Source organism: Cynocephalus volans, chromosome 15 (assembly GCF_027409185.1).
Source record: "Cynocephalus volans isolate mCynVol1 chromosome 15, mCynVol1.pri, whole genome shotgun sequence".
In the NCBI taxonomy this organism is placed as follows: Eukaryota; Metazoa; Chordata; class Mammalia; order Dermoptera; family Cynocephalidae; genus Cynocephalus; species Cynocephalus volans.
Window position 1 is genome coordinate 63,170,486 of NC_084474.1, and position 229,185 is coordinate 63,399,670.

Consider the following 229,185-nt stretch of genomic DNA (forward strand, 5'->3'; position numbering starts at 1 on the left):
CAAGAGAGACTGCTACTTTATTTAGCCTCTTGACAACAGTGATAACAAATGACCACTCCCCTCTCTCAGACACATTCTTCTGATTTCTATACAACACTGTCCTAATTTTCCCTGTCTCTCAGTCTTGTGTGATAACTTCTCTTTCTGCTAGACCTCGAACCATTGGAGTTTCCCAAATCCTAATCATGTCACCTATTTTCTTTCCTATCTTCACCCTCCCTAAATCAAGGGTTCTTAATCTTTTCTGTGTTCCTTTGGCAGTCAGTGGAGACTATAAACTCTTTCTCAGAATAATATATTTTAGTGCACAAAATAAAATTTATAGAATTACACAGGAAACAAATTATATTAAAATATAGTTAAAATATTTCAAAATAAGTATATGTTATTCGTCTTTATTAACTCAAAAATAAGGCAGTACATTAAAAATATACATAAGTTTAAAATTGTATCTTATAATTTTAAAATATTAGTAAAGTCTTATTTCAATTATTTTTTAACTTGAATAAGAACATTAAACTGTGGGGTAGTAGTTGACATGACAATATGCATGTTAGATTGGACATTCCATCAGTTTCAAAGTTTTGTTATAGTGTTTATAAGTATTAAAACTCTTGATTAGTTAAGATATAAATATGTGTGTATGTGTGTGTGTGTGTGTATACACATATATATATATATAGCTAATGGAATGTCTTTGTCTGTTTGGGATGTTATAAAAAAATGCCATTAGACTGAGTAGCTTATAAACAATAGAAATTTATTTCTCACAGTTCTAGACTGTGGGAAGTTCAAGATCAAGGAACTGGCAGATTTGTTGTCTGGTGAGGGCCGTCTTCTGGCTCCCAGAAAACATCTTGCTTTATTCTCACACAGTAGAAAGGATAAATGAGCTTCCTTGAGCCTATTTTACGAGGGCACTAATCCCAATCATGAAGGTTCTGTACTCATGACCCAATCACTTCCTGATAGAGTTTGGATGTGTTGTCACTGCCAAAAGTCATGTGGAAATCTGATCCCCCATGTGGCAGTGCTGGAAGCTGTTTGAGTCAGGGGGGCGAATCCCTCATGAATGGATGATGCTCTCCCTGGGGGAGGAAGGGTAGTGAGTGAGTTCTTGCCCTATTAGTTCCCACGAGAGCGGGTTGTTTAAAAGACCTTGGCTCCTCCTCTCTCTCTTGCTTCCTCTCGACATGTGATCTGCTTGTACCTGTTGGCTGCCTGCTGCTTTCCACCATAAGTAGAAGCAACCTGAGGCCAGCACCCAATGCAGCTGTCCAAGAATCATAAGCCAAATAAACCTTTGTTCTTTATAAATTACCCAATCTCAGGTATTTCTGTTATAGCAACACAAATGGACTAATACAGAAAACTGGTACCAAGGAGTGGGGTGTTGCTTATAGCAGATACTTGAAAATATGGAAAAGGCTTTGGAACTGGGTGTTGAGCAGAGGCTGGAGGAGTTTGGAGAACTCAGAAGAGGACAAAAAGACAAGGGAAAGTTTGGAATGTCTTAGAGACTGGTTACATGGTGGCAAGCTGAATGCCGATAGAAATATGGACAGTAAAGACTATTCTAAAGACGTCTCGGATAGAAATAAGAGGGAGTTTATTAGAAACTGAGGCAAAGATCACCCTTGCTGTGAACTGGAAAGGAATTTGGCTGCGTTGTGTCCATGACCTCGGACTTTGTGGAAGTTGGAACTTAGGAGTTGTAAACCACAATATTTGGCAGGAGAAATTTCTAAGCAGTAAAGCATTAAGGAAGCTCCATGGCTACTTGCAAGAGCCTATGCTGAGTTATGGGGCAAAGGCTCTTCATAAATTTATAAAGCCAGAATTTAAAAGCGAAGCAAAGCATAAAGATTTGGAAATTTTGCATCCTAGCCATGTGGTAGAGGAGAGAGCATTTTCAGAAGAAAAATTCAATGGTACTAAGAAGATTAACTCAAAAGAAAGGGATTATCAAGTGAAGGAGAAAAAGTCCCTGAAGGCATTGCAGAAGCCTCTGGGGTCAATGCTTCCATTTCAGGCCCAAAGGCCCAGGGAGACAAAATGGTCTTGGGGAATAGGCCCGAGGCACTCTGCATGGGCTTGCTGCCCAGGGTCACCTTGAGAAGCTGCCTCCAGCACCATCCCCCCACTCCTGTGGCTGCTCTGGCTATGTGACTAAATTGGCCCCAGGTGTGGCTAGCCTGCAGCTTTGGAAAATACAAGCAGGAAGTCTTGGCGGCATCCACATGGTGTTAGGTCTGCAGGCTCACAGAATGCCAGAGCTGTAGAGGCTTGGGGGCCTCCACCCTGATTTCAGAGGATGTATGGAAGAGTCTGGGGACACAGGAAGAGACCTGTCACATTGGCGGAGTCAATGCACACAGCCTTCACTAGAGCAACGCCGAGTGGAAAGGTGGGGTCAGAGTTGCAGCAGAGAAACCCCATTAGTGCCATGTCTAGTGGAGCCATGAGAGCAGGACCGCCATGGAGACCCCAGACCTGTGGAGCTAGCAGTGTGCAATGCAAGCCTGCGAGAGCTAAAGCATCACCTGAAACCAGGAAAGCCACAGGAGCAGAGCTGCCTGAGGACTTGAGGACCCAACCACTGCACCAGCATGCAGAGGAGGTCAGACATGGAGTCAAAGTACCCGATTTGCCAGCTTTGAGATTGAATGCCTGTCCTGCTGGGTTTCAGACTTGTTTGGGACCTGATACCCCTTTCTTTTGGCCTATTTCTCCCTTCTTGAATGGTAATATGTACCCTGTGCTTGTCCCACCATTGTATCTTGGAAGTAGATAACTTGTTTTTGATTTCACAGATGGGACTTTGAACTTTGGACTTTTGAGTTGAAACAAGTTAAGACTTTGGGGATGAAATGAATGTATTTACAGGTGAAAAGGGCATGAGTTTTGGGGGGTCCAGGAGCAGAATGTAGTAGATTGAATTATTTCCCCCCAAACTCACTGAAATTTGAATTGTGTCCCCCAAGCTTTAGGTATCAGAAACTTGGCCCCCTCTGTGACTATTAAGAGCATGGGAAATCCTATTATGGTAGTTGAAAGGTGGAGCCTTGAAGAAGTGATTGGATTATAGGACCATCCTGTAGTGAATGGATTAAAAATGGTGGTCAGGGGCATGGTTCTGAGGGTTTTAAAAGAAGAAGAGAGTATGTCTCTCTCTCTCTGCTCTCTCTGCTTCCACCATCTTGCAATATGAGACCTCTGGGTCACTGCTACCACCACCAAGACCTTCACCAGATGTGCTCCCTGGACTTCGGATTTCCTAGCCTCAGAAACTGTAAGCAATAAATTTTCTTTTCCTTTATAAATCACCCAGTTTCAATATTTTGTTATAAGCAGAGAAAACAGACTAATACACTTCCCAAAAGGTCCCACCGCCTAATACCATCACCTTGGGAATTAGGATTTCAACATATGACTTTGGAGGGCGGGGGCAGGATGGGGACTCAAACATTCAGACCATAGCACGGAATTAAAATTTCTTTAGCTCCCTTTACAAGGCCAGGATAAGCTTGTCTAAAAGATACCAAAATTTTCAAAGGTTGGATTAGACTCAGTATAATGTTTTTGGTCCTAAGATCAAAGATCATTAGCTAAGACAATATCTTCAATACAATTTATACAAGAAAGAAAATTATTCTGGATCTATTGTTCAAATTTAATACCATCATGATAGCAATAACTTCTGAGAGGGTCCTAAATAGTTTCCAGGTGTTTCACATTGCTCTTTTCAAAGAAATTAATAGTCATCTAAGGATGAAGCATTTCAAAGTTTGACAAGGATGTCAGTCTCTATTTTGGTCTTCCAAATCAGCTGCCTATCCTAGAAAGTTTTTTTTTTTTTTTTTCATTTAAGTAAAAGCCATAAAGGACTTGAAAGTTTTAGCTCATCCAAATGGCTAAAAATAATTGTGGGCAAGCCAGCCCATGCATAAATCATTTTTTTCAAAATATTCTAAATGTGGAATTTATTTTCTTTCAGAAAAATTAAAGCAATTGTCCTTAATTTAATCCCACACCCCCACTGAAATAAATCTGCATGTTTATGGTCCATGGATTTTTGACAATATGCCAAGAACACACAATGAGAAAGGACAGTCTCTTCAACAAATGGTGCTGGAAAAACTGTATATCTACATACAGAAAAATGTAACTAGGCCCTCATTTTTCACCATATAAAAAAATCAACTCAAAATGGGTTAAAGACTTAAAAGTAAGACCTGAAATTAAAATTACCAGAAGAAAACAAAAGGGAAAAACTCCATGACATCGGTCTGGGCAATGATTTTTTGTATATAACTCCAAAAGCACAGGCAACAAAAGCAAAAATTCACAAATGGGATTATAGCAAACCAAAAAGCTTCTGCACATCAAAGGAAATAATGAACAGAGCAAAAAGACAACCTACAGAATGGGAGAAAATATTAACAAAATATATAACCAATTGAAACAGAGCTCCCTACACCCTCATAACGTACATTATCTGCTTCTGTAGAATTGCTTGCTTAACCTAAGTAACTCCATTTTGCCCCCTGTCTGACCTGCAGACTACCTCCTCTTCTGCATGAGAAACTGTTGACCTTTTCATAAAAACAAAAAACAATTGCATAGAAACAGGAGCCATACACGGTGAAATATTACATGGGAACAGGAACCATACACAATGAAAACTGGTATGCTTGATTGCTCAAACGGCTCATTCTCAGCCTTTGTGACCTAGCTCCCTAGCTTGCTTTGTACACCTGGACAAACCCATGTGCCAATGGGATGTAGTTTTTGTCTTTAAAAACCCCACAAGACCAAAGCCCGAGGCCATTCTCCCTTGGTTGCACTCTGGGAGACAGACGCTGGCCAGCTGGAGTGAATAAACTGCCCTTTTCTGCATGAGTGGCATGTAAGTGCATTTCTTGTGGGAGGGTGCCTCACAACACAATAATAGGTAAATGTTCAAAATATGTAAGGAGCTCCTATAACTCAATAGTAGAAAAACAAATAACCAAATTAAAAAATGCGCAAAAGAACTAAATAAACATTTTTCCCAAAAAGATATACAAATGGCCAATAGGTATATGACAAAGTGCTCAACAAATAAAGCCACAATGAAATATCACCTCACACCTGTTAGAATGGCTATAATAAAAAAGACTAAACATAATGAGCCTTAGAGAGAATGTAAAGAAAAGGGAATCCTGGTACACTGATTGTGGGAGTGTAAATTGGTACAACCATTATGGAAAATGATATGAAGTTTCCTCAAAAAATAAAAAATAAAACTACCATGTTACCCTAATTCTGGGTTATTTCATATCTAAGAATTTAAAATCAACATATGGAAAATATATCTGTATGCCCATGTTTATTGTAGCATTATTCACAATAGCCAAGATATGAAGTTAACCTAAGTGTACATCAATGAATGAATGGATAAAGAAAATGTGATATGTATACACAATGGAATACTATTCAGCCATAAAACAATGAAATCCTATCATTTGTGACAACATAGATAAACTTGGAGGACTTTATGCTAAGTGAAATAAGCCAGACACAGAAGGACAAATGCTGTGTGATCTCACTCATATGTGGAATCTAAAAAAGTTGAATTCGGGAGTTTCAAGATGGCGGCGGCTGCGGCGGCTGGCGCGGAGTAGCTGAGGTGGAAAAGGTGGCCACTGGGCCTCAGGCAGCCGGGAAACTTGTGGACCTTCCTCTGGCCATCTCTTAAGGGAGGACTGCTGCTGCTGGCCGGTCATGGGGGCTCAACGCCACTTTGCCCCCGGCAGGAGAGGCTGCCTCATTTACAGGCAACAGCTTTGAAGTGTGGAGCAGGAAAAGAACTGTTTCTTAGCTGCAAAAGCGAGTCTTGAAACAGGGAACACGGCGCCAGGGCTGCTGTGGATGCAGCCAGGATCCCGGAGGCTGGGGCCGCACTGAAGGCGGCCAGCTGCCCTATTCAGGATTCAAGGTTTCAGGCCGGCATTAAAGAAGACTCCTGGGAGCGCCCGAGCCGCGCCGCGACTGAACAGCCCGAGGCGGCAGCGCCGAGAACACGGAAGGCAACAAACCAGAGACAGAGCGAGCGCCCGACCTGGCACAGCACTGTGAGTGATCCCTGGCACAGCTCTGTTCGGGGGGTGGATGCCCACGCGGCTCCCGCCTGCACCACCAGGCCACTCACTGCGCCGGTGCTGCCTCCATTTTCCCAGGTGCGGGCAGCTCCGCCCTGCTCGGCCATCACTGAGCCCATTTGCTTGGCCTGGCGCAGGGCTTTCCGGACCCTGCGGGCTGGCCTCCTCTCCCACTCCCTCCGCGGTTCTCTGGCCGGGCTGGGGGTGTGGGGCATCCCCGACCAGTGTTGGGAGGGCTAGGAAGTACGGGCGGGCCGACTGTCACTCCACCACACCCTGGACTCTGGCCCCGGTAAACTTCCTGTTACTGGGAGGCAGATACCATCTCTGCGACCACCAGTTTGGAAAAAAGCCTAACGAATTTCTGGTTGGGAATAGTGTGGTAGCAGAGTTCCCAGGTCCGCTTGAACCTGCCGGAGACCAGGCTGCAGGTGGGCACTAGACTCGGTTTATACCGGGGGGATACAAAGGTGAACAAGACCCGAGAAAGATCTACACAGTGCTACAAAGGCACCCAGAGAGACCGGTCGTCTGTGCCTAGCAGAAACCTGGTAGACTTCCTGGGCGAGGCGGTGCTGAGCAGGGTCTTGAAGGCCCAGCTGATAGACGAGGGGTGCAGAAGACACACCCCAGCCCAGCACAGTGTGCACAGAGGGGGGAGACGTGCGGCCAGGGAGGCGGAGACTCGACAGAAACCACACACCCGGTGGGGTCGCCACTGCACGATCTAACAGCCTGGGCCAGAGCACACGGAACGGGGAGAAGTCCTGTACAGAAAGTGAAAGCTCAACAGAGATCACACACCCTGTGGTATGTGATCCACCAGCCCAGCAGAGTACAAACTGACCAGAAAGGTGGATCCCCGGAGAAGCCCAAGACCCGAGGCAACCACACACACAAGACACTAGAGGCCAACTGAGCAGTCATGGCGGGAGCCATACCAAATTGGCAACCACAGCAACATCCTAGTTAGTCATTAGTCTCGAACCGGTGGACTGTGAAACCCCCTGCCACAATGAATAAACACCAAAAAAAAGACACCAGAAATACAAAAAATCAAGAAAGTACACCACCAAAAGTTAATAAATCTCATACTCTAGATCCTATAGAACAAGAAGCCCTTGAAATAACTGACAAGGAATTTCGAGTGATAATTCTAAGGAAACTGAATGAGATACAAGAAAACTCAGCTAGACATCATGATGAAATGAGGAAAAGTATACAGGATCTGAAAGAGGAAATATACAAGGAAATCAATGTCCTGAAAAAAAATGTAGCAGAACTTGCTGAACTGAAGAAGTTATTCAGCGAAATAAAAAACACAACGGAGAGTTTAACCAGCAGGCTTGTCGAAGTTGAAGAGAGAACCTCTGAACTTGAAGATGGGCTGTTTGAAATAACACAAGCAGACAAAAAGAAAGAAAAAAGAATCAAGGACATGGAAGAAAATCTGAGAGAGATATCAGACAACCTCAAGCGCTCAAATATCCGAGTCATGGGTATTCCAGAAGGGGAGGAAAATGGAGATTCCATTGAAAACATATTCAACAAAATAGTGGCAGAAAACTTCCCAGGTATAGGAAAAATCACAGATCTTCAGATCCAGGAAGCTCAACGATCTCCAAACGTATTCAACCCAAAAAGGCCTTCTCCAAGACATGTCATAGTCAAATTGGCAAAACTCAGAGACAAAGAGAGAATCTTAAAAGCTGCAAGAGAGAAGCGTCAAATCACCTATAAGGGAGCCCCAATCAGGTTAACATCAGACTTTTCATCACAAACCCTAAAAGCTAGAAAGGAATGGGATGATATTTTCAAAATACTAAAAGATAAAGACTTCCAGCCAAGAATACTCTACCCTGCAAGGCTATCCTTCCGAAATGAGGGGCAAATAGTATATTTCTCAGACAAACAAAAACTGCGGGAGTTCACTACCACAAGACCACCCTTACAAGAAATCCTCAAGGGAGTACTGGGTTTGGTTCCTGAAAAATAACTACCACTGCCATAAAAACCTAAGAAAAATCTAAACCCGCTAGTACAATAAAAATGGCATTCATGAAGAGAAAACAAGCTAACAAAAACACTATCTACAACCTAAGGAACCAACAAACAAAGAAACCAAACAGTAAATCAGAAAGCAAGGAACAAAAGACACCTAAGACAACCAAACAACCAATAAAATGCTAGGAATAAATCAACACCTTTCAATAACAACTCTTAATGTTAAAGGCTTAAATTCCCCAATTAAAAGACACAGACTGGCTGACTGGATCAAAAAGCAGGACCCAACTATATGCTGCCTACAAGAGACCCACCTCACCCATAAAGATTCACACAGACTAAGAGTGAAAGGATGGAAAAAGATTTACCATGCAAACAGAAAAGAAAAACGAGCTGGAGTGGCTATTCTTATATCTGACAAAATAGACTTTAAACTAAAAACCATAAAAAGAGACAATGAGGGACACTACTTAATGATAAAAGGACTGATCCATCAAGAAGACATAACAATCATAAATATGTACGTACCCAATGTTGGAGCAGCCAGATTTATAAAACAAACTCTATTAGACCTAAAGAAGGAAATACACACTAATACCATAATAGCAGGGGACCTGAACACTCCACTGTCAATATTAGACAGATCATCTAGGCAAAGAATCAGTAGAGAAACACAAGATCTAAACAAGACTCTAGACCAATTGGAATTGGCAGATATCTACAGAACATTCCACCCAACAACCTCAGAATATTCATTCTTCTCATCAGCACATGGATCATTCTCCAGGATAGATCACATATTAGGTCACAAATCAAGTCTCAATAAATTCAAAAAAATTGGAATTATCCCATGTATCTTCTCAGACCACAATGGATTAAAACTAGAAATTAATAACAAACAAAACTCTGGAAACTATACAAACACATGGAAATTAAACAGCATTCTACTTAATGACATATGGGTCCAAGAAGAAATCAAGCAGGAAATCAAAAAGTTTATTGAAACTAATGAAAACAATGATACATCATACCAAAACCTGTGGGATACTGCAAAAGCAGTATTGAGGGGAAAATTTATTGCATTAAATGCTCACTTCAGAAGAATAGAAAGATGGCAAGTGAACAACCTAACACTTCACCTTAAAGAACTAGAAAAACAAGAACAATCCAATCCTAAAGTTAGCAGACGGAAAGAAATCATTAAGATCAGAGCAGAACTGAATGAAATTGAAAACCAAAAAACAATTCAAAAGATCAACGAATCAAAAAGTTGGTTTTTTGAAAAGATAAATAAAATTGACAAACCATTAGCATGGCTAACAAAAAAAAGAAGAGAGAAGACTCAAATAACAAAAATTAGAAATGAAAAAGGCGATATTACAACTGATTCATCTGAAATACAAGGAATGATTCGAGACTACTATAAACAACTATACGCCAACAAATTTGAAAATCTGGAGGAAATGGATAAATTTCTGGACACACACAAGCTCCCAAAACTGAACCGTGAAGACGTAGAAAATTTGAACAGACCAATAACAATAAAGGAGATTGAAGCTGTTATCAGAAGGCTCCCAACAAAGAAAAGCCCAGGACCAGATGGATTCACAGCAGAATTTTACCAAACATTCAAAGAGGAATTGACACCGATTCTTTACAAACTATTCCAAAAGATTGAAACGGACGCAAATCTCCCAAACTCATTCTATGAAGCAAACATCATCCTGATACCAAAACCAGGTAAAGATATAACCAAAAAAGAAAACTACAGGCCAATATCCTTGATGAATATAGATGCAAAAATCCTCACTAAAATACTAGCAAACAGAATACAGCAACACATACGAAAAATTATTCATCACGATCAAGTGGGATTCATCCCAGGGATGCAAGGTTGGTTCAACATACGCAAATCAATAAATGTGATACACCATATTAATAAACTCAAACACAAGGACCATATGATCATCTCTATAGATGCTGAAAAAGCATTTGATAAAGTTCAGCACTCATTCATGACAAAGACCCTCTATAAGTTAGGTATAGAGGGAAAGTATCTCAACATAATTAAAGCCATATATGACAAACCCACTGCCAATATCATCCTGAATGGGGAAAAGCTGAAAGCTTTTCCTTTAAGAACAGGCACTAGACAAGGATGCCCACTCTCACCACTCCTATTCAACATAGTGTTGGAAGTACTAGCCAGAGCAATCAGAGAAGAGAAGGAAATAAAGGGCATCCAGATTGGAAAAGATGAAGTCAAACTGTCCCTGTTTGCAGATGACATGATCCTATATATCGAACAGCCTAAAACCTCTACAAAAAAACTCTTGGAATTGATAAATGATTTCAGCACAGTAGCAGGATACAAAATCAACACACAAAAATCAGTAGCATTTCTTTTCTCCAACAGTGAACATGCAGAACGAGAAATCAAGAAAGCCTGCCCATTTACAATAGCCACCAAAAAAATAAAATACTTAGGAATTGAGTTAACCAAGGAGGTGAAAAATCTCTATAATGAGAACTACAAACCACTGCTGAGAGAAATTAGAGAGGATACAAGAAGATGGAAAGATATTCCATGCTCTTGGATTGGAAGAATCAACATAGTGAAAATGTCCATACTACCCAAAGTGATATACAAATTCAATGCAATCCCCATCAAAATTCCAAAGACATTTTTCTCAGAAATGGAAAAAACTATTCAGACATTTATATGGAACAATAAAAGACCACGAATAGCCAAAGCAATGCTGAGCAAAAAAAATAAAGCTGGAGGCATAACACTACCTGACTTTAAGCTATACTACAAAGCTATAATAACCAAAACAGTATGGTACTGGCATAAAAACAGACACACTGACCAATGGAATAGAATAGAGAATCCAGAAATCAACCCACACACTTACTGCCATCTGATCTTTGACAAAGGCACCAAGCCTATTCACTGGGGAAGGGACTGACTCTTCAGCAAGTGGTGCTGGGATAACTGGATATCGATATGCAGGAGAATGAAACTAGATCCATACCTCTCACCGTATACTAAAATCAACTCAAAATGGATTAAGGATTTAAATATACACCCTGAGACAATAAAACTTCTTAAAGAAAACATAGGAGAAACACTTCAGGAAATAGGACTGGGCACAGACTTCATGAATACGACCCCAAAAGCATGGGCAACCAAAGGAAAAATAAACAAATGGGATTATATGAAACTAAAAAGCTTCTGCACAGCAAAAGAAACAATTAAAAGAGTTAAAAGACAACCAACAGAGTGGGAGAAAATATTTGCAAAATATACATCTGACAAAGGATTAATATCCAGAATATATAAGGAACTCAAACAACTTTACAAGAAGAAAACAAGCAACCCAATTAAAAAATGGGCAAAAGAGCTAAGTAGGCATTTCTCTAAGGAAGATATCCAAATGGCCAACAGACATATGAAAAAATGCTCAACATCACTCAGCATCCGGGAAATGCAAATCAAAACCACATTGAGATACCATCTAACCCCAGTTAGGATGGCTAAAATCCAAAAGACTCTGAACGATAAATGCTGGCGAGGCTGCGGAGAAAAAGGAACTCTCATACATTGTTGGTGGGACTGCAAAATGGTGCAGCCTCTATGGAAAATGGTATGGAGGTTCCTTAAACAATTGCAAATAGATCTACCATACGACCCAGCTATCCCACTGTTGGGAATATACCCAGAGGAATGGAAATCATCAAGTCGAAGGTATACCTGTTCCCCAATGTTCATCGCAGCACTCTTTACAATAGCCAAGAGTTGGAACCAGCCCAAATGCCCATCATCAGATGAGTGGATACGGAAAATGTGGTACATGTACACAATGGAATACTACTCAGCTATAAAAACGAATGAAATACTGCCATTTGCAACAACATGGATGGACCTTGAGAGAATTATATTAAGTGAAACAAGTCAGGCACAGAAAGAGAAATACCACATGTTCTCACTTATTGGAGGGAGCTAAAAATTAATATATAAATTCACACACACACATACACACACACACACAAACCGGGGGGGGGGGGGAGAAGGTATAGCAACCACAATTATTTGAAGTTGATACAACAAGCAAACAGAAAGGACATTGTTGGGGGGGAGGGGGGAGGGAGAAGGGAGGGAGGTTTTGGTGATGGGGAGCAATAATCAGCTACAATGTATATCGACAGAAATAAAATTTTTTAAAAAATGAAATAAATAAATAAATAAATAAATAAATATAAATAAAAAAATAAAAAATAAAAAAATAAAAAAGTTGAATTCATGGAAACAGAGAGCAGAATGATTACCAGAGAATGGAGGGTGCTGGCATTGGGAAGATGTTGATGAAAAGCCACAGTTAGACAGGAAAAATAAGTTCAAGAGATATATTGTACATAATGATGACTATAGTTAATAACAATATATTGTATGCTTGAAAATTAAGAGAGTAGATTTTAAGTGTTCTCACCACCAAAAAAAAAAAAAAAGTAATAAATCTTATCCCCATGGAAAGCCAGTGAACTTCTATTTGGTTAAATGTACTTTATTTTCTAATCTTATTTCTTGATAATTTTTAAAACATGCTTATTCAGAGAGGCTACTTTCGACAATGTTGATGACTTTTACGGTTGTTGACAAAGCATCGCTCAGGTTGAGGTTATAAGGACAGTCTTTATTCCCGGTGCATGTCTGTGTAAAACATAAGTGATGACAATGCGAGGTGCTTCCCTTTTTACTAAGGTAACATACCAGCTATATTACCAAACATTGTTAGGACCAATTATGTAAGAAGCATAGTGCTTTCACTTTTCCAATCAAAGTTTCATTTGGAAAAAATAATTTTAAAAAAAACAAAGCAGAACAATAAAACAACTTCTTTCCATTTCTAAAATGTCAACAGCCTTGGTAGTTTCCAAAAGACACCCACAAAATAATAATTATTCCAGGTACAATACCAAAGGAGAATGGTGAGTCTGTCAATTCCTCAATGCCTTGTTTCAAAATGTTAAGGTATTTTAATAATTCTAGAACATACCAAAACATTGGAAAGAACACCACTTCTAGATTTCTCCTCTATTCCAGTCCAAAAACTGGCTTGAACATTTCCAGTACACATAATATATCAAAATAACTTTTTGTTGTTGTTAAATCACGAATCCAAGCTTTGGAAGTATCCTAGCTTCTTCACGTTGGGATTTTCTTGCATAAAACCCCCACTATTTGCATGACTTTTTAGTAAATAAAACACTGTAGTGTCCCATCACATTATTGCAAGTGAAGCTATAATCCAGTTTTCATTATCATCCTTTTCTTCAACATTTCAACTTAAATTGGGTCTGTAAAAAATATAAGATAAATAATGATAACATAAAATATTTGGTTCAAGTGACACTTTGAAACTCTCTAAGGCTTTTAAGCAATTTAATAAATCTCATGGAAACAAGTAATTTGCCTGTCAATTAAGTAAAATATAGGATATTCAAGCAATTCATAAGACAAGTAAAATGTACTTAAGACAGATTTTTAAAATTTATCACATTTTTTTACAGTTTTTATTGCATTAACCCTCAGAAAAACACGAGATTTCTGTAGGAGCTCAGGAGTCATGCTCTTCTAGCAATGTGAGTATTTTTGAGCATAGAATTTTATGGCTTTCTGTGTCTGTGACTTCTTACAAATAACAGTTCTCATTTTTAACATCATTCACAATTTTCTCATAGTTATTTTTTAAATGTACAGATCCATTCCACATATTCATGGAAAAATAATTACAAATACCTCCTTTACAACATTTCAAGTACAAAAAATATTTTAAAAAACAAAAACTGAAATGAAAGAAACTTTAACCACTCACAGAAGCTACCAAACTTTGTAAGACCTTTATTACTGCACAATTTGTTAGTAATAATGAATGACTTTCACACACTTTAACAATTGTCTCAACAGTCAAATGTGTTTGACATTGTCTGAGCTGTATAGCTCCATGCAGAGTTGCCTATGGAGAGGTAAAAATTCTTATATCAACTGTCCAGTTTTATAACACTTTAACAAACAGTGAAAACCTTTCACCTCCTTCCAGGCATTGAACAACACAATTTTACATAGAGAATGCTAAAAAGTGACACAGAGGTCTGGATCACTAGTGTACAGGTGTGTAACTTCATATTTTGGTAGACAAACTCCTCTGAGGCATGTGTTGTCGGAGAGCTGGCCAGGCACATCGCACCAGCATTTGAGACAGAAAGAGGGCAATCGTGCATGGTCTTGTGAGTCTAATAACTCCTGTAAGTAGTGATAACCATAAATGATGTTTCAAGATATCTCCAACAACTGTAATAATCAGAAAATATCTGTTATTTCTACTGGTGACAGATCATAAGTACTGATAATACCACCAGGATTTGTTGCTTACATTAGTAATTAAAGGGTATGCAAAATTCCAGTTAGGGGAAAGTGAAAAGAAAGCTGTAATTTTTTTTCCCCATCCAAGTTCAGGAACATCTGCCCTTAGAGGTTTCAACCATTCCTATAGCTTTACCTTCCATCTATATGTTGATAAATGGCTCCCCCATTTTATTTACACTTGGTTTGTAAGATAGTTAGCATTCTTTGAGCTTACCATATGCTAGGCACTGTTCAAAGCACTACAGTTACTAATTCAATTAATTCTCAAACAGCCCTGTCAGGTAAGTTCTGTTATTTTCATTTTACATAAAAAGAAACCTGAGGCGCAAAGATGTTAAGTTGCTTGTTTAACTTTGCCAGAGTGAAGAATGGAGCCCGGGCAGTCTGGCTCCAAAGCCTGTGCTCTCAGCTTCAATGCAACCCTTCTCCTACTCAGCACGTCAAACTCAAGGTGGATAAATCAAAACTCTGGATCCCTTACCCCAAAACTGCACCTCCTCCAGTCTTTCCCATCATAGTAAATGCTGCCACCATCCACCTAGGTTTTAACACACAAAGCTTAAGACATCCTAGATATACCTTACCCCACAAGTCCATTCCAAAATATAATTTCAAAACTTAGTTGCAGTGATGTCTCCAACCAAAATCTAGGAATCTGCTCATTTCTCAACAACTCTAATACTGCCATTCTATTTTCACCTTCCTCATCTCTACTGTAGACCACCACAACAGCATCCTAATTGGTCTTGTTTCTATTCTTGTCCCCAATTTAATCCACCAAACTTTTGAACAGCCATTTAAGGCTAATTTCTATTATCAGTCTGTGTAGGTAGGTACCAATAAGGCTTATTCACTGTTAGTGTTGCTAAGAAAAAGTTACTTTTGCTATAGAAGACAATGATGACACAGCTTGCTACAAACACCTAGAGCTTTTACACAGTTGAATATGCCTTTTTTATCAAATATACAGAAGTGGATATAATGTCATAATACCAGACCTTTCCATTCTGCCTGTAGTAATCTGTTTTCTGGCACTTATAACAGAATACCTGAAACTGGGTAATGTATAAAGAAACAAAATTTGTTTCTCACAATTTTGGAGGCTGGAAAGTGGGTCCAAGGAACATACCTGGTGAGGGTAAGGGCCTTTTTCTTGGTGGGGAGTAATACAGGGTGTCACCTGACAGGAGGGGGAAGAGCATTTTTATGTGCTCACTTGCTCTCCTTATAAAGCCACCAGTCCACACCTGTGGTGACCCATTAAACCATTAACCCATTACTCCACGAATGGGTTAACCTATTCCTGAGAGCATAATTCTCAGGATCCAATCACCTCTTAAAGGACCCATCTTTCGGATACCATCTTGGAGATTAAGTTCCACATGAGCTTTGGAAAGGACAAACATTCAGACCACAGCACTGCCAAATAACCAAAGGTGAAAATAAGAGAAATAGAGAAAGAAAATAAAACTGCTCACTACCATTACCCCCAAAATATTTTCTACTGATAAAAAGGTTTCCTTGTTATAGAACAGACTCAACAAAGAAGCGGTCAGCACTCAGAGGGTTGGATCAGCACTCAGAGGGTTGAAGAGTCTGGTATTTTATTACACTGACGGGCCCAGACAAGCTAGCGCTCCAAGCTCTGAGCCCTGAATTTAGGTCTTACAGAGTTTATATAGGAAAGCTCTTCTGGGTTTTAGGTTTCATTTTCTCAGCATTCATATAGCTAGTACAGTAATATGTTTTGTTTCTCAGCGTTCATGTAGCTATTGTGATAAGCAAGCACAGTTTACAGAAGCGGGAGTGCAGAGCAGTTGATTATCAGTAAAGCTGATACAATAGGCAGGTTCTGTTTTAAAGGCAAAACAAGCTACTGAAAGAATTAATTTTGAATTTTTCCAACATCCTAATTAGGATTTTTTTTGGCTGCAAATGACAGAAACTGACTCTGGCAAACTTAAGCAAAAGGAAATTTGTAGAAAGAATATTGGACACTCACATTATCTTCAGGAAACCTGGCAAATAAAAGTGTGAAAACAGGTGAGAACCAAGCCACTTTCTAAGACTTGGAGATAGAAACCTCAGGAATAGCAATCTGGTCAGCGCACTTCCAAATCAATGAATGTAATCCAGCATTCACTCTCTCTCTCTTTGTTCCTCTGCACAAGATTCATGCCTACACCTAAGCACCTCAAAGTAGCTGGAGAAAAAAATACTACCATGCTCATTGGTTTCACTTGAACTTGAGACCAATAGCCTTAATGCCTCCCTGTGGTTACTTTATTTTTCCCTGGTCTATTGACTCTTCAATTCTTTCTTATTGTGGCAGTCAGGGCTTTTATCCCCACCTACTCTTTAAGGAATTCAATCCAATCAGGATTTCACTGCCTCCACTCTACTGAATTGCTCTTATCAGGATTTCTATAATCATCATTAAATCCAAAGGTAATTCTCTGTACTAATCTTACTAGACATAGCAGCAGCAGTTGATAGAATTATCACTCCTTCCTCCTTAAAACATGTTTTCTACTTACCTTCCAAGACAACACTCTCACCTGATTTTTCTGCTGCCTTTTTGACCTTTTTGGCTTTACTTGTTTTTCCTCATCTTTCCTATTACTAAATATTGGAGTTTCCCAAAGCTCAATTCTTAGAATTTTTCATGTTTCTATCTATATTATACTCCCTAGAGGATCAAATTTAGTCTCATTGTTTTTAAAAAAATATGCTCATGATTCCCAGATTGATATCTCCAACCTAGATTTGTCTCTGAACTTTAGATTCAAAAATCAAACTGCCTATTTTACATCTCCACTAGGATGTCTAAAAGGTCACAAATTCGACATATACAAAAGTGAACTCTTGATACGCTCTCCCAAATCTACTCCTTATACATTTTTCTCCAGAACAGTTAATGGCCTCCATCCTTCTAGGTGTTGACACTCAAACTCTTCCAGTCATGTTTGACCTCCTTTTTTTCTCTTACTGCACATCCTCCTTGTCAACAAATCCTGTCAATTCACCTCTTAAATGTATCCAGAATTGGACCACTTTGTACTACCAATACTGTTACTACCCTTGGCCAAGCTACCATTATTCTTGCCTGGATTATATGCATGAGATTTCTAGTTGATCTCCCTGCATCCACTCTTGCCCCAGTGTGACAAAACAGCAGCTGGTGTTTCTTTAAAGACATAATTTGGATCATGTCACATTTCAGTTCAATATTCAGCAGTGGATTCGCATCTCATTCAGAGTCAAATTCATGATCTACATGATCTGCCCCTCCTCCTGCTATTTCTCTGACCTCATATCTTCTTCTGTCCTGCTGTTCTCTCCACTCTGGCTACTCTGGTCACTCTGACTTCCCTGCTTCTTACACATCGGGCATACTCCCTCCTCTGGGCATGGGAATTTGTTCTTCCAGGTGCCTGGAATGGCATTATCCCAGATGTTCACATGGCTGAGTTGCTCACTTCAGACCTTCACATATTATTCAAAATTCACCTTCTTTGTAAGGACTTCCCACTCATCCTAACATGTCATCACATCCAACACACATACAAACACACAGCACATACACATGTATACACATTACATTCTTCCCAGCCTTATTTTTTTACTTTCAAACATATGATGTATTTTACTCATTTTTGTTGTTTATAGTCTATATCCATCAACAATATAAGCTCCGTGAGGATATCACTGCCATATTCTTAATGCTTAGGATACTGAATATTCGTTGAAGGCTAACTATTTAAGTACTCATTTTTTTTCATCATCTCTCACAATCAGGTCTAGTTTTGAAATCTGGCCCCAACACACAGCTCATTTTCCAAGTGAAACAGACACAATTGAATTCTTTATTTCCTGTAGTTCTGCAAGAGTTCTTACCAACTCCTTCTCACTTCTTCATTGCTTTTAAGTCAAGGGATCAACACTTTTAAAATCTGTCACTTTTTTCACCATACAGGCAAGAAGGACAGGCTACATAATTTGTGAGGTCTCATGCAAAATAAGAATGGAGGTGGGGAAACTTGTTCAAAAGTATTAAGGATATCAAGATTGTGATAGCAAAGCCTTAGATCGAGAATGGAGCCCTATGAGACTGCACAGATCACATGCCCATGATGCCAGCCCTATAGGCAGTTTTGTTAGAGCTGGATTTTTGAAAACCTCCAAAAGAAACCCAGGATTTAATGATCAGAATTCTCCTTTCACCGTTTCCTTGTGTCCATTTCCTATAATGAGTCTGTATTGTAAAGGTTTGACGATTCTAAACATGAATACAATTTAAATCATAAATTACATAAATTACATAACCACTTTTTCTGATTCCAAGATGACCTTTTGGTTATTTAAATTTCTATCTAGTTATAATTATTTATTATGATATTATCCCATCAATTATTTTAATAATTTAAGATTAAAAATCTCAGTGGTATGATCTCTCTCAGGACATTTATTTATCACATAAATAGGCACCATTTAAAGGGACAAATCTGTTGAAGATGCTCATTCTTTCAACAAGAATTTATCAAAAATTTATCTATGCAAATTATGGTACTTGGCTTCTTAAGAAATTTAGTATTGTGAGACAGGAAAGAAAGCAAATTTGCTGGAGATTAACTTTCCTGAAGTCAATTAGGCAAATGATCAGTTTGCTAAATGCCCAATTTACTAGATTTGCCAAATTAAATGACTATAGTTTAACAGAAATATTTACCAGCTTTAACAGGATTGTTTGATTTTGGTTACTGATTGTGATACATAAAGAGCAATTATACATGTATAATATTGATTATTACATGCAATATGTGTATTATGTATGTTTATAATATATATACACATGTACATATTTGTATATATGTTTAACTTGTTATAGAAAGGCTAGGTATGAAAGAAGGTAAGGCTATCTGGAAGGGACTGCTATACTGAACCATGTGATTAGTATGGGATAAGTAGAAAAATGAAAAAAACACAATAGAAGTAACCACACTATATATCAAATATTGTATGTTGTTTGCCTGTTAATATCCTACATGAAACTTTGGTGAAAGAATCTTAAAAATGTCAAAAGTGTGGCAAAACAGAAATCCACGTAAAAGCGTTCTTAATCACTTTATTGGTATATCAAAAATGTAGAAGCATTTTTCTTTTTATTATAAACTATACGGGTTCTTTCTACAGAAAGCCTGCCTATTTCAAAGGCTCCTCCTTAGAAATCACAATTTCAGTGTATACCATGAGACAAGATTTTTCAACTACTTCTGATTTCTTTCATAATGCTTTCAAATGATATTTCATACTTTTTAATAATAAAAGCATTTTAACATTCTTTTACTATTATTTAGCCTATTCTTCATATTTATTTTAATTTATAAATTCAAAAGCATCTGAAGGAAATCAGAATTTTGACTTAAAATGTATTTCAATTACATTTTAGGGAAATTATCCCTAAATTTAATTTAGGTTAACTTAATTTAACTTTAATTCAAAAGTATTTTTTAAGAAAATCATAATTAGCCAAAACAGTTCCATACAAAAATTCCCACATTAAATTTTATTTTGGTTATTGATACTGAAATACGCACACATTTCACAAATAATAGCTTTAATTGAATATTTTCGTTAATGCCACTGAATTTTTCTTGGTAAAGCTGCTAAGTATTACTACTTAACATTACAATCTCTAAATCTGGTAAATGTGGCAAATAATTAATTGGCAAATTGGTATTCAATTGCTTGATTTTCCTGCTTCCAGATAGAAGGAAGAGAAAGGTGAACAGAACCTAGACGAATACCAATTTTTAGGAAGAAGATAGAAGAGAAAAACATGAGATTGAAATGATTAGAGAGATAGGAAAAAGCCTAAGACTGTTCAAGGAATGAAATTTCAAGAAAGATGTCAACAGTGTCACATGCTACAGAGACATCCAAGATAAGGTCATTGGTATCAGTGTAGGCATTTTCAGTATAGTGGTGACATGGGGAGCCAGTTCACAAAAAATTATGCAATGGATATAATTAACCAGATTCTAACAAAATTATTTTCTTAATCCCAACCAGATAGACATAAATTCTTCAAGAACAAGGTCTAATTATATTTATTTTACTTATTTTAGAGTTATTTCTCCTATTTTTCTCTCGCCCCTCCAAACTAAAGTCAGATTTAGTAAATAAAAACACAGAAAGCTGTTATATTTTAATTTAAGATAAACTATGAATAATTTTTACTGTAAATATGTTCTAAACATTGCACAGGACGTACTTATAAAAAAATGTTACCTTAAATTCAAATTTAACTAGTTGGCCTATATTTTATCTTTCTTTTTTATTTTTGTTTCTATATTTTATTTTTCAATCTTACCCCCCAATCTCTACTCTTCCCCCATCCCGCAGCAAGTATTTAGGACAGAGCTTGGAGAACAGATGGCCCCACTGAGTGGATAATTGAGTGGATGGATAGTGACCTTGGACAAGGACTTTGCTAAATAGGCAGCTCTTTCAAGAAGTTTAATAACAAATTTGAGACACCTTCTTAATTAAAAAAAGGATGAAGATTTTGGAGTTGTTTTTAGTTTTCAAATAATGGATTCTCTATAACTTTCTAATGAAATAGGGAAAAAGGATAGAGGGGATTAATTAGAAGTGAGATGGGAGGAAATTGTTAAGAGTAATACCTGGAAGATGGGAGGTAAAGAGTTTTGACAAAGAGCACAAGTGAGGGCTTAACCATGTCATGGAAGAAACAACTTCTTCCTAGAAGAGATGAAGCAAAGAAAAATGGAGAGTGAGTAAAGAGAATTGAAAACTTTCTAGTCATGAAAAATTTCAAACATACAGAAAAGTAATAAGGATCATGCCTATACTAAAATTCATAAACTGTTCAAAATTTGCCAGAATTTGCTTTATCAACAAGATATCTTCTCTTTGTCAAACAATTTTAAAGTAAACTCCACACATCATGACTTTCCAACCCCACATACCTCAGTATGCAAATCCAAAACGTATGAACGAACATTCTCCTACTTAAGTATGATGCCAGTGTTATACCAACACCAAAATGGGTCCTTCTGTAATGTCCTTTAATACTTGGTCTATACTCAGTTCCCCTCAATGTTCCCCAGATGTCTTTTATAGCTTTTTTTCCCCCTCCCCAAACTAGGATCCAGTCAAAGCTTATGCATTGTATTCAACTGTTATATTTCTAAGTATCTTGTAAAAACACAGAGCATTTTAAAATGAAGAAACCAAAAGCTGAGGTGGGTGAGTTTCTCACCTTTTAGTAAAACAGAAGGAGTTGGGCAGCCAGGGGACCATGCGGTCAAGATATTAAGAACAGTGAAGAGGATTTGGAATAGCCCTTGGAGCATTCAAGGGAGCATTCATTCTCAAGGGAATGATAAACTGCAGGGCCACTCAGGTCTCATTTTTCTGCTACCTGGCGTGTCCAGAAACAGGCCCACAGTGCCAGGCCTCCCTCCATGCCAACGGTAAGTGGTCACCAGAAGTCAACTAAATTGGGGGCTGTGGAGGGGATAAGAGCACTGGCTCTGGAGTCACTCTGCTTGAGTCATCACTGTACACTTAGGTATGGCCCTGGCAAGTTACTTAACATTTCTGTGCCTAAGTCTACTGTTGGGAACAATTAGGGTATAATAGTAATAGTAACAGTCCTATTGGGACTATTGTGAGTTCCTGTCTATAGAGCACTAGACACAGAGTTTAGGACATACAAAGAGATCAATAAATAATATTGTGATTGTCATTCAAGGGGATAGCATGATCTTTTGTGAATGTGAAGGGGAGTTTGTGTATTAGGTGGGCTTACAGGCTCAACTGGGGAGGATCAATGACCAAACAGACAGGCAAACGCAAGTATGCAGGATCAGAATTTAAAACAAACAAACAAACAAACAAACAAACAAACAAACAAACAAACAAACAAACAAAAAACAGCGGGATATACGAAGAAGTTGACCATTAATCCCTTTCGCCAAAGGAAGTAGGGCTATTTCGCCTATTGGGACTACCTTGGGTCGTCAGCACCTGGGTATGAGCGTTTGAAGGTTTGAGTGTGGAGGTTTGATCACAGGTTGGCCCAGGGCCGGCTCGGTTCACCCGCGAAGGTTGCGGGGGGGCGGGGCGGGCCTCTGGTGGCCAAGTTCGCCGGCGCTCGGGGGAGGGGGTTGGGGGGTGGCGAATCGGGTGCGCGAGCCAGTCGCTGTCCCGAGCCGAGCTCCAGCGCTGGCGGTGGCTGCGAGCGGCGAGCACGGACTCGGTGGAACTGGCTTTGCAATGGGACACCTGCGGCTCTTGGGGACCTGGGGCCTCTGGGGGCTGTTCCTCTGTGCCGCGCATTCCCGCACAGGTAACCGGGTCGGGGAGCCAGGGGGACAAGCAGGAGAGGTCTGCGTAGACGCCTCTCCTGCGCCTGGAGTCGCGGGAAAGGTGGGACCACCTGGCACCTACCCTGGGCCAAGGCTGTGGGTGCGGTTGCCTGGCGATCCTGGGGACATGGAAGGCAGGGGTGACAGACTGAGACGGAGACAGAGAGACAGACAGAGACAGGGACTCAGAGCGCGAGAGATTGCTTTTAATTTATCAGTGTTGCTGCTTGAATTATGAAAATCCCACCCCCACCCCACCTCCCCACCCCCGCCACAAATGACACAATTTAAGAGACTGAAATTTGGCTGGGGGGTGGGGTGGTGGATGGGGGGAAGACAAAACCTGAGTCCTCCCTCCTCTCACTGTTCTTAGGTCCCTTTCCCCGCTGACGGGGAGGGCAGTGTCCTCCCGTAGGACAAGAATGGGTCTTTGTGGCAGGTGTCAGTCACTCCCAGGGTGTCTGGCAGCTGTCCTGTGTCTTCAAAGTAATACCCAGGAGAGGGCTGGGAAGAGACTTGATAAGATAAGAAATTGGAGTTGTCTGGGGAGATAAGGAGAGGCTGAACCTGAGATAGGTGAGGAGCGGTACCGTCTGGAGATAGGATCCGGCTCCCTCCCTGGAGTTTCCTACTCTTCTTGGCTGTCTGGGGCCCGAAGTTATGAGCGCGCTGGAAGCAGGAACACCTTGGATCTGTTGGCAAAGACAGACCCGAAGTACAGAAACAGTGGGTCTGGGGGCTGGGAGCTGGTCTTTATGCGGGAGAGTTTTGCTGTAATAGCCGAAGTCCACACTAAATATTTTCCAGGCAGGAATGAACTATACAATCATAATTCCCTTAACCTTTTTTTACTATATCCATTTCAAACAATTAAAAATTTCTGTGGCTTTTCTTTGTGTCCTCACTTAAATTTTTCTACCCACTCTGCGAATTTGTTAGGACTCTAATAATGACCCGATCTGTGTGGTTTAAGCAGAAAATAAACACTTCTAGCTATTGTGTATCTCTGAGTTGTTTTAAAGAATGACTTGCAGTTCTCCAAAGCAGCAGCTCACCCCTGCGTTTGCATAGGCAGTTCCCACTGTCAAGAACTCGCTTCATTTTTCTGATGGTAGCTCCAGGCTAGTTAATTCATTTTTGCCCTCCAAGATGTGGCAAGGCATTTTTTTCTTTCTGGAAGCCAATGTGGCCCAAGCCGTGTGGGTTAAATGTCTTTTCTGAGTCACCCATAGCCCTTGTGTTTTCTTTTGTCACTCCCTACTGTCTAAGCTAAGCTTTTGAAAAGTTAACACTGTTACATATGTCTGTATCCCTAGGAAGCTAACACTGTTTGTTGAGTGAATTAAGAATTCACTATCGTCAGGAGGCTAGAAAGATCCCAGAAATTAACTCTCGTGAACTCTCCCTCTGTCACAGAAAACAATTTCTTCTTAAAACAAAACATTCCTCTTTGTACCTGGACTATTCTTTCAACCTACCTAGTGTTGCACGTCTTATGTGCTTTTAGAATGACCTATTTCTCCACCTGAGTTGTCTGTTGCTATGTGGGTTGCTAAACATAGCTATGAATCTGCAGTCAGCAGAGCATTACATGAAATTAAGGATTAATAAATGTTTTGTTATATACATATATAATATGGTAGGTAAGAATGATGAAAATATTTGTGGATTATTCCTGCTCTTTGTAGCACCTGAGATAGTGCTTTGTGTAAGGCCAGTATTAACTAAGTTAATGGCTTAACTCCCTGTCAAGTCACTGGTTAATAGTAGAGCCAAAAATAAAACCTGAGTGTGTTTTACTTTCAGTCATATAACCTTCACAATGTTTTTCTTACAACATTGAGAAATGTGAAACAAAATTTGTTGTTCAAAATGAGGAACCTGACAATTTTACCTCTACTACACTTTAATAATCTTCCAGATGGCCCTAAAATAATCCCCAGAGTGACAGAAATAATCCCTAAATATGGCAGTATAAATGGAGCAACGAGGCTGACTATCACAGGAGAAGGTATGTTTGCCATTTTCTTGTTTTGCCAAGGCTGAAGTATTTTAAAGACTATTTCACATTTAGAGCTTTATGGTTTTAAAAAAGAAAACAAAACAAAACATTGGAGTTGTTTCTCCACTTGGCCATAGTAGTAAAACTCCATCCCCTTTGGTAGTTAATGAAATCCCCAAGAGTCTCTACCAACCTGATCATATGAATTCTTATTATAATTACTTGCTTAACACCAAGATCTGCATTTAATGTCTGAACTGAAAGAAACATCTTTAACCCAACTCTGCAATTATTTGCTTTATTCTTCATGGGTCTAATAGCACTTATTTTTATATAAATAAAACATTTTAGGGGTGTCAGGGTACAATGTTAATAAGAGGGTATGATAGAGAAATGGAATGATAATGAAAGAAGAAAGGCAAGAGAAAGCAAAACTTTGGATCTCTTTTCCTGACACCCAATTCCTATCATATGCTTCATCAAGGCATGGGTTATGTATGATTGCCTCTCTCACTGCCTGATCTTGAGATGAAAACATAGAAGGCAATCACTAAATATATTTAATGAATAGCTATCCCTAGGTTTAAATAGAAATATGTGGTTCTTTCAGCCATAAAGCCTTCGCAATATAAATGATAGTAGTATTCAGATACTTATGAATTTTTGAAGAGTAGGAAAGAAACATTAAAAAGAATATTAACAAAATGTATTATTTGGTCTTTAAAAATAAGAAATGAGAAGCTTTTGGAGTCAGAGAGTTGACAAAGCATGTAATTTTAGAATTGCATGAAGCAGTAATATGTCAATTGCGCATGAACACTCCCTAAATGGAATTGCAAATTCTAGATGATTACCTAAATGTTGCTCCTATAGGACTTTTAACAATGTTTTACTTTTGTAAAAGTCATTATAAAAAATAAAATATAGAAATGTTTGACTTAGAGAGTGAGTTCTCTGAAATTGCACCCACTAAAAAGATGTACTGTTAATATTTTGCTATATCCAAATTACTTTTGGCTCTCTCCAAACATGATATTGATGTTTAAAGGCAAGTTTTAACGTTTAAAGATTCGCTACTGCATTACTTCATTTAAAAGTCTGTGCTTCAGGAACCAAAGATATATAATTCTACAATTTTGATGGCCAAGCAAAAGTATTTCAAGCAATGGCATGATCACAGAAATAATTGTCTCCTAAGGTGACTGACTTGATCTTGATGAGGAGCATTATCTTTCTGATAAGTTCTAAAGTGTGTGTAACTATATTGATTTTGTTACTTTATGGTCATACCTTGTATTTCTCAATTGTCTTCCTTGGTAACTATCAGTTTGTCTTTGTCTAAAAAAAATTAGTGACATGGGAGAAGCCACATTTTTCTTCCAACTCTTTTTTCTAGTTATTTCACTATTACAATGTCTGGCACACAATATTTGATGAAACGGAATGTTGAATTACGTAATTTCTATAGTATTATGGAAAGCACATGGACTTTAGTTGAGTCTGACTAGCTTTCAATTCCATATTTTCCACTTCACATTATGTGACTGGAACAAGTTACTTCTCTGAGCATCAGCTTCCTCATCTGTAAAATGGGGTATTAATTCCTACTGCTTGGGGCTACTGTGAATATTGAAGAGGTTGATGTATCTAAGGTACCCATTATATAGTACATGTGCTATAAATTAGAGCTATTTCATTTTTATTATTCTTTTGCATTTATGTTGTAGGGTTGTTTTCACTTTTTAGGAATTATCATCCATCTATCACACTGTATCTCTCCTTCCCATCGTTTTGAATGTTACAACTTTTAAGTTGGTTAAAACATTCTCAGCTCTGCTTTTTTGTTTTTATTTTAAACCAGAAAAACCAAAACAGCTTGCATTGTACAAGACAAAGGCTGACTTTAACAACAATGACATTTTGCATGAGAGCAGCACGGGCGTTACTTTTGGATTGCTGCTATCAGGAGATACAGGTTTGCGTGCCTGGCAAAACCTGTCTCCGGTTTTTCTGCAAAAGAAAAAAATACATCAATATGTCAGGAATTTCCATCTGAAGCCTCAACCTTTTCTGTTTCCAGAGTACACCCATCCTTTCCTGTAATGTTTGTGCTTTGGAGTACTTCCAGAGGTGACTTCTTTATCCCAATTATTTGTTTAGAGTTATACTTTTAAGTTAAAATTCTTTTTAAAAAGTGATTCCCTTGTATTTCTTTTTAACTCATTGGAATTAACCAAAAATTCAGACATGTTTCTATACTTGTGTTTTATTAAGCAGAATTTATGATGAAAATATTTACAAATATTGTTGACGTGGCTCATATTTTCCCCTAGATTTTATTCCTAAGACATTTTCATATATATGTATTTGACATTATAGCAACTCCTAAGCTAAAAACAATATCATCTTTTGTTGGCATTATTTTCAGAATTGTAGTTGTCTAAGGAATGCTGAAGAACAGATCTGTGTTACCATATCATTGATATAACATGTACCTGGTAGGAAAATAAATATATATATCACATCCTGCACCACACCACAAGTAAAACTTTCCATTCTTTAATTAGTTGCTGGCAGCCCTTCTGTGTGTTGCAAACTCAATGTGATCTCCAAAGATAAGCAGAAATTGGCCAAAGGAAAGAGTGGGTTTACAAATAGCCTGCCTTTCTGTGTTTTCATCTCTTTTCACAATTTTATTTTAGCAGTAATTGCCTCTCTAGATTCAAAACTGCACACTCAATATAGAAATATTTCACATGTAAAATTGATATTTGTATTTGTACTTTTTAGTCTATGCTGGATGAATCTTTTGGTTAGGGTTTGAACTTAGGAAAATAAAGTGGTGTTTATTAAAATTCCTACCCTTTGTTGAGTTTCTACTTACTTTTCCTTTATATAAAGGAAAGGATAAGATAGGAGCTAAGAACATAAGGGCTGGAGGAAACTACATTGGGTAAAAGCTCATAGCAGTGGCGTCTACAACCTGGGTTCGAATCCTGACCTTCCACTTACTAATGCTGTGTTATTTTTAAAAAGGAATGTTAGTGCTGAACCTAAATCTTAGGATTCTTGTGACTAATAAATAAGAGCAGATATCTATTGAGCTCTTAACAGATATCTTATTGAGCCAGGTAGCATATTAAGAACTATACATAAATTATCATTTAGTATTCTTAGTAATCCAGTAAAATAGATTATGGTCACTTTTTTCTGATGAGAAGACTAGGCTGAGAAAGGAGTTTATATCTCACCCATGGTCACTTTGGCAAGGAAGGGCTGGAGCTGGGATTCCAACCCAGGATGTCAGGGTCCAAAGCCTGGATCCTTTCCATTAAATAGGACTGTCACCTAACATGCAGCTTCACCAGAGCTGGAGTTTAGGGGCTTTGGTATTTGATGAACATCTGGCACAATGAAGTCCTACTTAAACTATGCTAAACTAGGCAATAGTTATGTTTTCTAATGTACCTTTGTAGAATGCCGAAAATGTTCAATGATTTAAAAAGCAGTCACCCCATAGATATCTAGCAACTCTAATTCTTCCACTTCAACTATTAGATGTTATTTAATGACAGTAAATATTGTAGCAATGATTGTTTTGTTTAAACATCCCTGAAGACTACTAACATTTTAAGGTAAATACCAAAAATTTATCTTTTTATAGCATCACTATTAAAAATAGAATATTCATATTATAGTATTATTTATAGTATTACAAATCGTATTATACACAAGATTTAAAGAGTTAAATCTACCTCTCTGGGTTTACCATTTCTTTCTTGATTACTGATGTTAAGTTCATTACTGTACTGTGGAATGATATGGTTTGTAGGTAATTAGGTTCTGAAATTTAAATAGCTTGTAAAATTACATTAATAACATGGATGCAAATCTTTTACTACAAAAGGAAAATTGTCATAATTTCAAAGATAGTATTAGTCATCAATTTGACTATAGTGGTGTATAATGTTAAGCACCAGTGATATTCAGAGAAAAATAATATTTAAAAATGCATTTATTTTTAGAACTCAAAATTTAGGAATTTTAGATTTTGAAGTAATCTGGGCAAAACCTGTTTATTTACTAATTTAACTTTGTTCCAAAAAATATTATAATATAGACAGCTTCACAGATGTGTGCAATTCACTCGGCATATTAGAAAAATCTTAAGTATCTTTTTAACATTTTTATTAGGGGAATATTTAATTGAAGGATTTAATTAATAGAACGTTATCCAGTTAATCTCAACAATATAAAATATTGTTATGTGGCACAAAATAATCCATGTTTAATTACTTCCAAGTGTAGTTTTGGATTTTCATATGTTTATAGTAAGACTAAAATAATTTTCTATTCCATGTAACATCACTCATTTGTCTCTCTGTTAGATCATACCCATCAGCGTGCAAACAGGCTGCTATTTCTCCCATTTGAAAGTGAAAAGGAAAATCATCAGACTTCCCCTTGCTCCACTCCCTTCTCCAGCTACCACCCCATTTCTTTGTTTTCTTTTATAGTAAAACTGAAAAAAAATGTTATCAACATTCGCTCTCTTCACTAACTGTCCTCCAGTCTTCTCTTGAGCCCAGGCCAAGCATCTGTCCCATCGCTCACTGAGAAGCATCTTCACTCCTGCCCCCAGTCTGTTCTCGGAACAGCAGCTGGTAAATCTCAGGGAATGTAAGTCAGATGATGTCATTCCTCTGCTTCAAAGTCTCTAGTAGTTCTCCACTCATAAAAATCACCTAAAATCTCCAACTTCTGGTCTCCTCTCCTACCACTTCTCCTCATTCATACTTCTCCAATCACACGTGCTATTACTCAAATCCACAAACATGCTCTCACCACAGGGCCTTGGCACATTCTCTTCCCTCTCTCTAAGAAATTCACTTCCCAAAGATATTTTCATAGCTTGCTAGCTTGCCCTCTCTGAAAGTCTCCCATGGCCATCTATATCACATCTCCTGTGTCCCATTTCACATCGTTATAGCATCTCCTTTGATTTCAGCCATAAATATATGCCGAGAAGTGGATCCTAGGCTCTTAACTCACTTTCCATGGTCAACCTCCCTGGTAGGCAGAGCTGTGGGCGGTTATGTGCTCAGTAACTCTATATGAAGGGAAAGGCGGGCCGTGGTAAGAATATACATGGGATGTGGGCAGTGGCAGGTGATTTGACTAATTGGTCAGAGGCTGGCAGAAACAAGATCGGAAGATCAGAAATAAAAATACCTTGGAAAGAGGTATGTGAATGGACTCATGGTAGAACAAAGTCTGCAGATCTAAGTGTCACAAATGAACCCACAAGAGAGCATCCCCTGCAGAGGAGATGGAACAAATTGATTGGATTTCTCATCCAGGAACTTGGGAAATGTGCTCATGAAGACTGGCCATGGGTCGGAGGCTGTGTGTGGGTCAATACCATGGACTCCCTTTCACTAAGGCTAGCCTCTCTATGGATATTGGTGAATACCTGGCCTTCCAGTAGTAGAGACCAACACTGAGGGTACCAGCCCTCTAGAAGTCCACCCAGTTACTTAGTGACAAGGTGGTTTCTCAGCGCCCCTTCTCTCACAGAAAGAGTGAAGTTCATTGTTACTAGAATGACACATACTCCAGATATGTGTTTTGCCTTCTTTTCCCACAGTGCCTCTGCCAGCACCATCTTCTGAGAGCTTACATATCCTGATTTACTATCATAAGATTCCATGAAATATTGTCTCAGAACAAGAAATAAATTTTATACTGAAAAAGTTGTGATAATGAACACATAACCATGAAACCTGTGTCATTCTTAAACATCTGGCCTAACAGAATGATAGAACAGCCTAGTAAAGCCATGGCCAAGATGCCAACTTGGGAACAACATCCTGTGGGATGGGATGCTGTCCTCCATCATGTGGTATAGGTATTGGATCACGGCAGACATATGCTAGTGTTTCTCAGTGGATAGAATGCATGGAGCTGGAAATAAAGGGTTGCTTCCCCTTACCACCACTCCCAGTGATCCAGAAATTGAATTGATGATTTCTGTCCTCACAATCTTAGGTTCTGCTGGATTTGGGGTCTGAATTTCCAAGTACAGAATGCTTCTGTCAAGGGTCACAATATGGGTTCCACTGAACTGAAACTACCATTACTACCTTATCGGTTTGAATTCATCGAGCATATTTAGTATACTATCAGAGATGATCAATTCTGATGATCATAAAGAAGCACGGTTGCTTTTACTTAACACACATAGGGTGGAGTATGTCTGGAGTATTCATGGGGGTATCTCTTAGCTTCCATGTCCAGTGATAATTGTGAATGGGCAATTGCAGCAACCATGGCTCAACAAGGGCAAGGCACTTACGGACTCAGACTTCTGAGGATGAAAGTTAGTGTCACCCCATTAGCTGAAGTGCTGGCTAAGGGTAAGGGAAATTTACAATGGGTGAAACAGAAGAGGACTGGTAAATATTGATTATAGCCTCAGAACCAGTTATAGTGGTGTGGCTTGTAGCTTGTCCCACTAACTCTCTCATATTAAACCTTTAGAAGTGCTCTCAGCTGGCCACCACCTTGAAGACTTGGTGATAGATTGTGCTTAAAACGTAGGGCATGTGGGGCCAGCCCGTGGCTCACTCGGGAGAGTGCGGTGCTGATAACACCAAGGCCCCGGGTTCGGATCCCATATACGGATGGCCGGTTCGCTCACTGGGTGAGCGTGGTGCTGACCACACCAAGTCAAGGGTTAAGATCCCCTTACCGGTCATCTTTAAAAAAAAAAAAAAAGTGAGACTGTATCAGATGCCCTTTAGATTCAGCCTCATGTCCTCTTGTTCTTACTTCTAATTCTAGCCACAGCTGTGGCAAATAGTTCCCTGTGTATTTTGACTCAGTCTATGCTTCCAGCTTCTTGCCTGAAGTTCCCACAACATATCTTTGTTGATGTCCAAGGGCTTCTCTGATGCAGTGACTTAAGACATTGGAACCTGTATAGCATATACCAGTGTGCAGCCTGAAAGTGCAGGAAAAGCTATTTCTACCGGGAGGAACCTTCAATCAGTGGGGACCAGATTTGATGAATAAATACTTCTTGCCATTGATTCTTTCATTTGAAGAGGCATTCTACACTTCCTTTAAAATTTCCCAGCAAGATTTAGCTCATTGTCCTCAGTGGTGCCCAGATTTTCTTTCTTCACGTCTTATTCTTCCTCATCCCTAAAGGATCACTGCCCAAACAAACTAGCTGCTTGCGAGTCCTCCTCTCAAACAGCTTTATTGGAATTCAAGATAAAGACCCCCTCCCTTATAAAAAAGTGTTCTCCTCCTCGACTCTTTCTAGCCCCGTTAGCCTGCTTTTCTCATAGCAGTTATCCCCACCAGATATAGCAGATGGTGCTACACACACACATACACACAAACACACAGGCACTTCAAAAAGTATGTGGAAAAATGGAATTAAAAGATAATATGAATCTCTATAAACTTTCTGAAGACCCCTCGTGTGTGTGTATGTATATATGCATATACATATTCTCAAGCAATACTTTTATGAATAAATTCATTAAAGACCAATTTTTATGCTTCCAAAGATTGTGGTCCTAGGAATAAATATGAAATAGGTTAACTGCTTACTTCAGCACTATTCGTTATTATTTATTAAGTAATTTGAAACTGAGTGACAGTTGTTAGATCTCTGAAAGTAGAATTCCATTAATAACAATTGAATTTTCTTACCTTTCCAGGTTTTTCTCAAGCAAACCAGTTTAACTATGGAGTTGATAACGCTGAGTGGGGAAACAGTGTGCAGTTAGTTTCTTCCTTCCGGTCAATTATTTGTGATGTAGAAAAAGATGCAAGTCATTCAACTCAGATTACATGCTATACTAGGTTTGTTTTAAAGTATCTCTAAAAATGTCATTTTCACTATATCAGAAATCACAGTTATTCATATTAGTATTGTAATAATTTTATAACCCTGGCTATTTAAGTAATGTTTTTCTAAATATCAGTTACTTTTTTCTTTTTCACATACACCTGCAGATCTCCATGTCATTATTTTTTATTTTATTATGTTTGTACTATTTTATCCCTTTATTATATTCAATTATAATACTCTTTTCACATATGGGCATAATAAAAATGTATTTTGTATCCTTTTCCATGTTATTAGAGCTATTATCTTATCATTATTGAGCTCTTTAGAAGATAGATGGCTACTATTAAATTGTAATGATGTGCCTCAAAATACCAAAATTATGCTTTCCTGTCCACTTTGATTAATTTTGTTCAAAATCTTCACATAGTTATTAAGATTAATGATAATCATTTTGTATAGTGACATTTCAAGTTCTTTACTCTTAGCCCAAATTGATGTATGTTATTAGCGACTTAGGAAAAAAAATATTTAAATAATTTTAAATTGCAATTTTCAATATTGACCTTAGAAACAGGTAGCACATATTTCAGAAGATTTCATCTACATTCGACTGTTGGCTATTGTTCAGCAGTAAAAGCTTACTTAGGGGGAAATTTGATTAACTAATACTTTTTAAAAAATAAAGCATGAAATAATGGAATGTACCAACGTGGTATGTTACTATTTTAAATGATTATTATATGTTTGTTGTTATTCCATTTGTTGTCCTTTTCAATAAGCACCAGTGTGCATAGTTAGAATAGGTATTTGTCTGAGGTATATAATGTTAGAATTTATAATACAGAGTTCAGGATAAATATCATCTTTCTGTAATATAGAAAACAATTTAACTAGACATCACTTAGAATTTTAGACACTCTTTATCAGAAATGACATGCAGTCTGGGGCAGCATTTTTCCTTTTACTATACATGAAATAAAAGAGTTATTGCATTCCTCTCATGTTCTTCATTTACCTTCTAGAGCAATGCCAGAAGATTCGTACACTGTTAGAGTCAGCGTGGATGGGGTTCCTATTGCAGAAAATAACACCTGCAAAGGGCATATCAACAGCTGGGCATGCAGCTTCAATGTATGTGGGGATCTCCTCTTTACGTATAATTGATCTTGTTTTCTTTCAGAACTGGGTTTTTATTTTTTAATTTTGCAGATTGTTACCTATTTCCACACTTAAAACTTAGCATGTAGCTAAGGGTAATTTCCTCCAGTTTTAGTTAACTTTGGTAGTAATTGAATCTGGTTTGTCATTTCCGACTGTTTTCCCCTCCTTTAAATTAATTTTATCTTATAGCATCATTGTGAGAATTGAATGATATAACATTAATAAGTGATCAGAAAGAGCCTGGCACATAGTAAGTACTATATTTTAGTGTTTTAATCTATTTTTAACTATATTTTGCATGTATTACTATCTTAGCACTAGCTCATTGTACAATGATTGTTTTTTAATATGTTGTTCTGGGCCAGGAAGTTTTATGAATGATGTACTGTGTTCCTTCTCTAATGAAGAAAAAACTGAGGAAAAAAAAACTTAATTCCATGCAATTAAATCTGCTTAAATTATTTCTCTTTTAATAATTTCTAATTTTATTGGGTTATGGTCTGAAATTGTAATACAGAAAATTAAAAATTTTATTTAACAAAGTTATACTTGTACATAATTTAAAACTGAGCTAGTTCTACAAGATTAAACTGGAAACAAACGGTGATTCCTTGACCATTCACCCCATCTCATTCTCATTCTCCATAGCCAAGCTCTTTCAGCGATTTCAGCTATGTATTTTCTTGTTTCTATATAATATGTTTATTATTTAGAAATTTACTTACTGCTCTTTCAGAATCCTTAAAGTTCAGTTACTACCTATTTAGTTCTTACTAAGGAAGATGAGAATTTAGTGCCTATACTCCTACATCAGGACATCAGTAGTGCTGCATAACACTACTCCAAAACTTAGTGACCCAAACAGCAATGACATATTGCGTATGCAACCATGGGTCAGCTGTGTGATTCTGGACAGGGTTACACTGATCTCTACTGGCCTTCTCATTTGTCTATGGTCAGCTGTGGGTTGGGTAGGAGGCTTTGCTAATCTTGGCTGGGCTGTTTCACATTCTGGGGGACTCAACTGGAACAACTAAGCGGTTCTCCATGGTCTCTTTATCCTCCAGCAGGTAATCAACACCTGTTCACATGTTACTGGCAGGGATCCCTAAAGAGAGCAGAATTATGCTGGGAGTCTTGAGGCCTAGGCTCAGAAGTGTCATTACTTCTACCACATTCTAATAGCTAAAACAAGTTACCAGGCCAGTCCAGATTCAAGGAGCAGGAAAGTAGGCTCCATTTCCTGATTAGAGGAGCTGCAAAGACACATCACAGAGTGAGAACACAGGAAGAGGAAAAATTACAGCCGTGTTTGGAAGGAAACTACTACCCTTCTCCCACCTCCAACACACACAAATATCCCCTCACCCCTTCTCTCAATTAGATATGCCCTAATTTTTAGTGAGATCATATTCATAACATTATTATGTCTATGTAAGTATATTCACAGGTGAGCCAAGTAATATACTATAAGTATAATTTCTCTCTCATACAGTATTTTGTTTTCCCTGGAGTTAATAATTGGCTCTTTTATGTGTATTTGGCTAGTTTTGTATGTATTAAACTCTCCACTGGAAGTATGACACTTATTTTATTATATTCAAACCATTAGGTAATTCATCAAATCATCTTTGCCTAGAAGACATCACTAAAGAATCCCTCTATCCTCTTGCTCCAATCTGGGCAGTCTGTTTTCTAGATATGCTGCCTGGCAGTCAGTCAGTACAGGGGTCACCTTCACCAGCTTTCTGGGGACCTCCTACCTGTCTCTCCAAAGTCACTATATGCTTCCTGAATCCTGGGTCTTCTGCTTTCTTAATTTACTCGCTCACATTGGTGGGGTAAAGTGCTCTTAGAAAAAAAATCTTTTCATTACTAAATTAAATTACAACACTTCCAATATTAAAATTTCACATTTGGTTGAGAGTTTAGTTAGGTATAGAATGTTATCTTGGAAATAAATTTCTCTTAAAATTTTGAAATTATATCTCTATTGTCTCTTGGCTGACTGTGCCTTAAAGTATCTATGGTGAAGGATCCGCTTTCAAAAAATTTCTAATCTGTTGAGAATCAATATCTTGTTAAATACAATAAACATGTGACAGCAATGTCAAATTGGTTATAAAAATTCATAAATGCCTAGTCTCTCTTTTTGTTCTTATCAGGAACTAATAACACACATTTTGCACGTTTATTTTATCTGGGTTATTTAAAACGCTACACAAAATTACATATTTATAACTTTCAGTTCTCACAGTGTTTTTAATTTTTTGTTTAATACCTTCCATTATTATCTTTGACTGCTGTTATTCTGAATCTTTAATTATTCTTAATTTTCAGAACCTGTCCCCTCTTTTATCTAAAGTAATTGGCTTAGTCTTCATTTATTCTTGTGATCTTTGCAAATGATATATTAAATTGAAAATCTGTTTCTGATCTAGCCCCTCAAATTATAATAGAAACAAATATAGTGTTTAATGTGCACTTTTCAATTTTTTTACAGATATTATTTAAGTGAGGATACATTTAGGTGAGACTCAGAGAGATTCATTTGCACACATACTGGTGTTTTGTACCCTTCCTGTTATTTTGGCCTCTAAACATTATATTTTGCCCAAAGTACTCTTGACTAGATATTTAACTTTCTATGACTTTACACAGATTCCCCATGAAGCATTTATCTTCTCCATTTACCATGCGAAAGTGTGAAAGAAGAAGTCTGAAGTCATTCTTAGCCCCACATTTCAAAATTTGTCTCTTTTCCTTAGCAGCTGAAAAGATCTGTCCTTTTACTTTTGAGAAGAAATCTAAGCATCTTTCTCTTGGTCCCTTAATGAGAATGGAGGTACAACTGACATTTATTGAGAATCTACATTGTGCTAGGTTATTTTGCTTGTATTATTTTCATATTCATGCAGAGGTCATTCTTTTCTCCCCCACCCCCACCCTCTCTTCCCCCACAGAACAAAAAGAAAACCCGTTCCATTACTCCTTAACAATGCTGCCTATGTTTCTGGCCTTGTCTGTTTCCTGTGGCACCCTAGTGTTTCCGCAGATAAACTCTTCTTGATCTGTTTCTAGCCCATCCACTTTCTTTTGCATTATTGTATTTAAGTGTAAATTGTCTTCTGGATGCATCTCGGTTACTGAGGATTCTTTTTATTGCCCATCAGCTCTGCTCTTTACCTATTCAATATTAATTTTTTTTCACATTGTAGCATATTTCCCTTTTGCAGTAATTATTTCTTTTTGCCTTTTAAAAGGAAGCTGGCATATGTTTATTTGAATAACAATAACTAATAATACTCCTATAGTATTTACTATGTGTCAGGTGGTATTTAAGTACTTTATGATTCTTAATTTTCATAACACTCCTATAACTGAATACTAATGTTATTATCTCTTTATTATGGATAGTAAAATGTGTTACTGAGAAATTCCATTAGTTACCCCAAGTCACACAGCTAGGGGATGGTAGAGCTCAAATTTGAATCTGAACAGCCTGACTTTAGAATCTAGGCTCTTCACCATGATTCCCTCCTGCTGCATATATGTACATGAGTATTTGTAACTGGTAGGTATTAATTAGTTTCTTATTTGCTGCCAGACAAATCACCACAAACTTAGAGGCTTACAACAACACAAATTTGTAATCTTATAGTTAGAAATCTGACATGCATCTCACTTGGCTAAAATCAAGGTGTCTGGGAGGGGTTACATTCCTTCTGGAGGCTTTAGGGAGAATCTGCTCCCTTGCCTTTTCCAGCTTCTAGAGGCTGCCCACATTCCTTGGCTCATGGTCTCCTTCCACTGTCTTCAAAGCCAAAAATGGTGGTCAAGACCTTATCACACTGTATCACTTTGACTTGGCTTTCTTTGTCATATCTCCTTCTCTGACTCCTGTCTGTCTCATTTCTACTTATAATGACCATTGTGATTACACATGGCACACCAGTATAATCTCCCTATTTTACAATCAGATCATTAGCAACCTTAATTCCATCTGCAACCACCTGTCATGTAACATAACATAGTCACAGAAATTAGGGCATGGATATCTTTGGGAGGTCATTATTTTGTCTACCACAAGGTATTAAAGTTTCCATCATACTGGTGGTCTGTCTGGGATTCTGCTCTCTTCCAGTCCCCATTCAGTGTCACAGTTCTTAAGAAGTATACCTCTGTTGTGCTAGAAGGTTATCAGTTCTGGCTACTACAGCTCACTTTGCTGGGATTTTTCTATATTTTGCTTCTATATTTTTGAAACATGCTTTGTCATTTTTTTCTTCATGGGCTTAACCAAAAGTAGGCTTTCTTTAATTTCATTCCACCAAATTCCTAAAAGTCTTTATAAGAGAGCCTTATTACTATGGCTTGGTTTACACTGTTAATAAAAAGATAATTGAATTTTAAAATTTCAGGCCAAAAACATTTTAAAATGAAAGAAGATTTTTAGGAAATAAGGAAAAAATCTTGAATAATCAGAAAATGTTTTAAACTTTATTTTTTTCTATGTAAAAGGCAGTTATTTTCACAGTCATATTATGGATATTGTTGAAATATAAAATGTAAGAAATAGACCTATTCCGTAAAACTAGAAACAAAATAGAGATAAGACTGCTTATTCACATTATTATTTTACAGGCAAAAAGTTTCAGAACTCCATTAATAAGGAATATCACACCTTTATCTGGAACTCCAGGTTTGTTACATGACGTCTAAAATATCTTTTGGTTTTGTGGTAATTAATTTTTAGTATGTAAAATTATTATAGTACTTGAAAAGTTTTAAAATAGAATTTTTCTGGTTATTAAAATAACAACCAATACTTTTAAAAAAATGATTTTCAATGGTTTCACCTTAATCTACTGTAATATTTCTTACTTTCTCCCTGTTGGACCTTAGTTGGCTTCTAGTGTTCACTATTATAACTATAATTATATCAGTTTATAATTCCAACAGCAATATGTGAGAATGCCCTTTTCTGTAACCTTGACAATTCTGGTACAATTTTTTTCCAAGTATTTATGTAAAAAATATAGTAGGCCTTAAATTTTTTTTTTTTTTTTTTTTAAAGATGACCAGTAAGGGGATCTTAACCCTTGACTTGGTGTTGTCAGCACCACGCTCACCCAGTGAGCAAATTGGCCATCCCTATAAGGGATCCGAACCCATGGCCTTGGTGTTATCAGCACCACACTCTCCCGAGTGAGCCACAGGCCGGCCCTAAATTTTTTTTTTTTTGATGTGTGTAATTATATTTATGTTTACTGACCATTTGTAATTCTCCTTTTATGTATTACCTTTCATCTCCTTGGCTTAATTTAAAGTTAATCATCTTTTTCATATTGTTATAAGAATCCTTTATATTTTAAGTATATTAACCATTTATATGCCATATTTGTAGGAAATATTTTTTGAATTTATTGTTTTTAAAATTTATTTTTTCTGTCAAATGACAGGTTTATGTCATTTTAAAGTCAGGTTTAATTTTTCTTGTCACATCTATAGGTCTTTTTTTTTAATGTTTTATTGAAATGTATTGATTATACTTATTTGTGGGGTACAGAATTGAATATCAAAATGTGTATACAGTGTGTGATGATCAAATCAGGGTAAATAGCATATTCATCATTACAAAACTTAAACTTTTTTATTTCTTTCTTCATTTTAATTCTGAAAAGACACCACCATCTGATTATATAAATTTTCACATGTTTCTTTTATAAAAAATTTTATTCAAAATATTTTAACGTTTACTTGTACATATTTGTGGGGTGCAGTGTGTTGTTTCAATACATGCATATACTGCACAATGATTCCCTTAGGGTAGATAGCATAATTTTGTATCCATTAGTCTACCACTTTTTCTTTCCCCCTCTCCTGTCTCTAGTAACCATTATTCTACTCTTTACTTCTATGAGAACCACTTATTTATTTATTTTTTTTAAGATTCCACATATGAGTGGTATCATGTGGTATTTGTCTTTCTATGCTGGACTTACTTCACTTAACTTGATGGTCTCCAGTTTCATCCATGTTTCTGCAAATGCCAGGATATCACTTTTTTCCCCAAGAGTTTTTATGGCTTTATTTTTTATATTTAATTTTATTTTACCTAGAATTGATTTTATTTTTTGGGATAAAATAGGGGTCTTTTTTTCCCAGATAAATCACCCATTGCTCCAAGCAATAAATTTTGAATAATTCATCCTGTCTTCCATGATACATCTCTTTAATAAATACAAAAGCTCATTTGTGTTCTATTATATTTAATAGAATTCTCAGAGCTAAGCACTAGTGGTGAACATGAGATGTAAGTATCTGGATTATCATTTTATTAGGAAAACCTCTAGTGTTTCGATATTAAGTGTATGGATAGATATTCTTACACAGACCTTTTAGGTTTTTTTGTTTTTGTTTTTAGGTACACTAATAACAATCCAAGGCAGAATCTTCACTGATGTCTATGGAAGTAATACTGCACTAAGCTCAAATGGGAAAAATGTTAGGATTTTGAGGTAATTTTTTTATGTGGAAATACATTCTTATCAATAGTATAATATATTCTAAAAATAATGGATGCAGTGATATCAGAACCCACTACTATGTGATGGGACTAACCAGTATTTTTTCAGCCATATTGTAGGAGGAAAAAATAGTCTATCAGATACTATCAGACAATTCATTGACATGGAAGCAATGGTCAATATGCCTTTCTTTTTTGGTCTGACAATTCCTTCTTCTTCTGTGATGGATTTTATTAATTAAAGATGCATGGAAGCAAGTCCAATAGTAATTGAGTTATAGTCATAGAGCTTTATTAGTGGGAGATTTCATTACTTAATCTAACTGTCTTGTTTTGCATACAAAAAATTTGTAAGGCCTGGAGGTCACATAGCTTAGTCAAGGTCAGGAGTAGAACCCAAATCTCCTAACACACAACTTGGCACTTTTTTTCTACTGCATCACGGTGTACGGGAGATTGTGAAACTAAAAATGGTCAATAACCCATGAACTGGCCAAAGTTTGAAACCCGGCTCCTCCATGTATCAGCTGGAGAGCAGATGGTAACATTAGCTAGTTATCTGACATCAAAAAGTAATTGTTCACACTGGACTGGAAGCTAACATTGTTGCTGGAGTTATCTTCCTGTAGATGGGGTTATCTCAGTCCTGCCTTAAAAGACTGAAAGACCTGTTTGTTCATTTCTTGCAGGAGAAAGTATAGACACAGCATCATGGCTTTCCAGATGCTCCATACTTATTGAATATATGTATAAAACAAATGGATAAAATAAACAATTCAGACAGCAGTTAGGGAATTTTTCAAAACACTAAAAAGGTGATATATATATATATATATATATATATATATATATATATATATATATATATATCTCCAAATGCATTATAATTTTGTAAAACAAGCAATTTGAGAAGTTTTAATAAATGAAGTAAAGGTGATTTATCTAGCATTCTATGAAGTAAAACCCTCAGTTAAATCATATTTGCATGCACCTATAATATTCTGGAAATATTCATAATGATTCCTTATATTGTAACAAAAGAACTACCAAATAGAGAAATAAATAATTAACATTATACACACACACACACACACACACATAATTTAGGGTAAGTAAAGAATTGTCTGCTTCAACATAGTTGAGTATTATGAATCGTTTATTTTTGATTCTTAGATGGGGTTATCTAAGTCATCCTTTCCCATAATGATGCCGGGAAATAGAAAATTTAGCTTTTGAAAAGAGATCTCCCCCTAGTTGAAGCTGGAATTTATTTCTGTTTAATACAAGGGAATGGATGCAAATGTTTTCATGAAATCACAGAATTTCAATCAGAAGAGAGCTCAGAGGTCAGGCTACCCAGCCCTTGTACTCTGGAAATCCTGAAATATTATATATAAATATAGAAAAGATTTTTACACACCTATCAGTGTGATAAGGAGAAGCTTCTAGAACTGCATTTATCTCATTTCCATCATGTTAATTCTGATACTAGGTATTATAATTTCATTGAGCCTGAATTCCATGAGCAGGGAGGGAGCGGAGAGCAATGGGCTGTGTTCTGGGCAGGAAGCCAGGAGACCTTGTGCTTTTCAAAAATATCATCCATTTGGCCAAATCTCCAAATTCGGACCAAGTGCAAATTATACTGGACAATGCAACTGAATAGAGGACCCAGTGCCTACTAACGAGCTTTGGTCTAAAAGATCAGGGGGAAAGAAATTTTAATGTTTTAATGCCAAATAGGGTAGTACTACCATAGATATGTATACCCAGACCACTGTGGAGATTACTGAGTGTGGTTAAGAGGATAGACTGGAACCTAACGGTCTGGGTTTGAATTCCTGCTTTACACTTTACTGGCTGTAGGCTTGGGCAAGTTACTTAACCTCTCTGACTCAATTGCTTCATCTGTAGAATGGGAGGATAATAGTTACCAACTCATAAAATAGTTGCAAAGATTAAATGTAATAAGACCCTAGAAGTGTTAGCTGCTAAATTTATCATTTAGTTGGAATAAGGCAGGAGGGGAGAAGAAGAATTTGAATCTATGAATCTCCATAATAGGTACAGTAATTGTTTACTTACTTTAAAACCTAATGCCCTGATCAAATGAAAGGATTTGTGTATAAAAGTCTTTTTAAAAGTTTAAAGGTCTTTGCAAACCGAAGTCCTATTTTTTTGTACTACAGGTGTGTATCTGGCCTTGTTTTGAGTTTGGGATTCGCTGTCACAGAAGTTGGCTGGTTTATTCTGGTGTTGCAGAGAATACAATACCAGTTCGGTTTTGTCAGCCCTAGAGTGATAGGTCAGACCTGAGCAGCTGGGGAAATGTGAAGGCAGATGTTTTCCCTGCAACTTAATCCTGCCTCTTCTCAGCTCTTTTTCCTGCTTTTATATGTCACTGATGTCATTAGATGGTCTCTTCATCCTGATAACTTCGTCATGTATCTGGTGTTTACCTTAATACCTGCAGTATAAAACTTATTACAAAATTATGTTTTTATTCAAATTAATTCGACTTCAGGTGAATGAATCCCCATTATGTGTTTCTATTTTCCTGTAGTACTTAATACCTTCTAACACACCAAATATGTTATGATTATCAAATTAATATCTCTCCCAGTTAAAATGTCAGTCCCACAAGGCAGGGATCTATGCTTCATTCATTGATGCATCCCAGTGCCTAGAGCAGGGACTGCCACGTAATAGATATTCAATAGAAGTTTGTTGAATGAATGAGTGATGGATAATAAGTGATTGAGAGAAAAAAATATTAGGTGGCCAGTGATCTTAGTAGAAGAGCATTTTGAAATAATTTATTAAACTTAACTTGATCTTTTCTAATAAAAATATTTACACAGAGTTTATGTTGGAGGAATGCCCTGTGAGCTTCTCATACCACAATCTGATAATTTGTAAGTAATTCAAATAATTTTCCTTATAAAATAAATAGTAGATATAAATGTGCTAAGTTTAAATAGTAATTGCTAGCACTGCAAAAGTAAATATTTAAAATACAATAAAAATTATAATCTTTTATGTAGCAAATTAACAATCATCTTGTACATTTAGGTACTGCCTTACATTCTCTTCTATCTCCAATATAGTATGATATGAACTACTGTTTAGATTACTATAAGAGAAGATGTTTTGAGAAATATCTTTATCAAATAATTGTCTCATTTGGTAGTATTTTAAACTCTTTAAAAGGAATATTAATGGGGATGGTAAAATAGATTACAAGCTATTTCATTGTTAAATTAAATTTCATTCAAATACCTTCAATGAAGCCTGGAAAATATTCTCATTTTACAGAAAGTTTGGCTGTAGTGAGAGTTTCTGTCCTGAAACATTAATGAGGTGTTTTTAAGGGAAACATAATACTTAAAAAATTTAGTGTCAGTATAAACTTTGATATTAACATACACATTTTATTAGGTATGGTCTAAGACTAGATCATCCGAATGGAGACATGGGTTCTATGATTTGTAAGATGACTGGAACTTATGTTGGTAAGTGTCATTTTTCTTCATAATTGTCATCAATGCCTGACTCTATTTCCTTGTTTTGTATTCTTCTACACCTCCCTTACCCTTTCTTTGTATCATTTTTTTACTAGTATTTCCTCTTTTCCTTGACTTCTTTTCACGTTCATGCAATCATGCGTGAATTAGTTTTTTCTTAAGATTTACGTAGAAGGTAAACTTCAAGTTTCTTCTTTTATTTTTTTATTTTTTCTTCATCCAGAGGATTCCATGACTAATTTAGCTGTTTCACCTGTTACCTTAATTTTACTCTGTTTTATTTCTTCTTACACTCCAACCACATGGACCTTTTAATTCTTGAATGAGCAGTTTCCCTCTGTCTCAGGCCCTTTGCAAACTTCCTATGGTGAAAATTTCAGATAAGATGTCGCATCCTCAAAAAAGCCTCTTTGGCCTCCTGTCTTACATTCTCAAAGCTTTTTCCTTAATAGCCTTATCACAATTTTTCATTCTCTGTGTCATTGCTTTTGATCGGTTGTGCCCTCCACTAGACATTACATTCTTTTTTTTTCTTTCAGTGTGCATGCCGAAGGGGGTACAGTTTGTTGTTTCAATACATGCATATATTGTGTAATGATTTAATCAGAATAGTTAGCATTTCTAGCACTTAAACATTTATCATTTCTTCATGGTTATAACATTCAAGAACCTCTTTTCTGACTATCTTGAAATGCACGATGCGGTATTATTAGCTATTATTACCCTAAATCACCAGAACCTATTCTTCCTATCTAACGGTAACTTTGTAACTTTAGACATTACATTTTGTTAGAAGGCAAGCTGTGTGTTCACCCTGCATTTCTCAATCCCTAGCAGAGTGTCTGAACAATTAAACAGATGTTGTATGAACAAAAAATGTCAGGGCAATATGGTTACATATATGTTCTTTTATTATTCTTCATTCATGATGATATTTTTTCAGGTTTTTCTAGTTATAACCTCGAAACACCTTATTATGTATATTTTTAAACTGTGTGCTTCTTTAAGATAGTTCAGTTTTCATTTCTTTGACACGTAACAGGTGATTGCATAAGTACAGTTTTGATTTTATATTTTTCTCTACTTTTAAATCAGCTTTATAATATAGAGTTATTATTATCCTGTGATTGGTAACTTAATTTATTGTGTATTTTAATTAATTCCAGGTCATCACAACGTCAGCTTCATCTTAGACAGTGATTATGGAAGGTAGGTCATTTTGTAAACAATAATTTTCTTAATTTATTCAACTGGGTAAATAAAATTGTGTATATTTACTTTGTGCTGTTGATGCAGAGATTAAAAAATTAATCACTCTTTTTCCCAAAATTAACATTTAAAGGATTTGTAACTCCCTTTCACTCATAATTTGCGCCTTGCACATGACCTTTTAATTGTTGGGAAATCTAGCATTAATTAGACAACAACAAATTTTAAAATATTTAATTGTAATATGGAAAAATGTTATTTTATGTCTTGCAGCTCTTCTGATTTAATGGTAATTCTTTTGATAACTAAAATAAAGTTTGATTTGAACTGATATAAGAATAAATAAAACCTCACAGTTAATATTACCTGATAAAGGTTTTCTTTTAAGATATCTAGACAAAAAGAGTAGTGAAAGATGGTAGTTATATCTTTAAATTGTGCACCTTAAAACCAATGTAATAACCTATACTTACAATTTTCCATAAAACTAGGACTCATTTACGGATGTCCTACATCCTAAGTTCAGTGAGAAAGACCATCAATACATTTATGGAAGTATCAGAATATGCAAATCTCAATACATGTTGCAAACCTCATATTATAGATGATAATAGTGAACATTTAGTGGTAGGCATGGGGTTAAGCACCTTACCTATATTATCTAGTTTAATCCTCCCAAGAACCTATAAATTGAATGCTATCATCCACCCCATGTTACCCACTGGGGAAATGAGACTTAGGAATGTTAAATAATTTGCCCAAGGATATTCAGCTAGTAGGAAACAGCATTAGTATGATAACCCATGCAGTCAAACTCCAGGCCCCAAGCATTTTACTGCAGTGCTCTGCTGTAACTGATGGAGGGTTTCAGCCACCAGTACCACGTCTCATTACTTAACATCCTGATCCAGGATTCTCTACCATGGCAGGATTATTCCACTCTTGAGAGCATTTGCAAATAGTGGGGGAATTTCTTGGGTGTCACAGCAACTGGGTATGTTAATGGCCTTTAGTGGACCGGACTGTAATATGTGCAGCATGTCATAATGCTTCCCACTGAGAAAATGAGCCAGTTGACAGAGATACAAATAAATCACATTATTTAGCATCCAATATTAATATAGCTGTCGTAGATCAACAAAGGGATAAGTTTGTTGATTTCTTTTTTGTTTTCTGAAGAGAGACTCAATGATCGGAAGTTTGAGAAGAATGACAATACTACAATCAAAATAGATGTTATGCTTGCTCAGTGTTCACAAACTGCAAGGATGAGATTTGGTCTCTCCATGCCCGGAACTGCAATTGAGTTAGTGAGACCAAATCCACTATCATTGTGTTTAGAGAACACTTAGATCTAGATACCTAGAGGCAATAGGTTTGTAAGAAAGTGATGTCTGGAATCAACACTTCATCATAGACCAACATAGAATAGACCAAAACCATATAGAGTGGCATAATTCAAAAGCAAATTAAAGTGGAAGATATGCAAATCATAGTAGGACACACCTTTGTGATTTACATGGGGCAAATGACTTAGAGTCCCATGAATTAACAGTTCTTGTCTACAAGGACACAACATATTTACATATAAATTGATAAGATAAGGCAATAGGATTTTATTGAAAATATTAGAAAACCATATTAGAAGCAACAATTATTGTTTTATTTATTACTTTTTTATTTTTATTTTTTAGGCAGGTGGTCAGTACTTATTAAGCTTTAGGCGATTTCCTGAACTATATATGGTCCTTTTATGTTCTCAGTATCACTCTTTTTAAGGTAGAAAAAAACAAATTTTTAATTGAATCTGTATGAAAGGTATTAATTACCAAGTCCATCATATGTCTCTCAGAGAAATAATTATCCAAAAATAGAAGATTTGAGTGTTCAAGGTTGAATGTGAATGATAAGTATACATAAATCAATATGCTGCATTAACATGCCCAGAAACTTTCAATTTAAAAATGCTAGAAAATTCACACAATATAGGCAAAGACGCTACATTAAATTGTTGATTCTGTCATCTTGATTTATAATTCCTTTTTTTTCTTTTTTAAGCCAATGACTATCCTTTTGATGAAAGTCTTAAAATTGAGGAAACTGTGTTTCTACGTAAAATATTGTTAGGCATTTAAGATAACTATTAATGGCATTTTCAAAATATTCAATCATTTTATAAATTATAAAACTCATATTTTACAAGTTTCAGGAGCATTGCTGAATATCTAATGAACCAATTAAAGACCATTGTGGCACCCATTCTGCATCTTTTTTAATAGCCAACCTTCTCTCCTCTATTACCCCAAGTTCAAACAACAGCTGCTCCAAACTGATAAGGTTCGGAGGAGGCTGCTTTGAGAAATACCTAGTTATTATCAATGAATTAGTGAAAATCACCTCAGTGTCATCCAAAACAAATTATATTCAAGTTTTATTTCAGGAGGCAATTCCCCACTAATTCAAGAAGCTGAGTTAATGAAATGCAGAATCTGAGCAGGCACAATATTGTTGGAGCTAACATGATGTAAACCTTTGGGAAATCAACTGAAAGGCTAATAACATAGAAATATAAAATCCACTATGAACTTCTTAAATAACTAATTTAGCATAAAATATTTCCAGAGACTCCTTAGTTTTGCAAATGCACGTTGTAATGCCTGGGTTGAACTTACAGGAGAGTTCATTTTTGTCTTAACCACAAGATTTGCATTGTCCTTTTAGAGTCTAGTTCACTGAATTATAATTATGATGAATGGGTGTTGAGTCTTAATATTTGAATTTCTTACCTCATCTAATTGTGAATTTCTTTGAGGTAATTAAGGGAAAATCATTTAATTTCTAGGATTCTTTCCCTTTGTAACGCTCCAGGCTGTGGAAATGCAAGTGTGTATCTGTCAAAAAATATAAGCAGTCTCTGTGTTTATTAAGTATGATTTAAACCTGGTAGATTGATGTTAATTTGCATTTATCCACCTGTACTTTCACACAATTTAGTGAGCAGGGGAGGAACTTTGTGCAGTCACAGGTTAGGAGCCAGGGATCTGGACTCAAATTGACTGTACTCCTATTCTGTTTCTGCCACTTGCTTTGTGATCTTGAGTAGGTTAAGTCCATTCTCTGAATTTTATCTACCACATGTGGTTGATGTAAAGATCAAATTTCATAATAGACTGAAAGCTCTCAGCATGATACCTTCTCTTAGAACCTAAATGAGTTCTAAGAGAAGAGGGCATGGGGTGTTCAGTAGAAGAGCCAGCCTTTACGAAGAGTAGTCCTCCTGACTGTTTTTCTTCAATGTCAACATAATTTCTTAAAATCAACTTTAGGGAGGTATAATTTGCACATAATAAAATGTACATATTTTAAGTGTGAGTTCAGTAAGTTCTGACAAATGTATATACATGTGCAACCAACAATGAAATTAAGATATAGAACATTTTGATCTCCCTCCAAAAGTACTATTCTGCTCCTTGGCAAATTATGACATAATTCCCATCACTAAAATTAAAAAAAAAAAAAAAAAAAGAATTCCTAAAATAAAGAGCATTTTTAATGCAGAAAATTTTACTTTTTTTAAAAAACAGGAGTTTCCCACAGAAAATGGCATATTTTGTTTCTTCTCTCAATAAAATTTCAATGTTTCAAACATATGCAGGTATGTGACATTTCTCTTATTCTGTATGTGGGGGGCAAGGTGATGTGTACTTCTTTTCATCAAATCAAATACAATAATGATTGTAAAGTGTACTACATTATTTTATGTACTGCTAGGAAAGGAAAAATGCCTAAGCTAGGGAGTCTAATAGAAAGCCCTGGCATTGTTAGGACCCCAAAAACTACATTCTTAGTGTGAGATTGATTGAAAAATAAACTCATCGCACCAACAGAGACAGAATGTCTCAATTCTCCCCTGTCAATTTAATTTAAAGAGGTCTCATGTTGATAGTTCTCCTATAAGCATCAGAAGCAACCACAAATCTTCCTGGAAGAATTGTACTTCATCGCAGGTCAGTGATGGAAAGACACATTCTGATTTCAAAGATGTTAAAATGTGAAAAAATGTGTTTCTTGGAATCTATCAAATGTGATATATCTTGGCTTTTTCTAGAAACTTACATAATGTGAAACTCATATGCAATAATACTTAGAACTTTGTAGAATTAATGAGAATAAATTTTAGAAAGAGTCTGCCATATGTTCAGTAATGGGCTATTTTACCAATATATCTAAAACTTTTATATGCAAAGCTACAAGAAGTCCAATCATAGTTAAATGTATTACTACATGAGAAAAATAAAAATAGAAGATGTTGGCCCATAAATATAAGAAAGATTCATTCTTCAAGAGCATATGGGAGAAGAGGAGGTTCTACCTGCCATCCTGTGTTTTCTTATGTAGCTTAGGTTTTCCTTACTCTCTCCATTCTCCCATCACCAGTGTTGCTTTAGTACCAGTTCCCACTAAAGCCTGTTCCACATGGAATGCAGGTCTCTGAGAAAGCCATGTTTATTGTCCTCGTTGCAGGATTGCATCAGAGAGAAAATAATGAAACACCTAATTCATTCATTCATTCATTCAGTACCTACACTGTGTTAGGTTCTATGGCTAGATAATTTGGAAATTTTGAAAAAAATCAAGCATTTGTGTAGTATTCATGACATTTTATTTAATGTGCTTTCCCTTCCAGAGGTCACTACAATTTCACCTTCAAAAGGAAGCATTCAAGGTGGCACCACACTGACAATAAGTGGGAAATACTTTGATCAGACAGATTTCCCAGTCAGAGTTGCAGTTGGAGGTATTTTTCATGATTTTTAACATGCTTCATAAGAACAAATCCTGTCTGTTCTTGTAAAAAAAATATGTATGATTATGTTGCTTTGTGTTGCTTTGCCCCGCCATGGATTTGTCACCCCACTTCCCCTGGGTGATGGAGATGCAAAGGATTACTCAAAGCGCATCTCTTCTGAGCAGTGAGAAGCCCCGAAGTGGTTAACTTCCCCAGAACCCTCAAGCAAGAGGCATCCCTTCCTTGGGAAATTAACCCCAAATTGGAGTTCTCTTCCTGTATTTATTCTCCAGACCAGGAAGTTACAAGAAGAGAACATAGGTGGGATTATAGTTTAACAATATAGGCTGGTAACTTTCAGTGAAACAAGCCAGATGACATTCCAGTAAGGCAATTAAGTTGTCCTGTCAACAAAAGCTTGATCTTAGCAAACATTACTTCTCCCTTGAGCAATTTTCCAGTATCTTTACATTTCAATCAGTAACTAGTCTGTCCTTGAGCCAGCAACCTTGCTGTGCCACAAATCTTTATCTTATACCAGAGACTTATAGCCTGAGGAAAATTTCCAGTCCTCCTCGAGGTCAATATTTGAAACTGCAAGAATTTGGAAAACCAGGCCCTATGAAGTACATTTGCTTTATAGTATATTCCACATGTGTGTGTGTGTGTGTGTGTGTGTGTATAAAATAGGCTTTTCTCAGTTAATGTCTTAAATTTAAAGCTGGGTATTTTCACACAGACATTTGTTCTGGGGCTTGATGCTCTTCCCACTGCAATTTTCCAAAGTGTGCCACTCCTTGCAGCTTTATGGGACTAAGACTTGAGCTCTGAGGTTGGCACCAAAGGGCATTGTGTAGCAGCCTCACAACTGCCATCTACAAATTTCTCACTACAGCTTAAGGACACACCTACCCTCTATTTCATAAGCTCTTAAATGCCTTTTTTGAACAGTTGGTATTCTCAACGATTTAGCTAATTATGGGGAAATGAAATGTAAAGTACTATTTTGGGATACTCTTCTTATATTCCTCTCATATACTGTGCCTCTTCCACATATCAGTAATTACTGATGACATTGGCCTTGGAAAGAGCATTAATTAGTGGGTTATCTGTTTGCAAATGCACATAGGGCTTGGTTCTCTGGTTACAGATCACTTTTATGTGTCTTGTCTAGATCTGTTCAGAGGCAGGGAGCTATGCAGCTCAAAATAGAGGTTGGGGTGAATGTAATGGTGAGAATCTCTTTCCTCAGTTATAATGACATCACTTCCCTTGATAGGCAGTAGACAAGATGGCTGCCCATGCAACTGGACACACATATTTTCTGCTACAGACCTCTTACTCAGATACTATCTATTTTTTTATGGAATCTACCTATGAGCCAGCAAAAATATGATTTCAGAAGAGAAGAGAAATGGATATAAAGGAACCTCATTTAGCATTTATACAATAACTTTCCTGTCCCCATGAATCCCTTGCTGATCACCTGCATAAATATTAAAACCTGGGTTTTAATTTTATTTTTTAAGTTTATACCATGTATTATTTTGATCAGATTTGATATTTTAAATAATAAAACCAGGGACATAAAGCACTTTTAATTTATGGTACTGTGCTTATTTTGACTACAATACAGTTGATATGCATAGAGACCATTTTAGTTTTCTAAGATATTTCATTGCCATTACTGTGGCAACCAGATTCAAGATTATGAATCCTCAATAATTTCTTGAAAATAATTACTTTATGTATCTTTCCTTTGCAGTAAAATGGGCTATTGGTTTAATATACTATTCAAATTTACTATTTTCTAGTTCAATTTTCTTGCATCCACAAGCATTCAAAGGGAGTGTCAAAATTTAAATGTTGCAGGCTACCAAGCAAAGCTTGGTAAAGTTATTTCCCATCATTTCCCTTGTCCTCACTTTTTGTGGGCTGTGATTGCCATTTCAGTAAATACTTATCGAGGACTGACCTTACATGAGGAACACATAGAGTTCTAAGACATAGACTCTTCCCTCAAGCCTAATCGTGCTTATATAGAGGTTACAATCATTCTCTTTTAGACCCTTGTCTGTTTTGGTGAAAATACTCATTTAAAAATTATCATCCTTTTTGTTTCTATTTGAAGAATTTGGACTAAATCACCATTTTCCCACCTATGAGGTCTGGGGTCATCTATCTTTGCAAAGTCTGAACATGCTGGGTTTATTTAGCAACTTTTCCGCAAGGAACAAAATATAAGGCTTCACTTTCGACTCAGAAGTGAAAACTTTTACAAAGACATAGTTTTATTACCTTTTTTTAAAATCAGAAATTGTGACATTTTCTATCTCAGACTTGTGATATTTTCCCAGGAAAATGTTGCCTTATGGAAATATGACAATTGATGAGTGATAAGCTTTAATGGAGAATATGTAAAGGAAATGAAAAGCCCCAGCTTTTCCTCTTGCTTACATAACTTTGTTTTAATAGAAAAAGTACTTCAAGGTAGGTGGATGTGATTTGCATTCTGAAGCTTCAGTAGTAATGGTTCTGCACCTTGCTTCTCTGTAGGTCAAGCCTGTGATATTTTGAATGTCACAGAAAATAGCATATGTTGCAAGACACCCTCTAAACCTCATACTCTCAAAACTGTATATTCAGGTAAGTTATCATAAGAGAGAATGGCCATGTCTACATTTGCAGAAATAGAATATTATTGACACACATAATTAGTAAAAACAAATATTATTGAACTTTTTAGAATTTGTAGTGGGAATTATAATAAATTTCCTCCAAGTTTTTAATTTACATTTTCTGGATCAGGAAATATTTGTATTATAACAGCTGCATTTAAATTATATCCTTGGAGATAAACCCAGCCTAAATTCTTCAGACACCCTACTGAAAATAGCACATCTCTATTGATTGAGTACAGTGATGCCTTTATTAAATTAATTTATGATTACTAAATCTTGGCTACATGAACAGATTTTAAATGCCTTTTCCTGGTTAAAAAATAAATAAATGGGGGAGAAAACAAATTCTTTTCCTGGGGAAAAAAATAAATTTTTACTTGTCAAGGATGGTTTGGGAGTGAAAATAGGAGGTGAGATAAATTCTTTTCAGACATTCACCTGTGGGCCAGTGAAATTGCAGCTGATGGCCATTGGATCTGCACTCATATCACTGAAATGCTGTACATGATATGTGTATCTCATATCTTGTGCACGTAGTGAGATCTGTTTATAATTGTGTCATTGGTTGGCATATGAAGCCTAATGAATCTGTTTACCAACCATTTATATTTCTTCGTTTTGAATTATATTAGAGAAAATATGACCAGTTTAAGAAAATAAATTACATTTATAATTAAAGACATTGAAGAAAGTTGTATTTGTCAGAGAGTACTGCTGCTGTAAAAGGCTGAAATATTCAAGCTTTTCTTCAACCAAATTCAACTGAAGTGGTGTAGTGTAGCTATTGTTATCCAGATCCAGACAAGCTTTAAAGCTGCTGTAGGAAGGCATGAACCTAATTGTTCTTGTATTTAAAGGGAAAAAGATAAAGAAAAAAGAAAAGGAAAGAGTGAAGCAGTTTCTTTCTGATTAGGAAAAAACTTAATCACAGGGTTTACACTGGCAAGAGTCAATACACTTTATTTGGAGCATTCTGTGTTAGTCTCCTTCTGTTGCTTGTAACAAAATACCTGGAACTGGGTGATTTGTAAGAAAACAATATATTTATTGCTTACAGTTTTGGAAGCTAGGCACTTCAAAATCCAGGGAACTCATCTGGTGAGGGTCTTCCTTGGCAGTGGCTTTACAGCAATGCAGGGGTCGCACATGGCAGAAAATGGCGGAGCAGAGACAGAAAGAGAGTTCGTCACGCACTCTCCTTTTAATGCCCTCAGAGCCATGTCCACTATTCCAAGAATGGATCAATCTGTTCATGAGGGTGCAGTCCTCACAATCCAATTACCTCTCCAAGACCCCATCTTTCAACTATCACAATAGGATTTCCCACCCTCTTAACACTGTCACAGTGGGGACGAAGTCTCCACTACAATAAACTTTTGGGGGGACACAATTCAAGCCTCAGTGAGTTTGAGGGGGACATTCAATCCACAGTAATTCTCTTTTTGATTCTCTTCAAGCAGAAGATGAAATCCTAGAGCAGAAGCAATGCTTAAAGAAAGAGAGAAAAACAAATATTGAGCAAATATTGAGAGAAATCATAAAGACAACAGTGTCCGCTCCCCAATTAATGGCTTTGTAAGCCCACCATTGAGTAACTTTTATTATTAGAGAGAAAAATCAAGGCAAAGACTTTGTAACCAAATGGTCTTAATTTTGAAGTGTTGAGAGTTAAGTATGTAAAGCAACATCAGTCATGTGATAGGTAATAATTATTATCTATTGTTATCTGAAGTGCTTATTAAATGCCAAGTATTTTACACATATATTATACATAATTCCTATAGCAACCATGCAAATAGTATTATTACACTAATTTTGCATATGTGAACTGAGGCTCACAGAAGTGAATGAATAATAAATACGTTGCAGATTGTCCTAATAGCACTCTGTCTTCTGGATACAGGTACATGTAGGGGTATGTGTAATTGTTTTCTTTGCATGCATGGTCTCTAAGTCTGAATTGAAATAGAACATCTATAACAACTACCCAAATAGGCCATTGTGACATGGTATCGTGATTCTGATGAAAGGCTTCTTTAATCTTATTATGTTTAGGTGGGAGAGGCCTAAAACTTGAGGTATGGAATAATAGCCGGCCAGTCCATCTTGAAGAAATACTTGAATACAATGAAAAGACTCCAGGGTATTTGGGTGCCAGTTGGGTAGATTCAGCTTCTTACAGTTGGCCCTTGGAACACGATACATTTGTTGCACGCTTCACCGGATTTTTGGTGGCTCCAGATTCTGACGTTTACAGATTCTACATCAAAGGTGATGACCGTTATGCTATTTATTTCAGCCATACTGGACTTCCAGAAGATAAGGTAGGGAAACCCCAGAATAGTACTTGATATTATAAAAAGAATATGATGGTCTTTATATGTATCTCAATTATTCTAAATCAAAATCAATGAATACATTAAAGAATCTATGAGAAATGATTTTATGCAGTTGGGTTTTTGGATATTTTAACACACATATAATATAAGCTATAGTGTCGTCATGGAAAACCTATAGCCTAAAAGAAAGTCATTTCCCACATCTAAATTTTCTCAGTCAAGGGAAAAACACATATATTTTCTTTAAAAATGAAAGTTTAAAAATTATTATGAAAAAATTATAACCACACATAGAAAATTTGGAAAAGAATGAAAATATTTCACTGTTTTGCATTTACTTGGTCATGAGATGAAAGTCTTTTCCTTTTATCACTATTTTGGTTTTTACATAGATAGGATCATGCATCCAATTTCATAGTCATTTTTTTTGCCACATATTAGTATTAAGTACTAATGTTATTACCTTGTTTATGTAATCACCATTTTTAATGACTGAATATTATGTTACTATATGGGCTTACTAAGCTTAGTAACTATCTCCCTATTGATGTTTTTAATTTACTTCTGATTTTTAATGATCACAAATAATACTCTGTTGAACATCTATGTTTATTAGATTGTTCTGTATTTTGGATTATTTCCTTAGAAAAATTTCACAAATGTGAAAGTAATAGATCAAATCAAAGTAACATTTTATGACTCTATTTATATGGTAAAGTTGCTTCACATACTGGTTGCAGAAGTTTAAGTTGCTACCTGTAATTTACGAATTCTAATTTTTCCATAGCTTGTCGGCATGCTTACTCCAAAGGTGGTATAGTCATTTCCAATGGGAAGCTCAAAGTCCTCTCTAGCATGCAGAACCATTTAGCAATCTTTGGCATCTTTCACGACTACCTCTAATGATCTGATTTGGGTTAAATCCCTCAGACTTCTATGCAGAGAAAAGGAATATTTTATTTAACAATTACAACGTTCCTCCTGGCATGTATCTTTTTATTTCCCATTGCAATTCTAATTGTGGAAAAGCTGTGGTGGTATAGTGATGTTAGTGTTAGTGAAGGGTGGAAGGATGGAAGTGAGCTTCAATTATTTTTAAAAATTTGATTTCCTCATGGATAACAAATCTTAGAAGAAAACTATGAAGTAGTTTCTTTCTTTCTTTTTTTTGTCTTTTTCGTGACCGGTAAGGGGATCGCAACCCTTGGCCTGGTGTCGCCCGCACCGCGCTCAGCCAGTGAGCGCACCGGCCATTCCTATATAGGATCCGAACCCGGGGCAGGAGCGTCGCTCTGCTCCCAGCGCCGCACTATCCTGAGTGCACCACAGGGTTGGCCCAAGTAGTTTCTTATTTTTCTATTAATAAAAGTTCTAAGACTTTTATTAAAATAAGAAACTTTTATTAGACTTTAAAATAAAGTTTATTTAAAATTAAAATAAGACTTTTATTAAAATAAGAAAAAATAATAAACTACTTTATATTTTTCTATTAATAAAAGTTCTAAGACTGACATAAATAATAAATGATAAATAAAAGTTGAAAATATTTATTAATAAATTATCTTCTTTCTCTCTCTCTCTCTCTCTCTCTCTCTATCCTTCTGGGATAAGGTGAGGATCGCATATCACTCTGCCAATGCCAACAGTTATTTTTCCAGTCCAACACAAAGATCAGATGACATTCATCTTCAGAAAGGAAAAGAGTAAGGTTTTTACTTGTCTTTAAATTTCTGTGTGGTATTTAAAAGCTGTAAGTTTGTATATATAAATGTTTTCATTTTGTTTTTAATTGATTGAAATTGATTTGTTTTTATTTTAATTGATTAGTTTATTGGCTTAATTTGTAATTGTCCACTCCCCAAAATTTATTAAATTTTGTTTCTATATTTTCAAAAATACTAGCATTCAGCCAACTGGGGAAATTTGAAATATAAATTAATATTGTTGCAACAATTATAATTTTGCGAAATTTACTTAATCCTGCTTTTAGTTCTTTAGTAGGTCTTTTAAGTCAACCATTTATTTAATTTCTCTATTCTTATAGCAGAGCTCTTGAATATTGCTAGAGAAAAATCACATGTATTAATGCCACTGTTAATATGTATTTATTATTTACTGATTTATTCTAGGCCATGGGCCACGTACTGTAAATTTAATACCAAGGGTATTAAGATATACTCCCTGTCCTTAAGGAGCAAATAATTTAGTGCTGAAGTGTCCAGTCCCGAGAGCAGATTAGGGTATTATCCAAATAGTAGATTATCCTATTCAAAAAGCCATTCAGTATTCCTAGAAAACAGAAAGATAAAAGACATGATGTATTCAAAATGGAGAACATGGAGAATGAAGTTACATGGAGAACGACAAAAGGTGCATTGAGATCATCTTCCATTTCACATCTGTTAGGTTTTACTGCATAACAAATGACTCCAGGCTTTGGTAGCTTCAAACAACAAAGGTCCACTATTTCACACAATTTTGTGGGTGGCTGGGCAGTTCTTTTGGTCCTGGCCAGTTTAATTGGGATTGATGGTCTAGGATGGCCTCACTCATATATCTGGAGCTTCAGCTGTCATGGTTGGGACTTAGCTGTCTGGAGCACCCCATTCCACATGGTCTCTTATCTTCTGAGAGGCTAGCCCAGACTTGTCACATTGATGGATCGGTTCCTGGAAGTAAAGAGGACAATTCCTAATACACGTGTACTTTGTGATACTTTGCTTGTGTCTCACTTGCTAATATCCTATTGGCCAAAGCAATAGCCAAGCCTAAATTCAAGGGGTAAAGAAATAGACTTTACCTCTTCATGGAGGGAGTTTCTTTCTCTTGTTCTCTCTCTCTCTCTCCCCCCGCCCCCTTCCTTCCTTCTTTCCTTCCTTCCTTCCTTTCTTCCTTCCTTCCTTCCTTTCTTTTTCTTTCTTTCTCTCTCTCTTTCTTTCTTTATATTCTCTTTCCAGATATTGATGAAATTATGTTCAGAGGCAGCACCATGAAGATCTGACAGAATTGGATAGAGAAGGCTGGGATCAATGGTACCTGGGAGCAATCACACTTAATGTTCTTACTGAGGTCTTAGCATTACATTCTTCTTCTCCTTCTGCTACCACTTTTTAATATACTTAAACATTTTATTTTTTAACCAAGATCACTACTGGGCTAGTTCAGGGTAAGTGGGGTGCCCGATTTATACCTACTGTGATTAAGTGTTAGTACACCTTCAGACTCTGGCTTGGTCTTGGAAAATGAGTTCAGCCTACCTGCTTGGTGGAAGCACAGAGCTTGAATGAAAGCAACTCTTAATACGTCTGCTGCCTGGTGTTTGTGCTCCTGCAAGACCAGCTTGGCACTTACACAGTGCACTTATAGTGATGGCTCTGAATTCTGAAATCGAGGCTACCCTAGCTCATTTATTGCACAATGGTTCCCAGAGCCTTTCCAAAGATGGCTCATATTGCCAATTTATTCTACTTAGAGAGTATAGTTCTGTCCCTAAGTATTTGTCTTTTTGGTTAGCTTCTTCTGCTTTGAATTATACTTCAGTTATTACTTTTTAAAAATCCTTAAATCATTAAAATTCTTTAGTGTCTGTTATTCATATGAAGAAAGAGAATAACAATACCTATTTTATGAGACTTCTGTGAAGATTACGTATAAGAATGAATGCAGAGTGCTTTGTTTAGTGTCTAGCACATACAAAGTGCCTAATTAGTACTTTTAAGCTGCAAGTAAGAATGCAGAATTTAGTGGTTCTTCTTTGAGTCCTGTGTCTTAATTAGTGTTGGCCACCTCGATTCAGCAGAGATGGTGAACAGGTTCTTAGGGCAGCCAAGAGCCTGATGTAATCCCCCAGCTTCAGTTCTATCAGGGGCATCATCACATCCAGGGTCTCATCACCCAGACACATAAGAGATGATACATCATGAGAGATGATAAATGTTTCTCATTCAGTCTTCCATGAACTGTGGACACTTATTTTCCCTATATAAGAATATCTGCTGAGTGACGTGAGGTAATTTAGAAGAACTCCCGGCTGGTCCTTTCAAAGATGGGAGCGTTGGTGACATTGCTAGAGACTTAGATGGGGAAGCAGTTGTTTTACATTCACCTGTAACAGCTGTTCAGTGAATGCCTTATCCTGGATACACAGTTAGGTGATGGGCAGGGGCCTTAAGAATTCCAAATATAAGATGTGAATCACATCCAGCTTGTTGGAAGTCCATAGTCCATCTGGTCAGTAAACGTTTTCTGAGGCAATGTTTTATTCCCCAAGTTACAAATGGAGCCACATTTAAGGAACATGAGACTAGAAACTTTCAGTCCCGACACATACAGCCATTCAGATACAAAATATATGATATCTCTAAGCCTGCCTGTCATTTACTTGAACATATTGAAGTACTTAACCTCTGCATATCCTGTGTGTTGTATGCCAGAGAGTTATTATAATTGACAGTGCTATTTTGTTTTAAGCTCCTTGAGGATAGGGAATAGATAAATAAATATTTAAATAAATATTCTTAATAAATATTTATTTTAATAAACAAATATTTATTGATGAAGCTAAATGAATTGGTCATGAATGGAAACAACTCTCTACTAATTCAGATATCTTACATAATTCATTTTGTTTTAGCAAATGACTATGAAATTTTAGTATTTTAATATTTAAAATCAGGGATACTACAATATAAATCATTTAACAGGTAGGCTTTTTAGATAATGTTGATATTTTATTCATTGAAAATTTTATGACAAGTGTTCTGGGGAAAATGTTGTATTCATTAATTACTCTATTTTTCCAGATACTATATTGAAATCTTGCTGCAAGAGTATAGATTAAGTGCTTTTGTTGATGTTGGACTGTACCAGTATAGGAGTGTCTATACTGAACAACAAACGGAAGATGCAGTAAATGAGGAACAAGTTATTAAATCCCAGTCGACAGTCATTCATGAAATACAGGTTTGCTATGATTATAGATTTATAGAAAGTAAATGTCTAAAATCAGGAGTTCTATTATTAATATTAGTAGGTACTATACTGTTTTGGAGGAAAGCATTCATGGACAATTATTAAATTGTGGCTTAGAGTATCTGTATTATAAACCAAACAGGCTGATACTTCATAAGATTAATTTTTGAATGTTTTAAAATATTATTTTATCATTTGTAGTAAAATGGAGCAATACATAAAGAGGCATTGAATAGCTGAATTACGATACTTCTAAAATGCATTTTTTCCATATATTAAAAAATATATTTTTTTAAATTGGAAAATAGGTTATAACACTGGAAAACTGGGAAACAACTAATGCGATTAATGAAGTTCAGAAGATCACGGTAACCAGTCCATGTGTGGATGCTAATTCATGTTCACTTTACCAATATAGATTAATCTATAACACAGAGAAAACTGGTAAGTTATAAATACTAAGGGAAATATCATTTCTCTTCATGGATAGATGTAACATAAGATATTTGCTTTAGTGAAATTCTACTGTCTGGAAAATATAGTTTTAAAAGTATGCTGGACAAAGAAGCAGAAACACATATCACGAAGAAAAGTCTTCATATTGGAATAGAAAATTACGAAATTACAAACAACTTTCTGGCATATACCATTATTTTCTTTTATAAAGATAATAAAAAATGTAATCCAAAAGCACATGAGGATTTTGTAGATTGGTGACTCGCAGGTGTAGGTTAAGAAAAGAGGAATTGAACTCATCATTGCAGAGAAGTAAATATGTCTTTCGATTTCTCAAATTAAGTGATAGACCCATGAAACAGTAATGACATTGCATTTTGTAATAAATTCCGAAAATATTTTTTTTTCCATTTCTGTTCATTGTTTCAATTAGTAAATATTGAGTGCTTACTATTTGCTAAATACAATGCTTATTACTATGGAAATATTAGAATGATAAAATATGAGCCCTGTCCTTAAAGAGATCACAAAACAATTAAATAGTCAATTTTATTGAAATTTAGAACATTATTTTCAGAACATAATTTTTGCAAATGATAACTTATATGGTACAGAGTATGGGTGCTTTCAAAATATAAATATAAAACATCAGTGTTGGCTGCAGTAGTTCAGAAAGATTTCAACTCTTCTGTTTTGTTTCTTTAATTCACCCAAAAGTCTTACTACCTGCCGATGCTTCTGACTTTGTCCTGCAATCAGCCTTAAATGACCTCTGGTCTATAAAACCAGATACAGTTCAAGTAATAAGAACACAGAATCTCCAGAGCTACATCTACACGATAATCTTTATATCAACCAGAGGTAAGTGTGTCTTTCATTTTGCACTTCTCTAGGAAACAAATTTGTATCTTGTGCAACTCCATTGTTTTTTTATTATTTATTTATTTATTTATTTATTTATTTATTTTTGTCTTTTTCGTGACCTGCACTCAGCCAGTGAGTGCACCGGCCATTCCCATATAGGATCCGAACCCGCGGCGGGAGAGTCGCCGCGCTCCCAGCGCTGCACTCTCCCGAGTGCGCCACAGGCTTGGCCCTGCAACTCCATTGTGAAAGGCAAAAGTTTTTATAAAATGACAGAAGAAAAAATTGGATTCATAGACTTATCAATGTCAGGAGAAATAGAAATTGAATGATTAATTTTTTTCTATGATAACTAATAGCATTTCAAGAAATGTACAACTCCACTCCAATGCATGAGGGATGTACTATATGTGCTTCTAATGCACTATCAATATAATAGCCCACTTTATAAATTAGTAAAAATTAGCAAAAATATTAATTACGAAAATGAATTTTGAGTAAAGCAGTATTGTGTAGGAGACACTAGTCTGGCCGAATCTTGTCTGATGAAAGGGTACTGTTGTCAAAGTCACATGGGAAACACTTCATATCATGGCTGCTTCAAAAACCCTGAGGAGTCTTGCAGTCAAAAAACAATTCACCTGTATTTAAAACAAACTTATTTGATCTCTCCACCCTTTTTCTCCCCAAGTTATAGCTATTAACCTCTTATTAATGTTTTACACAGACACTTTTGGAAATACTAATGTAGACATTTCACCTTAAAGTCAAGTTAAACAACCAGTTTGACTATTTTGGTACATCTGGCTCATGAAGTAGGTCCCTGAAAAAATGTGTGTGTGTGTGTGTGTGTGTATTTACTTTTCTTTGGGCAATCATTATTTTCTAATTGTTGTAAGTAAAATGTTACTTCACTGTTTATGTCTCATTTTATGAAATTGTTAATTTGATTGTTGAGTGGAGGATGAAGAATTTTTTTTAACATGAATTGAAGTTCTAAAAATTTCTCAAAAGTTAGATTGTCAAAATACTATATAATGAAGATATGGTTATTCTTACTACTCTATTTGTAGACCAGGTAGAAATGTTAAGTCTTCAGCAGAGACCTTAAGAAATATGGTACCAAAATCTTAAGTGGGCAAATTTTAAGACTTTGCCCAACAGAGAAAGTCAATAGTATTTCACTGGTAAAGCATCCTTTCAGAGAAGAGAGACATCTGAGGACAAGGCCTTATTTCTCTCAAAGTGACATTGTATGAACAAGCTTCACAGGTCTGGAGCTATTTCCTGGAATTCAGCTTTGTGCCCTATTCGTGTCTAAAGAAAATAGCAGCACCCTAGCCAACTCTTATGCACTACAATAATGTTACTGGCACAAAACTAAAAGAATTTTTGGAATACCCTACTACCCATTGATCTTTACCCCATGGTCTCAATACATCCTTCTATTTTTCTTATAACACTTCCTTTTAAGCCAGAGAAACAGAAATTTAAGTAGATACCATTTTGCTGTTTTGCTATTACTACCATGGATAAATCTACTCCAACTACTCAAATTTAAGGATTTGCATCTTTCCCATTCATCCTTCTTTTGTAAAAATGGAACTTCAAAGAAAACTACTTCGGTTAAATTTGAGTGTCTATTAGAAGATATATTGGTATTTTGTTAATTAACTTTTGGAAAATCTGTTTGGTACTTCTTTGCAGGAGATTTTGATCTGCTCGGTTATGAAGTATTTGGTGGAAATAATGTCACACTGGATATTACAGAGCAAACCAAAGGAAAACCCAATTTGGAGACATTCACACTGAACTGGGATGGAATTGTTTCTAAGCCTCTTACTCCATGGTCATCGGAAGCTGAAGTACGCTCTAGGACTGTTCCTACCCCGTGTTTCCCTGCATCCTGTCACAGCATTCACTGGCCATTTGTAAACAGATAGGAAAGAGACATTACTTCCAAAAAACACTCCAACTAATTTAGCGCCTGACCAACTTACCACAATTTACATATCATGGGCAGTTTTGTCTGAAAGGAGACTCAAAGACAATATAATGCAACCACTTCTTTTTCTAGGCAAGGCATCTTAAAGCTTTCAAAGCCTTGCTCTGCTTCTGCAGAGAGACTTGGTGTCCTTCTACCCACCCTAGCATTGTTTCACATTTAAAATCTAATTTGTCATCATGTCAAAGGCAGAAATTCCTTGAGATATGTAGTACAGTAAAAGCTTAACAATAAAGTGTTGGTTACTTTATATATCTTGTTATTTTATGAAGCAGAAAACTGTTGGAGTGTCAACCTTCTATAAAGAGCACGTTAAGGAGTAGTAATACATTCTCCTACTTGGCATAGTGGGTTGGAGACAACCCAGAGTGAGCAGAGAAGGGAGGAAATAGGACAAAGACAGAGAGAGGGCAAGGGGAGTTCTCAGATCTGTGTCAACAAGATCTAATGTATCTCCATGTGGGGCAGCTGTTTATAAAGAAAGAATGTTTGTGAGTTACTGAATTTTGACAACTACCTGTACCATGAATTTAAGTTAGTATTTGTGTGATGATTAAAGACCATATATTGTCTCAAGTCCTTAATTCTAAACAATTTCTATGCTTTGTCAGATAAACAGATGTGGCAATTATAGGAGACTCATGAATGTGTACCCATTCCTTTATAACCCAAAATTATGTATTGTTTTTCAAAAATCATAAATACAGGCTTATGGTATATACTTCTCTTCTTTTGAAAAGCAAGAATGCATTGGAGTATATAGTTTTTCACCCACTTAATCCTGAGTTAGTCGGGAAAATTATTTATTTGGTATTAGTTAATTTTTATATTTGATATTAATTAATTTAGGTTTGTTTCATTGCTCTTTTTAAAAAACCACTAAATAAATGTGTCTGCCTTATGTAACATCTAATCTAATATTAGCCAGTTGCATGTAGCTATTATTATTCTAAAATAAAACTCTTAAAAAGTCACTGGACACTGAAGTTATCATATGTTAAAATTATTGTGGCTTAAATATGGGAATTATCTTATAAAAATGTTCTATTAGAACTAATTAGTAATATTTCTGATCTTCTAACTCTTCGTGAAAAAGAATTCACTAAACTTTATATTGTCAATTTAGTTTCAGGTAGCAATGGAAGAAATGGTTAGTACCCAGTGTCCACCACAGATTACAGATTTTGAAGAAGGATTTGTTGTGAAATACTTCAGAGACTATGAAACTGATTTTAACCTGGTATGGAATGTTTAATTAACTATGAAACTGGCCAAATAAGAATTCATGTGAATGTTTGCAATTTTGTGATTTCTTCCTTGAACTAGTATTAATTATTTTATCATTCAAAGTCAAATTGCAAAAATAATTTTGCTATGTATTTATTGGTGAGGCCTGTTTTAGCATCTTCTCACATTATAAAATGACTCATTTGTGAAAACTATATTTTCACCACACATAAATTTTCTTCATCTACAAGAAGCAGACAAGATGGGCTAATGTAAGATCTACAGGCTTTTTTGTTTGTTTGTTTTCTTTCCTTGGATGCAGAATAGATTCTATTTCCTCACTGACTTCAGAGAATATAATTTGTAGTGGGCATTATGGAGTAAATTGCTTTCCCTTGCTTTTTAAAATCACCCTCTGGTCAATGAGTACAATGCCTAGTCATTATTTCTTTCTTCATGAAATATAAAGATTTTTCTCTGATATACAGCAAAAGAAAAAAAATTAAATATACACTTGCTAATTCTCATTTTGAAGACTTGAGGAAGCCAGATATTTACCATTTCCAAGTGAGTACTATGAGAATAAGAAATAGTCTAGTTATTTAATTCAGATCAATACCCTAGAAAAAATATGATCCCTCAAAAATATATCACATGAACAGATATATTAGTGAGAACAAAAAGAAAATCTTTCATTTAATGGGTGATCTTTTCAACCTAATTTAATAAATATGCATGTATTTGGGTTCTCCTATTCCGAATGTGGTACTGACAGTCATGTGGATTGCACAAGCAATTGACATTCTACTTCATCTCCTGTCACCACCCCAACATGTGTTTCTATGCTCCTCCTAACCTTAGCTATTTATATTTCCCAACACCAGCCTCTCTCAGACATATTTTGACCTCTCTCTGAAGCCTTTGGCCCTTTTTTGCACATATTTTACCCTCTCTCTGAAGCCCTTGGCCCTTTTTTCCCATTTGAACAGTGCTTTGAAATCTTTTTTTTTTATTTGAACGACTCCCATTCATCTTTAAAGACTTCACTCATTTGTCACTTCCTCTGAGTCCTCTTTCTCGATGCTTTCATGTGAGTTCAGCGCCTCTCTTGAGCCTCAGTACTGGAATCATTGGCTCCTTTCTCCCAGCTTCATGGCATCTACACAAGGGGATAGTGTTCTTCACCACTCAAGTCCTGAAGATTCAACAAAAAACAAACAAAAACCTGGCACACAATAAACACTGAATAAACATTCATGGAAAAAATGAATAAATATCCTTAAGCAGTTCATAATATAAGGAGAAAGGTAGGACTTGGGAAATAGTCTAATACAGTTGTAAGGGATTACATGATTACAGATCCAAATAAGGGCTTTCGAATTTCAGAAAAGAGAGAAAACATCTCAAATTAAAGTAGTTTGGAAAACAATGGGGGTTCAAGTGGAACTTGAATGACTTGGGTGGAGATGTTGGGAGACCTACAAGACGATAAATCATGTTTCATGTTTTCATTTGAAGTATTATTGTTTCTGTAGGAACACATCAACAGAGGGCAGAGGACAGCTGAAACCGATGCTTACTGTGGTCGTTATTCCCTGAAAAACCCAGCTGTTCTTTTTGACTCAGCAGATGTTAAACCAAACAGACTACCATATGGTGACATTTTATTATTTCCTTATAATCAGGTAAGCTCAACAAAATGATATGCTAATTGAATCTGGAAAATACCTTGGTAATAAAATTTTGTGAAATTTTAAGACAAGGAAAAGTTCTTGCCATGTGAAATTATGTCATGTTGGACAGGCACTGTGGTTCACATTCTCGGTGCTTGTGATTTCTGGTGATTCTCAAAAAAACAGAAAAAACAATAGAGTGCAATGTATTATTTATTCTGCTTTATCTCATAATCATATAAAAATGATTTGCACACAAGTTTAAGTACTAAAACAGTTACAAATGTAAAATCTTCTCCATTTTCTTCATTAATTAAGAGGAAACAAAAATGAATAGCCATCACAGAATGATCTAGGTTATCCAGTCAGGGAAAAGTGAAAGAAAATCATGAGCAGAGGAGATGGTAGTTTTAGTATGGGTATTTAAGGCTCGCAAGCATAGATTTAGCCTTTCTCTTGTTTTAAAACTCTCAAATGGTGACACATGTTCTAAAATTCTCAGTTCTTAATATATTTGGCATGCTTAAGAAGTTGTAGCCTATTAAAATTGATCTTTAATTATTACTATTTTATGGGGACATTAATCTCTGTCTCTAAATGCTCGACTGCATTCACATCCCAGTGGATCTGCCTGAATGTTTACCTCTCTTCTCTATGTGCAATGGACTTTTAAATGTACCAAAGAGTTTAATTAGAGTTAATACCATAGCTCATCTCCACAGGGCGTGAATTGTTTTCACTTTTAAAGGAAACCATATCTAAGAAAACAATAAAAAATTGATAATTAATGGTAAGGTCATTTCAACTCCACTTCCTCGTCTATAAAATCTTTTCCAATTCTGCAGCTAACTGACTGAAATTAATCATTTCTTTCTCTGAATTCTGGTACAATTTATGTGGGAAATATGCAGTAAATTTTTTTGAATTGAGTTGAACTGATTTGAATTGTTACACATCAATTTAATGGAAAGATAATGTTACTGATTTTTTTTCATATTTTTTATGTAGTTATGTTTAGCATACAAAGGATTCCTGGCGAATTACATTGGTCTAAAATTTCAGTACCAAGACAACAGCAAGATTACTAGAAATACTTATGTACAATTTACATATAACTTTTCTTATGGAAACAAGTAAGTTACACTCTCAATTTGAAAACTCAGTTACACTATAGTTTATAAACTATGATGATAATACAAACTCATTTCTTGTGTTTTTTTGGTTTTATCTTTTGCTTTATTTTTTTGGGGGGGGGGAATCATGTGCACCATGGATCTAACAGCTACTTTCCAGGGCTCTACATATGCTCCCTAACAGAAATAGTGTGTCAAAAAGAAATCTATAGATTATTAAAATAAAAATTGGTCTAGTGTCATCGTCACTCATGCTCACACATTGTTTTGTCTTCTAGTGACTGAGTCATTAGAAGACAAAACAGTGGTAACTTTGGAATTTAAATTACTTATCATGAAATTTAATAATGTTTCTAGTTACTGAAGGAAGGTAGGAAGAGACCAGATTATCATAATATTGTCATTAGACTTTGAGGACTGAAAAAAGTACTTGCTATGAGTTAGCAGGGAAAATAAATATTTCAATGAATATGTCAGAATAAAGAGAGAAAAGGTATTTTGAAATGATACTTGCTTTGCCAAAAGTTAGACACATAGAAACGCAAATAGAGAAATATAAAGGAAGAAACTAATGAGCTTAGAGAAAGCTATTTAATGGCCACAATTATCATACCCTCAAGCACAATTTAGCTTTGTATAATTATGTTTTGTTTTTATTAATTTTTGTATATTCTGAAATTTATGTCAATTCTGACTTTTCATTTTCATTTGCAGTCCATGCAAAAATTTCATTTATAATAAAATAATAATGAAGACACACACAAACACACACACACTTTTCTGTTTTACAAAATACACCTCATAAATTTTTGTCATGTTTATTGAAGTGTAATTTACATAAAGTAAAATTCACTCTTTTAAAGTAAACAGTTCAATGAGTCTTAACAAATGTATACAGTCATGTAACCATCACCCCAATAAAATACAGAACATTTTTTCTCCACAATTTTAGAAGTTTCTTTTTCATATAAAGTTTGTCATTAAAATAACCGTGGTTACGTTTTCGTATTTTGAGAAGATTTTTAAATGTTTCTCTAGTTTTTTTTCTGTCATAGCTACATAAGTATGGATCTATACATGTTATGTCATACTTTAATATATGTCACTTATGTTTCCATCACTTTATAATCCATGGAGAGTACTGTTCTGTTGTCATCATAGAGATGGGGCTACAAGAACTCAGAACTGCTGTGTGGAGCAGTGTGGGGCAGAACCGGTGCCTACTCTTGACAGTCCCACAGAAGGGGAGAAAAATGACCCAAAGCTGGAAACAGAATCAAATGCCAATCATAAACAAAACAAAAGGAAGACAAGAATTTTTTTAAGAAGTCAGGATGATAAGGGAGAGTAGAATAATTAGATGAAATGAAAGGGCAGTCTTGGTGGAGGAGTTAGTTTCTGGGTGAAGATTCTGGACTAAGAGCTGCTGCCCAGCACTGCAACTTCAAGTGTCCTGTTTTCTGTATCATCTTGACACTATTTTCAAAATCCAGGGGCCAGCTTCCAATGCATATCTTTAGAAGTATGTGCACTCTAAAATTCGTTGAAATATATTGGACTGGAAGGGGAACTTTGTTTGTTAAATGTCTTTAAAATAACTGTGGGAGACAGCCAGGGAGGGGATGTGGAGGTTCTCCAGCAAAGCTAGGTCCCCAGGCACCATCAGGAGGAGGCAAGATGCATTCACTGGGGTAGTGACAGGAGCAGTGACAGGGGATGGGAATAGGCAGGTGGGTCAGAGCACATCAGAGCCAGATGGAGGCATCAGGCTAGTTCGCAGGTGAGATACACCCCTATCTGTACCCCAGCCTAGATTTTTAACCTGAAACCTTTTAAGGTTTTCCGGCTTATAGCCTTCTGTCCTGTGGAAGCAGAATGACTTTAAGTTAAAGAAAGAAGGAAAAGTCATAATATCCAGTTTTCAAAAGAAAACATCATGTTTGAGGTATACATCTCTGGTGTCATATCCTGAGCACGTGGACCTAATGCTCTTCAGATGCTCTGATCCATTGATCAGAGTAGACCACTTGGCAGATAAATAAACTTTAAATAAAGGTGTCAGAATCTTTTACCATGAGGAAGGAAGCCATAGTTAAAATGTAGATATCTAACAGACGTTTGTCAGAGAGAAAATCCTTAGTGAGGCATGAAGCCTTTCAAAAAATTTTTGAGGAGGCACAAAAATTCTACCGCTGATATTCCTTGGATTCTTTTCTTTTCTTTCTATTTTTTTTTTTTTTAAGATCTCAATTGACTTTATTGCCACTCTAGAATCAGGCACATGATTATTCCATAAAATAGAATAAGATTATTCCAATGAGCCAAGCAGAGGAAATTGGTTTTGTAGACAGAAAGAAGCAAAAGAAAGCAGAAACAAAGAACAGAAAGAAGACCGGTCATCTCAAAATTACTTTCCTTGTGAGGTGAGACAAGAAGACAGAACAATAGGAAAATAATATCAAGTTACTTCAGATTCTTGAAATAAGGATTAAAAAGATGATTTATGTCTTGCCCCAGGAATAAAATCTAACGTGCTTCCATAAGATGTAAAGAAAGAAAAAGTATTGTTCCTCAAGGACAGAAAGTTCATCAGACACTGCTGTTTGGTAGTATTTAAAGTGGACTTCAACGTAGAGAGCGAATACTGCATGGGCTCTGTGCGTCCTGCTGTGGACAGTGTTTGCACAAAATTGTAGGAAGCTATTCTCTAAGAAAGGTGCAGGACACTCCTGGGTCATGTTTTCTTATGGGAACTTAAAATAAGCAATCAAGCCTATTATCTCCCTAACAAAAAAAGTACACCATTTTGAACAAAATGCTTAAGAAATGTCCTTTTCCTAACAGTTTAGATTTATCTTCCCAGTGTCATTTGATTAAACAGCTTTGGCCTCTGTGTGTGCACTGTTGGCATTTTTTAATGCTTTTGATTCATCTTAGGTTTTCACAGGAGTAGAATGAGAGAGAGAGAGAGAGAGAGAGAGAGAGAGAGAGAGAGAGAGAGAGAGAGAGAGAGAGAGAGAGAGAAGAAGAAGAAGAAGAAGAGGAAGAGGAAGGGGAAGGGGGGGAAGAAGAAGAAGAAGAAGAAGAAGAAGAAGAAGAAGAAGAAGAAGAAGAAGAAGAAGAAGAAGAAGAAGAAGAAGAAGAAGAAGAAGAAGAAGAAGAAGAAGAAGAAGAAGAAGAAGAAGAAGAAGAGATCGATTAGATTGAAAAAGTTGTTGATCACCCTGATGCACAAATCCATGCCTTTAAGGCCACTACACAGTTTAATCCAATATGTAAAATGGGACCAAAGTTAGCTTCTGGAATGAATAAAACAAGTGGGGGCAATTCTGCAATTCACAGGGTAATGGTTGATTCAGAAGAGGCCGTAAGTCCCTTCTGCTGGCAGTCACGTAGGCAGGAGCAATTCCAGGGGTCGAGGCAGCCCTACCCATGTTAGTTGGTGAGGAGCATGGAAAGTCCTCGAACAGAGTGATTATATACCACAGCTTCACCCTCAATTTGCTTCAAATCATGGATAATCCCATGGTGAGTCTTTATGAAACAGAAGCTCGTGAAGGAATATCTGAAGGTACAGTTTGCTCCACGGTGCTGCATTCCCACATCGAGCAGTGGAATCACGATTTTAGTCTTGATGCCCACCCACAACCCATATAAATATCATCTTCCATTGCCACAAGATTTTGGAGTATTTTACAGATCCTAGTTCTTTCATAATAGTCAATCCATCATTTACCAATCACTACTTAGGTCTCTCCTTTTACCTTGCCTTGCAATTTATCTGCTGTGCAGTAATTTGAAGATGCGCTACATTTGATGAAGTTGATGGGTTTTCTTTGACTAAATATTACAAGACCTTTTAAATAAAAATTTCACAAAGAGTAAGGTTCTCTTGTCAAGGCAAAGTAAACTCTCCTACTTCTATGAAAAAAATGAGAATTAGAGGTGCCCAAACTCTCATAGCTGAAATGCTTAACTGTAATTTATGGGATTCCATTGTAGTTAATATTTAATAGAAAATCTAAATCTAAGTTTGACATTTAAAAGGTATCGTGCAGCCATTTATGTCTATAAATAACTTAGCTCCATTTAGGCACTTAGAATAATTGACAGTGCTACTCCGGTGAGATCTTCTGGAGGTAATATCAAATTCCAATTTGCTTCTTAGCATTGGACTGAATTTACTGTTCTATCTGTGGTGTTTTTTGCTAAAATAGTTGGCTCTGTTCCTATGTCTTGTTTTTGTTAATGTGCTCTACACCAAGGTGTGTGCTCCTTCGTTTCCTTACATGTTGTTATAGAATGTTATTTTACATTCCCATGGCTCTTGCCAAGGCTACAGATAAAAGAACACCTATATTTGTATGCAACATTAGATCCTTTACAGCCAATGTAAGTTTCTGCCTGCTTTGCCTTGTTATGGCTTCTTTTCTGTGCTAATAAAGTATGCTTGATGGTCTTCTTATAGAGAAAAAAGCTTTTATTCTTTAAATTTTTAATGCTTTTTATGGTGCATTTGTTTACATTAAACATTATAAGTGATTTATACACAAAATTATTCAACCATATTTCAGCTGGACCTACACTTGCATAGATCTTCTGGATATCATACAAGCCAAATATTCTGGGACGAATTTTTCTCTTCAAAGGATTAGTTTACAGAAAGCATCAGAAGCACAGTCTTTCTATGTGGATATAGTATACATTGGACAGACATCTACAATCTCAACACTGGATGGTACGTTGTAAAATTTTATATCTACTATAGTCTTCTAAATCTATCTTATAGTAAAATCTTACCATAAAAATTATTTTAAATTCTGTCATACAGATAGAAGCATTAATCTCTAAATACTAATGAGCCATTCTTTTATCTCAATAATATGATTTAACTTTATTTTTTAACAAATAGGGCAAGGTGATTATTCTAAAGATAAATGTATCATTAACATAAACTTTTTAATTGTAGCAAGAATTAGCTTTATGGTTCTTGGTTTTGCTTACGGATACACTGTGGCCAATATTTTCATTTTGCCTTTTATAAAACATTTTGCTTTATCTTTGAGAAAACCAACTACAAAGAGGGAAATCTATTCCTAAAATACAGCTATTGACATTGATATCTGTCTAGTAAGGTTGACCTGACACTTTTCATGACTTAAGAGTGGTAATTAATAATGCTATAAATAAAACCTTATTTTTGATAGTCTTAGCACTGTCTTTTTAGTCATGTTAATAAACCCATACATATATGAGATGTGATAATAAAATAATAAGCTCCACAATGTTCTAAAAAATCAACGTAACTCCAAACAGTCATCTTAAAAAGGGTTTTTTTCCATTCTTGAGAGGAGTGTTGGAATCCTTTGGAATGGTTTTCACCTGCAAGGTGATGAGCCAACTGATAAAAAACTAAATGTTACTACTACTAATCACTCCTTTTGAATCTGCTACCACCAGACATACATTACGATTGGTGGGACACATGTATAAGACAGCTGGATTGTGCTGGGATAAATGTTGCAGTTCATTAAAATATTCACTTAGCACCTACTATGTGGCAGGCATGGTGTCAAGTATTGAAGAAAGAGCAGTGACCAAGACAGTCCTTGTCCTGCCCTCATGGAGCATACATCCTAGTGAGCACCACCTTCAAGGAACTTAGAGTAAAGCTAACTGGCCCACCAAAAGCCAGATGTAACTTAGGGCTTGGTGGCTTTTAAATATTTGGTTTTAAAGACATTCAAGCTTTGTAATCTAGAAGTGAAAGTTTACCAAGCTTCACAAACTTCTTGCTTTAAGGTCTTCTATATAAAATTTGATTTTAAACAAATTATTCCATGACATGTTGATATTACTTGATGGTTTTCTTTTTAGCAGCAGAAGTTATAAAATTTTATCTCTCACTTTTTGTTTATTTATATTCTTTAGAAATGCCAAAGAGAAGACTTCCAGCATTAGCAAATAAAGGAATATTTTTAAAACATTTTCAGGTGAATCAGACCAAAATAAATGGATCAACTATGACAAACCAGTATTCTGTTACTATGACCTCATATAACTGCAGTTATAATATACCCATGATAGCTGTGAGCTTTGGACAGGTGAGCCTAAAATTTTGCAAGTTATTATTTTCAACTTAATGAGCATTAGTTTTTTATGTAGTAAAATTTCTTTATAATTTTTAGTAATAGCTGACATAAAGATTGAATATCTTTTAATAGAGCAAGACAGTTATTCTAAGGATAAATGAAGATTTAGAGGCTTGTTGAACTTGAGCATGAAAATTGACTTAAGTATTAAAAAATTCTTGAAGAAATATATCTATGGGGAAAAAAGACAGGAAAATACACTTAAAAAACAAAGTCAGTCAGATTTAAGAAGAGTTTTCTTTGTTGAATTTAAAGGAAAAATTGTGGGCTCTTTCAATAAAGATTCTTGAATAGAGACAATTGGAAGAAGAGTTGAGATTCTTCATTATAATTATAAATTGTTTCTGTTATAAAAGTTCCTTATTTTGCTGGTATCAAAATTTATACAAGGAAGGAAGAGGAGGTTTTCAATAATTCTAAGAGCATCTGACCAGTTTATTGTACATTTATAATAAGATGAGTATTAAATATTACAAGATTAAAGGTTAAGTAATAAATAACCATTGGAATTAGATTATAGTCTCACAGAGAACTTTTTGCTGACTAAACAATTTCATGATTTAAAAATACAGAAAAACTATAAATATTCCAAAAAAATTGCCTTTACCCCATCCTGGCCCAATATTTTAGTCTTAGTATCTTCAAGATGGATGTCTTGCAAATGTTTTCCAGTCTTTTACTCTTAGCTCTAGTACAAAACATGATAATTAACTCAGAGCTTTGTGTTCTCAAAGATTTTGTGTTAACAGTCTCTCATTTTTCAAGATTCCTCATTAAACTAATAATTGCTGATTGTTACCTTTAGCTTTAATTATTTATCCAAAGTGAAGTTAAAGAATATGGGGCCTACATTTTTGTGACCTTTAAAAAAATTCAAATGAGAGATACATGCAATATCATGCACATATGTTAATTGATATGCCCATCAATTAACTGTTTTTAAAAAACTAACTTTGAGTTAATTGTAGATTCACTTGCAGTTGTAAGAAATAATACAGAGATATTTTTTATATTCTTCACTCATTTTCCCCCAGTGGCAACTTCTTGTATAATATAGCATAATATCATAATCAGAAAATGGACATTGATACAATCCACTGACCTTATTCAGATTTTACCAGTTTTACATGCACTCATTTGTGTGTGTGTGTGTGTGTGTGTGTGTGTGTGTGTGTGTGTGTGTGTGTGGTTCTTATATAATTTAATAACATGTGTAGGTTAATCTGACCACCACCAGGACAGTTCTATCACAAACATCCCTTGTGCTACCCTTCACAGCCATGGCCACCACAGTCACTTCCATCACTCCTTCCCTCCTCTGTTATATATGGAAACCACTAATCTGCTCTGTCTCTATAACTTTGTCTTTTCAACAATCCTATATAAATGAAATCAGACCTTATATAATCAAACCATTATGTAGCCTTTTGGGATTATCTTTTTTCAGTCAGAGTAATTCCCTTGAGATCCATTTAAGTTGTTTGTTCATCAAGAGTGTTGATTTTGATTACTGATTAGTATTTAATGTTATGGATGTACTGTAGTTGATTTAACCACTTACCCATTGAAGAACATTTGAATTGTTTCTTGTTTTTGGCTATTGTGAATAAGGCTGTTATGAGCATTCATCCGTAGATTATTGTGTGATGTAAGTTTTTATTTTCCTGGGTTAAATGCCCAACAGTGCAGTTATAGGGTCATACGGTAAGTACATGTATAGTTCTGTAAGAAACTACCATACTCTTTTCCAAAGAAGTTCAACTCATACTTTCCCACCAGCAATGTATCAGCAATGGATCCAGCTTCTGCACAGTCTTGTCAGCATTTGGTATTATCTCTATTTTTCATTTTAGCCATTCTGATAGTATGTATAGTGATAGTTTATTTTGGCTTTAATTTGTGTTCCCCAATGGCTAATGATGTTGAACATCTTTTCATGGGCTTGTCTGCTACCTATATATCTTCTTCTGTGAAACATCTAGACACAAGTCTTTTGTCAGATATGTGGTTTGCAAATATTTTCTTCCAAATTTTACCTTGCTTTTTAATATTTCTTCATAAAGTCTTTCATAGAGTAAAATTTTAACATTTTGATGAGACTGAATTTATTAATTTTTTCATTTTATGAATGGTGCTTTCAGTTTTAAGTCTAAGAACTCCTTACTTAACCTTAGGTCCTGAGGATTTTTCTATTTTTTTTTTTACCTAAAAGTTTTATAGATTTACATTTTATATTTAAGGCCATGATCCATTTGAGTTAATGTTCATATAAAATGTGGTTTAAGGTCAATGTTCATTTGTTTGCCTGTGGCTCCAATTGCTCCAGCACCATTTATTGAAAAGGTTATCTTTCCTATATTTAATTACTTTTGCACATTTGTCTAAAATTAGTTGGACATTTTTGTGGGTATATTTCTGGGTTCTCTATTTTGTTTCATTCTTCTATGTGTCAGTCCTTCCACCAATATCACACTCTCTTGATTACTAAAGCTATAGAGAGAGCCTTAACATTTGTAGAGTGATTTCATTCACTTTATTCTTCTTGTGCAAATTTTTTTTAGCTATTCTAAGTCTATGTCTTTCCATATAAATTTTAGAATAAGCTTTTGATAGGAATTGCATTAAACCTATAGATTATTCTGAAAAAAATTGACATCATCATTATGTTGAGTCTTCTAATCCATGAACATAGTATGTTTCTCCATTTATTCAGGTCCTCTGTGCTTTCTCTTATCAGTATATTTAGGTATTCTTTGATTAGTTTTATCAGCATTTTGCAATTTTCAGGTCAGATCTAGCACGTTTTGTTAGATTTACACATAAGTATCTCATTTTTCCTGAAGCAGTTGTAAATGGTCTTGTGTTTTTAATTTTGGTTTCCATATTCTTGTTATTTGTATATAGAAATGTGATTGGTTTTTGTGTATTACTCTTGTACCCTGCAACCTTGCTGAACTCAATGAACTTGTACGAAGTAAATACACTCATGTAATCACTACCCATATCAAGATAAAGAAAACCATAGCTTCCCAAGGGCCTTCCTTGTGCCTTCTCCTTGTCCCTGGGCTACTCACCCTTTATTCCCAGATAACTGCTATTTTGACTTCTACCACCATTAATTACTTTTGCCTGTTCTTAAACTGCATATCAATGGAATCATATAGGATGTACTCCCTTGTATCTGACTTCTTTCATTCAATGTTGTGAAATTCATATTGTATATACTATAATTTGTTCTTTTTCATTGCTGAGCAGTATTCCATGGTATGCTACAATAATTTATTCATTCTGTTGATGGGCTTTTGTATTATTCCCAGTTTGGAGCTATTAGAATTTAAGCTGCTATGAATATTTTTGCATACATATTTTGGCACTTATGCTTACTCGTTTCTTTAGGCTACAAGGTTCATTGTTTTAAATTCTACATGATTAACAGGTAACTGTGAAGGATCAGAAGCAGGAAATATAATTTTCACTATTGGAGTTACAATCTATAAATTTCTGTAGCATGTGTTGCGTCTGTTAATTGATTGGCACTGAACATTAAACAAGTATTTCCTGAGTCTGGGTCAGTCACCGTCCTGACCATATCCTTCCTTAAGTTGTTGGTTAAGTTTTAGAGTCCCCATATGGTATTTCTCCCAAAAAAAAGTGTTTAGTTTTTTGTTAGCCAAGACCACATCTCATGCTTCTTTGCCTCCCTACAATGATTAGCACTGTACCTTGAACAGAGCGCCTGCTCAGTAAATATTTGTTCCTTGAGTGATGGAGGGCTCATTCTGAATTAATGAGGTATTACAGTGGTTCCAGCTGATTGCTGAACAGATGACTAAGCTAACATTGGCCTCATTATTGCAGCTCTATAGGTATGGCCTGTGTTGATTTATGTGACTCTCTTCAATGTTCTGAAGAATCCTGAATACATGAGGCTCATTTATGTCATGTCACAGATTGTACCATGGTGAAATAAAAATCATGTTAGCCATTGTTAAGTTTAGTCATTTTCTCAATATTTATTTTGAAAATTAGATAATTGCAAACGAGACAGAGGATGAATCTGTTTACAGAGGAAATAATTGGCCAGGGGAATCTAAAATTCGTGTTCAAAGAATTCAAGCAGCATCTCCGCCTATAAGTGGCAGCTTTGACATTCAAGCTTATGGACATATTCTCAAAGGTATATGATAAAAGTTCAAAACATTCATATTTATGTAAATATATATACACACAAACGTATATTGCTATAAAATGTTAAGTATTATCTCACTTAAGAATTACTTCTTATTGCTATTTTTACATTCTAATGTCTAGTCTAGTAACACAGGTGTATATGTATTAATATATACCACATTATGGCCAATTAATAGCCAATCATAATGTTTTTGTTTTAAATCTTTCTTTTAATATATTAGAAAAGAACTCATCCATCCAAAGCCAACATGATTAATAATGATTGTTTTTATGTGAAAATAATATAAGAAAAAGTCTGCAAAAATATATAACAAATTCCTAACAGTCATTTTTCAAAGGTGGTTCAAATTATGATTTTCATAAGTCATACCTTTCTGTAATACATACATTTTTGAAAATAAGCATTCATTACTGTGTTAGCCAAAACAATAATGATAATATTAAAATATTATAAAAATTGAGAATTGGAATATTATTTTTAAAGACAACTATAATTGAATTGTCTAAACCTGTGCTGTCCGCTATGGTGGCCATGAGCCGTGTGTGGCTACAGAGCAATTGAAATGTGACTGGTGCCACATGTTGAAATAATAACATACCATTATAAGGGATTCTGTAAAATTTATTATTACAATAATTTTACCTGTTTATTTTTACTTCTTAAAATATAGCTATTAGAAAATGCAAAATAATATATGTGGTTCACAGTAGTTACCAATTCAACAGTGCTAATCTTGACAACCATACTAAACATTTTTGTGTACTTCTTGTAGTATTTCTCTGTATAATTTATACAATTGAGATTATGTCAGTAATGTAAAGCTAAGTTATTCAGAACAAAGGACATGTTTACGTTTCCGCACTCCCTCACCAGATATACCAGGTTACATTCTCGAAAGTTTTTTTCTCTTTTATCTTCATGACTTATAGGTTATTAGGATTCTCAAAGGTCTACTAATTGAAATTAAATCCATTTATTTAATCACATTAAAATTGGTATTAAAAATAAAAGTGCTTATTTGTAAAATTTATTTTATATCTTTGCATTTAAATTTTTTATTTATTTTTATAAAAAGTATTTTAATATAAAAATATAAAAATATTTTATTTTTAATGTCAAAATGAATTGATATTAAAATATCAATTGATATTTTATATTTGTGAATTCATATTAAAAATAAAAGTATATGAGCTAAGGCTACAGTATGAGGTACATTACTACTATAATTTTAAAAAATTTTATCATCATTATTACATTGACAGGTAAAATTGTATGCTTTTATTTTGTTTCCAAGAAATATGCAAATTCTTGGCATAAGTAAGATGCGAGTTTCATTTTTACTCTACTGGAGGAGGACATGCTGTTTACAAGTGATAATACATCCTGTACATTTGGTGTATGCTGAAGATGGAATTGGTTTGCCAGTGTCAATGTATGCTGTTTGCCATCCCTCTGTGAATTCAGGGCTCCCTGCTGCTGTGTCAGCTGCAGATCTGCAGTTTGCTCTCCAGAGTCTGGAGGAAGTGGGACAAATCTCCGTTACACGAGAGGGAACCTGTGCTGGATATTCGTGGAACATCAAGTGGAGAAGCATGTGTGGAAAGCAGAGTCTTCTACAGGTTTCTTCGTTTGGCTTGGCTCCTGTTTTCTTCTATGTATTGTTTGCTTATTTGCACACTGTCTCATTCCAAAAGAATTTGAGACTGTGTATATTTTTAAAATGCAAACTATAGGTTAAAAATTTTTTAAGAAACTCATAGAGAAAGTTGTTCTAAATTAAGTTGACCAGGTGTTCCCTTTCATGGAGCATAGCTGTCGGTACTTTATTCCCTACCCCATATGGAAAACTCCAGGAATGTGTGTGTTGGAAAACCCTTAACAGGGGCAGGGGGAACACAGGCAGGCCAGTCACAGAACTAAATCAATGCATACTTTAAGGAGGGCCAAGGATAAATCAACTTCACTGTCTATAATTCTACCACTAGAGCTGTATTCTGGGGCTTTGGACCCTTATGTGGTTATAAAGATGACCTTTTCAAGTTCATAAGGGGGAAACACCTTAAACTCTCATCTAATTACGTTTGCTTAATTAGAGAATGGAAGAAGACAGGGGTGAGGAGTCAGACCCAGGGTATGTGAAGGAGAGGAATCTAGAGGAGACTGAGGGCTCCAATTGTCCAACAGTAAAAGGATGATGCTTTCTGATGGTGTTGAAAGTGAGGAGACAGTCTGTCCTATGCAATATTGATGAGAATGTAAATTAGTACAATCTTTTGGGAAGATAATTTAGTAATATCCGAACATACATACTTTGTAATTTAGCAATCTCATTTATATAACTCTATCCTACTAAACTAATAAAACAAATGTAAAATTATATAGGCACAGGGGTAGCCACTGTAGCATTATTTGTAATAATAAAATCCTAGAAAGCTAAGTCCCCATTAATAGAATGATTGTTTAAATAACATAACCTTCACACAAATTCTGTGCAGCCATATGTAGACCCACATACATTCACCTGGAAAGCTATCCATGACAAAATGTGAAAAAGAATGTAGAACTCTTCTTATGAAATCATTTGTGGGGTGGGGAGAGGGAAGAAGTGGAGGTAGAAAAATAGGAGACAAAAAAAACAAAATTATGTAAACATAGAACACAAGTCTGTATGGATGTGCCACACAGTAACAGCCACAAAGATGTGGGGGTTATTTTAAGAAAACACACGGCCTGGGACTGGAATTAGAAAATTCCACAGCTGAGATAGCTCTTGGGACTGGTTTCCTTCTTGGTCTCTCTGTTGGTGTCTGTGCATCTATTCTGTTCTATCTTTTATGACCAGCCTCTTCTACTTATTCGCTTCTGTTCCTTATCACGTTGGCTCATGCATGGCCCAGCATGGAGACTCCTATCTCTTTGCCGGCCGCTGCAGGCATCAGAAGGCTGCTACATTGGCAGAGGGATTTTGGAATGACCAAATTGTATGTGTTGATTTGATTTGGTTTCATTATCACCATTGGAAGAAAATATAATTTCAGGAGTGGATGAAAGACCAGGATAGTCAGAGATAAAAAATGCTAGAGGGGAAAGTTGACTCTCAGGTGGAGTAAGAATTCACCATTTCAACTATGCAACCATAATTTTTCAAAGAATAAAAATTTTGAGAAAATCAAATTTAGTGAATTAATTTTCTTTAAACTTATCAATTCTACAAATTGAAGTTAATTTTAGTCATTTAATTCAAGTTGTAATAGATGCAATGTATAATGTCATGGTCTTAGCATTTTTTTTCTTGGATAGGTTAAACTTATTTTTAAATAAGTTATTTTTAAACTTATCTTTTTCAGAAAAATGACTAAAATGATCTTTAGTTTTTCTTTTGTGTCCTTTGGGTTTATTCACTTTCACTTAGGCTCAAATTTAAAAAGAAAAATTAGCACGGTCATATTTATCATAGCCTTTCTAGTAAAACAATTTTGCGTAAAAATAGGTTGATGATTCCAACATTACTGGAGAAAAGGCTAATATGACAGTTACAAAGATAAAGGAAGGTGGCTTATTCAGACAACGCATATGTGGAGACCTACTTCGTACACCCAGTCAACAGCCCCAGGTATTTTAGAAAATTTTCTCATGATGTTTAACATAATTTTCAGTGTATAACTAGTTTGTAATACATTAAAGACCTTGTAAAACAGGAGGGTTGACTTCTCTATTTTCATGTGAATATTTGTGTTAAATCGATCAACTCAATAGTATTATTCTATGACTGTTGAAAAATTTATCTTCCTTATGATAAAATTATGGATTTTTAAGCTCTACTACTGCCAGAATCTGGAAATATACTCTTTCATTTAATCTTTACAGTAACTTTGTGAAGTAATTAATAATGTTGCTATTTAATGATGAAGAAATCAAAGTGTGAAGAGTTTAGGTGACTTTTCCAAGAGCAACCTTTATTTTTCTTTTCAGAGCTAATCAATTCCAAGCATAATATGCATTTATTATTTTTTCTTTATAGTTTTATGCAACTCTCTATCCCAGCCCCACAAGAATATAATTTGAGTGACAGTAAGGATGTCATTGGTTTAATTTATTGTTGTATTCTTGTATTTCTAACATTTACAACTGTATCTGATACATAGTGAACATGTTCACTGAACGAATAAATGAATGAATGAAATGTCAAAGTAGAAAAATATAAATAGACCAATGTTTGTAGATAAACAGGCAAACAAACAAAATTCCATCATTTGTTCTAAATCCTATGCATATTCTACTGAACCATACTGCCCCTTTGCCCCTGTTCTCTAGCTCTGTGTTTCTTTATTTGAAGGTTGAAGTCTACGTCAATGGAATTCCAGCTAAATGTTCAGGTGACTGTGGTTTTACATGGGATCCCATGACAACTCCCCGAGTCTTGTCCATAAGCCCTTCTCAAGGTAACCTCCTGCTTTTTAACCTGGAATATGGGGTGGAAGATAACTAGCAAAATGTAAACTCTGATAATGGTTTAAAAATATGTTTATAGTAATGTCACCATCTAAGGCAAGCAGACAGTTTCACATAGTGAAAAAAAATGTATCAGATAAGAAAGCTATGGAAAGAGCACTAACTAATTTTTGAAAAAAAAATCATCTTTGAAGTAATCCTCTACTTTATCTTCACCAGTTAAAATCAGTCTCTAAAGTTTTGCTATGACATTGTGGCATTTTTTTGTTCAACTGTGCTAGCTAGGGTATTAATTTCATCATATGAGACCACTTCTAGGAGATTTAGTATTTAAGGCTAATAACAAGACAGCTGCTTTTAGTGAAAGAAAATAATTGGATCCTTAGATTTGATAATAAAAGATAGAAAAATTACTGACAAAAACTCAGTCTAGGAAACACATTGTACCATATCTTCATACTATGTTATTGTTTCAAAAAAAAAACACTGGATTATGCTTTGTGTCTGAGCACCCAAGGATTGAAATAAGCAGAAGAAATAAGGATTGTAAGGGGTAGCTTTTTTTTTTTTTTTTTTTTTTTGTTCAATCAGAAAGAATAGCTTAGATACTATAATTACATAGTTGGTCTAAGTAGCTGGTGGTGAAATTTACCTGTTAATTTTATATCAGGCCCCCCAAAAGGGTCACAAATTTTAAAATAGTGCATCTTTGTGTTGAAAGAATATATTCTTCAGATTATTTATACAGTACTGATATTAACTTTTGGATAATTCATGTTTTATGGCATCAAAACTCTCAAAAATAAGGATTTGATTAAATTTAACTTGGTCATCCTTATGTTAAAGATCCTTATGTTTAATTTGGTATCCTTATGTTTGCATTCATCCTTGCATTTTGTAATGAATTTCTACTTTTACTTATATGTGCACTTCCTGAAAAAATATTTCTTACTCAAAATTATTAACCTTTTGCCACACTTTGATCAATTTAAAAATAATGAAGAGATAAGTATAGAGTACTATAAAAAAACACCCATTTTGTCATCACTGAAAATTAACAGCTGTTAACATTGTCTCATATTTACTTCCAATCATCAATTTAAGAAAGAAAATATTATAGGAACAGTTAACATCCTCTTTAAGCACCATGACTAATTCCAGTCCCCTGAAAAACTCCCCAGAGGCAATTATAGTAATTAATTTCGTCTGTATTCTCCTACACCACATATGGTAATTTTTCCACGTTTTTAAGCTTTTGAATGAGATATTACAATGTAAATATCATTTTACATTTTTACTTTTGTCATCAGCATTCATTTTGAGATATATTTATGTGGTTTATCTACATCTAATGCATCACCATAAAGTATTTCATGACTATTAATTTACTTCTCTATTGATAGACATTTAGATTGTTTAAAATTTTTTGGTTTTATATATGACTATTTGTACAAAACTCCTATTGCATACATGCTACAGCTTCTTTAGGGTATATGCCTCGATGTGGAATTGCTCAATAATAACTGGGTATATGTGTAGCTTACTAGATGACCAAACTGCTCTGTAAGGTAGCTGTCCTACGAGCAAGTGTGAGAGCATCATGTTCCCTATATCCTTGCCAGTACTTGAAATTATTAGCTTCCTGATTTTGACCTATCTGATGGGTGAAAGAAATTACCTCAACATTGTTTTAATTTGTCTATTCCCTGATTAGTGATGCACATGAGCATATTCTCTCGGGTATCTTAGACATTCAGTTAGCTTACTTCTTTTTCTGCAAATTGTTTAGCATCCTTTATCCATTTCTAATTGGACTGGTTACAGTGTATTAGATGTTATGTTTACCAATCCTCTGCACGTCTTCTCTCAGTATATCACATGTATTTTGTTTAATATCTTGTTTATGGAAATATTTAAATAATTGATTTATTCTAATGTATGTATGTTTCCCTTTATGATTGACCATGGCTTTTTGTATCTTATTTAAGAAATTCATCTCTACCTCAAAGTCATTAAGTCATTGACTACATCCTTTTCTGAAAGCTTGGAGCTTTGTTTTTCACTCTTAGCTATTTAAATACATATGGGTCTATATACTGTGTGGTGATATATCAGTACTGTTGCCATAGTCATATCATTTATTGATCAAACTTGGACCCTTTCAACAGTGGATGAATAAACATTAAGTATGAAGACACTGGGACAGCGGGTGTTAACATGGACTATCACAGGCACATTTTGATGTATATCGCCCTAAATAGAGAAATCTTTTTCTTTTTTTTAGTGATGTGTTCACCACATATACTGTATAGGATATCCTTCCTCATGAATTTGTGATGGTAATTCTGTGTACACAGTTATGATATGGAGATGTCTGTTTAATTACTTTACCATAAGAATAATTTTTCTTTTTTTTAATACCTCATTCCATGCTGTCAGTCAGATAATTCTTTCTAATAATTTCTGTCAACAAACAGATTCAAAGTATGAAGTAATGTAGAGTAATTGAATAGAAAAAAATAACATTGCCAAACAAATGTGTCCCTTTTCCCTCTGCTTGCTTGTTGGCTTATTGTTTACATCTTTGAGAAAATACGTTTATTTCTCTCTGAGAAATATCTTATTTTATAACAACAGATTTTATTTTTGTCATTTTAATGTTGTTATTTAAATTTATCATTTCTAGGGTCCTATCAAGAAAGCACAATTCTAACCATAGTAGGCTCTGGATTTTCTCCCAGTTCAGAGGTATCAGTCTCAGTTGGACCAGTAGGCTGCTCTCTTCTTTCTGTGGATGGTAGGTCCTTTTCAAAATTATGACGTCTAATTGTTCTTTTCTAAGAGAAAGTGGACTCAAAGAGCATTATTACAATTATAATTATCCTGTAGAGACTACACAAAGGGTCATGAAATGGGCACCCTGGTCTAGATAATGCCTTACCTTTTTAATATGTGATTGTGACCACAGACTATTTCACTATTGTATAATGTTTTTATCCCATAAGAGTTGATTTTTTTTTTCCTTCATAAAGTGGTTACATGAAATCTTTCTTGCATTGGTGTGTCTCTGAGACACAAAAATGTATGAAGTGATAGTCTACTTCATGATCCCCTCTGCCCACGTTTCACATGCCACATTATTTAGGCAGCAACAGGACATGGCCAACTGCCCTGACTTTTAGACCAACGGAACCTCTATCTATTCACATAGAATTTAAAGGCCATTCACATTTTTTACCATAATTATTTATTTTCCTAAAGGTTGTCTTTCATAATCCTAGGCATTTTCCTTGTTTTTAATAGATTGGAATCTCATAAGCAAGTCCATTTACCAGATCATTTCTGTTGTTTTTAATTTAGATCTTCTATGCATTCTTGAGATCTAATAGTCAATGCTGTACCTATATTATCAGTGAACACAGACTATTCTAACTGAAGTAAAAAAACGTGTTTTCATTTAGTTTTTGATCGCCTTTCTTGATAAAAACCTAGTATTTTGTTCAGTTTTGAACATAATATATTGAGCCCCAAATTTTAGATTTACTGTTATAAATGGGCTTATAAATTAGAATTTGAGAAAATTATGACAGTAGCCGCTTTTGGTCACAGTAGCATCAGGAGCAAATTGTTTACATTGCTTTCATTACTGGTTTACCTAACCATTTTCTAGGATTTATAGTATCAGGTAGTTTGTAAAGATTTTTCCCTTCCACTAACCCCTTCCCCCTATTATTGTATGAGTAGTTAGTTTTCGTGGGATATATTTATTAGGATCTAAAAATAAAGACCAATGTTAATATTTGAAAATATGAATTTTCAGTAATTTTATCTTAAAAAGCTATTTGCTTTATCATTTTCTTCTTTTTTACCGCAAGAAAATGAGATCAAGTGCCAGATTCTGAATGGAAGTGCTGGACATGTACCAGTTGCTGTGTCTGTAGCTGATGCTGGACTAGCACAGAGTACACAGGGTGAGGCATTCCACTTTGTTTACCAGAGTCAGATCTCACACATCTGGCCTGCTTCGGGAAGCTTAGCAGGTAAGAGTTAATCATTCTAAATGGAGAAAATTGCATATATTTCCATTATTTTGCTGTGCTGTTTCCAGTTCAGGACAAAGGGAGAAGAACCCAAAGCTCCCTTTTATAGAACAAAGGAGAGTTTCCTTTTAGAAGGCACAGGGATTAAATAGCTGACTAATTCTTTTGTTCCTTATGAAGCACAAGTCAGGGTGACTGCTTATACTTACATCTTAGGTTATTGAATTAATATCATCAATTATTGCATGTTTCTATAACAAGCTCATCAATTATGTCAAGATAAGATTTATTAGTTATTCTGCTTACCAGCTGCTCTATTTGTAACCATAGTCTCAATGGAGCTACTTGACCCAGGAAAAGTTCTGGGAACAAATCAGGAAAAGAAGGCTGACTCAGAGAATGGAAAGAAACACATTTTTCCTGTCCTGCTTCATTTCCTTTGTGTTTTGTTTATTACTTTTTTTTATTAGTCTTAGTTTGGATTTTGTGCTTTGGTTTTGATCTTTTTGGTGTTGATTTTGATCTTTTTGGTGTGCTTTTATTTTACTTTATTTTATTTTTATTTTTTTCTTAGCTTTTATTTTACTGAGAGATATTAAAATTTGGGATTTGATGAGAGCCTTAATTCATTCTTATTTCCTACCAATGAAATGGATGAGCAAATAGGAACAGCATAATTTCTCCTTAGGGTGAAGAAGGCAGTATAAAAAAATAGCAGTTGCTACTAATAATGTCCCAAAGCAGATGTACATTGCAAATCTATGTTATTCATTAAATCAACTAGCCCAGCTCCTCTATGGTTTCAGGCTACAGAGCTCAGGCTCTGGTGTGTGCTGGTGATTATATGTTTCCCGTCCATCTCTTAGACGGTTGGATTGTTCTTGAATGATGAGTTAGATATTGCCCAAGTTTCTTTTTGTTATTCTTGATTTGTTTTTGTTTTTGCTTGTTTGCTTGAAGGTGGTACTCTACTGACTGTATCTGGATTTGGCTTTAACAAAAATTCAAAAGTATTAGTTGGAAATGAAACCTGCAATGTAATTGAAGGGGATTTGAATAGAATAACCTGCAGAACACCAAAAGTAAGGCTGCTGATTTCAGTCATTTTTTTTTTTTTCCCTAAGTCTCAAATCTTATGAATTAGGGAACATCTCAGAAGTGGCTTATTTGCCTAGGAATTGCAGAGTTATGCTCTTTTAAAGTTATTTCTTCAACTTCTTTCAGCTAAGATCCAAAGACAAAAAATTATCTTCACATTCTAGATCCTTAAAATTATGAAAGAAGACAGACACATAAACCAGTATTAAACAATGTGTTTCATTTGAAATAATCGAAGTAGATATGAAGTAAAGATAAAAAACAAGGGTGTCAGAAACAGTTTCACAGAAAAGTTAATGTCCTGTCTGTGCTTGGGATGAATGGGAGTTTACCAGGTAAATCAAAAGTTGGAAACAAAATTTAGTACTAATAAATAGTCCAAAAAATTCCGGAAAGCAAATCTAGATATTTTTAGTTTTCAAAAAGGAATGTATTTTTCAATGCGTTAAAGTTTCATTTATTTGTTGACCAAAAAATGTGAAGCTCTGCATGGAATATTGCATCTTAGGACCAATCATTGTTCTTTATTTTTTTTTTTTAAAGTCTTCAAATTTAAACCCAGACTCTGGTTTGTGCAAAATGATGCTGAATCCAGTCACTGATATTAAAAAAAAAAATGTAGCAGAATAAGTGGGGACATTGTGTAGTTGAAATCCGTAGGAAAAATAAATTTGAATATGTGTTGGACTGAATGATGAGATGAGAACCTGGGTGATACGATAAACTAAAATTTTTAAAAAATTATGTCATTCAGTTAAACACTGAGTGTGCATTAAAGAAATACTCGATGATGAAAAAAATATTTCTCCTAATCAGGAATTGTGTTAGGTGCTATATTAGTGAAAGCCCCAAATATTTTTCTTAGGTGTCTAAGTGCTTAGTCTTGGATTCTGGAGCTAGAGTGGCAAAAGATATAATAATATTATTTGTCAGTGAACAGAAATAGAAATTACATTTGAATCTGTTTCAAGAGCAAAAAATCAAAACTTTTAGTATTTTATGTTGTATCCATTAGAGAACCACACTTTTCCAGAGCATCTCAACTACATTGTGGAGCTCTCAGAAATCCAATAATATAAATACATTTAAATTGATCATAAAACCCACAGAACCAATATATCATAGACCTTCATCTTGAGAATTCGAATATGTAACCTACATTGACACCACAACTTTTCTAAATATCTGAAAACTGACTCTGATTCATGACTTTGAAACAAAACATCTTCAGAAGTTTATTTTTAAAAATTCTATTTGTTTTTGACTACTGGATTTCCATATGTCAACATTTAACATTTTCTAATTGTTTTATTTTTTTATGTTATATTAGAGAATTGAGGGTACAGTTAATATTTCAGTTATTACCAATGGATTCCAAGCCTTGGCAAAGGATGCTTTCAGTTATAATTGCTTACAGACTCCAGTTATAACTGACTTTAGTCCAAAAGTACGGACAATACTAGGTAAGACATTCTTCAGTAAGTTCAGCTGTTTGACATATACATAGAAATCACTTCTACAATGTCTTTTGAATCATAGTTTCTCCTACAGTTTTGTTTCTTAAAATGAAACTAGTCATGTTTTTCTTTTTTTTACTATAGATTATAATTTCACTTTTAACAATAAGTAGAGAAATATTGTTTTATTAAAAAGTACTATGACATCTTTTTTCCTTGTGAAACAATTAAATATGAATTTTATCTCTACGTGGCAGCCATCAACTCTTTCATTGTTTTTCCTTTTGCCTCTGAAAGCGTCAGATTTCTTAAATCCAGTGAAGGATAAGAAATGAATTGGTTTATATAATATGCAATTTCACACTGGATAAAATGAAACTTTTTCTAAAATTCCTTTTCCTTTTAAAATAATAGGAGAAGTTACCTTAACAATAAAGGGCTATAACTTTGGAAATGAAATCACACAAAACACGGTGGTATTTGTTGGAAGAAAAACCTGCCAAGTACTTCACTGGAACTTCACAGACATTAGTTGTCTTTTGCCCAGGTTGTCTCCTGGAAAACATGATATCTATGTGGAAGTCAGAAACTGGGGTTTTGCATCAACAAGGTATGGTAATGAACATAAACTCGGTGGAGTTGTGGAAAACCTGAAGCTAGTAGAATTGGGATAGGAAAAGATATAGGCATTAACCTATAATATGTCAATTGCTTTCTTCACTTTCTATACCTCCTTTTACAAAAGATTCTGAGACTGTCTCACCACATGCAATATGACACAATTTTCAGACCAATACCATTCAGATCAGGTAGTAAAATTCTCTGTGCAACTAGATTTATATGTATGTCATGTGATTTCGATTTATTCAGGAAGTACTTATCAAGCAGTTTTGGGGGTCAGGCACTTGCTCAGTGCTAGATTCATGGTGGGAAATAAGAGAGGTAAGTCCCCTGCATTAATGGTGCTCACAGTTTTGTTGGAAAGAGAGATTTCAAACAGAAGAGTACATCAATAACTTAATTATAAATATGAAAAAGACTATGAATAAGAGGTACCAGGTACTGTAAGAGTATATAGCAAAGAAAGCTAACTTATCCTGAGGATCAGGGAAGGAGTCTCTGAAAAGGTGGCAGTTAAGCCAAGAAATGGGTAGGAGCTGGCCCTCTGACAGAGAGGAGAGCTAGAATCCTTCTCCAACTCTATTTCCTGTAGGTATTTAGTATATTTAGTATTTTCTTCCCCAAAATTGTTTGTTAACCAATGAAATTTTAGTTCCAGTATGAGGAAATTACTGGTTTGGAATGCTTAGAAAAAGATGAAACTGAAATTTAAGGATTGAGAAAAAGGCAAATAGTAAGGTGTCTGTCCGAGTGGAAAGAGAGATGATTGCAGCTAAATCCCTCAGGAAATGAAAGAAGATGAGCAACGTTAAACATAAACCTCAGGACCACTCCCCTCTTAAAGTCACAGGGCGGGGTTCACATGGATTCTGGAAGAGCTGTTGGCTTATGCTTTGATTTGGTGACATAACGGGCGGAATTGACACCATACAAAATTGAGTATACAGATGGTAGTTCGAGAAATTCCAATTCAGTTATACTGTGGAAGTCAAATAAAAGTTAGCACAATAACTCATTGAGTTTTTCCGCCTCTCTGCAGTTACGGTGGGAGCTGGGATGTGGGAGTCAGCTCTACACCAAGTCAGAAAATCATTGTACATTTTGACAGTCTCCTAGCAGACACATTGTAACAAAGCAAAATAAATTAAAAAGTCTCACTGAAATAGTGGGAAGGGAATTCCTGACAAGTTTCCAACAAAGATGGAATGATGAATTCAAATTAATTACACAAACTTTGATTACTCATATAAGATACAGGAATTTCATTGCTATTCTATTTTTTATAGATTTAATTGCCTTTATGTCTTACTCTAATGAAAGTATAAAATATTTTAAAGGATTTCATGTATTTCTTATAACCTTAGTTCTCATAACCATATTTTTCCATAATATTTTAAGACTGTCCATCTCAAATTATTCTGCCATTAGATTTTCATAAATCTAATTTTCATAGTTAGGAAAAATTATTAACATATATCATTCAACCAAATTGAAGTTATGATAATTATCAGATTATCTAGCTTGAAAAAGTAATGTTAAATATTCAATTACTACTTCTCCCTAAAGGAGTCATATTCTAGCAAGAGTTTAGTGATAAGTACCCATGGAAAGCTCATTGAAAAATCTATTCATTTTTCTTTTTCAGAGACAAGCTAAATGCTTCAATACAGTATATGTTAGAAGTGACCAACATGTTTCCACAGAGAGGCTCCTTATATGGTGGAACCGAAATCACTATAATGGGTTTTGGGTTCAGCACAGCCCCAACTGAGAATACTGTGCTATTAGGTAAGAACTTCATCCCACGGGACAGCTGTTAGCATTTTTCTCAGCCTAAAGGATGTGCTATAGGTGCTGAGTTATTACACAAATACTCTCAATTGTGGAAGCTTTAATTTTCTATCAGTGTATAAAAGGTTAAGTGTATTTGGTTAAGGTAGTAAAGACAAACTACATAACTGCTTTTGATTTCAATAAATAATTACTATGTATTTAATGTGTATAGAACACCTAAAAGGGGGGAGGGGTCTCTGTGCTGGAAATAATCAGTGCTCAAACATGATTATGATCAGAAAAAAGGGACTGAAGATACTACTGTATAAGGCAGAGCTTTTGCAGGGCCTTGACTATGATCTTATTATACTTCATCTCTCTAGTTCACAAAAAATATTTAAGAATTTTTTTCCATCTTTATTCTTTCTAGGATCCTTCCCTTGCAATGTGACATCATCATCAGAAAATATCATTAAATGTATTCTTCACTCAACAGGGAATGTGTTCAGAATTACCAACAGTGGGGAAGATTCAGGTACCAGCCAACATCTATATATTGTGAATAACGGAAGCACTTTACCCTGGAATCAATTTGATTTTAATCTGTTTTATACTTTAAGTTATTCATAGAATAAGTATTGTATTTCTTTTATAAGTTGTCAGTGGTATACACTTGACATAGGGGTCACATATGGAATGAGTAAGTGGTAGACTTGAATCTAGAAGGCTAGACTTCACATTTTCAAGTTCAGGAATTGCCATTTGACTTTACTGTGGTACAGAACCTTCTGAGTAACTGTAGTTTATTATCAGTAATGGGATCCAAATAAATATTCAAATGAAAAGTATCTATATTTTTGCATGCATCTATGCCTCAGAAAAATTTTTTTTAAAGAATTGATCATAGCTTTAAAAAATATTCTATGTAATATTTCTGAACAACTTATTTTTGTTTCCAATTTTTTTCAAATTGTCTCTTAACCATTACTTTTGGAGTTGTGTGACTTTTTTCCTTTTATTTTCATTATCTTACTTTCCATTGTTTATTTTTGTTAAGTGTTTAAATTATGTACATAATAAAGTTTTATAATGTTAATTAAAAGGTTGTTTTCACTAGTGACTATAGAAAAATATAATGTTTTCAAAAATAATTAAGAAATTTACTTTTTTCCATTTTTTTTTTTAAATATGACTCAATTGTTGCTCCCAGAACATGGATTAGGTTATGCCTGGTCACCATCAGTCTTAAACGTGTCCGTGGGAGACACAGTGACATGGCATTGGCAAGCACACCCATTTCTTAGGGGAATAGGATATAGAGTTTTCTCTGTCTCCAGTCCTGGAAGTGTAATTTATGATGGCAAAGGATTTACAAGTGGAAGACAGAAATCTCCATCAGGTATGTTTCTGCTTCATTGAGTTTGGCATCACACCTCTTTTTCCTAGATGTAATAAAAAAGAGATTTTGTTTAGATTTAAAATACTTTTAGATGCACAAAGTGGCTTAATTGGCATTTTATTGCTGTACTAAAAATGTTATAAATGAGTGTAAAAAATTATTTTATATTAAAGTGAGTTCAAATATTAGAAATATCTTTATTGATTCTGTGCTAATCAACCAATCGAAAAATACAATGAAACAGCAAAATACAATGAAAATAGGAAATGCATGTTTTAATCACACCAATCTGGTAGGAGGTGATGAACTTCTGTTGGTTGGAATCAGTTTAAAATCAGTATTCCTCCTAGGACAGCTCAGTGTAAAGGGTGCCTTTTCAATTGCCTATTTGTCCTATAGATGTAATGGTTTGAATTTTTCACTCACGAAAAAAACAAAGTATTGTGTTTTTCTATACATTTTTTATTCCAGATTGAGGTATGTATTTTTTTGTCATTGTGTATTGTTTGTTTTTTGATAAGTTATGCCAGACTTGCCATGGTTTTCTAGAAAATTAATGCTGGATCTTGTCTTCCCGGAATGTAATTTTATTACACAAGATAGCTCTTTTATAGCCAGTGAGTCATTTCCTTACTGCTTCCTGTTGAAATATCACACACAAAAAATAAGAAAACTGTTATCTGCAGGTGCATTTAAATGGTCATGTCAAATTTTTTTCACTCCCTTTTCATAAATGCATTAATTGCTTGTATTTATTATGTACTATCTTATTTCATGGCAGGTTCATTTTCTTACCAATTTACTTCACCTGGAATTCATTATTATAGCAGTGGGTATGTTGGTGGGGCTCACTCCATTTTTCTCCAAGGAGTCATTAATGTTTTACCAGCTGAAACCAGGCACCTTTCCCTGCGCCTGTTTGTGGATAGCACTGAAGCTACATATGCTCAGGGTAAGCTGGCTAAAGATGGAAATCTGTTACGCAGGGTTTATATGGCCTTTCTGGAGTAGAAATCAGATGACTGAGTCTAACCATGCTTCTGTGTTGTACTAGCCACGTGATCCTGAATAGGTTTGGACTGCTCTGAGGCTGCAATTTATTCTATAAAATAAGGATCATGTTAGTGTCTTCCTACCAGTCTCTCAGAATCCTAGTGTGTCTCAAATGAGAAGTAATGTGAAAGAGTTCTGACACTGTACAGGCCCAAAAAATATATTAAAATGTAAGGTGATGTTGTTTCATTTTCCCCTTTGGATCTGACATGGACAAATTGAAAAATAAATTAGAATTTTATATTCACTCTTCTCTCTTTACTATATCATCTTTGCCCTAGTTTTGTTTAAATACCTTTATACTGTCTGGGATCCTCTTGCCACTTAAAAATATATGTATTAGAATTTAAACCACCATCATCAGAACAAAGAGCAATGCAGTCTGAAAACAGCCCTCATTTTAGAATATTATAAATGACTTACAGGCAGTTCTTTTGTCTAAAGGAGGACCTGAGAATTTGCACTTTGGAAGCTCTGCAGCAGGCTGCCTAGCAACAGAACCCCTGTGTGGCCCGAACAATACTGAGGTTAAAAATTCAAATAGATTGCTCTTTGAGCTTTCGAGGTGTTTTTCACCATCTATAAGCAACATTACTCCGTCCACTGGAACAGTAAATGAATTGATAACCATTACTGGGCACGGCTTCAGTAATTTCACATGTGCTAATAAGGTAAGAATATATAAAGATCTCCTTTGCACTCCTATATACTCAATAAAAGGAAGATGTTTTGACCATAACCTTGTAATTTAATTTTTATTAAAATACAATTCACATACCACGCAATTCATCCGTTTAAACTGTACAATTTAATAGGTTTTAGTATATTCACAGAGTCATGCATCCATTACCACAATCGATTTTAGAACATTTTCATTACCTTAAAAATAAACCCCGAAACTCTTAGACTCACCCCCAATCCCTCCATCCATACCAGCCCAAGGCAACCACTAATCTAATTCTGTCTTTATAGATTTGCCTATTCTGGACATTTCTTATAAATCAAATCATATATGTGGTCATTTATAACTGGCTTATTTCACTTAACATAATGTTTGCAAGGTTCATCCATGTTGTACAATCTATTAATATTTCATTATTTATGACCTAATAATATTATAGTGTATGGTATACCACATTTTATTTGTCAGTTGATGGGCATTCCAGTTGTTTTCATCTTTTGGTTCTTATGAATAATGTAGCTATGGACATTCATGTACAATTATAATTTAGTCTCAGTATTAATCCAAGATATGCCCTAATCAGCCCCCAAAATTGATTTTATAATTAAATTTTACACACAGTTAGCTTTTTATAGTTACAGTTGTTGCTAATACATACAAAATTTAAATTCATACTAGAGTATAAATGTATTGATTTGTATTATTTCATATTCATTTTACTTTCAGGTTACAATTGGTAGCTACCCCTGTGTTGTAAAGGAAAGTAGTGACAGTTCTATTATGTGTTATATTGACCCTCAAAACTCAATGGATGTTGGCATCAGGGAAATTGTCACTTTGACTGTCTACAACCTGGGCACTGCTATCAACACAAGGTCCAATGAATTTGATAGGCGATTTGTACTTCTGCCAAACATGGACATGGTGTTGCCAAATGCAGGATCACCTACAGGGATGACAAGAGTGACCATCAAAGGCTCTGGATTCACAGTTTCTTCTGCAGGTGTAGAAGTCCTTATGGGTCGTTTCCCATGTAAAATTCTTTCGGTGAATTATACAGTCATTGAATGTGAGACATCTCCCGCTCCCCAACAGCTTGTGGATGTAAATCTTCTAATACATGGAGTGCCTGCCCAGTGTCAGGGGAACTGCAGCTTTTCATATTTAGAAAGCATCACTCCTTATATAACAAGAATTTTCCCAAATTCCATCAAAGGATCTGTGAAAGTTTTAATCGAAGGAGAAGGTTTTGGGTCTATCTTGGAGGACATTGCTGTATTCATTGGAAATCAACAGTTCAGAGCAATAGATGTTAATGAAAATAACCTCACTCTTCTCATGACTCCTCTCCCAGTCGGACTTCATTCTGTTAGTGTTGTGGTGGGAACTAAAGGCATGGCTCTGGGAAACCTGACCATCAGCAGCCCCGCAGTAGCATCTGTCTCACCAACTTCCGGAAGCATCGGTGGTGGAACTACTTTGGCAATTTCAGGAAATGGCTTCTATCCTGGCAACACCACAGTCATTGTTGGGGAGAACCCTTGTCAAATTATTTTTGTCAACTCCAGTGAAGTCTACTGCCACACTCCAGCAGGGACAGCTGGAGTGGTCGATGTGAAGATCTCTGTTAATTCAATTGCCTATCCACCTTTGTCATTTACATATGCCCTGGAAGACACTCCATTTCTCAGAGGAATTGTTCCAAGTAGAGGTACTCTAATAACTGCTTATTCATTATTTTTATATCATCTTGTCAGTAATATTTATTAATGTAGAATTAGAGTAATATTCTTAAATATTTACTAAGGTGTGTTTTTAGATAAATTTGTTAATCTAGTTAACACATTGGATTCAAAGTCTGAGTAGTCTTTATTTTGTGAAATTTTGCACATTTGGGGGGTAAGGTTTTTAGCCAAATTATAACTTTTATTTCAGAACAAAATCCCCATTTCCTTGACCTAAATTTCAAATGAGGACAAAATAGGCAAATACCTATGGACCAAAATTGGTAATTAATTGATGTAATTAATGTTGATATGGCACAAGAAACAACTGTTAAAATTTACAAGTAGTTAACCTTACTAACATTGAGAGTTTTTCAGAGTACCTTATTTCCATGAAACTCCAATTGATTATTAACTTATTAGCACAACAGAATTCTTTTTAAGGAGGTAGTTGGCATATTCAGGTGGAGAAAATATTATAAAGTAACATTTACTTAATTATGTAGCAGGATTTATTTTTCTAAGCTAAGAGTAGATTGAGATGTCTTCTTGGTCCTTTGTCATTATACTGTGCTGTTTCTTCAAGTTATTGGAATACTTATCATCTATGTAATGAATTCTGCAGAGGCCGCTGTAGTGTAGTGTTTGAGCACACGGCCTTGATGCCCAGGTTCAAATCTTGGTTCTTCTGCTTCCTAGTGATAAAACTTTGGACAAATTTTTTTAACATCAGTTTCCTTATATAGGCAGGTAACCATCTTACAAAGTTAAAGAAGTTAATTCATATAATGTAACTTAGAATAGTACATTTAATAAAGAACTACATTACAGGAAATGTATCAGGTTTGGGTAACATGCATTCTCTGCCTTCAAGAAGTTTGCTATTAAAATTTTCTTTAATATTCCTATTTCAAGTTTGCTAATTTAAAAGTAAATGTTAACAGTAGCAATAATATACTCTTTTCTCCATATATTTGTAACCATGCAAATAATAGCATATATTTCTTATTTCCATAAACCATTTCTCTTCCCATCTCTCTTTTTGAATGTCTCTTTCAAAACAATGTATTTGAAGGTATAAGAGACTTGTAGACAAATGGGAACTGAGCTATTTTATTTACTAAAGAGGCAGAATAGATCACACTTAGAGCAACATTGTTTCATTTGAAAGGAGAAATGATGTACAAATTAAAACGTTATGACTCATAAACATTTTATAGCTTGAATCTTAAAACTATTCTAACATAAATGTCTCAGTAATGTTAGTGGTCTTTATAATAATAATTTATAAATATAGTGATTTATATTTCAGTAATCCTTACTATGGTCAATTATATGGTAACTCTTACTATTACTACCTCAATTAAAATGAAACTACTACTTGAGGATTCAACATTTGCAACAAGTTATGTTGACTAATATCTATTCATTTAAAATTGGGGTATGCAGATATTCATTTGGGTGACCTGTGAAAAATTTCATATGTTTAATGCCCTCCATGCACATTTGCCAAAAGAAGGAAGCAAGAGAACAGACAGAAATACTTTGTTCTATGTACATTCATTCAAGGCATTAACACCAAAATTCACCTATAAGTCTTTAAATTAATTCATTTTTTCTGTATTTACTTATACCTAATTATTTATGTATCATACTTTGTTTATCAAGTTATATCTAATAAAAATATTTGAATTAAGAAAAATAGTCTATTCTCAAAAGAGTTGCTAATGTCAGGAAAAAAGCACCAAAAATAAAAAATATATGCCTCATTTCAAAAATATACTCCAACTCACCATACCCTGCTCAGATATTCATACTTTCTAACTCTGGATCTTTTCTCTTCTCTCTTCCTCTTTTTCCTGCTCACCTGCGTTAGTAACTTATGACTCAGTAGAACAGACAAAAGGGCTAGAAAATAAACATTGACATAAATCATTTCTGGTTAATATATAGTAGACTGTAGTGTATATTATAGTCAAAAAATATATGATAGACATGTATGGTTAATATTCATATTAGTTTAAAAACACTAGATATTATTTTATTTATAGAAGTAAAGAGATGAATGCATGTGTAGGTATTGGAATTTAGATATGTTTATATTGTTTGCTTTTTTTTTTTTTAAGGTGCACCAGGAACTGAAATTGAGATCACTGGATCTAACTTTGGAATTGATATCTTGGAAATTTCCGTGATGATAAGTAACATTTGGTGTAATGTAACCATGGTCAATGACAGTGTGCTGCGGTGCATCGTTGGAGATCAGGCTGGTGGCACTTTCCCTGTTATGATGCATCATATGACAAAGGGCTCTGCAGTGTCCACAGTTGTATTTGAGTACCCACTTAATATTCAAGATATTCACCCAAGCCAAGGTAGTCATGAATATGCAGGAACCTACAAATATTTTATATTATTTCAGTAAACATATTTTGTTTAGGAAAAAAATATGTTCTTCAAACACTGCTAAATTTATAGTTATTATGAAACATTAATAATATTTTTCTTTAATCATCAAAGAAGCATGTAAGAGTATTAATCATTTCAAAATATTAATTTAATGCCTTATATTTCTCTTAGTGCTGTATAATTATTTAAAATTTAACCCTACTTAAAATGACCAGGTTACATGTGGAAATTTTTTCTTATATCATGTTTAGACATGACTGTAATTGTTTCTACATAAATTAGTATTTTTTTCTGTTTGAAAATTATTTTAATGGTTAAAAACCTTAAGTAACTGTAACCAATACTATTCTTAATTAAAATAGCAATTTTTGTGTATTTTTTGATGCTCTGAAATTCTCTGTGATATCTCTTTTAAATAAAATTTTACTTCCTAGAAATAGTTTAACTATAATACCAAATATGACATTTACTCAGTGAAGATTTTAAAATGCTACAATCAAGAGATTCCATTGCATTTATATAGTGACATAATATAATTTCAGTTCTATGAATCTTTTTATTTAATGTAACTTACATCCATTTCAGATTTTGAAGTTAAGTTAAACAAATATATACACAGAGGAGGTTGTCTTTTAATTAGCTTTTCCCTTTTATTTGTCTTCACTAGGGAGTTTTGGTGGTGGTCAAACTATGACTGTGACAGGCACTGGTTTTAATCCACAAAATTCAACTATATTAGTTTGTGGCTCAGAATGTGCAATTGACAGACTTAGATCTGATTTTACAACATTATTATGTGAAATTCCACCTAATAATGGTAAGTTGTCAGAAAAAATAATGGCAGCCTTTGAGAAATGGTTAATTTTATAAATATCACAGTCTGAATATCCTTTTTCAAGTTGTTGGATTCTTTGGGGTAATTAAATCACTTTTATGGCTGTCCTGGCTTTAAACAATTTCTTCAGAACTTTGTTTTCTATGTTTACACATCTTTCAAGATTCATAAAATTTGGTTTAGACAAAATTGTTTATAGTAAATGGTAGTTGTGTAGTTTGTGACATAAATTGTCTTTGGCTTTTAGTTTATTGAGCATGCCAAATGGAGAACATATTTTTAGTTCCTATTAGAGTATTAGGTTTCCCTTGAAGATAGGATATCGTTATGAGTGTGAACCCTGGTGTATTGCCAAGCTGTGTATCTTTGGGCAAGTTACTTAACCTCTCTGTGACTCAGTTTCTTCATCTATACAGTGAAATTAATCACAGTAGCCTACTTTATAGGATTATTGTGAGGCTTAATAAATCCATGTATATAAGGATGGAATGATATCTAAAACATAGTGTACAGTTTGCTATTATTATTACTCTTATTTATTTTTAGTTAGTGGTTAAGAGCCTGGGCTCTGAGGAGTCTCTGTGTCTCAATTTTGCCACTTACTGTGTAACCCTAGCTAAGTAACTTAACTCTGCTCTGCTTCAGTTTCTCCATCTATTAAATGGAAATATTATTAAGTCTAATTCAGTGGGTTATTGTGAAGTTTAAATATCTGGTACTTTAGACAAAAAAAAATTAGTTATCATTTAACAAAATTTAAGAAGGTATTTAAGCAATATGAGTAATTCTAAATGAATAAAAAATGTTTTATGTGCAATTTTTTTTAACATTAGCAAAATTTGTGAAGCTTTCCTAATATTTCGGCCTCTTTCTCTGCCTTTTTAAACAAAGAATATTGAAGAAAATGTAACATTTTTTTGATGGGGCCTATCATTCCAACATCAGAGTTTGTATTTTGTTAAAAAATATGCAGCAATGCTGTCAAGATTTGTCAAGGATTTTAGGTTGTCTTAACATTGGTTCCACATCTTCTTTTTGCATTTTTTATCAGGTTTCTGTAGTTTCGCTGTCCTTACTTTGCCTTTAGCTGTCACTTCGTGCTCACTGCACCTGCCTTTAGCAGTTCTTTCCTCCTTTCTGCTTTAATTAGTGATGTTGGATCCCCTAGGCTTGGAAAACCAAGCAGGCAGGTTTGTAGAATTGTCTACAGTAACAGTCACCAAGGGAGGCCTGAGAGGTTTTTCTCTGTTGATAATGTGCATGAACTTTGTGATGTTTTTGGCTATTGCTAGAGGTCTTTATCACTTCACATATAGCCTGTGCATATTGGAAAGTGATTGCAGGGAAAGGAAGACGTAATTGAGAATGTTTGGGGTTTTGGAAATGAATAAGGGCTCGATGGCAGAACTATACTCAGTTTGATTTCTTCTCATAGGCAGGGGACCTGAGCAAGCCTGTGAAGTGACTGTGATCAATGGGAAAGATCTGTCACAGTCCACAACTCCATTTGTGTACACTGTGTCACTGACTCCGCTCGTCACTGAAATATCTCCCAAGAGAGGCAGTACAGCAGGGGGCACCAGACTTACAGTCATGGGATCAGGATTCAGGTACTGTCTTCACACACACATACATCAATGAGTATTTCTGGACTCAAGCCATTTTGCCTGCTTACTCTTATGCCAGGGCAGTGCTCAAATACACAGATGCTCCTCGACTTACAATACCATAAGTAAAAAATGCATTTAGTACCCCAATAACCCCACTGCAAAGTCAAAAATTCATACATAAGTTGAACAATCATTAAGTCCAGATACTCCTCAATTTACAATGGGGTTATACCGTGATAAACCCATCATAAAGTAGAAAAATGGTAAATCGAACCATCATAAACTGGGGACTGTCTGTAGTCATATAATGTGTGCCTATCTGCTCATAAGTCACACTTGAGGCACGAAATAGCACCAATAGCCAGGAAGTTTTCTCCAACACTGAAATATCTGCTGGTTCGTACAGTCCTATTTCCTGGCCTCTTAATCTCTTTGTTTACTTTTCTTCAACGGATATTTTGAAGTCTTAGTACTGAACAGAAAGTGTCAATTTACACTTTGATTGATCATTGGATAAGATAATTACTTTTGCAATAATACATATGAATAAAAGAATTTGACAGTGTGATCTAGAAATCTGAGAAAAATGTTTTGTTTTTCTCCTCTTTTCTTTACAGTGAAAACATAGAGGATGTTCACATCACCATAGCTGAAGCCGAATGTGATGCTGAGTACTCCAACAGAACACACATCATCTGCACGACAAATGCCCATACTCCTTCAGGCTGGGCTCCAGTTCATGTCCACATCAGAAGCATTGGCATGGCCACACTGGTAATAGCGTTGTTGGGTGTAGTAGTCACAGCAATAGGGGGTTGGCCAGTTGCCACTTGGTTAAAGCATGGTGCTGATAACAAGGTCAATGTTTGGATCTCTCTCCCGACCAGCCACAAAAAAAGGAAACCACAGCAATAGACAAAGAATGATCACATTGGGTAAAGATGAGTATACTAATTATCCTGATTTGACCATCATGTACTGTTAAAAAAAAAAAAAAAAAAAAGACAGAAAAAAAAAAGAAAAGAAAAACTAGCATTATGGAAGGTGGGCTAATTGGGAATAGATGTTTTCCTTTGATATCTCCAAAAAATAACTGAGTTGTGACTCTACTAAATTTAAAATAGCTTGCATTTTTGTTGCTTATTGCTAAAATTTTTCTTATTTAAGATTTTTAATTATTCTGGGTTGTGGGGTATTTGGTACTTTTTACTTTATTATTATTGTGAAATAAATCAAGGCAGCTCTCAAATAACATATTTAAAGCAGGTTATATTTTATTAGTAGTAAATGTTGATTGTTTTAGATCTTTTTTTAAGTGAATAAAAAATTCTGATAAAACCTATAGATTTAATAGTCTCTCATGCTCTATTACAGGATAATGCTGACTTCCTTTATGTTGATGTTTGGTCCTCCAGCTTCTCATGGGGAGGAAAATCTCCCCCAGAAGAAGGGTCACTTGTTGTTATTACAAAAGGACAGACAATTCTGCTGGATCAAAGTACACCTGTTCTGAAAATGTTGCTTATTCAGGGTAAATTTCTGAAAATCTGTTAATTAGACTCTGCCTATGGAATATTACCTGAGGTTGATTTAATCAAAATTCATTACTATGAACATCCACAGTTGTATCATGTTTTGAATACAGAGTGCAGAAGTGAATTTTCTAAATTGAGTATTACAATCAATTGTGGTTATATTATTTAGTGTATTGCAACCAGCACTTTTCTCAAATGAAATAGACTAGAAAAGACAGTGTATTGCATGCATATGAGAAGTATCTTTCAAAGTCTAAAGTTGTTTAATGAAACCTTTGTTTGAATAGTAGTGAGGGTATGTGCCAGCATGCCCATGCACTTGCATTTATTTGATCACAACAGTAAAACATATTTTCCACTTTGAAAAACACTGATATAGTGGGTCCTAGGGGTTATAAAATCATAAAGATTTGTCAAATTCTATACTATATGATTGCTCTTGGAAGCCAGGTTTTGATTCTCACCTTTGCCTGTGATCTGGCTTTTGATTGTTACCTGGGATTCTCTCTGGTCCTTGATATTCTGTTTTTGCCATAGAAAACTAAATAACACAACTATTACAATGGCATGAAAAGAAACATTACTTGGCAAGAATAAAGAGCTTGGGGCTTTAGTGCATAAACTTTACTATAATGGTTTTAGCTACTGAAAGACTTCTGCATTGTTAGTATTTTTTAACTTCTGAGATAATAGCAATGTTTCAGTTATTTAAAGTTATTAAATATTGTACATTTGGACTAGTAAATTTCTACTGTCTACAAATTTATATCAGTTTTATAAAAAATGTATTTTAGTACATTCTTTCATAATGCTAATCAGACTGTAGCTGTTGCTAGTGCAAATTAGTGGGTACAAGTACAGAGCTAATGTTGGCATTATAACAGTTTCTATAAACATGCTTTTCTTTGGCTGTAAATTATTTTTGTCCTTAATTTATATTTTGATGCCCTGTGTTTGTAGAACAAATATGTATGGATATGCTATTGAATAGCACTTAAAACAACAAACAGTTAAGGTAAAATAATCTGCCCTGAGATATGATTTTCTGTCAACTCCTGGGGTCTTCTCTGAAGTTTTTAAACTTTTATGCTGCAAAGAGCTGAAGTGAAGTTACATGCATAGCAATAGCAGGATATGGATGAAAATTGAATTTTAATTTACAAGATATTAGATAACTTTTAATGATACTTTTCCTTGTTATATATTTCAAAATTATGTGGTCCATAGGTGGAACTCTAATATTTGATGAAGTTGACATTGAACTCCAGGCAGAAAATATTCTAATTACAGATGGAGGGATTCTTCAGGTATATAAGAGAACATGCTACATATTCCTTTCTAACCTCTCTCCATTTCTTTTTGAAATACTGTGTATTGAATGGATAGTTAATTATACCAATCTCTCCTAAGTTTATCTTTGTTTAGGTAACTGTTTTAAGTATAAAATCCTTTGGGGGAAAGTTTCTAAGAGTATTCTTCTGCTTTTAATGGGAAGTTAATAGAGTATTCTCATAGAAAAGAATTTATAATAGAACGGAAAAAAAAGTTACCTCCGGAATGTGGCTAAAGTCAATCCAAAGACTTGGCTTAGTATATTTGGCTGACTAGAAAATTAAAGGTTTATTTTTTGGAAGAAAGATATGACCAACTGATCAATTAACTTTTTAAAGTGTGGAGAGAAAGGGAAAGAATTACTTTTGTGTCTTTAGAATTGCGGATATTGAGTTTTAGTTTTCTGAATGACGCTTGTGAAATCTCTTGCAGATTGGGACAGAAGCATCTCCGTTTCGGCACAAGGCTGTCATTACCTTGCATGGGCATCTGCGTTCTCTGGAGCTTCCTATATATGGTGCCAAAACCCTGGCTGTGAGGGAGGGAATCCTGGATCTGCATGGTACAGTGTCCAGAAAGGCTCAGGGAGTTGGTAGAGGAAGGACTAGCCGGGAAATCAGGGATAACCGTCCAGATAACACCCTCTACGTGAAAACTTGCTAGACTTCTCATGTCTTTCAATATCCTCGTTTTACCCTCTTTACCTCTTTCCTCCCCTTATCCAGACCAGGCAGGCCCCTACATACTATTGAAACTCAAAACTAAGGTCACACTTGGGGAAGTTGTTCTGGGCCTTGTCTATACCCTTCCTCTTAACCCTTTTCATGAGCTTCCAAACACCTTTTTTCCCCCTCAGTTTGCACTTACCACATCATGTATGAAAAGGTACTAAGTCCGGAAGGAGAAGGTTGTAATTTCTTATATTTGTATCTGAAAATAACCTCTATCTAAAATACAACAATAAATTTATAGTTGTACTTTTTATAAGTATCTCCAGGAAAATTGACAGTAAGTAAAAGTGATATTCATCATGTTTGCAGTATCAGGGTAGCTTATTATTTAAAAGAAGCATGATGTGAATCCTTTTTATATTGAAGTCTTCTATATTGCAGTAATCTATCTTTTTTATAAATATTTAATACCATAAACATGATATTCTATGGTCATAAATGTCCTACTTTGTGCTAAATATATAATTTCTTAGAAATTTACACATTTTATTTGTCTTTAGATTATCGATTTAAGTAATTCCTATCAATAATGACAAAGACACTACATCTCTGCCCATTCTGTCAATATTATCATACCACATTTATATTATGTACCTGTAAAGAGGATTGTCATAAAGTATATCATTGCAGGAGTATGTTTTTAAATTTTATAAAACTATACATCCTATTACAAACCTAATTGTTAGTTTTATAAAGTAAGAATTCTACATATTTCTTTTTTGAGAAATATGTAAAAATATGTAAAATGCTAAGGAAGGTAAAATGAATCTTCCCAAAATTGATTCAGTCCAGAAAAAGGATTAAAATGCATGAAGTTCTCAATACGGGAAAACATGTCTGAAGAAAAATATTCAGTTCATATGTTGGCTCCAGGTCTGCCTATTCCTGTGATCTGGACTCGATTGGCTCATACTGCAAAGGCAGGGGAAAAGACTTTAATTTTACAAGAAGCAGTAACGTGGAAAGCAGGAGATAACATTGTCATTGCAAGCACAGGACACAGGTATGATACCTTCTGGGCTTAATGATTTAGATTTGGAACTCAGATTTTTAAATTGTGTAAAAGAGGGTTGATTCAGATGGCTCATAACTATTTTACTTAAATTTAAAACCTCTAATAAAGAAACATGAACAGCCAAATACATATTTGTCAAATGTTAACATTTGGTTTATCACCAGTATGTTGAGTTATCATTGATTGGATTTACAATAAGAAAAAGTATAAATTTGAACCTATAAAATAAATGTATCCTAGTAAAATATTTTATTTGTTTTTCATGGTTAGATTCCCATGGAAGATTCCATTTGAAAAGAGCGTTCTATTATTAAAAACCATTTGAAAATATCTGACTTAGAGCTATAACTAAATACATTAATTAATGCAAAAAATGTAAATGAGCTTCTTTGTTTGAGGTCACCAAGGAATATGGTTGAAAGCAGCTAGTGAACTCTTTCTTATCTTATAGTCTTGGCAGTGGTTCCCATGGAGCAGAATTGTTAATAATGATTGAATATAAGGGAAGAAATTATTATAGAAAGAGTGATGATTAACACAACCTTTCAGGTGCCTGACATTTTACAATTGAAACTGCTTATGACCCGTAATTTCTGCTTAATTACGTATTTTGGCAAATAAATAAAAGGAAGAAAATTAATATAGCTACACCAAGTATATTAGGGGTGGGGACAAGAGGAGCCTTATTTTTGCTTTATTGTTAAAATTACAGAAAATAGTAAAATTGGATATTGTTGTGTTTATCAGGGAACAAATAGTAATTTATGACAATAAACAGCTAAATTATATTAAGTCCATGATTCAATTTAAAATTAAAATTCAAAATGGCATTTTGAGTTTGCTATTTTCCAAGTTAAAAATAGACTTGCAGATGTTAGGGAGAGTTAAATATACACTTAGCTTTATAAGTGCCTGTTTTTTACTGCCCTTTGAGGAAATTTTAATTACATAATAGCAAAATAAAAAAAGCAGGAAAATGACAGGGTTTATTAATAGAACAGAAAACCCTCATTTGTAGCTTTCCTGTACGAAATAAAAAAGTAAACTTAGAATTTAAATTAGGGCTATTTAGTTTTTGGAAACAAGAATTAAGGAGTTCCCCATCAAATCTAACTCATTGATTACTATTTCATTGGTAAATTCTACTTGAGAGTTTGTAAAACCGCTGGGTAAGAAAGACTTCTGAAATCAGTCGGCCTGTGTCCAATTATAAGTTTAAGCAACTAAATTGTGTACCCCTTACCAACCCTGCAGCCATATTATTTCACCTCTGTGCTTCAGTGAAATTGGAATGCTATTAGTATCAACCTCATAGATTATTGTAAGGCTTAAAAGAGTTAATACATGTAAAGAACTTAGAGCAGAATTTGTCTCCAAGTAAGTGCGATATAAGTGTTAGTTATTACTACAAAAGAAAGAAAGGTATGTATAGGCACACACTATATAAAAATGCTTTTCAGAACCTTCTTTTATAAAGAAATTGCTGTATCCCCTAAATATAAGGGAATTCAAAAGAAGCCAGCCTAAACCTGTTTTTCATGCCGTCTGTGGGATCTTGTACTATTGCTTGACTCTTATCTCTAAGACTCCTTAATCTCCGCCTCTCCCTGGCCCTTCCCCCGACAGGTCCTTCCTTGGGTCTTGTGAAATCATTGGTCTCCCCATCCAGCCATCGTCTTGATACACAACTTTTTTCTCCTGTCTCTTCTAGCTTCTTTCTCTTTTTGTTCTTTATTTTTGAAAAATCATTAATCTACTTGAATATATGCCCATTTCTTCTATTCCATCCTTGCCATCTATTTCTTTCTTTAAACCCCTACAGTCTAAATTTCTTCTTCACAAAAACTTTCCCAGTGACCTTCTAATTACCATTAGTCTTCACTTTCTGCGCATCACCATGCTCTTTTGCTTCTGCCCTTGAAATGTTTCTTCTATCAGCTTTCTCTGCTCTCATTTTAACACAGACTCTCAGTCCCTCACGCCTAGAATGTTACATCATATTCCTCATTTGGGCTGTATTCCGCTTTCTTCCCCGTATGAATTCATTCTTCATTAATTTGTTCAATCAATCAAAAACCATTATTGAGTTGTAACAGGTACTGTACTGAGTGCTTAGCATACAAAATTATTCAACAGGTCTCTTGCCTGGAGGAACAGGGAGGCCAGTGGAAGGGACAGAAAAGTAGATATTTCATAGGACTGTGAAGGGGTTGCTCTGAGCACTAACGGGGCATTATGCAGAGTATATTGGGAATCCAGAGGAAGGGCTGGGAAAATTGAGATTGCTGACTTATTAATCTATTTCACATGGGGCACTGTCAATAAAACTGGCATTTAAAGGAGGAAAAGGATTTGCTAAGGCAGAGAAGAGTGAAAAGGGAACTTCAGGAAGACACAGAGATGACTTCTCTATGCTTACCTCTGTTAGCAGCACCAGTAACACTTTAGTAGATAATACACAATCAGGCATTGACATATTGTCTCTTAAAATCAGGGACACTTTCTACTTGGTATTTAGCTCTAGGCCTAGAAAACAAGCTAGACCCTCAATAAATGTTTGCTGAATGGCTAAATAACATGATGTATACATAACAGAATTGGCAAGTCCCTTTTGCTGTGGAATTTTGGGTATATTGGAGAAAAGGTAGATGTGAGACTTCCTAAACTTCAATGTAAGGCTTTCTTTTCCCTGCTCAGGAACCTCCAGTGATTTCTCTCTGTAAGGTTTTCTCAACTTTGACACAGTTGACATTTTGGGCCAGATAATCTTTGTTGTGTGGGGCCGTCCTGTGTATTATAGGATGCTTAGAAACATTACTGGCCTCTACCCGCTAGACGCCAGTGGCAACCCCCTGTTGTGACAACGAAAAATGTCCCCAGGCATTGTCAAATACCCCCTGAGGAGATAAAATGATCCTCAGCTGAAAACCTCTGACTATGATCCTCAAAGGTATAAATGAATAGTTTTATTGAATTCCTTTTAGAAGCTAGTATGGTTCTATGAACAAACATAGCACTTAGAAAATATTTAATTTAATAAAAATTCATCTATAAAACTTATCCAGTTACTCTAAAAAAAGGTAAAATACTTAATTCAAACTCCTCTTCAGAATTTTGTATGACATAAAAACATTTTCCATTTTACAAATGAGGTGTTCAAAACGGCATAAAACAAATATGCCAAAACAGTGTAATGTCAATTTATATTAATTTTGAAAGTTTTTTGTTAAAATTCTTACAGACACAGTCAACGAGAGAATGAAAAGAGGACCATAGCATCTGTATCTGCTGATGGCAAAAACATAACACTAACCAGTCCACTGAATTACACACACTTAGGGATTACTGTCACACTTCCTGATAAAACTCCGTTTGAAGCAAGGGCAGAAGTTGGAATTCTTACAAGAAATATTCTGATAAGAGGATCTGATAACGTGGAGTGGAATAACAAAATTCCAGCATGTCCTGATGGATTTGACACAGGTAATTTTAGCAGCTATCAAGCCACTAGTATGGTCATACCACAAATTTCAAAATTTAATTGGTTTATATGGAAATACATTTTTTAATTTTAACTTACAAGTCTGTCTTGTAAATATCATTAGAGGGGGAAATTTGGAAATGCTGATCGTGTTTTTAAGTAACATAAAAGTATTTGCAATGTATTGAAGAAAAATAGTTAACGTTAACACTGTGATGGGAAAAATACGCTTGGATTTTGTTAATAAAGTCTTTTTTTCTATGCTTATGATTTCTCGTTATATGTTTAGATTAGATCTTGATGATTACAGCTTTACATATTATGGTCAAGAAGCTGCTGATTTAGACTTACCCAGAAAATGGAGAAAACTATATTTGACGATGGCGTAAAAATTTTGTTTAGCAAATCTTTGATTCATCAATGCTTTTTCTGTTTTCCAGAATCTTCAGTCCATGAGAATAGTGTATGTGAGAGTGGCTTCATTGTAGATTAGATAGTTCAACTAATAATTCCTAGACAGACGGTGGATAGATGGGCAAGTGGATAGCTGGAATGATAAGGAGATAGATATATAGGTATATACATACAAGCCAATCAGGGTAGGCTAAGTCAGAATTTCTCAGCTTCAGCACTTATTCCATTTTGGCTCAGAAAATTCCTTGCGATAGGGCACTGTCCTGTGTGTTGTAGGCCTCTACCAGCTAAATTGCAGTAACACTCTTTATAACTGTGTCAAACAAAATGTTTTCAGAAATTGTAAAAATGCTCCTGGAGGGCAAAATCACCTCCAGGTAAGAGCCACTGGGCTATTATATATATATGCTCTATTAATAAACAAGCCCTAAATCTCAGTGATTTAAAATGATAAAGGTTTATTTCTCATTCATGCTATGTGTGTCCAAAATGGGCCAAGAGGGGCCTCTGCTCATTATAATCACTCCAGGATCCAGGCTGGTGGAGGCTGCATCTCAACATGGGCCTGCATGGTCTCTGAGGCAATAGATGAAATGGCTGAAGGGTCAAGCACCAGAATTTAATTGCTTTGGTTCTGAAGTGACACGTGTCTCTTTTACTCAGGTGTCATTGGTCAGAACTGAATCCATGGCTGAACCTAACTTCAAGGGAGTCAGCGCAAGCCCCTGTATATGCCTAGGTAGGAGAGAACTGGATATTGGTGAACCTTACTGATGTTTACCACAGTTCTCTCACATATAGTAGGAAGCACAATGTATTTTACAAGACTTAAATATTTTATGTAATCATTAACATCATTGCAATACTATAAGTAGTTGAATAATACAGATACAGCTTAGATAATAGCCTTTTCTTCAACGTGAGGTATAAGACAAAACTCATTAGATATGATGTCAAAGGACCTATATTTTGATTCCAGTTCATCTGCATCAAGGCTCATAATGTACATGAAACTTAATTTCATCCTGTTTAAAATACATATACTTCCTGTTTTGCCTACTTAAACTATGGTTGTAAGAATTAAGTGACGTAATGCATATTCTAGTGCTATTCCAGTATAAGATTGCATTAATTATGTTAATCCCCGAATCTTGGCAGAAAGCTTCAGAAATAATAAAATAAAATATCTTTTTGATGATTTAGTCAACCATTCAAATATTTATTTAGTATCCTCTGTGAAAAATATTGCAGTAAATACTGTAGGGAATGCAAAGGTGAACAAAACAAACTACTTACCTTTCTTGCTATCTAGAAGAGGAGATGATGTACATACAAATAATAATATTTCAGGATGAGATCAAAATTATTTGTCAATAAAAAGATAAATTAATTATGAGAAAAAAATCTGTAATATAAGAGGATTGTGACATTTTTTTCTTTTATGCTGCTTTAAAAATATTTTTAAAGGTGAATTTGCTACACAGACATGTCTCCAAGGGAAGTTTGGAGAAGAAATAGGAAGTGACCAGTTTGGAGGCTGTATTATGTTCCATGCTCCTGTACCTGGTACTAACATGGTAACTGGGAGAATAGAACATGTAGAGGTAAGAGGCATTATTATTAAATCACAGTGGTTTGCCCAAGTTATCCATACAATGAACCTATGTTGAGCTCTTGCTGTTTCCATATGCTATTTATAATCTGGTAGGGAAGACAGATAAGTAAGCAGACAATTTTAATACACTCAATTATTCACCCATTTGATTATTTCAAAATTTTCTCACTTTTTTCACACCTTATGTCCACTTTATCAACAAATTCAATTTTTTCTACCCACAAAGTACTATATCTGGAATTCACTTTCTTTCCACCACCTTCACCGGATCCAGAACCCAAGTCACCATCACTTCTCACCTGAACTACTGTGATTTTCTCCTAACTGGTCTTCCTGCTTCCACCCTTGCTCCAACAGAGTCTCCACACCACAGCCAAAGTGAAATTTTAGAAGCATAAATCCTATCTTGTTACACCCTATTTAAAATGCTTCAAAGGCTTCATATTGCATCTAAAAGAAAAAGTCCAAGTCCTTCCCATAGGACTCACATGATCTGACTCCCAGCTACCCTCGGACTTTATCTGCTGTGACTACACCTGTTGCTCATGCCATGCTAGCCACACAGCCTCCTTGTGAGAGCATGTCAAGTGTGTTCCCATCTAATACTTTTTGCACTTGTTCTTCATTCTGCTTGGAATTTTCCATCAAATACTTGTGTAGTTCAGTGTCTCATTTTAGCCTGGTCTCTTCTCAAATGTTATTTTTCTTGTGGGGACTTTTCTCACCATCTTTATTTAAAATTGCTGCCCAAACCCCTGTTTCCCTTATTTACTCCTAACTCCTAATACGATATCTGTTTTTTTGTTTATGTTCAATCTCTCCTTCTAAAACATAAGCTCAGTTATTTCAGAGTCTTTTTCTAGTTTTATGCTGATTCCATTGCTGCTGTAACAATGCATGGTATATAGTAGATTCTCAAATGATTATTAATTGAACAAACTAACAAATAAATATGTGTGTTATTTCTAAAATATTAGGAGCTCCTCTGCATCTTATGCATATTTAATTTATATAATCATGGTTTGGCACAGTTTTTAAGTATTCAGTAGAAGCATGGAAGGAAAGAAGGAAGGAAGACAGGGAGTGAAGGAGGGAGGAAGAAAGGAACATATAATCTATAAATCCCTTAAACTGGGGACACCTAGACTTTGTTGATGGTGACCTAGTCAACACCACCATTTTGTGAAACTCCCCTTCTCCTAAGAGATGCTACATGTGTGACATCTGAAATATGAACTGAGTGAGGTTGCCAGGGTTGGTCTGTGTATTAAATATTAGTAATAGTTAGATTTTTATTTTTATATGCAGAACGAAAATAAATAGATGGCCTAATATTTTCTTTCCTTACCCCATGGCATTATATAGTACATATACATACACATTCACACACACTGGCACCCTCTGTATTAGATTATTAGATCATAGACTGTTTCAAAGGAGGCACAGAAGAGTGGTTAATAAGAGCACCAACTCTAGAGTCAGACCAACTTGCGTTTTGAGGGTTTTTTTAATCCATTCTGATAATCTCTGCATTTTATTTTATTTAACTTTAATTTTTTATTGAAACATTGATTGTACATATTTATGGGGTATAGAATAATTTTTTAGTACATGTATATAATGTGTGCTGATCTATTCAGAATACAACTTAGGTTTAAGTGGAGCTTTGTGACCATGATCATAATATTCAGCTTTACTAAACTTCAATTTGTGCATCTGCAAAATGAATTGGCTATTTCATAGGATTATGGTAAAGACTATGATCATGCATATAAAACACTTAGCACAATATTTGGCTCATGGCAAACATTCAAGAAATGTTTCTTATTAATAGATATGAATCAAAATAAATGAGAAAAAAAAGTCTTTTAAGAGGTTTGATTTTTTAGAACACAAAAGTTTAGTAATAGACTGAGGTAAAAAGTGGAAGAGTCAAAGATGGCTTTTTTAAAAAATTTTAACTTCTCAATAAACATTGTAGTTGATTTTTGTGACCCTTTACCCATTCCTCTTCCACTCTCCCTCTCTCCTCTCCCCCCACTACATTATATCTGTTCACTTTTCTTAACAAGTTCAAGGAATCGTTGTGATTGTTGTGTCTTCTCCCTCCCCCAACCCTTTATTTGCTTGTGTGTTTATTTATTTATTTATTTTTAGCTCCCACAAATAAGTGAGAATGTGGTATTTCTCTTTCTGTGCCTGACTTGTTTCACTTAATATAATTTTCTCTAAGTCCATCCATGTTGTTGGGAATGGTAGTATTTCATTCTTTTTTATAACAGAGTAGAATTCCATTGTGTAGATATACCACAGTTTCCTTAGTCAGGATGGCTAATACACAAAAGACTGAGAATGACAAGTGCTGGAGAAGTTGTGGAGAAAAAGGAACTCTTGTACACTGTTGGTGGGACTGCAAAATGGAGCAGCCTTTATGGAAAATGGTATGGAGGTTCTTCAAACAATTACAGATAGATCTACCATATGACCCAGCTATCCTACTGCTGGGAATATACCCAGAGGAATGGAAATCATCATGCTGAAGGGATACCTGTTCTCTATTGTTTATTGCAGCATTATTTACAATAGCCAAGAGTTGGAACCAGCCCAAATGTCCATCATCAAAGATGGCTTTTGTTCACTTATTCCTTCATTTTGTAACAAATGTGGCCTATTATACATTGTATAAAACAAGGTGGGTTGGAGGTTAAATAGCATTTTCAAATGATAAACATGAATAATTTGGAAGATATAAATGCATCAATAATAATTGATATAAAACTGGAGATTATTTTGAAGCAAGATAATATGAACCAGGCAAACTCTGAATCTATGTAGATCACTAAATAGCTGTGATTTCGGGGCTTGACAGGTATTTCATGCTGGCCAGGCGTTCCGGTTGGGGCGATATCCAATACATTGGCACCTGCTCGGAGACTTACAGTTTAAGTCCTATGTAAGAGGCTGTGCAATTCACCAGGCTTATAACAGGGCTGTTACTATCCATAACACACACCACCTTCTCATTGAGAGGAATATTATATATGACATCAAAGGAGGAGCATTTTTTATAGAAGACGGTATTGAATATGGCAATATCCTGCAATATAACTTGGCAGTATTTGTACAGCAAAGCACTAGTCTACTGAATGATGATGTGACCCCGGCTGCATTTTGGGTAACCAACCCGAACAATACCATACGACACAATGCAGCTGCTGGTGGCACTCACTTTGGTTTTTGGTACCGAATGAACAACCACCCAGATGGGCCATCCTATGACCGAAACATTTGCCAAAAAAGAGTTCCTCTTGGAGAATTCTTTAACAATACTGTTCATTCTCAAGGTTGGTTTGGATTGTGGATCTTTGAAGAATATTTCCCCATGCAAACGGGATCTTGTACTTCTACAGTGCCAGTACCTGCAATATTTAATTCACTTACTACTTGGAATTGTCAAAAAGGCGCTGAATGGGTTAATGGAGGTGCTCTTCAGTTCCACAACTTTGTGATGGTAAATAACCATGAGGCTGGAATCGAGACCAAAAGGATTCTGGCTCCTTATGTTGGAGGCTGGGGTGAAACCAGTGGGGCAGTGATTAAAAATGCCAAAATAGTTGGTCATCTCGATGAACTGGGAATGGGGTCTGCATTTTGCACGTCAAAAGGCCTGGTTCTACCATTTAGTGAAGGCTTGACAGTATCATCTGTACATTTTATGAACTTTGACCGTGTCAACTGTGTAGCTTTGGGAGTGACATCCATCACTGGAGTTTGCGATGACAGATGTGGAGGTTGGAGTGCAAAATTTGTTGACATCCAGTATTTTCACACACCGAACAAGGCCGGCTTTCGATGGGAACACGAAGTGGTGCTGATTGATGTTGATGGTTCACTTACAGGTAATGTTATTTTTTAATTTGTGATCAAATACATTGGAAATATGTTTGTGTTAACACAGAATTGAATTGTTAAAGCAGACTCATGTGCATCACAGATCTTATGCAGTAGCAAACTGTACTCGTGATTTAAAGGATATAGGTAAGTACCAGACACAAATGAGATATTCTTTTCTGGAAGAGCCACAAACTTTCAGAGGCAGCCTCCAAATGTGTTCTCTTTCTTCTGCATTTACACTTTGATTTTGAATTAACAGAAAATTTTGAGCAATATTTATGGAAATATTGATCACAAAAGGAAGCCAGTTCAGTTTTAGAACACCTCCATTTTATACTCAGTTAAATGCACAGATAAGAAACTGCTCACATGACTACCCAAATTCTCCAGCCAGTCGTGCCTCATAAACAGGTAGATTGCAGGTTTATTTACACAAGCAATATAGGCAGACTGGATAAATCCTTGCTAAAATACTTCAAAGACAAGTAAGTGACAAGCCTACTATTAACCCTTTTATTCCAAACTAAATTCTAAATTTGGAATTTGTTCATAAGAGTACCAAAAGAGAACAAAATATGTTGTAGGTTAAAATTATTTAGTCTTTTAAGTTTAGAGTATGTCACATTCTTCTGAAAATATTCATGATTTCTAGAATTTAACATCTTTACAAATTGTTAATGATACAAAATTGTCTAAATAAGATAACAGTGGAAAGAAGAAAAAACACACAAAAAGCAAAAAATGATTAATTAAACAAATAAATAAGATAGAAAGATGTGTGTGTTGAGGAGTACTGAATAACACTTAGTAAGAGAGAGCCAATTGGCAGGTAAACCAACTGATACTAATGATTTATTTTTGAGAGACCCTTTGAAAGAAGACTCATCTCAATATTCAAATGAACTGAGTTCTCAATCACAGTTGTTGACTTCTGTCTCCTATTCTAATTGTGGATTTAAAGGAGAATATTTGGATGCTTTTGATATATAAAGCTTTGTGTTATATATCAAAAGCTTTTATTGGTTTACTTAGTTCAGCTTAGGTTTTTAGTGTTAGTCGGTAGTCTATCAGTTAAGAGTACAGGCTTAATGGTCAGACTACCTGGATTTGAATCCTTCTGAGTGTCCTTGACCAAGTTACTTATCCCACTTCCCATCTGCTACTTTGACTCTTGTGGGTGCTTCAGATCCTGTGTTTCAGCTACATCCACAATAAAATTCCTGACCAGTCCACTGCAAAGCTTCTGTATGAGGTCCTCTTACCCCCTTGAAAGAAACAAAAAAAAAATTACTATGACTATTAGATTTTACTGGTGGTAATGTGCGTCACAGTACCTGTGTATTGCAGACTGGTTTTTGTTTTCCAATGTGAAATAGAAAACATGCTGTTTGTGTTTGTTTTCCAGGGCACAAGGAATACACCGTCATTCCACACAGCTCTTTGTTAGACCCTTCTCATTGCACGCAAGAAGCCGAGTGGAGCGTTGGGTTCCCAGGATCAGTCTGTGACACCTCAGTCAGCTTCCACCGTTTAGCATTCAACAAGCCCTCCCCAGTATCTCTGCTTGAAAAGGATGTGGTTCTCTCAGACTCTTTTGGTAAGTGGAATATAATAGTTTAAACCCTTAATTTAAATATATCCTCCTAAACTTTTGTCATTATCTTCTTGTGTTGTTACTTGATGGTTTGAACATTACAAAAAGCTTGATATTTCTAGCAGTCAGAGTTCAGGCAGGAAAAAAATAACATACTCAAAGTGGGTGTCTGAGGTGGAGCAAAGACAAAATACCCGCCAAACTGAGAAGGTATCTTGAGACTGAAAAACAAGGTAGGCACTTCCATACAGTAAAGCTAAAAATTATAATTAAGAGGGTAATTAGTTACGGGGTACCAGACCAGGCAGGTGGCAACCCAGGAGCATACACAACGTTTCTTCACTCCACCTCCTGGTGGAGCCCAAGTTTATATATAGGCAGTTCATACAAAGCAGTGGAAAAGCCAAGAAGCAATTACTAACTAAGGAACAAGCTAACATCACGACTTATTATAATGATTATTATTTTGGGTGGTCTTGTGATACAGGGAGCAGGACCAACTGTTACCATACCAGCACTTAATCATTAGGTCCCTTTTTCATAGTCAGCAGGCCATTTTTACCTATTATTTTAACTATTTTACTTCTAGTTACTGTGTAAGTTCTGTGGGCAGGGTTCACATAAAGGATTTGCAAGTGTTGAGGGCTTTCAGGATGGAGCAAGTCATGATCGCAGTCTCATGGTGGGCATTTGAGGAACATTGAATAAATGTATGGGCCAGAATAATATTCTGCTGATCAAGGAACCTCTAGACAATATTATTACAGAGAGCTTGGAGCAAGACAGTAAAAATAAACCAGTGTTCTCACCACTGAAGGCAAACGTTTTAAATTATCCTTGCTGATTGAGATGGAATGGGTGAGCATTTGCTAGGTCAAGAGCTGTATTCCATGTGCCAGGGACTGTTGATTAACTGATTTGTTCCAGAAAAGATACCATACCTGGAACACCAGTTATGCTTGACATTATTACCTAAGTTGCATTAATTTACTGTCATTATTCATGCTCCATCTGGCATTAGCACCCTTCAAACAAGCAAGTTAAATTGGGATGTAGTAGGAATCCTGATCCTCACATCTCTCAAATCTTTGATTGTGGCACTAACCCCTTCAAGGATTTGGAATTGCTTTTAGTTTATCTTCTCAGCAAAGGGTTGGGGAGCCATGGTTCCTAGATTATCCACTTGGTCCTTCCCACCAGTTGTGCTCTCACTCCATTTTAGAAAACCAATGTGGAAATTATTCCAATTACTAAGTCTATATATTCCCACTGTACTGATCTAGCCTATCCTGACTGACTTATGATCTATATATCTGTCGCTTTATCATTTCATCTTTCCATTTGTCCATCTATCCATTATCTATCTAGGAATTATTAGCTAAAATATGTATCTACAATGAGTCCATTCCACATACACTTGTTCTGATGCACTGCAGATTCTGGAAAATAGAAAAAGCATTGATGAATCAAAGATATACTAAACGCTTCACCATCAGATATAGTTTTCTACATTTTTCTGGGTAAATCGGAATAATGCAGATTCCTGATGACAATATGTAAAACCACACTTATCAAGGTCTAATATAAACACATAATTAGGAATCATAAGTGTAGAAAGATACTTTATCAACTGAATCCAGTGCACTTATTTCTCCTTTTATAGTGTCAGTATTTACCAATCTTCTTTAACATATTGCAAAGACTTTCATAATGTTACTTTAAGACACTATGAATTTCACAGTAGGTCGCATTTGACTGCTAATATTTTATCTCCATTAAAGTCAAATAAAATTATTTACTACTTAAAAAAACAGAAAAAGATCCCTTGTTTTGATTGTATATGCATACTAAGAAATCAAAAGTTTAAAAAGTATACTAAATCAGTGGGAAATAAGGTTTGGTATAACTTTATCAAATCATTATATATCTTTATCAAAGCATCTCATACATGATGATATATCTTTATGTAAATATATGCATAAAGTTAGATTAGGTAGCAAATTAATTTGAGACACTTACATTTAATGATTCTTTTTTTAAAAATATCGACTTTAAAGAGCTTATATTTCAGTCCAAGATACTTAAAACCAACATATTCAAAATAAGTGCAGCTGAAAAAAAATTAAGAAAAACACAACTAACAGAAATCAAAATTAGTTTTACTTATGAAACTGAATTATTAAGAAATGTCAGCATAAAGTATAATTCCACTCATCAGAAAACTTCAGTGGAGTTTCATTCTTCCAAATATAGGAGAAAATTTTAGAGATGTTAGGTGATTTTAATCAGCTCTTATATAAGTTAGCTATCCCTTCATGACAGAGTATCCCAGAACTAAATATTTTAAATGTACAATCATTTGTTTTCACTCACATGCCTGAGTTAGCTGGGAGGCTCTCCTTTAAAGTGAGGACCCAAAAGCTCTGCTCTTTGCCAAGGGTTGAGCTCGGGTTGCTCCATTCTGGTTCTCAGGTGGAGGGAGAGCAGCTTCCTGGGGGAGGCTCTTCTCATTGTGCTGGCCTCACTGAGTAAGCATTTTTGAGCCTTTGCTAGCATCAGTTCTGTTAATGTCCCATTGGCCAAAAGAAGTAACCCAGTATCAACAGAGCAGGGAAATCTACTTTGCGCCAAGGAGGGGAGAGGAGTGGGTGTTTGCTGAATAATGATCCAAATTATCATAGTTCTTCTCATACTTCTAAAGTTTTTTGGTAGTACAAATTTTTAGTGCTTCTTTTAAAGCTTATACTAAATCATAAAGCATAGGAATTAATGAATTTGTTACCCCCCTTGATATTGGAAATTTTTTTCTTTTACCACCTCCCCCGAAAATGAATGACAGTTTATTTTAAAATCTTACTTCTAGCTTCTCCCTCCTAAGTTTTTAAGGTAAGAGGTTGCTAATTTAACAAAAATCTGGTCAGATGAGAAAAAAGAGAAAGGAGAAGGAAAAATAGGGGCAGTTAATCAAAGACCTTTTCTTTATGTTGTAAGAAATTTTCAGATCATCTACGAAAGTTATCAGGCACTTTCTCATGACCAAAGCATTACTAAATTATATAGTTTTTCCCATAACAGGTAGTTCAGGTTCCAAGTTTTCTGTTCACAAAATTTAGGTGTCATTGCCAGCATTAAGTGATAGGTCTGGTTGTATCCTTGCTTCTTAAGAGCCCTAAATCAAAACTCCATTAAAGTCAAATAAAATTATTTACTACTTAAAGTTAGCACTTGTCATACAGATTTTGATTAGCTCAACAGATATAGGAGAATCTAATAAATAATCAGAACTTACATTTGCACATACTGTAAATCAAGTATTCTGAAGAATTAATTCTTAAAAGAATGGAACTGGAATTATATTTAGATTAATGATATTTAAAGAATTGTATTAATATGTTTAAGCACTTTTGTCTTAATAGTCATAATCTCATTATCATATTTCAAGTGTATCTTTTCCTAAGGAATAAAGGCTCCATCTTCATCCCAAATTCCAAGTAAGAAAACATTTTATGTTCCAGTTAAATGTAATATTAAACTTTGGACCTTCAGTTAAATAAAGACATTGAGAACATAAGTAGTGAGATGCTGTACTGCCCTCCTTAGAGACTACCATAGGTTAGACCAATATTGCACATTCGCACTTGTTCATAAAAGGAGGAATTTTCTAGAGCTAGAGATGACTGTTACTTGCTTGTTTTATGTTCTCCTACAGGTACAAGCATTGTTCCCTTTCAGAAGAAACGACTGACTCATATGTCTGGATGGATGGCTCTAATCCCAAATGCAAATCATATTAACTGGTACTTTAAAGGTGTGGATCACATAACCAACATATCATATACATCAACATTCTATGGATTCAAGGTAAACAAAGAGCTATAAAATCCATCTTCTAATAGTTATAATTGCTTCTTAATCAAATGCAGCCTGCACTCTTGTCCTTACTCACACCCATTGTTAGGCCTAGAATGTCCTTGCCTCTAAAACCAACCTATTAAAATCCTGCACACCCTCCATGGCCCACTCTAAATCTAAGAAGTTAGCCAGAGAAACCTGAGGAGTAAGCAATCTTTCTTCCATATTTCCATAATACTAAGCTTGTGCCTCTGTTATTATTACCATGATAATAGCTTACATGTACTAAGTATTTATGATATCTCAGGCACCAGTTAAAGGTTTTATGATTTATATCATGAAATACATAATACACAAAGCATTATTTAAAAAAACATAGCACGCCAATACCTGTATACCCACCATCTAGCTCTACCTGAATCTAATGTTCTGTGAGTATTTACTTTCTATTTTTAAAGGAAATAAAACATAGATAACATTGTATATATAGTAGAAACCCTCTGTATAGTTTACCCTGATCTCATTCCCCATTCTCCACCTGTAATAGTAACCAGTGTTCTGAATTCAGTATTTTCATCCCCAAACACGTTCTTGTACTACATATTTGTGCAGCCAGAAAATATCTAGCATTGTTTTAAATGTTTTCAAACATCATAGAAATAAAATATTCTCTAAATACATAAATACATACACACACATATATAAATGTGTGCATATACAAATATATGTATGTAGAGAGAGAATCACACACAGATCCTTTCATTGCCTCAGTGATAGAGCTAGCATTATTGCCATAGACATATAAAACGTTAATAAACAAAAAAATGCAAGATGAAAAATAAACTGAAACCAAAACTGTTAAGTCTTAACATAATATCAGGATTAGTTGTGTGTTATTAAAATTAATGTATATAATACAGAGTTAATATATAAATCAAGTTATATTTTTCTGCAAACTTTTACAGGATGAAGATTATGTAATTATATCACATAACTTCACTCAAAATCCTGGTATGTTTAATGTTATCGATATGAGGAATGGTTCTTCAAAACCACTGAATTGGAATACTAGCAGGAATGGAGACTGGCACCTTGAAGCAAACACTAGTACTCTGTATTACTTGGGTATGTATTCATTAGGTAGGAGTGCTTATTTTATCTAATGCTTTGTCTAAATGATGAGAAAAATTGCTTAATGGGAAAATGTTTTATACAGTGCCCTGTATATAGCAGGATTCAGTAAATGTTTGTTGAATAAAAGGACTGGAAACTCAACTTACGCTGGAAAAGGTCTTGAGTTGAATTAATAAACTTACATTATGTTTTGAGATAACACCAACCCATTTACACATAGTCCTAATAGTTTTATTTCACAGAATTGGAGAAAATAAGTACAGTGGAAGCTGGAATATATTTTGTTTGCATTTTTATCATTTAATTATTTGGGGGAAATAAAAATATTTAAGAATAAATTTTAACTAAATTCTAAAGTATTCGTTTTTATCAAGATATGTTGACTATGGGCTTCTTTTTTTATTTTTTAAATTTGTTGTACATATCTATGGGGTACAGCATTGAATATCCAAACCTGTGTGCAATGTGTGATGCTCAAAGCAGGATAATTAGTATATTCGACATTATGCAATGCAATCATTTTTCATGGACCTTTACCAATTTTTCACTACATTCCCTCTCCCTGTTTCCCACCTCTGGTGGCCTCAGTTCTGCTCTCTTCTTTTGAAAGTTCAATGTATTATTGTGATTGTTGTATCTTTCTTTCTTTTTTATTGATTTGTTCTTTTTTTTTTTTTTTTAGCTCCCACTTATGAGTAAGGACATGTGGTATTTCTCTTTATGTACCTAGCTTATTGCAGTTAACATAATTTTCTCTAAGTTCATCCATGTTGCTGCAAATGTCAGAATTTTATTCTTTTTTATGGCAGAATAGTATTCCATTGTGTATATAAACCACATTTTCCTTATCCAGTCATTCATGGATAGACATTCATGTTGGTTCCAATTCCTGGCCATTGTAAATTGAGATGCAATAAACAAGAGTGCATAGATCCCTTGACATGATGATTTCCCTTCCTTTGGGTATATACCCAGCAGTGGGATTACTGGATCATGTGGTAGTTCTATCTGTAGTTGTTTGAGGAACTTCATTACTGTCTGCCATAATGGCTGCACTAATTTACAGTCCCACCAACAGTGTAGGAGGGTCCCCCTTTCTGTGCATCCTTGCCAGCATTTGTTATTCTCTGTCTTCTTGATAATGGCCAGTGTAACTGGTGTGAGATATCTCAATGTGGTTTTGATTTATTTGCATTTCCCTGATGCTGAGTGATAATGCATTTTTTCACATGTTTGTGGGCCATTTGTATGTCTTCCTTTGAGAAAAGCCTACTTAGCTTCTTTGCCATTTTTTAATTGGGTTATTTTTTTTTACTGTTAAGTTGTTTGAGTTCCTCGTATATTCTGGATATAATCCCTTGCCAGACTCATAGCTTGCAAATATTTTCAGCCATTCTGTAGGCTGTCTTTTCTCTCTGTTAATGGTTTCTTTTGCTATGCAGAGGCTTTTTAGTTTGATATAATCCCATTTGCCTATTTTTTCTTTTGTTGCTGTGCCATATTCAGTGTTGGGGTTGTATGTGAGTGCATCCACGGATTAGGCACTAGGGAACTTAGTGATCCCTTGCTGAGGTCAGTGACACTGTGTTTGGTTGCTGAGGACATGGGCAAGCTCTCAAGTTCTTGGGAGAAGTGCTTGGGTGCCCTGTTGCTCTTTGGCTGGGTGAGTGTTCCTGGGAGGACTTGTTGGTACCCTAGTTAGTGTCCCATGACCCTGATGGGTGCACTGGTGTATACTGGAGCTCCTCAGTTTGAATGGGTCATCCTGGGGTGGGTTTCTCTTTCGTCTTTCCTATAAGCAGAGGTTCCTCCTGCATTCTTGGTCCTCCCGGTTGGAAGATGGGTTAATGGTGATTGGGAATTTTCTTTCTTACTCTATTTGGATATCCTGGGTTTCTACACTCTTGGGGGGATTCCATGTGTGTCTTTCCCCAGATCAAGGCAGTCATGTGGGCTGCACATGTACCTCCCAACCCCAAGGGTGCTACTGCCTGTGGCAGGGTAATTCCCCCTGTGGGTTGGGCCACTGGGTCATGGATCTGTGCTTGCTCACCTCTTTCCCCAATCTCTACTAGTGACTCTTCTTGTGTCAATGAAGTTGAGTGGTTGGCAGGCCACCTGCATGGTGGTCAGTGGCTGTGGCTTCTGCTGTAGTAGCGTGCTGACCTTGCCATGGCAGTGGCTGTGGCAGTGGCTATGCTGGACCACCCACATGGAAGTGTTGTCCGCAGTAGTGGTGGGGGGGCTGTGGGGGCTGCTCACAGCAGCTCCTGAGGTCCCTTGGCGTGCTACTGCCATCTGCTAACTATGAGCTTCTTAATGACATACATTTTTGATGATTTCTTTATACTTATTCCATACATTTGAATGATACCAAGTTGCTGTCTGAAGAATAGTATTTTCCAAAATGCCATGATTCTGTTTACATTCAAGTACTTTGATCATCATATTAATTTAAATTACTTTTACTTCATTTTCAGTGTCAGGAAGAAATGACCTTCATGAGAGCCAGCCCATTTCTCAGACCCTGGATCCTGATGTGAAAGATGTTGTTATTAATTTCCAAGCCTACTGTTGTATTCTTCAGGATTGCTTTCCTGTACATCCCCCATCAAGAATAATTCCCAGGAAGCGGCCAGCCATATATAAGTATATGGGCCTTTTGTAGTCAATACCCTTCAATATCTCTTGACATAATTCTTTTCTTATGTCACTCTTCAGTGAGCTCACCATGCCTTCCTCCTGCATAAGGTCTTGTAGGTCACAAAGTCCTTCTACACTATTGCTTTGCTCCAGCCTTAAAACCACCCCAATGAGAAAATGGAAAAACCTCATGAAAATGATGTGTGAAAGTTACTGGTAATCACACACTTACAGAATGTTAGGCTAGATGATTAAGTCTGGACCCACTCCCTTATTGGATAGGTCAGACAGCTGAAGTCCAGTGACCATAAGTGAATTACCTGAAATCACAGAATTTATTGATGGCACATCCAGTACAGCACCAGAAACTGTCTCCTCATTAATCCAATGCTTTCTTAGCAGAGGGTGTTGCTTCCTCTAGAATAACCATCATGGTCAAATCTCATAATACAACTTATTTAATTTTATTTCAAATATTTAATTTCTAAATATATTTTAATTCTTCTGGTTAAAAAATAATGTTTCTATCTTTGTAACTTAGGGAGTTTTTTACCTTTATTTCTAATGTGAAACATCACTTTTTACCTTGTATTAGAGAATTACCTACATAATGGCACTAGTACATTTTGGTACTAGTTTTTAAGACCCTTAAAAGCATGATCCTGATCTGGTGTATATTTGTGTTCCTTACAGACAAATAATAATGATAAAATGGTGATGGTGGTGATAAAAACTAATGTTTAAAGGACACTTAATAGCCCACTATGGTGCATCAAGTACAATTCATGATATGTATTAGGTGAACTACCTTTCAAAATAAATAGATGCTGCAGTGGCTATTGTATAAAGGAACAGTAGTTGAATTTGTTTACATATTTATTAAACCATTAAAAAATATTTGCTGAGCACCCACTGAGTGCCAGGCATGGGGGGTTCAATCATGACTAACATAACTGTGATCCCTGACTTCACCACACTCACATTCTGTCCAAAGAGACAAACCACAAAACAGGCAAATAAACAAACAAAAAAAGCAAACAGAAAATAAAGCATGTAAGTGTGCGTTGTGATAAGTATTATAAAGGAATAGTTTTGGGGCTGCAACAGAGAACATGGCAGGGACTGCATTTAAGTGCTGTGGTTTGGATCAACCTCTCAGAGGAAGGGACATTCTAGATGCAACCCCCCAAAATGGGGAAGAACTGCCATGTGAAAGGCGGGAGAGGAGCATTCGAGAGCAAGGGAGTAACTTGTGCAGAGGCCCTGACATAGGCAAAGAGTGTGACATATCTAAAAACTGAGAGAAAATCATTATGGCTGGACCCTAATGAGCAGGGAAGAGTGGCCTGGAGATGGTGTTGGAAACAGAACATGTAGATCCTGCAGGATCTAAATACGGGAAACCTTTGAACTGTTGTAAGCTGGGAGGTGACATACTCCAAATTATTTTTAAGAAAGACCACTTTCGCTATTCTATGAAGTCTGTGTTACAAAGGGACAGTAAAGAAAGAGAGGCTCATAAAAAGGTCCAAGAGAGTTTTGTAAGAGATATGGGCCATCAAGCTTATTGATCAAAAAGGCCTTATACCTTCTAAAATAGATATAATTATTAAATATTTAATTAACCGTTATTATGACTAGCAAAGCAGATTTAGATTGGTCTAGATCAGGATGTGATTAAGGTATATGATAATATGCTACATGTATGTGTCATGGTATAGTTTCCTCCCCCCGTCCCCCCCCCACACAGTATGAGTTTTCCTCACTGGAAGGAGCTATAATTAGATTGGTTAATTTGTATGATTCAAATAGCTATCAACAAAACAAATAGAATCTTGATCCAGAACTGGTACCTCAGAATTAGATCATAAAGCTCCAGATACACAACACAAATGTTTAGTTTAAGAGGGATTGGTCTTTATTGATCATAACAGTGGGAAATAAGAAGAATGCATAACATGCATAGTGATCGTGATAGTGCTCGTAGGAGTAGGAATGAAGGACTATTAATATAGAGAAAAGCTAGATAAAATCAAGTATCGAATATGGGCAATGCTGGTCAGATTATTTGGATAGATAGATAAAGTCCTTTTAAAAATCTTCATTGAAATTGGTTCAGGAAACATCATGTGTTAATGTGAGTCTAAACTCAATTTAACCACTAACCTCATTTTAAAACCCATTAAGGCAATTTTTTTAATAACAGGAGTTTTGATCAACAGGTTTCTTAGTACTAGAAATTAAGTAATACAAATGTGTGATAAAAATATACATTGTAACCAAACAAACTGTATATCGGCCCTTTTGTAGAATTACAGGATTACTGTCAGAATTTTTAGGGTTTTTTTTGCTGGGTTGGGAGAGCAACCTCTGATTGTGAATATTTTTCAATAGGAAAATATCAACTTTATAATAGTATCCTTTACAACTTTTCATTAAGAGGTAGTTTCTAGAAGGCATATTGATGAAAAGTGGAGACTCTATGTCCTTCAATGCATTTTTCATATTTATTTCAATTTAATATAGCCTTTACTCTGGATACAGACCTGCCACTCCCACCCTAGCCCAAGGGCTTAACCTTATTGATTCATCTTGCCAGTTCAGAGACCATTCTTCCTGCCCCACCCTTCACAGAACATCACCAACCATTCTCCACCCCCCTTCCTCATGAAATAGCACCAGGTGTCAAGGGCTTTTAAATGGACAACCATGCATTTCTTTTCACTTTTCCACCATGCGAAATCTTACAAGGATATTGAATAATTTAGACAAAATTAGGGTATATCACAACAAGGATTTACTGAAAGAAAAAGTGATTCAAATTGTGGATGGAAAGGAAATTTTCTTGAATGGAAAAAAAAAGCGATATATGTACTTTGTGTGTGTTGAGTATTTTACTACCCGCACATATTAGCTTGTTTATTTAATGAAATTATAAAGTATTTAATTTGCATTCTGTTATCCCCCAAACATCTAGTATAATGCAAACACCCTAAGGAGATGGTCATTAAATATATAGAGATAATAATTAATGGAAATATTTCTCTTCTCTTTTCAGTTTATGGTCAAATTATTCTTTTTGGCAATCATCTCGAGAAAATAATTATACCATACCTCACCCAGGAGCAAATGTGATTATTCCTGAAGGTAAATATACAAACATAAATGAATACAATGTTTGTGTTTATGTGACATTAATGCTGTGACAGGATAGATGCCACAGTAGTTAGGTTTCCACCTTTATGCAGAGCAAATGTGAAGAGATGGATTCTATTATTGCATCCTGGACACTAAACCCAGCCTTCTGAGTTTCATGTGAATTTAAACCTGACTATTAACAATCACAGATTTCCTGGGAGAGACAGAAATCAGTCATTCTGTGGAAAAATGTGTCATAAACTTCAAACCCAGGACTCACTGATAAGCTTGTCAGTGTTTTGTCATAGGCTGTAGTCTGTGGATTATGTTATATTTCTTAAAGTGTTGTTTTATAGGAACATGGATTGTAGCTGACACAGATATGCCACCAATGGAAAGGCTTATTATTTGGGGGGTTCTAGAACTGGAAGATAAATATGATGTGGAAGCTGCAGAGTCTTCTTATAGAAAAGTTGTTCTGAATGCTACCTACATATCACTGCAGGTAAGAATGAGGGTCTTGTAATTTATATCCTTATTAATCAAATTCCAAAATATAGATTTACTGAAATAATAATCAAAAAGCATGCTCAATTGGTATGAATAAAAAACACCGCTGGCTCTAGTCCATGAAATGTGAGCCTCATGTATGTCCAATATGTTTCTGTCTCCTTTAGATTGTGGACTAAACATCCCTTAAGGAGTAATTATCATGGTTCTCTTGACTGTGAGGTTTTCCCAGTTTTAATTCTACATAAAATATTTGTATCATTGTTAGGTAAAGCTAAACTAACAGCTTGCTCTAACAGAATTCTTGAGAGTTCTAGAAAAAACTTTTAAAATTTAAGCTTCTTTTTAAAAAACAATTTCTTAAAACAAATGGACATAGATGGAATTGTAAATTCCAAGAGAAGAGTAATAAAAATGTGCCAGTTGTTTGGAACAATCACCTCATTCTCTCATAAGCCTCATATGGTCTTGAACATGTAACAGCTTAATCAGTTTAATTGTTCTGTCAGTCTTTTAACAATGTTCACGAAAAAGAACAGCCTCACCAAAAAGCTACTAAAGCACAGTTTTTAAAAAATAAAAGTGGTTAGTAGCTTTTCTTAGAGAAAAGGTGTAAAGTCCATGAATTTGTTCTTTAAATGTTTTAAAGGTGCATAATATTTTGGTGAGATTTATGGGCTTTGAGGTAAATTGAAGCTACAATTGAATCCTTACCTCACTGTTTGTTAGTTGGGCAACCTTAGGTAAGTTATTTAATATGTTTCAACATCAGTTTTCTTGCCTGTGAAATAAGAATAATAATACCAATTTACGGATATAGTGTAAAGGTTAAATGACATAATACATGTGAAGTCTTACATGAATCAAGTATTTAATGACAGCTATTGTTATTAATGATGATGGCTCCTAAATGGCATAGCTTGGATATGAGTGTCAAGAGTATATATTGTATATAACATAACATGTTCACATATAGTATGGTCTATTTAAACACCACTAGTTTAGGTCTTAGAATATCTCAGTTTTAGGTCCATTTCTGACATTAAATGGACCTTTGAATTTGACACTAAAAAATCATTTAAACTACCTATCCCAAAGTGAATGGATTAAATTAAAGTCACTTCCAGTCACAATACCAGTTTTTGTACAACAAAATTTATTTATTTTGACTAGGGGGGGCTACCAGTTACTTCTTAATTCCTTTTTTATGGGGAAATTTTTTTCTGCTCAATGTTTAAATATTAATAATTTTCTGCTTCATTACAGGGAGGTAGATTAATTGGTGGCTGGGAAGATAATCCTTTTAAAGGAGAATTACAGATTGTTCTTAGAGGAAATCATTCTACCCCAAACTGGGCTCTTCCAGAAGGACCAAATCAAGGAGCAAAGGTCTTAGGTATGTGTCTCCAGATACCAAAAGGTGTCATATCAGTTTTGAGAATCTACTTTAAAATAGACAGCAATAAGTTACTTATAAGTTCATGATGTCATGATGTTATGATATCAGAAGCTTTTACAGACATTGATTTGTAGTAAAAGGTTACAAAAATAGCAGAGTTTTTAAAAATTAAATCACGTTACATTACACCGTGTAGAAATAGATATAGACATGTATTTTTTAAAACCAAAATGTAATTTATTGCAAAGTTAACATCAACAAATTCTCCAAATATATATTATTTCTCCAGTCTGGTTTTCTTTATAGTCTTTCCTTTATATAAGCAATAATAGTCTTCATATTTTAGTGCTTTCCCCCTAGAAGGTAACTTTTGTACACATTATTCCATTTACAGTATTAATGAATAATTTGTGGATCTGCTGACTCTGATGTCAGTTCTCCATCACACCTGCTGCTGAGCTTTAATTTCCCATTTTCATTGGTATACTGTGCATACTCCTATTTGAGCCCTATAAGCAAAGAACCCAAAAAGATCTAATTTAGTCACAATTAATAACTGCTTTTATTAATGCTACTGCATATTTATTTAGGATACACATGTGAGCAGCCGCTACGATTGCTCTGCTGTACAATTTCTAAAAATGACACCCAGTAAATAAGGGTATCAAAAAATGCCTTGAGATTGAATTAGTGAACTCACCACTGACAAATTTCCTGAGGCCGAAAAATTCAATTTAAAAAAATATGTACTTGCTTTCATGTGCTTATTTTTATTTCAAAAGTAACTCTTAAACAACATGAAGCAGTATCGAGAAAAAATATTAAGAAAAAATATATCTTTCCAATTCCCTCCCCCTTGAGGAAACTAACATTAGTTAATATTTTATCCATGCCTATATTTATATTACATATACTGATTTGTGGTGACAGCATTATTCCTTTTATAAAAACATGGTCCAACTAAATATACTGTTATGCAATTTCCTGTTCTCAGCTAGCATATTATGAACATCTTTCCAGATCAATACTTATAGATCAAATTCCTCCTTTTTATAGCATATTACTCTACTATATTAACATATTAAAATTTATTCCGTCATTCCCCTATTAATGTACATTTGGATTAATTCTTTTTTTTAATATTTCAAAATATTGCTGTAGTAAATATTCTCATATATGTATCCTTGTGTACCAGCTTAAATTTCTATGGACATTTTTCCTAGATGTGGGACAAAAGGTCAGACTTCTTACATAGCCCTGAGCACACAACCTCAATTCATTCTATTTATTCTAAAATGTTCAATTGCTTGTTAAAATATATCAATGAACAGTTTCATTCTATACTAGCCCCTAACTCAGTACTGTGTAGTGGATAAACAGGAATGTGTTTTTGTCCTTCAGGAGTGTTTGGTGAGCTGGATCTTCATGGAATTCCACGTTCAGTTCATAAAACTAAACTCTCAGAAACTGCAGAGGCAGGTTCCAAAGTCCTGTCTCTGATGGATGCTGTGGACTGGCAGGTAGAGAAAATATTATGTGGTGGAAAATGAATATCCACAGTGGGTCAACTTAACAAAGGTTTTTTCTCACTGGAATTTATTTTCTCATGTGATTGACCAGATGAGAAGTGTGTACTTTACAATTAGCTTGCAAAACCTGACCTGGTAACAGGCATTTAAAAATTGTGGTCTCAAAGGTCCTTCAGAATATATAAAGACCATTATGCGTATATTAGTTATGAAAGAAAAATATGAAAAATTTTGGTTAAAAATATTTATTATAAATTCTTGCAAAACAGAAAATGGAATTATTTTAAGTACTTTTTATTGTTATCTTGGTTACCTCTTCACTTCTAATTTGTGATTTTACATGTTAAAGATTTGGAAAGAAAACAAATACTGATGCCTAATGATACTCAAATTACTCTTGTGTTAAATGAGAGATTTTGGTCAAATATAAATGGTGGCAATTTCCATCTCTACTGCTCTCATAAACTATATGAAGGCCATAGGGTCCACATCTTTAAAAATACTCTTTTTAATGCCAAAGGATCAAAGACATGGATGGATTCTGTTTCCCGCTCTTAGATCTCAGCCGCTTTCCTTCTGGTGAGAACAAGCTTTAGAATCACAGAACAAAGAGAAACTTAGTCTGAGCAAATCAATACAAATCATCAAAACTTATGGGTTTGCTCTCTTAATGTAGTTTGAAATTGCTCAATAAAAGAAGGGATTATTGGGAGGTATTATGATCTACTTACGATATATTCTTATATGTGATAGTTCAGGTGTAATTACTTTTTAAAGAGAGAGTAATTAAGTAGTCTTAATATCCCTATTATTTATCCAATTAATATTTTCTGCCAACTAGTTATCCAAGTAATATTTACCCAAGTAATATTTAACCGATATTTAATATTTAACCACACACTTTTCTAGGCATTGGGGATTTAGTGGTGAAGAAATTGGCCCAAGCTATTATGGAACTTGCACTGGGTGGAATAGGTAGACACTAAATTGACAAATAAATATATATTAATGCATGTTCATCACATACAGATTATAACGTGTGACAAAGGAAATGAAGCAGGTTGTGTGACAGAGAGTACCACAGAGGTAGAGGATGGCACATGACATTGCATAAGGTGTCCAGAGAAGAACTTCCTCAGTGGAATATTTGAGCAGAGTCTTGGATGACAGTAAGAAGCAGAATATACAAAGATTCCAGGACTTGGCATTGCCCTTAAACTTTCCTCAGCTTTTCTCACATTTTAGAAAAGGTGATAGTTAATTCTGTAAAAAAAGAAAGAAAGAAAAACTAGGGAATTTTTTTCAAGTATTAATGATATTGTCCTGACCAGCTTTTAATAAAAATATGAGTACATTTGCTTTGATGTCTTTGATTTTTAAAAAATGTATATTGCTGTGATTTTAGTAAATGACTGAATTAAAGGTAAGGAAATGCTGAGAGAACTCAAAATTTAGAATTGTTAATATCAAACATAAGCATATTTATTTTTAGACACCTAAATGTCATTTGTTCTTACTGATGATACCATAGCTTCTAATGAGATATACATTGAATAAGAATTATTTAATAATGTTATTAAAAAATATAACCCTATTTTAAAAATTGTTCTTAAATTTGGCACTTGAATTTTTCTAAGGAGGGAGAAGAAATTGTAATAACAACCACAAGCTATGATTTCCACCAGACAGAAACTAGAAGTATTGTTAAAATCCTGCATGATCACAAAATTCTCGTTCTCAATGATAGCCTTTCCTACACTCACCTTGGTAAGTGGCTACTCTTTAACTAAATAAATATATAATTAAAGTGTCTTGAAAATTTCACATTTTAATGCTGTAGTCTATAATCACAATTCTTTGATAGAACATCTCACAAATATTTTAAAGGAGCATTTCAGTTAGATTGGCATTGGTACCCAAGGGGTGCAACCATTTATGTGTTGGATACCAATAGTCCCTGCTGATGCATTCATTCATTCAGCAAATATTCAGCAAAGACCTACTATATCCCATTCTGTGGGGTACGGCTTGGCATATTCTGTTCCATGCAAGCTTCTAGGTGATTCTTGTGCACACTGAAATTTGACAACCCTAGATCCCAAAGCTTCTTTGTCCTGATTTGTTTCATGGATACATTTCCAGTTGCAACTGCATTTAGAGAAGCTACAATGAAATGGCTAAACTGTAATTCCCAACAGAAGGAATAAGTTAGCACATCCGAAGATGATTTTTCCATTTATAGGAGCAGAGCCTTCCCAGCACCCCAGGCTATCCCCAATTGACACGCTACCTTTATCTTCTGAACTTCAGGAGGTGGGAGCAGATGAGTGTAAAATTAGAAAAGCCTTTCAGGTGCTTCTGATGCTCATGGGATCTCCAGTTCTAAGGAAGTGTATAGACTGGCAGACATTTGACCTGCGTAAAAAAGAAATTTTAAAGAACTATTTAAAGCAGTAGTTTGATAGAAGCACATGTGTCTTTCTGTATCACATATTTTTTAAAATCAAAAGGTTATATCAAAGATATTAACGTTCATTATAATTAAATTGCAATTAATTATAAAACAATTGGTTTAGTTAACTGTAATACAATTAGTTTTTGAACAGATTGCAAAATTGTCCCCACTGATATTCAATAGGAGCAGACAACTGCTACCAGGAGCAGTTAGGACCAGGATGGATTTAAACTGTGCACCTGGACTTCCAGAAATCTAGCCAACTAGCTTTTCAGGCTTGCCCTCATCATTTCATTAACCCAGAAATAATGTGACCTGCATTTTATATGCTTGAATATTTTGGACCACATGTATGCGTTACGACAGGGTTGTGTTGTGTTATTGAAAAAAGTGAGTCACAGAATGACTTGCAATATGCGACCATTTCTTAGAGCTTGAAAACAACCAAAATGAAAATGTGGATATCTACACAATGGAATTCTACTCTGCTATAAAAAAAATTCTACTCTGCTTCCATTTGCAGCAACATGGATGGACTTAGAAAAAATTATATTAAGTGAAATAAGTCAGGCACAGAAAGAGAAATACATATGTTCTCACTTACTTGTGGGAGCTAAAAATAAATAAATAAATACACAAACAAATGGTGGGGTGGGGTGGGGAAGAAGACACAACAATCACAATTCCTTGAACTTGTTAAGACATGTGAGCAGATATGATGTTGCTGGGTGGGAGCGGGGAGAGAGAGGGCGGAAGGAGGAATCGGTAAAGGGACACGAAAATCAACTACATTGTATATTGATAAAAAAACAAAATGAAATAATATATTGTTTAGAAATGTATACAAATGTGGTAATACAGTTTTGTAAAAAGCAGGGATATAATAAACGTAAAATTTAAGAGAGTAACTTTGGGGATATATAAGGTGAATTCAATGGTATTAGTACTATTCTAGTTCTTGAGTGCATTTTCAGTATTCACTTTGTTATTGTATTTTCTGTCTCAATGTGTCATATACATTTTTCTCTATGTATTAAATATTTCCTCCAATCAAAAAAATAAATAAGTAAATAAGTACCAAACATTTCTCTCTGAAATGGGCCTATTCGTCTTAAAGTTTTGAAAAAGATTTATCTAAATGTAGAGTGTAATTCAGGTTATGCTTTACAAATCATTATGATATAAATGTACAGATTTTGTTTGATATGCTCCTACGTATTTATCAAGAATTGTGGTTGATACAAAATATGCCAGAGGAAAAGTGGAGCAAACCAAGGTTTAGGTGTCAGGAGAGAGAATCGTCATCTCTGTGTTTATCTTATTACTCTATGTGCTGCTCATTCTCCTCACAGCCTTGGGCACATTCTTTTACTTCTCTACCTCATTTTCTCATCTATTAAAGTTATAATTAGCTTCTCAATTTGCCAGACAGCAGTGTTTTCATGTGTGTAATTTGAAATGATTGCAAACTACCTACAAGCTTTGTTAAACAATAACTTCATAATTGCCAAATGTAATAATCATTGTGGTGGAAATAGAAGAAATATTTATGGTTATATTTCAGTATATAAATAAGAGTATCATAATTTCAGTCTGTTATCTATATGTGTTTAGGCATGTAAATCTAATCAATTCATGCATTCCTGTTGATTTTTGGCATATGAGACAGTTGTTTAGCATATGAACTATAAATAAACTAACAAAGACAGGTACGAGTATTTCTCAGCATTGGCAATAATCTAGCTGTCCTTCTGTTGCAGCTGAAACATACCATGTCCCTGGAACAGGTCAGAGCTATGCATTAGCAGCTGATGTTGGGATACTGAGTAGGAACATCAAAATAATTGGTGAAGATTACCCAGGATTGTACAAGGATTCTTTTGGTGCACGTGTCCTGGTTGGCTCATTCACTGAAAATATGATGACATTTAAAGGTTGGTACAAATTCGATTTATTTTTCTAAATGAAATATAACATGGTTTCTTCTATTTTTAGTCAGTTCTTAAATAATTTGGGAATGCTTACGCAGCCCAGTCATTATCCTCCAAATAAATTCCCTATCATTACTGGCTATTTATTTTAGCTTCAAAGACAGTAAGAATTATCAAATTAATAATGACCTAAGGTAACAGCTAGACCAGACTCCCACCCAAATAGAAACCGTTTTATAAAAAGTACAGCAGATTATCTGTTGCTTTTGCTTTGTTTTAAGGAAAATTTTAAACATATACCAAAAATAGAGAAAACAGTATCATGAATCCCAGTGTATCCATCACCAGCTTCAATGATGGACTTTGGCCAGTCTTGTCTCATCTATACCTCCACCCACTCTCTTCAAGTTCATGGACTGTATTGAAGCAACCACATATTATTTCATCTCGAAATATTTCAGTTTATAACTCTAAAAGACTTAGAAAACATCTACAAGTATCAGAACTAATACAGATTATTAATTCCTTATCATCAAAAGACAGTTCAAATTTCCCCAATTCATTTGTTCCATTCCTCCCTCCCTTCCTTCCTTCCTTCCTTCCTTTCATTCCTCCCTTCCTCCCTTCCTTCCTTCCTTTCTTCCTTCCTTCCTTCCTTCGTTCCTTCCTTCCTTCATCTCTTCCTTCCTTCCTTCCTTCTTTACTTCTTTCCTTCCTTCTCTCTGCTCAAATAAGAATCTAAATGAGATCCACATTGCAATTGGTTATGAATCTTAAGACTCTCTAATTTATTTCTCTTTCCTTACAATTTATTTATAAAAGAAACTGGTCATTTGTCCTATAGAGTTTCCTACAGTCTGGAATTTAGTGGTTGCATTCCTGGAATTGAACTTGTTCCTGTCTCCTCTGTATTTTCTCTGCATATGTAGTTTAGAACTAACAACTTGATCAGACTCATGCTCAATTTTTAATCAAGAATTCTTCACAGTTAGTGGTGTATTTTTCCATCAGTAGGCACATGATGTATGATTGTTTCTCCTTTCATGATGTCAGCAGCCATTAATGATCATTGCCTGGATCCATTAAATCACTGAGCTTTAAAACGGTGATATTTTAATTTACTGTTTCCTCCTCATTTATAATCTACAATACTTCTATAAAATAAGCTTTCTTAAACAACTGTTTGACTTCCCTGAAGGGCAGTTCATACAGGAAATGTGGAAAAAAATGTTTGATTCTTTGCACATATTGACTAATTTTCAAAGTAATGAGTTGTTCCCAAAGGTGACAAGGAGTTTTTATTTGTTTTGTTTTGTCATTAGTATCACTACGAACTCATGGATTTAAACATATTTTTATATGTTCTAATCCACTGCGACTATTAATCTTATTGGTACTCAAAATGCCCCATCTTTGGCTTTCAGAACCTTTTCATGTTAATGCCTGTCCCTTTGACATGACATCATTCTTTTAAGCCTCTTCACTTTCTGATAGAGCGAACGCATATTGTTATTATTTTCTGAGACTGGGAATTGGTCATTCCTCCAAGTAATCCTGGTTCTTTTTATTGGAAGCTGGTATCTGGTTCCTACAATTGAGTCCTGGGAGTAGATTTTCAATTCTTGTCTTGAACTCTTTCAGCAAGTCCTCACTTGTTTACAATATTGACTATTCCATTCTGCAACAGTTCTAATTTTAGAAAATCTTTATATTGAACAAAAAGCTATCCCACTATAATTTATGCATATTGGTCATAATCTGCCAACAGAAGCTCACATGATGATGATGACAGTGATGATGGGAGCAGTAATAATGATACAAGATCACAGGCACAGTGCATAAACGCACATCACCTCATTTAATCCTCATAACGTATGGAATAAATATTATTCCTCTTTTAAAGATGAACAAATAGATGAACAGAGGGGTAAAGTTGCTTTAGTCTTGGATACTAATCTGAGTCTGTCTTGAAATTCCGTGATGGATTCTATTTTCATGACAACCTTTTCTTGCTCCTGTGAATTGTTTTACGATGTGAGTAAAGAAAATACATCTATGGCTTTCACAAGTTTAAGTGGTCTGCAGTAACCATTTCTTCTCTGTTTTTATCTTTTTACTCTTATGCTCTCCACCATATATTCAATTACTGGCTCATGGATTTCAAGATAGGCTTTTCCCTTCTAGTACAAAATGACTCTTCTCCAGTGCATCCTATTAGATACCAGTTGTTGAAACAAAGAATATCCTCTGCTGTTATTTTCCAGCTCAGTTTTCATTTCCAAACTGAGCACCTCAGTTTCCTTATCTAGAAGATAGGAGTAATAAAAGTTTCTAACTTATACGATGCTTTATGAGAATTAAACCACACATTGCTTATTTTGTGCTTAGCACAGCACTTGGCACAGAGTAATCTCTAATGCATTGTTATTGCTGTTAATACTAATCTATAAAATTACCTCTTGTCACATCGATGGTATTTATGGCAAACTGACCAGCGAATAATTGGCAATGCATATTCTGAAAGAGATTGTGAAATATAATGCCCTTGAAAGCTCTTTAAACCATCAAAATTAAAATGTCAGGTAAATTATATCTCATGCCTTACGTATACCTTCTTAACAGGGCAATATCACCCCCAAGGAGGTGAAAATCAATACTTGGGGTGACAAAAAAATTAAATATTACTATGGTCTGTGGTATTCTGAAGAGCCACTGTATATTAACAGATATATGGTATAATCCGTGCTATTAAAATTTAATGAGAAGGGAGGCTATTAGGGAAAAAAATCTCTAAAAAGACTATTTGAAGGAAACAATAAAAAAAAGCTTGAGAAATATTGCCTTTTCTGGATTAAAGGGACAAAAAAATACTAATGACGTTTTAATGAAAGATTTGAACAACTTTCATGTAGCTTTTCAAAGTGTTTCATCCTGTTTTAGGAAAAAAAATTTTTAAAAATATTCTCCTCCCCTAGGAAATGCAAGAATAAGTAACGTGGAATTTTATCACAGTGGTCAAGAAGGCTTCAGGGATAGCACAGACCCCAGATACGCTGTAACGTTTCTTAACCTAGGACAGGTTTGTACTTTACTTTTAATTTTTGCATATATTCAAAATAAAATATTTTTATTTTTATTTAACTTAACTAAATAGCCACATCTGAGAAGAGCTAAAACTATAATCTAATATAATAAAACTTTTTTGGATATATTTCCCATTAACTTTTTTAGACTCTTAGTGGTATTTGATTCACCCATTTCATGCATTTATTTTAGGCCAGTAAAAACCATAAGAAAAGTAACAAGAATTTAAGATCTATGATAGTGGCTCACATCCCCACTTTAATTTGCAATGACCAAAAATATTTTTCTAAGCAGCTTCTATTAAACAAAATAAGTATTGCTTATATTTCTCAAGTGAAAAGCACATCTACATATCTGTGCCACAGTCAGAAATGAGAAAATAGATATTCTGAGAAGGCTAGTTAAGTTAAGAAAAGTGGAAGGGAGCACATTTCTTAGTGGAAATAAAAAATAATCTTGTAGGTTTAAAGTTGAAACCCTTAACCTGTTCATTGGTTCCTATACATATTTGAATTGTGACCCCTTGTCTAGAGTATTATTTTCTGTAATTAAACAATAAATCCCTGCTTATTATATAATAAACCATTCTGAGAAATAATTTTTAGCACCTTAGCATTGTATAATGTAGATGATGATAAAAATATAAATGCTTAGAAAAGTTCCTGAGAATTTTTAATCTGCATTTAAAGTAAGCATGTTTTCCTGCTTTATTTAATCATAAATTCGAGATATATATAACAATTTCCCAGGATTAAAAGACCTACCGGGAAATCACCTCCTTTAAGGGAAAGTAAGTCGAGTATTAAGCAAGGTTTGTTTACTAAAAATCAGCTACTTCAAATTTTATTCTGTATTTTCTAATTTCATTTTTTAAATGTTTATTGAATCTTAACGTTTTATAGATTCAAGAATATGGCTCATCTTATATTCGAGCTTGTGCTTTTCACCACGGCTTCTCCCCAGCAATTGGTGTGTTTGGGACACATGGCTTGGACATAGATGATAACATCATTCACTTTACAGTGGGGGAAGGTAACGTAATAACATTTTGGTCCAAATAACATGTCCTTCTGAGACAGTCTTATCTGTACACTCAAGAGCCGTACTGACCAACTGATCTTTGGGTGAGGATGGAAATGGTTTCTATCTGTAATTAATAAACCACATGTGGCTATTGAGTACTTACTTGAATTGTGTCTACTCTAACTGAGAAACTGAATATTTAATTTTAATTGCACTTAATTTACATTTAAATAGCCACATGTGACTATGGCTATTGTATTGGACAGTTCAGCCCTAGAACATGGAAGAATTATTACTAAACCATAATTTTATGTGAGTTATCAATCACCAGTCATTTAAATTACTATGACTTAAAATATTTCTTACATATCAATCACAAAAGTTGTCTGCAAATAAATGTTATTATCTTAATAAAATTATGTACAACTTTAGATATATTTCCTTTCTTTTATATCAGTATAAAGCATAATAAAGACTTATTTAATGTATATAAAAGCTATGTGTGTGTTTGTTAAAATCTCAGGTGGAGGCTGTGTATCCATGTATCTAACAAGCACTGCAGAAGATTCTAATTCAAGTTATCTATTACAGAGGTAGAATTTAACTATCAAAGAGTTCAGAGGACTTACTCTAAAATCTAAGAGGATCATTTATGAGTCTCAAACTAATTATAACTAATAATCTTATGGAAAAAATGAAAGGCATTACCTGTAGTATTCATTACAAATTAGCATGCATATCATTGGGGATTTCCTTACTTTTTTTTTTACAGGAATAAGAATATGGGGGGATGCCAACAGAGTCCGAGGAAATTTGGTAGCCCTTTCGGTTTGGCCAGGAACCTATCAGAACAGAAAAGATTTAAGTTCAACTCTCTGGCATGCAGCAATTGAGGTAGTGAGAACAAATTTGAAGTTATACAAAATTTAATTATAATTATAAAAATTAGATTATAATGTTTTTATACATTAACATACATAAAAATTTCGGCAGAAATTGTAAATATAAATTATAATTTTATAATCATAAAATTTAAATTATAATGTTTTTACAATTTTTTGTAGAAATTGTAAACCTCAAAATATTATTGAAAGCTATTTCTTTCTTAGAGACTGATGAACTAATGAGCTAACTAAAGGAATGAATGTACTTTGAGAAGATGTTGTGAGCTTCAATAGGCTTTGGGTTTTTCTTTCTGCTGATATGTGCACTGGTTTAAATAGTTATTTCCTTTCTTCTCCAAGATTATTTATCACTTTCAAGTTCTGGTGCAGGGTATCTTTGCTGCTAATTGAGTGCCTTGCACATGTTACTATTTAACTCTCAATTTAGTTTTCTTCCTCGTATGGAAGATTAGAATGATAGAGTACTGAATGTCTAAAATCCTTTCCCTTTAAAATTGTTATGATTTTTTCTGCATGTTTTTTAAATACTTATCCGATATTACTAATTGCACCCTTCTTGTTTCCTTTGTAGTTTATTCAGCTAGTATAGGTGTTTGCTTAAACAGAGTGAAATTACAAGAAAAAAAATAGAAGAGACCGAGGAAGGGTTTGGAGAAGATAGGCAACTTCTTTTAGTTTTTATTTTATTTACCTATGCCATAGGGATAAAAAGGAATTAAAAATAGCTCTCTTTGAAAGATGGGATAAGGATTTGGGTTTTTTTGTTTGTTTGTTTGTTTTTTGTCCTTTTTGTAACCGGTAAGGGGATCACAACCCTTGGCTTGGTGTCGCCCGCACCGCGCTCAGCCAGTGAGCTATGTAGGATCGGAACCTGCGCGGCGGGAGCGCCGCTGTGCTCCCAGCGCTGCACTCTCCCAAGTGCGCCACGCAGTCGGCCCTTTGTTTTGTTTTTATGCAACTATTAATCATTACATTACCTTAAGGTAAAATCTGAAAGCTAGAACTTAGTATACACTTACAAGGTAAAATGTTCTCTTTTCATCTATTTGTAGATGTTAGAGTGCAATCAAATGTCAATTCCAGTCTTTAAAGTTATCTATAGTTTTGGGGGAAAAAGGTACTTATTGAATGTTTATGAATTCCATCTGATTATTTTTATCATAATCTTTAAAAATAAGTGCGTTTAATATGCTTTAAATGATTGAGACTTTGACATAGGCAAGAACTAAACCTTCTGTGCTTTATATTTTCATTTTCTATGACTTTGCATGGGCCCACAAAATTAAATTGTTTAGTAATTACCTATCATGTGTGCTATCCTAGTTTTTGATTATAGCAGATTGTATTTAAATTAGTGAGTGTCTGTCGAATCTTATGGTTTGTTCTACTTGCCTTAGTTGTCTTTTTCTTAAATCAATCACATTGGTAACAAATATAACCAAAAAGAGTGATAAAATCCTTGTAACCTTGCTTTAATACTAGAATTTGGTCTATGGCTTGTGAATTTTGAATTACACACAGTAAATTCTGTGACTGAAATAAAAAACAATCTCTTTAATGCAGCTTTCTAATGAAGCCTAGGTTATAGTACCCAGTGATCATTTTACACCAAAAACCTAGTGCAATTTTAATCCTTCATTTGTAATAAAAGTTTGAATAGGGCAAATAACAAATCAAAGTTTCCTCCTGAAAGTGTAGTCATAATTAAAGGTTTTCACAGATATGTTGTTGTATATTTGCTCTCAATGTGTAATTGTGTAATAACCTAACTCGAAGTATTTTCTGTATCATTGTACTAGATAAATAGTGGGACCAATACAGTCTTACAAAATAATGTAGTTGCTGGATTTGGACGGGTGGGATACCGCATTGATGGTGAACCTTGCTCAAGTAAGTCTTCTAACAGAGAATGACTTAAACTAGGAAATAACTTGTCCAAAATTGTTAAAAATAAATAGTTATTGTTTGTCAGTTCAGTATGTGATATCTCTTCCTTCTGGGCACTGAAAGAACTCAACAAGGTAAATTATTTCAAGAAAACATTGGGTCTAAAGAAAAATGGATATGCTTTTAAAGAAAACCTTTTATAACCAAGTTTATAATCCAAAAACTCCAGCAGCAACTTCAGTTCTTGATTTGGTTGGTATTGGAACAGTAAGTACCTCCTCCCACTACTACTTTCACGGAAACAGCACTTCTAAGCATAGATATATATGCCTATAGAAATTTGCCACTATTTTATATTTCTGCTTTAATAGAATAAATGCTCACTATTCATATGTTAAAACCTGCATGCATGAAAGAGTCAAAGGACATGAACAGACACATTTCTCTCTATCAGGTTAATAAAAATCAAGAACTAACTGACATCTCTTTTGGCAAGGCTATAGAAAAACAGAAACATTTACACATTGCTTGTTGAAGGCTAAAATAATATAACACCTACACAAAGAAATCTGACAATATCTACTAAAATCACATGAGCATTTACTTTCGACTCAGCATTTCCTCTTCTAATAATCTAGCTAACAGTTCCCTTTACACACTAAACAAATGATTTATGAACAAGGTTATTCATCATAGCATTGGTCTGTACTAGTGGAAAACCTAAAGCCACTGCGTATCCAATAATGGTAGACTAGTTGTATGAGGGTACTTCAAAACAGTTCATGGAAATAGTTGTATTATTTTTTTAACTCTATTTTTCCATGAGCTTTCCGAGGTATCCTTGTATAAAGCCAAACATTGGAACACTCGGCCCGTCTAAAAAAAGGAGGTAGGAGAGTTTTATGTGCTGATACGGAGAAATCTCCAGGATATTCTTAAGTGATAGGTGGAGGACACAGAATAGTGTATGTAACACTGTTTCATGTATAATGAGTATAATATATTTTGTGGAAGAAATGAGAATGTGTATGGTATCTGTGTTTACACAAAGAAACATTGAAAGTACAAAAGCATGAAGTCATAGAGAGTGAGTGGGAATGAGGTAACTGAGGACTTATTATTGTATAATTTTTTATGACCTTGATTTTTTCAAACATGTAAATGAATTATTACCAGACAATGAAAATAAAAAATAATATAACTACAGACTTTTCATCTTAAGAAACTTAGAGAAAGTTAAAGGAAACGGGACTTTCTCTGAAAAATGTATGTCTCTTCTAGAGTTAATTCTTTTTATCTCAGTATAGTTTTCTTTTAACAGCTTACAGGTATAATTTACATACTATAAAATTCACCTGTTTTTAATATACTAGTTAATGAGTTTAGTTATTTTTAAGACTCTTTAAATCTGTATTTTTCCTGTTGATTCAAAAATTATTGGATTTAAGCTAATTCTGTTACTGTGAAAAATACATTTTGAAGGAATAAAAACAACTTAGTCAACAGATTTAATGGATTCCTTGATATATGCTCTAAATAAATAACTTAGTTCCCAGCAGCTTATAGTGGCTTTTCATTGACTTAAAATTTTAAAATCTTTAACTTCTCTACAACTTCTATGAATTTGTTCTTATGGTGGTTTGAAACTCAAAATATAACCTTTGAATAAGAATATTTACTAATATGTGTAATGCTATGTAATTACATTTTTCACCGATTATGTTGATATTCCTAATTAATTGAGAGTGTTTATAAGCAGGAATTTAGATTTATAGCAATTGAAATATGAAACATCACAGAGCAAGGGAGGGCATAAGCTTCTGTAGTGGTACATCAGTGTATCCAATTCATTTCCCAGACAAGATGCTGGGATGTGAGGAAGGGGACACACTCTGGGTCCAGGGGTGGAGCCAGGCTTGTCCGTGGGGCTACATTGTGTGAGTTAAGGGAGAGAAATGTAAACATTTCATGTGGGAACAAAACCAAAACCAGGCAGATCATAAATAAAATGTAAAACCCAAAGGACTAGGAAGAAGGGAAAGTCATCAGAAAATAGGAGGAAGTCAGATATCTAGGAACCTGGACAAGAGAGCTCGTACTAAGTACAATGTAGGTGGTGGTGTGGTACTTTACAGGCAGTCCTCCAATTTATGCATGTTTGGGGTTATTTCATTCCATTTTGAAACAATCCTGAATGAAGCATTAAAATTTTTTATATATGAGGAAACTGAGTTCTAAAATGTTAAATAACTTTCTTAATATCATGCATATATCAATTTAAAAAATATTTAAAGAGCGCCTATCACTGCATCACCTTCTAGGCTCCAGGAAAATGGTGGTGAATGAACTAAAGGCAGTGTCTTCTCTCATGAAGCTTACATTCTAATAGTAGAGAAAAGATGAATTCACAAATAAGTAATAATAAAATATCGAGTGAAAAAATGGTAATTGCAATGTAAAGTGACTGAGGTGCTATTTTGAATCAGGTAGTCAGGGAAAGCCTTTTAAGGAAGTGACATTTAACCTGAAAATTGTATGACCAGAAGGAAATGACAACTAAAAGGTGTGCAGGGGAAATGTTTTACAGACAGCAAGTTGTATCGTTATGTTTCCAGTTTAGGTTGTTTGAATCCAAACGCCATGCTCATTCTAATAAAACTCATGTTTAGTGTAATCAGATACAACAATTTAGGGGTGCTAACACTAAATCAAACTTGCAAATAAATAGGTATACGACTATTGTGAGTAACAATGATGAGACAAATTAGATAAGAGAAAATACTAAATACATTGGAATTATATATATATCTAAATATATATAATTACATAAAAATAATATAAAATTTTATGTTATATAATAAAATATAAAATTATAAAAAATACATATGAAATATAAATAATTTCGTTAACTTTAACTGATACTGCTTATTAAAACTATATGACATGACCTGTAGTGTTAATTCTCTAGTTTTTTATTTCCTTCCAAGGTCAATCTGATCCCATGGAAAAGTGGTTTGACAATGAAGCCCATGGAGGTTTATATGGTGTCTATATGAACCAAGATGGCCTTCCTGGATGTTCTCTTATACAGGGATTTACCATTTGGAGGTGCTGGGATTACGGAATTTATTTTCAGGTAAATGTGATCAGAGATAGCAATATTTCAATTTTCTTTATGATTTCCTTAGTACTATGTAACCTACGAATTGTATTACAGACCACAGAGAGTGTGCACATCTATAATGTGACCCTGGTAGACAATGGAATGGCCATTTTTTCAATAATTTACAAACCAGATGCTGTATCTCACAAAATTTCCAGTAAAACGGTGCAGGTGAAGGTAAGAAATGAATACAACCACCCTAAAGAGAAAGAGAAACTCTGAGAAGGGTGAAATTATTGAAGGGCTGATGAGAATAATCTCCTTGACTTCTGTCTCAGTCTAGTGCACACCACCTCGCCTTTGCTCTCATTGTCCTCTGCCAGGAAACTCTTCGTCCTTATCTCTCCTCCCCTAACCCTCTTGCTCATCACCTAGTAATTTTGCAACCATTAGTTAAATTTTCACTCCCTCTATGAAGCTTTTCCTGAACCAGCTTAGGAAGTAATGACACTTCCTCTGCTTTTTGTTCCTATTGATCTCTGGAATATCACTGAAACATAATATGCCTTTATATGTAATTATTTATATGTCTGTCTTTCTCCTCCTACTTTGAATGTCATTCCAGTCAAGGCATCAATCACACCTTTCTCAACTTTGTTTAATGAATGATCCACTTGTCAAATTTATAATTTGTGTTTTGCAACAGTAGAATTCAGTATTATTCATATTTTCTTTTAGGAAGAGCTGTTATTAATGCTATATTGTTTGGCTTTTTTTGAAAAATAGAGCTCATTAATTGTTGGAAGTAGCCCTGAATTTAATTGCTCTGATGTCCTAACTAATGATGATCCCAATATTGAACTTACTGCTGCCCATCGGAGTTCTAGACCTCCATCAGGTGAAAAATTTAGAACTTTGATGTTGGTGCTCCTATGAGTGATTACATATTCAGTTTCTGTTAACTTTTTTTCTTTTTGTAAAAGGCGGGAGAAGTGGAATTTGTTGGCCCACCTTTGCCTCTGCACACAACATGGCACCCCGGAAGCCCCATGCGGGGATCATGAGTTACAATGCCATCGGTGGCCTTATGGATATCTCAGGTAAGTTGAAACATAGTCATTGACAAATCTACTCAATTAAGTTCTATAAAGAATATGCAGAGTATAGCTAATAATATTTCTTCGTTAGTAACAAATGATTTAAATTAGTTTTTATACGAATCTGCTCAATGTGACAAGCAAAGAAATTGGACATTTTGGTTCATCTTGGTTCATCATTACCAAGTCTCCCTTCTGTGATAATTTTACCCAGTGCTGCTTTGAAGAAAACAGTTCAATAAATTAAACATCTAAGTTTTGACATAAGTCCCAAGAGTATGAACAAATGAAAATCATTTTTCGGTGTTATTTACAGTGCTGATACCCTTTGAGAAAGCTATGTAACATGCTATATACGTTTTAGTTAAACATGTATTGCTTTAAATAAAGAGAATGCTCTCAGAATATTATAGATATTACATAGCAATGAAAATGTACTTTGAAATGGAACCTTGTAAGTAAAATTTCTTAAAAGACCACAAACAACTTTTCTTCTTTCATAAGACATAGTCTTAAAAGATAACATATGAAAGATGGATGATTTAGGTTGGTTCCCTAGAAGCAGAGTCTTAGATGAGGAATTTTGTATAAGTGGTTTCTTAAAGGAATGCTCTCAGGAGAAAGAGATGGAAGCAGGGTAGGGCAAGGGAGGATGCTAAGAAATGATGTATAAGCTGGGGTACAGCTTCACTTTGTCCTTCCGGAAAACTCTGTAATGGAAATCACCACTGAGTCGATCTCACATTTGAGAGTGAGTGGTTATTTGTACCCCCATGTAAGTCAATTTTTGGTTACAGCTGCCTCTGTGAGGAGGGCCTGAATGTCCTGGGTGATGTGACTCTTGTTTGGTTAAGGCTAATTCTCTGGAAAAGAGGGCAGCTCTGAGCTGGTAGCAGCCAATATTCACAGAGATGGGAGATGGGCATGCCAGTCTGTATCTACTTTAGGCCACTCCTGGGACCACTTGTATCTGCTGGCTTTTTTCATGAAGCTAGTTATATTAAGTTTATTTCATCAGGATATGATTTCTCTAGGAATCTGCATGGTCACAATTTCTTGGAAAAGTATAAGAGGGCTAATGGTCACACTGTCACAGCTGGTCCCTACACTGTAAATGATGTTCATCGTCTCTCTCCTTCATCACCTGTTCTAAATGTCCCTCCTCCTTGGCTAACACTTCTTCTTTTTTTTTTTTTTACATTACTTTTATTATTACATTCAGTATTTCTGAAGTACTTGATATGACCCCTATTGTACAGATAAGGAAACTGAGGCTTAGATTAGATAAAGAATCTGTCCAAGGTCTGTGCTATAAAATTCAACACATCATTCTGCCTGTAAAGTTCCTGGAAGCCTAAATTAGCTCTCCAAATATTGGAATAGATTATGCCTGGTTTAGCAAATATATTAAAAAATATTTTGTGTAACAGGAAAACAAAGATAATATTTTACTTTCAATTAATAACCTAAGTGAAAATACCCAAATCTCTTATGAACCACAATGTAGTTAATACATATTTTTAGAAGAATTGAGTCGTGATTATATGAGTAGCTATAAAGAGATATCATCCTTGCCAAAATATTATTTTGAAATAGAAATCTGATTGCTTTTAGGATAACTGACTAAGCCACTAGTTTACGTGATTTGACTACTCATGATATTTCTTCCCGTAAATTGTCATTTGGAAAAATTATGGAGGATAGTTTTTTCCACTGAAGTTGACAGTTAAGTGTTCAGTGTCCTTTAATTGCTAATATTTGTTTTTTGTGCTTTTTTAAATCTTATTTTATTTTGTCAGTATACAATGTGGTTGATTATTGTAGCCCATTACCAAATTTCCCTCTCCCCTCCCTCTCCCCCCTCCCTCCCAACAATGTCCTTTCTGTTTGCTTGTCGTATCAACTTCAAGGAATTGTAATTGTTATGTCTTCTTCCCCCACCCCGGTTTTTTGTGTATTTATTTATTTATTTTTAGCTCCCACAAATAAGTGAGAACATGTGGTATTTCTCTTTCTGTGCCTGACTTGTTTCACTTAATATAATTCTCTCTAGATCCGTCCATATCATTGCAAATGGCAGTATTTCATTCGTTTCTATAGCAGAGTAGTATTCCATTGTGTAGATAGACCACCTTTTCTATATCCACTCATCTGATGATGGACATTTGGGCTGGTTCCAAATCTTAGCTATTGTAAATAGTGCTGCGATGAACATTGGAGGAACAGGTATACCTTCGACTTGATGATTTCCATTCCTCTGGGTATATTCCCAGGAGTGGTATAGCTGGGTCATATGGTAGATCTATCTGCAATTGTTTGAGGAACCTCCATACCATTTTCCATAGAGGCTGCACCATTTTGCAGTCCCACCAACAATGTATGAGAGTTTCTTTTTTTCCGCAGCCTCACCAGCATTTATCGTTCAGAGTCTTTTGGATTTTAGCCATCCTAACTGGGGTGAGATGGTATCTCAGTGTGGTTTTGATTTGCATTTCCCGGATGCTGAGTGATGTTGAGCATTTTTTCATATGTCTGTTGGCCATTCATATATTTTCCTTTGAGAAATGCCTATTTAGCTGTTTTGCCCATTTTTTAATTGGGTTACTTGTTTTTTGGTTGTAAAGTTGTTTCAGTTCCTTGTATATTCTGGATATTAATCCTTTGTCTGATGCATATTTTGCAAATATTTTATCCCACTCTGTTGGTTGTCTTTCAACTCTGTTAATTGTTTCTTTGGCTGTGCAGAAGCTTTTAAGTTTGATATAATCCCATTTGTTTATTTTTCCTTTGGTTGCCCATGGTTTGGGGTTCGTATTCATGAAGTCTGTGTCCACTCCTACTTCCTAAAGTGTTTCTCCTATGTTTTCTTTAAGAAGTTTTATTGTTTCAGGGTGTATCTTTAATTTTTTATTCCATTTTGAGTTGATTTTGGTATATGGTGAGAGGGATGGGTCTAGTTTCATTCTCCTGCATATCGATATCCATTTATCACAGCACCATTTGCTAAAGAGGCAGTCTCTTCCCCAGTGTATAGGCTTGGTGCCTTTGTCAAAGATCAGATGACTGTAGGTGTGTGGGTTGATTTCTGAATTCTCTATGCTATTCCATTGATCAGTGTGTCTGTTTTTATGCCAGTACCATGCTGTTTGGGTTATTATAGCTTTGTAGTATAGTTTAAAGTCAGGTAGTGTTATGCCTCCAGCTTTATGTTTTTTGCTCAGAATCACTTTGGCTATGCGTGGTCTTTTCTTATTCCATATAAATGTCTGGACAGTTTTTTCCATTTCTGAGAAAAATGTCATTGGAATTTTGATGGGGATTGCATTGAATTTGTATATCACTTTGTGTAGTATGGACATTTTCACAATGCTGATTCTTCCAATCCAAGAGCATGGAATATCTTTCCATCTTGTGTCCTCTTTAATTTCTCTCAGCAGTGGTTTGTAGTTCTCATTATAGAGATTTTTCACATCCTTGGTTAACTCTATTCCTACTAAGTATTTTAATTTTTTGGTGGCTATGTAAATGGGCAAGTTTTCTTGATTTCTCTTTCTGTATGTTCACTATTGGAGAATAGAAATGCTACTGATTTTTGTGTGTTGATTTTGTATCCTGCTACTTTGCTGAAATCATTTATCAACTCCAAGAGTTTTTTTGTAGAGGCTTTAGTCTGTTCAATATATAGGATAATGTCATCTGCAAAGAGGGACAGTTTGACTTCATCTTTTCCAATCTGGATGCCCTTTATTTCCTTCTTTTCTCTGATTGCTCTAGCTAGTACTTCCACCATATGTTGAATAGGAGTGGTGAGAGTGGGCATCCTTGTCTAGTTCCTGTTCTTAAAGGAAAAGCTTTCAGCTTTTCCCCATTCAGGTTGATATTGGCAGTGGGTTTGGCATATATGGCTTTAATTATGTTGAGATACTTTCCCTCTATACCTAACTTATAGAGGGTCTTTGTCATGAATGAGTGCTGAACTTTATCAAATGCTTTTTTGGCATCTATAGAGATGATCATATGGTCCTTGTGTTTGAGTTTATTAATATGGTGTATCACATTTATTGATTTGTGTATGTTGAACCAACCTTGCATCCCTGGGATGAATCCCACTTGATCGTGATGAATAATTTTACATATGTGTTGCTGTATTCTGTTTGCTAGTATTTTAGTGAGGATTTTTGCATCTATATTCATCAAGGATATCTGCCTGTAGTTTTCTTTTTTGGTTATATCTTTACCTGGTTTTGGTATCAGGATGATGTTTGCTTCATAGAATGAGTTTGGGAGATTTGCGTCCGTTTCAATCTTTTGGAATAGTTTGTAAAGAATCGGTGTCAATTCCTCTTTGAATGTTTGGTAAAATTCTGCTGTGAATCCATCTGGTCCTGGGCTTTTCTTTGTTGGGAGCCTTCTGATAACAGCTTCAATCTCCTTTATTGTTATTGGTCTGTTCAAATTTTCTATGTCTTCATGGTTCAGTTTTGGGAGCTTGTGTGTGTCCAGAAATTTATCCATTTCTTCCAGATTTTCAAATTTGCTGGCGTATACTTCTTTATAGTAGTCTCAAATGATTCCTTGTATTTCAGATGAATCAGTTGTAATATCGCCTTTTTCATTTCTAATTTTTGTTATTTGAGTCTTCTCTCTTCTTTTTTTTGTTAGCCATGCTAATGGTTTGTCAATTTTATTTATCTTATCAAAAAACCAACTTTTTGATTCGTTGATCTTTTGAATTGTTTTTTGGTTTTCAATTTCATTCAGTTCTGCTCTGATCTTAATGATTTCTTTCCGTCTGCTAACTTTACGTTCGGATTGTTCTTATTTTTCTAGTTCTTTAAGGTGAAGCATTAGGTTGTTCACTTGCTGTCTTTCCATTCTTCTGAAGTAAGCATTTAATGTGATAAATTGCCCCCTTAGTACTGCTTTTGCAATATCCCACAGGTTTTCGTATGATGTATCACTGTTTTTTATTAGTTTCAATAAATTTTTTAATTTTCTGTTTGATTTCTTTTTGGACCCATATGTCATTAAGTAGAATGCTATTTAATTTCCATGTGTTTGTATAGTTTCCAGAATTTCATTTGTTATTGATTTCTAATTTTAATCCACTGTGGTCTGAAAAAATACATGGGATAATTCCAATTTTTTTTTTTCAATTTCTTGAGACTTGATTTGTGACCTAACTAGTGATCTATCCTGGAGAATGATCCATGTGCTGATGAGAAGAATGAATATTCTGAGGTTGTTGGATGGAATGTTCTGTAGGAATCTGCCAAGTCCAATTGGTCTAGAGTGCTGTTTAGATCTTGTGTTTCTCTGCTGAAATGATCTGTCCAATATTGATAGTGGGGTGTTCAGGTCCCCTGCTATTATGGTATTAGTGTCTATTTCCTTCTTTAGGTCTAATAGAGTTTGCTTTATAAATCTGGCTGCTCCAACATTGGGTGCATATATATTTATGATTGTTATGTCTTCTTGATGGATCAATCCTTTTATCATTATGTAGTGGCCCTCATTATCTTTTTATGGTTTTTAGTTTAAAGTCTATTTTATCAGATATAAGAATAGCTATTCCAGCTTGTTTTTCATTTCTGTTTGCATGGTATATCTTTTTCCATCCTTTCACTCAGTCTATGTGAGTCTTTATAGGTGAGGTGGGTCACTTGAAGCCAGCATATAATTGGGTCCTCCTTGTTAATCAAGTCAACCAGTCTGTGTCTTTTGACTGGGGAATTTAATCCTTTCACATTAAGAGTTGCTATTGAAAAGTATTGATTTACTCCTAGCATTTTATTGATTTTTGTTTGGATGTCTTAAGTGTCTTTTGTTCTTTTCTTTCTGCTTTACTCTTGGTTTTCTGTATTTGTTGTTTCCTTGGGTTGTAGATCAACTTTTATTTTTTTCTCTTCATTGTTGGCATTTTTATTTTCCTAGTGGGTTTTGATTTTTCTTGAGTTTTTATGGCAGTGGTAGTTATTTTTTAGGTACCAAACCCAGTACTCCCTTGAGAATTTCTTGTAAGTGTGGTCATGTGGTAGTGAACTCCTGCAGTTTTTGTTTGTCTGAGAAATATACTCTTTGCCCTTCATTTCGGAAGGATAGTCTTGCAGGGTACAGTATTCTTGGCTGGCAGTCTCTGTCTTTTAGTATTTTGAATATATCATCCCATTCCTTTCTGGCTTTTAGGGTTTGTGATGAAAAGTCTGATGTTAGTCTGATTGGAGCTCCCTTTTAGGTGATTTGATGCTTCTCTCTTGCAGCTTTTAAGATTCTCTCTTTGTCTTTGAATTTTTCTTGGCTAACACTTCTGCCAGTAAAGGTGGCTTCTCTGGTAGAATGGCCCTGACCTGCATCCCTGTTATAGATCCCTTGTTCCTGTGCCCTTATGAAGCGATGACGTCTGCACTTGCCCATTTATAATTATCAGTGGGCATATATACCCCAGTGGATCATGTGAGTGCTCTCTGCCTTCATTATGTAGTAGTAACCTCACCTCTGCATAGTGATCAGAGTCAGTTCTCTCTGCCAGATGGTAAATGCCTTCTTTGTCTGACAAGGAGCCCAAAGTAACAATGAAGTAGTCATAGGCTTTTTTTTTATTGGATCCTAGTGGAAGTATTCCAGAGTCATAGAACCTAAAATTATAGCCCAAGTGGGTTTCCAGGATGACAGTTAAAAACATTACTCCTACTCTTAGCCCTTGATGCCGGCACCTATGTATCCTATATTTTAGATATTTAACACCATAGTGACTATTGGTTTTAGGTTAATAATACATTTTTGCAGGTTGTCTTCTCCAAAGCTGACACCTCAGCTGTGCCTTCAGGAGACTATTCCACCATCTGCTAGGCAGTTTCCTGATGCTGTAGTATGTGATTGGAGTAATTATCCCATTGTCATGTGCCCACCACTGTATCTCTTTTGCCCGAGTGGATTCTTTAGTCCAGGGTGATATTGTGCAGGATTTTATGTAATTAGATCACTTTGTGTTCCTAGGATGGTGGTGCTAACTGAATCCCTGTAAGCAAGAAAGGAAAATTCATACCAGGAATACATATCAATACCAGTCAAACAAGCAGCATCTGCTACTATAGTATTTTAGTAATACTCATCTACGGGTTCATATTCATGTATAAAATCTCTTCTTAGGAGAAAATATAATTAAGAAGGGTAATAAATAACATAACTGATAAGAATTTTGGAAGTCACATTTTACTTTTATCTTTTTTGAGTTATTGGATTTTAAGTATAATGGAGATTAAATTTTTAGATCCAATAAATTTTATCTTTTGGTCACATAATCTATTCAAAGAGTTCAAGAGAAAAATAGTGTTTCAGTTATCTTTTGCTGCATAACAAACCACCCCCAAAATTTAGAGCCTCTAAACAACTATTTATCAGTTTATGATACTGTGGATCGGCCATTTTGGCTTTGTCTAGCCCAGTAGTTCTTCTCCTGGTCTCACCTGGGCTTGTTCCTTAGTCTGCCATCAGTATACAGGAAGGCTATGGGCTGGTTAGTCTAGGATAGTCTTACTTCCATGTGTGGTGGTTGGTGCTTACTGATAGTTGGTGCTGGCCATTGGCTGGGGTGATGGGTGATTGAGCCACAATCACTTACTCTTATGTTGAAAGTCACAGAATTCCCAGGAACACTAAGAGAGAGCAAGTCCTAATATGTGGGCACTCCCCAGATCTCTGCTTATGTTATGATTGTTGTTGTCACACTGGCCAAGCCAAGTCATGTGGCCAAACCCAAAGAAAATGTGGGAGAGGATTACACAGGAGTGTGGATATAGGGGAGCAACAGTGTACCACAAATAGTGGTAGACTTATGTATTGTATCAGGTAAGAGTTCCATGTTCAGGGTCATGGCAAAGAATGTGTTTGGTAGAATGTGTGTGAAATAAATCTGATTTTTCCACTTTCTTCAAAAAAAGATAGTTACTTTTCTATTATTTATGTTTTAGGTTCAACATTTGTTGGATTTAAGAATGTTTGCTCAGGAGACACTAATGTGATATTCATTACTAACCCTTTAAATGAGGATTTACAGCATCCAATCCACGTGAAGAATATACAACTGGTCGATACCACGGAACAATCAAAAATATTTATACACAGGCCAGATATAAGGTGAAGTATATGAAAACTCAGTTTTTTTTTTCCCCTGTCTTTATAGTTTTCCTTTCTTCCTTCTCCCTGCTAAAAATCTGAGAAAGTTACTAATAACTACTAATTTCTGTAAAACTTTAATCAGCATTATGGAAATCAAGACTGTTGAATAATGTAAATCTAAGTGTTCTTAGTTGAGTTTTAACAACTGGGCTTTAATATGCATATTTTCTCCCACTTTTTTTGTGCACCAACACTAACATCATTATTAAATATAAAAGTATGTTCTACATTAATAGTAATTATGAGATAAGAGACATCACTATCATTTCTTCCCTTTTGCTTCCCTTTTTTGTTACCTATTGCTTTCCAAATATCCTATCACAGGCACCCCAAAATGTGATTGGAAATCAAATGTCAGCCGTTATAATGATTGTGACTGTAAATATACAGAAACTTAGAACAGTGATTTTTCTGATCGCAAGCATCAGTTGGTGTCAGGACATTTCCAGAAGCTGATCACTTAGATTCTGAGTCATAGAAGAATATAGCCAATAATTCCTACTTTTTATAAAAGGTACAGATCAGGAATTTAGATATAAGATGATAATGGAGGAAAGAAAATTTCTATTAGTGATCTTTGACCATTTTCAGTTTAGGGGAGAAGAGAAGGAATGATGCTTTGTGATTCAATAGATATTTCTTCAGAGAAGTACACATTTCATCAATAATTTGATTTTATCTAACTTTATTTTGATGACAGCCCAAAATTTACTCATTTAATCATTATTGACTACAGTGGTTTTTGGCCCAATAGAGCCCCTTCTCAGAAAGTTATTAGCTTCAATTTAGTTGCTATTGAATCATTCAGATTTAATATATAATTTTAATATCTAGGTCATGAAGAAAATATTGTATCTTCAAACATAATTTCTTCAAGTTCTGTGCTTCCTGTGGATGCTGTTGGTGCTGTCCAGATGTCTTTACTAGGCAGTGCACCCCACCCTCAAATGCTCTAAATGTGGGCCAATATCAGCCCACGGTTGCTCCCTTTTTTGAACTTTGCTCTAAGACAGATAGAAGTAGCCTCGGGAGGCCAAGGTCCTCCCTACCACTACCACCCCTGCAGTCCATGGAAAATGACTGGCCAATTCAGGAGTGCAAGGCAGGTCTCCTTGTCTTAAGGTAACAACACCTCTATAATGCAATTTATCTTTTAGAGGTTTCCATGGTGTCAGACTGAAGCTGGTCTACAGACCACAGTCATCTTCATTTTCCTTTCCTTGCTCTATGTGACTTCTCACCCTCCCTTTTGAGAGGATTTCTTCAATAACTCACTAGAACAAAAAATGGCTTTGTTTCTTGGGAACCTGGGGTAAAACAGAGTCCAAAGCCACAATATAAAAGAGTGCCACTGGGCACCCTACTCACAGACTTGCTTACAAAGTACATTGCACATATCTGGACACAAAGAACTCATGAACTACAGAAATATTTATTAAAATCCTTCTCCAGAACTGGTACTTGTATATTACAGTAAGCGATAACTTACCGCTTCATGTCTCTCTTTTAGCAAAAAGGGAGAAATGTGCTAGATGCTCTCTAATAGATCTGATCTTTCCACTGTTATTTTGTTGCTATAACTCTGGAATAAATTATATATAAAGTGAATACCATGGTATTATATAAGTATACTGTGTACCATTTGAATATATAGTATGTACATTATACATTAAGCAGTGATTTTATTATTATAACCAGATAACAATCAATCAGCATTCCAGGTAACTCAAGATAAAATCAAACTACCACCTGTTGTTGAACTACATGTTGAGTATATAATATCACATCTCCTATAGTCAAACTATCTACAGAATGGTTACTAAAATATATAGCATACAAATCACAATACAAATATACTGAATATACATAGACAAAGGTCTACAAGAATATATACTAACCTGCAATTGGTGATGAGCCTAAAAGATTAGGATAGGAAGGTAAAAGGGACGGAACTTTTATTAAATATTTAGATTATTTTAGAGTACACAATACTTTTTATGATTTTTAAAGATGAGAAGGAAAAAATAGTGAAGACTTCCTTGCCAACACAGGGATTTTGTATGTCCTGTCCACCTGCTGTATAGGGCAGTGTTAGTATATTGTGAATAATAAACAAACATAAAATCTAACATTCAAAAAAATATGAATAGAAAATTGGAACTCTAATTTTATATCCCACAGATATAACTTGTCCTTTTGAAATGTTAATGAATTCATAATAATGGTCCAAATTAACACAATGTAAAAGCAGACTTTATTAAAATGCCAGTGACATATGCCACTTGGTCCCACTTTGAATCCTTTCTGAAATAGTACCCAATCAATCGATGTTTTTGGATACCCTCTTATCAAATACTCAAGTATATTCATATTGCTCTCTAGGAAAAGTGAACTAAATCATCCGTTCTACCTTTTCTCCACAGTAAGGTGAATCCATCTGATTGTGTAGACATGGTTTGTGATGCCAAAAGGAAAACTTTTCTTAGAGACCTAGATGGCTCCTTTCTGGGGAATTCTGGTTCAGTGATACCTCAAGCAGAATATGAATGGAATGGAAACAGCCAACTAGGAATTGGAGACTACAGAATTCCTAAAGTGATGCTCACATTCTTGAATGGAAGTAGAATTCCTGTCACTGAAAAAGCACCTTATAAAGGTTTGTTGGATCTTATTCTGTTGTTAGTATTCAAGTTCATGAAACAAAATGTACGTTTTATTTTTAATGATTGATGTACTCAACCAATAACTTATACTTTCTGCTTATTAGTCTTATACAACAGGAAAAATATAGCACATGGATGTTTTTGCAAAGAGATTATTTTTCACTGTTAAAATATGTATACATATATTTCCAGGAATTATTAGGGATTCAACCTGTAAATACATTCTGGAGTGGCAGAGCTATAAGTGCTTTGGGATGGAATACGCAATGATGGTTATCGAAAGCCTGGATTCTGACACAGAAACAAGAAGACTTTCACCAGTGGCTGTAGTGGGCAGTGGTTATGTTGATCTCATCAATGGTAGGTGTTAAACATGTTAAAGAAAATAGAGTGAACTAAATCAGGTGTATCCCAAAGTTTTATGATCTTAAGTCTCTCCTCACCTCTCCCACCCCAACATGTGATCCTCCTGGTTTCTGTGACCTACAATTAACTCAATTTCAAATGCTGTCATTCAGATTTTATAAAACAGAGATGATGGGAACAATTTTAAATAAGTCGGTGAATAATGGAAGGTGGAGGAGATGTTTTCAAATTGCTCTGTTGTATATGATGAAGAAAGATTTCACTGAATTTATTCTTACATTTCCCTTTTTTGACAAGCAATACAAGTTTTCCACTTACAATAGTGACATGATGTTACTCTTTAAAATGGATTTAAATTTTAAAGAGTGACTTTCAAGTTAAAGAATTCTTAAAGAAATGATAGCAGAGTGGAAAAATCATGAAGGTGGTAGAAGAATCACTGGAGCTTTGAATGCCCTGTACTAGATGGGAAAAAAATTCTCTAAGATAAAAGTTACTGAATACCATCAAAATTTCCTTTTAAATATTAATACTTAATTGTATTTTAAAAGTATGAATTTTTATCACTCTAAATTTTTCATTTTATATATAGACATTTCTTTATGTTTGTTTTCAAAACCTACAAAGAAGGTATATTTAAAAGCAGGATCTATACTTTTAAAAAGGGAAAGGTTATGCTCTACTTGAGCTTTACAAGTTTATATTGATTTAAAATTTGATTGAAGTTCAGTTAAATATTGATAATACCTCCAGGTAAGCCAGGAAATTTAGCAAACCTAGTGAATAAATACTTCCACAAAATTCATCATTCCATATTTCACTCAATGTTTTATATATATATGTATATATATATCAATGTTTTATACATACATATATATGTGTGTATATATATATATACACATATATATATGTGTGTGTGTGTGTATATATATATATATATATATAATCTGAGCCAATTTAAAACTAAAATAGAGAAATTTACCATGAAAGCCATATTACACTTGTTCTGAAAATGTCTGGATTTAGGTAGAAAAGCATCCACTTTTGGCTTTCTAGAGGATTTGAAGGAGCATTATTTCTCAGATGGCTTCAGTTTAGTAATGATGTTGACTCTCCAATAGAATCTGTAGTCACAGTATTTAACAAAAATTTATTAAATTAAAATTAAAATGAAGGAAGTTTAGAAACTTGATCAAAATAAACTTCTTTGTTGAATTTACAAATTAACTAATGAACAAATGAGTAAAAGAACAAATGAATGAATCAAATTGTTCAGGAATGCAAATATCCATGTTTTCCAGGTATAGGCTCCACCTTTAACAAATTAACTCTGTTACAGCACACTTTCCTGCAAAGGACCTAAGAAAGTTAGATCCCTACCCAAATTCACATTTGATATGGAGAAGAAATGATTAAGCATTTTCTTCCTCACCATGTGGCCTGAGCTTGAATATGATTATTAAAGTAGAGATACATGGAAATCTATTATTTCCTTTAGTGACCTTCCAGTACAAATCCTCAACACACATTAATCTACCTTTCTGGGCAGTGTAAAAGTAAGGGTGATAGAAAGGAGTTGCTTCCCTGCCTTCTTTTTAAGCCAAGGTTTGAGAAATAGCTAAGGTGATTGGATAGCTGATGGATGGATAATGGATATAAACGCTGAACTTGCATTTGAACTTGACCACTGCAATTTATTTTTAATACAATTACTCTTGAGATTCTGCATTAATAATATTCATAACATAGGAACATAAAATTTCATTTGGCATGGATTTAGGCCCACAGGATCATGGCTGGTGTGCTGGATACACGTGTCAGAGAAGACTGTCCCTGTTTCATAGCATTGTGGCTCTGAACAAGTCTTATGAGGTTTACTTCACTGGTACCAGTCCTCAGAATCTTCGACTGATGTTGCTTAACGTTGACCATAACAAGGTAGGGCAAGATAGATGTAACGTCTTGAGAGTTATTGGTGTTGATTATTTGCATGTATTTCTATCTGCTAAGGATTATATCTCTTGTTCTCTCTAACATCATCAGCCTTACACCTCATTTTCAAGGATGCATCATCAGGGTACTACTAAAAATACTATTATCCCAGACAATCTTCATCAGCCTGAAAGTATGTATGAGTATCAAACACCGCCCCCCACACACCCAAACATGCTTGATTCTGGTACTCCATATATGAGGTGTGACAGTGATGTCTGTGTCTTGTGAGATTCACAAGCAAACCTGCATTTTTACATAAAAATAGTGTATACCCAAAACTGAGCACTTGGAATTATATATTTATTCTTCAGTGCTGCTATTACTTATATATATTAGAAACACACCTTTGGAATTTACTTCAAAGATTGCAGCATGTTATTTTAACTATCCTCAATAATGTCAAATCTTTGCTATGAACTGAATTCAGCCAGGATCATTAAATTAATATATACTAAGACAGTGGGAAAAGAGTATGAGGTTACACAGCAGTCTCTTAATTAGGATTTTCTTTTCTGATTATGAGATTTCAAAGTCCCAGAGTTTAGGAATGTGAAGAAAGGAGGCTGATAAAGAGAAGCAGAGAAGAATGATGAGAAAAAGACACTTGCCCCTTCTCAGGTGATAGCAATTCCATCCTTTCAGACAGCACCTTGGAACCAACCACTCTTGCCGCGTCTATTTCTCTCACATTCCCCTTCCAATCCATCTGCATGTTCAGTTGAATCTCCCTTCATAACATCCAGCACCTGACCACTCCTTACCACCTACACTGCTCCTGTCCAATGTGAGCCCTTCCACTCCCCTTCCTGCTTCCACCTTTGCACTTCTGTGGTCCATCTCACCTTACTAGCCAGAGAGATATCTTCAAAACAGAATTCAGATCAGGTCTTCCCTGTGCCCCAAACCCTGCCATCATTTTCCATTTCATTATTTCATCATTTCTTGGTCTGTGTAAAAGAGTCAGAGTCCTCACAGTGGCCTACGAGACTCGATGGGAATCTGCCTCATCCCTTAGCTCTCTTGCTGCTTCACTGGGCTCCTTGCTGTTTCTCAGTACACCAGGCATTCTAGCACTTGGGCCTGTGTTTCAGATGCTGCATCAGCCTAGAACATTCTACCCTAGGAGACTTGACTCCGCATCTCCTCCAATCCCATTTTCTCAATAGACCTACCCTGACCACCTCTCCCCACTTGGCTCTCCCAGTTATTCATACCCTGATTTACTGTTTGTTTGTTTTTTCTTCCATAGCACTTATCACCTACATGCCTTATAGATTACTTTTTATTATTTCTATCCTCACTCCAGAATGTAAGCTGGAAAAAAAAAAAGGCACTAGCTTTTGCAAGCGCCTGGAATACTGTCTGGTGGAGATGGGAATTTGACTTTTGTTTTTAAAAAAATTGAAAGAGAATATTTTAACTTTAAAAATAAGAACAGTAACCACAAAGTAATGTGCTGTTAATATTCTGAGACTCTGAAGACAATGTCAAAGAAAATTTCAGAACTATGTATAGCTTATTAGACTCCTTACTAATCTTTCCCTGCCCTTGCAAAAGCCAGTCTCCTTACTTTTTGGTTATACCTGATAGCATAAAATGTTGGGAATACAAACATGAAAAATGAAAAAAATGAATCAGAGAAGACTGTTATTTTGACTGATTTTTATTATTCTTACTTCCAAATTTTTATCAGAGATAAGCATTTTTTTCAACATTAAAAACCTAATTTTGTGTGGTTGCATTATTCAGAGCAGTAAGTTCCCCCTTTTCCATGACACTGGAACTGAAAGCCTATATTGTACTTTGTTGTCTTTTAAAGAAACTCTTTAATTTAGAGATACTCCTCTAATAATTTCTTTCTCATATTACACTTTTCTACTGAGAATCATCAATTAAGGATTAAGTTGCAATGTCTACATGAATGGTTGAATGTAAGCCCATTTATAATTTATAGTTCATAAAAAGAAAGAGAAATTACACTTCCTTGCTATTCAGTATTTAAACCTGAGTTCTGAAATTTCGTTATTATTAATGTAAAACTGTAGCCTTGGAAAATTTAGTATTTGTGGTAACTGTATAGAAACACAGTTTTACATAGTTTAAAACTCAGAAATAATTGGAAATTGATAAGGAAACTCAACTGAAGTTTGCCTTTAAGGAGTATCACGCATCTTACCAAAGGATTTCCTCACAAACTCTTGAGAATCTCAGAATCATGCCATAAAATCTAAATAGAAGAAAATTATTGGCACTTTGCATTATGCTAAGTGGAATAAGCCAGACAGGGAAAGACAAATACTGTATGATATCACTTCTATGTGGAATAGGAAAAAAAAAGTCAAATTCATAGAAATAGAGCAGAATGGTGGTAGCCAGAGGTAAAGGGGGTGGGAAGAAGGTGGAAGATGCTGGTCAAAGAGGACAAACTTTCATTTAAAGATGAGTGAGTGCTGAGGATACATTGCACAGCCTGGTGACTGTAGTTAGTAACACTGTATTGTATACATGAAATTTGCTCAGAGTAGATCTTAAGCATTCCCTACCCCCAACACACACACAAAGGTAACTGTGTGATGTGATGGTTGTGTTCACTCACTTGATTGTGGTAATCATTTCACAATGTATATGTGAATGTACAATCATCACATTGTACACTTTAACTATATACAATTTTATTTGTCAATTATACCTCAATAAAGCTGGGAAAAAACTTGAGCTGAATATTTATGCTAAATCCATAAAACTTAGTTTTAATAGCTTAAAAAGGTATGCATAGTTGAAAGACATTTTCTATTTTATTGTTCTCTTAAAAGACAAAAATGTTGTTTATTTTTAACAGGCTGTTCTAGTAGGAGTTTTTTTTTCCACACTTCAGCGTTTGGATGTCTATGTGAACAATTCATTGGTGTGTCCCAAAAATACTGTATGGAATGCCCAACAGAAACACTGTGAATTTAACAGACATCTGTACCCAGGTATTTCCTAAGAAAAGTACAGTGCACATAATATATGTACTTAGTTACTTATAAAATTCTTTATAATGTTTCATTATTAATATTTAATTCCTTAGCCATTGATGAATGCGGAAGAAAATAAGCTTTTAGTCAAGGTCCACCAAATACTAAGATGGGTTCATTTATAACGTGTGTGTCCTGAAAGATCACACCTGATGGAACTCTTAAGTATCTGAACATAGCCAGATAGAAGTTTTTGTTTATGATGGGCATTCTTTTGCTCCCTTAGAACTTTTTCCTTCTACATACATTGAGTTTAGTTATCCCTGTGCCCACAAGACATTTTTCTTAGTATTTAAGTAATCTCTGCTTTACTTCTATTCCATAAAGCTCAGAGCCTAAATTAATTGGCAGTCACCAAAAGTATTGCCAAGAAAGCTAAACACTGTGAAGTAAATATGATAAAGTAAACTCTTGATTTAAATGAAATATCTGAAAGAGATTAAACATCCACTTACTAAACCAGGATGGATCTTTGCTCATTTAAATTTTTTTGTTAAACAGAGTTCTAATGAGACCAGCATCATATATTCTAGTCCACATTTGCTGTTTATTATCATTTTTAGAAGAACTCCATAATCTCAACTAATCATTACATAAATGTATGCTATAGATTATAATATAAACTAGATTTGAGAATATGAATGAGTAATCTATACTCTCTACGATTTTTAGAACAAGCCCTCTTTCTACTAATAGTATGGATATCTAATGTTTCCAGAGATCTAACTATATGTTGAGCACTGTTCTAAGTGCTTTACATGTAACTCATTATTACTATATCATAGTAACCCTATGAAGTAGGCACAGATGAGTAATCTGAGGCACAGGAGGTAAAGTAATTTACCAGGGTCTCTGTCTTAATCAGCTCAGGCTGCCATAACAAAATACCACAGACTGGGTGGCTTAAATAGAAATTCGTTTTCTCACAGTTCTAGAGGCTGAAGTCTGAGATCAGCGGGATCAAGTTCTGCTGAGGGTTTTTTCTTGGCTTGCAGAAGGCCACTTTCTTGCTGTGTCCTTATATGGCAGAGACAGTGAGAGCAAGCTCTCTGGTGTCTCTTTTTATAAGGGTACTAATTCCATCATGAGAGCCCAACCCTCAGGATAACGTCTAAGCCTTATTCCCGCACAAAGGTCCCTATCTCCAAACACCATTACATCGGTGGATAGGGCTTCAATATATGAATTTCGGGGGACAGAATTCAGTCCATAGTAGGATCAAATCTGGTACTGGCAGAGAGCAAGGACTTGAAAACAGAGTCTAGCTCTAGAACCCATGCACTTGACCATTATGCTGTCGCTTTCTTATAAGCTGAGTCAATACTATCACTTTTAATATACAAATGATTGTGCGTATTTACAGCTTAATTTTCATAAATTTTTAACTGTTTTAAAACAACACATATGGTACCAAGTAGTTTATCATTAAAGGTCAAGAATTAAGGAACTATCTCAATAAGCAGAATTTAATAGAGGAATTGTTTACACAGGTGCTAGAGGGCTGAAAAACAATGTGAAGGCACATCCCTCTTACAGATAAGTGTGTGTGTGTGTTGTTTTTCTGAAATACCATTGCTTTTAAGTGAACTTTTTTCTTTGGCATGTGGAAAGTAAAATAATATAATAATTTTGAAAATAATCCCTGTATTATGAATCTATACTTTTTGGGGGGGAGAGATTATCTTACATGTTCTATTATTATCTATGTCTCTGCTTCTTTCATTACTGTGAAAATATGAGACAGTCACCTAAGATAAATGGTGTATGTGCTTCTAATGGTAGCTTGAGAGAAGCTTCAATTTATAACACAAATCACATTCTTCAGATTCACACAATGTTTAAGCCAGACTAAATCTACAATTTATACTACTAGATTGTAAAGAAATATATAACAATAATGAAATGGCTTCTTAATGCTGTAGTCTGTTACATTCATAAGAAATTCCCTCTTCTTCCTAAAATTTTAATTCCTTTTTTTCTAGTAAGCTTCACTATGAAATGTGTGGTAAGAAGCTACATGCTTCATTTAACTACTGTTATGCAATTTAGGCTTTGTCTGGGCTCAGTATGTGTGAGTGGATTTATTAGCTCTTAGACGTTGTTGATACTCTGTCATAAAATTGTATATTTTTCACTCATTACATATAATAATGTCAATCACTTTTACAAAATTCAGTTTGCTTATAGAATTTGTTTGCATTAACTGAAGATTTTTCAAGCTGAAATGTAAACCTGTTTCATTGGCGTAAGAATCTTCTGAGATGTTTTCACATATACTTCATTTTTATTATATACTTTTATCCTTGGTAAAAAATAGAAATACTGAGTTATGAATGCTCTTTCAAAAGTTTGTATATAGCACTGCAAAGATTAGATGGCTATTAAAGTGAAATTTATGTTTTTAAATTACCAAATGTCTTCAGTCAAGGCTTTAAAATTCTGAACATGTAAATAGTGTCACAAGTACAGTATATGCTTCTGAGTTCATAATTAAATTTGTTTCTCATTTACATTTTGTCTATAGCTAATCACTTTTAAAAATAAATTTAATGTATAATGATTATTAATGGTATTATTAAAGGATTGACTATAATTTTGCATGTCAGTTCTATAAGTGTTTTTAATGTGCATACTTTGTTATGAAAGAATGATAATGTTGAACCCTTTTGGTATTTTCTAAATCCAAACAAATATTATATACTGCATGGTGACTGTGGTAATATAAATATATTTAACTATACTGTTTTGGCTTTTTTTCCTTCACAGAGCAATTTCTTCCTGATCTGGATTCCACTGTCCTTGGTGAAAACTACTTTGATAGAACCTACCAGATGCTTTACCTTTTGGTTAAAGGAACTATACCTGTTGAAATCCACACTGCCACAGTCATATTCGTTTCTTTCCAGTTACCTGCTATAACAGAAGATGACTTCTACAGCTCTAATAATCTGGTTAGAAACCTTGCCTTGTTCCTAAACATACCAAGTGACAAAATCCGTATCAGCAAAATAACACGAGGGGAGAGTCTGCGGAGGAAGAGATCAATGAGACTCACAATTGAATTAGAGATTGGAGAGCCTCCCACTCAGTTCTTAAGCAATGAAACCACAGGTATGAATAAGAGACGTTTGAGACAGAGGAATGTAATTATCAAATTCACGTCTATAAATAACCCTGCCAGGGCCTGATGAGCTAGGCCTCAGGAAATCACACCGACCCACATCCTGACTCCTGTATTGGTCTAGAGACTTTTTTCCCTCTCTTTTCCAGTAATCCCAAATTATCTTGGAATTGCGAAAAAATTTCAGTCTCTATTTTGTGATTGTAGTGATTAATAAATTCAACAAAAGGAATTGACCTAATATGAAAGATCTAGGAAAACCTACCTAAGGAAGTGACCTTTTAGTTGAGAGATTAAGGATGAAAAGAGTCAGTCATTGAGGAGAGGAAGAAGAAAGAGTGTTTTAGGCTGAGGAAACAGTTGGTAAGGGTTTGGTGCATTCGAGAAACTGAGTGGTCCAATTGGTCTGGAGTGGAAGGAGCCAGGAAGTGCAAACTCCTAGAGGCGAAGCTGTGCAGTGGGCAGGTGCTAGATGGTAGAGAGCTTTGGAAGTCAGAAAAAGGACTGTGAATGTTTTCCTAATGAATAGATATTCTGAGCAGTAGAGTGGTGGATTAGATTTCTGTAGTGAAGTCACAGATTTACCTTGACAACAAGGGCCGATGTGCAAGAACATGTTCTGTCTTTATTTCCTATGACTAATCTAATCACCCCCCCAGCCATCTCCCCTCTCTCTGTCCCTCACTTCCCCTGCCCCCATTTTCTAGGTATCAGAGATAAAAAGAAGCTCACCTGGCCCATCTGAGTTATCTCTGCTGTTTTAAATCATTTCCATAGGGTGACTCAGTTTGAGCATTTGGGCAAATGCTCAGCCCTTCAGATTTTCTTCCTCTTCATCAGTTTCTTTAAAGTCGGCTTCTGAATACCAAGGTCTGTCTTGACCTCAGGTCCTCATGTTGCCTTCTTGGCTTCATGGCCTCTGCTACAGGGTGGGTGGTGTTCTCTGCTCTGCACACGTATCTCTTGAGGTACCACTAACTTTCCTGGCCTTGTGGCATGCAACAGCATCCCCTCTGCTAACTCCCAACCGTGCTGTGTCTGCAGTGGTCAAACACAAGTACATTCACCTAGGCTTATCCCTCTCCAAGAACAGAAGATCTATGTCTCTGTCAGAGGAAGATTTACCATCCAGCTGATGAAGCTCATGCTTCAAGGCCCCTCTCTTGTGCAAGTCCTAGGAGGGGCTTTTACTCTCAAGGCTCTAGGAGGGGTCCTAATAATGTGGTCTAATCACTGAATGTTATTATAAAAGATACAAAAGTAAGATTTTCTGCGTTCTTTTTCTTAAAGAGAGCTTCTAAAATTGTGTAAACTTCAGGCCCACAGAATAGGGATCTGCCCTCTCTCTCTCTATTCAGTGTGTTTTTCATTAAACTCACAGGCCGTTCTGTAAACCTGGGTACTGGGTGAAGTTCTCACTTTCTGCCACTAGGCGTCATCACTCATTTCCGCAGGAAGTTTGCTTCTGGGCGTTGAACCTATGCACCCACCACATACCCACTCTGGAATTCTACCAGTTAGGTAGGAAGAAGCTTCTTCCTTGTGGGGATACGCCTGTCCAAAGGCTTGCATGAGTCAAAGGAGGTGCTTATAAACTCTCTTGGTTGAAAGAGTGTAGAAACCATAGGCTCGTGTTGCAACCAAATCTCCCACGACGTTCTCTGCCCAGAGTCATAGGTTAAAGTCCTGCATCTGCCCTGTAATTCCTTGGACTTACAGGGTCAGGACTTTGGACTCAACATAACTTAGCCTGTTAATTTAGTCTAGGACTTGTAGTGGGTGTATGGTACACATACAGATGTATCACCCACTCTTTGAAATCTGGTAAGCCTCACATGTAGTGGGGTCCAAAATCTACCACTCTATGGTAGACATTAAAAGAAACTGTGATTTATTTCCTATATGTGACCTAAATTTCCTCACAAACAGCCTCTCCTGCCCTCATATCCTTAAACCAATTTTAGTCTGTTAGTCAGATTTATCCAGATAAATATAAGACAGTCTAACAGCATGGAGGGTAGAGACAAGGGAAAGGGGCAGGCTAATGGTATGTTTTCCAGATACAGACTGGGATAGAGTTTCACATCTCAAGGAAAGCCATACAACTTGGCATGGAGTGATATCACAGCAAAATACTGGGAAATGGCAAGAAAAATGTGCATGTTGTCATGCTCCTGGTTCCCCATAGCTTTCGCAGAGTATCAGGATATCCAGTAGTTCCCAGATGTTCTGGAAATAGGTTATTTAAATACTAGGGGGACTTCTGGGCAGGCAGCGTCCTGGGGTCAGGAATAAGAGGTCTTCAAGTCCTCTCTGGTTTCTAGGTGACAATCAGCAGAAATGGATGCCTTCACATGTCAAAAGGTCAGAGGGAACCTAACAGTGCAGACCAGATCAGACTTGCCACTCTGACTCAAAAACCGGTGAAGACAAAGTAGTAGTAGCATGGACATGAAGCACCTTTGCACTGCTGCTCCTACGTCATGTGAGCCTTCATACTTGGGAGACCTCAAGGAGAAGACTGTCCTGGACAGAGTGAGAGGAAAGGGAAGAATCAGAAAGACTGAGCGTTTGTCCAAAAGAGTCTTGTCATGCAAAAGAGACCTTTTAAACTGACCAGACTGAAAGTCTCTAAAAGCATGGGTTTCAAAGTATCACGTGAGGCCCCCTGGCCCAGGACATTGCCTCCTTCATCTCAGCACACTAAGCTTCATGGCTTAGCCTTAGTGGAAGAAACTCAATGATCTGAATCCTCACAGATGACTCTGGATATGGAAGGCGCATACCTCGGAACGAGGTTGTTAACAAGGCCTATATCACACTGTACACCAGTACACCAAAACGTTACCCTGTTTACAGCTGTTTTACAGTTGTTTTGGTGTTTTGTGGTGTTTTTGAGGGGGGAAGTGCAATGCATATTTATTTACTTATTATTATTATTATTATTTTTAATTGACAGATAAAATTGTATTTATTGTGTACAAAATGATATTTTGAACTATATACAGTAAACATTGGGGGATGATAAAATGTAGCTAATTAACATATGCATTACCCCACATAGTTATCGTTTTGTGGTAAGAACACTTAACATCCATTCTCTTAGCATTTTTCAAGGCAATATATTATTATTAACTCTAGTCACCATGTTGTACAATAAGTCTCTTGAACTTATTCCCCCCATCTGACTAAAATTTTGTACCCTTTGACTAACATCACCTCAATCCCCCCCCTGTCCTCACCCCCAGCCCCCAGTAACCACCATTCTACTCTCTACTTCTATGAGTTCAAATTTTTTAGATTCCAGATATAAGTGAGGTCATGAGGTACCTGTGTTTCTGTACCTGCTTATTTCACTTAATATAATGTCCTCCAGGTTCACCCATGTGGTCACAAATGGTAGGATTTCCTTCTTTTTCATAGCTGAATAGTATTCTGTTGTGCATATATACTACATTTTCTTTATCTATTCATCTGTTGGACACTTAGGTTGATTCCATAACCTGACTGTTATGAGTAATACTGCAATGAACGTGGGAGTGTAGATATATCTACATTATATTGATTTCATTTTTTTAGATATATGAGGGTACTTCAAAAAGTTGGTGGAAAAATAGAATTAAAAGATAATATAAATCCTTCCATGAACTTTTGGAAGATCCCTCCCATACCCAGTAGTGGGATTGATGGATTGTATGGTAGTTCTATCTGTAGTTTTTTGAGAAATCTTCATAATATTTTCCATATGGCTACACTAATTTACATTCCCATCAACAGTGTACCAGGGTTCCCTTTTCTCCACTTCCTTATCCAAAACTTATCTTTTGTCTTTTCGGTAATAGCCATTCTAACAAGTATGTGATGGTATCTCATTGTGGTTTTAATTTGCATTTATTTGATGATTAGTTATATTGAGCATTTTTTATATACCTGTTGGCCATTTGTATATGTCTGTTCAGATTATTTGCCCATTTTTTAGTTGGATTGTTTGTTTTCTTGTTATTGAGTTGTTTGAGTTCCTTATACAATTTTTTTAAGTTTATTTATTTATGGCCGTGAAGCAAGTCTTAATACACTTAAAAACACAAAGATCACAGAAAATATGTTCTCTGACCACAATAAGAGAAGGAAATTTAGAAAATTCACAAATGTGTGGAAATCAAACAACACTCTCCTAAATAAACAGTGGGTAAAAAGAAAATCACAGGAAAATTAGAGAATATTTTGAGATAAAAATCTAAGAGCAACACATCAAAATTTATAGGATGTAGGGTTCATGCAGTGCTTAGAGGAAAATTTATACTTGTAAACACCATATTAAATATAAGAAAAATCTCAAATCACTAATGTAAATGTCTACCTTAAAAAAATAGGAAAAAAGAAAAGTAAACTAAACCAAAAGCAAATATAAGTAGGAAATTACAACAATTACAACAGAAATATATGAAATAGGGAATTAAAAAACAATGGAGAAAATCAACAAAACTCAAAGTTGATTCTTTAAAAAGATCAACAAAATTTGCCAGCCTTTATCTAGATTGACCAAGAAAAAAAGAGAGAAGACTGAAATTACTAAACTCAGAAATAAAGCAGGGGCATTATTACATTGTCATTATGGTTTTTTGTGATGGTTTTTTCTCTTGCTTATTTACATTTTTTTTCTACCAGTGGGTTTTGTTCTTTCTTGTGTATTCGTGGTAGTGATTATCATTTTTTGGATTCCAAATGCAGGACTTCCTTAAGGATTACTTGTAGGGTTGGTCGTGTGGTGGTGAACTCCTGCAGTTTTTGTTTGTCTGGAAAATACATTATATTTCCTTCATTTTCTGAAGGATAGCCTTGCTGGTACAGTATTCTTGGCTGGCAGTTTTTTTTTTTTTTCTTTTAGTATTTTGAATATATCATCCCATTTTCTTCTGGCCTATAGAGTCTCTGTTGAGAAGTCTGCTGTTGTCTGATAGAGTCTTCCTTACAGGTGACTTGATGCTTTTCTCTTGCTTCTTTTAATATTCTCTCTTTGTCTTTTTGACCTTTTCCAGTTTGACTATAATGTGTTGTGGAAAGGATTTTTTTGGGTTGAATCTGTTTGGGGATCTTTGAGCCTCCTACACCTGAAAGTCCATATCTCTCCCTATACCTGGGAAGTTTTCCATTTATTATTTCGTTGAATAGGTTTTCCATACCTTTTCTTTTCTCCTCCTCTTCTGGAACACTCATGATTTGAATGTTTGGAAGCTTAACAGATGTACAATTTGCAAATATTTTCTCCCTTTTTGTAGGTTGTCTCTTCATTCTGTTGATCGTTTCCTTGGCTGTGCAGAAGCTTTTTAGTTTAATGTAATCTTGTTTGTCTATTTTTGCTTTTGTTGCCTGTGCTTTTGGTATTGTACTCAAAAAATCATTGCACAGACCAATGTCACAGAGATGTCTCCCTATTTTTTATTTCTAGTAATTTCATAGTTTCAGGTCTTACATTTAGATTTTAATCCATTTTAAGTTGATTTTTGTATATGATGTAAGATAAAGGTGATAGCCCTTCACCAAAGAATGACATGGGAAAGTATTAAGAGACATTTATTTTTACCATTATATTTTCATTCGTTTTTATTGTATCTATTTTATCTACCTTTGTTTTTTCTTTAATTTCAGCTTCAGCTTCAAACATATTCTACTGAGTTTTTTATTTTCCCAGCCTCATTGATATGACTTTGTCATGTTTAATTCGGATACAATTAGAAAGCCTTAGAATTCTGTAACATGATGGAGCAATGAAAAACAAAACTAAAGTAAAAAACTCACATGTTCTCACATTTCTGTTATAATTCAGATGTCATAATACTCTTTCCCTGTAGGTCAGATGCAATTATCTCAACTCCAGGAAATTGTTGGTATTCTGGGTCAAGCTATCATTTTAGGAAAAACAAGCAATATGTTTGGATTTAATATTTCTTCCATGTCTATTACCAGTCCTATCCCCAGCCCAAGTGATTCTGGATGGATTAAGGTAAGAAAATGCAACAACGAAAAAAATGCATTTTAGCCATTTAAAATATTGTTGCTTATTTCTTATTACAGCTTTCTTTTTCCATTTCGAGGTAGTTTTTATAGGGCGTGTCTTTCTAATTGTTGTCTATTTGTTATGGGATCACTAGAAAGGTAATAAAGAAATTTGAAAAAAGGAGTGTATTTTCTAAAAAATTGTGCATTGGTCTCAACTGTGCTTTGCTTTAAATATTTATAACAGTACTTCATTAATTTGATCTAGGGGATATTGTAATAATTTTACATTTTGAACATATTTTTAATAAACAATGAATATATTACACTTAGCCTGGCTAAGATGAGCTTGCTGTTGAATGAAGTTTATTATGTGAAAACCACTTCATTACTCACGTCCATTCACAGGTGACTGCCCAACCAGTTGAAAGGTCTGCATTTCCTGTTCATCATGTGGCCTTTGTGTCCTCACTCTCAGTGATCACTCAGCCGGTGGCAGCACAACCAGGACAGCCATTTTCTCAGCAGCCTTCAGTAAAGGCAATAGATTCCGATGTAAGTTTAACTCAAAATTTTACTTAAGTGAAGGAAGTAAGTTATGAACTCTGGAGGATGAGAATTTACTAATTTACTAATTCTGGTGTGCTGGCAGCCTGTGGATTGCACCCTTAGAAGTTGAACGTTACTGTTTTAAAAACATTTAAACAAACTTGCTTTTCTGCCCATATTTATGAACTCTTTGGGTGGAATAAGGAGCCTCTGCATATTTTAAATTAGTAATGAGGATTTTAAAATATAGTTTTGCATAGATTTAAAAATAGCATGAAAAAAACAATTTTAAAAACTATCTACTATTTTTTATCTTTAGGGTAATTGTGTATCAGTTGGGATTACTTCACTGACTTTGAAGGCCATATTAAAGGATTCCAATAATAACCAAATCAGTGGACTTAGTGGAAATACGACAATTCCATTTAGCAGCTGTTGGGCCAACTACACAGACCTTACTCCTCTTACAACAGGTGAGTATAGTATTTTGGATCCTCACATATACACCCATGAATAAGAAAAATTATAATTTTTCTTCTAATGAACAAAGCATTCTGTAATGCTCTGCTCAATAAATTACAGAAATTAGAATGCTGTATACTCTGCCTTGTTTTGGAAGATATTTAGACTAGCTTACAAAAATATATTTAATATGCAAAACAATAGAAATTAAAATAAGCAATTAAGGAAAACAGATCATTTGAGGATATACATCAAAATTACATACTGATTTATGTTTTCTTTTTTATCCATTTGTGTGTTTTTCTAAATTTTCTCACAAAATATGTATTACATTTATAGTTAGAAAAATTAATATATGGATTTTCAAATTCAAGGAAGGAAAGGATAAAGTAGGCTTATATGACCTTGATGTCCCATGCAGAAATTCAGAGCTGGGCTAGTAAGTTGGCTCTGGTCTTTTGGAAAGCCAGTGCAGAGGAGAAAACATGAGCACTATCATGATTCATACCATTCATCAGATAAACAAACCAGTTGCTATGGAGAATTATAAATTGCTCTGAGATCAGAGCAAATGTTTCCTATGAGTTCCCATAAAGTGTACCCAATGAATCTATACTAAGTGATATACCTTCACTATAGATACAGTAAATACAAGTATAGCCATAACTTCCACAGTTATGTTTCTTATGTAACTCCAATTGATAAAAGCCTTTATACTGGTGCCCAAATGATATATTGAAAACCAGATCTCTATTGGTGATAGATCATACAGTGTCTAAAAGAATGAAATGGATAAATTTCTTAGACTTGAGACAGACCTCCATTAATCTGTTTACCCCAACCCGGGCTCCATAAGACCTTCAGAGGTCTTAACTTCTGAAAAGGTTATATAGTGGCACTCCCCGTTTCTTACTTCTCTCTTCCCTGAAACACACACACACGCACACATAGATCAGAACTATGAAAAATAAGTAAAAGAAATTCCAACAAGACTTGATTTTTAAAAAATAACTCTTTAAAGCTAAAATTATTCTGAAGGATTTTCTTTCACTATTTTTTGTTTTTTCATGCTCTAATAATGCCCTATAGTAGGTACACCCATTGGGCAGCAGTATCTCAACTTAATGTTTGATAAGAATAAAAAATGACAATGAGTTCAACATTGTACTATTGTACAAGTACCTGGAGTGTCCTATTGCTTATGGTTAAGGGCAGAGCCAAATTCTTTTAACACAACGTAAATGGTGTTGGACTGAAATCCTTTTATGGGAAATGAGGCACCTGACAAGAACCCTGCCTGAAGAGAAGTTTGCTTGCCTCCCCAGGAAGGTGGACCCAGTAAGTGCCCAGTGGCAAACACCTGAACTTGTAACCAACATCTTCAAACTACTATTTCCAAATACCGATATTCCAAAGTAGCCAGATCACTGCAGTGCTAAAGCAATAAAACAAGGCTTGGCATTTTATTAGAGTAACAAAATAATAATTAAAGCACTTTCTTTTTAAACAGTAATTTTCTTTCGGAATTCAAAGCTTCCCTTGGAGTGTCTATCTCACCTGCTATGGAGAAGAACACCACTGCTTCTCATTTGTCTATTTCTTTCCCTCCCTGTCTCCCCCTCTTCCCCTCCCCATCCCCCTGCCTCCTCTCCTCCTCCTCCCTCCCTTTTTCTCTCTTTCTCTCCTTTATTTCTTTTATCAAGTTTGGGGTCTCGGTTTCCTGTTTATGTATAATAAAGAAAGGCAAATATAATCATCTCTTCTTTATTTTTAGATCAATTAGTCAGTTTGTAGATTAACCCCAGTAAAATTATAACAACAAAGCATATGTGCGAAAATTAGTAAAACATCTTTCCCTTGACTCTTTTCAGTAGGTACCGCACAATCACTGCACTGTAGGAAATCCCCTTGCAAATCAGATTGCAGCCTGACAGCCCAGCAGTGCCTTCTTCTATGTATAGCTCTAAAAAGAGCAAAACAGGGCCACCTGTGTAGAGGAAATATGGGTTGTGGTTGGTTCTAACACAGAAAAAGGGATGTGAGAATTAGGTGAGAAAAGGGTGAGAGAGAAAGAAAGTAAAGAGCTGAGACTGCATCTTTGACCAACCGAAGTAAAGATAGTATTATTAATGGACATTTGGAACATGTTTGTCTAGCGACTGTCTGAAGGTGGAGCAAAGGCAAAATGCCCACCAAAATGAGAAGGTTTCTTAGGACTGAAAAATGAGGCAGGCAGTTCCATGAAAGCAAAAAAATTTTAATTGAGCGTGTAACTTACTTGCAAGATGATGGATCAGGTGGGCAGCAACACAGAGACATAGTCAGTTTATATAGGCAGTTCACACAAAGCAGGGAAAAAAGCCAAGAAGCAATTACTAACTCAGCAATGAGCTAATATTATTAACTCCAATTGTCTTATGACAATGATTATTATCTTTGGATGTCTTGTGATGTAGGTAGCCCAACCAGCTGGTGCTATACCAGTAATTAATCATTAAGTTCCTTCTTTGTAATCAGCAAGCTGTTTCTACATTTTGTTCTCACAGTTTACCCCTAGTTACTGGATAACTTTTGTGGGCAGGGTTCACATGACAGACACAGCAAATAGAAAGGGCTTTCCAAGGTGGAGTAAGTTATGTTCATAGTCTCACAGTGACCTATGTAAAGTGTAGTGTTTGTTTTAGTTTCTACTGCTACATAACAAACTGGCCCAAAATCTAAAGGCTTAAAAGAACAACCATTTCATTTGCTCACAATTGCGTGGGTCAGGAAATTGGGCAGGGAAGTATCATCTCTTTTCCATGATGTCTGGGACTTCAGCTAGGGATTTCTAATAGCTGAGCCTGGCCATTTGGGTCAAAGTTCTAAGGTCTTCATTCTGAATTTAGGCTGGGTTTTTCAGTTCTCCTCCATGCAGCCTCTCCATGAGAACATTGTGAGGGCTTCCTCACAATACTGCAGGAGGGAAAAAACAAACCAAACCAAACCAAACACCACCCTAAATTCTTTACTCATCAGAAACATTAAGAAAAAATATACCTGTCACAAAAATCCAGGTTTTTTTTTCTCAAATTGAAAAAAGAAGTTAAATACACCAATTGTCATGAATTGTCAGTGGTGGAAAATTCTATAGAACAGTGCTCATGTATCTTGAAAATTATAGAATTCATTGCTATTGTTTGTGAAAGCTCAAATGTGGTCAAGATCTGATTATATCCTCTCCCTCAAAAAGAAAGAAAAAATGAAAACAGAAAAGACTTTTTAAAAATATAATAAAGAAAACAGAGGAGTAAAAATTTACAGGATTGCACAAGTATTAACAAACCCTACTCTGTGGTAACTGCTATTAACGATAGCAGTTAGTCCCAGAAGAAATTATGTCCAGGAAAAATATATTGGTTACCTCATGTTCAAAACTGTGGGAAGATTTAACATGTGGATATAAAAAATATTTGAATGAGCTTTTTATCTTTCACATTCTAAACATATGTAACAATATTTCTCCAAGATGTCTACCTGAGATAAGAAGAAAGGAAGAGTCACAGTCTTGCAATACAAAAGCATCTGACAAAGCAAATGCGGAAGATGGTTAAGGGCATATGGGTGTTTGTTGTACTATTCTTTCAACACGTCTCTAGTTTGAAATTTTTCAAAGTAAAATGTTCAGTATACATCTCCACTTCCCCCAAATGAGGCTGAGGCTTCTCCACTCCTAGTTCAGGTATACATGGATGAACTAGAGATTCATACCTTCACCTTCCTTCCCTAGTGTCCCTATTTCAAACAGCCTGTTTCCAGTCCTGGGCACTAGGAAGAAACCCTAAGAAGAGGTACTGTGCTGCAGTAAGAAAATCTACCCAGGCTCCCCCTGCCCATATTTAATGGGCAGATTGAACTCTTCTGGGAGACCCTCTGTATATTTGCTTCTACTTAAATGAATCCATTTGACTCCATTTCCAAAAATACTTCATTAGGAATTCCACAGTATTTTTAAGTAAATGAAAACCAAATTGGAACTATACAAAAACAAGCAAACATAAAAGGAAGTTATAAGCTATGATGCTTTTTTTTGTCTAGGAAAAAATTATAAGATTGAATTTATACTGGATAATGTTGCTCGGGTGGAATCCAGAACTTTCAGCCTGCCAGAACAGTCTGTCTCTAGCAGCAGTAGCAGCGGTGGTAGCAGCAGTAGCAGTAGTAGCAGCAGCAGCAGCAGCAGCAGCAAAGTGTCCACGGTGGGGACATCTGCCCAGACAATGACTGTAGTAATTGGCTGTCTGATGGGAAGAATTTTGCTCTTGGAAATATTTATGGCTGCAGATTTTATTTTTAACACAGCTATGGGTAAGTACAGTTCATTTTTTATATAATGTATGTCTCTACATACCTGGTACCAGTAAATGTTTACTAAATGAAGGCTGTGTGCACAACACTTGTGCATGACACTATTGCAGACACAGAGAAAGCAACAGCCTCATGGCAGAGACAAGACAGAAAATGTTACATTGTGTGTTGGTATATAAGAATATGGGGAATGGGAAGTGCAGGTAACGTCAGAACTCTTTCTCAGTTGCAAGGGGCAGACGCTCAGCTTCAATTAGTTTAGTCAGTAAAGTGATCATTTAACTGAGAAGTCCAAAAGTAGTCTAGTTTCTGCCACAGCTAGACCCAAGGAATCAAATGATGCCATCCACAACCTGTGTCTCTCCATCTTGTGGCTCCATTCTCCTTAGTGGGGGATTCACTGCCAGGCTGACTCGTCACCTCCCCAATCATCATGGCAAAAGTATCCACCAATATCTTCATGTTTACATTCTACCAGCCCAGCAGCCAATGCAGAAAGAGCAAACCTCTCTCCCAACAGTTCCAGCAAAAGTCCCAAAGTTATGTCATTCACCTGGCTTGGGTCACATGCCAATTGCTGAACCAATCATTGTGGCCACAGTGTTCCAATTAATTTGGCCTGATCACATGGGGTAAGGTGCTGAGAGTGGTGGAGGTGTGGTTTCACTAAGGAAAGTCAAGATGCTTGTTATCAGAAGTGGTAGGCAGACAGTGATAGTGAATATTAGAGAGATTAATAGGAGGAAGAGGTCCCCATTGGCTAGAATGACTAGAGATGATTATAAATGTCACTCCATCAGCAACACATGAAAGTTGAGACTATACAAGGGGTTTTCAAAAAGTTCATGGAAAGATTTGTATTGTATTTTAATTCTATTTTTCCATGAACTTTTTGAAGTACTCCATATAAAATGTATAAGATTGAGAGGGTGAGAAAAAGTCGCTTGAAAAAGTTCCTTGAGAACAGAGATATAATAGGTGCAAAGAAAAAAGTGGGAGTGGAAACAGGTGTCTCCAACTATACATGTTCAGCACAGAATTCCTCATCTTCTTTCGAACATACGTCTCCTGTTACCCCATCTCAGTTAATGCCATTGCCAACTTTTCATCCCCTCAGGCTGATACCTCTTATACTGCTTCCTGTCCTTCAAGCTCCAGCATCCCTTGAGGTGTTTAGTGCCATCTATAACCAATCATAATGTTTCATATCTGTCCCTCATTTAAAGTCTCATTGCTCTGCTTACAAGTGTTTTACTTATCACATGACCTATTGCAATAGCCTCCTGAATTTCTTGTATCCAAAATCCCTCACTTCCAGCCTATCTTCCATATTGCTGTCAGATTTAGCTTCCTAAAGCACAAGATCATGTAGTAATAATGGTAATCTCAAATCCTTAGAGTCCTCACCACATGCAAAATATAATCAACACCAAAGGCCCTAAACCAGTTTTGAAGACTGTCTCCTTGTACCAAATTACTCCTAGAAAAGAATTTTCCCTTCCACATATGTTCCTCTATTTAGGCTATCTTCCTCTGCTCACCGAATCTACCTCAACATCCTTCTAGGTCCTGCTCAAATTCCACCTCCTCTAGCATGTTTCCCTTCTTTTCACTCTACATTTAATTCTCCTCTCTCTGTTCTCCAATTGCAGTTTATTTATATCATTGTTATAGCTTTTTCTATAGCGTATTTATATAAACATATTCAAATCTATCTTCCTCACTAAATAGTGAGCACTTAGAAGACCATATACATGCCTTACATATTATAGTACTAAAAATGTGGTTTAATGTATCTTAAGCATTAAAAGGAGGTTAAGTCCTCACCTCAGACTTAGAGGAAAATGTTGAATACTGGTATTGTAGGCAAATTTTAAAGAGCTTTAATTGGCAGATAGTAATCAGTTTGCAACTGATTTAATGGGAAAATTTCTGACAGATTAATGAAATGAAAGCATCACATAAAAATATTAATAAGGTTGAGGAAGAATTTGAGGTAGAGTAATAATTTGGAAGGATACTGAAGTATTTCAAATAATAAAAGCCAAGACTAGATTTTAAATTTAAATATAAAAAAGATCAAGATGAGAAGACACAGTAAGGCTGGTTCTGGGAGTAACAAAACAAACTAGAGGCTAAAACCAACTACTGGGGCTTCAGGAACAGCCATAAAACAAGAAGGAGTAAATCCTTTCTTCCCTCCTAATGGAAGAAACTAATTGGGGTCCACTTGTCAAGGGAGAAGCATAGTTTGCAGAGACCTGGTCCTGGCCTCATATAACTGGACACAGGTAGGTGGGTTTGGAGCTGAGGGACAATAGGTAAATGAACAACACACAAGTTATTTTTATGCCAGTTTTCTTGTCTCTAGAATTCTAATAAAAGTAAGACCAGTTATTTATTTTAAGACAGGTATTGCTTAAATTTATTTCTTTTCTTCTAAGAAACATTAAATATAAGGTCTAGTTGGCTAAATGTGTGTTACTTAATGTGTATTTGTGCACTTTGTGTTTTCTCATTAAATGCACTGTTTCCTAATTATCTTCAATGACTTTCACCCTGCTTTTTCCTGACAATTTTCATATTGTACCAAATTTTAAAAATTCCATTTTCAAATCATTAGTAAATAATACAGTTCCCAGATCTTTTTCAGGACTTTTTCCAAATGAAATACTTAATCAATGGCTTCTTTGCTACTAAATAAACTTTCATTTTCCAATAAAAACATAAGATGATTTAAACATAATTAATAGATTAAAATGCTAGGTTATTTTATAAATTTGCATTCTGAATTAACAATATTTTACTTTTAAGAAAATCATGAAGTTCTACTAAATAAAATGGCAAAGCTTGACTGTGAAAAATACAAAAAATGTGTAAGCACCGCAATTCCCTATCCACATTCTCATTAAAAAAAAAAAAAAAAGCATTACTGATTCTAACATTACATTGGTAACTTTGAAATACTAACTTTTAAATATTACTTTTTCCCTGTTAACCATACAATCAAATATTAGAAAAGTTAAAACTAATGAAACACATTTTAAATCACATAATATGTTATTACTAGTTTTTAAAATTTTTTTGTATTTTTTTTTTTAGGAAGCAACTAAAGTGTTGTTCTGAAGAACAGGAGGAAAACAAAAATACAAGAATTGCTTATTTATGAGCTATTTTGTTGCACAAGAAAAAATCTATAGCATTTTCAAGTAAATATGTTAAAATATTTTTATAATATATAAATTGTACAAATTAGCTTTAATCAAAAAATCAGATTTGTTCAAAATATAAATTTCTTTTGATTCCTTATGTTTGCATGTTCCTATTTCACTTCAAAAAACTTCCAGAAATTTGATTTGGAAACAGATATGCCACCTTCAAGTTATTGTATCAACAAATCATAGAATCCCTTAAAGAGTTGAGCTTGTGTCGTTCTGACTTAAGCTCTTTAAATCAGATTGAAAGCATTTTGAGATTTTTTTACATGTGGGGTGGGTCTGATTTTTTCTATCTGTTCATGAGGGTCTGATTTCCAACAATCTAAGCCACTCTTATTTCTAAGGATTTTGGAGAGATGAGATTATTTTGGACCTTTCTCACACTGAGTTGCTATCTTTCAGATCCACAGTAATCCCAGGTATCCTAGACTGTCCTAGATTTCTGGGTCTGCCGAAACCTGGTCAATACTATAAGAAGAATTTTTTGATGTCCCTGGAACAGGCTTTTGAAACAAATTTGAACTCCTCTACTTAACCCTCCTTCCCACTCAAAACTGCCACTACCAAGAATGTGGCCTCTTCCAACTCCAAGCAACAACAGAACAGAGCAACCTGATTTTCAAGAGGATAAGCTAGGGAATGCAAAAAACCCACAGATTAATGTAGCTAAGTTAACCAAAAACTCTCATAATATAGAAATTGAAATTTTTACCCAGAAAATTTTAAAGAGAATCTTTAATTTGTCAGAATTCCCAATAATGGCCATATCCAGAGCAGGTAGAGGTGATACTCACAAAGGTTACTTTCCAGCAAGTGACACTCAGCAAGCATTTGGAACAGCTGAGAGAACTCAACTAAGCCCATACCTTTGTCTCCTGTATACCATTTCCTAGTGTACACCTCACATCATTGTTAGTCTTGCTTAGTAGAAAAATGATAAACATTTACCAGGTGGTAAATCCAAATGTTTTTGCATATGTTTGGCATTTTATTCAGTTGAACAAACATTTATTTAGCATCTACTAGGTACCAGGTATTCTATTGAGTGGGAAGACTACAAGAAATAAGGTGCTATGCCTTCCCTCCAAGAGTTTATAGGGTAGCTGAGGAAAGAACGGAAACAGATCATTTTGATACAATATGGTCTATGAGAGAGAGAGAGGTATGGGGCTACAGGGGCATAGGAGACGACACCTGCCTGGGAGGACGGAGCATCTTGTGAGGATGGAGATGGATGAGGGGTAGCTTCCAGAAGATGATGCCTGAGATGAGTGTTGAGGACTAATACATGAGATTAAGGAAGGGTGTCCTAGCAGAAGGTGTGGTGGCAAGAGCAAAGGTGGAAATACCACTAGATATCAAGCTCCTTGAAAGCAGAGGCTCTCCCCTTACTCAGCATTTTTTCCTGTCATCTAACAAGATGTCTAGCACTAGTGGGCATTTATTCACTGGTTATTGGATGAATGAAGCATGGAGTGTGGGGAAATCAACATGCAGTTGGCTGTCACTAGAGCACCAACCATGACATGAGGAGAGGCTGGAATGAAGGGCAGCAGTCTTCCGTGCATGCATCACAGGGTCTTGGAGTTGTTCTGTAGTACTCAGTAGTACAATTTTAACCAGATATTAATCTAGAAGTTTTGGCTAAGACAAAATATGAAGGGTGGTACCTAACAAAGACACAACACTTTTCAAAGTAGGTAGCCTAAAGGAGTAGAAGATTAAAGGAGGATTTCTGAAGAGGAGTTCTTTGGAAATGTATATGCTGAGAGGATCCTTTTCAAAGAGGAAGGAATGAGGGTGCTATCTCCTAATGCCAAGTCAAGAGAAAAGAACTTTTATTAGGTTCATGGAAAGCTTAATAGTGTTCCCTGAGGTTTGGGGCACACAGTGGGCTGGTGCCTGAGTCGTAACTGACAAATCTAATCAGAGAGCAGGGGCTGAGGCAGCCTGTGGCAGGAAAGTCCTGGGCTACAGTTTAGGAAGAAACAGCATATCATCCCCTAGAGTTTGTTGTGCAAAGGGTGTACAGATGTGTCACATGAATCTAATGTGGGTAGTGGGGGAGAGAAAAAGAAAGAGCAAAAGAGAAGTTACTAGCAATGGGGAGGCCTTAAGTCTTGTCCAGGAGGGCTGCCTCAGAGGAAATAGACTGAAGGAAAAGGAAACTGGAAGGGGACCACTGAATGCCTAGGGGCTACAGAGAAAGCTCAAGCAAACAGCTGGAGTAGAAATAGTCATAATTTTAAGTAAATTGAAGGTAAGAGGTCCCTGAGGTCTTTGAAGAACACATGAAAACCCCTTCATGAGGAACGTTTGCCATGACCAGGGAGCATTGACAGTTGATCATACACACCAGACAATTGAGCAGTTTCATACTCCCCTCAGTTCCAACGCAGGTAGGGTAAGAAACTTCTGTTCTAAGACTGGAAGGAGGAGAGAGACCCAACACGCCCCAGTCCATGCTCAGACTTAAAAATCAGGTTTTCCAATGTAAGTCCAGCTTACTTCTCACTCCACAATACTTCCTTTCCGCTAGAAAACTAAATTCTAAGATCTGCAATTTTAGCATCTATGGAACAAATTCCTACATTTGGATTCTGGAAGAAATACAAAAATATTCTTCACACTAGAACACCAAACACTGTGAAAGCCACAAAATTGGCCATTCATTATCTGTAGTCTTTTCTTACCTAAAGTTTTAATTCAGTCCACTGGAATTTTTTTTTGTCAAAATTTTTCTGTAGATTTTTAATAAAGAGGTTTTCTAGTACAGGTCATGTGGCAGTAAAAGAAATTTCTAAAAATGTTCTTCTTAGCCACAGACTATGTTAAAAAGTTTTTGATTTAACTGCTTTAGGTTTCTGTCTGCTTTTTAAGACCTTTCTAGAATTATCATAGTACATACTTATAATTGTTTATGCCAGATAAATTACAATTTAATTACTAGTTTTTTAAATGCCTGAATTGTTAGGAACCCATGGGAAATACGGCTTCACATAATGTTCATTCATATGAGAAGCACCTTTATTTTTATTTTTTTGTTTTTAAATAATGTTTTTTTAAACATTGCTATCTTAGAAACTGATGTTTAAATTATTAAAATATTTTTCAATGTAAGAAGTGGCTATTTAGCAGTCGAGCAAGTCATAAAAATCCTTTGATGTGTTAGTACTATTCTATCCAGGACCTGAAATATTGGTAAAGTAAATATAATATACTGTTCCCATTCGGTCAATGTAAGGAACAGAAAATAAGAAGGTAATAAGAACATCTTCCTGTATTTCTCATAATAAGTAACATGTTTATATTCTGTACTACTATCTCTACTTTTCCCTAAGTTCCGTCACCTTCTGATCATTGCAACAACTTCTAGATGGAGATGAGTTGGAGGTAGGGGGTCCTTTATGCAGACAATTTTAATAGCCTAGGAAAGAGATGATGAAGACCTTAATTGGAATAGGTAAGTGTCAGGATAGAATAGAGGGTGTAACTTTAAGAAATAATTAGGAATTAGATATAATAGGCCATAATGACTGGCTGGGTGTTAAGGATGACTAAGAAGAAAGTGGATTTTACCCACTTTTACCTCTTCTCCATTTTATTCTAGTAAGTGCTATCTAAAATACCCTTACTACTATTACTACTAATAATAATGAAATAATAATGAAATATCACATGCTGACTGTGTGCTGGACACTATGCTGAGCGTTCAACATGGACTCTTTCCTTACGATAACCTTATGAGGTTACTATCCCCTTTTCCAGACGAGGAAACTTGAAACCCCCAAAAGTAAATAAGTAGAATGCCCAAGTTCACAGAGCTACTAATGGTGAAGTTGGGATTCAAATCCAGATAATCTAACTACAGAGCCCAATTTCCAATATTTAATTGCCTCCCAATGTGTTTTTATTGTGAAGAAAGTTTTTAATAAAACATATTTATGTCCAAATTCCTATTCAAATTCTAGGCTTATACTTTTCCACCTCTATGCCTTCAGGCAAATTTTAAGTTTCCCTTATTCTGTTTCTTCACCTATTAAATGTGGACAATATCTACCTTGTAGTGGGGTACCAGTGATATGGTATATATGGCATGTAATACAGTACCTAACAGGCTTTCGGTAAATGATAGCAACTCCTGCGTGTCATTTCTATTACCAAAATGTTGCCTATATCATATCAATCTCTGGCCCAAAACACCATTAGGTTTCTTATTACACTGGAACAGTGCCTAGCATGTAGTAAGCACTGTGTGAGTGCTAATTATTAGAATCATTGGCTGGCACAGGACCACCTAGAATAAAGACTATTTCCCAGCTTCTCTTGCAGTGAGGAGCAACCACTTCTGGACAGGTTCTGGACAGGGTTTACAAAAACAGAAATAATCTTGTGGCACATTCTAGGAATTTTCCTTAAAACGTTGCTATTAGGCATCTCTTTGCCCTTTCTTTGTCCCTTTCTATTTTTCCTGCTACATGGAACAAGATGCCTCCTTGGATCGGTAGGACAAAGGACCAGCCCCTGAGGGAAGGGGGCAGAGAGCTCAGCTGAAAGGAGTTTGGCTCCCTAACATAGTGGCGCAGTACACCAGCCTTTGCTCTTTTAGGGTTTCATTGTTACTTGGCAGGGATCCTAACCCTAACTGATATATCTCCCGGTTTCATCAGAGGTCTGAGTTGGCAAAATTTGAAAGGAACCAGAGAACAGGGAATGAATTCTTCCCAATAGAGAAGGGGAGCAGGGACAATGCCAGGACAAGAAAAGAGCTTAAAATACCACATACATCTTTGAAGTTATTACTTGTACTCATCAAACAGAAATGCTTAAACCTTGATGTGAATCCATTATGTGTTTGGTTTGGGGAATTTCTCTCAAACAGTTGGAGGGTGGTGCTCTTCTTCCATGCTCATCAACAGGCATTTTCAGCTTCCTCATGCTGGCACCAGATGGCAAGGAATAGCCAATCTCCAGTGAAAGAAACATTAAGATTTATTTCCCCAACTTTCCCTCTCAATAGTGTAGCTTACAGACACAACGTGTAAGAGCAAACAGGAAGGGTTACAGTAGGTACTTGAATTCTTGTGGGCAGTCTGACCAGCTACAAACTTCCTGCCACCTCACTTGCAGGTCCTAATACAGTACTCTCATTATTATGATTCGATGATTCTAAAATTAGAAAGCTCATGGAAAAACTGTTCTTCCAGGAATGCTGTTTACCCATGAATACTGAGTTTATTAGAGAAGTTCCTTTAGATTAGGGTTATGTGTTCTTTTGACTTCTCTAAAGTACTTAGCACACACTGTGCCTAAGGTAAGGGTTGAATAAACTGTTTAAATAAACAAATGAATAGGTAGCATGATGAAACTTTTCCTCTACCAGAAGTTTGAGATTAAAAAAACCTTCCAAAATATTGCAGAAACCGCACTTTATCCTGACTTACAGCCTTAATGTTTTAAATAAAAGTGTGTAAAATTCACACCCAGTTATAGACCCACTAGTTATGGTTGCTATGGTAATGGGCTCAATGCCTATGAGTGGAAAAATAATTCCTTTTGGACAAGATATTTATGCGTGTGCCTGGCTATGGGGCAAGATTAATTTCCTTTCATTTTCTTTTTAGAGTAATTTATGCTTTTAGGCAGATGATTCTTTATATATATATATATAAATCTGATAAATTCTTTCTAGGAAGAGACAATAAATACATTGTTTTTTACATTGAAAATTTCTAGAATGATTATAACATGGTCTTAATTTTCACTTGTAAATAATTTAATTTCAAATAATAATTATAGTAAGAAATATATATTCCATTTTAAGGAAGCAAGTAATTTTCACTATATAAAGTGTACAGTATACATAGACAAATTACTTAAGAATTGCTGGTATGTCTGATATTTTAAAGGGCCAGAGGTGGTCAGAGGGAGATCCAGAAACAACAGTTTGAAATTAAGAGTTTAAAAAGCAACGTTCAAGATACATAACTTCCTCCCAAGTGAATTTGAATTGGTGGACATGGCGAATCTGTCTTTATTTTGAACAGGACAGTTACCATGAAGAAGGCTGTGCTTTAAAAATATTTATATTAATCAGAACAGGAAAGTACTACGCTGACTTATAGGAATGAAAAAATAAAATACAAAAAAATAGTTAGGAGATCATTATGATAATCTATATGTGCCAAAATGAACACTGAGAAAAGAATGGACAAAATTCGGCAACATATCCCATGCTTAGTGTGAAAAGCTTGGAGAGAGAGTGGAAGTATTGTAGGTGCTTTAGTTCTGACAGCCACTCTTTTCACCTTATATCTTTAAGGCAAATGGAGCAAAGGAGGTGGGGTAAGGGTAGTGGGGGGCTGTAATCTTCAAAGCTTAAAGTTCCCTCCTTTTCTCCCTTTTTTAATGAGTAAAACATTAACATGTAAACATGGCTATTTCTGGTTGCTGATGAAAGAAAATTCCCCTCTATCTTCCTTGGAAGCACTATTCCCTGATGTGAGCTAAAGAAGATTCTACCGGACTTGAAGATGATAAACCTGTATGCCTGAAAGCTTTCATTGATTTAATTGCTGTGTTTCCAATACATTTCCACATACATTATGACATTTAATTTGCAAAATAAATCCATAAGGCAGGAATTACTAACCTAATTTTGCAGATGGTAAAACTGAGGCTCAAACTTGCTCAAGGTCAAAGCTGCAATATCCATCATGCTGTGGAGGTAAATGGATGAGTCTCCCATTGTTAGTTCAGTATTGTTTTACTTTATTTTTAAGTTTTCAGCTCCCATACAAGGTAGATCATGTTGCAAACTATTGTTTTATGTTGGTTGTGTGAATTTCAACACATTTACCCTTAGAAATAATAAAAGATTGCAGATCTTACTCAAGTCAAATCTATTTAATATATTTAATATAGCTGAACTAGATTAGAGCTCTAATAACAATGTGGACATTAGCCAAGAGATATTAGGTTGCTTAATCTCTCTATCGAACGTAAAATGAGAATTCACCCCAAGTTTTCATTTGAATCTATTTCTACTAAAAGGTGTGCATTATTTTCCTATCCAGGCCCCTTCTGAAGGAAATTGCTCAACTTTAAATAGTTCTTAAATCTTGGGTCTTTCTGTATTTAGCAATTAAAATTATTGCTAACTGTAGTAATATAATGGAAAATGTTTATGTAAATGCTTCATGGAAAGTTAATTTTCATTTAATAAAAAAGAAATAAAAAAGCTGCTTCAGGCTGTTTGGTTTCTCTGTTAAGGAATTGACTCTAACTATTAAATGGTGATTCTGAATATTAAAAAATAAGTTACAATTTTCTAGAATATTAAAGTTTATTATTTTGAAAGCAAGCAAAATTCTCTAGTAGAAAGATTAACTGTCGAGCTAGAGTTGGGTCTGGAGCTCACAGATCCCTCAAGCCCATTCACAGACCCTTCACACACCAGACCGAGTCCCCAGACCTCTCACATGTCAGGCTGGGTCACCAAACCCCTCACACACCAAGCTGGGTAACCAGACCCCTCACACACCAAGCTGGATCACCAGAACCCTCACATGCAGCTCTATGAGCTAGGTAACTGGCCAAAAGGTCCTTGGAAGCCATACGTTAGAAAGCATGGTTGTGCGCAATGGCGACTGTCCCAGGCAGAGGCCAGCCAAGTTTCAGCACTGCACATGTGCTCTAACTCCACCCCTCCCCACAACCTGCTCACAAAGAATGCGCCACATCACCCCCAACTGGGCCTAAGTTGAGGGGACCTGACCAAACCACTCCACTTTCCCAACAATCCTCCCCTTCAGGGACCATCACTGCACAATCTATGTGTTCAAAATCTTCTGCGATATTCCCTTAGCAAGGATAGATGACCCTTACATTCACATATTACACATTCCATCCTAGTCCCAAAAGTCTTTAGCTTGTTGCAGCACCAACTCAAAAGTCCAAAGTCTCATCTGAGACTAAAGACAAAACTCCTTCCAGCCATGAACCTGTAAAGTGTCAAAAACAAGTTTATCTGCTTCCAAGATACAGTGGGACAGATATTGGGTACACATTCCCATTCCAGAAGGGAGGAATAGAAAGGAAAAACAGGCCCACAAGCAAATCCAAAACCCAAACAGGGCAAACGTTAAGCACACTGGGGCACCTGGACCCCTAAAGCGTTGGGCAACCTCGCTCCCACAGCTCCACCAAGTGCAGCCCATTGAGCTGCCTGGTGCCTGTGGCTTTTCCAAGCTGGCGCTGTATATTGCCAGCAGCCCCACAGTTCTAGGCTCCTGGTGGCAGTCCTGCCATCCTGACTCCATTAGACATTTCCTCAGTGGGGTTTCTCTGTGGGGGCTCTGACCCCACTTTTCTCTTCCATATTGCTCCATAGTTGACCTCTGCAGCGGTTCCACCCCTGCAGCAGGTCTCTGCCTGAGTCCCCCAGCTTTTTCATACATTTTCCAAAATCTAGGTGGAGGCTGTAATGCCTCCAATGCTCTCACATACTGTTGGCCTGCAAACTTAACACAATGTGAACACCACCAAGGTTTTCGTCTTTTGCTCTTCGGAGGTGCTGAGGAAGGATTGCTCCAGCCAGAGTGGCTGGGATGCAGGGAGCAGTTTGCAAAGGGCAATGACACCTCAGATCTGCCCTCCGGATATACTCAGTTCTCCTAGGATGGGAGGGGTGCTCTCCCAAACTTCTCAAACATCTGTAGGGCCTGTGATGGGTGGGGCACCCATCCAGACTTCTTGAATGCCTTTAGGACTTTTTTCCCATTGTCGTGGTTCTTAGCATCTGGCTGCCCCATCCCCAGCTCCTGAATTACTTCAATCAGCTGGGCTTACACTGGCTATTCACTCAGTCTCAGGCAGTTCAGCAGCGTTCGCCCACACAGTTAAAACAGCTGCATTCTCCCAGTCCATCAAGGAGTGGCTGCCCTGCCCCTGTGCATATCTGTGGCTCTCCTGTAACTGCTGCCACTGAGATAGGCATGTAGTAACGGAGACTAACTTTTCCACCTTTTCACCAGGTGAAAACATACTTGAAGTTCTGCAGTGGCACCCATCCTCAGGTCATCTGCCCATATGCATGTGGCACTCTTTTCTCAGGTTTATACAGCACCCATCAAGCCATAGGGTTTAAGTGGCACACTTCAAGCCATTTGCCTTCAGACAAATGAAACATGTGTGTACTATATTGTCTCTAGAGCACGTTACACCATCCACTCTTAGGTCTCATAGTTGCAGAAGCCCGGGGCTCTCCTTGTTTCTGCTGCTTTACTGTATCAATTTCTCATAAACAACATGTTGTGCCTGGAGATGCATAGTCTACCCCAGCTCAACGCTGGGTTGGTCTTTCCTGGTGTGAGAGGCAGGAGTGGCCAGTCACTGCACATCATCCTCTAAGACATTTATCTGTGCTTTCAACAACTCTGGTATCTGCCACAAATCTCGATCAGTTTGCAGGATAGCAATCAGCAGCCAGGCTCCAGTCAGCAGAAAAGTGGCCACCAGGCACCACATGCTCAAGGATAGCCACATTTCCTCCCCTTTCCAAGGGGTTTTGCATTGTAGTACCTGGTCTATGCTGCCTTGCAGTACAGTGTGTAGCAACCAGATCTCAGTCAACAGGAAGGTGGCCATAGGGCAGAGCATATTCAAAAGTTGCCACATTTCCTCCTTCTTCCAAGAGCTTTGGGCTCCTGTACCTGCTGAGAATCCTGTCAACTATGCCAATTGTCAAACTAGGGTTGGGTCTGGAGCTCACAGGCCCCTCAAGCCCATTCACAGACCCTTCACACACCAGGCTGAGTCCCCAGACCCCTCACACTCCAGGCTGGGTCACCAGAACCCTCACACACAGGTCTATGAGCTAGGTAACTGGCCAAAAGGTCCTTGGAAGCCATAGGTTGGAAAGCATGGCTGCATGTGGTGGCAGCCGCCCGAGGCAGCTGCCAGGCAAGTCGCGGCACCGTGCATGCACACTAATTCCACCCCCTCCCACACACAACCTGCTCACAAAGAATGCACCACACCACCCCCAAATGGGCCTAAGGCGAGGGGACCTGACTAAACCACTCCACTTTCCCAGTGTTAATAATCCATTAAAATTACCATCAGAAAATCCTGTTTTCAAATGTATCTGTTCAAAACTATCACTCTATGTGCTGCAAAGCTTTGTTTTGCTTCAAGAGATGAATGTGACTTTATGATCTGTGTTCAACCATAAACAGCTGCTCATTAATAAAAAACCATTAAAGTCCAAGTCGGAACAGCAGGCCTAAAATTGCATTTGAGTGAAAAAAAACAACAACACAAAAACAAAAAAACTAAAATCACCCTTTGGTGAAATGCAAGGGAACAGGGTTAGGGGAGATCTGGGAGCACAGAACTCTGTTTGCAAGGTCTGCTCCTTACTTCTGCGCCAGGTCAGTTGACAAGACAGGACTCAGCCCCAGCTGGAGAATTCAGAACAAAGCATATGCAGGCTTTGAAAGGGGAGTAAGTGGTGGGTTGGAAGCTTATAGAGTGAATAAAGTAAGCTCATGATTGGGCAGAGGCTGATCTGAAGCTTTGAAGTGGGCAAAACGGGTTGGACACAGAGCAGGCAGAATTAACTATATACCCCATGAAGTAAAAACAATTCAGAAAGAATTCTTTCATATACCAGTTTCTTTCTCTTTTGTTCTTCCCACTTGACATTTGGTGGTCCCCTGCCCCCACCCCACACAAGGTTAGAACAGAGGACAGGGCTTAAAATTGCAATTCCACATTCCCAAGAGGTGGTCCCCAAGCAAGATCCCAAATCATTGACACCTACAATTCCCAATTATGGAGTTACTGCTCAACAAGTAAAGATGATTTTAAAATATTATTTTACAGGTATTTCTAAGGTAAATTCTAAGTTTGCAATCTTTAGCAAGCTTTGTTCTTTTCTGTTTGTTTTGTTTTTATGTCAAGACAAGTACTCAGTAACCAGTTGTTTCTGGAAAAGCATATAACTTTTGTTTTATTTGGAAATGACAAATTTAATAAAGAAAACTGAACAATCATGAAAAAGAAGAAAATACCATGGGGCATAATAAATCATTTGATGCAAAGATTTAAGTTGTTAAAGAAAAAAAAAAATGAAAACACGTTTATGTCAGGAGGTGGGCTATTTTGGATTATTGGATTTTTGAAATACAAAAATAATTGGAAATTTTATATTATTGGAATTTAGGAATTAGAAGAGATTAAAGTTAGAGCAGGTATTTAAGGTACTGCAGGGAATTTTGTGGATGTTGGGAAGTGCCATTCCTGGGAATGATGATGTAGTAGCGTGGTAGTGTAGTAGCCGTAGCTGTAGTAACAGCCTTTCCTTATGAATGTTTGCTACATGCTAGGCTCTGCGCTAAGAGCTTCACAAGCATTAGCCATTCTGTGAAGCAGTCATTATTATGACCATTTTATTGATGAGGAAACTGAGCTTAAGGGATAATTTATCCAAGATTACATAGAACCATTCCAGAGCAAGAGATAAACACTCGTTCCTCCCCTCTTGGGGATAAACATAATAAATTATTAATAGAAATGTGGTGCAGATTGGAGTAGGGAGGGTGGGGGGATCACTACAAAACTAAGTGGGTAGGTGGGTGCAGGGTCAGAGTGAGAGAACAAAGGTAACTGTAATCAAGAGTCATATAAAGGAAAAGCCTGATTAAGATACAATTTGCATAAACTTTTCAGCCTTTGACTATATTAAGTTCTACTCTCCCTCACCAGTCACTTTGCAACAGTGGAGATTTCTGAGGGTCGCTCGCCCATAATAGCAAAGGACTATAGCCTTTAAAGAGCATGCAAGATAAAAAGGGGGTGGGGGTGGGGGAAAGAACCGGGCTTCGAAGAGAGAGAGAACCATCGAAACAAAGAACACCTAAGTTTCGGGAAATGGCTAGCCCAGGCTGCATGCGAGCAAAAAATGCAGGGACGCAGTGAAGTGGCACGTCTTAACTTCCAGCTAAATGAAATCCAATCAAAAATTACTTGGAAGAGACTAAGTCCTGAATTAAACTCAGCGATTCGCATGCTTCAGGTGGCGAAACGATTGGGATCTGTCTTAACCACGTCCAAATCATCCTGAGACGGCGGGGTTTTCATTTTTGCAACCTAAACACTGCTTCTTCTTGGTCCAATCTGGCAGGGACCAACAGATAAGGGTTCGGCTGGAGGAGAGGCGCTCTACATAGACGGAAGTAAGGCAATCTGGCACTGACCCAGGCGCTCTGAGGCGAAAGAGTCCTCACAGCTCAAAACGGTCACAAAACGCTACCCCCTGCCAAACCTGTGCGAGCCTGCCGCCGCTCTCCCCGCCCCCAGGCACTCATTGGCTCCCAGCAGTGACGTCGGACCCGTAGCCTCTCGCCTATTGGGCCAGACAGGAACTGGGGCGGGGTGCGGAAGTGAGGGCCCGGAGACAACCCAGAGCCTCCTCAGAGCAGGGCGAAAGGGGAGGGGTTAGGGGAGGGTTTCCCGAGGAGCGGGTGGCTATGGCAGCTGCGCGGCGCCAGCGGCGGCTACGACGGAGCGCGCGCCCGGCTTTGAATGAACGCGGCTGGGACTGAACGGGCGGAGCACGAACTCGGGGAAGCGACTGGCAGCGCAGCACGCGCGCGGTCCGTAGCAGCTCGGAACCTCCGCCGGCGGGCGGGGAGGGGGAGGGGCAGGTGAGTGTGTGCGGCTCGCGCGCGCCCGCGAGGGGCTTTCCTCTCCCTACCCCCGCCCTGACCCCAGCCCCAGCCTTAGGGGTATCATCTACCTTTCTCTGTCAGCCCTCCTCCTCGCCCTACACTTCTCGCCTTCCTACCTTCCTTTTCGCCCCTCCGCCCGGCTTCCCCGCACTCCCGACCGCTACTCTGCGGTTCTATTTCCGGGTCAGGGTGACCTCGGGTGAGAAAACCGCGACTGGGAGCGGGGCCAGGGCGTGCAGCCTTCGCCATGTCGCGCTCACGCGTGAGGAACCGGCCGGCGGGACACCGGCCCAGGAAACCCCCGTCTCCAAACCCCCCTCCCGCGAGGAGATTGTCCTGCCTTCCTACCCTCCCTGTACAGGCCTCGCAGCTCTCGAGGCAGGTTTTTTCCAAAGTCTGAATCCCAGCCCCCCTGGCAGCCACCTCCAGCGATTTAGAGCGTTTCACGTAACGCCGTGCGCAACGCGTCGGACTGTGTAACTTGAAACGCTCATGTTTTTCTCATCTGTGCAGTGGGTATGATCTTTTTTCCCCCCATCAACCGATTTTAGGTGGGTAATCCGAAATTAAACCACTTTAGTTATGAGAGGCTTTCTTTTTGAGTCATTCAGGGGACCTCACTCCACCTTTTTAACTGTCCCGCTGGTGTCATATTTCAGGGCCTGACTTTGAGTTGCCAGAGATGGTACAGATTGTTCGATTTTAGAACCGGCTGTCACACTGCACTCCTATTTCCCTTTTTCTTACTTGCTCCTGCCTTGTTTTTCAAATTTTACTGAGTTCAAGTACATTTTATTTTTGGAGCCTTGTAATATTCTTTAACGTACTTCAGAGAGTTACAAACTTAATTTCATGATATTCTGTACTGTACTAGTTCATATGGTTTTTGAAATTTTAGTATGATTTAAAAAAAATTGTAGGACAGTCTTTTTCAATTGACATAGCAGAACTCATTCGTATTGATTTCCTAAAGATATCATTTCTCTAAAAGTCCTTAAAATGGGTTGTTTCATAGTTTGGAACTTGATCCAGCTCTGTCAAGTTTTTGTATTTTCCTAGTAATTTTTGAGAACATTTTAATTTTGAAAGCAGATTATATTAGTATTGCTCAGTTCTAGAAAGTATTTTAAAGCAAAGTGCAAAGTAGCCTAAGATACATTCTTATCAAAATGGTGATCTAGAGGGCATTTCAAAAGTCTCACCGAAGCAATATGTATAAAATTGAAAGGTTTCCTAAGTGGGATGTGATGTGTGTGAGGAGAGCCTGAGGTCTGAGGTCAGTCTCTTTAAATCCTGGGTGAGTGAATCTGAACCTCATCGTCAACCTCATCTCTTAAATGGAGTGGTGAAACCTTAACCTCCTTCGGTTGTTCTTAGGAGTCCAGTGAAGTGATAGAATATACATTGTCTAGAGCCATGTTTTGAACATATTAAATGCTCAAAGAATGTTAATTTCCTTTCATTCAACAAATATTTGAGTTGTGCCTGGCATTGGCTAAGACCTAGAAATAAATACCAAATCGGACAAGACTTATGGGGGTTCTGCCTCCTTACTCCCTTTGCATTCCTCAGGAGTAAGCGTATGTACCAATTCCTGATAATTGAGCAGCAAGCATAGGGTTTCTGTATACTGGATTGGTAGTGTTTTCTAGCACCCAGGGTAATAGTAGGTACAAATATATATTTGTTTAAGGGAATCAGAACAAAAAATAAATACATGTCCCAAAGGTATTCCTGCCTGCAGATCAGTGTAATTGATCATATCAAAAAAATTGCCTGATAAGCTTAATTGCATTTTCCCTGTTTCAGTGCAACTGACTGGAAGTTTATCTTGGAAATTATAATATCATCACTGAAGTTACTAAGAATGCTCATTGTTAATGAGGTATTCTCGGTTTTTGAATTAAATAGACCTAGGTTTGAATCAAGTCATTAGGTGTAGGAACATGGAGACATTTGCTTGCTCTCTGTGCTTCATTCTATGGAACGAGGACAATATCTGCCTCTCATGGGTTTGTGTTAAGTGAGCTGTTGTTTAGACAGTGCTTGGTACATAGTAGATGGTCAATGAATGTTAGTTCTCCTCTTTCATTAATCACAAAAGCAGATTTTCCACAGAATGAGGACATTCTTAATTGCCAAGGAGGGAATTCTATTTTGTAATCAATAATAGTCCCACTTTCTGTTTTTCAGAAAAAGAACTTTAAATTTTATTTCCAGTTACCATTGAAGTCATTCAAGTTGACAGATACTTATTGAACAATGGCACTGAGAGTTTGAAGGTATTTCAGAAAGTTTATGGAGAAATAGAGTTGAAAGATCATACGAATCTTTCCATGAACTTTCTGAAGTATCCTCATATTTGTGGGAATGTGATAGTTGTGGTTATTAAGGCTCTATATGAAATTTATTTTCCACCCTTCATTCATGTATATCCTGAGACCCACCCCTCTCCCCAGTCCTATATATTAAATGTCTTCTTCCTTCAAAATGACCTGATAATATTATCTCCTCAGTTATTCTCTTTCTGCTCAAATCGCACATACTCGGCAGTCTCTTTTCTAGCTTTTTTTCTTTTTTTCTTTTTTCTAAACATTTATGCTAAATTTTCAGTTGGGGAAGCTTGCTTTTCTTTGGGTTGAGAGTTTTATTCTTGACAAATAAGCTTTAAATGAAACTCTTATTCACTGTCTGTTTTAGTCTGCTTTTGTTGCTTATAACAGGATATCTGGAACTGGGTAATTTATAAGAAAACAAAATTTATTTCTTACAGTTCAGAGCCTGGGAAGTCCACAGTCTGAGGGGGTGCATCTAGTGAGGACCTTCTTAGTGGTAACTCCACAGGGTCCTGTGGCAGCCAGAGTGTCACATGGTAAGAATAGGCTGAGCAAGAGAGATCTAACCTCTTCACTTGCTCTCCTTAAAGCCATCAGAACTGTACCCATGACTCCATGAATGCATCAGTCCATTCACAAGGGTACAGTTCTCACAATCTAATCACCTCTTAAAGAACCCACCTTTCAAATAGCATAATCAGATTTCCTACCCTCTTAGCACTGTTACAATGGGGTCAAGTTTCTAATATCTGAACTTCTGGGAGACACATTTAATCTACTGCACTGTCTTAATTGTTCAGATCATTCTACTTGTATAATATTAAGCAATCAAACCTTTCTTTCAAGTCTTACTTTGCAGATGGTATCTGAAGTTACCAGGTGAATAAATTTTTTTGGAGGATTGTACAGGGCAGATATGATGTATAGAAATAACTATAGTGCACAATAGAAAATGTGTTTCTCAGAGAAAAATACTAGAATTAAGAAGACTTTACAGTAACTCGGCAAGAGATAATAGAAGCTTATGCTAGAGATACTGCAGGGGAAATAGGAAAGAATATGGGCAGGATTGGGAAATCAAGTAAAGTCTGTTTGGCAATTTGGATGGAAAGGGATAAAAGGGAAAAGCAGAGTCAACAGCATTGTTGCATTTTTTGTACCTGAGTAAACCGACTGATTGGGGATGTTTTTGACAGAAGTATTTAAATTACTTGAAGAGTGAAATTCTTCATACGTTCTTGGTTTACTTTTTTTTAAAGCCACTGTTCTTTCCATCCTCTCAATTAGTATGCCACCTCCAGTCATAAGCATTCAGTAAATAATTCAGTTCTTACTTATGGAGAGACAACCTTCATATATACAAAAATACATGAGCATTGCTAAGGGAACCTTTTGGAACTCTGTCAGTGTACCTTCAGTAGGTTACAATGCCTTTCTAACCCTAGAAGTAGAAAGGACTAGCTAAGTGCTTTGCTGTTTAGAAGGAACTGGCAATATTGGCTCTACAGAGCAATCAGGATCAGATAACCATGAGAGTTAAGTATGTTTTTCTTGGTTTCTGGTTTGTTTTGTTTTTATTTTTTGTGTATGTGTGTGTTTTGAACTTTTATATTGAGGTATAACATAAAACAATATATATTCGTACAGTAAAATATATGGTATTGCTACCACCACATTGAGATATAGATCTTAGTTCCCTAATGCTTCCATCTATACCCCCCCATCAGAGGTGACCACTATTTTTTATTGTACAGTTTTAACCCACTCAATATAATATTTCATCAGTTAAGAAAACTGCATTACGTACTATTTTTAAGAGTTTAGGAGGTTGTCTTAGTCCGTTTCTGCTGCTTATAACAAAATATCTGAAACTGGGTGACTTATAAGAAAACGGAAGTTATTGCTTACAGTTTCAAAGGCTAGGAAGTCCAGAATCCAAGGAACGCACCTGGTGAAGGTCTTTGTGGTGGCGACAGTGATGGCAGAGTATCACACTGTGAAAATGATGGAGTAGAGAGCCCAAGAGAGACAGACTCTCTTCTCTGTCCTTTTAAAGCCCTCAGAACTATGTCCCTGACCACCATTTTTAATCCATTCACTACAGTATGGTCCTACAATCTAATCACCTCTTCAAGGCTCCACCTTTCAATTACCATAATAGGATTTCCCACCCTCTTAACAGTCATGTGGGGACCAAGTTTCAAATACATAAAACTTGGGGGACACAATTCAAGCTTCAGTGAGTTTTGTGGTATAGGTGACAAAAATGTGTAAAGAATGTGTAAACTGCAGAGGTTATTGCTAATCCTCATGAAATGTATTTTAAAACAGCGTGCAGAGATGTTGTATTTATCTAGGATGTTTTAATCTTTATATTTGTAAATGTTATTGTGTATCTTATGCTCATATAAGATAATTTTTAAAAAAATGAATCAGCATTTCAGTTTTGAGGAGTATATAGCTGTCCGTTTAATGTGGTTACATGATAATTATTACTTAAGTTTTATCTGCTTTTAAGTAAATATGTATAGAATTGAAGTCCAGACATACTGTTCATGCTTTTTTATTTTGGAAAAAAATGAGTATCAAGTTACTATATGTTTTCCCTTTTTATGTTTTAAGAAATCAGTACTCAAAATACTGGTTTTAGCCAACTGCAGTGACTGTGGTGTGTTACTAATGGACTAGGAGGTGGATGCGTTTAAATTGTGGTTGCTTCACCTTGAGCAGAGCAATTAACTTCAGTGCATCTTAGTTCCCTTATTTAGAAAGTTAAGAAGCTGCATGATACATATTATCAATTTACTCCAACACAGGCATAGCGTGATTCTAAATGCATACTTAGTAATTTTCCTCCTTTGACAAATAAAAGGCAAGAAGCTAAAACATGAAATTCCATTATCAGAAACACCTTTCCTGTGAGTGAGTGAGAGAGAGAGAGAGAGAGGGAGAGAGAGAGAGTGTGTGTGTGTGTGTGTGTGTGTGTGCATGTATATGTATGCCTGTGTATTTCTTTTGACTTGATTTAACATGATCTACTCTACCTCTCAACAGTGGAAAAATGACTATCTCTCATCGATTAACAGATTTTATTTTCCTTTTCCCTCTTTTGTATTTATTTTGATTCTCCGAACGGGTGCATTCATGGTTACTTTAATATATTCATCTTTAACTTGCACCAAAACTCATTTTAGGAAATTTTAAAATTAAATAATAATCATTAGGGTAAGGTATGCAACACATGTGTGGTATAGGTGACTAAAGTGTGTGAATAAAAATTCGGAAATAATGACAATGTTTAAAAGGCTAGCAAAATAATACCTGTTTTACCGTTTTTGAGAAGTTTTTTATTCCTATCATGGCCATGATTTTAGTTCTCAATTCCTATAGCATTTCTTTTATATAGAAATATTTCTCCTTATTTAATCATAGGGAGACAGTATGAGTATGATCTTTAAGTACTCAAATACTGGAACCAGACTTCTTGGGTTTAATCCCTGTTCTGTATCTTAGTTCTTTGAGTAGGTTATTTAACCCCTCTGTGCCTCCATTTCCCTGTCTAATATAGGGATAAAATAGAACTTGCTTTAAGTCCTTCACAGGGTTACTGTGAGCATTAAATGAGTTATTCCATGTAAAGCACTAAGAAGAAGGCTACATATATATGAGTTAGCCACTACAGTGTATGGAAATGCGGTTGTGAAATCAGGGTTCTGTTCTTTGAGAAATTCTGAAATATGATTATCACTAATTTCCCTAGTTTCCTAATGGAATTTGGCTCTGCAGAAAGAGTAATAAATAATCAATATAAGATAATGATGGTATTAGTGACTTCTTTTAAGATTCTAACCAGAATCTGAAAAATTTTCTAATTTAAGTGACATATCTTCAAAAACATCTTACTAGTGTATATTGTTTTCACAGCTTTTCTCTGAGTTATTCTTCAGATACAGTAAACTGTACATATTTAAAGCGTACAATTTGATTAGTTTTGATGACTTTATACACACCTATGAAATCATCACAATTGAAATAGTAAGTATATCCATTACCTACAAAAATTTCTTCATGTCCCTTATTAATCCGTCCTTCTCACCCCTCCCTGCCCCATCCCAAGGCATCACTTATTTGCTGTCAGTATATATTTGTTTGCATTTTCTAGAGGTTTTTAAATATATGGAATCATATAGTATATACTTTTATTTTATTTTTTTTAGCCTGGCTTCTTTCAGCATAATTATTTTGAGATATATCCATGTTATTACTTGTGACATAACTCATTCCTTTTTATTGCTGAGTAGTATTCCATTGTGTGTGTGTATATATATACATATACACACACACACACACACACACACACACACACACACACACACACACACACACACACCCACAATTTGTTTATCCATTCACCTGTTGATGAACATTTGGGTTGTTTCCGGTGTGGATATATTAAAAATAAATTTGCTTTTCAAGTGCAAGTCTTTGTATGGGTGTATGCTTTCATTTATCTTGGGTAAATTCCTAGGAGTAGAATGGCTGGGTCATGCGGTAGATGTTTGTTTAACATTGTAAGAAACTGCCAAACTGTTTTCCAGAGTAGCTGGACCATTTTACATTCCCACTACTGGTGTATGAGAGTTCTAGTTGTTCTGCAACCTCACCAGTATTTGGAATAGCTGATATTTTTAGTTTGAGCCATTCTAATAGATATGTAATGGTTTCTAACTGTGGCTTGAATTTGCATTTCCTTGATGATTAATGCTGTTGATCATTATGTCACGTACTTATTTACTGTTGTATATCTACTTTGGTGAAGTGACTATTTAGACCTTTTGCCCATTTTTAAATTGTTTTTTTATTATTGAGTTTTAAGAGGTCCTTATTATTGCATATTTTGGATATAAGTCCTTTATCAGATATATGCTTTGCAAAGATTTTTCTCCCGGTCTGTTATTTGTTTTTTCATTATGTTAACAGTGTTTTTAAAAACTGTGTTTAATTAAAAACTGTAGAAGTTTTCAATTTTGATGAAGTTCAGTTTGTCAGTCTTTTATGCCTTGTGCTTTTGGAGTGATATCTAAAAAAATCTTTGCCTATCTCAGGGTCACAAAGATTTTCTCCTATCTAGAAGTTTTGTAGTTTCAGAATTTACATTTAGGTCTATGATCCATTTTGATATGCTTTTTGTAAATGGTGTGAGATATTTATTGAAGTTTTTATTTTTGTTTTTTCATGTGGATATCCAGTTTTTCCAGCGCTATTTGTCGAAAAGACTATCCTTTTTCCCACTGAACTGCCTTTACATCTATATCAAATTTAGGTTGTTCATATGTATTTGGGTTATTTCTACAATTTCCATTGATCTATTTGTGTGTCTTGATTCCAGTACTGCATAGTTTTCTTACTGTCGCTTTGTAACAAGTTTTGAAATCAGGTAGTGCTAGCCCTTCTACTTTGTTTCTTTTCAGTGTTGTTTTAGCTATTATAGGTTCTTGCATTTTCATATGAAATTTAGAATTAGCTTGTCACACTTTGCAGAAAAAGCCTGACGAGATTTTAATTGGGATTGCATTGAATCTATATAGCTCAATTCGTTGCAACTTGCTATCTTAAGAGCAGGTCTTTTAAATTTCTATCAGCAATATTTGATCGTTTTCAATATACAAGGCTTTCATTAGATTTGTCTCTAAGTATATTTTTTGATGTTCATATAAATTTTTTTTTTAAATTTTAATTTCTGGTTGTCGTTAACATAAAAATACAGTTGATTGTAGATTCCATTGAATTTTCTAATAGAAAGGGTTTTTTTTGCTTTTTTCTTTCCAGTCTAGATGTTTTTTATTTCTTTTTTTTTTTTTCTTTTGCTTGATTACACTGGCCAGAACCTCTACTACCAAGTTAAATAGAAGTGGTGAAAGTGGACATGGTTGTGTCATTCAGGATCTTAGGGGGAAACTGATTTTTCATCAAGAAATCTCATGTTACTATAGGTTTTTTTAATAGATGTTCCTGATTAGGTTGAGAAAGTTCTCTTCTGCTCCTCGTTTGCTGGAAATTTTATCAGAAATGAATGTTGAGTTTTGTCAAAGGTGTTTTTCTGTCTCTATCCAAATGATTATATGGTTTTACTTTTTAGTTTATTAATATTATTACTCATTTGATATTCTAGTCTTAAGCCAATTCTACATTCCTGGACTAAGCCCTACTTGGTTATGATGTATTATTGTTTTATATATTGTTGGATTCAATTTATTAATATTTTGTTAATTTTTTTGTGTGTATTTATGAAGTATTAGTCTCTAGTTTTCTGGTAATGTCTTTGTCTGGATTAGCATCAGTGTAATGCTGGCTTCAAATAATGAATTGGAAAATATTTGTTCTTCGATTTTTTGTCAGTTTGTTTAAAATCGCTATTACTTTTTCCTGTTTTGTAGAGTTCACCAGTGAAGTCATCTGGTCCTGGAAGATTTTTAACTACAAATTCAGTTTCTTTAATAGATATAGAGGTTTTCAGGTGCTTTTTTCTGTGCTTTGTTAAGTTGTGTCTTTTAGGGAATTTGTCCATTTCACCTCATTTGTCAAATATAGGCATAAAATTGTAATAGTTCCTTAGTATCCTTGTAATATCTGCAGATTCTAATAATGTTACCTCTCTCATTTATGAAATTGGCAAAATTCTGTTATTAAGGGCTTATGCTTTGGATTGTTATGTAGTTTTGATTAATTGGCCCCTTTATCATTGTGAAATGACCACTTTTATACTAACATTATTCATATCACTTTTATAATATTATTACCAGGTATAAGATGTTTAGGGTGTTTTAAGATGTTTAGGTGATAGTAGGCATAGGTATTTTTCTAACATCTGTCTGACATTGAAATAATCAGTTCAACTTTCTTTTTATTAGTGTTAGGTAGTGTATCTTTCCTATCCTTTTACTTTTACTTGTTTTGTGTTTTTATATTTAAAATGCATTTCTTTTAGGCAGCATTTAGTGGGGTCTTCCTTTTTTATCTAATCTAACAATCTCCAAATTGGGATGCTAGGCAATTTACATTTAATATGATTACTGATATGGTTAGGTTTATGTCTGTCATCTTGTAATTTGTTTTCAATTTGTCCCATCTGTTATTTGTTCCTCTTTTCCTTGTTTTCTGCTGCCTTTTTGATTAAATAGTTTTGTTGTTGTTGTTGGCTTACTGGCTATTACCAGTCCTAACTCTCAGAGAATATGATTTAATTGACTTACTAGGGGTAAGCACATGTATCAGTTTCTTTAAAGGATCCCCAGATTGTGAACCACTTGAGTAGATGAGCTCTATTATTACTTCCAACTTATTAGTTATGTGACTTTGAGCAAGTTTTTTGACTGCTCTTAATTCAATTTCTTCATCCATAAAATGGATTTAATAAAATTGAATAGTACCGTGTTCATATGGTTCAAAATTCAAAAGGTACAAAAAGATTCAATGTATACTCTTTCATACTTTTTTATTTTTTAATCATAAATAAATTTTGTATTAAGTAGATAATTTAAGTAACATTTTCAAAAACCACTCAGAATGAAAGAAGGATTTTTACTCACAACTATTGAAAACTCTTTAAAAAACCTAGTTTCTTCAGTTGTTATTATGATTTACATTATAATTTTAAAATTTAATATATTTATGGTTTCTAGAGAAAAGCAAAAATATGTCAGATTTTTCTCAGTGAAAAATAGGACTTTTCAGCTTGACTTCGGAACTGGAGTATGATTTATGAAATCAATTTAACACATTTTTTTGTGTGTGCCTTTTCTACAGGTTTTGGTTCCCACCATGGCCATCACACAATTTCGGTTATTTAAAGTTTGTACCTGCCTAGCAACAGTATTCTCATTCCTAAAGAGATTAATATGCAGGTAAATAAATTTTATGTTTAAACTGACCTGTTTATCTCCTTGCTGGTTTTGGATAGCTTTATAACTTCAAAAAGGCAGGACAGATTATATTTAATTATATTTCATTGCAATATTCATTCATTAATCCCTAATATTTTAAAAATATTTTTTTCTCCACTTCAGATCTAGAAAGTAGAAGTTGTTGACCTAAAAGAAACGGAGGCCATACCTACAAAGCATAGGATTTATTGAGCCAATGGGACGATTGCACATGGGGAATTGCATAGGTTAGGTCACTGCAAGGAATGTACCCCGAAGAGGGCCAGCAGAGCTTAGCATTTTATACTCACAGAAAGGGGAAGAATCAAAGGAGAGAGAACAGCCCCACCTAGTCACTTCATCAGTTTTTCTGTTGGCTGTACATGACGTGTAGATTTGGAATTGTTATTAGGTTTTATCCTATATACAGAGATCTAGGGTAAGGATTGCAAGAAGCATTCTGGGTCATTTTATGACTTCCTGGTGCCATCAAGTCTGCTTCTAAGTAAAAATGGCTTTAAGATAATGTTTTCCAGGAAATGCAGATGTGACTACTGACTTATCCCAGATCCCCAAAGGCACTACAATTTAGATGCCCTGGTCACAATAGATTTTTTTTATTAAGGTTCAGTTGTCTTTGTTCTTTCAAATTTTTACATCTTTCATTAAAATTAAAATAACATACTTAATACTACAGAATTTCAGAAATAAGCAAACTAACTTTATTATCATCACAGAGCTTTTATATATATGTTTCATTATCAGAATGTTTTAAGGTGTTTAGGTGAAATTAGGCATAGGTATTTCTGTCTATACTATAATATCAATGTTATTTTTATATTAAAAAAAAACACTTTAACAGAGAAACCCTAAACAAAATAGTTTTGTTTTTTTTTTCTCCTTTTAAATAACATTCTATAATATGGAGGTAGTCTAGGGCAGGTAAGTCATGCCACTTCAGTAGGTCCTCTATAGCCTCCAATTCTTTCAGTCTTGTCACAGGGCCATACATACCCTACAGTTATGGTGTCTAAGCTATGTGCTGAGGTGCCCAGGGCTTCTCATGAAATTCACAGGGGTGCCATAGGATATTTTAAATTTTCCAACAAAACACAGTGATAGTGATAGTCAGTGTCTGTTGAATACTGCACAGACACCTAATTCAAGGGAGTTCACATTTGCAACATCATTAGATCCTGCAGCTTTCCTTATGATGATGTTCTTGAATGTTTGAGGTAAAAGTTTTGTTTACTTGTATTTTTGGTGACATGTCATTGCAAAACTAGGATTTCAGGTTGTAATTAAAAGCAAGTATTGCAGCAAAGTTAAGGTAGAACAAAAAAATGAGAGTGGCAGTCTCCAGTCTGACTCAAAGCCTTGAGAAGCTATGTAGAGTCCATTAGACACACACGTACGATTAGTACATAATTGTGGTTATTTAAGGATGATGTAAAAATATTACTTTTTCTTTAAATTTATGTGTCTTTTTTCAAATGTCTACTAAGCAGTTAGAACATACATTAAGTTGTTTGGGCCTAAATACTTAATCAGTAGAACTGTTAGGTATTTCTTTTGGCCTAGTGGTACTGTGAAAAAGTCACTGACAGACTAAGAGTAGTGTAGAGTAAGACAGGAAATGGACAGCAATCAGCTCTTTTTTCAGTAAGACATAATTAAGAAGTTACACACAACAATTCTGTTCACAGCCTACTGTCAAGAGCTTAGTCATATGGTCACCTAGCTGCAAGAAAGGCTAGGAGGAAATGTAATATCTGGCTAACTGGCCATTTGATAGCTGCTAAAACTCCAAGAATTAAGTGCCATTGAATTTATCATAAGCAGTCCAGTGGTCAAGGATATTTTCAAAAAAGGACCCAGGTTATTGCAATGGGAACGAATGGATGAAATAGAGTAGAGATGTTCACTGGAGGAGGAGAGGTCAAAAAAGAAATGGAAAAATTAGGTGGTTAACTGTTGAAATCACCCAAGAGGACAGGATTTGAAAAGATGAAAAACTGGTGAACTAAGTGCTAACATTGTCAGAAAATGAGGAGGAATGGCCAGCAATTCACTAGGGAAAGCAATAAAAGAATGAATACTAATTTCCAGAAGGCAGGAGGTCAAAGGAAAAATTGTGTTAACAGAGATGACAAATTATAGGTGTTTTTGTTTTTTGCATCTGTATTTTCTAAAATTCCTGTTCAGTATAGATTACTTTTAGATTAAGAAATTGCATTTGATATTAAGGAATTCCTTTTGTCACTATAAATTTCTATTGTTGATGTAAATACGTTCAGGATTGATTATATGTTCAGCTTTAAAGAAAACTGACCCTTTGTTAAGATAAGCTTCTCTTAAGTGTCAGAAGGTACCTAGATCATATGTTTTCAAAAGGCAGGCTTATCTCATAAATTTTCTAATAAACTATCTTACTTTTCTATTTGTCCTTTAAACAAAGTATAACCTCTAATCTAATCTGTAATAAAAATAACTGATTTTACCAATTAGCTCTAGACAGAAGCTTTATAGATTACTTGAAATAAAGCAAATGACTAATCATCTATAATAGCTACCATTTTTTGAATGTCTTGCTATATAGTAGACACTGTCTAGGTGCTTTAAATATGTTACTTGGTTAAATCCTCATAAGAACCCTACCAAAAGTATGTTTAAATACCTGCATTTTACAAGTGATAATATTGAGGCTGAAAAGTTAGGTAATTCTAACTAGACTCAAAAGAAGTAAAATTGAAAAGTATATTTTACATAGATTCCACGGCCCACTTTCTTAACAACTGAGTTATACTACATCCTGTTTAATATACTGCTTTTTCTACTAATCTTTAAAACTCAGCTACAGTCTAGTTTAACCGGAATTTTTTAAACTTTTTAAAACTTAAAAAAAATTATTTTTATTTTTATTTTATTAAAAATATTTTAACATTTACTTCTGCATATTTGTGGGATATAGTATGTTGTTTCAATACATGCATATACTGCACAGTGATTCACCTAGGATAGATAGCATTGTTTTATACCCATTACTCTACCACTTTTCCTCATTCCTCCTGCCACCCCCCCCAACCCCTGTAAATGTTATTATACTCTCTACTTCTATGAAAACCACTTTTTTTTTAGATTTCATATATGAGTGATATGCATTATTTGTCTTTTTCTGCCTGTCTTACTTCACTTAACATAATGATTTCCAGTTCCATCTATGTTGCTGCAAATGATAGGATATCATTTATTTTTAATAGCCAAGTAGTATTCCTTTGTTTATGTGTACAACAGATTTTTTTATCCATTCATCCATTGACAGACATTTAGGCTGATTCCTCTCTTGGCTATTATGAATAGTACTTCAGTGAGCATGGGAGTGCAGGTGTCTTTGTGATATATTGACTTCATTTCCTTTGAGTATATATCCAGCAGTGAGATAGCTGCGTCATAGGGTAGATCTATTTTTAGTTCTCTGAAGAACTTCCATACTGTTTTCCATAATTGCTGTACCAATTTACATTCCCCAGCAATGTAGGAGAGTCCCTTTTTCTCTATATCCTTGCCAGCATTCGTTATTTTTTGTCTTGTTGATAAGAGCCATTCTAAGTGGAATGAGATGATATCTCATTGTGGTTTTAATTTGCATTTTCTGGATGATTACTGATGTTGAGCATGTTTTCATGTGCTTGTTGGCTTTTGAGAAATGTCTGCTCAGGTCCTTTACCCATTTTTAATTAGGTTATTTTTTTTTTTGCTGTTGAGTCATTTAAGTTCCTTATATATTTTAGATATTAGCCACTTGTCTGATGTGTAATTGGCGAACACTTTCTCCCATTGTGTAGTTGTCTCTTCACTTTGTTGTGTCCCTTGCTGTGCAGAATCTTTTTAGTTTGATGTAGTCCCATTTATATATTTTTGCTTTAGTTGCCAGTGCCTTTGTAGTCTTGCTCAAAAAAGTGCTGCCCGCTCCCATTTCGTGTAGTATTTCCACTGTGTTTTCTTCTAGTAGTTTCATAATTTTAGCTTTCAAATTTACTTTGATCCATTTTGAGTTGACTTTTGTGTATGGTAAGAAATAAAGGTCTAGTTTCAATCTTCTGCATGTGGATATCCAGTTTTCCCAGCACCATTTGTTGAGGATGCTATCCTTTCCCCATTGTATATTTTTGGTACCTTTGTCAAAAATTAGTTGGCTGTAAGTGTGTGGGTTTATTTGGGGGCTCTCTGTTCAATTCCATTAGTCAGTTTGTCTGTTTCTGTGTAACTCCCATGCTGTTGTGGTTACTTTATGGTATACTTTGAAATCAGGAAGTGTGGTGCCTCCAACCTTATTCTTTTTGTTCCAGATTGCTTTAGCTATATGGAGTCTTTTGAGGTTCTATGCAAATTTTAAGATCCTTTTTTCTATATCTGTGAAGAATGTCATTGATATTTTGATAGGGATTGTGTTTAATGTGATATTGCTTTTAGTAATGTGGACATTTTGGTTATGTTAATTCTTCTGACCCATGAACATGGGATATCTTTCCATTTATTTGTGTCCTCTTCAGGTTTTTTCACCTATGTTTTATAGTGTTCAATGTAGAGGTCTTCCACCTCCTTGGTTATATTTGCTCCTAGGTATTTCATTTTTTTGGTAGCTATTGTAAATGGGATTGCTTTCTTGATTTCTTCTTCAGCCATTTTGTTGTTGATGTATAGGAAGACTATTGATTTTTGTGTGTTGATTTTGTTTCCTTCCACTTTACTGAATTTATCAGTTCCAGTAATTTTTTGGTGGAGTCTTTAGGATTTCCTATGTATAGGATCATGTCATCGCAAATAGGGATAGCTTGACTTCCTCCTTTGTAATTTGAATGCCCATTATTGCTTTCTTTTGCCTTATCGCACGGGCTGGAACTTTTGGTACTGTATTGAATAAGAGAGGGGAAAGTGGGCATCCTTGTCTTGTTCCAGATCTTAGAGGAAAAGCCTACAATTTTTGTCCATTCAGTATGGTATTGGCTGTGAGTTTGTCATATATGGCCTTTATTGTGTTGAGGTACATTCCTTCTATACCTAATTTGTTGAGTGTTTTTTATCATGAAGGGTATTGGTTTTATCATATGTTTTTTCTACATCTATTAAAATGATCATTTTTTTTTTTTTCTTTCATTCGGTTGATGTAATGTGTCATGTTTCTAGATTTTGGTATGTTGAACCATCCTTGCATCCCTGGAATGAATCCTACTTGATCATGGTGTATGATCTTTGTAAAAATGTGTTGCTGGATTCTGTTTGCTAGTAGTTTGCTGAGGATCTTTATGTCTGTGTTCATTAGGGATATTGGTCTATAGTCTTTTTGTAGTGTCTTTTTCTGGTCTTGGTAAGGGTAATGCCTGCCTCGTAGAATGAGTTTGGAAGTATTCCTTCCTCTTCAGGTTTTTGAAAGAGATTGAGAAGAATTGATATTAGTTCTTTAAGTGTTTGGTAGAATTTGGCAGCGAAGCCATCTGGTCCTGGAGTTTTCTTTGTTGAAAGACTTTTTATTTTTGCTTAAATCTCATTATGCATTAATTGGTCTGTTTAGGTTTTCTAGTTCTTCATGATTCAACTTTGGTAAGTTGTATGTGTCCAGGAATTTATCCATTTCTTTTGGGTTTTCCAGTTTATTTGCATATAGTCATTTTCAGTAGTCTCTTATGGTCCTTTGTATTTCTGTGGTATCAATTGTAGTGTCCCCTTTTTAATTTCTGATTTTATTTGAATCTTCTCTCTTTTTTTCTTCCTCAGTCTAGCTAAAGGCTTATCGATTTTATCTTTTTGAAAAACCAACTTGTTTCATCGATCTTTTATATTTTTTTAAATCTCTGATTCATTTATTTCTGCTCTGATCTTTGTTATTTTTCTTCTTATGATTTTGGGTTTGGTTTGTCTTCATTTTTTCAGCTCCTTGAGGTGTCGCATTAGGTTATTTGTAGCCCATTCCTGATTTAGGAGCATATTATTTAATTTCTATGTATTTGTATTTTGTTGTTGATTACTAGTTTTATTCCATTGTGGTTGGATAAGATTAATAGGATTTCAGTTTTTTAAAGTTTGTTGAGACTTGTTTTGTGTCCTAACACATGGTCTACTCTAGGGAATATTTTATGTGCATCTGAAAAGAATGTGTATTCTGCAGCTTTTGGACAAAATGTTCTATAAATGTCCGTTAGGTGAAGTCAGGTTATAGTAGAGATTAATTCTGATATTTCCTCCTTAAGTTTCTGTCTGAGTGATCTGTCCTTTGTTAAAAGTGGAGTATTAAAGTCCTCAACTATTATTGTGTTGGAGTCAGTCTCTCCTTTTAGATCCAGTAGTGATTGCTTTATATAACTGGGTGCTCTGAAGTTAGGTGCATGTATATTTAGAATTGTTATATCCTTTTGTTGAATTGATGCCTTTATGATTATATGATGACCTTCCTTATGTTTTTTTTACTTTCCTTGGCATGAAGTCTATTTTATGTACTCCTGCTCTCTTTGGCTTTCATTTGTATGAAATATCTTTTTCCATCCCTTCACTTTTGGCCAGTTTGTGTCTTTAAGTGAGTTTCTTGTAGGCAGCATATTGTTGGTTCTTATTTTATAATCCATCCAGACACTCTGTGTCTTATTAGGTCATTTAATCCGTTTACATTTAGGATTTTTGTTGATATCTATAGGGACTCATTACTGCCATTTTGCTATTTTCATTTGTTTGTTTGTTTTGTGGATCTTTTTTACTTTTTCCTTGTCTTACTGTCTTCCTTTGTGGTTGAGTGGTTTTCTCTAGCTTTGCATTTTGCTTTCTCGCTATTTATTTTTAGTATGTCTCTTAGTTTTTGTGTTATGGTTACCATGAGGCTTACAAATACATGTTATAGTTACAACAGATTATTTTAGACTAATAACAATAACTTTGATTTGTAAGAAAAAAACAAAGCCAACTCTACGCTTTGTCACCATTCCCCACAACTTTTTGACAATTTGTTGTTTCAAGATACATCTTTTAATGTTGCTTTTCTTTTATATGGTTGTTAATATGTTAGTGTCTTGTTAGGTTTGTCTTTTAGTCTTGGGCCTCTGTTGAATGTTGTGTGTTTTTTTTCTCCTGATGCTTTCAGTATTCTCTGGTTTTGGTTTTTGATAATTATATTATGATGTGCCTTGGGGTCTTCCTTCTTGGATTGAATTTGACTGGAGACCTCTGAGCTTCCTTTACCTGAAGGCTGTCATCTTTCTCCATACCTGGGAAATTTTCAGCCATTATTTTTCATTTTTCTTCTCCTTTGAGTATACCAGTTATGCGCAGGTTATTTTCCTTGAGAGAGTTCCATATTTGCTGTTATTTCCATTTTCATTTTTTCTTAATTCTTTTTTCTTTTTGCTCCTCTGGATAATTTCATCTGTTTTATCATTGAGCTCATGGATTCTTTCTTCTGATTATGTCTGCTGTGGGAGATTTCTATCAAGTGTTTCAGTACAGATAAATGTAGTCTTTATTTCTAGAATTTCTATTTTTTTTTAATTGGTTCTATTCCTTTGTCAAGTTTCTCATTCTGCTCCTGAATTATTTTCCAGATATTATTTAATATTCTGTCTGTATTTTCTTGTGACTCCTTGAACATCCTTTGTCCTAAAGAAGGCTATTCTGAATTCTCTGTCATACATTTCATAAATCTGCTGTTTCTCTGCATCCATTGCTGGTGCTTTGTTTCATTTGATGGTGACATATTCTTCTCTGTCTTTTTGTCTTTACATTGATGCCTAGGCATTTGGGGAGACTGTTATTTGCTGCTGATTCTCGGGGATGCATTTTGTGCAGATCTTTAATCACTTCTGAATCTGGGCTGTGTGGAAATTCTGGCCCAGGTCAGTCTTTCCAGCCTCTGGATGGCTCTTTTCTCCAGTTGGTTGCAGTTGCTTGCTCCTGCGTGGGCCCTGGGGATTTCTACCAGTGGTCTTTAAAGCCTGTGGGCTGGTGAGGTGCACTCTGAAGCCCTCCTCTCCCTTTCAGACTCCAAGCAGGTTAACATAAAAGGTGCTGCTACGGCTTCTTCCAGCATCAATCCCGGTATAACGTCTAGTCCCCGACTCTGTACCAGGCTGGCTCAAAACAGTAGGCACTGTCCCAAGCCCTCTCACCATTTCTTCTCACACTTTCATGAACTCTGCAGGTCTCTTCTCCTCTTGTCCAAGCTCCAGCAGTTCCAGGTTGGCAGTCTTTGCTTTTTAATAGTTGTAAATTGGTTACTTGTGGGAAGGTGCTATGCTGGGAATCATATTTTCCTCCATTTTGGTGAAGTCATTCCCTTTTTTCAAAATTTTTAATAGTTTAATAGTAATGTTACCAAGAAGCCCAATATGTAAAGCATAAAAGCAAGCTACCCTGGTCAAAACAGCATAGATGGCCCCGAGCTTTACCTCCAGAACCCACAGCATTCCAAGGAGCATGGTTTGAAACCACTTTGCATGTTTGTTTTTGGCTTTATATTAGTTCTGAGTTTGCCTGTGATTCCGAGTCCTAAGCCAAAAAGCAGCTGTGTTGTTGTGTGTATGATTTTAAAAACATTCACAAGATACCTGCTTCATGCCTTTTTTTATTATATGTTAATGGGCAACTGTTAATTATTAAAACCAATAATTATAAATAATTCAGAAAAATCTTATTAAATTACTGACCATAGTGCTTTTTACCCATTCTTGTTTTGGTAGTTCTTGAAATTATTTTAATTTTTGTTTCAGATCAGGCAGAGGACGGAAATTAAGTGGAGACCAAATAACTTTACCAACTACTGTTGATTATTCATCAGTTCCTAACCAGGTAATTTATTTTGAAATATTGAGTAAGTGTTCCAGAACAGTATTTTTCAAATTGGATTGCAGACCGTTAGAAGGTCATAAAATTGATTTAATAGTCAGGATTTGGTTGCTGTTGTTATATTTTCAGTTCTAAAATTTCCATTTGATTCTTCATTTTATTTTCTGTTTCCTTGCTGATGTTTTCTGTTTTTTTATTGGTTTTAAGTGTTTGCTGTCACTTGTTGGAGCATTTTTATAATAGCTGTTTTAAAGTCTTAGATAATTCTAGTATTTATATCACCTCGGAGTTGGCATATGTTGATTAATTTTTATGTGAATTGAGATTTATTGATTCTTTGTATGCTGAATAATTCTGGATTATTCCATGAATATTTTGATTATTGTCTTTTGAGAATCTGTCTTAATTAAATCCTATGGAGAATGTTGGTATTTTTTATTTTATCAGGCAGTCAGTCTGGTTAGGCTTAGATGGAAAGTTCCAGTTCCTCTTTTTGTGGGCTGTAGTTCAAATGTCAGTTCAGTTTTCAAAGCATATACTTTTGTTTTACTTTGTTTTTTATTTTTAATATACAGAATAGAATAAAATAGAACAGACCAGAATATATCAGAATGTCTAGCCCACACTAAAAGTATTTTTTTTAACTTTTGATCTTGTTTTGGTATGTGATATGAAATGTATATTTTCCCATGGCCTGGTGTTTTAGAAAGCCCATTGTTCTGATAAATTATTAAAGGGATGTTCATTAAGTTGCCCTTCTGTGGCTGACAGTGTTGATGAATTAAATTTAGACAGATGTTGAAGAGTGGACTTCCTGGGATGAAGATGCACCCACAAGTGTAAAGATCGAAGGAGGGAATGGGAATGTGGCAGCACAGCAAAATGCTTTGGAACAACTGGAACCTGACTATTTTAAGGACATGACACCAACTATAAGGAAAACTCAGAAAGTATGTTAAAGATTTGTTCTTTTGGAGATTAAACTACTTTTCAGATTCTTATAGTTTAAATTAGACAATATAAATTATTAGAAAGCCTATTTCTGATGATAATTTGTTGTATTTTCTGCTATATTTGGTTATGTAAGAATTTTATATATTCAGGTGACCTAGACATAGATCTAGTAAGTTCTACCACCAAGTCTTTTAAAATCATATCTAAGCGTTTATGGAAATCCTGCCATATGTAGGAGAGAGCTGATTATACTTTTGGCAAGATATGATACCTTAACTAAAAATGCCTCTTTATTTGTGGGGTCTGGGAAAGTAGGGAGAGGAAAAAAGAAGATGAGAATTTGTTTTTTAAAAAAAAGTAAAATACAATTTTTCTTAGTGTGTGACTGATTTGTATGACAGTTGCCTGGGAGTTTTGGTACTCTTTTTAGGTTTTGTGTTTTTAGTTTTTACGTTGTAAATTTTAAAAAGAAAAATAGAGCATATTTTAATTAATTACAAAATGCTTTTTTTTATTATCTATTTCCATATAGTATGTGTAGAATATCCCTATAATTTTATTTCAATTCATCTTTCAGATTGTTATTAAGAAGAGAGAACCATTAAATTTTGGCATCCCAGATGGTAGCACAGGTTTCTCTAGTAGATTAGCAGCTACACAAGATATGCCTTTTATTCATCAGTCGGTAAGTATGTTAATGAGATCTAGGGAAAGACTTGGTTTTGTTTCTGTTCTCTTTTAAGAAGAAGAAAAATCTAACTGAATTGAATGTGTGCATATTTCTGTAATTTTGAAACAGGCTTAGTAGTTTGAGAGACGTTAATCTGGAGTTTTACCAATCCTAACCATTTATGAGATTGTAAATTATATCAGATACTAAGATAAGGGTCCCATTGTACATATGAAAGATAGAGACAAAATGTTACTTAAAAATATGAATGTCAAAGAGATTACCACCAAGATGGGAGATTAACCTTAATAGCAGGTTATTTTTAAGTGAGTTATGGATTGTTTCCCTCTTAGAGTATATTTTTATTTAAAGTGTGATTTGATTTAAAATGGATTTGACTTAAATGAAACTTTTTAGAGGAAGAGAGTATACCTGAAGTTCGGAACCTTGGGAGCATATCAGAATAAGCTTCAGAGTTTTTTAAAAAGACAGATGTCCAGACCCCTCCCCAGACCTAAGCTTAAGCATGCTTTGATTGATTGATTATATTAGTTACTTGTTATGTAACAACCCCAAATTTGGTAACTTGAAACAAATAATAAACATTTATTATCTCACAGTTTCTGTGGATCAGGAATTCAGAGGTGACTAAACTGGGTGACTGGTTCAGGATTTCTAATGAGTTTGTAGACAAGTCATCGGGCTGGGGCTATAGTCATCTATAGCCTTGATTAGGGTTGGAGGATTCATTTAAAAGGTGGCTTACTAACATGCCTGAAGTTGGCAAATGAATGCTGGTTGTTTGCTCAAAGCCTTTGTTCCTTGCTATGGACCTCTCCATAGGGCTGCTTGAATTTCTTCACAACATAACTGCTGACTTTCCCAAAACAAGAGAAGGGGGTGGGAGGAGACAGGGAAAGAGATCACTCACAGGTGAGGGTGACGCCACTAGTGGCTTTTTATGACATGATTATAAGTGAAACACTGTCACCTACACATTATTTTATTTATTAGAAGCCAGTCACTAAGTCTAGCCCACATGCAAGGGGAGAGGAAGTAAGCTCCAACTCTTGAAGGAAGGAGCGTCAAAGAATTTGTGGACATTTAAGCCAGCATATCTCTCTGACAATCTACATATCTTATTTGTTTAAACTTCACAGGTGCTTTTGAGGCCCCTCTCCCCATGTTTATGTGTGTTTTTAATTCATTGATCAATAACCGTTCCTAATGCCAGACCCATGCTAGATGCTAGTAACACAGTGGTTTAATATAAGCAGAACAGGCAGGGTCTTTGCCTCAGAAGAATTTATTCTAGTGGGAGAGACATAATATTACGTAAATAATCACACACATAAATATGAGGGTACTTCAGAATGTTCATGGAAAAATGGAATTAAAAGATAACATGAATCTTTCTGTGAAGTTTTTGAAGACTCCTTATATAGTTACAAACTTTGATAACTCCTATGCTGTTATGTGATGTTATAAGAGCATAACAACACCATAGATATTTCTCTGGATATCAGCATCATAAGGTTTAATTTTTTATTTCATATTTCTCAATTTAAAATTTTTTTCATATATATTTAATCCATATATTTAATCCGTAAAGTGGTTCAGTCTCACCCAGGGAATTAGTAATATTTGCCACCTAGCCATAACTATGTTATTATAACACTAATGTAGCTCTTTGTAAATTGTAAATACATAGCCATTTACAGAGTTTTGGGAAGGGGTAAATAGAGTAAGTAGATGGAGAATGTCTCCAATGCTATTTGTCCTCCCAGACAAAATAAAGGAATACTGCATAGGAGAGACTGGTAGCTTATTGGACTTTGTTCTTTACACCAAAAATATCTTACCACTATTCTACAAATTAGGTTCTTCTTTTAATCTGTACATTCTTTTTCTTCCTTCTTCTTCTTCTGGAATTCATCATTTATATTGTTGTAAGAACTCTTTATATTAAGGATATTGACTTTTTTCTGTCATCTTTTTTAGTTTGTTGTTAGTATTATAATTTAGTTTGGATGTTTTTAATGGACAGACTTTTATTTTTTATGTAGGCAGATCTATCAGTCTTGTCCTTTACAACTTTTTCTTTTTTATTAGAAAACCATCCCTCCTAAAGGATTAAATATCACCCTTTTAATAGTCTTAATAGTATTACTTTTTTTAATATCTAAATGTTTTATGAATGCTGACAGTCAAGTACCTCAGTGGAAAAATGGATAAATGTTATGAATAGAAAAATTGCAAACAAGAATTAGACATAACCTAATAACATAAACAAAAGTTTGATCTTATTAGTTATCAAAGAAATTCAAAGTAAAATAACAAGATACCACTTTTAAATCTTATCAAATTAGCAAAGATAGAAAAGAAGACCATTATCAGTGTTGGCAAAGGTACAAGGAAACAAGATTTTTACTCACTGCTATTGAGAGGATAAGTTGGTAACTTTTCAAGAGTGCCATTTGCACTTTGTTTTTAGTAGCTTTAAAAATGCTTCTCATTGATTAAGCTATTCTATTTTTACAAAATTTTGTTAAACAGATAATGAGAAATATTTTAAGAATTTTTAACAGAGTATAGTATTACACTTAAGGTCAGAAGAAGGAAACTCAAAATACTTTATTCATTTTTAGGGGTAAGTACTCAAAACAGAATATTATAAATCTGTCTGCAAATTAGTACCAATTATTTTATATGCATAATCACTTCCATACCTCACTAAACATCCCAGAATGACCATTTTCATTGGTTCTTGGGAGAAAAAAGTGAACTTTCAGTGGTCTGGCCCGGGGAATAGTGGAAGGTAGTGACCAGTCTGATGATATCAGGTAAGTAGGTAGGACAGGGAAAAGGAAGCATGATGTAGAAGTATTCCAATAAAGATAAATTTTGCCTGATTTGTCATTTTTGCCTAGGATTGAGACAGTAAGTGCCACTGAAAAATCTGTAATTTTTTCTGCTTAAATGAAGATAGCTATGCAGTTTTGGAAACTTCAACTTTGTACAGTTCTCCTCAGCACAGATTAATCCATTCATGTATTGCTAATTCAGTTTAAGACTGGTTGATCTCTTCTCTCACTCTCCCCTGCCCCTTCCTGTTACTGAAAAGAGAGAGAAGCAGAAAGAAGAAATGTTCTACTCTTGTCCATTACAAACTAAATTAAGCAAAAGAAGAAAGTTGAATATAAAAGAGTATCCTCTATAAAACATAAAATAGGATGAAAGCTAGATCTTGCCCAGGACTGTTTAGTACTGAAAGTCATGCATCATGGGAAACCCCTCAGTTCTTGGCAAACCAGGGGCCAAATAACTTGTGATTTGTATAGGAAAAGTTGTATAAGAAAATTGAAAAGTCATAGGAGAGTGAAAGGTTCTGAGTTATCCTTTACAAAATAATTTTCTTGACTGCTGTGGCTCTTTACTATCTTGATTTTGGTTTGTTTTTTCACTGTAGTCTGAATTAGGTGACTTAGATACCTGGCAAGAGAATACCAATGCATGGGAAGAAGAAGAAGATGCAGCCTGGCAAGCAGAAGAAGTTCTAAGGTATTTGAGTGATATTTACATTGCAACCTGAGTAGAAGAACAAGATTTGTTCCATGTTGTGTAAAGGTCAAGGAAGCCTGTTCTGCTAAATACTGTATTTTTCTTCATTCGTCCTCATTTGAAACTTAGATAATATGGACACTTTTTTTTTTTTCCCCAGACTGTATGTCCTGTTTAAAAACCTCACAGAAACCAAGAATTTAAAACACTATAGGAACAAAAGAATAATTTTATTAGTGGCAAATGAAACCTTTTACTATGTTGCAGTCTTGATATATTTTACTGTGGATGTGGACCACTACTGTGTATTCTTCTTGGTCAGACGTTATAACTATTTTCATTTCCTCATGGTGTAGCATAGTGCTCAACACTGCACATTTGAATGCAAATAACTTATGTAACATTTTACATTTGTACATATATCTTAACTGATATCCATGAAAGCCCTAGTAGGTAAATAATACGAGGGTATTTCAATAAGTTCAAGGAAAGATTTGTATTATCTTTTAATTTTATTTTTCCACATACTTTTTGAAGTACCCTTGTATAAATCATGAACTGCCCATTTTACAGAAAAGTACATATTATTCTGGATGTTTTAAAAGTTAATTTTTGTTGGCTGTTATATTCTCCTTTGTTTTTGTGAGCAATAAACTTAGTTCTTGCTACTGTAACTTTAGGTCAAAGAGAAAAGAAAATTTATCTTAAATAAGAGCTTGTGACTTGTTAGGATGAAAATTCAGATGTTTAAATGTATCCAAATTATCCATTTAAAATAATTATATAACAAACTATTGTGATATAAATGTTTTTATTTTAAAATTAATATAGTTACCATAGGGATAGAAAATGAATCATCCTTTATCTGACTGTCTTAACAAAACAACTGATTTCATTGTATTTTCCTTTCTTGCCTTTGTCAGTAAATTACAATTACCTGGAACAACCAGCAGAGGGAGCAGTTAAATAACTGGAAGTTATGGCTTTTTTTTTTTTATAAATATATATATAAATTGTGATATATATATATAGTTATATATATATACATATATACACAATAGTATTTATTTATTTATTTTAACATTTACTTGCATGTATTTGTGGGGTACAGTGCATTGTTTCAATACATGAATATACTGCACAAGTCACAACTGGTTAAATTTGGAGTAATTTTTGACATAATAGCTTAGGACTGGTGGACATTGCCAGGTGAGAGTCTTGATTAGTAAATACTGACTGATAAGTGAACTATTTATTCAGGCGAGCAACAAATTTCCTGGATAAATGGGTTGGCAAAATGTTCTAACATAATCAGTAGCTATCTATCAGTCATACAGTCTTATTTTCAAGGACAAGAAATGCATAGAAAAAGTTACATTGTATTGATACAGGTGGTCTCAGTTCCCAACTGGAATAAATCCTGATTAAAATGCTTACAGGCTAAGAGGCCTTAAACAAGTCCTATAATCTTTCTTTTTTTTTTTTTTTTAAATTTTATTTTGTCGATATACATTGTGGCTGATTATTGCTCCCCATCTTATGGCTTTTTTTTTTTCCTTCCTGTTTTGACCAGGGGTGTTTTTGGGGGGAGGGGGACTGGGGGGCAAGGGGGGGTCACATTTTAAAATTTAGTTAGTAAAGTTATGAGAGCTTTTGATAATTTAGTTCCTGTTTGGTCAGTATAACTCAGTTTTTTATGAAGGAAATATTTTTTAAATTGTGAACTGCAATATTTATGTTACATAGATCATCAAAAAAAGATAAGCCACTTTTTAAAGTTGTACTATTTTTTTTTTATAAATCATAGATACCGAAGTCTAAGTATTTTAGAATATTTTGGGGATTCTAGTGATTATTAGTATCATTAACCATAGGATAAAGGATAGGGATGTTCATTTTTAATCCAGTAATGTTAATGATAGCACTGTAGAGTTTGTGCCATGAGTTCACAAGTATTCTAATATTTACTGCACAAAAATCTTCTCTTTTCCATTCCATCCTCTTGCTCTCTAAACAAAACAGATGAAAAACAAAACACACACAAAAAACCCCTTAATATTTTACTTTATAATAGCAGCTTGGGAGAGTGATACTATTAGTCAGCAATAGATGTGCTTCATGCTGCAAGTTGCATAAGTACAGGCAAAGGGACATGGAGCCTTCCATATGTCATTACTGCCCTCAAAAGAACACTGGACATTTTAAAAGTGTATTCACATTCCAGATCCTCTAACTCTGAGCCTTTTCCTCATTGCCATCTTAAAATACTACCAGTACTGTGACCAATATTGTTAAGGATGAAGATTCGGGTATTTTAATAATTCTGGACATGAATCTGGACAGGTAAAATAAATTTTTGTCTCCAGTGCTCTCTAAATTGTCTTTTGTGCCAGGAACGTTAGTTGTTGATATTTGTATTTCAGCTAATACCCAGGTCAAAGCTTAATTATTTTACTTGTTTATAACCTAACCAGTTCTTTATAGTTCTTTTCCTACCTCCCTTTTTGCTGCTGGTATTTTGACTTTTTTAGTGCAAATTATCAGTTTTTTCTTGAAAGTGAGCAGAGCTAGTGAAGAGATGAAAATCAAAATGTTGCCAGAAAAAGGTTTCTCTACTTTCTTGAATTTTGGTCATCGTAACTCTGCTTATTCCCATTTATAATTGTGATTGAGAACTGTATATACATTTTGTTCTCTGTAGTCAGCTTTGAGCTGTCCCATGTGTAGGTAATCTGCTCTGGATTTTTCTGCATATAATCTAGTGTTGCCTATTCCATGCCCAATTATGCTTCCTTCCTCAACCTGCATACTTCTTGAATTATTTTTTCATACCCTAATCCTTCAGATCTAGGACCAATTTATGTTTCCTCTCCTCTCTCCTGTTTCATCACCTCACTCCTACCTCCCAATTCCCATGCAAATCAATCAATAAAGATAGAGAGGTTTAGTGATTCTAGGTCAGTGGAGTTATATGAATGGGCTAGGGAGAAGGTATGTATTTCACAATGTATAATTAGTAAATACCCACCCCTCTGCCTCTTAGTTGAGCTGGTCAGATGTTAATCCTTAAATCAATCTCTAGCTTCTAGGTGAAAGGTGTATCTTAATTTTACATTTTCTTTTTGGAGTATGTTCTGCACAACTGTGTTCTTAACATCCTTTTAGTTGTCTGTTTTTAACTATTGTTATAATAGGAGATTTAATCCTCAATACTAAGCTTTTCTGAATGGTATCCCAATAAAAGGTGCAGTTCAGTGGAAGTAGTGTTTTAGTGGAAATATCTGAAGAAGAGGGGTCAGAAGGTGTTATCTCTGTGCTTAATTCTGTGACTTTGGGGAAGTCTGTGATTTTAGCCTTTGTGCCTCGTTTTACTTATTTATAAACAGATAATATCTCTTCTATTTTGCAAGTCATGTTCTAAGGATTAAAAAAAGTACTGTTTTTGAAAATCTTTGAAATTTTCAAAGCAGTGAGAAGATTCAAGACTTTAAATGTTTATTTGATGATAATAAAAAGGCATTGTTATTTCTTTCTGGAATTTGATGTTTTATCTGTGTGGTATTTTCTCAAAGTAAAAATATGAGTGTGTTTCTTTTCAGGCAGCAGAAAATAGCAGACAGAGAAAAGAGAGCAGCAGAACAACAAAGGAAGAAAATGGAAAAGGAAGCACAGCGGCTAATGAAGAAGGAACAAAACAAAATTGGTGTGAAACTTTCATAACAAGTGTTCTTCAGTTGTCATAGTGCCAGTAGGAGAAATCTGAGCTCCACAATGCAAGCAACGTTTCTATGGATTTAAGAGTATTTTCAGAATGCAAATACACTGCTTAATTTTAATGTATTCATCAGGCCATCCAGGACACCAGGATTCTCCCAAAATACCTTGAACTTTTAGTGATTGAGACTGAAAAGGACAAAAAAGACTTACGAGACAATATTTTCTTCAACATGCCCCAAATACAAGACAATTGTTTGCTGTAGAGAAATTATTACAAATGGAATATATCAGTACCTCTCAAGCTAGTGTTTCTAGCTAAATAAGTGGGTGTAAATAATTTTATGGTGGAAAAGAACTCTGTTGTTATTATGCTTTCCTTCAGTGTGCATAATGATAAAATAAATAATTTTAATATTCTTTGGTTTCCATGTTTACCTGACCTAAATTAGACAAGTTGTAGGGCTTTAACTTATTTTTGTTGTCAGAGCAGGTGTTGGCATACATTTTCTCTAATTTGAACTGGTATTGTTTATGTTTGATACAACATGAAGGAATTTGATGATTTTGGTTTTCAAGAAAATGACATTAAATGCGATAATTTTATTTATCATAAAGACTTTATATGTTTTCTTTTGGATGGTGTTGTAATGCTATATATATTTGTAATTTATATTGCATGTATAAACATTGGAAATCAGCAAAAATGACAAATTTGTTTTACATTATTATAACTTGTGAGTTTTAAAAACTATTAGTAGTAGTTTTTCTCTTTTATTATAGATTTTAAGATGTTACAGTGTCTTTAAATACCTTAGTTTTTCCTCCTCCCCAAAAGCCATTAATTTACAAATGCTGAAAGCTGTTAGATGACTTCTGTGTCAGCTTTATACACTCATATCTGGCATAATGCAGGTTACCCATGTTGTTGGCTGATCCATTTTCAATTCATTAAATTATAAACCAAAATAGGAATAATAATATTTTATTTATGGTGTTGACTCCAAAATAGTCTTAAATAAATATTTACATACTATGTTCATAGGGGAAAAAAACAGATTTGTTAGTTTAAAATCCCATTAACTTTTCCTCCACAAATAAAATGCATCCAGCCTGATTTTGTATGGCTTTAGAATTTCTAAGGACTTTTACTTTCTTTAAAGTTTTATTGCCCAGAATTAACATTTTGTGGGGTTTTAAAATGACACAGACACTCTGCAGGCCAAACATTGCTAATATATTCGAATTAAAGTGATGTTTCATAGTAAAATCATAAACTATACAAAGAGAGCTCCCTAAGTCCTTAGCCTAACCTTCCAGAATAAACGTGATTGTAGGATCAGTTGAAATTTAACTGTGGGAGAAAGCTGCTTATAGCCACAAACTATATTTTCAGTTATTATATTTACTAGAGTTTCTGCCAATAAACTCCCAATTTAAATAGAATTAGACTCAAATTCTTAATAATATATGTATTCTCTTTCTTCCTATTTATTTATTTTAGTTATTATGGTAATACTACAAGATTTCTCTAAATTTGGGGTTCATAAAGGATAATCTCCTTTAGTACAATTACTTTTATTGTTTTTCCCCAATAGTTGAAAAGTACTGAAGTCTGCTTTGGTCATGATTGTCATGTGTATGAGGTTTTGTTTGTTTGGCTCTTTGGTTTTTGATTATTTAGAAATAAGGACTGGTTAGAAGTTAGAGTTTATATGATTAATTAGGAAGAATTAGGTTCTTCTCATGGAAAGAATACAATTCTGGAATTGTTTGACCTCTGTTAATGTATAAACTAAATTCCTGTATTACACTGGATAAATTGAGGTCCCAAAAGAAGTCATTGAGCTAAAATACATGATAAACACTTCGTGGTAGCAAACTGTCTCCTTTAGCTCCTAAATTTATGGTTTCTGTTTTGTTTTCTTAATTTTAATAAGGAATTATCAATTTTAGCTTATGGGTAGAAATAAAGAAAAAAATATGGCTTAGGTAGAGTTAGTGAAGTTCTACCCATTGTCTGAATTGTGCATTTTACGTACTGAGATAACAAGTAAAGACACGTGAAACTCATTTTGTGGCTTTTATATAGAAATTTCATGGTTTCTAGCCATTTCCACTTCTTAAGCTTTAGCAAGGGATACCCTCTCTTGGCTCTTTTTGGTAGCATATTTAACTATGTTGACATTTTAGAACTGGAATTTAAAATTTTGCATCTGAATTCCTCAGTTTTAACATGCACTTGCCTCTGGCCAGGGCAGTGATTACTGCTGGAAAGAGTGGTGGGTGCAAGATGGTAACTATAGAAACGGGCATCTGGATCGTTTTCCAACTTTATAAGCTACCACCATAGTGTAAACCTAACCAGAGCCAATTTTCCAAAAAGCCTAAGTTTTGTCAATAATGATGTGTTTACTAAAGTGATGGTCTAGGCCAGATATAGCTAACATACACATCTTGTTTAATCCTGTGTAGTTCAGATTTGGGATAATCTACTGCAATGATCTTCACACTTTTTATCTCCGTGTTCAGAAGAAATCTTTCATTAGACATGGAAGCATATACAATAGGTACAAGTTGAGTGGTTCTGGCTGAAGCCAAGTTGGGAGGGTGGGAATGAGCTAGGGCCTACAGATTGTTCTAGGGAAGGAGCTTCTTTGCTTTCAGGTAAATTGGAGGGCTGAAGAAGATTGTAGGTCCATGAAGAACATATGAGGGGGGCTTCAAAAAGTTCTTGAAAGAATTCATATTTTTTAATTTAATTCTTCCACAAACTTTTTGAGGTACACTTGTATTTTAGTAGCTATTAACTTGTTTAACCATTTAAATAGTTTTTTTTTTTTTTTAATTTGAGTTGCTCTGTCCTAATATCAAAGAAAGCTCTTATCCTTTGTGTAATTTTCTTCACTTTTCTTTAACATAACTGAGGCTGTTCCAATGTTAACAGCAATAGCTATGGACTCCTTTTGTACTCAACTGCTTTTTGCTCCCTACTTTTCATCTTCAGTCCTCCTTAATCATGGCCCCTGGGCATGTTCAAATAGCCAGAGTATTGAGAGCCAGGAAGATGCTTTTTCACCAGAAACCTTCAATCTTCTAGGGCTGGAAAGAGAAACTCTATTCTAGGAAGCCCTCCCCGATCCCCCCTTTTGCCCTCATACAACAGATTTTGTTTCTACCCACGCATACCTGCTTCTGTTGACACTGCTAATTCAGCAGGAGCTTTTTCAGAGAAACTGTCACTGAAAGTCTGGCCAATCAAAGATAATCCCAGCCTTCCCTTTCAGGATTTCCGCGGATATTTCTGCAGTTTCTTTCCTTATGTATTGATCTTTGAGCACTTTTCAGAGTTCTCAAGCTGCTGCAGAGATAGTGCAGGATTACACAAATTGTGTGAGTTTGCAAGTCTTTTAAATAGAGATGGTAGTTTTAAGGATTAACAGGCTGTATGTAAGTGTTCACTATAAGCACTCAACAAATGGTAGTTGTCATGAGGCCCTGTACATACATACCTTTCCCACATCTCTTACCATGCAGTGGTATTGGCAGTCTCTTCCCTGCAGAGAGGGAGAAGTTGACTGATCTTGCAATGTTTTATACACCTTTAAGTTGAACTGCAAATTTAGTAAGAAAGAACATACATTATGTGCTCAGTATTGTCTGAGTCCTTGACTAATTATATCAATGACTCCTAGCAGTCCTTTGAGGTAGATATTATCCCCATTTTACATGTAAGGAAACTGAAGCTTAGAAAGTCAATTGTGGGGCCGAGCCTGTGGCGCACTTGGTAGAGTGCTGCGCTGGGAGCGTGGCGACACTCTCGCTGCGGGTTCGGATCCTATATAGGACTGACCGGTGCACTCACTGGCTGAGTGCCGGTCACGAAAAAAAAAAAAAAAAAAAGAAAGTCAATTGTGTGCTTAATTAATGAAAAGGAAAATAGGCTTTGAGAGTAGGTTATTTTAATGGTTAATCAGCATTCTTTGTGGACTATGATTTCTAAGGCCTCCCTTAACTTGAAACTATGAGCTGCCAAAAGTTAGCATTTAAAAGTTCCTCTCTACTTAATGAAGATGGTGTTACAAATTATATCAGATAACACCCATTTGTTTTCTAAGAACTTATTTAATAAATGAAAATGTAGAGAAATAAAAACATTTTCATATAAATGACAACTGTACTTGAATGTCAATGCCATATAATCATGTATTTGCAGTTTATCTGGGTCAGATATAATCAAAATGAAATGTTATTTATATTCACACATTTGCAAAAATAGGCCTATTAGTTCATTCAATTTGGTCATAATTCTAATGAGGCCAAGGCCACAGGTTTTATGCACGTGCAGACTGGCATTGTACTTAGAGACCTTCCTGCTACAAACTGTGCCTAACCTTGTTTAGTTTATTAATGTGTGGTTTTTGGATTTGGTTGAGAGAGTAAATGGCACAGAAAAAAATCAGCTCCTTGCATAGAAAATTCGAAGGACATACTCTGCATCAGTGATATTGACTTATTCTTAGCAGCCCAATTTTGGCTCATTATAAGATATTAACTACTTCCCATAATTGGTATCATTGGCTAAACTATTCAAACCTTAATTTGAGTCCTTAACATACAGCAATGCAGTTTCCAGACCTGTTGACTATCCCTGAATAAAAGCAGTGCTTACCTATTTTACAGAGAAAAATGACACCATCGTTAGATATGTTGGCCTCTGAAATAAACTCAGCATTTTATTGCAGTGCTAAGCAAGGTAAGATGTACATAAGGATATAGATATATTTAACTTGTCACATTTAAGTTGAAAGCACACAAAACTACAAATGCTTTTGTTATTTCATGAGGCTCTGCAGTGCATATGAACCTCATAATTGCCTAATCTGTCTTGATTAGAAGGAGCCCTTATAAAGTAGTACACGGGTGATCATTTTTAAAACTTTTTTCTGTGTACTGCTTTCAGTGGGAGATGTGAAAATTAAGACTGCTTTCATTTTTTATTTTCTCTGTACAACCAACAAGCCAGAAATAATGTGCTGGTTCGGAAGAATTAAAGGTCAGCTTCAAATGCCAGCACCTATTGTTTACTGTTGAGAGAGAAGCTGGCAAACCATTCCCAGAACTGAGTTATTCTGACTGCAAGGAAGGAGAGGGAGATTTTTACTTCACCCTCAAGTTAGAGAAGCTGTGCTGCCTACCTTCAGTATTCACAGTCTGGACTGTTTATTTCACATCGTTGTTTTATACCACCATGTCCCACATGGTTACATGGCCTCTGTACTCAGAGATGAGTCCTCTTCACAGTTAAACCAACAGGGCACTGGTGGACAAAATTTTGTGGAAGAGATATGGAAAACAATTCCATTAAGTATTCATTTGCTTAGGACAGTAGAGAATCCAATCTTCGGCATTAGCCAGACTACTATTCCAATTAACTGAGAGGTTCCTGTATGTGAGATCTTACGTGAAGTGGCAATTTTTAAAGAATATGGTATATAGTGAAATGTTTTGCAAGCTGTTTTCAGAGCTGATATCAGGACCACTGCAGGGGATGGCAAATGGCAGGGCTCCTGGCCTGGTATCCCTGTTCCAAAATCTTCACTTGTATGTGTTTTATATGTTGGGTTTTTTAATGTTTAAAACATTGTTTTAAAGAGATATACCTTTTAACAAACTTGAATGCTACTGAAATATTCCAATCTTTTAATAAAACTCTTCAGAGTGGCACTTAAACCTTTTTTGAATCTTAAAATTCTTTGGAATTATTGTTGCAATCATTATGATTGTGGGAAATCAGTAGTCACAGCAGAGCATGTCTTCTAGTGGCTTAAAAATAATTATCTGATATAAACCCATTTTATTCTGTTTGGACTTTCTAACTGTGTTCATTCAGGACGATGGGGAATTTGTTGACATTTTTTCAAGATTTGATTGCTACAACGTGGTAGTTTTAATTTCCTAGGTTACTGCCTCATTGTGTACATTTTGCTTGGCAAATGGAGAATAAATGAATTTTGTGAAAGCACTTATTGACCCAAAATGAAAGTGGGGAGCTACCCCAACCCTTTTAATAAAAAAACCTTCAAGAGAAAAACATATCAGACCCAAACACTATTTAGGCAGGGCCTATGATAAATGCAAATCACAGATTTCCATTTTTTCTGCCACAAATGTCAAAGACGCTTGGTATCTGAGTGTATTGCGTTTTTTTCTTTTTTTTTCCCTCTTTCCTCTTTTCTGAACAGCTCAACTTGGAAAGGTCAACATATCCCTTTGGGAAAAATCTTTTCTTATAAATTGGAATGTTTGCACACATAACTAGGAAATGTTTAACATTTGCTTTGATGCGACAGCAATTTGTTCAATAGAATGGAATTGTTCTTTTTTTTCCATTTTCCTGCCTGTTTGTACATCACAGGCATGCAGATTACTGAAAACAACTTTGAGGCACTTCTTTCTATGAGATTAGATCATCCTGTCCACAAAACCAGCCAACGCCTTGGGCTTCCGAAAGGCAAGCATGTTCCATCTTTTATTTACTCTAAGGGACTCATTTGTTAAAGACTTTGTACTAAATGAAAGCAGTAATTTTCCACAGACTATATATATTCAAACCCTGAGGAAGGAGGAAGGGAAGGGGAAGAAAAGGGAAAAAGAAAGAAGGGGAGGAGAAGAAAAAAGAATAACCGCTCCAGATCTCCTCTTTTACCTTTGTGCATCGTTCTTCCCGTGTGGGTAGGACTTGCAGTGTCCAGTGTCTCAAATGTAACCCATTTGAATCTTTTGGTTTATGTAAAGAAGGATGTAGGACATTAAGACAACAAAGCCATTTGCTATTGGTAATCAGCTACCTCCAATTTGATAACAACATAAGTATTTGTGGTTCACGGAGAATTCTTTCTCACTAAAGCTCATCCTTTCCATCCTTCTTAAGTTGATGAAATATAATGCTGAGTTTGCGTGGTTATGTTGTATTTGATTCTGTAGCAACAAGCAAATACCAAAAACAGGCTTATAATTTTTCTTAAGGTAAAAATGCTTTAATTTGGCAATGACTAAAAATAAAACCAAGGAGAGACTTTAAGGAAGATACCAGTTTTAGGTATTAGTCTGGGCTGTACTAGAGGAAGGGACCTGAGTCAGCATGGCTCATTATTTTGGTTATTCTCTCCCAGAAATAGTTTCCCTTCCATTTCAGCCAAATCCCTCTACTGCTAAATAGAGCTGTGAGATGTATGCCATGTAAGTATGAATGTGTGGGCCCAAGGCCCGTGTGTATTCCAATAGAATGTCCCCATCAGACACAAACCACCTCTCTCTACTCACATATCCTCCTATCCATTCTCATCTTCTCAAGGGTGTCCCTTCTTGAGTTAACGCTTCCTCTCTTGTGCTGTCAGTTTCTTTCTTTGGCTTAATCGCAAAAACATACAAACATGTTCTACCCCCTCATGATATTGAAAAATAAAATAAACCCTCGGCCTCATACCCCCTTGTAACCACTACTCGCTTCCCTACCCCCATCACATTAAAACTTCATAAAACAAGCAGAAAAACAAACTACTGCACAAATTAATTTCTACTTTCTCTCTTCCATTCACTCTTCAACCCACTCCAATCTGGCTTCCATCCCCATTTGCCCAAAGAAAATGATTTGCCAAGGTCACTAAGACCTTGTTTGCAAAGCCAGTGGATATGTAACTCTTCTCACGTTACTCAACCTCTTGATAGGATTTCAACACAGTTGACTGCTCCATTCTTCTCAAATCACTATCCTCTCTTGGTTTTCATAATAGTAAATTCATCTTGTTTTCCTTCTATCTTTTGAGTTGCTTCTTCTCCAGCTGTTTTGTTGGTTCTTCGTTCTTCACTTCTATTTAAATGTAGAAGTATCAAAGGACACAGTTTTTGGCCTTTTTTCTTCTTTATACTCTTTTTGGATGATCTCATCTGTTCCCATGGTTTTTAATACTATGCAAATGCAAAAGAACTGCAATTTTATAACTCTAGTCCTGATAGTCCTGTGATTTTCACATTCATATACAGTTACCTACTTGGCTTCTCCACATAGGTATTTTAATAGACATCTCAGTTTTATTTTTTCCAGCCAAACTTGTTTCTCTTGAACTCTTCCCATTCTCAGCAGATATCACCACCTTTTATCCAGTTGCTCAGGCCAAAAAACCTAAGAATCATCCTTAATTTTTCTCTTTTCCTTACACCCTAACCCAACTTCTAATCCTTAAGCAAATCATAACAGTTCTGTCCTCAAGCTATATCTTTAATAATTCAACTTTATATCTACATCCACCTCCAAACTGTCATAATCCCTCATCTGGACTATTACAATAAACCCC

General features: G+C 35.4%; 2 protein-coding genes across 4 annotated transcripts; both read left to right on the forward strand.

The window, feature by feature from the left end:
* The first annotated feature begins 22,878 nt into the window (after positions 1-22,878).
* PKHD1L1 (PKHD1 like 1) lies at positions 22,879-180,006 on the forward strand. Its single transcript, XM_063079268.1, has 78 exons — positions 22,879-22,951; positions 24,892-24,981; positions 32,706-32,850; positions 33,862-33,970; positions 38,645-38,702; positions 40,428-40,521; positions 43,391-43,444; positions 43,968-44,041; positions 45,220-45,262; positions 48,847-48,917; positions 49,950-50,060; positions 52,608-52,697; positions 54,788-55,056; positions 56,683-56,774; positions 59,874-60,033; positions 60,351-60,486; positions 61,216-61,359; positions 63,070-63,227; positions 64,494-64,607; positions 66,130-66,279; positions 67,276-67,400; positions 71,975-72,138; positions 73,332-73,504; positions 77,582-77,729; positions 79,209-79,363; positions 81,235-81,357; positions 82,081-82,186; positions 84,883-84,993; positions 86,072-86,236; positions 87,197-87,318; positions 88,665-88,797; positions 89,206-89,401; positions 91,058-91,200; positions 91,616-91,720; positions 92,396-92,584; positions 93,366-93,536; positions 94,082-94,308; positions 95,046-96,030; positions 98,170-98,418; positions 99,120-99,269; positions 100,723-100,897; positions 101,515-101,671; positions 102,272-102,428; positions 103,660-103,739; positions 104,197-104,326; positions 105,369-105,498; positions 108,752-108,993; positions 110,873-111,009; positions 113,890-114,919; positions 116,320-116,511; positions 120,218-120,369; positions 121,326-121,485; positions 123,975-124,143; positions 127,196-127,284; positions 127,632-127,780; positions 129,052-129,181; positions 130,586-130,704; positions 132,351-132,480; positions 134,929-135,102; positions 138,075-138,178; positions 139,086-139,215; positions 139,979-140,100; positions 141,911-142,001; positions 144,986-145,134; positions 145,216-145,338; positions 145,888-145,999; positions 146,085-146,201; positions 154,169-154,334; positions 156,800-157,032; positions 157,232-157,399; positions 159,186-159,343; positions 162,240-162,375; positions 165,184-165,528; positions 171,391-171,542; positions 171,944-172,090; positions 172,404-172,557; positions 176,624-176,893; positions 179,996-180,006. The coding sequence occupies exons 1-78, from the start codon at positions 22,879-22,881 to the stop codon at positions 180,004-180,006; spliced, it is 12,765 nt and encodes a 4,254-aa protein (XP_062935338.1).
* A 12,614-nt stretch (positions 180,007-192,620) lies between these two features.
* EBAG9 (estrogen receptor binding site associated antigen 9) lies at positions 192,621-221,422 on the forward strand. 3 transcript variants are annotated; one of them, XM_063079395.1, is made up of 8 exons: positions 192,756-192,821; positions 199,106-199,216; positions 202,988-203,085; positions 211,854-211,932; positions 212,721-212,879; positions 213,461-213,568; positions 217,023-217,114; positions 220,714-221,422. In XM_063079395.1, the coding sequence occupies exons 3-8, from the start codon at positions 203,003-203,005 to the stop codon at positions 220,832-220,834; spliced, it is 642 nt and encodes a 213-aa protein (XP_062935465.1). In that variant the 5' UTR covers positions 192,756-192,821; positions 199,106-199,216; positions 202,988-203,002; the 3' UTR covers positions 220,835-221,422. The 3 variants fall into 3 exon arrangements, with proteins under 3 accessions (XP_062935464.1, XP_062935466.1, XP_062935465.1); XM_063079396.1 differs by lacking the exon at positions 199,106-199,216 and having other exon boundaries at positions 192,740-192,821; XM_063079394.1 differs by lacking the exons at positions 199,106-199,216; positions 202,988-203,085 and having other exon boundaries at positions 192,621-192,821.
* The last annotated feature ends 7,763 nt before the right edge of the window (positions 221,423-229,185 follow it).

Coding starts and splice junctions, on each gene's coding strand:
- PKHD1L1 (XM_063079268.1), top strand. CDS start 22,879: ATGGGACACCTGCGGCTCTTGGGGACCTGGGGCCTCTGGGGGCTGTTC. Junction 102,429..103,659: donor GAAAATGTTGCTTATTCAGG/GTAAATTTCTGA, acceptor TGTGGTCCATAG/GTGGAACTCTAATATTTGAT. Junction 162,376..165,183: donor TAACAGACATCTGTACCCAG/GTATTTCCTAAG, acceptor TTTCCTTCACAG/AGCAATTTCTTCCTGATCTG.
- EBAG9 (XM_063079394.1), top strand. CDS start 192,700: ATGAACGCGGCTGGGACTGAACGGGCGGAGCACGAACTCGGGGAAGCG. Junction 211,933..212,720: donor ATTCATCAGTTCCTAACCAG/GTAATTTATTTT, acceptor AATTAAATTTAG/ACAGATGTTGAAGAGTGGAC. Junction 217,115..220,713: donor CAAGCAGAAGAAGTTCTAAG/GTATTTGAGTGA, acceptor GTTTCTTTTCAG/GCAGCAGAAAATAGCAGACA.